The 288,358-nt window shown below is 42.1% G+C and overlaps 6 protein-coding genes, 1 long non-coding RNA gene, 2 other non-coding genes and 2 pseudogenes across 14 annotated transcripts; 7 read left to right on the top strand and 4 right to left on the bottom strand.

Moving 5' to 3' along the window:
* Positions 1-8,114: 8,114 nt before the first annotated feature.
* Positions 8,115-33,498, top strand: Vmn2r116l-ps17 (vomeronasal 2, receptor 116 like, pseudogene 17; annotated as a pseudogene).
* On the bottom strand, positions 51,994-61,359 carry Vom2r-ps12 (vomeronasal 2 receptor, pseudogene 12; annotated as a pseudogene).
* On the top strand, positions 69,083-72,704 carry LOC120098766 (histocompatibility antigen 60b-like). Its single transcript, XM_039098390.2, has 3 exons — positions 69,083-71,311; positions 71,570-71,836; positions 71,980-72,704. Exons 1-3 carry the CDS (start codon positions 71,275-71,277, stop codon positions 72,138-72,140), a joined length of 465 nt encoding a protein of 154 aa, XP_038954318.1. The 5' UTR covers positions 69,083-71,274; the 3' UTR covers positions 72,141-72,704.
* A 23,373-nt stretch (positions 72,705-96,077) lies between these two features.
* LOC108348301 (histocompatibility antigen 60b-like) lies at positions 96,078-107,871 on the top strand. Of its 2 annotated transcripts, XM_039098357.2 has the most exons (6): positions 96,078-96,157; positions 96,529-96,659; positions 100,543-100,773; positions 101,038-101,304; positions 102,443-102,651; positions 104,074-107,871. In XM_039098357.2, the coding sequence occupies exons 2-6, from the start codon at positions 96,569-96,571 to the stop codon at positions 104,146-104,148; spliced, it is 873 nt and encodes a 290-aa protein (XP_038954285.1). In that variant the 5' UTR covers positions 96,078-96,157; positions 96,529-96,568; the 3' UTR covers positions 104,149-107,871. The 2 variants fall into 2 exon arrangements, with proteins under 2 accessions (XP_038954285.1, XP_038954287.1); XM_039098359.2 differs by lacking the exon at positions 100,543-100,773 and having other exon boundaries at positions 104,074-107,870.
* An 18,731-nt stretch (positions 107,872-126,602) lies between these two features.
* LOC120098765 (histocompatibility antigen 60b-like) lies at positions 126,603-148,315 on the bottom strand. 2 transcript variants are annotated; one of them, XM_039098365.2, is made up of 5 exons: positions 147,960-148,315; positions 134,513-134,761; positions 133,809-134,075; positions 132,994-133,176; positions 126,603-131,559 (listed from the first exon to the last, which is right to left on the bottom strand). In XM_039098365.2, the coding sequence occupies exons 1-4, from the start codon at positions 148,051-148,053 to the stop codon at positions 133,022-133,024; spliced, it is 765 nt and encodes a 254-aa protein (XP_038954293.1). In that variant the 5' UTR covers positions 148,054-148,315; the 3' UTR covers positions 126,603-131,559; positions 132,994-133,021. The 2 variants fall into 2 exon arrangements, 1 of the variants encoding a protein (XP_038954293.1); XR_005497164.2 differs by lacking the exon at positions 134,513-134,761 and having other exon boundaries at positions 147,960-148,307.
* Positions 148,316-148,543: 228 nt separating this feature from the next.
* Positions 148,544-191,202, top strand: Raet1ll1 (retinoic acid early transcript 1L like 1). 2 transcript variants are annotated; one of them, XM_039090213.2, is made up of 7 exons: positions 148,544-148,704; positions 151,452-151,571; positions 185,907-186,167; positions 186,430-186,693; positions 187,253-187,405; positions 187,991-188,132; positions 188,784-191,202. In XM_039090213.2, exons 3-7 carry the CDS (start codon positions 185,987-185,989, stop codon positions 188,848-188,850), a joined length of 807 nt encoding a protein of 268 aa, XP_038946141.1. In that variant the 5' UTR covers positions 148,544-148,704; positions 151,452-151,571; positions 185,907-185,986; the 3' UTR covers positions 188,851-191,202.
* Positions 170,128-222,720, bottom strand: LOC134482572 (uncharacterized). 2 transcript variants are annotated; one of them, XR_010058811.1, is made up of 3 exons: positions 219,766-222,720; positions 183,689-184,162; positions 170,128-172,177 (listed from the first exon to the last, which is right to left on the bottom strand). It is a non-coding gene; the product is annotated as an uncharacterized LOC134482572 (long non-coding RNA). The 2 variants fall into 2 exon arrangements; XR_010058812.1 differs by lacking the exon at positions 219,766-222,720 and adding an exon at positions 212,731-219,759.
* LOC120100384 (small nucleolar RNA SNORA32) lies at positions 184,640-184,761 on the bottom strand. Its single transcript, XR_005500147.1, has one exon. It is a non-coding gene; the product is annotated as a small nucleolar RNA SNORA32 (small nucleolar RNA).
* On the top strand, positions 199,503-202,255 carry H60al (histocompatibility 60a like). Of its 2 annotated transcripts, none has more exons than XM_039098381.2 (5): positions 199,503-199,642; positions 199,945-200,075; positions 201,186-201,419; positions 201,685-201,951; positions 202,095-202,255. In XM_039098381.2, the coding sequence occupies exons 2-5, from the start codon at positions 199,985-199,987 to the stop codon at positions 202,253-202,255; spliced, it is 753 nt and encodes a 250-aa protein (XP_038954309.1). In that variant the 5' UTR covers positions 199,503-199,642; positions 199,945-199,984. The 2 variants fall into 2 exon arrangements, with proteins under 2 accessions (XP_038954309.1, XP_038954315.1); XM_039098387.2 differs by having other exon boundaries at positions 199,505-199,642; positions 199,942-200,075.
* Positions 222,721-248,946: 26,226 nt separating the features above from the next.
* LOC120100082 (retinoic acid early-inducible protein 1-gamma-like) lies at positions 248,947-280,783 on the top strand. Its single transcript, XM_039101476.2, has 4 exons — positions 248,947-249,037; positions 250,196-250,456; positions 250,719-250,982; positions 280,632-280,783. The coding sequence occupies exons 1-4, from the start codon at positions 248,947-248,949 to the stop codon at positions 280,781-280,783; spliced, it is 768 nt and encodes a 255-aa protein (XP_038957404.2).
* On the top strand, positions 269,761-269,882 carry LOC120100385 (small nucleolar RNA SNORA32). Its single transcript, XR_005500148.1, has one exon. It is a non-coding gene; the product is annotated as a small nucleolar RNA SNORA32 (small nucleolar RNA).
* Positions 280,784-288,358: the final 7,575 nt, after the last annotated feature.

The raw sequence follows: 288,358 nt of genomic DNA, 5'->3' as shown, positions 1-288,358 counted from the left end.
TCCCCTCCTTGGACACTGACTGAACTCACATGCTGAACACACACACACACACACACACACACACACACACACACACACACACACACACACAGAGAGAGAGAGAGAGAGAGAGAGAGAGAGAGAGAGAGAGAGAGAGAGAGAGAGAGGAGGTAGTGAGAGAGGGGAGGAGAGAGATATGAGATGAGATGATGAGATACATGTGAAACAAAAATGAATGAAAATGATGTTTCATTAACCACCACTGTTATATCAGGGCCCTTGAGAGCAAATTTGTGAATCTGCCCATCTGTGTGTGTGTGTGTGTGTGTGTGTGTGTGTGTGTGTTTGCAGGTGCATTGTATATTTAGAAGGTGCTGGTATGTGCATAGGGGGTTGTCAGTGAGTGAATGTATATACAGGACAGAGATTAAGTTTAGGTGAAGAGTCACTGGTACCTCCAACCTGTGGGTTACTGAGATAAAGAACTTGAGGTGCTCAGTGCTTGTCTGTGTGAGATAAGCCACAGCTAATGACACTCACTGTTGAGTCTGACAGACCCTCTGTGCACTGAGTCTCCCTCACACTGGCTTGGGAGCTTCAGTGGAGGGAACTCAGAACAGCTGTCTCTCCTGGGTGCTGAGGCTGATCTCCCTGGCTGAGGTGTGCAGGTCTCTCCTATGAAACACTCTGATGAATCACAGCCACTCAGCTTCTCTGTCCTTTGAGCTTCTTGCTAGACTGCTCACAGCTGTTTTCTAGTAATTCTTTCTGTGCCATTTGGTTTGTGGGTCCCACTGTCAGCTCACAAACATCCACAACACAGTGGTGAGCAGATTTACATGGGAGCCCAACACTCATACACCTATGCTAGGGTCCAGCCTTGACACAGGATCCGAGTTCTCAACTGGAAGCAGGGATATCTGGAAGGCGCATAATAAATATGCACAGACTACTCTTTGTGTACAAACTGACAGGCAATTTCAAGGCTTAAATTCTCTCTCTCTCTCTCTCTCTCTCTCTCTCTCTCTCTCTCTCTCTCTCCCAGCTTGGTTCTGCACACACTGCATTCTCTTGCACACACTGCTTTTTTTTTATTATGGTTTTCTTTTCTCAATCTCCCTCACTCATGCACACCTCTGTTCACTACCCTTTCACTCTCACACACACTCTTCATACACACCTCACACATATCTCCCACACACCACATGCACTCTCCTTTCACTCTCACACAATCTTCATACACACCTCACACATATCTCACACACAGCACACGCACTCTCCTTTCACGCACACACACACACTCTTCATACACACCTCACACATATCTCACACACACCACATGCACTCTCCTTTCATTCTCACACACACTCTTCATACACACCTCACACATATCTCACACACACCACATGCACTCTCCTTTCACTCACACACACTCTTCATACACAACTCACACATATCTCACACACAGCACACGCACTCTCCTTTCACTCACACACACTCTTCATACACACCTCACATTCCCTCATTCACTCTTCACATTCTCTCTTCACTCACTCTTCACATGCTCTCTCACTCGCTCTCACCCTTGTTCTCAGACTTGCTCTCTCATTCACCCTTCACATTCTCTCTCTCATGCTCTCTTCTTATGCTCTCTCTCATTCACTCTTCACATGTTCTCTCTCATTCACTCCAGTCTTTCTCTTGCCCCAGTCTTTTATTGATAATTCAAAAGCAGGTAGAAAGAAGACATTGTACAATCATTGCCAAACCAAATTCAAAAGAATAGCCAAATGTCACATAGAACTAAGAATTACAATTGTTCCCCAAAGTTTCAAGCTTCCCCTATTCCCAGGCCTGTGGGCAAAATAATAATAATTGCAAACTTATCATTATTTAAACTTTAACTTTTGACTTATTATACTTCAGACCCCAAAGCTCTGAGGTCAGCTACTTGCCTTTTCCTGTGAATCTCTACTGATAAATGACATAGGCAAAGCTGCCAGAAAGAATCAAGTTAACCCTTAACTCAGTGGTTCTGCTAACTTTCTGTTCCTTGCACACAATTACTCTCGTAAGAGTCCCAGTATTTTGACTTACTTTACCAGTATATAATTTTATATATTCTATACTTCTGTATCAAGGAACAACTCTCAAATATTATGTAAACTTATTTCCTAACTTCAATAACTTTTTCCCTTCTTATGGTCCCAATGTTGACTGTGATTCATTTTTCTAATAATTTCTTTAAAGTTTCTTTGCAAGTCAAGCATTAATCTGAAAGTACTATTGTGCAGTTATTCCATTGTTTCCGAGATGAGAACACAGGACATGCACCTGAGCCATTAGGACTGTGCTATACTGTGCCCCTGTGCCTCAATTTCCAATTGTTTAAGAATCATAACATCAAGGAACATCTAGTTTCACAGAATTCACCAGAGCAGAAGGAGAAAGAAGTAGGAAAGTCAGATATAATAGAATAACTATGCACACCAAGGCCAACTGAAAGGCAGTCACACACAAATGAAATCTATACAGCCATGGTCCAGGGCTAAGGATAGGAGAAATGGGAACAGCCAGTTTTTACAAAGAGCTGCTGTGGGCTACTGAGATGTTTCCATCATGGCTACTGCAGGCAGCTTCTTTTTTCAGATGGCGCATCCTCTGGAGGGATCTGTATCCTGCTTCTTAGGGTCCCAGATGCCACCCTACTTTACAAGGAGCTGCTGTGGGCTTCTGAGATGTCTCCATCCCGGCCTACTGCTGGCTGTCCCTGTTATCATTTCTTGTTCCGCTAAATGTAAAAATTAAGAAATATGATGTCTCTTTGGAGATTGTTATATTTCTGTATGAACTTCCTAGTTTTCTCCTATGGAAAGTATTTTTAGGAACTTAATAGCGATTGCATAAAGTCTGTGGGCCACTGTGGTTACCATGAACTTTATGATAATTTTCCTTCTAATCCCTGGACACTGGATGCCTCCCCTTCAACTTCTGTCCTCTGTCCCCAGGTGTTTTACTCATTTCGCTAAGTTGATTTATAAGTATTCAATTCTTCTTACTGTTACTGACCGGGAAGCAGTCCTTTAAATTATGTTTCCCATCATACTTAGTGTATGTACGTACACCAGATTTTTTTGTTTGCTGATTTTTTAAAAATTTTACGCCATTGTACTTGATTACTTCTAAGTTCTTATTTTGTTTGTTTTGTTTTGCATGCTGGGTGCTCAGTACCTGCACAGGCCTACATCAAGCTAAATACTTATGGTTTTAAAGCTGTACCATGATTTGGAATTAACTGAAGGTTCTCTGCACCTTCCTTCTCCGTACTTGAATCCTTCACTTTTATCCCGAGATTGTTCCATCTTCTTTAGTATTTGGACTAATGATGTCTTAAGGTCATGTTCTCCTGAGCCCCTGAGGACGGCTGGGACAGTCAGCATCACGGAAGAGCCTGGGCCTGTGAGATGGAAGGTTTCCTCACAGCTTGATGATGTAGCTTGTGTGAAGCCTTTATACCTCTGCTTTTCGGTCCCACCCTCTGTAAAAATAAGTGTATTCATAAAATCATTGTTTTTGATAGCTGTGTAATATTCCAATGTGTAGATGTACCACATTTTCTATATCTATTCCTCTGTTGAAGGGTATCTGGGTTCTTTCCAGCTTCTGGCTATTATAAATAAGGCTGCTATGAACATAGTGGAGCACGTGTCTCTGTTATTTTTTGGAGCATCTTGTGGGTATATGCCCAAGAGAGGTATAGCTGGGTCCTCAGGTAGTGCAATGTCCAATTTTCTGAAGAACCCTTAGACTGATTTATAGAATGGTTGTACCAGTCTGCAATCCCACCAACAATGGAGGAGTGTTCTTCTTTCTCCACAACCTTGTCAGCATCTGCTGTTGCCGGAGTTTTTGATCTTAGCCATTCTCACTGGTGTGAGGTGGAATCTCAGGGTTGTTTTGATTTGCATTTCCCTTGTTACTAAAGATGTTGAACATTACTTTACGGGATTCTTGATCTAAAACAATGACTTTATGAAATTCATAGGCAAATGGATGGAACTGGAAAATATCATCCTGAATGAGGTAACCCAATCACAGAAAAACACACATGGTATGCACTCATTGATAAGTGGATATTAGCCCAAATGTTCAAATTATCCTAGATGCGTAGAACACATGAAACTCAAGAAGGATGACCAGAATGCAAATGTTTCACCTCTTCTTTAGAAGGGGAACAAGAATACCCTTGGGAGCGAATAGGGAGGCAAAGTTTAGAACAGAGGCAGAAGGAACACCCATTCAGAGCCTGTCCCACATGTGGCCCATACATTTACAGCTACCAAACTAGATAAGATGGATGAAGCAAAGAAGTGCAGGCTGACAGGAACCGGATGTAGATCTCTCCTGAGAGACACAGCCAGAATATGGCAAATACATAGGTGAATTCCAGCAGCAAACCACTGAACTGAGAATGGGACCCCCGTTGAAAGAATCAGAGAAAGGGCTAAAAGAGCTTGAAGGGACTTGATAACCCATAAGAACAACAATGCCAACCAACCAGAGCTTCCAGGGACTAAGCCACTACCCAAAGACTATACAGGGGCTGACTCTGGGCTCCAACTGGATAGGGAGCAATGAATAGCCTAGTAAGGGCACCAGTGGAAGGGGAAGCCCTTGGTCCTGGCAAGACTGAACCCCCAGTGAATGTGAGTGTTGGGGGGAGGGTGGTAATGGAGGAGGATGGGGAGGGGAACACCCATATAGAAAGGGGAGGGAGAGGGGTTAGGGGGATGTTGGCCCGGAAAACGGGAAAGGGAATAATAATTGTAATGTAAATAAGAAATACCCAATTTAATAAAGATGGAGGAAAAAATGATGACTTCTTGAAATTTTTAGGCAAATGAATGGAACTAGAAAATACCATCCTGAGTGAGGGAACCCAGACCCAAAAAGACACACATGGTATGTACTCACCTGAGAAGTGGATATTAGCCCAAAAACTTGGATTACCCAAGTTACAATTCACAAATTCATATGGAGCTAAACAGGAAGGAAGACCAAAATGCAGATGCTTCAATCCTAGTTAGAAGATGGAACAAAATAATCGATTGAGGAGGGAGGAACCTCAGAGAGAGAGAGAGAGGAGGAAAAAAAAAGGTCAAGGAGGATCAGGTATGTGAAGAGATAGGAGAGAAGTTCAGAGGGTCAGAGAAAGGAATAGAAATATGAGGCTGTCTGCGGTGTGGGACAGGCAGAGACCACTAGAAAGTTCCAGACACCAGGGAAGCTAGAGGTTCCTAATGCTAGACCTCCTAATGTGGTTGACATTAGTTGAAATACACAACAGAGAGGAGACAGAACCTGAAGAGATCCCCTGGAGTAGATAGATAAGGTACCAGTTGAGGGATGGGGCCTCCCACCCATCTCAAGATTTTGAACCCAGAATTGTTCCTGCCTAAAGAAAAGGCAGGGACAAAAATGTGGAGCAGAGAGTGAGGGAAAAGCCATCCAGAGACCACCCCACCTTGGGATCCATCCCAAACCCATACATTATTACTGATGCCAAGGAGTGCTTCCTGACAGGGGTGAATTTCAGTAGATAAAAATGAGTCATTTTGCATTCTTCTGCATCCCAAAGACCAATTGATCCACCACCATTTGTTGAAAATGCTTTGTTTTTCCCACTGGATGGTTTTGGCTTCTTCTTCAAAGATCAAGTGACCATAGAAGGGTGAGTTTATTTCAGTGTCTTCAATTCTATTCCATAGATCTACCTGCCTGTCTTTGTACCAATACCATACAGGCTTTATCACTATTGCTCTGAAATATGTTTTGAGGTCAGGGATGGTGATCCCCAAAAAGTTCTGATGTTGTTGAGAATAGTTTTTGATATCCTGGGTTTTTTGTTATCCCATGTTTACTGTCACCGTCCAGGAGATTCTTACCTAGGCCAGAAGATGTCACTCTTCGATTTCACATTCTAGCAGACCCAGGAGATGAATGTAAGCCTCTGAGTGGCCATTCATCTTTGAATTGAACAGTGGTCACATTGCTGATTTGAAAATGACATCACATATTACTGAGTGGTCTGGTTTTTAGGCCATTCCTTGATTCATGAAACAGATAAATGTTTAAAGAGTATTTTTGCCAGGCAGTGGACGGGTCAGGCTTTGCTCCCAGCACTAGAGAAACAGAGGGATGCTAATCTCTGCCTTCAGAGCCACTATTCTGTACATGAGTTTCAGGACAACCAGGGCTACCAAGAGAAAACATGTCTAAAAAATAAAATAAATAAGGAATGTTTACAGTGCATGGGTAAAGGGCACGCCAGAACTGAATGATCTTTCCAGAGAGGGATGTAGATCGCTCCTGAGAGACACAGCCAGAATACAGCAAATACAGAGGCGAATGCCTGCAGCAAACCACTGAACTGAGAATAGGACCCCCGTTGAAGGAATCAGAGAAAGATCTGGAAGAGCTTGAAGGGGCTCGAGACCCCATATGTACAACAATGCCAAGCAACCAGAACTTCCAGGGACTAAGCCACTACCTAAAGACTATACATGGACTGACCCTGGACTCTGACCTCATAGGTAGCAATGAATATCCTAGTAAGAGCACCAGTGGAAGGGGAAACACTGGTTCCTGCTAAGTGAACCCCCAGTGAACTAGACTGTTGGGGGGAGGGAGGCAATGGGGGGAGGGTGGGGAGGTGAACACCCATAAGGGAGGGGAGGGGGGAGGGGGATGTTTGCCCTCCTAATAACAGTTTATATTGCATTCTAGAAAAAGATAACTTATTGCATTTGATCCCATAATATTTCATTGTGTTTTATCCCAAGTACATGCAAATAAATGGTCATAAACTTTGCTGACAGTCCTGTCAGTGTGCTGTTCCAAGATCATATGCTGGTTCCAGTAATATTTCTGGCACACATTGTAATCAAGAACTTATATACACACAAACTTACTCTCTCAAAATCATTACATGCAGTCACTTATTGCCTTCTAAACTTCATCAAGTTTGCAATGAGTAGTTCTTTACACTGAGAAATTCATACTTCCTATGAATGCCTAGATAGATATTTTTGTATGTATATGAGCAAGGAATATTTAGGCCATTATAAAAATAAGCATATTCTAGACAATTTACACCAAAAGTGTCTTTTATAAACATATAATACTGGCACACACAAATACCACTGCAATTTACTTATTTTCCTAGTTCCCAGTAGGATGCTAGTATTATTTTTGTGTGACTGTAAAGGATCAAAGATGTTTCCTAGAACCTAATTTATAATGATGAGAAGTACCGAAAATGAATATACCACATTACTTTGTAAATAGAAAGTAGGTGAATGATATTTTGGTGGTGGGACAAGCCTTTAATCTGTGCACTGAGTATGTAGTACAAGTATATACCTGCTCACTTGAAGCAAGGGTAGTCTACATCAAAGTATCCTATACAACATTTGGATGTATTGCCCTCTTATGACCTAAATGATTCTTGCTCAAATAATGCAAATATACGTGTAGGCATGTATTATTTACCAAAAGAATGTTGGATATTTAAATTTATTTAAAAATAAACCTTTAGATAAAACTTTCCTCCATCAAAACATTGAAAGAAAAAATTTACAATAGAAGAATAGATATGAGGGGAAATATTAAGAATATTGGCCACTAAATATAAGTGATTGTAAGTACAGGAACCAAATGTTGCTTCAGAAAGACGATTATTCACTGATAAATCATATTTACACTTCCTTAACTGATTAAGTTAACTTCCAAAAAAAATATCATGAACTCAATGACTCTCATGGATTTTTATATTGCTCAATAATTTCAAAATGAAGACATGATCAAAATTACTGTTTTGTCAATATATGTAGTTTTCTCTTTACCTTCTGATCAAGTACTCAAAAACAGACATAGAAATGCTCCCTGTGGATGAGATCAATACCCTACCTTATTTATGGGAGACATAGTCATGAACTTTTAAGGTGTTTGGTATTTTCCAGGTTCTCATATCAATCCAATTTCACAAAAAGTCATTTGTTTCCATCAAATGATATAAGAATCAAAACTTTCCAGTATAGAATAGTGCTTCTATTGAGTACTAATGATTATGTAAACATCTGTTCATAATACACACTGTACTCTTTTACAGAAGAACAACTACAAACCACAAATTTGCCTTGGCATTGGCCTTTACAGTGGATGAAATCAATAGGAATCCTGATCTTTTACCAAATATGTCTCTGATTATAAAATACAATTTGGGCCATTGTGATGGAGAAACTGTAACACTTCCACCCGATTGATTTTATCCAAATAATCATCTCCGTCTCCCCAATTATTCCTGTAATGAAGAGATTATTTGTTTGATTCTGCTTGCAGGACCACATTGGAGTGCATCTTTATATCTCTGGATATCTGTGTATGTCTACTTATCTCCATATGTGAGTTATCATAATCCAGAAATTCTTAACCTCATATTTCTGTGGGGGACTTTAATAGATATAAAGAAAGTTAATGAATGAGATTTGACCTATGTTTATGTCAATCTATGTAGTTCCAGGGCACTTACTAATCATAGATATTCTAGGCCTTCTGCTGGGAGCCACCACCAGAAGTTGACAGTTTCTAGAATGGAGAAATAGAGGAGGTTATGAAGAATTGAGTCTGGCATGGTGGTAGAGAAAACCGTGAAGCCTTGATTAACTGAAACTGAGAGTGTTCCTTTATAAAAATCTCAGTAAGCAGAGACTAATTCACGTTGTTTCACATCATAGAAAATATTATTTTGTCCTCAGATATGTTTTATCTTCATCTTCATCATAAATTTAGATCATCATTGCTAAACTATGAAATAAAAGACCTATCATTTGCAATCATGGAGGTGTTTGGTCATCAGTGATGAACTGTGATGGAACAGAATAATATTTTACAAACATCTTTCTCAATGATCCAATTTTAATTATCTGTTGTATTTTTTGCAAAGGTATGTCAGACCATTCTTAGCCTGGCAGCTTGTGATATTTCAGTGGCATTAGACAGCAAGAAAACCTCCAGATTTGGGGATTAAGCTCAGTGGTAGAGCTCATGTCTAGCAAGCACAAGGCCCTGGGTTTGGTCCTCAGCTCCGAAAACAAAACAAAAACCTCCAATCCAGTCTGTGGAGTTAGCCATTTTACTACCAGTGAGTGTATAACCAACCATAAAGGTCAGTGTGCCAATTGCCATTATATCCTGTGGCAAAAATTTTAGCAACATACTGCTATAGTTACTGTAAGTCATTTTCTTTAATAATATAATGGTTATGTCATACTTTTGTGGAACTTATACATATATCTTATCTTGTTTTGCTTTTGATTCTTTGCCTAAAACACAAGAGGGGATCTGCACAAGTGCACTTTTGTAAGAGGGATTACAGGGTTCTGATTACTTGTTCTTTCCTATTTTTCAATGTGATTATTTTTCTATAAGACACTTTGTGTGAAGGACATATTTCCATGCAATGTAACTCTGTTTCTGTACATTTTCTTCACGAGGCACAACTTATGAGTCCTATATGTTTTGCACTATAACTGCCTAGGTATTTAGTATTATGAATTTTTTTAATCTAATCTGGTGCTAAAATTTTTTTCACTGCCAAATCTTGCCTATATTTTTAAATTCACTTTTTCTGATTAACTGTTTCCTGGGGAAGCACAGAGGTATATATTCCCAGAGTATTTTGTAGCCTTGCCCTAAAAAGTTGATCCCTGGAATCTTTATATGAGTCATAACCTCTAGGATACAAGGAATAGCTTCAAGTAATATAAAATGTATATATTTCTGAATGCTAAAGCAGTATCATGTATAGAAATTTCCTGTCAAATCATAGAAGTATTTCTGGATTATGGCATGAATGTCTTTTCTAAAAATAAAATTACTCATATATCTACAAGTTGTACATATATTAAAATCCCTAAAAACATTGAAAACAAAAATATTGAGACTAAAACTGAAAGAAAGAATGGAAGTCATTATAACATGCAAATATATTTTATTACATCTTTGTCAAACAGCTATTCCTGCTGTTCCCACTAGATGTGCATGTACAAGGCTTCCACATTTGCTCATTTGAATCAGAGGTGAGAGGAAAAGTCATAGGTAATCAACTGTTTGCAGGCAAAGTTGATTACAAGTTTTTTTAATGTACTTTTCCTCATGCTCTGTGTGTTGCAGTTCCTTCAGCTTTCCTATGGACCTTTCTACTCCATCTTCAGTGATAATGAACAATAACCATATCTCTATCAGATGGGCCCAAAGGACTCATCACTAGCATTGGCAATGGTCTCCTTCATACTTTCCTTCAAGTAGAACTGGGTTGGACTATTTGTCTCAGATGATGATCTAGGCAATTTCTCTCAGAGTTGAAAAAAGAGAGCCAAACCAAGGAAATTTGCTTTGCCTTTGTGAACATGGTATCAATCAGAGAAATTTCATTCTATCCTACAACTGAAATGTACTACAACAAAATTGTCATGTCATCCACAAAGGTTATTATCATTTATGGAGAAACAAACAGTATTATTGAATTGAGCTTCAGAATGTGGTCATCTTCAGTTAAACAGAGAATATGGGTCACCACAAAACAATTTGATTGCCCTACCAGTAAGAGAGACTTAACTCATGGCACATTCTATGGGACCCTTACATTTCAACACCACTATGGTGAGATTTCTGGCTTTAAAAATTCTGTACAGACATGGTACAATCTCAGAAGCACAGATATATATCTCAGAATACCAGAGTGGAAGTATTTTAACTATGAAGCCTCAGAATCTAACTGTAAAATACTGAGAAATTATTTATCCAATGTCTCACTGGAATAGCTAATGGAACAGAAATGTGACATGTCATTTAGTGATTATAGTCACAACATATACAATGCTGTATATGCTATTTCATATTCACTTCATAAGAAGAATCTGCAAGAAGTTGAAAATCAGGCCATAAACAATGGGAAAGGAGAAAATACTCACTGCTTGAAGGTAGAGTTTCTTCTTTATTTTTATTGGATATTTTACATATTTTCATTTCCCCAAACCTTAAACACCCTTCCCCTGCTTCTATGAGGATGCTCTTATTACCACACACCCACCCTCACATCAACATCCTGGCATTGCCTTACATTGTCTATCTCATTCAGATTTTCTAGTTTTGTTGAGTTTAGGCTTTTGTAGTAGGATCTGATGATTTTTTTTATTTCTTCAGTTTCTGCTATGTCTTTCTTTTCATTTCTGATTTTAATTTGGATACTCCCTCTGTGACCTCTGTCTGGCTAAGGTTTTATCTGTCTTGCTGATTTTCTCAAAGAACAGACTCCTTGTCTTGTTGACTCTTTGTATAGTTCTCCTTGTTTTCAGCCGTGTGTTTGATTATTTCCTGCTATCTTGTCCTCTTGGGTGTTTATGCTCCTTTTTATTCTTTAATGTGTGCTGTCAATCTGCTAGGGTATGCTTTCTTGAGTTTCTTCTTGGAAATATTCAGAGCTATGGGTATTCCTTCTAGTACTGCAGTTATAGTGTCATATAAGTTTGGGTATGTTGTGCTTCATTTTCATTGAATTCTTCAGAATCCTTAATTTCCTTCTTTATTTCTTCTTTGACCAAGTTATTATTGAGTATGGCATTGTACAACTTCCATATTCATGTGATCTTTTTTTCATTGTTGTTGTTATTTTTGAACACCGGCCTTAGCCCATGGTGATCCAAAAAGATGCCTATTATTTCAATCTTCTTGTACCTGTTTTTGACCAATTATATGGTCAATTTTAGAGCAAACCATCTGGTTCTGAGAAGAATGTATATTCTTCTCTTTTAGGATAAAATGTTCTATAGGTATGTGTTAAATCCATTTGATTCATAATTTCTGTTACTTTCATTGTGTCTCTGTTTCCATGATCTTTCCATTGATGAGAGTGGGAAGTTAAAGTCTCCCACTATTATTGTGTGTGGTGCAATGCATGCTTTCAGAATTAGTAAATTTTCTTTAATGAATGTGGGTTCATTTGCATTTAGAGCATAGATGTTCAGAATAGAGAGTTCATCTTGGTAGATTTTTCCTTTGATGAGTATGAAATGTTCCTCATTAGCTTTTCTGATAATTTTTTGCTGGAAAGTCTATTATATTCAATATTAGAATGGTTACTCCAGCTTGTTTCATGAGAACATTTGCTTGAGAAAAAAATTTCCAGCCTAGAATTCTGAGGTAGTGTCTGTCTTTGTCACTGAGGTATGGTTCTGGTATGTATCAAAATGCTGGGTCTTTTTCGTATATTCATTCTCTTAGTCTAGGTCTTTTTACTGGGGAATTAAGTTCAATGATGTTAAGCGATATGAAGGAATATTGGCTGTTGCTTTGTGTTATTTTTGTTGTTTGTGGTGGAACTATGTTTCTGTGGCTGCTATCTTTTTTGGGTTTTTTGAAAAAAGATTACTTTCCAGCTTTTTCTAGTATGGAGTACCCTGTCTTTTACTGGAGTTTTTCATCTATTTTCCTTTGTAGGGCCGGATTTGTAGAAACACATTGAATAAATTTGGTTTTGTCATGGAATATCTTGGTTTCTCCATCTATGTTAATTGAGAGTATTGCTGGATATAGTAACCTGGGCTGGCATTTGTGTTCTCTTAGAGTTTGTATGACAACTGTCCAGGATCTTCTGGCTTCCATAGTCTCTGGTGAGAAGTCTGTTGTAATTCTTATAGTTCTGCCTTTATATGTCAATTGAACTTTTTCCCTTACTGCTTTCAATATTCTTTTTTTGTGCACTTGCTGTTTTAACTATTATGTGATGGGAGGAGTTTCTTTTCTGGTACAATCTATTTGGAGTTCTATAGGCTTCTTGTGTGTTTATTAGCATCTTTTTCTTTTGGTTAGGGAAGTTTTCTTCTATAACTTTGTTGCAGATATTTACTGGCCCTTTAAGTTGGGAATCTTCACTTTCTTCTATACCTATTATCCTTCGGTTTGATCTTCTCATTGTGTCCTGGATGTTCTGTAGGTTTTGGGCTAGTACCTTTTCACGTTTTACATTGTCTTTGACAGTTGTGTTGATGTTTTCTATGGTATCTTCTGCCTCAGAGATTCTCAGAAGTATCTCTTGTATTCTGTTGGTGATGCTTGTATCTACAGGTCCTTGTCTCTTCCTTTGCTTTTCTATATCCATTGTTGTCTCCCTTTGTGATTTCTTTATTGTTTCTATTTCCATTTTCAATTCCTTCACCTGTTTGGTTGTGTTTTCCTGTAATTATTTCAGGCATTTTTGTGTTTCCTCTCTAAGGACTTCTACTTGTTTACTTGTGTTTTCCTGAATTTCTCTAAGGGAGTTTTTTATGTCTTTCTTAAAGTCCCTCATCATTATTAAAAATGTGAATTCAAATCTAAATCTTGCTTTTCAAACACAGTTGTGTTTGGATATCCACTATTTTCTTTGGTGGGAGAACTGGGCTCTTATGATGCCAAGTAGTCTTGGTTTCTGTTGCTTAGGTTCCTGCCTCTAACGATTGGGTTGTCTCTGGTGTTTGCTTGTCTTTCTGTTTCTGGGAGTGACTTGACCCTGCTGTATTCCTCTGTGTCAGCACTCCTGTAGAACTGATTTCATGTTTTGTTTCAGCCTTTCCTGAGAAGAGGTGCTCTGATTTCAGGTGTGTCTGTGCTCCTGGGGGCTCTTCCAGCTGTACAGGCAGGTAGGAATCAGAGGGTCCTGCCCCTGATTGCTCATGTAGGTGCTTACACCATTTGGCCACAGTTGGCACTATGCAATTCTCTCTTGGGTCTGGACTGTGGGCAGAGAAGAATCTCCTCTGACTTTTCAGGAGTATCCACATTTCTCCATGTCCAGCTCTCTCACCCACGGGATTTGGGTGCAGGGAGCAGTTTGGCTAGTTCCGTTTGGGTACCAGTGGCTGTGTGTTCCTATATCCCTGTGTCCAGAGGCACTGTGCAGTTTCCCCTTGGACTAGGGAGGTGGGCTGTGGAGTGAAGACATGGCAGTCTGTCCTCCAGCCCCAGGATGTCTGCACTCCTGGGTGGCCCCCTCTCTTCCCCACAGGATTTAGGATCATCTTTCGTTCATATCATTCTTGGTAAGTCTAGTGTAATTCTGACAGGTCTGCTTTTATACATTATTAGACCATTTTCTTGTATTATGTTGGTGACGCTTTCATCTGTTTCCTGATCTCTTTCCTAGGTTTTCTTTCTCTAGGATTGTCTTTCGTTATGATTTCTTTATTATCTCTATGTCCATTTTTAGATTCTATAAGGTTTTGTTTAATTCCTTCACCTGTTGGATGTGTATTTTCTTTAAGGGATTCTATTTGTTTGCCTGTGTTCTCCTGTATTTCTTTAAGGAAGTTCTTTATGTCTTTCTTAAAGTCCTCTATCATCATCATAAAATATGATTTTAAATAAGAATATTGCTTTTCCCTTATGTTGGGTTATCTGGAACTTGCTCTTGTGGGAGAACTGGGTCCAGATGATGCCAAGTAGCCTTGGTTTCTATTGCTTCATTTGTTGACCTTGCCTCTTACGTTCTAGTAATCTCTGATGTTAGTTGGTCTTGCTGTCTCTGACTGGGGATTGTCCCTCCTGTGGGTCTGTGAGCTTAGGTTCTTAGGAGTGAAAGCACTTCACGGAGACCAGATCTCTCTGGGCAGAATATGGGTTCAGAGGGCAGCGGGACAGCTTTAGCTCTGGGTAAAGATGCAGACCAGGTATGTCCTGTCCCAGATGGCTGGGATGTTCATGTGCCCTGTGTGCTCCTAGTAGGTCCCTCTTTGAACAGTTATTGCAGCAAAAGTGGGGACTCATGTGGGTTTATGGGTAAAAGCACTCCTGGGATACCAGCTTTCTCAGGGCAGGAAGTGTTCTGGAGGCTGTAGAAGAGCCTTAGCTCTGGGTGCAGGGGAGACTGGAAGAATCTGTAGAGTTTCTTCTAATGGACGATGCTTGGTGTCTTCAATTGCCTAGATATTTAGATTCTCTCAGATGCCCACATCTAATGAAATGAGAAATATTGTTCAATATAGATTGGTTTCTGGACCTTTTTTTTCTAAAGAAAATGAAATCTCATGACTATTTAAAATGTGAATGGAAAAAGAAGGCACAGTTCATCAATTGAAATTTTTAGTTTCATACAGAGTACTCGAATTTCCATCAGCATACCCCTTCTAATATTTGGTATAAACAGTTCATCCTCATGAATTTTCTCCATGATGAGAAGATGAGTTTTTATTTATAGTCATCCATTATATGGAAATATTTTTAAGAAATGGTTTTCATTAGGGTCCTCCAGGGATTCTGCTCCAGTGTTGGTTCTTGGTAACTTACTTTGTATTCTGAAAGTAATTTAACAGAAGTGGTAAAATTCAGTTCCAGCTATAAAATTTGTTCAAATGTGTGAGTGCACCTTTGTTACCATGTGTAGTTATATCTTTTATTCTGTGTATCTATGTTTATATTTGTTTTGCTTTGTACATAATGTTTATCTCTCAGTATGACTATGGACATGTGCAACTATTTTTCTATGTATTAGTTCCCTTTTATAAGTGTGTTTTTGTATGTGTGTGTTTCTTTGTGTTTTTTGGCAGAGTATGGGTCTTTGTGAACCATTGAATGTATTTTGCAATTTTTTGCATGAGCTTACACATATTTGTATCTGCTTTACTGTTATGTGTCTGCCCATTTCTTTGTGGTTATCTTGGGCATTGCCTGCCTTTTTGTTATTATGTGTGAGTAAAAAATTCTTTGTGTGCCAATACTATTCTGGGCTGGAACATATATTTGTGCCTCTCCTTGTATGTTGCTCTCAAGCTGTCTGTGTGTGTGTGTGTGTGTGTCACTGTGTGTAGGTATGTGCATGTACATGTGTGTGTGTGTTTGTGTGTGTGTGTGAGTGTTGTATGTGTGTCACTGCATGTATTTTGTGTGATTTCATATCTAGGTTTTTAGTTGAGTGCATATGTATGTCTTTTTTGTGCCTGAATTTTTACATATGTGTGTCTACATATATGTATATTTCTGTGGAAATAAGTTTATGGGTGTATTTTGTGTGGGCTTCAGAAAAGACCTGAGTCTCTGTGTGTGTAAATGTATGTGTGTGTGTGTGTGTGTGTGTGTGTGTGTGTGTTACCTACCTTTTTTTTCTGGATTTTTGTCTGGTAGTCTCATCTGAGAGAACTGAATTTCTTGGAATATTATGATAATTTCAATTATTCCATTGCTTTTATACTGATTTTCCTTTTCATTTTTTAAATGACATTGCCTTTGCTATGAAATTAGAATACGTTTTATGACTTTAAGGAATGGTATATACATTACAATGAAATGCTTGTCTTTTAGATAAACTCATTTCTGAGAAAGACCCACTTCACTAATTCTCTTGGGAACAGAGTAATTATGAAACAGAGAGAAATGGTGCATGAAAACTATGATATTGTTCACATGTGGAATTTCTCACAACACCTTGGAATTAAGGTGAAGATAGGACAATTCAGCCCACATTTTCCACAGGGTCAACAGTTACACTTATATGTAGACATGACTGAGTTGACTACAGGAAGTAGAAAGGTAGATGTGTACTAGTTTATTGATTTATAATACAGAGAAATAAACACTTTCATGTGAATACATCGCAACATATTGAAATGAAATATTTTGTCACATCAGGAACCAATTTCTAGGTTCTTGTATTTTGTTTCTTTTTTTAGTTTTGACATATATTTACTAATATTTTGAAGATTTTCTACAAGCATAAAATATACCTTTTTCATCTCAGAAAAATTTTCTGAAATTTAATGAATATAAAAATTTTTTCACCACAGTTTGATACTCTTTCCTTAAATTTGAATAATATTCTCTTCATACCATTGTTATTATTACACAGTTATCTCATCCATTACATTAAACATCTGGAACACAAGTTGATAGGAGTGAGACTAATATTACAGTAATGAAACCCTAAGATTCATAATTGCCAACACTTGTCATTATATCCAAAAATGTTTTCCCATACCATAGGAAGACATTTACCAAGATCACTAATGAACACAGTTACAGAAATTCTATTCAAAGAAACATCATATTTTACAAAACTTGAAGAACCCCTTCACACTTTTAAGTAAGATGGACAAAATTTCAAAGGAGCATGTAGACAGCATTAGAACAACTGGCAAAGAAATGGCTATTAAACACATCAAATACAGCAATAACAGCAACCAGCCAAATGTGAAAAAAGTTCAGTTATGGTTGAATATTTTTAATACATTTCCTAAATGTAACCAATGACAAGAAGACTTGTTTATTTTTTTAAGACATTTCTTGGTTGCCTGCAGAGGCTGTGGAGACTCATTCACATACAAGTGGAGAACTTTCCTTTCATTTGTAAAAGTAGAGGAAACACATAATGTGTAATAAGGGAAAAAAGAAATTAGAGAGCAAAGCCTTTGATGGATATGTATGGAATAATTGTTGACTAAAACACCTACCAAAAGAACATAACACACAACAGAAAGATCATTGTCTGAGAATAGGGAGAATTTAATCCAGTGATGCATGTATGATTCAACATATGCAGATTATTGAGTGTAATATACAACAAAATATAGAATTATTTACTTTCCGTGAATGTCCAGAAATGGCTGTTAAGCAAGTGCAAAATTTAATCAGAGTTAAATAAACAAACACGTTATAGAACAGAAGGAATACATATTGATATGACAACATTTACTTTCACAAACCTATTGACAGTACTATAATGCATGAAGATAAAAATTAATATCCATGAAAGTCAGAAATAATGACAGGTTTTGTTGGTTCATGTTCTTATCCAAGGACTTTAGAGACAGAGGTATAAGAATCACTGTTTAGGGAAGTCCCACACCCGCGGATCCCGGCCCACAGCAGCTCTCTGCTCCCAGACCCGGTGAGAGAGAGACCCAACCGCCTGGTCAGGTGGGCACTCCTGAGGCTGCAGAGCAGAAGAGACCACCAACTCTGCTCACCCCTGCCCACATCCCTGGCCCAAGAGGAAACTGTATAAGGCCTCTGGGCTCCCGTGGGGGAGGGCCCAGGAGCGGCAGGACCCCTGTCCCTGAGACACCGCCAGAACCTGAAAGAAACAGACCGGATAAACAGTTCTCTGCACCCAAATCCCGTGGGAGGGAGAGCTAAACCTTCAGAGAGGCAGACAAGCCTGGGAAACCAGAAGTGACTGCTCCCTGCACACACATCTCGGACGCCAGAGGAAAAAGCCAAAGACCATCTGGAACCCTGGTGCACTGAAGCTCCCGGAAGGGGCGGCACAGGTCTTCCTGGTTGCTGCCGCTGCAGAGAGCCCGTGGGGAGCACCCCACGAGCGAACCTGAGCTTCGGGACCACATGTAAGACCAAATTTTCAGCTGCAAGAAAGCTGCCTGGTGAGCTTGGGACACAGGAAAGCAGAATTTCTCTAGGACCGGGCACGTTCTGTGTTTACCGGAAGTCCCACACCCGCGGATCCCGGCCCGCAGCAGCTCTCTGCTCCCAGACCCGGTGAGAGAGAGACCCAACCGCCTGGTCAGGTGGGCACTCCTGAGGCTGCAGAGCGGAAGAGACCACCAACTCTGCTCACCCCTGCCCACATCCCTGGCCCAAGAGGAAACTGTATAAGGCCTCTGGGCTCCCGTGGGGAAGGGCCCAGGAGCGGCAGGACCCCTGTGCCTGAGACACCGCCGGAACCTGAAAGAAACAGACCGGATAAACAGTTCTCTGCACCCAAATCCCATGGGAGGGAGAGCTAAACCTTCAGAGAGGCAGACAAGCCTGGGAAACCAGAAGTGACTGCTCCCTGCACACACATCTCGGACGCCAGAGGAAAAAGCCAAAGACCATCTGGAACCCTGGTGCACTGAAGCTCCCAGAAGGGGCGGCACAGGTCTTCCTGGTTGCTGCCGCTGCAGAGAGCCCGTGGGCAGCACCCCACGAGCGAACCTGAGCCTCGGGACCACAGGTAAGACCAAATTTTCTGCTGCAAGAAAGCTGCCTGGTGAACTCAAGACACAGGCCCACAGGAACAGCTGAAGACCTGTAGAGAGGAAAAACTACACGCCAGAAAGCAGAACACTCTGTCCCCATAACTGACTGAAAGAGAGGAAAACAGGTCTACAGCACTCCTGTCACACAGGCTTATAGGACAGTCTAGCCACTGTCAGAAATAGCAGAACAAAGTAACACTAGAGATAATCTGATGGCGAGAGGCAAGCGCAGGAACCCAAGCAACAGAAACCAAGACTACATGCCATCATCGGAGCCCAATTCTCCCACCAAAACAAACATGGAATATCCAAACACACCAGAAAAGCAAGATCTAGTTACAAAATCATATTTGATCATGATGCTGGAGGACTTCAAGAAAGACATGAACACACTTAGGGAAGCATAGGAAAACATTAATAAACAAGTAAAAGCCTACAGAGAGGAATCGCAAAAATCCCTGAAAGAATTCCAGGAAAACACAATCAAACAGTTGAAGGAATTAAAAATGGAAATAGAAGCAATCAAGAAAGAACACATGGAAACAACCCTGGATATAGAAAACCAAAAGAAGAGACAAGGAGCTGTAGATACAAGCCTCACCAACAGAATTCAAGAGATGGAAGAGAGAATCTCAGGAGCAGAAGATTCCATAGAAATCATTGACTCAACTGTCAAAGATAATGTAAAGCGGAAAAAGCTACTGGTCCAAAACATACAGGAAATCCAGGACTCAATGAGAAGATCAAACCTAAGGATAATAGGTATAGAAGAGAGTGAAGACTCCCAGCTCAAAGGACCAGTAAATATCTTCAACAAAATCATAGAAGAAAACTTCCCTAACCTAAAAAAAGAGATACCCATAGACATACAAGAAGCCTACAGAACTCCAAATAGATTGGACCAGAAAAGAAACACCTCCCGTCACATAATTGTCAAAACACCAAACGCACAAAATAAAGAAAGAATATTAAAAGCAGTAAGGGAAAAAGGTCAAGTAACATATAAAGGGAGACCTATCAGAATCACACCAGACTTTTCGCCAGAAACTATGAAGGCCAGAAGATCCTGGACTGATGTCATACAGACCCTAAGAGAACACAAATGCCAGCCCAGGTTACTGTATCCAGCAAAACTCTCAATTAACATTGATGGAGAAACCAAGATATTCCATGACAAAACAAAATTTACACAATATCTTTCTACAAATCCAGCACTACAAAGGATAATAAATGGTAAAGCCCAACATAAGGAGGCAAGCTATACCCTAGAAGAAGCAAGAAACTAATCGTCTTGGCAACAAAACAAAGAGAATGAAAGCACACAAACATAACCTCACATCCAAATATGAATATAAAGGGAAGCAATAATCACTATTCCTTAATATCTCTCAATATCAATGGCCTCAACTCCCCAATAAAAAGACATAGATTAACAAACTGGATACACAGTGAGGACCCTGCATTCTGCTGCCTACAGGAAACACACCTCAGAGACAAAGACAGACACTACCTCAGAGTGAAAGGCTGGAAAACAACTTTCCAAGCAAATGGTCAGAAGACGCAAGCTGGAGTAGCCATTCTAATATCAAATAAAATCAATTTCCAACTAAAAGTCATCAAAAAAGATAAGGAAGGACACTTCATATTCATCAAAGGAAAAATCCACCAAGATGAACTCTCAATCCTAAATATCTATGCCCCAAATACAAGGGCACCTACATACGTAAAAGAAACCTTACTAAAGCTCAAAACACACATTGCACCTCACACAATAATAGTGGGAGATTTCAACACCCCACTCTCACCAATGGACAGATCATGGAAACAGAAATTAAACAGTGATGTTGACAGACTAAGAGAAGTCATGAGCCAAATGGACTTAACGGATATTTATAGAACATTCTATCCTAAATCAAAAGGATATACCTTCTTCTCAGCTCCTCATGGTACTTTCTCCAAAATTGACCATATAATTGGTCAAAAAACGGGCCTCAACAGGTACAGAAAGATAGAGATAATCCCATGCGTGCTATCGGACCACCACGGCCTAAAACTGGTCTTCAATAACAATAAGGGAAGAATGCCCACATATACGTGGAAATTGAACAATGCTCTACTCAATGATAACCTGGTCAAGGAAGAAATAAAGAAAGAAATTAAAAACTTTTTAGAATTTAATGAAAATGAAGATACAACATACCCAAACTTATGGGACACAATGAAAGCTGTGCTAAGAGGAAAACTCATAGCGCTGAGTGCCTGCAGAAAGAAACAGGAAAGAGCATATGTCAGCAGCTTGACAGCACACCTAAAAGCTCTAGAACAAAAAGAAGCAAATACACCCAGGAGGAGTAGAAGGCAGGAAATAATCAAACTCAGAGCTGAAATCAACCAAGTAGAAACAAAAAGGACCATAGAAAGAATCAACAGAACCAAAAGTTGGTTCTTTGAGAAAATCAACAAGATAGATAAACCCTTAGCCAGACTAACGAGAGGACACAGAGAGTGCGTCCAAATTAACAAAATTAGAAATGAAAAGGGAGACATAACTACAGATTCAGAGGAAATTCAAAAAATCATCAGATCTTACTATAAAAACCTATATTCAACAAAATTTGAAAATCTTCAGGAAATGGACAATTTCCTAGACAGATACCAGGTATCGAAGTTAAATCAGGAACAGATAAACCAGTTAAACAACCCCATAACTCCTAAGGAAATAGAAGCAGTCATTAAAGGTCTTCCAACCAAAAAGAGCCCAGGTCCAGACGGGTTTAGTGCAGAATTCTATCAAACCTTCATAGAAGACCTCATACCAATATTATCCAAACTATTCCACAAAATTGAAACAGATGGAGCACTACCGAATTCCTTCTATGAAGCCACAATTACTCTTATACCTAAACCACACAAAGACACAACAAAGAAAGAGAACTTCAGACCTATTTCCCTTATGAATATCGACGCAAAAATACTCAATAAAATTCTGGCAAACCGAATTCAAGAGCACATCAAAACAATCATCCACCATGATCAAGTAGGCTTCATCCCAGGCATGCAGGGATGGTTTAATATACGGAAAACCATCAACGTGATCCATCATATAAACAAACTGAAAGAACAAAACCACATGATCATTTCATTAGATGCTGAGAAAGCATTTGACAAAATTCAACACCCCTTCATGATAAAAGTCTTGGAAAGAATAGGAATTCAAGGCCCATACCTAAACATAGTAAAAGCCATATACAGCAAACCAGTTGCTAACATTAAACTAAATGGAGAGAAACTCGAAGCAATCCCACTAAAATCAGGGACTAGACAAGGCTGCCCACTCTCTCCCTACTTATTCAATATAGTTCTTGAAGTTCTAGCCAGAGCAATCAGACAACAAAAGGAGATCAAGGGGATACAGATCGGAAAAGAAGAAGTCAAAATATCACTATTTGCAGATGACATGATAGTATATTTAAGTGATCCCAAAAGTTCCACCAGAGAACTACTAAAGCTGATAAACAACTTCAGCAAAGTGGCTGGGTATAAAATTAACTCAAATAAATCAGTTGCCTTCCTCTATACAAAAGAGAAACAAGCCGAGAAAGAAATTAGGGAAACGACACCATTCATAATAGACCCAAATAATATAAAGTACCTCGGTGTGACTTTAACCAAGCAAGTAAAAGATCTGTACAATAAGAACTTCAAGACACTGAGGAAAGAAATTGAAGAAGACCTCAGAAGATGGAAAGATCTCCCATGCTCATGGATTGGCAGGATTAATATAGTAAAAATGGCCATTTTACCAAAAGCAATCTACAGATTCAATGCAATCCCCATCAAAATACCAATCCAATTCTTCAAAGAGTTAGACAGAACAATTTGCAAATTCATCTGGAATAACAAAAAACCCAGGATAGCTAAAGCTATCCTCAACAATAAAAGGACTTCAGGGGGAATCACTATCCCTGAACTCAAGCAGTATTACAGAGCAATAGTGATAAAAACTGCATGGTATTGGTACAGAGACAGACAGATAGACCAATGGAATAGAATTGAAGACCCAGAAATGAACCCACACACCTATGGTCACTTGATTTTTGACAAAGGAGCCAAAACCATCCAATGGAAAAAAGATAGCATTTTCAGCAAATGGTGCTGGTTCAACTGGAGGGCAACATGTAGAAGAATGCAGATCGATCCATGCTTATCACCCTGTACAAAGCTTAAGTCCAAGTGGATCAAGGACCTCCACATCAAACCAGACACACTCAAACTAATAGAAGAAAAACTAGGGAAGCATCTGGAACACATGGGCACTGGAAAAAATTTCCTGAACAAAACACCAATGGCTTATGCTCTAAGATCAAGAATCGACAAATGGGATCTCATAAAACTGCAAAGCTTCTGTAAGGCAAAGGACACGGTGGTTAGGACAAAACGGCAACCAACAGATTGGGAAAAGATCTTTACCAATCCTACAACAGATAGAGGCCTTATATCCAAAATATACAAAGAACTCAAGAAGTTAGACCGCAGGGAAACAAATAACCCTATTAAAAAATGGGGTTCAGAGCTAAACAAAAATTCACAGCTGAGGAATGCCGAATGGCTGAGAAACACCTAAAGAAATGTTCAACATCTTTAGTCATAAGGGAAATGCAAATCAAAACAACCCTGAGATTTCACCTCACACCAGTGAGAATGGCTAAGATCAAAAACTCAGGTGACAGCAGATGCTGGCGAGGATGTGGAGAAAGAGGAACACTCCTCCATTGTTGGTGGGATTGCAGACTGGTAAAACCATTCTGGAAATCAGTCTGGAGGTTCCTCAGAAAATTGGACATTGAACTGCCTGAGGATCCAGCTATACCTCTCTTGGGCATATACCCAAAAGATGCCTCAACATATAAAAGAGACACGTGCTCCACTATGTTCATCGCAGCCTTATTTATAATAGCCAGAAAATGGAAAGAACCGAGATGCCCTTCAACAGAGGAATGGATACAGAAAATGTGGTACATCTACACAATGGAATATTACTCAGCTATCAAAAACAACGAGTCTATGAAATTGGTAGGCAAATGGTTGGAACTGGAAAATATCATCCTGAGTGAGCTAACCCAATCACAGAAAGACATACATGGTATGCACTCATTGATAAGTGGCTATTAGCCCAAATGCTTGAATTACCCTAGATCCCTAGAACAAACGAAACTCAAGACGGATGATCAAAATGTGAATGCTTCACTCCTTCTTTAAATGAGGAAAAAGAATACCCTTGGCTGGGAAGGGAGAGGCAAAGATTAAAACAGAGACTGAAGGAACACCCATTCAGAGCCTGCCCCACAGGTGGCCCATACATATACAGCCACCCAATTGGACAAGATGGATGAAGCAAAGAAGTGCAGACCGACAGGAGCCGGATGTAGATCGCTCCTGAGAGACACAGCCAGAATACAGCAAATACAGAGGCGAATGCCAGCAGCAAACCACTGAGCTGAGAATAGGTCCCCCGTTGAAGGAATCAGAGAAAGAACTGGAAGAGCTTGAAGGGGCTCGAGACCCCAAAAGTACAACAATGTCAAGCAACCAGAGCTTCCAGGGACTAAGCCACTACCTAAAGACTATATATGGACTGACCCTGGACTCTGACCCCATAGGTAGCAATGAATATCCTAGTAAGAGCACCAGTGGAAGGGGAAGCCCTGGGTCCTGCTAAGACTGAACCCCCAGTGAATAGACTATGGGGGGAGGGCGGCAATGGGGGGAGGGTTGGGAGGGGAACACCCATAAGGAAGGGGAGGGGGGAGGGGGATTTTGCCCGGAAACCGGGAAAGGGAATAACACTTGAAATGTATATAAGAAATACTCAAGTTAATAAAAAAAACATGACACAAAAAAAAAAAAAGAATCACTGTTTATGGGGTTGGGGATTTAGCTCAGTGGTAGAGCGCTTGCCTAGGAAGCGCAAGGCCCTGGGTTTGGTCCCCAGCTCCGAAAAAAAGAACCAAAAAACAAAAAAAAAAAAAAAGAATCACTGTTTGTTTATGATAGTCTGCCCTATATTGTGAGTGCAAACCTGCCATGTGTGATATGGAAACTCTACACTACTTTAAAGCAAATTAACATGAAGCACAAAAGTATGCCCATTTTCCTTCTCTAACTCTAACTGTAATAGTCATTAAAATATGACAGAGTGTTAACATCAATTTAAAGAAAATGATGGAGAAAATCGGAAAATATGTTCTGATCTTCTTTGTGCATATTAATTCATTGATATTTCATTATAAGAAACTATTTCAAAACTTTCAAAACATAGGAACAATTCTTCAAAATTTCAATTAACTTTAAACAATCTAAGTTTTATCCAGCCTTTTCCAGTATATGCAATCAATGTAGAGCATTTTCACCTCATGAAATATTCCATATTCAAGGTCACTACACATCACGTTATCATTTCCAACCATATTTCACCAATGTCAGCATATTCCACTGTTTTTATATACAGTTTCTCATGCTTTGCTGTGCTATTTTATTTGTGGTGATATTTGTTTCTCTGTGACTTAAGGGTATATTGTACCTGTTTCAAATGTCTTCAAATACTAACTTGCTTCTTGGTTGCATTAATTAAACTTTGACCATAAGGAAAGTGAGGAGGAAGAGATAATTTGACATATAGCTTATAGTCATAGAAAGATAAGTGTGAATATCTAGAGACTGGAACTAAAGAATATATCTTAAAAGAACACTGCTTACTGGCTCTACTGCCCACAGTAAGATGGACACTCCTATATCATTTACCAATTGAAAAGGCTTCAAAGGACAGGCTAGTGTTGGCTCAGAAAATAACCTCATTAAAGTTCCCTCTGTCTGTTCATAGTACTTAGTGCCACATTGAAAATTATTACTTGAAAAACATCAGGTTGTGATCTCTGTAGGTTTTACACACAGGTAACTATCAGCTCCTTTTTTTTTAATTACTAGCCATTCAGAATTTACCCAACATTTCTTCAATGTATTTTCAATATTCATTGCTGGTCATTAAAAAATGGACAGAGTGAAATGGCAATCACTTAATATACATAAAATAAGCTCATTGAAATATTATCGTACTAATACAAAACATAAAAGAAATAGCAAAAACGTTTATCAATATGTGTTTTCTTTTCTCAGATGCCATCCTCATTGTGCACTGCAGATTGTCATCCTGGATTCAGAAGAATCTGGAAGGAGGAAATGGCAGCCTGCTGTTTTGTTTGCAGCCCCTGCCCTGAAAATGAAATTCCTAATGAAACAAGTGAGTGTTTGCTGCTCTGATAATTCCTGAAAATATATATTCCTCTTGCGCCCCACTGGGATTATGATGTCTACGAAAGTCAATTGAAAATACAGAGTTATTACTTTTTAATTTAATAGCTGTAGATATAAGAATAATTAACAAAATCCTGCCACAAACAAACAAACAAACACATATCCCTTATGCCTTGACTCACATATTGACTCATTGCAAATTCGGGGCACATTATATTTTCACAAGCAATTACTTAGGAAATAAAACTGCAATATGAGCGAATTCTACACAAGATTGTTATAATAATTAATCTATTGTAAAACTACCTACATTAGAATTTATTCACAATTTTAAAAGAATTAAATTAGTCATATTTTATCAATATATCTGTCATACGTATGATTATCCAAACCATGTGCATATAGGAGCCCATGAAGAAAACCACATAATATCAAATCTACTTGACTAGGTCATGAGACTGCTATATATAAAATCCATGTTCTGTATAAGATTAATATACAAAACAAAAGTATTTTCAAATTTATGACAAACTGTTAAGTATGTAAAATTCTGAGAGAAATGTTCAAGCACAGATGTTGTGTGAATCCAGGATGTAGTGGGTAAGTGTTAACCTATGATGTAGAATATATGACAGTACTCATATTGAGTATATTTCAAACCAGACCCATTATTAAGATAACTATCTAGGACTGGCAAAATGCAAAAAGTTTATGGTTAGCTTTTCAATTATTATGACTCATTTTATATAATGAATTAAAGTTCTTAAAAGGCATACCATGTCTGTGATTTGGTTCAACAGTTAAATCATTTGTTGCTAAGGATTACAATCTGAGTTTATTTCCATGATGCATATAGAAGAACCAAGCAACCTATTCAGAAGATCTCTTTGAAGTCATGCATTCCAACAATACACTATGCTTGAAAATAATTATCAAAATTACACAGAAATTGTTTCAAATGTAAAAACAAAAAGAATTAATAACTCTATCTATGAATTCCATTACATTAATTGTTTATGTGTGTGGGATGGGTAATACATGTACAGGTACATATAAGAGCAAATAATACCCCTGTAGTTACATTTACGTGAAATTTAAGACATCTGACATGGGTGCTGTGATCTGAACTCATGTTCTCTGGTAGAGCAACATATCTTTATATCTAAATCAATTTCTTAGTCTTTTGGGCAACTTATGAAATAGTAGCTTTCCAAAAAATCATTCTTCTGGATAAGAATACTCTAAACCCAGGAATACATATCAACATTCTTTGAAATGACATAAAAATTAAGTGGAATTAAAATCACAGCTAATATTCTAGAAATGATGGGAATTGCAATTTAGGAATGAGATACCATTGCTTAAGACAAACCATATGGGTAATAACTCTTGCTCAAGATTTTCTCTGTTACAGTGCTTACTCTGTTTTTCATGCTTGAGTATATGCACAGACACTGAGACACATAGGAATGGAGATGAGGCAAGGATGAAAGTGCTCAACATTCCAAAAACAAAAAAGAGCTCACATACACATGGAAGCTGAACAGCTCTCTACTTAATGATAAATTGGTCAAGGAAGAAGTAATGAAATTGAAGACATTTTAGAATTTAATGAAAATGAAAAGAAACCATACCCAAACTTATAGGACACAATGAGAGCAGTGCTAAGAGGAAAACTCATAACTCTTGGCGCCTCTGAAAGGAAACTGGGGAAAGCATACATTATCAGCTTGACAACACACCTAAAAGCTGTAGAACTAAAAGAAGCAAATACATATATAAGGAGTGGATGGTAGGAAATAATCAAACTTCAGGGCTGAAATCAAACAAGTAGAAACAAAAAGCACTATACAAAAAAAATCAACAAAACTTTGAGCTGGTTCTTTAAGAAAATCAAAAAGATAGATAAACCCATTCTAAACAAAGAGAGTATCAAAATTAAGAGCATTAGAAATGAACAGTCAGACATAACAACAGAACCTGAGGAAATTAAAAAATCAACAGTTCCTACTACAAAAGGTTATATCCAGCAAAACTGGAAAAACTGGATGAAACAGACAATTTTCTAGACAGATATCAAGTCTCAAATTTAAATCCGAATCAGAGAACCATCCAAACAGTCCCACAACTCCTAAAGAAATAGAAGCAGTCATTAAAAGACTCCCAACAAAAATATGTACAGGTACAGATGGGTTTAGTGCAGAATTCTATCAGATATTCATAGAAGGCTTAATACCAATACTGTCTAAATTATTCAAAAATGGAAACAGAAAGAACATTATCCAATTCCTTCTATGAAGCTACAATTACACTTATCCCTAAAGCACACAAAGACCCAACAAAGAAAGAGAACTTCAGACCAATTTCCCTTATAAATATCGATGCAAAAATACTCAATAAAATTCTTGCAAACCAAAACCAAGAACCTATCAAAATGATCATGATCAAGTAGGCCTCATCCCAGGGATGCAAGGGTGTTTCAATATATGGAAATCCTCCAATGTAATCCACTGTATAAACAAGCTCAAATAAAATAAAATAAAACAAATGATCATCTCCTTAGATGCCGAGAAAGCATTTGACAAAATTAAATACCTCTTCATCATAAAAGTCTTGGAAAGATAAAGAATTCATGGCTCACACCTAAACATAGTAAAAGCAATATATACCAAACCAGTAACCAACATCAAACTTCATGGAGAGAAATTTGAAGCAATCCCACAAAAATCAGGGACTAGACAAGGATGACCACTCTCTCCTCACCTATTCAATATAGTGCTCAAATCCTAGCCATAGAAATCTGAGAAAAAAAAGAGCTCAAAGGGATACAAATTGGAAAAGAAAAAGTCAAAACATCACTATATGCAGATCATCTGGCAGTATAATTAAGTGACCCCAAAAATTCTACCAGAGAATTGGAAGCCTTATAAACAAGTTCAATAAAGCGGCTGGATATAAAAATAATTCAAACAAATAAGTAGCCTTGTTCTACTCAAAGGATAAACAGGCTGAGATAGAAATTAGGGAAACAACACCCTTCACAATAGTCACAAATATTACAAAATACACATGTGTGATTCTAACCAAGAACTGAAAGATCTATATGACAAGAACATCAAGTCTCTGAAGAATGAAATTGAGGAAGATTTCAGAAAATAGAAAGATCTCCCATTCTCATGGACTGGCAGGATTAATATAGTAAAAATGGCCATTTTGCAAAAATCGATCTACCGATTCAATACGACCCCCATCAAAATTCCAACTCAATTCTTCATAGAGTTAGAAAAAGCAATTTGCAAATTAATTTAGAGTAACAATAAAACCAAGAACTTGAAAACTGCCCTCAACAATAAAACCACTTCTGGAGGCATCACCATCCCTGACCTCAAGCTGTATTACAGAGGAATGGTGATAAAAACTTTATGGTATTGGTAAAGAGACAGGCAGGTAGATCAACGGAATATACTTGAAGACCCAGAAATGGACCTACACAACTATTGTCACTTGATCTTTGACAAAGGTACTAAAACAATCAAGTACAAAATGGACAGCATTTTCAGCAAATGGTTGTAACTGGTGGTCCGCATGTAGAAGAATGGAAATGGATCCACTCCTACTGCCCTGTACAAAGCTCAAGTCCAAGTGGATTTTGGACCTCCACATAAAACCAGATACACTCAAACTAATAGAAGAAAAAGTGGGGAAGAACCTGAAACACATGGGCACAGGGAAAATTTCCTTAACAGAATACCAATGGCTTATGCTCTAAGTTCAAGAATCAGCAAATGGAACTTCATGAAATTGCAAAACTTCTTCCGTAAGGCAAAGGACACTGTCATTAGGACCAAACTGCAATCAACATATTGGGAAAAGATCTTTACCAATCCTAAATTCAATAAAAGGCTAATATCTAAAATATTCTAAGAACTCATGAAGTTAGACTCCATAGAATCATATAACTCTAATGAAAAATGGGGTACAGAGCTAAACAAAGAATTCTCAGCTGAGGAACATTGAATGGTTGAGAAGCACCTAAAGAACTGTTCAAAATACTCAGTTATCAGGGAAATGCAAATCAGAGCAACCCTGAGATTCCACCTCATACCAATCAGAATGGCTAAGAAAAATCTCAGGTGACAGCAGATGCTGGTTAGTATGTGGAAAAAGAGGAAAACTCCTCCAGTGTTTGTAGGATTGCAAACTGGTACCAACACTCTGGAAATCAGTCTGGAGGTTCTTCAGAAAACTGGCCGTAGTACTATCTGAAGACCCAGCTATACCACTCCTTGGCATATACCCAAAAGATGCTCCAAAATTTAACAAAGATACATGCTCTACTATGTTCATAGCAACCTTATTTATAATAGCCAGAAGCTGGAAGGAACGCAAATGTCCTTCAACAGAGGAATTCATACAGAAATGATGGTAATTCTACAAAATGGAGTGCTACTCAGCTATCAAAAATGACTTCATGAAATTCATAGGAAAATGGATGAAAGTAGAAAATATCATCCTGAATGAGGTAACACAATCACGAAATAAGACACAGGGTATTCACTCACTGACAAATGGATATTACCCCAAAAACTCGAATTGTCCAAGATGCAATCCACATATCAAAGGAAGCTCAAGAAGAAGGATGATTAAAGTGCATATTCTTCAGTCCTTCTTCGAAGGGGGATCAAAAATATTCATAGGAGAAAATATGGAGACAAAGTTTGGAGCAGAAAATGAAAAAAAGCCATCCAGAGCTTGCCCCACCTGGTAATTCTAGCCCCTATACATACAGCCCCCAAACACAAACAATATTGCTGATGCCAAGAAGTGCATGTTGACAGGAGTCTGATATAGTTGTCTCCTGAGAGTCTCTGCCACAGCATGACCAATACAGAGGTGGACACTCATAGCCAACCATTGAACTGAGAATTGGCCCTCAATGGAGGAGTTACAGAAAGGATTGAAGGAGTTAAAGGGTTTGAAAACCCATAAGAACAACAATACCAACCAAAAAGAACTCCCAGGAATTAAACCACCATCAAAAGAGTACGCATGGAAAGACCCATGACTCGAGCTGCATATGTATCAGAGGATGGCCTTGCTGGGCACCAGTGGGAGGAGAAGTCCTTGGTCCTGCCAAGGGTCCACCTCCCAACATAGGGAAATATCAGTGATGGTAAGCTGAAAAGGGTGGGTGAATTGGCAAGGGACCAAGCTCATAGAAGTGGGATTTGAATGGGATAGGGGTTTTATGGAAGGGAAATTGAGATGGGATAACATTTGAAATGTAAATTAATTAAACAATATCCAATAAAAATGGGGAAAAGAGAAGCGATCAAGATGAAGTACTTCTTAGTACAAAGTATCTCCACAGTTTTTTCAGTGCTAATATTAGTGCATCCCATGAATAATAATCAGAACTTTCGTTTACTTATTGCCAGATGATGATACATCTCATGGCTTATTTCTTTAACGTTTTCTACTTTTCAAACATTGATGTTATATTACCTCTCCTTCTCCACCTTCTTCTTATTTATGTCTTATAACAGGAATCACTTAAATCCAACAATGCTATTGTTACAAATACACGAATATATACTTATAAATGTGTACACTTACAGACAGCTTACCTGGTCAATTTAGTGTTCTTTCTATGTCAGTGACTTTGAGATAATGAATTCTCGAGTACCTACTATAGGTATTGTCCCAGTAAAGTCAGAATCTCAATGTATTATTGGGAGCAAATCCATAAGAAGAGTCAATGATCTCAGAAAACTATGAGTGTTTGGTTTTGTATTTTAAAAAATATACCCAACAACATTGGGGTTTATAAAGGTATCTTTTATGAATTCAATAAACTACTTGATATTAACATAGAACCAAAAGATGGCTTTTTAAATATTTGCTTTCTGATAACATTAAAAATGAAACAATAACAACATTAAGTAGATAAAGAAATAATTTCATGACTTTATTTTTCATATATCTTTATGGATGTTTAGTATTGAGAGCAATGCTGAGCATCAACTTCCTTCAAATTACATTATCTGCATCAAAGGCAGCCTTACAATGCTTCTTTCAACAGCCTTACTTGAAATAACTTGTCAACAAAATTTCCAAAGTAGCACTAACTAAACTTTTCTTTGGACATCAGATATGGATCAGTGTGTGAACTGTCCAGAATACCAGTATGCCAACATAGAAAAGAACAAATGCATTCAGAAAAGTATCATCATTCTAAGCTATGAAGACCTCTTGGGGATGGCTCTTGCCTTAATAGCATTCTGTTTCTCTGTATTCACAGTGGTGGTATTTTGGGTCTTCACGAAGCACTATGACACTCCTATTGTGAAGGCCAATAACAGAATCCTTAGCTACCTATTAATCGTGTCACTCATGTTGTTTTCTGTGCTCCTATTTCTTCATTGGCTATCCTAACAGATTAACCTGTAGCTTACAGCAAATAACATTTGGAATTGTCTTTACTGTGGCTATTTCCACAGTTCTGGCCAAAACAATCACTGTGGTTCTGGCTTTCAAAATCACAGACCCAGAAAGACGATTAACTTTTGGTATTGGGGACACCCAACTACATTATTCCCATATGTTCCCTATTGCAATGTATTCTGTGTGCAATCTGGCTAGCAGTTTCTCCTCCCTTTGTCGATATTGATGAACACTCTGAGCATGGCCACATCATCATTGTGTGCAACAAGGGCTCTATTATTGCATTCTACTGTGTCCTGGGATATTTGGCCTGCCTGGCCTTTGGAGGCTTCACTATAGCTTTCTTGGCAAAGAACCTGCCTGACACATTCAACGAAGCCAAGTTGTTGACCTTCAGCATGCTAGTGTTCTGCGCTGTCTGTGTCACCTTCCTCCCTGTCTACCATAGCACCAAGGGCAAGGTCATGGTTGCTGTGGAGATCTTCTCCATCTTGGCATCTAGTGCAGGGATGCTGGGATGCATCTTTGCACCTAAAGTCTACATCATTTTAATGAGACCAGACAGAAATTCGATCCACAAAATCAGGAAGAAATCATATCTCTGAAAAGGTATTTCAGGAATTCTTTCAAATGTAAAGTTGATACATACACCCCAAATATTTAGTTACAGAGCATGTATCTAGTTTTAGAGTCACTCTCACTGGTTCCTCTACTTATGTATAGAAGTACCATATCTTCTGATCTTGCATACATTGCCTATAAAATCTTACAATCATTCATTTGCTTAATATCTTCTGAAAAAATTGAAATTTTCAAATAATTAGTACAATTTTATTCATTATTTTGCTTTCATGACGATTTCCCCCTGGTAACTTCAAATAAATTTGATACGTCAGTTGAATCTATAACCTTATAAAGAAAGTGAGTTCTAGGACAGACAGGGATTATACATAGAAACAAACTAACTAAAAACCAACAAAGATGAAATCAGAACACATTTTCTTATTTTTAGTAAGAACACATACTTGACAAAATACTATCTTTTTTTCAGCTGCTCTTTAAGATATTGGCCAATAGTCTAAGCTGAAAATGTTCTCTATCTACTCTCAAATACAAAAATATTATATCCAACAATGGACAGAATCTGGGGACTCCTGTGGTTGAGTTAGGGAATAGGTGGAAGATACTGAGAAGGAGGGTGAGCCATAGGAATGCAAGCAGTCTCAACTAGCCTGGACAACCAAGACACCGAGTCACTAACAAGTCAGCATACTCCAGCTGTTATGAGGCCCCCAACACAAATGCGACATAGGATTGCCTGATCCAGTCTCACCAAGAGAATACACACCTAAACACGGAGAGACTTCCCCCAAGGGATTGGGGAGGTCTGGGGTTGGGAGAGTTGTGGATTGCCCCTTGATGATTGGCAGGAGTTATTGGATGAGAATGAATCAGGGGGAAGACTAGGAAAGGGATAATGATGGAACTGTAAAAAAAATTAAAGAATACAAAACCAAAACAAAACGAAATAAAGTAAGCTTGTAGATATATCAACATGATATTATATTGCAATTATGGAAAGGATTGGTAAAACTCCTGATATTGGTTTGTACCTAATTTTTCTCAGTCTGTTCTTGGTGTGAAGTAATGATTTGGATCCTGGACTCAGAAAATTCTAGAAGGATCAAACGGGGGCCAGATGGTTTCTCTGTGCTGCTTTCTAGAAAATGAATTTTTAAAAGAGAATTGAGTGTTTGCAGTTGCAATAAATCCTTCACATTCATCATTCTCCTGCAACAATGGGAGGCTGAATGGGTGTATAATGCATCAGAATTATCAAAAAATTACTTCCCTGAGTTACTCTTCACAGAAATATGATCATTAGCAATGTCCCTTTAAAGAATACATTCTGCTTTTACAGTGACATTTTACTCATTGAAAATTTATGGAAAGTGGCCTTTTCACAATGAAATTTGATATTTAAACTGTGGATTAATGGAATTCTACACAAATTTATTATAATAACAGATCTCTAAATTTTCTTTTATATTATATTACCATCTTGAATAATATCATATTAACTTATTCTTTTTATATCTATATGTATCCCTATATATTTTCTTTTCACCATGTAAGTTCAGGAGCCAGTAGAGAACAGAAAATGTCAAAAGATCAACTGTACTGTAAATCTTGGATGCTGGTAATCAAGATTTAAGAACCCTGTTAGTTAATGAAGAAAATAAATGAATAATTGAAACATTGAAATAACTGCTAAGGAAGAGACTAGTGACTTTATTCATGAACTAGACACCCCCATTTCAAAAATTCACGTTTTAATACCTACAGTTTTGTAGATAACTTTTGATACACGATATACAGAATATGAGGAATCTTATATTTTATATTTCATAAATACCAAGCTTATTGTGCTGCATTATAATGGGTTAAAATGTTATTGCACAGTTAGCCACAATTATTCAAATTGTTTTGTCAACTGCAGAACGAATACTATTCAAAAATTATTTGTTTAGTGTTGCCTACATAAAAATTGGAGACTGGTATATTTAGCCTGTAGTAATTTAAAAGGAAATCAATATCTTTAAATGACATTTGTGGCCTGAATGATGGCTAAGCAATTAAATCCCTTGACACTAAATATGATAAACTGAGTCTTCCTCAGGACTATTTAATAGCATGAGAATACCTAACCCTAGGAGGTGTCCGAAATACATGAATTCTTAAATAATACATACTCAGAATTATTATACAATGTAATATAAAACTATTTCTAATAAAATAATAACACGATTTAGAGAAATAAGTACAACAAAATTTTAACAAAAATCGTTTTTATTATTTTTCTTATGTGTATGTGTGTGCGATACATTCACAAGTGCAGCTTCAAATGAGAGGCATACAGTGATCCTGGATTTAGACAGAGAGAAAGATGTAAAAACCCTGACATGGAAGGAGGAAGAGAAATCAGATATTCAGCATGGGCAGAACATTCTCTGCACAGATGCTCCAAATGTCCAGACCCATAAAAACATTAACTAATAATTGCTTTCCATAAACGTATTTTATATATAAAAATAATAAATGAAACCCTGGAAGCACATCATCCCTCTCTCCAAATATTCCAACATTCAGTGCAATTGCAATTGTTTCTCTTATTTCCTTTCTTTTTGTAACATTTTTTAGTTTGTTTAATATTTTTTTAAAAATTCCTAATTTTATCCTCCTCTCAGTCTACCCTCTGTTCCACATCTGATACACAATCACCTTTCTCCACTAGGATGTCCCCACCCCACATCCTCACTTCACCAGACTTCTTCACTTCCTGGGGGCTCCAGTCTCTTAAGGGTCAGGTGCATCATTTATGACTGAGTCAGACCCAGCAGTCCTCTGCTGTATATGTGTTGGGGACCTCACATCAGATGGTTATGCTGCACGGTTGGTCGTCCAACATCTGAAAGATCTCGGGGTCCAGGATAATTGAGATCACTGGTTCCCATATCCTGCCTCCTCAGCTTCTTTCAAATTTTCACTAATTCAACCACATGAGTCAGTAGCTTCTATCCATCAGTTGGGTATAAATATCTGAATCTGAATGCTTGTTGTGTCTTTCAGAGGGCAACCATGATAGACCCCTTTTTGTGAAAACATCATAGCCTTTGTAATAGTTTCAGATCTTGGGGTTTCCCCTTGAGCTGGATCCCACTTTGGACCTGTGGCTGGACCATGTTTTCCTCAAGCTCCTCCTCATTTTTTTCACTGCAGTTCTTTCAGTCAGGAAAAATTATGGGTCAATTATTGTCTGTGGAATGGCAACCCCATACCTCATTTGATGCCCTGTCTTTCTGCTTGACCTGGGATCTACAGTTTCCTTCTCCCTGCTGTCAGGCATTTGACCTTAGGTCCCCCCTTTAATTTCCTTTGAGCCTCACCTCCCAGGCCCCTTGGACAATCTGGAGGGTCCCCCAACCTCCTACCGCCCAATGTTGCCTGTTATCATTCTTTCTTCTGCCCCTCAGGGCTTCATTCCTTTTGCCCCACCCATTAGTTTATTGAGTTTCCCCACATTCTCTTTCACACCCAGGTCCTTCCCTTCCTCCTTCCTCCTGTGATACTTTTATTCTTTCTACCAAGTTGGATTGAGGCATCCAACTTTGGACAATCGGTTTGTTAATCTTTTTAAGTTATATGAACTATATCCTGGTTGTTCTGTACTATTTGGTATTTTGGCTAATATACAATTATCAGTAACTACATACTGTGCATGTCCTTTTTGGTCTGAGTTACCTCACTCACGATCATATTTTCACGTTCTATCCAATTGCCTGTTAATAGGTGGGTAGTATTCCATTGTGTAAATGAACCACATTTTCTGAACTCATCATTCTGTTTTAGGACATGTGGGTTGTTTCCACCTTCTATCACAAACAAAGCTACTGTGAACATTGTTGAATAAGTATCCCACCTGTGGGATCTTTCAGTTTTATGCCCAAGAGTCGAATCACTGGATCATCAGGTATTTCTACTTCCAATTTTCTGAGGAATCTCCAGTTTGATTTCTAGTGTGGATGTAGCAGTTTGCAATCCCATCAGGAATGGAGGAGTGTTCCTCTTTCTCCACATCCTTGACACCATTTGGTGCTACCTGAGGTTTTGATCTTAGCTATTTTGATTGGTGTCAGATGGAATCTCAGGGTCATTTGATTTGCATTTCTATGATCACTTAGGACTTTGAACATTTCTTTAAATGGCTCCCAACCATTCTCCATTTCTCTGTTGTGAATTCTCTATTTTGCTGTGTATGAAATTATCCCCAGAGCCAGTGAGCTCAAGGTATTTCCCCCACTTTCTTTTCTATTAGATTCAGTGAATCTGGTTTATATGGAGATCTTTGATCCACGTGGACTAGAGCTTTGTACAAGGTGACAAATATGGATCTACTTTCATTTTGCTACACAGAGACTTCCAGTTGGCCCAGCACTCTTAATTGAAGATGCTTTCTTTTTTCCATTGTATATTTTTTGCTTCTTTGACAAAAATCTATTGTCCCTAAGCATGTGTGTTCATTTTTGGGTCTTCTAATTTTATTCCATTGATCAATGTGTCTCTCTCCAGCAATACTATGAAGGTTGGATAACTATTGCTTTTTAGTATAGATTCAGGTCAGGGGTTGTGATTCCTCCAGCAATTCTTTGATTTCTTTCTTGAGAGACTTGAAGTTATTATCATACAGGTTTTTCACTTGATTGTTTTAAGTGACCCAAGATACTTTTTGTTATTTGTGGCTATATTAAGGGGAGTTGTTTCCCTAATTTCTTTCTCAGCCTATTTTTTGTTGTTGTTGTTTTTATTTTTATTTTTGTAATTAAAAGATCCTGATTTTTATCTTTGTGTTTGTTCATATAGTAAATTATGGTCATTGAATTTGTATATGGAACCAACCTTGCATCACTTAAATGAAGCCTACTTGACCATGGCAAATGATGGTTTTGATTTGCAGGAATGTTACTGAGTATTTTTACATTGATATTCTTAAGCAAAGTTGGTCTGAAGTTCTTTTTCTTTGTTGTGTCCTTGTGTGGTTAGGGAATAGAGTAATTATGACTTCATAGAATGAATTAGGTAGTGTTCCTTCTGTTGGTATTTTATGAATTAATTTGAGGAATATTAATATTAGGTATTCTTTGAAGATCTGGTAGAATTTTGCATTTCAGAATTTTTGTTAACGGCTGAGGAAGACACAGATTTATATGTATGACAGAATACAAGTCATTTTATTGCTCTATCTTTTTTTATGATAGCAGCATTTACTTTTGTAGGTACAGAAACTAATCAATTATTTTTGGTATTCCAAATACTGTCTTGGTGTGCTCAGTCCCATGTAGGGTTTATTCACACAAATCAGACAACTTTGCTTCCCTTCCCTACACAATTTGTGCCACCAATGCCCTAGCTATCCTGTAAGAAAAACATCATTTTTTGTCATAATATTTTCAAGGAGTACAGGAGCTTCCTGTACTAGAGACAGTTGAGTATTGTCAATACTCTGTGATGGCACCAGCTCAAAATCTAATATATGTTGCCCAGTAACATAGTGCAGAGACCACACTGACATCATAACTTCACAGTTCTCAGTAACTTTATTGAGTTCTAGTTTTTAAGCAATTCAACTCATTGTGCATCCATTTTCTTCACTGTAATCCTATGCAATTATTTATGTCTCAGCAGAACAGTAAATAAAGGGATACAAATAATAAATGGAAAATCCAAAATTTCCAATACATATTTCAACTTAAGCTTGCATAATTTAAATAAGCGGTCAGTTTGTGTTTTTTATATTTTTATTAAGTATTTTATCATTTATATTTCAAATTGATCCTCTTTCCCTCCTCTCCCACCCCCCTTCCCCTGCTTCTTTGAAGATGCTCCCATTACCACCCACCCACTAACAACTCAACACACTGGCATTACCCTACACTGGGGAAACGAGTCTTCCCAGAAACAAGGTCTTCTCCTCCTATTGATGCCACGCACTGCCATCCTCTCATACATATGTGGCTGGAGCCATGGATCCCTCCATGCATGCTCTTTGGTTGGTGGTTGAGTCTCAAGGAGATCTCGATGGTCTGGTTGATTGATACTGTTGTTCTTCCTATGGTGTTGCAAACCCCTTCAGCTCCTTCAATCATTTCTCTAACACCTCCGCTGGGGTCCCAGGGCTCAACTGTATGATTAGTTGCAAGCATCCTCCTTTGTGTCAGTAACGCTCTGGCAGAGCCTCTCAGGAGACATTCATATCAGCCTCCTGACAGCAAGTACTTCTTGGTGTCAGCAATAGTGACTGGGTCTGGTGGTAGCATGTGCAAAGAATCATCAGGTGGGGCAGTCTCTGGAGGGCCCTTCCTTCCATTTCTGCTCTAGTCTTTGTTCCTGTTTTTCCTCCCATGATTATTTAATTACCCTTCTAAGAAGGACTGAAGCATCTATATGTTGGTCTTCCTTCTTCTTGAGCTTCATCTGGTCTGTGGATTATATCTTGGGTATTCTGAGCTTATGGGCAAATATTCACTTATCATTGAACACATTCCATGTATATTATTTTGTGACTGGGTTACCTCACTAAGGATGATATTTTTTAGTTCTGTCCATTTGCCTAAGCATTTCACGAAGTCATTGTTTTTAATAGCTGAGTAGTACTCCTTTGTATAAATGTACCACATTTTCTGTATCCATTCCTCTGCTGAAGGACTTCTGGGTTTATTCTAGCTTCTGGCTATTATAAATAATGCTGCTATAAACATAATGGAGCATGTGTCCTTGTTATATGATGTTACACAACAGAGCATGTTTTGGGTATATGCCTAGGAGTGCTATGTCCAATTTTCTGAGGAACAAAGAGACTGATTTCCATAGAGGTTGTAACAGTTTGCAATGCCACCAGCAATGGAGTAGTGTTCCTCATTATCCACATCCTTGTCAACATGTGTTGTCACCTGAGGTTTTGATCTTAGCCAATCTGAGTTGTGGAAGGTAGAATCTCAGGGTCATTTTGATATGCTTTGCTCTGCTCACTAAGGACTTTGAACATTTCTTTAGGTGCTTCTCAACCATTCAAGATCCCTATGTTCTGAATTCTTGGTTTAATTTTAGAACCCCCTTTTTTTATTCAGTTTTTTATTTTTTTGGTTGGTTAGCTTCTTAAGTTCTTCTTATATTTTGGATAGAAGCTCTCTATTGGATGTGGGGTTAGTGAAGATTTTTTTTTCAATCTTCAGCATACTTATTTGTCTTATTGGCTATGTCCTTCGACTTACAGAAGCTTTCCAGTTTCATGAGGTCCCATTTATCAACTCTTGATTGTAAAGAATGAACCATTGGCATTCTGTTTAGGAAATTTCTACCTGTGTCAATGAGTTCAAGGTTCTTTCCCACTTTCTCTTTTATTAGATTCTGTGTATCTGGTTTTTTTTTCCATCTTTATTAACTTGAGTATTTATTATTTACATTTTGATTGTTATTCCCCTTCCCGGTTTCTGGAACAACATCCCCCAACCACCTCCCCTCACCTTCTGTATGGGTGTTCCCCTCCCCATACTCCCCCCAGTACCATCCTCCCCCTAACAATCACGTTCACTGGGGGTTTAGTCTTGGCAGGACCAAGGGCTTCCCCTTCCACTGGTACTCTTGCTAGGCTATTCATTGCTACCAATGAGGTTGGAGCCTAGGGTCAGTCCATGCATATCCTTTCGGTAGTGGCTTAGTCTTGGAAGCTCTGGTTGGTTGACATTGTTGTTCATATGAGGTCTTGAGCCCCTTCAAGCTCTTTCAGTCCTTTCTAAGATTCCTTCAACGGGGGTTCTGTTCTCAGTTCAGTGGTTTGCTGCTGGCAATCGCCTATGTATTTGCTGTATTCTGGCACTGTCTCTCAGGAAAGATCTACATCTGGTTCCTGTTGGCCTGCACTTCTTTGCTTCATCCATCTTATCTAATTGTGTGGCTCTGTATATGTATGGGCCACATGTAGGGCTGGCTATGAATGGGTGTTCCTTCTGCCTCTGTTCTAAACTTTGCCTCCCTATTCCCTCCCAAGGGTATTCTTGTTCCCCTTTTAAAGAAGGAGTGAAGCATTCAGCTGTTCCTATGTGCCTGTGTCCTGAGTCCACCAGGCATGTCGCTTGGAGAAGAAAAGTAAATCTTACCTCTGGTCCCAGGGCTCAAGTTCCTCGTGGGGGGCTTCTTTTGAGCTTTCCATGAAGGCTTCAACCAGGAGGGCCTGTGTCACCTTTTCCCTGAGCCGCAGTGCACTGGGGTCCCAGATGGCATTAGGTGTTTTCTTCTGGAGTCAGAAATGTGGGCAGAATGTAGTCTCTCCTGGCTTCCCAGGCATGTCTGCCTCTCTGAAGGTTTAGTTCTCCCTCCCATGGAATTTGGGTGCAGAGAACTGTTGATCCTGTCCCTTCAGTTCCGGGCGGTGTTTGGAGCACAGGGGACCTACAGCAACAGTGCCACTATCTTCCGGTTCCCAGAGGCCATATACAGTTTCCTCTTGGGCCAGGGATGTGGGCAGGGGTGGGCAGTATAGGTGGTCTCTCCTGCTCTGCAGTCTCAGGAATGCCCACCTGTCTGGGTGGTAAGCTCTCTCTCCCAAGGGGTTTGGGAGCAGGGAGCTGTGGGCCGGGATCAGTGAGGTTCAAGCCCCACCTAAAAACTCGAAGTGTCTGGTCCCAGAGGAATTTTGCCTCTCAGTGTCCTGAGTCCACCAGACAGGTCACTTGGAGCAGAAAAGTTGGTCTTACCTGTGGTCCTGGGGCTCAAGATGCTCTTGGGGGGCTGCTTTTGAGCTCTCCATGAGGGCTGCAACCAGGAGGGCCTGCACCACCTTTTCCCTGAGCCCCAGAGCACCAGGGTCCCAGATGGGGTTAGGTTTTTTCCTCTGGAGTCAGAAATGTGGGCAGAGTGTAATCTCTCCTGGCTTCCCAGTCATGTCTGCCCCTCTGAAGGTTTTGCTCTCCCTCCCACGCGATTTGGGTGCAGAGAACTGTTGACCGGGTACCTATAGGTCCAGGCGGTGTCTGTTCTTTATGTCATTCTTGAAGTCCTCCATCATCATGATCAAATGTGATTTTAAATCTAGATCTTGCTTTTATGGTGTGTTTAGGTAATCACTGTTTGCTTTTGTGGGAGAATTGGGCTCCAATGGTGCCATGTAGTCTTGGTTTCTGTTGCTTGGGTTCCTGCACTTGCCTCTTGCCATAACATTGTCTCTGCTGTTACCTTGTTTTGCTATTTCTGACAGTGGTTAGACCGTTCTATAGGCCTGTGTATCAGGAGTGCTGTACACCTGTTTTCCTGTTCTCTTTTGGCCAGTTATGGGAACAGAGTGTTCTGCTTTCATGTTTATTGTCCTTCCTGTCTACTGGTCCTCAGGTGCTCCTGTGGGCATGTGTCCTGAGTCCACCAGGCAGGTCACTTGGAGCAGAAGAGTTTGTCTTACCTCTAGTCTCAGGCCTGAAGTCGCTCCTCATTGCTGGGTTTCAGCTCTGGCTTCTGTCAGCAACCAGAAGGGCCTGCCCTGCCTTCTTTCAGGACCCTGTTCACAGGGGGGCCACATGGTGCTAGGAGTATCCCTTTAGAGTCAGAAATGTAGGCAAAGTGTAGTCTCTTTGGCTTCCCAGGCGTGTCTGGGCCTCTGGAGGTCTAGCTCTCCCTCCCACCGGATTTGAGTGCAGGGAGTTGTTTGACTGGATCTCTTCAGATCCAGAGGTGTCTGGATCCCAGTGTTGAGTGCCCCTATCTTCCTGTTCCCAGATGTCCTATATAATTTCCTCTTTGGCCATGGATGTGGGGAAGGGTGGGCTGTACTGGACGTCTCTCCTGCCCTGAAGTCTCAGGAGTGCCCACCTGTCTGGGACCTGAGCTCTCTCTCCCACAGGGTTTCGGAGTAGGGAGCTGTGAGCCAGATCAGCAAGGATCGGGACCCCAAGATGTTTAACATTTATCAAGTGCTTGTCAGATAGTCGATATTCCTCAGCTAATATTTCGTTTTTAGCTCTGTACCCCATTTTTAATAGGTTTATTTGACTCTGTGAACTCTACCTTCTTGAGTTCTTTTATGTATTGGATATTAACCCCCTATTGGATATAGGATTGTTAAAGATCTTTCCCCAATCTGTTTGTTGCTCCTTTATCCTAATGACAGTGTCCTTTGCCTTAGAGAAACTTTGTAATTTTTAGAGGTACAATTTGTCTTTTGTTGATTTAGGCATTAGCCATTGGTTTTCTGTTTAGGAAAATTCTTTTTTTGGAATTTTTTATCTATATTTCAAATGTTATCCCCATTCCAGGTTTTTGGTCTTAAACCAATTATTAATTCTCTCCTCCTCTTTCTTCTGTGAGATTGTTGCTCCACCTAACCACCCACTCCTTTCACCTACCCATCTTGACATTACCTTACACTCAGTGGTTCAGCCTCAGCAGGCCAGAGGGCTTTTTTCCCCATGGGTTCCCAAGAATGCCATCCACTGCTACATATGCAGCAGGAGTCAAGGTTTCATGAATTAGAATTTTGATAAGAATTGCATAGAATACGTATTTTGCTTTTGTAAGATGACCATTTTTACTATATTAACCCTGCAATAAACCCACCCCTATGATGACTTGAGTTTTGACAGAAAGCTAAAGCAATCCAGTGATAGAAAGAGTGCATGTTCTAGAAATGGTGCTGGCTTAAGTTGTAGTCAGCATGTAGAAGAACCAAACTTGACCCATTCTTATCTCCTTGTACAAAGCTCAAGTCCAAGTGGATCAAAGACTAACACATAAAACCAGATATACTGAATCTATTAGAAGATGAAATTGGGAAAAAACTTCAAAATCATAAGCACAGCAGAAAATTTCTTGAATAGAACAACAGTGGACCAGGATCAAAGATCAACTATAGATAATGGGAACCTCATAATTGCGTAGTTTCTAGAAGGCAAAGGACACTGTCAATAGGACAAAACAGCAAACAGATCTTTATCAATCCTACATCTCAATACAGGGCTAATGGCTAGTATATAAAGAGAACTCAAGAGGCTTGACTCAAGAGAACCAAATGACCCTATCAAAAATAGGATATAGAGCTAAACAAAGAATTCTCAACTGAGGTATTTTGAATGGCTAAGAACACTTAAAGAAATGTTCAACATGACTAGTCATCAGGGTCATGCAAATCAAAAGGAACATGTGATTCCACCTCATGCAAGTCGGGATTGCTAAGATCAAAAACACATATGATAATAGATACTAGTGAGGATATGGAGAAATAGGAGCACTCCTCCATTGTTGGTTAAATTGCAATTTAGTACAACCACTCTAGAAATCATTGTGATGGTTCCTCAGAAAATTGACATAGTAATACATGAGGACCCAGCTGTAACAATCCTGGGCATACAGCCAAAAGATGCTCCATTATGTTTATAGCAGCCTATTTATAATAGCAGAAGCTGGAAACAACTAAAATGTCCCTAAACAGAGGAAAGGGAACAGAAACTGTGGTACAATTTCACAATGCAGTATTACTTAGCTATTAAATCCAATGACTTCATGAAATTCACATGCAAGTAGATGGAAGTAAAATATATCATCTTGAGTGAAGGAACCCAGTCACAAAAGAACACGCATGGTATGTACTCACTGTTAACTGGATTTTAGGGAAAAAAATGCTTGGAATACCCATAACACAACACAGAGAAAGTATGAAGTTCAAGAAGGAAGACCAATGTGTGAATGTTTCAGACATACTTAGTGGGTTGAACCAAATGCTCGGAAGTTAGAGGGTGGGACATATTAGGAGGAAGAGCAGAGGATAACAGGATACAGCAGGGCAGGATCAGGGGTGGGAAAACAAGAGGGAAAGTTTCAGAAGGTAAGGATTTTGAACAGAGGTGTATAGCAATAGTGAATGGGGAACTGAATGTAGTTACTGGAAAGTCCCAGATGCCAGGAAAACAAAAGGTTTCCAGGATGCAATAAGAACAACATTAGCTGAACTATTCAACAACGGGAGAGAGAACTTGTAAAGACCATTTGGAGAGATAAGGCACTTCCTCCTGTTGAGGAATGGGACCACCCACTCTTCTCAAAAATTTTACCAATATCACTCATGTGTAAAGATATATAGTGACAAAAATGGAGCAGAGATTGGAGCAAAGGACATCCAGAGACTGCTCCACCTTGGGATCCATGTCATTTGCAGCCACCGACCCAGTTTATCTTAGTGAAGTCAAGAAGTGCTTGCTGACAGGGACTGATGTAGCTGTCTTCTGAGGGTCTCTGCCAAAGCCTTATCATTACAGATGGAGATGCTTGTTCCCAAACATCAGATATAGCACAGCAACAGCAATGGAGGTGGTAGGGGAAGGACTGAAGGAACTGAAAGTATTTGCAAGTCCATAAAAAGAACAATATCATGCATCCTGAATACCCAGACTTACCAGGGACTAAAACACCTACCAAGGAATAAACATGGAGGAACCCATGGCTGCAGCTGCATTTGTAGAAGAGGATGCCCTCATCTGGCATCGAGGGAAAAGTAGGCCCTTGGTCCTGTTAAGTCTTGATGTCCTAGCATAGCAAAATTCTAGTGTGGTGTGGCAAGAGTTGGTGGATTGATGAGGGAGCACCTCATAGAAGTAGGTGGAATAAAGGGTTTTTGTAAGGGAGCATTGTTAGATGAATAACAATTGAATTGTAAATAAGTAAAATAACCAATATAAAAATAAAAAACAATATGTGTAAAAAATTAGAATTAGGTATACAAAATATTTTAATGTATGTACACTAACATAGTATTATTCAAAATATTTGTGTTATTTAGCTTTATAGCAATCTTCCAAGGTCCACCAATACTCTAATATGAATTTTAGTATCATGTAGGAGAAACTGTATTTCTAGAGATTGTATAGGGGAAGTGAAAATACTGTGAAAACTGTGTTATGGTCATTCATCTCAGTGCCTCCCAGTGCGGGATGATGTCACAGGTGAGGCAGGCGCAAGAGAGATTGAGGCCTGTCATTGGTTGAGAAGGAAGGAAGGGTGGGAGAAAATTTTGAAGGAAGAGGATGAGACTGTAACAGAAGAGAGTAGGAGACTGAGAGAAGCCACCAAAATAGAACATGAAGGCTGATGTTATGATTCCATGCTGTAACTTTACATGTAGTTATAAATGTGCACAGGGTTTTGAATGTATAGGTGGGCCATTATATCTTATCAATTGGATCAAAGGTTATTGTGTTGTGCATTCTTCATTGACTAGATTTAATTGTATGAAAGTGTGTGGCTGCTAGAGATGCTGGGTCGCCACAGAATTGGAATGTTTGTATCTGACATGGAGATCAGCCTTGGGATCTAGATAGGTAGAGAATTTGCTGCCAAGTTCAGAGAGAGGCCTTTGACAGTGTGATATAGGATGGAGCAAAGCGGATGAGGGGCGTTGCTCACTGAAACTTAAGATATCTAGCAGATATCTTGGGGTAAAACAGTTTCAGACATTGACTGGTTACAAGACAGCATTTTATTTTTTGTTTTTTTCCAACATCCCAAAATCTATGCCCTTTTCCTGAATGCACCTTATTCTTCAGCTGCAGAACCTAGAAGTACTAACCTGAATCTAACCAGGAAGTTTCCATTCCGAGGAAAATAATTCAGCTTAACTGAAGAGGTTATAAATCTTTCCAATAGTGAAATCAAGTCCAGGTCTTACCCAGTTGTAAAACCATACAACCACAAAGCCTAGAAAGAGTACAAATATTCTACTAGAGCTGTGGCAAATATAACTTCTAATATATTCTTAACTTTTGAGGGCTTAGAACCTAAAGGAGAACAAAATAATGCTATTTCTGTAAAGCAGACAAATTTTTAATACCTATCCTTATCCACACATAAGCATAGTATTGTTTACTAAGAATACAAGTTATTTTCAATTGGCTGATTAAAAATTAAACAATTTTTAATTTTCTGCATTGCAGAAAATCTCTACTTGTAAACAGGAAAAGACATCTAATTATGGGGTGTCCAACCCTATGTGATATATGCACAACATGAGCCCTATCCCTGGATTTCACAAGGAATTTCATGTGAAGGGACTGGAAGATGGTGAAATCTAGAACACTAGGGCTCCTGCTGAGAGGAAATGTCTTCTATGTAATAGTGGAGCTGCACCTTGATAACACAATAAGTGAATCACTTAAGGAAGACATACAAAATGACATTACCAGTTGGCAATCCATAGGGAGGGATTCATAGTCACATAACCACACAGCTAAGTGAAAAATGGCATGCATTCCACTGATGCTGAGAGATGGACTTTCAGTCGTCTTCTATGTTATATGACATCCTATGTATCCTTGGCATTAGGAAAACATGTGTTTCACATACATCTTTGAGGCTAACCATTAATATGGATAAGCAATAATCAAGCAAGCAGTAAACAAATCAATCAATTCTAAACAAAATTGCATATACGAAATTGTGAACTGTAAGATTTTATCCACTCTGTTCTCTAGGATAGTCCTGTCAGTATCAACTACATAAGTGACAATCACTTAAAAGATGCATTTAGGAGAAATCTAATTAAATTTTTAACAGGATATTTCATGTATTACATTTCAAATGTTATCTCATTTATCCCTATTATATGCCCCTTCCTCTCCACATTCTTCCATGAAGATTTTCCCATTCCCATGCACACAGTCCCAATTCAATGTCCTGACATTATTCTATATTGGAGAAATGAGCCTTCACAGGACCAAGGGCTTTTCCTCCTATTGATGCTGGACAATGCCACCCTGTGCCACATATTTGGCTGGAGTCATGGGTCCCTCCATGTACTTATTGGTTGGTGGTCCAGTCCCTGGTAACTGTGGATGGAGGTCTAGTTGACTGATATTTCTGTTCTTCCTATGAGGTTGAAAACCCCTTCAGCCCATTCAATCCTTTCTATAAGTCCTGCACTGTCTCAGACTGTGCTCAGTCTGCTGGTTGACTTCAAACCTTATTTCTATTAGTAAGGCTCTGGTAGAATCTCTCAGGAGACATCCAAATCAGGCTCTTGTCAGTAAGCACTTTTTGGCATCAGCAATAGTGACTGGGTTTGGTGGCTGCATATGGGATGGATTTGTAGGTAGTGGAGTCTCTTGATGACTTTTTGTTCAGTCTCGGCTCCACTCTTTGTTCCTGTATATCTTCCTGTGAGTATTTTGATTTCCCTTCAAAGAAAGACTGAAGCATCCACATTTTGATCTTCCTTCATCTTGAAGTTCATATGGTCTGTGAATTGTTCTTGGGTATTCAGAATGTTCGGCAAATATCAACTTATCAGTGAGTGCACAACATGTGTGTTCTTTTGTGAGTGGGTTAGGTAACTCAGGATGATACTTTCTAGTTCTACCCACTTGCTTAAATATTTTTTAGCCATTGTTTTTAATAGCTGAGTAATATTCCATTGTGTAAAGGTGTCACATTTTCTGTATTAAGTTTTCTGTTGAAGGGCATCTTGGTCCTTTGCAGTTTCTGGCTATTGTAAATAAGGCTGGAAGAACACAGAGAATATGTGTCTTTGTTACATGTTGGAGCACCTTTCCAGTATATATTCTGAGTTTTAGTATAGCTGGGTCCTCAGGTACTACTATGCCAAATTTTCTGGGGAACCACCAGAATGATTAACAGAGTGGTTGTAGCAACTTGCAATCCCACCTACACTGGAGGAGTGTTCCTTTATTCCCACATCCTTGTCAACAACTGCAGTTACCTGAGATTTAATCTTAGCCATTCTGTCTGTTGTGATGTGGAATCTCAAGGTTGTTTTATTTTGCATTTCCATATTGACTAAGGATGTTGAGCATTGCCATTCAATATTCCTTTGTTGAAAATTCTTTGTTTGGTTCCATACTCCATTTTTAATAGTGTTATTCAGCTCTCTGGTTGACAATTGGTGTTTTAAAGACTCTTCCCAAAATCTTGAATCCAATTTTACAGTATACAAGAGAATTGATAATTCTGAAATATGATACCAAGAAGAAAGTGAGAAACAAAAATACTAGAAGACGGAATTCATTAGAAAGATGTGTGTTTTTTTTTTCTTATCCCAGTATCCTCGACTGAGAGAATAAGTGATGGTGTTGGTTCCAGAAGATTCTACAATCCACCAAGTTTTCTAGTCAATATTCACCATAAGCAAATTAAACTTTTAAAGCTGGGAGAACCTTTGTTATTAAATGTAAGATGTTCTCTCCTCACTCATGTTCTCATAAGGGCACTGTGTAGAAGAAGATTCCTTTGATTAACTTATAGTCCTCTCATATACCTTCTTCTAAACAAGATTATAGGAATTTGCCTTCAACTCTCCACAGTTTCCCAGAGAACATTTATGTGATTGTGACTGCTGCTGTTTTACTTGTTATGTGGTTTATATGAGGAATTGCTTGTCCACATTAGGAAGCACATCTGTGAAATGTACAGTTGCATGCCATAATACCTTAGTGATGATTGAATTGAAAATTTGAATGTTCAGGACTACTTTGAGTTCTTGAATTTGAGCCTAAAATAGGTTAGGGCCAAATATCTTCAATTTGGAAAAAAATAAATCTGATAAAAATTTCAAAGTATTTTTTTGTCTTTTTATTTGTTTTGTATTCCCATTAATTTTAAATCGTATCTGTGTGATTGGAGAAATTCAAATGTCCATGAGTGCATGAGGACAAAAGAGGATAATGAAAACCAAAAGATGTATTCATAGGTGCTTGTGAGCCTGGGAACAAAATTCCCTTAATTAACAAACTATCTTCACAGTCTCAAAGAGAGAACATTTAATACTTCTATTCAAAGTGAAGGTACAGATGCTTACAAATACCAGATACGATCTATCACCACACAGCCTGATTTTGACTTTGTTTCTCTTAGTCTATTCTTGCTTCATCCTTCGTATTGATAATATTACTATGATGTGCCACCATGCCTGTCATTATGTTTTCATTAAAAAGCAATTACTTAAGAAACACTTCAATCATAGTGTTTTGTGCTTAAAACTCAGTCTTTGATTTATATCAAATTAGGCATCAACTTCCCATTCGATTTCTGTTGCTGTGCTAAAAGACTACTTTGGGAATTTTAGGGTTCATTTGGATTCGTACTTATAGTATTGCATTGGGAAAACTTAAGCATGAACTAAATGACTCCATGGAGGAATAAAAATTACTGACTTGCTAAGTTTGCTTTACAATACTGCACTTGACTGAAAGGCCAAGGATAGCATTGCTCACATTGCATTGTGTCCTGTTACCCTGATCATTAATCAAAGAAGTACCCTAAACTCATGTTCACATTACCTCCTCTCAAGTGATTCTAATTTTATCATGGTGATGAAAATTAACCAGTACAATATTTTGCATATGGTTTATTAAATGAACCTGTGGAGACATATGATGTGAAAGTTAAAAAGAAGAAATGAAAAGGTAAATGTTAAATTAAATTAAATAAAAAAAATTAAACTACCAAGTAACAGTAAAAAATCAAAAACCATTATTTTGAAAAACATGACACTGTTTCACAAACTATTGTTCAGAAATAGTAGTATGATTTTGTATCTGTGTCTTTGTGTATATAATTGAAACAATAATTTTTAGTTATTCCTGTTTTGAGAAATTGCGTGAGATTCTTCATCTAAAGTGTTTTTTATGTCTGCAGACTTCACTGACCAAATATTGAAAAAGTTATTTTGTATTACATTATTTTTCTTACCAGTTTTTCTCACTGAATGGGACACTCTTACATTTTGTAATGATATGGTATGTTTTCATATAAAGATCAAGTACAGCCAAAATCTGAACCCCAAAGTCCTTTTCATATAGTGTACTCTTCTTAGTATCTTATTTGATATTTTGAATATCTTCATAGTATATTATGAAGCTATTCCAATATCTCATACCTCTGTGGTGACCACTGACAATATTAAACTTTCTAACGATGCTCCACCCTCTAATAAGATTCAATCTTGTTTCTCTTTTCAAATCAATGCCTTTCATTGTATGCGTAATATATGCCATTCCAATTCCCACTCAAGGCAAGTTACCAATTAGCTGATGTTTCAGTTTATGTTGCTGTAACAAAACAACATGGTCAAAACATATATGAGAAAAGTGTTATTTCCCTATGTACCTGGGTCACGCTTAATTGAATGAAGCCAAGAAAAGAACATGGATGCAGTGATTCAACGAGTATTCCATTGAGTAATGCTCATCGCTGGTTTCATGTCCATCCTATGACAGTCTTCTTCCTTATAGCTCCCAGAACAACTTGCTTGGAGGTGGCACTGGCTACATGAAGCAGAGTCACCTTACACTAATCCTTAATTAAGAACGTTTCTTAAACACATGTCTACAAATCAAAGCACTTGTAGCCTTTCCTTAACAGATTTCCTGTTCTCAATATGTTTAGGTTTCTGAGAGCTCATTTGCCACCAAAACTTACTAATTTTATTGCTTTAGGCAGTGCTGTCTGATGGTAAAAGTACTTTCGCTAGATATTACTTAATTTTCATTGATGATTTATGAAAACTTTTGTTAAGACAAAGCAAAATAGATATGTTGATCATCACCTAATGTTTTAAAAGTATCAAAAGGTTGCTAAAGCAATTTATGTTTTTATTTCTGAAGAACATTTAAATCTGGGTGAACTAAAAGAACATAACACTTTTGGAAAAATATACACCCTAGCAACCCTGCACTGGAAGCCAAGATGGAGAAAACCTCCACAATAACCATAACCTTCCCCCTGGTGCTGTGGTAGACAGGGAGGAAGGTGATCCAAACACTGTAGAACACCAACATGCTGAATGTTAGGAACTGGCCTCATTAAATCTGTCAGGAAGGTTCCTAGCCAAGAAAGCCACAGTGAAGCTCCCCAGAGCCAAGGAGCCCAAATATCCCAAGACAAAGTGGAAGGCTATGACTGAGCCTTTGTTGCAAGTGATGATTATCTTCTCATGTTCAGATTGTATATCTCTGTCAATAAATGGAGGCGATGTCACCAACCAGATTGCACAGAGAACAAGTTGGATTAGTGTACAAATGGGAATGAGCAGGTTAGTTGCCCCTTTTATGATCATCTTTGTTATCCTTCTCCCTGGAGTAGTGAGCTTGAAAGCTGTGACCACAGTTATTGTTTTGGCCAACACACTAGAAATAGCAACAGTGAAAAATATTGCAAATGTAGTTTGCTGCAGGATGCAGGTGGCCTGGTTGGGATGTCCAATGTAGAGCAATGAGCACAGAAAACAGAAGACTAGAGATATGAGCAGGATGTAGCTGAGAATGCGGTTATTGGCTTTCACAATGGGAGTATCCCTGTACTTACCAAAAGTGACTAGTACTAGAATTGTGATGGCTAAAAAGGACAGGGCCATGCACCCTAGACCCATCCCCAATGAATCTTCATAAGCGAGAAATGTCACAGCTCTTTGGAGGCACTCGGTTTGTTCTAAGTTGGCATACGAATCATCTGGACACTTCACACACTGCTCCATATCTGCTGGCAAAGAACAATAATCCCTTATAAGTTATCATAATCATATAGTTAATAATTGTATATTTGTTTTATTCAGAAGATATATCAATAAATATTTTAGGGTTGAGAAAATATTTTGTTCATTATTGCTCTAGGAACTACTAACTTGAGTTTGCTATCTATTTACCTATGCTTTGTGATAGAACAAATCATCATCATAGAAAATGGAAAAGTTATCGCTTAAACAAAAATAAAATAAAAATATGATTACTAATATGTATAATCTCAGTTTATTTTATTTCTTAAACCATAATTTCACTATTCAGAGACAAGGGAAGTATACTGAGGTATTTATTGATGCCAGTTGATGAAAAACATTATGTATTTTGTTTGCTTTGTGAATTATTCACTTTTTTTGTATCTACACATAGGCTTGTGAGCACACAATTCCTCATTCAAATACTGTATGAGTAAAGGAATATTTTCATTCTTGAGGCCTTATGCCTCATAATCTTATGCATGTCCCTCTTGTTGTGGTACAATTTCCTTTCCCGCAACTACAATTTCCTTGGTTATGAGTATAGAAGGTTATGGCATGAAGATTATCGATATTGACATTCATCCCGCTTTCCTTAGTTAGGCTGTGATTAATGATAAGCACTCTCCTATCTCTTGTTGCATTCTTGAAATCATCACTCTTTTTCTAATTCTTTGATAGGAAATGTCTAATCCTTTATGCCATGTAAGCTCTAAAAATGTGTTTCACTAGAGAACACTTGTTGTTCTGAGCATCTTGTCTTTGTCAGGGACTAAGCCGGATGACAGAAAGATTGTGGACTGTACATGTAGTTAAGATTCTTTGTACAAAGAATCGAAGAAGAATAAACATCTGCTCAGGTTATGCCTAAAATTATTTTTTAAAAAATGTTACACATGTATGTCCCCCTAAACATTTTCTGCATAATATAAAACCATTAACCATTATATTGTGACATACATGAGTTGTTTGTAGAAGATATTGCAGGTAATTTACTGGGTCCAAGAGAAACTGATATTATTTAACTAATTAAATTCTGAAACATGGAGATTTTTGGACTGTAGTTTCCATCTAGGTCATATCATATTTCTAGTTTGTAAAGAGAAGATATTCAAATTCATCATCTTTTCTTCTGCATGCAAGCATGTACCTGTATCATTGGCAATCTCAATTTCTTGGCACTGGACACAATCAAAGCAGCATTTGGCTGTTTGTTTCTGATGAATTTTTCTGAATCCTGCAGTACATGTCACACTACACACTGAGGAGGGAACCTGAGGCAATACACATACAGACACACAGACAGACAAACACACAGACATCCAGACATACACAGACACACACACACACACATACACATATATGTATAAAATATATATACATAAACAATGCACGTTATATTTGATATACAAATATGTATTTAATGTGTATGTGTGTGTAGTTCATGAATACATCATATGTAAAATGATCCACAGATTAATATATGGGATATTACCAGATATATTCCTCTGATAATTTATTATTTTGTATTAACCTGCAATACACTGAATGTCATACAATAATTACTATGTCATGTAATATATATGTAACATTTCTGGTGTCAGAATTTAAATTTTGTCCTTGCTAAACTTGTTAATTCAAATGGAACATTTATGTGGCATCAGTATTTCTCTCAAGATTTTGAAATATAATAATAAGAACACTGAGTTGTAAGGAGAGAGAAGGTAGGATATATCAAGAAAGAATCGTTCATTGAGTAAGAACAAAGAATTTCATATAAGACTCTCATACAATTAATGATATTTGCCTAAGTGTAAAAGACAACCTTTAATCCCCATTCCATCCCTCCCCCTGCTTCTATTAGAGAGCTTCTCCAACAATTTGGCCACCCTGGTCTCACTGATCTAACATTCTCATAATCTGTGGCATGCACGCTCCACATAACCAAGGGCCTTTCTTTACTCTGATGCCAGATAAGGCAATACTCTGCAGAGGAGGGGAAACTGAGAAGGAGGATAATATTAAATGTAAATAAATAAAATTAATAATAAAAATCTATAAATTAGCAAAAGAAAAGTTTGAATCTGGAAAAATACTTCTCTTAATGAATCTATTCTATACTCAATTGGGCTACAACTATGTTCATATAAGCAGATAATTTCATGGTTTATGTGTAGGTACGTATATATGTATATATATACATATATATATACACACATACACACACATATGTGTCTGTGTGTATGTATATTGCTATAAATTTAATAAATATATTTCTGTAGTATGGGGTAAATAGTCACATGGATACAGTTGGACATGGAATTCAGAGTCCTTTGATCCCTATGACCAGATTACATGAATTTCAGTGTTATTAAATTTTGGTGCTTGTAACTGAGAATGGTCATTTATGAGCATATTAATTGGTCTTAACCACATGGATATTATTTGAGTGCTTGCTATTTTAAAATTTAGATATCTTTAAAAAAGTAAAAATTGTAGTATACTTACCAATGTTTCTCCTGTGAATTTCAGTGTTATTAAATTTTGGTGCTTGTAACTGAGAATGGAAATTTATGAGCATATTAATTGGTCTTAACCACATGGATATTATTTGAGTGCTTGCTATTTTAAAATTTAGATATCTTTAAAAAAGTAAAAATTGTAGTATACTTACCAATGTTTCTCCTGTGAATTTCAGTGTTATTAAATTTTGGTGCTTGTAACTGAGAATGGTCATTTATGAGCATATTAATTGGTCTTAACCACATGGATATTATTTGAGTGCTTGCTATTTTAAAATTTAGATATCTTTAAAAAAGTAAAAATTGTAGTATACTTACCAATGTTTCTCCTGTGAATTTCAGTGTTATTAAATTTTGGTGCTTGTAACTGAGAATGGAAATTTATGAGCATATTAATTGGTCTTAACCACATGGATATTATTTGAGTGCTTGCTATTTTAAAATTTAGATATCTTTAAAAAAGTAAAAATTGTAGTATACTTACCAATGTTTCTCCTGTGAATTTCAGTGTTATTAAATTTTGGTGCTTGTAACTGAGAATGGTCATTTATGAGCATATTAATTGGTCTTAACCAAATGGATATTATTTGAGTGCTTGCTATTTTAAAATTTAGATATCTTTAAAAAAGTAAAAATTGTAGTATACTTACCAATGTTTCTCCTGTGACCCACGGCCAGTCTTCAGATATATGAAGTTGTTGACTCTGTGGTAAACAAGGAAAATAGCTTCCTATTTTCACTTTTAATCCAAGGCCTTGTGGAAAATTCCAAATCATGAAAATGTCATACATGGCACACTGATTTTCCTTATGATTCATGTTTACCAGTTCTCCAACAGGGTTAATAAATACCCTAGTTTTTAGCAAAGAAGCCACCGAAATGAGATTAATCATTAGAAGATTACATATGCATATCAATACAGAATATGCCAAATTGAGAATGTCCCATAATCTTTTAATGTCTTTCAGAAAAGACAGGTGTGTTAAATTAATCCCATGTAGTAAAGTATATGATACTGCATTATTACAAGTTATAATCACATGTTATAGTGTATAATTACAAGTTAATATACTTCAAATTAATGTTCGATGGTAAAAAAAAAAGCTAGAATAAATGATTACCACAGAACAAATCACATGGAATGTGTGTGTATGTGTACACATGTTTGTCAATAATAATATTTAAAAGCTGAAGCCACATATGTAAGAAATAAGGGGAAGTTAAAAAGTCTGGAAGTTTTGGAACTAAAGGATGGTAGTGGGTCAATCATGTACATACCGAATACATATATGACATAAACATAACCTTAATAAAATGTGCACTCTTCATCATTTGTTTTTTATAAATAATTATTAATTTAAATGAATAACTATTATCAGAGCACATGTACTTATTTTTGAGAAATTCTTCTTGAGAAAAATATTCCGGTCTAGTCATCACTTAAGAATTTTATGATAAAACTCTTGGCTCCTTTTAAATTTTGAACTCATTTGGTTAAATGTTGAAACACATTGTCACACAATTCACTGATATTTATAAAAATGTATTGTCTCCTATTAAAACTTATCACTGTGCAGGATATATATCCATGTAAAAAATTCATTTTGGAGTTTTGCAGTATAGAAAACTTTACACTGAGAGATAACCTGTAACAAATGTATGTGAACTTCTCAGGGGCCTGAAAGGTCACATTGTTAAATCTAAGCATAATGAAATGTAAGAAATGTTACCTGCTGACAGTCAGTGAATACTCCTTTGGGTTCTGCCATTTTCTGAGACTCTACTTGTTGAAAAATGAGTTCATGGTAGGTGTGGGCCACAGCATACACAGCATTATACAAATTGTAACCTTCTTCACTCAGGACCATGTCAAATGTGTGCTGTGTTAACCATTCCAATGGGTTGCTGAATGTAAAACAATCCATTTTCTTCTTGTTCTTTGAGATTGAACAGTTAAAATGATTCCATTCCAGCATAGACTGCGAAATGTCTACTGGATACATGGATGTGTTTATTGTTTGCATAAAATTCCTAAATACAGCAATGTCATTGTGGTGGTGGGCAAAAGTGACAGTCCCGTGGAAGAAATCAAGGCTGAAATCTTCTTTATGTGTGATGACATCCCATTGTGAGGTTGTGATCCAGATTCTCTGTGCACATAAATATGCCCATCTTCTAAAGCTGAGTTCTAGAGTGGAGTTCACTTCTCCATAAATGATAACAACCTTTGCTGAAGATGTCATAAGTTGTTGGTCATATATCTTAACTCTTGTCTTGTATATCTGCATGGTTTCTGGGATCATATTCACAAAAGCTAAACAGATTGCATGCCTTTGCATTTCTTCTCTCAAGTCTGAAAGAAACTGAATACCTTGGTCATCATCTGAGATGACCAGTCCTATCCAAGTCCATCCAAAATGAAACATCAAGGAGACCATGCCATGGAACAAATATGTGTCCTTGGTTGCTATCTGTTAGGTATAGGGAAACTGGTCATGGTCCCTCAGGTTAGGGTTAAATGATCCAGAGAAAATATGAATAGTATAGAAGAGAGGATGAATCATCCACGTGAGGAATATGATTGTTAGGAGGTTTGGACATAAATACAAGTAAAGTTACTCACCGTTCAGAACTCAGATTGTGGGTAGTAAAATTAAACTATAAATATCATATATTTTTCATATTCTAGAATATTCCTGACAATTCTGAATGTTCTAGAAAACAATTTTTCCTGTTTGCCCAGTAGAATTATACAATCCGATTATTTTAGTGTGTGTGTGTGTGTGTGTGTGTGTGTGTGTGTGTGTGTGTGTTTGTGTGTGGCAGCAGCATACCCACAACTGCACGGTGTCCAAGTTTTCTTGTAGGCCCATATAAATGGAATTTAAAAGTTGGTAATCTGTCCAGTGTCACACATCATTACCTTTGGTGTCTTTGAATGAATTGACATTTTTAAGGAAGTTATCCATGACGGTCCTATAAGGTCTACATCACAACTTTGCTTTCTTTCACAGTTATAATTAATTAGTTTGTAACTGTTGTTTTGATGTGAATATTCTTTATCCAGAACTCCCATTGTATCTTCACACAGAGCAGCAATGATGATAAACATCAATGACATGTTGTGTAAAAGATAAGGATTCTTGTTGATCTCATCGGTAGCAAAAAAACAGTACCAGAAAAAATTCATATTTTCTTGCTGGTATTCTAAAACCAAGCATAATGATGATTAACTGAGATGTTTGAAAAATAAAATTTCAATTGCAGTTAAATTTGTACCACAAGAAATTCTAAATCTCTGTCTAAATGTCATGAAATAAGTCTCATAAATTAGAGATCTTAAGATTTGAATACAATTTAAGAATTCATAGAACTAGGACACTAACATATGATAATTTTTTAATTGTGAAAGTCAATAAGGGGACTATTTTATCTCTGAATACCATCTTCAAACTACATTAGAGCCAAACTGAGTAAGACTGTTATAATATAATCGTGGAGATGTAATTCCACAAATACAAAATAAGAAGCATTACTTAAACTACACTTGAAATACATAACACATTTGCCTTATATTTTTAGTATTTAAATGTACTTTATATTCAAACATGTTAATAATATTTGATATTTTTCAATCATATACTACATCAAAAATTTTGTTCAACTTTTATATTCATATACTGTTACACCCTAAAATATCATTAATGCATATTTAATAATGTCTATTACTCATGATCCTAAACCTAATGTTGCATACTAACTTGTTTCAAAACTCAAAATATCCTTCAAGTATCAAGCAGAGTATCAAAAGAGCATAAAATATTAAAAAGTGAATCATTTATAAATATATTCAAAAGCCCATATATAATTCTACCTAATATAGAGTAAGTGTACGAAAAATGAATTATGTATCTGTGTAAATTATCTAACAATCAGTTTACTTCAAAAAGCAAATCAGTGTTTTTAGAAGAGAATTTATGGTATCAGTAAGAACATTTTTTAAATTTCAAATTAGGAAAAAATTTCAAGTTAAACATTATGAAAATGCTAATTTTATGCATAGTAAGAAGCATTACAAATAATATTTCCTTGTTCTTAGAACATGCTTTTAATAGTTTTATCTGTTAGTATTCATTTAACAATAAATATACAAGGATATATTCAACTTAAATTTATTTATTCATTTCAAGTTCAAAAAATGATGCAATATACTATGTAACCTGAATAATATCTTATAGGTTCCATTACACATCACCTTAAAGTTACCTTTTAGTGTGTTGTTACTATTTTCATTTTATAAAAGTGGTTTGAGATTTCTCTTAACACTTCAGTCTTCTTAATTCTTTAAGTTGTCTGAGCAGTAAGATTTTCTTTCACTTGGAATGTGTACCTCTGCCCAAGCACAGTTGGCAGTTCATATATTCATCTGTTATTATTAGCAATTACCTCTCATCAGAAGTAAAACAACAAACATGCTCTTTTGCTGAAATTAGCACATTTAAATTGACTGTTTGGAGCTAAGTTTTCCTTTCTAAACCGTAAAAGTGTATTGACGTAATTCACATATTTGTAAATTTAAATCTTACTATCGCTTATAGAAGTGTCAGTGAGAATGTTCACTATTTTTTCCAATGAGATCTGGGATGATATAGAATGCATCAGAAATGAAATTTCTACTGACCTCACACAGAATTACAATAATGTGAAGCCACCACTACTATCAAAGTGTACACAGTATACTGTGGCTAACAATTAGAAAATATTTTGTTGAAATCCCAAAGATACAAAAAAAATTAAGAAATGGGATGAGAGTGCAGGATAGAAAAGTGCAGGAAACTTCAGTTTATGAAAAAATGAAGTTCCAAGCACATTGGTTAGCTAAAATTTGAGTGATTTCAGCATCCCTTCTCTCGTGATCTGCAGCCACTAATGATAACATCTCACACTTGGAATCTAAGAAGTATGTAGCCACATTGAGAACTTCTTATCCACAAGAAGTACATTTATTCTCCTAGATCTTCACTAATGTTACACATTTTTAAAAATTAAATAAATATTGACTATCTATATAATGCAGATAATAATTCTAATATGTGCCTGAGTGTTTGCATCACTGGATGAAAAGATATTCTGGTAACAGTATAACAGTTCTGCAGGCTTTTTCCATATTCAGGGACAGCCCCAGAATGACAGGAGGGGCTCATTTAAAGACTATTTTATAATGCAAAGCACATATATGTGCTCATAATATATATGTAATAATATACATGTAATCATATATAGTAGACATCCTTCCACCACTACACCACACATATTTCAATGTATAAGTGTATGTCCAACTTTTAGAGGCCAAAATTATTTAACCATTTTAGTGAGTCCTTTAGATGCATGCTTATACAGGAATGCTTGGCAGAAAGCTGAAGAGAGACAGTGATGCAGTCACTTGCCCAAAGTGAGAATTATGAATTCAAGGTAAAGGTAAAAACATATGATATCAAAAAAGATTCAAGAGATAGAATCCAGTCTCTCTTATTTTCCAGCTTTGTGAACTAGAGCCAATGTAGTAAGGCTAAGGTAAACTGTGACACACTTGAAAATATTAAAATAGTGATTGAAGTTATAATTAATATTCTGTTGTTCCTAAAGTTACAAGGGGATAAACAGGACAGAATCTCACCGGTTGTGTACACAATTGCATATTTCTAATTCATAATATTGAAGCAAGAAATAAATTTAATAACTTACCTAAAATTAATAATGCAATTATAAAAATTTTCAATAGGGCTCTGGAGTGTAAAAAGGCCAAAACCACAGTCATTTCACAAATCTCCATCATTATCTTCACTCTTCCTTATCCTCCAAAAGCAATTGGGTTCAGTCAAGCTGCACAGGATGAGAGAAAACTTCAGGGGAAAAAAGACAATAATGAAAGCACACAGCTTCTTCATGTCTGCTAGGATCTAGGATGGAGCAGTTGTGAAACCTGATTCTTATGTAGGCAAACATAATACACACATTTACACCTATGTGTGTATTTTAAGGCTTCTGCTGTCTGGAGATCCACTTAATTATATTCAACAGTTCCTTTCCGTTCATCCTATGTTCTGCTCCCTGGATACAATGGGAACATTCTGGCCTCAAGCTCTACATCTGAGGCCTGAAAACTTTTTATCAAAACATTTCCAAAAACATGTTTTGAAGATAATGTTCTCCATCCACAGCTGCCATGATTTCATTAACATCCACGCCATAAATATTCCAAAGGGCAATTTTCTCTTGAACGGCCTTCAACAGACCATGTGTCAACAGCAATATATATGAACCCAATAGATTTCCTCAGAATTTTTATATTACATCAAGAGTTGCAAAGGCATAAATGTTCCATATCATTTGGACTTTGAGTTGAATAATGACACATTATATCTTTCATCCCCTGGTGTAGGGAAGGGAAGTTTCACATCCAACATTGAGCCAGGAATTGAGAATGTTTAAAAAATCTCCTCAGATTTCCCTTAATTCTTGTCATCTGGAGAATATGTCATTATGCTAAATCCAAAAATTCCTGGAATCATATAGATTCAACACTCATCCTGTCCAATAGCAGTTCCTATGCAGACATTTTATGAGCTGTAATGCTGTTAACTTGCTTGATAATCATTCCTTGACACTTAGAGACATTTGGTAAATATTTTTTTGTTTGATGTTTGTTCACACCTCATTAAGATGGTTGGGAACAATTTTCTATGTTTTATTTAAAGGAATGAAAGTATATAGCTGTTGTTTATGAGGGAGAATTTTATTGCTAATGTTAGCATATACCATTTATTTTTTATGTCTAGTTGGTATTTGTTTTGAAATGGTATTGTCTTGGTTTACATTGCAACAAGAGAGATGTATATCTGATATGTAGGTTGATGTCTATAGACAACAGAGGGCTGGTACCAGTTAGGTCAATGCCATGATTGTACAGTAAAAAAATGAGGTGGGAGACACTGCCTGGACCTGAAGGGAACAGATCAACAGTTCTCTGCACCCAAATTGCGTGGGAGGGAGAGCTAAACCTTCAGAGGGCAGACAAGCCTGGGAATCCAGAAGAGAATACACTCTGCCCACATTTCTGACTCCAGAGGAAAACACCTAATGCCATCTGGGACCCTGGTACACGGAGGCTCCGGGAAAAGGAAGCACAGGCCCTCCTGGTTGCTGCCCTCACGGAGAGCTCAAAAGAAGGCCCCCACAAGCAACTTGAGCTGCAGGACCACAGGTAAGACCATCTTTTCTGCTCCAAGCAAAATGCCTGGGAGACTCAGGACACAGGCCCACAGGAACAGCTGAAGACCAGTAGACAGGAAAGACTACCCACCCGAAAGCAGAACACTCTGTTCCCATAACTGGCTGAAAGAAAACAGGAAAACAGGTCTACAGCACTCCTGACACACAAGCCTATAGGACGGTCTAGCCACTGTCAGAAATAGCAGAACAAAGTAACACCAGAGACAACCTGATGGCAAGAGGCAAGCACAGGATCCCAAGCAACAGAAACCAAGACTACATGGCATCATGGAAGCTCAATTCTCCCAACAATGCAAACACTGAATATCTGAACACTCCAGAAATGCAAGATCTAGATTTAAAATCATATTTGATCATGATGCTGGAGGACTTCAAGAAAGTTATGAAGAACTAGCTTAGAGAAACGCAGGAAAACATAAATAAACAAGTAGAAGCCTATCGAGAGGAATCACAAAAATCCCTGAAAGAATTCCAGAAAAACACAATCAAACAGTTGAAGGAATTAAAAATGGAAATAGAAGCAATAAAGTAAGAACACAGGGAAACAACCCTGTATATAGAAAACCAAAGGAAGAGACAAGGAGCCGTAGATACAAGAATCGCCAACAGAATACAAGACATAGTACAGAGAATCTCAGGAGCAGAATATTCCACAGAAATCATCGAAACAACTGTAAAAGATAATGTAAAACGGAAAAAGCTACTGGTCCAAAACATACAATAAATCCAAGACAAAATGAGAAGATCAAACCAAAGGATAATAGGTATAGAAGAGAGTGAAGACTCCCAGCTCAAAAGACCAATAAATATCTTCAACAAAATCATAAAAGAAAACTTCTCTAACCTAAAAAAAGAGATGCCTATAAGCATACAAGAACCCTACAAAACTCCAAATACATTGGACCAGAAAAGAAACTCCTCCCGTCACATAATAGAAAAAACACCAAATGCAAAAATAAAGAAGGAATATTAAAGGCAGAAAGGGAAAAAGGTCAAGTAACATATAAAGGCAGACCTATCAGTATCACACTAGACTTTTCCCCAGAGACTATGAAAGCCAGAAGATCCGGGACAGATGTCATACAGACCCTGTATGAACACAAATGCCAGCCCAGGTTACTGTATCCTGCAAAAGTCTCAATTAACATAGATGGAGAAACCAAGATATTCCATGACAAAACCAAATTTACACAATATCTTTCTACAAATTCAGTGCTACAAAGGATATTAAATGTGCTGGGAAGAAAGGCTCGCACTTCCACTGCCTGAAAAAAAATACTCTTAAACATTTATCTGTTTCATGAATCAAGGCTTGGCCTAATAAGCAGATCACTCAGTAATGTGTGGTGTCATTTTCAAATCAACAATGTGTCCACTGTTCAATTCAAAGATGAATGGGCACTCAGAGGCTTGAATTCATCTCCTGGATCTGCTAGAATGTGAAATCAAGAGTGACATCTGCTGTCCCAGGTAGCAGTCTCCTGGATAATGAGCATAAACATGGGATAACAAAAAATTCAGGATATCAAAAAGTATTCTCAACAATATCAGAAATTCTGAGGGGATCACCATCCCTGATCTCAAGCTATACTACGATGCAATAGTGATAAAAACTGTATGGTATTGGTACAGAGAAAGGCAGGTAGATCCATGGAATAGAATTGAAGACACTGAAATATTCCGACGCAAAATCCACAAATCCAGTGCTACAAAGGATAATAAATGGTAAAGCCCAACATAAGGAGGCAAGCTACATCCTAGAAAAAGCAAGAAACTAATCGCCTTGGCAACAAAACAGAGAGAAGAAAAGCACACAAACATAACCTCACATCCAAATATAAATATAACAGGAAGCAACAATCACTATTCCTTAATATCTCTCAACATCAATGGACTCAACTCCCCAATAAAAAGACATAGATTAACAAACTGGATACGCAATGAGGACCCTGCATTCTGCTGCCTACAGGAGACACACCTCAGAGACAAAGACAGACACTACCTCAGAGTAAAAGGCTGGAAAACAAGTTTCCAAGGAAATGGTCTCAAGAAGCAAGCTGGAGTAGCCACTGTATTATCAAATAAAATTGATTTTCAACTAAAAGTCATCAAAAAAGATAAGGAAGGGCACTTCATATTCATCAAAGGAAAAATCCACCAAGATGAACCCTCAATCCTAAATATCTATGCTCCAAATACAAGGGCACCTACATACATAAAAAAACCTGACTACACCTCAAAGCACACATTGCACCTCACACAATAATAGTAGGAGATTTCAACACCCCACTCTCATCAATGGACAGATCATGCAAACAGAAATTAAACAGAGACATAGACAGACTAAGAGAAGTCATGAACCAAATGGACTTAACAGATATTTATAGAACATTGTATCCTAAAACAAAAGGATATACCTTCTTCTCACAACCTCATGGTACTTTCTCCAAAATTGAGCATATAATTGGTCATAAAACAGGCATCAATAGATACAGAAAGAAAGAGAAAATACCATGTGTCCTATCAGACCACCACAGGCAAAAGCTGGTCTTCAACGACAATAAGGGAAAAACACCCACATATACATGGAAGTTGAACAATGATCTACTCAATGATAACCTGGTCAAGGAAGAAAAAAAAAGAAAGAAATTAAAGACTTCTTAGAATTTAATGAAAATGAAGGGACAACATACCCAAACTTATGGGATACAATGAAAGCTGTGCTAGGAGGAACACACATAGCTCTGAGTGCCTGCAGAAAGAAACAGGAGAGAACATATATCAGCAGCTTGACAGCACACCTAAAAGCTCTAGAACAAAAAGAAGCAAATACACCCAGGAGGAGTAGAAGGCAGGAAATAATCAAACTCAGAGCTGAAATCAACCAAGTAGAAACAAAAGGACTATACAAAGAATCAACAGAACCAAAAGTTCGTTCTTTGAGAAAATCAACAAGATAGATAAACCAATAGCCAGACTAAGGAGAGGACCCAGAGAGTGTGTCCAAATTAACAAAATCAGAAATGAAAAGGGAGACATCATTACAGAATGAGGGGAAATACAAAAAATCATCAGATCCTACTACAAAAGCCTATATTCAACAAAACTTCAAAATCTGGAGGAAATGGACAATTCCCTAGACAGATACGAGGTACCGAAGTTAAATCAGAAACAGATAAAACATTTAAACAACCCCATAACTCCTAAAGAAATAGAAGCAGTCATTAAAGGTCTCGCAACTAAAAAGAGGCCAGTTCCAGATGGGTTTAGTGCAGAATTCTATCAGACCTTCATAGAAGATCTCATACCAATACTATCCAAATTGTTCCACAAAATTGAAACAGACTGTATTCACAATACCGAATTCCTTCTATGAAGCCACAATTACTCTTATACTGAAACCACACAAAGACCCAACAAAGAAAGAGAACTTCAGACCAATTTCCCTTATGAATATCAACGAAAAGATGCTCAATAAAATTCTTGCAAGCCAAATCCAAGAGCACATCAAAACAATCATCCATCACGATCAAGTAGGCTTCATCCCAGGCATGCAGGGATGGTTTACTATAGGGAAAACCATCAACGTAATCCACTATATAAACAAACTGAAAGATAAAAAAAACATGATCAGTTCATTAGATGCTGAGAAAGCATTTGACAAAATTCAACACCACTTCATGATAAAAGTCCTGGAAACAATAGGAATTCAAGGACCATACCTAAACAAAGTAAAAGCCACATACAGCAAAACAGTAGCTAACATTAAACTAAATGGAGAAAAACTTGCAGCAATCCCAATAAAATCAGGGACTAGACAAGGCTGCCCACTCTCTCCCTACTTATTCAATATAGTTCTTGAAGTTCTATCCAGAGCAATCAGACAACAAAAGGAGATCAAAGGGATACAAATCGGAAAAGAAGTCAAAATATCACTATTTGCAGACAACATGATCGTATATTTAAGTGATCCCAAAAGTTCGACCAGAGAACTACTAAAGCTGATAAACACCTTCAGCAAAGTGGCTGGGTATAAAATTAACTCAAATAAATCAGTAGCCTTCCTCTACACAGAAGAGAAACAAGCCGAGAATGAAATTATGGAAACAACACCCTTCATAATACTCCTAAATGATGTAAAATACCTCGGTGTGACTCTAAGCAAGCAAGTCAAAGATCTGTATGATAAGAACTTCAAGCCTCTGAAGAAAGAAATTGAAGAAGATCTCAGTAGATGGAAAGATCTCCCATGCTCATGGATTGGCAGGATTAATATAGTAAAAATGGCCACTTTACCAAAAGCGATTTACAGATTCAATGCAATCAATCATCAAAATATCAATCCAATTCTTCAGTTAGAGAGAACAATTTGAAAATTCATCTGGAATAACAAAAAACCCAGGATAGCTAAAAACTATCCTAAACAATAAAAGGACTTCCCGGGGAGTCACTATCCCTGAACTCAAGCAGTATTACAGAGCAGTAGTGATAAAAAGTGTATGGTATTGATACAGAGACAGACAGATAGACCAATGGAATAGAATTGAAGACCCAGAAATGAACCCACACACCTATGGTCACTTGATTTTTGACAAAGGAGCAAAACCATCCAATGGAAAAAGGATAGCATTTTCAGCAAATGGTGCTGGCTCAACTGGAGGTCAAGATGTAGAAGAATGCAGATCGATTCATGCTTATCACCCTGTACAAATCTTAAGTCCAAGTGGATAAAAGACATCCACATCAAAACAGATAAATTCAAACGAATAGAAGCAAAAGTGGGGAAGCATCTTGAACACATGGGCACTGGAAAAAATTTCCTGAAGAAAACACCAATGGCTTACGCTCTAAGATCAAGAATCAACAAATGGGAACTCATAAAACTGCAAAGCTTCTGTAAGGCAAAGGACACTGTGGTTAGGACAAAACGGCAACCAACAGATTGGGAAAAGATCTTTACCAACCCTACAACAGATAGAGGCCTTATATCCATAATATACAAAGAACTCAAGAAGTTAGTCCACAGGGAGACAAATAATCCTATTAAAAAATGGAGTTCAGAGCTAAACAAAGAATTCACAGCTGAGGAATGCTGAATGGCTGAGAAACACATAAAGAAATGTTCAACATCTTTAGTCATAAGGGAAATGCAAATCAAAACAACCCTGAGATTTCACCTCACACCAGTGAGAATGGCTAAGATCAAAAACTCAGGTGACAGCAAATGCTGGCGAGGATGTGGAGAAATAGGAACACTCCTGCATTGTTTGTGGAATTGCAGACTGGTACAACCATTCTGGAAATCAGTTTGGAGGTTCCTCAGAAAATTGGACATTGAACTACCTGCGGACCCAGCTATACCTCTCTTGGGCATATACCCAAATGATGCCCCAACATATAAAATGACACATGCTCCACTATGTTCATAGCAACCTTATTTATAATAGCCAGAAGCTGGAAAGAACCCAGATGCCCTTCAAAAGAGGATTAGATATAGAAAATGTGGTACATCTACACATAGGAATATTTCACAGCTATCAAAAACAATGACTTTATGAGATTCATAGGCAAATGGATGGAAATGGCAAATATCATCCTGAATAAGGTAACCCAATCACAGAAAAATACACATGGTATGTACTCATTTATAAGTGAATAGTAGCCCAAATGCTTGAATTACCCTAGATGCACAGAACACATGAAACTCAAGAAGGATGATGGAAATGCGAATGCTTCACTCCTTCTTTAAAAGGGGAACAAGAATAACCTTGGGAGGGAATAGGGAAGCAAAGTTTACAACAGAGGCAAAAGGAACACCCATTCAGAGCCTGCCCCACATGTGGCCCATACATATACAGCCACCCAATTAGATAAGATGGATGAAGCAAAGAAGTGCAGACTGACAGGAACTGGATGTAGATCTCTCCTGAGAGACACAGCCAGAATACAGCAAATACATAGGACAATGCCAGCAGCAAACCACTGAATTGAGGACGGGACCCCGGTTGAAGCAATCTTAGAAAGGAGTGAAAGAGCTTGAAGGGGCTTGAGACCCCATATGAACAACAATGCCAACCAACCAGAGCTTCCAGGGAGTAAGCCACTCCCCAAAGACTATACATGGACTGACCCTGAGCTCCAACCTCATAGGTAGCAATGAATAGCCTAGTAAGAGCACCAGTGGAAGAGGAAGCCCTTGGTCCTTCCAAGACTGAACCCCCAGTGAACGTGATTGTTGGGGGGAGGGCGGTAATGGGGGGGGAGGATGGAGAGGGGAACACCAATATAGTAGGGGAGGGGAGGGGTTGCGGGGATGTTGGCCTTGAAACCGGGAAAGGGAATAACAATCGAAATGTAAATAAGAAATACCCAAGTTAATAAAGATGGGAAAAAAGGAAACAACTTAAATTTTAGACAAATGATTTTAGTATATAAATTTGATTTTGTGTTTATACAGAATATAAAGATTTCCCTCATTAATCTCTCATGTGAATTGGATTACAGGCCAGAAGGAAGACACATTCTGCGCACAAAATACACCTCGTATGTGTGCAACTGGTGACAAATGGTGTCCTGCTCCTGCATGTACATTAAAGGACTGCCTCCACTGTCTGTGGTTTGGTCACGTGGACCTTAAGGAATTTTCTGGGCAGGTAGGCTTCATTCTGGTTCTGGGACTTGAGCCTCCTTCATCCTCTAAGGATTTCACCCTTTACCTACTTCAGTTGTAGGCTTGGGCTTCTCTTTACCTTTGATACCTTCTCCACCTCAGTTACTGCCCGCTGCTTCAGGCCACCGCTGCGGACCTTCACCTGGGACTGGTTATTTTGTTTCTTTACCCTGGGCCCAAGGAACCCTGAGGGTGCAGCTGCAGGTGAGTGAGATGAAGGGGTGGCCAATGTGAGAGTCCTGGCCCTCGGGGACCTCGGGAATCTCTGCATGTGCGACTGAGGACCAGAGCTACCAGGTCCTGTAGGGATTCCCAGAAACAAGTAGGAAAAGGTGCACTAGGAACCTGCAAGAATGGAGCTCGGAAAGCCCAGAATTCAGAGTCCAGGTGCCTGGAACTTTCTCAGTTCTCTGTGCTGGATCCTGTGCGGGGAGGTACTGAGGATTCCTGATTTTCTCAGCAGCTCTGGTCACACCCTAGGCTGCCTGGGCTCAGAAAGGACCATGGCAAAGAGAGCCACCACCATGTACAAACTTTCTCTCAGTCTGGGCCTTTTGGTGCTGCTGAATTTTCTGAGAACCGCGATGCTAGATAGTGAGCTCCCAGGGTCTACATGGAGGGGGTCTACATGGAGGGGGTTGGGGCCCTGAACAAGGACCTAGCTAAGTCAGGAAGTTCTCTCAGTCCTGAGCTTCCAGGAATCTCCTAGGCTTCTTCTCCACTTCACCACCTTAGCAAATGGAGACCCTGGATATTCCTGCCTCTACTCCCCTCCTCCACGCTGCACATAGAAGTTCTGAAAAAAAAAGTTATGGCAGGAGGGCATAGAGGGGCTACAGGGTTGAAGGTTACAGCTGACAGAAAAGAGTACTTGGTGATGTCCTCAGCACCACTGGGGTCCTTAGGAAGGAAGTCTAAAAACCAGTCTCTGGGACTGGATATGCTGGGCACAGTGCTGAGCCCTCCAAGGGAAAGGCTCAGACAGCTGACCTGGATCTAAGGCAGGCTGTGCTCAGAAGACTGCCTTCCTGAGGATTCCTCACAAGCTCTGGACCATTTCAGAATCTGTTCTTGAGCTTTCCCTCCTACCTTCCCATCCACAGTCTCATGGTACCTCCCAGAAGGGTGGGAAAGAAAGGTTTAAGGAGATACTTTGGGCCTTCAAGCAGGTCACAGACAGACAGAGATCTCTTCGTGAGAATGCATTAGGTGTGTTGATTAAAGTGGGGGAAGCTGAGTTCTGATGGCCAACAGTGCTGTGTGACAGAGCACAGTGGGAGCAGGGATGAGCACTGACCTCACAGCTAGCAGCTGTCCTGTCCAGGACAACTGGGGCATTGCCTCAGGAGCTTCCCTCAACACCAGGATTCATGTTGAATTTCCATGTGTTCTATGTTGCCTCCCTTCCCCCTGAGTGTTCAGATAGATTTTCATCCCCAGGAACATGGATATTATCTGACAGATTTTATACTTCAGCACTTGATATTAGACAATAAAAGTACTTGCAAGACAAATTTCCCGGGTGACATATATGCCTTTGAGGAGTTCTAAGACAGTTAACTATGGCATAGAATTAAGATCCAGAAACTGCTGGAACTCTTGATTAGAGGCTTCTCCTCCTGATCCATCAGAGAGATTGTGAGTGCTAGAAAGCCATGACTCCTTTGGATCCCTGCTCCCACTTTGGACCTCACCTGCCTATTTCTCTCACAGGTACAGACTCTCTAAGTTGTACCTTCACTGTTAAGTACAGATCCTCACCTGGACAGTGCTCAGTGAATGGAAAGCCTCTCCTTCTTTTTAATGATGAAAGACAGAACTCACGGGGTAAACCTGAAAAGAAGGGAAATGCCACTAAGGTGTGTGCTGAATTGAACCAAAGACATTTTTCAGAAGATGATGAACCTGGAGTCATGGCTCTTTGAGTCCAAGGGTAAGTATGAGGCAGAATGCAAAGATAGAGATTATGAATGAGGAAGAGGAAGAACAGAGCATATGCAGGAAGGGGTTGTGGATGTGTCTGCATGTAAGAGCTGAATATTGACCCAACCTTGAGGTACATGGCACCCAATGTGTAAGAAGCAGCACGCCAGGGAGGAAAGAATACAGAGAATGCAGAGAACTAAAGGACCATTGAGGGAGGATGATTGTATAAAGGGTGGAAGACGATGGTGTTTGGTGTCATTTGCAGGTAATCACACCTTGCAGGTCACTGTACAATCTCAATATAATCAAGGAATATTCATGGATGGATGCTGGGCCTTCACGATTGATAGACAGTATCCCTTCTACTTTTATCCAAAAAACCTGACCTGGAGAGAGAGTCATCCTGATGCCAGCAGGACCGTGAGTCAATGGCAGAACAACAGGGAAATAGCCCAGAGTCTCAGGACGTGCTCCATGGGGGATTTCAGCCAGTGCCTCAGGAAATTGTTGACAGACTCCAGAGAAGTGCCAAGTAAGTAGTTATGTAGATGATCACGAGGAAACACCCACAGAGTGGGGAAGGCAAGACTATTCTCCTGAAATGGGTGACGATTTCCCTGTATGGATATCAGCATGAGTGTATGATCAGCCTAAAGCTTTTCTCATTTTTCTCAGGATCAACAATAACGACCTTGGATCCCACCCAGCCTTCATCTGCCACCCAGATTCCACCCACAGTGGACAGTGCCTCATCTGTGTTTACCACCTGCAGTCAAAATATATTTGTATTGATTCCTTGTTTAGCAATATTAATCATCAATGCATTGATCCGTTAGGTGCCTTTGTGGTTGCTACCATGATGAAGAAAAAGGTAAGGAAAGGGCTGGGCTCACTCTTCTTCTTGGTATATTAATCAGGTAAGAACATAGGAAAGGGGTCCCAATGGTCTAACGCAAGCCACTCTCTATCTGTGTACTAGAATGAAGTCTAAGCTTAGTCTTCAACCCCCTCTCCAGAGTAATGTTGGAGATGATGATTGTTGGGCACAGGAGGAAGGCAGAGTCAGCATAACTCTACAGTCAGCAGAGGATGAACCAGGAATGTCCTCGTGAGGGAACAGAGAATCCATAGTCCTAGGATCCAAATAAGATACAAGGAAAACCTAAATGAGGTGTTCACTCATCATAACAACAAAAGTTACCATAAGAATGTGATTAAAGGTCTGGTTTTTTTCTGGCGATGACATGATCCAGTGCAGTAATTCTTATGCCCAGGGCCACGTGTGTACATCAACAGCTCCTGACTTAGGCCAGCCCTTAATACAGAAGGATCAGATTGAGCAGAGTGTTCAAGAAGTCGGCTGACCTGTAATCTGAGCACTCAGGCAGCTCAGTGAGAACGACCACCAAATTCAGGGCCAGCCTGGGCTGCATAGTTGAATCTTGTCCAAAGAATGAAGAAAACTGCAAAGTCCACTCATTTAACTTGGTCCCTCTACCTAGGCACAGTTGCATGCATGTGAAACTGTGACTCCAAGTCTCTGTCCTCTGAAGTTGAAGCCGAGTTTAGTCAGGGAATGTGAGATGAGTGCTCACAACTGACATTCTTGGCTTTTTCCAAATACATAAGAAAGGAAAAATATAATTTGTGTAGAAAATGTCAATGTTCTTAGTATTTTAATGTGTTCTAAAAATGTTTCCATATAATCATAGGTTGGTATTTTAATGTCAAGTGACATTTCAGATATTTAGTCAATATCATTATTTTTAATAACTTATATTGCATAAAAGTTTTAAATCCACTTGTATACATCTGCAGACCTACATTTCCTCTGTGTGGGAAGCTGAGGCAGGAGGATTGCCACAAGATTTCAAGCTTGTTGTCAATTACATTCTAAGCTTGGGTTCGGCTTGAGGGATACAGAGAAGCCTTGACTCCTAAGAATTAAAAAAAAAAAAGAAAAGGTAGAAAGAAGGAAAGAAAAGTAAAAGGCCAGCAAATACAGACAGAGTTATATTTTGCTGGCTTCCTATATTTTCTGATATTTTCATGTTTCCTGATGTTTTTAATATTTCCTTTTTATTCACAATTTTTGGTGTATTCGACTTTCAGCTCCAGAAACATTTTAAGCCCCATCTTACCTGAGCTTGTGGTGGGAAAAAATATCTAGAAAAAAAATAACCGAGAAAAGGATTGGGTAACTGAGTCTGGTCTGTGATGTGGGCAAGTGTCTGGGAGAGGGAAGTAGAGTGGATGCTGAAGCTGATGCCCAGGAACTCACTGTAAGCCTCACCCCTTTTTGTCACAGGTGCTCCCTGCTGTAGTCTGATCTGCAGTCTTCCTCATCAGCTGTGTCTGGTGACACTTGAACATTGCCTGTGGCTTCTTCCTCAAAGTCTCAAACATAAGTATGTCTGACGGCATCTTCGAAATCTGTGCTGTTGACTTTGGACCAAACTGTTGGGAACCCAGCAGACTGATGGCTGTCAGAGCCTCACTCCCCAGGGCATCAGGGTGCCCTAGGCCATCGCTATAAGCACTTTCTCTTGCTCTGTTCCTTCTGCTTTCTTATTCTTGGATGGAGGCGTCATGGAGATCAAGGCAGCTCTAACTCTAAATTATTGATCGCTGTACAAAACAGGGGCTTGCCCTTGTGACTTCATTTTACCTGGAGAAGTTGGTTCCTTTCTGGATGCAAAGCAGATGTTGGGTGACAGGACACCTTCCTGTTAGCACAGACACATGCCAGGCAAATACCACCCACGAGGCAAAGGCTGGTAGTTAATGTAATCCTAAAGGTAAAAGTGCATCACCTCTACTCTTATCTAAGTTGGTTGGAACAAGTTAGCACAAATGAACCTCAAACCATACAAGAAAACCAGGTCTGAAGATTTATCCCACCCTCACCTGGAGCCTTAAAGGGTCACCTAACCCTACAATATTTATGTCACAACAAACTAGCCACCAGGATGTCTATGTGTCAGGGAACCTGCAGGCAGGGAACTCCTGGCCATATTAAGCCCTCAGCTCCATCCACACTGTTAATGTCTCCTCCTTGAATCACTGTCTGACAGCTCATCTGCTGCTCATGCTAATGTGGGTCTGCATCTCACCTGCTGGATCCTCAGTCCTGCACCTCACCTGTGCAGTTCACTCAGTGCTGAGGCCTGGTGCAGCCCTGCAGCTCTCCATGAGCTCCCTTCACAGCTCCTCTAACCACCTGTATTCAGTCTGTCTGTGTGTCTGTTATCCCTCTGTCTCTGCCTCCAGGCTGGTCTCTTTGAATTCCAATGGCAACTCTTTCACTCTTCTGCAGCCAATCTGTGATCTGAGGCCATAAGAAAACTGTGTGATGTTCAATGTGTGATCTGGGAGTTTATCTCATAATTAAGAGTGGAGTAAGAGAGCTAGGGACTGGCCAGTTGCCAGTGGTAATTAGGACTACCTGGCAATCACAGCCAGTGAATTGGATGGAGCTAGAAATTAAGACACATATGTGAGCACCTATTTTTCCTGGCATAGCTCACTCTGGATTTCCTCACAATATTCCTCACACATCCAGTGAATAAACAGACCATTGGCAAAGAAATTGGATACACACAACTTTTGTTCAAAGAAATGCATTGTCTGGTGATAGAAATAAAATTCTTCATCCCTACCAAACCCTGGCCAACAGAGACTAAGCTTGCTCCACTGATCCAATGCCTGCCTCACAGTTCAGTGCACCCTCACACTGTTCAGGGTGACATCTGACCAAGGTGTGCGGATCAGGGGAGCCTTCCATCAGCTTCTCATGATGAACGGGTTAGCAAAAATAAATAAAGAAACAGTAAGAGAAGTGAGCAAACCTCAGATCACACATGTATGACCATTTATATCTAAGGAGGTTATAAAATTATACTATATTATGAATTTATGGTGTGTAAAAGAAAACTAAGTAAATTGGTAGCTAAGGTAAGAAACATGAGTATCAGACTAAGAAAAGATAAATCCTCAAACAGTGTGGCGTCCAGGGCCGCACAGGGCCACAGATGATAATCACAGTCTTAGAGTATATGGCTCTACCATGCCAGGAACTCAGAGGGGCCTGGCACAGGCATCCAGATGTTTCAATCACAGCGGACAAGGATATAAATATTTTAGTGAGGAACAAGGGACAATGAGACAGTTTAGTCGTACAGTGCTTGCCCCTTACAAACACGAGGACCTGAGATTCCTCCTCAGAACCCGAGATTCCTCCTCAGAACCCATGCACTCTGTGATGGCACATGCTTGTAATCCCAGTGTAGGGAACAGAGAGACAAGTGCATCTCTGGGGATTCCTCCTCAGCCAGAATAGTTGAATTGGTGAGTTTCAGTAGAGATGAGCGCAAGACACAGTGTGCATGGCATCCTGGGAACTGACATCCTAAGGTAATGAGTATTCTCTGAAGTATGAGTATATGAACAAGCATAGGCACATGTGTATACACACACACCCAGACACACACACACACACTCACACAGAGAGAGAGAGAGAGAGAGAGAGACAGACAGACAGACAGACACACACACACACACACACACAGAGAGAGAGAGAGAGAGAGAGAGAGAGAGAGAGAGAGAGAGAGAGAGAGATACAGATTCTGAACTCAAACACAGGTAGTCACTTCTACAGAGGCAATATCCTGAGCAGAAAGAAGTGTTTTCATACTAGTTATGAGATGTCACACCTGGGCTTGTCTTCTTGGCCATTTGTATGTTTGTATTTGAATACATAAGAAGGGAATCGGTCTTGTCTTCTTAAATAGCAAGTTTCATAGAACCTTTTTCAACCACTGATCTTTGTTTCCTGGGGTGGGCAGGATTTACCTTTTAATTGTGTAAGGAAACAGGAAGAACTGAATCAGAGTCCAAACATTGGAATGTGGTTATTAAAAGAGAATATTTTGATTTTATTTTTGAGGGAGGGACACTTTGTCTGCATAGCTGCCCTGACAATGGGCAGATCATGACATGAAAATGATGCAGAAGACTTCCTTTTGGAAGGGCTGTATTGCTGAGAACAGTGCATTGAGAGCCCTGTGTGGGGTCGCTGAGCTCTCAAGGGGTCCTAGGACCATAAATCTTAAGAAGGGATTGACCTACGTTTTGCAGAGGGAAAGGTTGGTTGTTGCATGAGGTTGAAGGCCAGACTCTGACATCACTCAGAGATCCAGTGGTCCTTGCTGCTGACAGTAGGTGTTGGCACACACGGTAGTGATGTATGGCACTATCTACATTTTAGTGACTTCTAATCTAGACGACAGACACCATACTGGAGGGTTAAGTGAGACCAGCCAAAGTGAGCACAGAGTCAAAGACACCACAGACATAGACTGTGAGAACGAATAGTGAACTGTCACGGAAAGAATGTGTAAACATGTCCACAACACTCCCAGGAACCTGATTGATTGCAGGTGGGGAGCTCTTCCCTCAGCAGATCCCTCAGGGGCAGGCCTTATCATGACTACAGTTGGAGGGATGAGCAGGACCTGACAGGAGCTGGTTCAGACATCTCCCATGGCCTTGCACCTCATGGGAGAAATTTCAGAGAAATTTAACACACTACTTTAATTTAAACTGGAGAATACTGGGCAAATATGGGGTCAGAGTGTGAACTGCACTTTTCATAGTATTCAGTGTCAGGTGTGGGCATCTGTCCCAAACATTATTGACACTCAAGGGTCTCATCATCTAGGGAGAGGTGGGTGTGGAGGAAATGTATATTGTGCAAATATCAAATGGGTGATAGACTTAGAATTGGGAATAATTTAGGATTGTAGAAGAGGATAAATTAGAAGGGGAGGGAGTTAAGATCTTCAGTTCTCTCAGTTGAACCAGGTCCTGGTGAGAATCCTGGTTGCAGCTGGTACACTTTTAAGTTTATATTATTTGTAGCTGTAGTTTTGGACAAGTTTATGAGACCATGTAGACAGCACCAGCTTCGTTGTGTAGTTCACAGATGTATTTTTATAGTGGTTACTTTCAGGGGTGTAGGAGAGTTTCAAGGAAACTTTGTCCTTATTTCTCATCCACAGATCCTATTCTGGATAATGGTATTTCTCTGTGAAATGACCCTAAAATTGAATGCTGGGATCTCCACATCCTCTCTGTAGTTCTCATATCCTTTTAGAGCTATCCCCCTGTCAGCTATGCTGGGACATAGACAACCTGGTGGGGAAGGTGAAAATCACTGCTGTCAGCCCAGCCCTTGATGCTCATTGCTTTAGGCCTCTAGCTGTGGCCATTGCAAACTCAGAAAGTCAGTTACACGAGACTTGAAGAACAGGTTGTAGTTTTAGTCTGTTGCATAGCTTTTAGGAGTGACCAGCTCACAGCTCAAGACACCTATGAATGTGGCCAAATTAAATGCAGAAACTTCTAAAAGTTATTTAGACGCAGTTTTGCAAATATATTTTGGAAACTGGATTGTATGGTCCTCAAGCCTGAATTAGGACATCACTTTGTGTTACAACATTGAAAGATTAGACCCTTCTGAGGAATAATTATGAACAAAATCAGATTCTAAATCAATGTTGACTATGACAAAATTGTATTGTGAATTTGAATGCCCGATAAACTGAGAAAAAATTACAAGCAATAATTTTGCCACACTATAAATGTAATTAAAGATGTTTTATTTTTTAAATCATACAGTTTGGAATAAACTGCAACAAGCCCACAGACCTACTTTTTTACAGTCCCTTAGAAGGGCTTTATTATGAACTTATCTTCCAAATCTTTCATAGCAATAAGCACATTCTATTCATCAGAAATTTGTACTCTCACTAGGCTTATTTTTTGTGGTAGGTGGGGGTCTGATTCCTTCTTTGTAAGTTGTAATTTAGTCTTCTCTTCCTAGAGATATAAACCCCGAACACAGCAAACCTCCCCATGTTTTGTCTGTTACAAATTGGTCTTAGATGCACAGTGCTACCAAGTATTCCATTGTCATTGGTTAATATGCTTTTTTGCACCAAGGTTCAAAACCTGGTGGCATTGCTTGTGTAATGCTGATGTTTCCTTGTTTCTTCAGAAACTGGAAATAATCTAGTGTGTTAGATTTGTTTGTATCATATGCATTAAAAGAAATTTGAACTAAGCGTGCGTATTCCATTGTTTCCTTGTCAGCCACTTTAAGTTATACGCTTTGAGGGAATTATCATGTAAAGACACCACACATCACCCATCTGTAGGGGGAGAAGAGTTACAACAAATCAGAGACACAGACACACAGCTGGGCCTGGCCTAGAAACAATGGAAAAGCCTTGCATGTGTGGACAGGAGTTCCTGGACAGACATGAACCCACAAAAGCTAACTGAGCAATCCTCAGTGAACTGAGATGCTGAGGGGCCCAGGTCCTGAGACATATTTTCTAGGGCGATCTTCAGTCCCCTGAGGAACCAATTCCTGTCTATGTCCTTTTGTGTCCTAACTTTTTGTGACTCTTAGAAATGTCTTCAAAATATACGAAGAAATGCTCTAACTTCACCAACCCAAAAGGTTAGAATTTTATCAGATGCGATATGGGCACAGAGTTGAGATTCGACAAAATTGATACAACACATCTTCCTGCTGTGTATACCCATTCATTTGAGAGATTATTGATTTATGACTTTCCTTGTCTCTTCACTACAGAAAGTTCATAAACAGAGAAATATGACGTAAAAATATGGGTAACCTAAATCTGTGGTCACTTTGGCAACCGCATGATGGTCATGGTCTTTCATATTTGTCTCCAGACTAAAGTGGCTCTTACCCTTTGAAAGAAGGGTTCTTTTTCTAAGACATGGACGTTATTGGCTATTTTGCCTCTCAAGGGTAGTGGAAATCTTTCCCTGGGTTGGACTCTGTTTGTAAGCTTGGTGTATGTTGTGAACTTTGGACTACTTCATATTCTTTGTAAATCTTTAAGGCCACAAACTGTCCTGGCCCGCTTCTGAGGAGCTCCAGCAGCCTGATCCCTCCCCCCAGACCTCCCTAATTGTTGTAAGGGTGCTCCAGTCTCTATAAGGGTCATAGAGTTTATCTCTAGCCCCTCAGCAGGACAGTGCCCAGGTCAAGCTCACATTAGGTGAAAAGTTTGTACATAGGACAATTCCTGAATAGAAAAACACATGAATCCCTGAACCTCCCACAGAATCACACAAATTCCTGCATAGGAAAACCCATCAATCCCTGAGCTCTCCTAAGATCAGGACTTAAAATCCCACCAATCTTCACCCTGGACACCTCCAATCTAGGAAGCTCTGTCCCCAGAAAACCATATATAAGCCCTTCTCTTGGTCCAACCCGGCTGACCACTCCCTCTCATGAGCAGTGGCAGTCACTCCTGGATTTGTTCCTCAGTGCCCTGGATCTCCCTAATAAATCTCTTTTATGAAATTGGCTGTCTGTGACTCTATTGTCAGAGGATGGCAAGAACCAATGAAGACAAGAAGGGAAGAATTGAGGAGAAGGAGGTGGCTGAGGCTCTGTGTGGAACTTTAATGTTTTCAAACTTTATTTTTAATGCTGGTTCCTAAACGTTTTAATCTCTCTTGCACCTCATGACCTACTAGAGGTGGTGGCAAAGAAATGATGTGGGGGACGTGGGGGGAAGTAGACCTTTGGAGCAACTCTTGTCTGTGTTGTCTGGAAATTATCGGTTCTGTTCACAGGTTAGCAGCAGCAGCCTGATCCACTCGCAAACACTTTACAGATGCACCAGCAGTCTAGTTCCATAGAGCCAGGAGAGCAAACAGGAATTAGCAGCAGTGGCACTACCTAGCAGAGACAACCAGGCCTCAGCCTTGGCTCAATCAGGAGGATGGACCAGGAGGGACGCCAGGAGACGTTTTGGCTGTGACTCTCTTGGGGAATGGAAAATCAGTGAAGGTGTGAGACACAAACATTATATAGCTAGCTGTACCAGCAAGCCAAGGTTTGTCCCCTTCACTCTGTCACATGTCCTGTATGTGTCTTGCTTTAGCACAGCTCTTGTCTTAGTATGTGATCTAATCAGCCCAAGTTGACAGTGGCAACAAATTGGAGCTCAATTATAGATGCTGTAAGGATAACCAATCCATGTGTGTTGTTAGTAAAGACTCTTTTACCATGTGTCCTGTCATGTGTGTGCTATAGCAGAGCATCTACTCTCCTTTGTCTGCCCTAGAGAAATGTTTCTTTATGAGTCTGTCTTGGTCTTTCACCTGAGTTCACTTCGGGACACTCCACTCCTTCATGTGTTTGCCCCAGCAAAACAGCATCTAACACAATTGACTTTCCTTTTTTTTTCTTTTTTTTCTTTTTTTTTTTTTTTTTCGGAGCTGAGGACCGAACCCAGGGCCTTGCGCTTGCTAGGCAAGCACTCTACCACTGAGCTAAATCCCCAACCCCCACAATTGACTTTCCAAAGAAGCATTAAGTTTCCACTTCACCTGAGCTCCTCAGCTATTGGGGATATCCTCCCCTAGGAGCTGCAATGCCTCTGCTGAGGAGGCGTCATCTCAGAGCTGTGTGGTTCCTGAGCTCCAGTGTCTCAGGGTATCCTTCTGTTAGGACACTGTCCCGCCTCAGAGCTATGTGCTGCCTTGGCTCCCCTGTCTCAGGATACCTTAACATTGGGTACCTTCTCCTTTCAGAGCTGTGTGGTTCCTGAGCTCCTGAGTCTGAAGACATCATCCCATCCAAGCAGAAACTCCGACAGAAGCAATGCCCAGCACTGTAATAGCAATCACAAAGAACGTGTGCCAGAATCAGTTTTCATCAAAGTGCATACTTACTAGACACAAAGGTGCCTCAGGTACAGAGCTCATGCAGCACCTGGATAGGTACCCAGAGAAGTCAGGAATGAACAGTAAAGCCTCTTAGGGAGCCTTAGGTTAGAAACAAAAGCTTCTGTAGCTTAAGGAAATGTTTTGAGGGAGAGGGGCAGCTCCCTAATGTTCTGGTTAAATGTTCTGCAGCAAGAGTGAGGGAAAGGCCACACTTAGGTAAAAGAAGTGCATGAGAGAACCCTGCAGGCTGAGACAGGGGAGAAAAACAAAGGGAGGTCAGAGGGTGGGAAAGTGGAAAGCAGTGTCAGGCAGAGGGAGACTGATGGCCAAAGAGCCAGAGTTTGAGCAGGGTTTAGTGAGAGGATTTGCTGGGGTGCACAGGGCAACTCTCTCACACATGAGGATCCTGTCACATAGCCATGAAGGCATAGCTGTAGTGATCACAGAATGCTTGTCTGAATCATCACCAGAGAGGTGATTGAGAATAGAGCTGATATGCCATCAGTAAGGTAGTGCTCTCTGTTAGAGAATGTGTCCTAAGGAACAGTGGTTACAAATGAAATAAGTGTTTTCTTTGGGAAGTACTGAACATCGGATCTAGCCAGGTTTTGAGAATACTTCATAGAGTGAATTGGAAGGCACTATGCCTAAGAGACAGCGTTAGTCCTACCTAACACGACACTGAGTCTGAAAGTGCCCATTAGGTTGTCACACCCAAGCTCTCCACAGTTACTCACAAGCCATGCCTCCTTTCTGGACATCCTAAGAGAAGAACTCTTCTGAAATGTGGGGCTGGAACTTAGCTTCATGGCAGAGAAACTGCACAGATAGTTTTCCTAGATCAACCGCAAAGAGAGAGTCTGAAAACTTGCAACCTGAAACTGACTGCAAGTCAGCTCTGAGAGTGTGCTGGCTATTTACATGTGGGATTCACACAGGATGGAGTTATTATAGTGTAAGGTATCCCCCACGACAGAATTGAAGACCCAGAAATGAACCCACACACCTATGGGCACTTGATTTTTGACAAAGGAGCCAAAACCATCAAATGGAAAAAAGATAGCATTTTCAGCAAATGGTGCTGGTTCAACTGGAGGTCAACATGTAGAAGAATGCAGATCAATCCATGCTTATCACCCTGTACAAAGCTTAAGTCCCAGTGGATCAAGGACCTCCACATCAAACCAGATACACTCAAACCAATAGAAGAAAAAGTGGGGAAGAATCTCGAACACATGGGCACTGGAGAAAATTTCCTTTACAAAACACCAGTGGATTATGCTCTAAGATCAAGAATCGACAAATGGGATCACATAAAACTGCAAAGCTTCTGTAAGGCAAAGGACACTGTGGTTAGGACAAAATGGCAACCAACAGATTGGGAAAAGATCTTTACCAATCCTACAACAGATAGAGGACTTATATCCAAAATATACAAAGAACTCAAGAAGTTAGACTGCAGGGAAACAAATAACCCTATTAAAAAATGGGGTTCAGAGCTAAACAAAGAATTCACAGCTGAGAAATGCCGAATGGCTGAGAAACACCTAAAGAAATGTTCAACATCTTTAGTCATAAGGGAAATGCAAATCAAAACAACCCTGAGATTTCACCTCACACCAGTGAGAATGGCTAAGATAAAAAACTCAGGTGACAGCAGATGCTGGCGAGGATGTGGAGAAAGAGGAACACTCCTCCATTGTTGGTGGGCTTGCAGACTGGTACAACCATTCTGGAAATCAGTCTGGAGGTTCCTCAGAAAATTGGACATTGAACTGCCTGAGGATCCAGCTATACCTCTCTTGGGCATATATCCAAAAGATGCCCCAACATATAAAAAAGACACGTGTTCCACTATGTTCATAGCAGCCTTATTTATAATAGCCAGAAGCTGGAAAGAACCCAGATGCCCTTCAACAGAGGAATGGATATAGAAAATGGATATAGAAAATGTGGATATAGAAAGCTTTGTACAGGGTGATAAGCATGGATTGATCTGCATTCTTCTACATGTTGACCTCCAGTTGAACCAGCACCATTTGCTGAAAATGCTATCTTTTTTCCATTTGATGGTTTTGGCTCCTTTGTCAAAAATCAAGTGCCCATAGGTGTGTGGGTTCATTTCTGGGTCTTCAATTCTGTCGTGGGGGATACCTTACACTATAATAACTCCATCCTGTGTGAATCCCACATGTAAATAGCCAGCACACTCTCAGAGCTGACTTGCAGTCAGTTTCAGGTTGCAAGTTTTCAACCACATCTACACAATGGAATATTACTCAGCTATCAAAAACAATGACTTTATGAAATTCGTAGGCAAATGGTTGGAACTGGAAAATATCATCCTGAGTGAGGTAACCCAATCACAGAAAAACACACATGGTATGCACTCATTGATAAGTGGCTATTAGCCCAAATGCTTGAATTACCCTAGATGCCTAGAACAAATGATACTCAAGACGAATGATCAAAATGTGAATGCTTCACTCCTTCTTTAAAAGGGGAACAAGAATACCCTTGGCAGGGAATAGAGAGGCAAAGATTAAAACAGACACAGAAGGAACACCCATTCGGAGCCTGCCCCACAGGTGGCCCATACATATACAGCCATCCAATTAGACAAGATGGACGAAGCAAAGAAGTGCAGGCCGACAGGAGCCGGATGTAGATCTCTCCTGAGAGACACAGCCAGAATACAGCAAATACAGAGGCGAATGCCAGCAGCAAACCACTGAACTGAGAACAAGACCCCCGTTGAAGGAATCAGAGAAAGAACTGGAAGAGCTTGTAGGGGCTCGAGACCCCTTATGAACAACAATGCCAAGCAACCAGAGCTTCCAGGGACTAAGCCACTACCTAAAGACTATACATGGACTGACCCTGGACTCTGACCTCATAGGTAGCAATGAATATTCTAGTAAGATCACCAGTGGAAGGGGAAGCCCTTGGTCCTGCTAAGACTGAACACCCAGTGAACGTGATTGTTGGGGGGAGGTTGGCAATGGGGGGAGGATGGGGAGGGGAACATCTATAAAGAAGGGGAGGGGGAGGGATTAGGGGGATGTTTGCCTGGAAACCGAGAAAGGGAATAACACTCGAAATGTAAATAAGAAATACTCAAGTCAATAAAAAAAAAAAAGGTATCCCCCACGAGACTGGACTGTAGGCAATTCTCCATGACATTTATTACTTTATTGATTCATAGGGGAGGGCCCTACCCATTGTGGGTGGGGCCACCCTTGGGCTGGTAGTCCTATGTTCAACAAGTAGGCAGACTGAGCAAGCCATAGGGAGCAAGCATTAAGCAGTTCCCTCCACAGTATCTGATTCAGTTCCTGCTAAGGACAGTGTCCTGAGTTCCTTTGGTGACAGACTAAGATGTACAACTCTAAGCCAAATAAATTTTTTCATCACACATAGGATTTGCTCATGGTCACACAGCAGTAGTAACCCTAACTAAGACAGAAATTGGTACAGGATTATAGAGGATTGCTGCCAAGACCTCATGATGCATTGTGGGAAGGACTTGTTATATATATATGATCTAGACATGTCACCGAGTGTAGAGAGCGCAGTGGGCTGCTCTATAATAGGATGGAAGGGAAATTATTAAGAGCAATGCAGACGATGGAGGCCTCACTTGCCAATTTTCAAAGGGAAGCAAATCCCAACCAAGCCATTAGTGCTAAGAGTCTGTGGTGTCTGCTCAGCTATAGCTCAAGAACCTGGATTCTTTTGCAGCGGTCCAGGATTCAATTCATTCCCAGCCCCAGCAGGTGGCTCACAACCACATGTAATGACAGCACAGAGGATCCTCTCTACTTGATGGGCACCTGCCTTTAAGACACAAGCTAATCACCTGGTAACAGTGTTTGTTTGTAAGACTTATATTAGGTCAAGGTTGTATAACATCACATTTATAATGACCAATTTGTGGCATTTGTTAAATGTCTCATGAATTGAAAGCAGAAACAAACTTACATAGTCTCTTGGTTTCATACAATCAACTTAAATGAACTCTCTTTGGGGGACTTTATCATGTAAACATGTATAGCACAATATTGAATGCAAAAGTGGAAGACAAACGTATCAATTCATAGTCAGGGGTCACAGCTGCACCTGAAGACCAAATGGCACACGAGCAATTTCCTGAAAACACTTATGAGAACTCTACTGTGAGACTCACAGGACACAGGGATGGTAGTGTGTAATAGTTGTTTCACTGGAGAAAAAACCTAGATAATATTCAAAGCACACACCAGAACGTGATAGAACATGGGAGGGGAGTCACATTTAGCTTTTTTCTGAGTCCCAGGCAGCAGGTTTCCAAGCCAGTTTTTAATGAGAGTGCCCTGGGGTGACTCAGATGCCACAAACACTAGGTGTGACATTTCACTGCTGCAAACTCTAAGCACCATTTGGCATCAAGCAGTAGGACAGTGGGGAGAGGAAGGATGTGTGAGGGCTCCACACACCCTATATTATCTTTCCTCTATGGAACCTTGTTGCATGGAGCAGGCATCCCCTTACTCTTTGTCTTTTTCTATTTACACTTCTGTCCTCCTTGAGAAGGGACAAATATCTTACAAACTCTACAAGGCCATAGACACCACCACAGAGTACTATACCCACCAAAACTTTCCTTCAGCGCATGTCAAAAATACAAGCTATCCCATGACTAAGTGAACTTTCAAAATAATTGATCCAGAAACCAAAGGTACAATAGATATTACAATTAATCCTCAAACAACATGAGGTTAACTACACCCATGAAAACACATGAAATAAATAATCTCACTACAGGAAATCAAAAGATAGGAAACACACACACACACACTCACACACACACACACACACACACACACACACACACACACACACCCACCCAACAAAATAACAGGAATTAGCAATCATTGGTGTTTACTGTCTCTAAATATCAATGGACTAAACTCCCCAATAAAATGACGCAGGCTAACAGAATGGATGTGAAAACAGTCTTCTGCTGTATACCTCAACATTAAAGAGAGACTTTACCTCAGAGTAAAGTGTTGGAAATAGATATTCTCAGAAAATGGATCTAAGAAGCCAGCTGGTATTAAACAAAATAGACTTTCAACCAAAATGAATCAACAGAGATGAGGAAGGATGCTTCATATTCACCACAGCAAAAATCCACCAAGTTGGCATTTTGATTTTTAACATGGTCCTATGTGAAGAAATGCACATCTGTAAAAGAAACATGACTATACAGCTTAAACCACATAATGAACCTCGCATGTGAATAGTGGGATACTTCAACACTGTAGTCTCACCAATGGACAGTTCTAAACTATAGATAGAAATAATGGAGCTAACAGATGTTATGAAACAACTGGACCTAACAGATACCTACAGAACAGTTCATCCAAACACAAACAAAACACCTTCTTCTCAGCACCTCACAGAACCTTCTGCAAAAGTGTCTACATATTAAGTCAGAAAGCAAGTCTCAACAGATACAAGGAAAATGAAGTAACACCCTCTGTCCTACCAGACCACCACTGATTAAAGCTGGTTTTCAACAACAGAAGGCCTACCAACTCATGAACACTGGCCACCTCTCTGCTGAATGAACATTGGGTCAAGGCAAAAATGAGGAAATTTAAGTTTCTAGAATTCAATATAAATGAACGTGCAACATACCCAGACTTTTGGTAGTCAAAGAAAGTGACGACATCAAAGTTCCACCATTCTTGGCTCTCCTGGAGACAGCCCGACATGAGGGCACAACAATTACAGCACAACTGCTCACTGTCCACGGGACCGAAGAGACGACAGCATACTTTGGTCCTGTGTGGAACAGGTCAGACATCACCAGGATTGGACATGGTACTTGTGGCTGAAACACAAGATAGACCCAGGTCAGTATGGAAACAACAACATCCGTCACAATCTTCCAGCTCCCTCTGGTCCTCCTCCTAGGTGCTTTTCCACCACACCAAGAGACTAAGGTGGGTGTTGAGTTAAGATACACTGCACCCTAGGTCACAGCTGATGTCTGCAGAAGCCAATATATTGATGAAGGTAGGGTCACAGCCCTGTTTACACTAAGAATATTACCAACTAACATCAATGATCTGTGCTCAAGTGTCCTTCATGGGTGTGAACATCCGGAATGCGTGTGAATTGCCAAGGTCCAGTGGTTTCCCACCAGTCCCCTGTTCTGCTGTCCTTGGGTGTAACTCCATCCTGCCAATCAGAAGTACCCTGGACTTCAGGATACAATACATACTCTATAGCCTTGGTGTTGCACGAGCTTTTAAAAATGGATCCATGCCTCTGGTCTCAATTTCTTAGCCAGTGTGGCTATGGTAGCATACTCGTGCATCTGGCATGGTGTCTGGGGGAGAGAGGAGAACAGCAGAGCTAGGCTGCCTAAATCAGAATCAAGGCTTTGCTGGGTGACCCCTCATATGTACCTTAACATCTCTGAGCTCCCTATTTAAGGATAAAATAAATTAGTGTAGGGGACCCTGGGAAATGGGAGCTGTGAGCATGCCTGTCTGCCACTAACTCTTACAGAACCTCCTTCCTGCCCCTCTCTCCAGACTGACACTGACAGGTACTACATGCTGGAAGCCTTTCTTAAGGATGCCAGTAGGCAGGAGCCTGGGAGGAAAGGAGAGCCTGAAGGGGTGGAGCAGGGTTGTGGCTCTCCCAGGGCTAAGAGGAAAAGTCACAGCACTAAGTGCTGTCATGAAGAAACTGGAGAGATCTCCTACTAGTGACTTGACAGCACACCTGAAAGTTCTAGAACATCACCCGTAGCCAGGTAAGACTTCTAATGGAGGTATTGGGAAACCATCCCAGACACAAAGCCTGTGACCTATAATTTGTTTTGTCTATGAGACATGCTGGGAAGAAGATGGAGCAGAAATTGAGGGAGTGGCCAGCCCATGCCTGGACCAGCTTGACATCCATGCCCTGAGAGGGCGTCCACCCCTGAGACTTCTCATGATCGTCGGCTGTACTTGCAGACAAGAGCCTTGCATTATCATCAGTAGAGAGGCCTCAGCCAACAATTGATGGAAAGAGATGCAGAGACTCACAGCCAAATATTAGGCAGGCCTTGGGCGATCCTGTGGAAGAGTGAGGAATGAGTGCATGGTCCAGGGATGTGAAGGACACAAGAAAACCCACAGAATCAACCACTCAGGTCTTGCAGGGGGACATCGAAACAATCACAGAGAATGTGCTCATATGATATAAGGCAACACCAGCTGATTAATACACCCAGTAATCCCAGTGCTTGGTTACAGTGGACATATTCTTAGAATCACAGGTTTGGATTTGCCTTTTCTTTATTGAATGTTTGTACTGTGGAAATAATAGCTGGTGTGGATTAAACCAACTTTCCCTAGTCCATGTGGATCTGTTCCTCAGGAGAAGATGATCTGCCATTGACTGTTATCTCCCACCCAAAGGTTGAATAGAAGCTTATGCATGATTTTAATTCATGTTTTGTGACATTATGTATAAGTACCGCATTTACATCAGTTTCTCCTTATCTCTTCTGCCCATGTACTTCCTTATCCTCCTGCTCTTTCCTCTCAAATCCGAGATTTCCTTTGCTTCACTTTAGTTGGATAATGTATAATGGATATCTACACACGTCATATGTACATTTCTGCTCCCAAGTTTAACCATTTAAGCATGACTGCTTGGACCTAGATAAGCTTTCGGGTGATGACAACCCTAAAAAAACTGATTGGACATTTCTCTGCAACCATTGCTTGCCTGTAACTCCTCATCTAGGGATGGATTCTTCCGAGATTCCTGCTGAGATTTGAATAAGCTTGATGATACTACAACAGTGTAACACTGAGCAGACCTCTCTACAGCATGGCATATCAATATTTTTTCCAGCAACCAATACTTACACTCCAATTCTGAGGATATCTGTGTACCTCACACAGTATGTGGCTGCATTCTTGTGTATTTCCCCCTTTCCATTACTTAGCACGAGTTTCTCACTAAATACCCGGCTTAAAGAATAAGGATACACAATAAGCAATATGTAGTCCTGAAGTTTAATATGGGAGAGTGATTCAGTCACTATTCTGTTAGACGCACCAATATGAAGACCTGAATATTATCCAGAAATCCCACATAACTAATGTCCAGGATGGGGGATTGTACCCGGAATCCTAGTGCTGGTGAGACAGTTGAGTCCCTGGGGTCACTAGGCAGCCAGCCAATCCTGATTAGTAAGCCCCAGAGCAGAAGGCGATTGTCTCAAAAGTAAAATGAGCAGAATATGAGTAACATCATTCCCCTGCCTCAGCCTCTGACATGGCATTGAATGAATGGCCAAAGTAGTTAGGGGTTGTTTTTTTTTTTATTGTTTTTTTTTTTTTTGAGTTTGTCCCTCTGAAATAAACCACCTAGAGGTGTTTCTGCTACATCCCATTCTGCCTGTCCTTACTGAATTGCTTCATGCAGCTGCTGTCCTGTATTTGGATTTCTTAGGTAATGTCTCAGCTCCCTATGGCTTATTTAACAACTGACTAAAAGCAGCCTGGCTTAAAACAGCAGAAATGAATTCTCTCACTGTTCTGGAGGCAGAGACCTGAAATCCAGGAGTCAGCAGGAACATGGATGGTCCTTTAAGGCTTCGGGAAATACTGGCTTGCCTTTGCCTCTTTCCAGGGGTAGCGAGCAATCCTTGGCATGTCTCCATTTATAGCCACCTAACTCACAGCTTTGTTGTTTTAAGATACGTGTGTGCTGTTTTTCTCTCTCTTAAAAGGAAAAGTCTCTCACCCTGGTTTTTGATCACCTCTTCATATATCATAATCATAATTCCAGGACCTGATTTCCATACAAAGAAGCATTCTGATACTCTAGGGAGTACTTCAATGTATTTTTAAGGGTACACAATATGAAAGCAGTCAGAAAATATTATTGAATGTGTGTGTATTAGTAAGGAGAGTATATAATTAGTATTATTTAGTCCTGTATTTGAGAAATGTGCAGAAAAAAGGATAACTTGAAGTTTAACAAAAAGGATCACAACAACAAACTATCAAGTAAAAAAAATTCAGACAGCAAAACTAATCATACCTAAAGTCTACAAACATTCTAATCAAACACTCAAAAGACTTATGACATAAACTTAGTCCTCTACACAGTTAGACTAGCCATCCTGAATAACAATTTCTTAATGTAGTTAACAAATTCTGTTACCAGTTAATTCATTTCACCTGGTAACTTAGGGGCTGGAGAGATGGCTCAGCACTTAAGGGCACTGACTGCTCTTGCAGAGGATCAGGATTCAATGAGTAGCCAGTGCCCACAGGTGGCTCCCAACACCACAGGTGGTAACTGCAGGTGCAGAGGATTGCCTGGACTTGGGGGGCACCTGCATTTAACATGAACTTAAGTCATCCAGGGACAATGTATGTATGAGGTTTGTGTTGGGTAAAGGTTGTATAAGGTCCAATTTATAGTAACAATTTTGTGACATTCGTTAATGTCTTATGAATTGAAAGAAGAACAAAATTCAGGTGGTCTGCTGTTTCATATACTCTATTTAAATTAACCAATTTTGGGAGATTTTATCGTGTGAACATATATTACACAGCACAAAATTGTATCCAAAGGGGGAAGACAAATATCAGAGTTGCAACTAACAGCTGGAGCTGAAGATTGAAGGGCACACAAGCAGTTACTCAAAAACAATCAGGACAACTCTAGCAGCAAACTCAAAGGACACAGGAGATGATTGTGCTTACGTGGTGTTTGGGGACATGACGAAAACAAAGAACCAAAACTTTACTTTCTCTAGGGTTTCATGAAGCTGGAGAAGCAAGGGCACCAGAAAAACTCAGAGCCAACAAGCATTAGGCTATCATTTCACTGCATTCAAGCTGTGTTTCATCTGAAACTGGAAGACCGGATGCAGGGAATGAATCCACACAACCTCCCTTATCTCCTCTCTGCTTGGGCACAGGACTTGTGCAGCAGCCATCCTCTTCTAAGCATTTCAGGATTCTTTATACATTTGTCCTGCTCCAGGCCTGAGCGTGAGTGCAGAGAAATGACCACGGCAGAAAGAAGACCAGGGTCTCACTGAATGGGTACCAGAGACAGGTGGAGAGCAGTGGCCTTGGTTAGAGTTAGAAAGACAAACTGAAACTCCTGATAGGGATGCCAAGGACTTTGTTTGGGGCAGAAGTGGGGAGTGTCAAGGCGGAAGTTGGTGTGTGTGGAGGTGGGGTCTGTTGTGGGACAAGCCAGATACTCTGAATGGGCAGAAAGTTTCTCTTTGAGTCAGAGCTATTTGAGCATTGCTCTCTCTTGGTAGCTCAAGTCAGCTCAGATGTCAGTGCAGGCTGAAGAGAAGAGCCATGGCCTGGGCAGGAGGCCCCAAACTCAGACATTACCTCAGGCTGTGCTACTCCACTCAGTTGTTCTCCTGTTTGGCCTGCGTGGATGTCTGGCAGTGAGCAGAGGTGATCTGACTCTGGGAGCCTGAACACAGGGACCAGAAGGATGAACCTGATTCCTGCTTGGCCATCATGGTCCCAATTAGAGCCCTTTCCCCCCAGGGCAGAGGTCTATGTCTAGAATGCCTCTGGGCAATAGACAATAGCCTGCCATTTCCCCTCCCTGGCCACTCAGAGGTAAACATACAGAATAAAAAAAATCATCCCTGTAGAATATGCAGGATCTAGAGCAAAGTGGGTCATTATGGTAGGCTTGGATCCTAGACTACTGTACAGGTGTCTAACCCTTCCCACCCTGCAGATCCACAACCTCTCCTGCTCTCCCTGATGACTCAGCCCCTAACTTCCCTTTCCATCTTCCAGAGGGTCTACACACACACAGACACACAGACACACAGACACACAGACACACAGACACACAGACACACAGACTCACAGACACACAGACACACAGACACACACAATACATGCTGGCTTTTAAATTCTTTTCAGTTGCTATGACTGAATGACTGACTCAGTGGAAGGATCATATTCTGTAATCCAGGCTGGCTTTAAATCTCACCTGGTGCTTCTTGATAGATTTTTATATTTCAACACTCGGTAAAGGTGCCTAAAAGTCCTTGTATGGTAAATCATCCTGCTAACGCAGGTAGAATCTATGGCATCCTACAAACTTAAGACAGTCAGAGATGACACAGAATTGAGAATGCAGAGCTGGGGGACATCTTGAATAGAGACTTGTCTTCCTGTCCTTTTGCGTGTCAGATAGATACATGGGTGGGGCAGAAACATGGTCTGCTCCCACGCTGGAACCTGCCTGCATGTTTCTCTCACAGATTCACACGCTCTTAGTTACATCTTCATTGTCAGGCTCATAGCACCCCTGGCCATCCTTGGTGTGAAGGACAGTGCTCAGTGCTCAGACGCAATGCCCTTTTAGGTCGATAATGAAAACAAGGCCACACACACCTTTGGGTAACCTGGGAAAGATGGTAAATGCCACTTAAGTGTGCATGTTTAGCCCAATGTTTAGCTGGAGCACTTGTGGCAGGAGTTCAGAAAGAAGCTGGCTAACATCCAACTGGGCATCTTCAAGACCAGTGGGAAGGATGCGATAGATTACAGTAGGAAGAGACAGTTGGCAAGAGAGAGAAAAGGGAGAGCGCATGTAGGCATGCGATGGTGAATGTCTTTGTGTGTAGGAGCTGAGCATTTGTGGTACTGAGCAGACCCAGGGTACACAATGGATAACAACAGCAAGTTGTGTGTCAACAAGACTGACACCCAAGCCTGGAGAGAAAGTCTTGACCTTTGAGGAGGTGACAGATGAATCAGAAGTGAAGGATGACTGAGTTGTATGTGACTTGCAGGTCACTCCACTTTACAGACCGCCATGCTTTCTCAGCACAGCCAAGGACCAATCGTTGGTACCTCCTGGCTATTCCACATCAGGGGAAATTATACTTCATCTTGAACACTATGACTTTGACCCATTCTTCTCTACATTTACGAAGCATCTTTTATTTTTTAAGATTTATTTATTTATTATACAGTACACTGTAGCTGTCTTCAGACACACCAGAAGAGGGCATCAGATCTCATTACAGATGGTTGGGAGCCACCATGTGGTTGCTGGGATTTGAACTCAGGACCTCTGGAAGAGCAGTCAGTGCTCTTAACCACTGAGCCATCTTGCCAGCACAGGAAGCATCTTTTAAAAAGTCAGCATCCACACACCAGATATCAACAGCCATGCAGAAAATGCCTCTCATACACTTCCACTTTCTCTGAGAGAAAAACTAACACACACACACACACACACACACACACACACACACACACACACACACACACCAGAAGTAGAACTTATGACATTCCAAAGTACCAATTACACAAACGTCCAATTTCAAGATCCACTGAGAGTTTTTGGGCTTGCTAATAAGAGTGGGGTGAGGGGTTACTCACAGGAGCTGGGGTGACTTCAAAACAGCTGTGCCACTGCAGAGCCCACCTCAACACGTGACTCCAGAAACAGCACAGCAGCAACCTCAGGGACAGGTTTGGAGTTTTCTCTGTAGCTGGTTTGGCCAGAGTCTCCTCAGCAGCTTGGAGGGTCTCCTTTCTTAGACCCAGGAAGTTTGCTCATTTCCTGCAGGTGAGAACCCTCCCCCATCCTCTCAGAGAGTGCTGCAGTCAGAGTTAAGCAGGTAAAAACATCAAATGACATTTACATGAAGGCAGAGCACTTTGTCTCACAGACAGATCAATGCTTACAGTAAGCCCAAAGGGACAATCTGCAGAGGACCCAGGCTAGCTGATTTCCAGCCCCTTTCTTGTCTGTAATACACTGAGATCCTAGTTCAGTTCTCAAAGAAGCAGCAGGCAAAAGCATTACTAATGCTTTAAGATGTCTTCTCTTTCCTTAGGAGGGTGTTCCTCAGCAAAAACCACATCAGACCTTAACACTTCTGTCTGCAACCAATGAAAAGGGCAGAAAGTAGGGTGGGGCTATGTTTAAAAAGTATCAATTTCAGTCATCTCTGATATCAGTCAGAAGTCACGTGGGGTGTTCCAGAGTAACCTCGGTGCTTCAGACACATGGGAGCTTCATATATTCTAATCTCAGATATAAAATCAAGTTCTGCTTCTTAAGTCTCTGAGGAGTAGTGGTTCTCAACTTGTCTAATTCTGTGACCCTTAAACACAGATCCTCATTGAGGTGAATCACAACTATAAAATTTATTCCACCCAAGTTAAACAATTACTAGAAAACAGCTGTGAGCAGTCTAGCAAGAAGCTCAAAGGACAGAGAAGCTGAGTGGCTGTGATTCATCAGAGTGTTCCACAGGAGAGACCTGCACACCTCAGCCAGGGAGATTAGCCTCAGCACCCAGGAGAGACAGCTGTTCTGAGTTCCCTCCACTGAAGCTCCCAAGCCAGTGTGAGGGAGACTCAGTGCACAGAGGGTCTGTCAGACTCAACAGTGAGTGTCATTAGCTGTGGCTTATCTCACACAGACAAGCACTGAGCATCTCAAGTTCTTTATCTAAGTAACCCACAGGTTGGAGGTACCAGTGAATCTTCACCTAAACTTAATCTCTGTCCTGTATATACATTCACTCACTGACAACCCCCTATGCACATACCAGCACCTTCTAAATATACAATGCATGTGCAAGCACACACACACACACGCACACACACACACACACACACACACACACACACACACACACACACACACACACACGAGGAGATTCACAGATTTGTCCCCAGCTGCGTCATGTAACACTGGTGAAGAAATTCATGGCCCTGATGTGAGACCTGTGGAAAAATGTGTGTGCAAATGACTTCAAAGTCTGCAACGAGGAACTCCTCTGGAAAAAGAAATGGTTCCCTCTTGGGAAATGGTTTCAGAATGAGGTCAAGCACATTTAGGATTCAGAGCCGGGCAGAGCTGGTGGTCTCTGGGAAGACATGTGGAGCCTGTAAATCCACACACAAGGTTAACCTCTGTCCTGTGAACACACACACACACACACACACACACACACACACACACACAAGCCCCTTAACAAACATGTAGTTCACAGCCAAAAGCACACTAAAAAATCGATTCATATGTAGTCTGTCAGGGATTTGGACATTTCTTATGCAGAAGCCTGTTCTACAACAGAAAGAAAAGGGTCAATTCATTTTTGACTCATTTACATGAATGTTTTACCAGTGTGTGACCACATTATGGTTGTGCAGTGACCACAATGAAGAGAAACGTGAATCTAACTCCCTGCAGCCACAGTTATAGAAGGTTTTGATCAACCAGACATTGTGGCATAAGCTTTTAATCCCAGCACTCGAGAGGCACAGGCAGGAAATCTGTGACTTTGAGGCCACCTTGGTCTACAGAGAATGTTCCAGAACAGCCAGGGCTATACAGAGAAACCAAACAAAAGAGAAGAAAACCTGAGGAGGGGAGCTGTTGTGTGAGTGCTGGGAACCCAGTCTGGGTACCTGAAAAGAGCAGCAGGTTCTCTTAATCTCTGGGTATCTGTTCACCCCTCAGAAGATGCTTTAATTAGAAAAAAGTTTTTGATTGCAGAACTTTCTTAAGTTCTAGTGTCACAGAGCTAAGGGGAAATGCTCAACCATCCTTCCCCACACGATAGTAATTGTCTTCAGTACAGAGAAAGTAGAAGGAAGGAAATGAGGCCGTGAAGGGGGGGTATCAGTGGAGTATCAGTGGAGAGACAATAGCAACAAGCAGTGGGACAGGAAAGAGCTTGTACCTGAGCCAGGGGATGATGCTGAAGGGACCTGGAGGGGCAAGAATGAGTCTGAGATGGAGAGGAAAAGAGGAAGTGAGGGAGAGGAGGCCGGAAGCCTGAGGGAGACTGAGGGAAGTTCTCAAGCTAGAGGAGAAGCACAGGAAACCAGTACAGCCAATATTTAGGGCCACCTACTTTGATGATCTCATGTGGACCGCCCAGAGTGACACTGCATGTGTGCATGGGCGTGCCACCTCCCTGGGTAGGGACTGGCCTGGTATAAATTTCTCTGACTCTGGTGGCAGGCTGCATCTGATCAAGGTGAAGGCACCAATTTTATTCTGTTTCTTTACTCTGTTCCCAAGGGACTCTGAGGACCCAGTTACTGCTGAGTGAGATGAAGGGACTGGGAGATGAGTGGGGTGTGGGAGCCCTGAAAAAGTGTCAAGGCCTCCAGGCACCCAGGAGTGATATGGATCTTGGGAGGGATGATCAGAGCCACAGGGCCCTGGAGGGATTTCCTTAGATAAGGACTAGGAACTTGCATGACTGGACCAGGAAAAGTCCTGAATTCACAGCCTGGATTTATTCTGAGCTGTGTCCTCTGTGTGCTGGGCTTTTGGAGGGGTTGAGGGGTGAAGGCAGGGGTGGTGGTTGGGGTAATACAGCAGATTTTCTCATTCTCTCTGCAGCTCCAGTCACACCATAGGCAGCAGGGTCTCAGGAAGGGCCATGGCAAAGGGAGCAACCAGCAAGTGCAATCATTCTCTCACTCTGAGCCTTTTGGTTCTGCTGAACTCTCTGGGCACCATGCAGGTAGATGGTGAGTTCTCAGGGTCTGCATGGAGTGGGGTTGGGTTACAGAATATGGACCTGGTTTAAGTCAGGAAGCTCACAACTGGGTTATGAGGAGGGAAGCTACAGGGCTTCTCTTTCTCTCCTTCAAGGACTAGGGGCCTTGGGCTCTCCCTAGCTCCACTCCACCCAGCCTTCACTGGTTTGAAGAAGTCAGGAAAAAGTTATGGTGTGGAGGGTGTGGGACAAGCTACATGGATGAATAGCACATCAGGCAGAAGGCAAAATCTGGTAATGCCCTCAGCACCATTGGGGTCTGCAGGGAGCCTAAAACCAATCTCCAGGCTGGCTATGCTGGGAACATTTCTGGGTTAAATGTTTTGAGATGTGTGGGTGGCCCCACCCATCAACTGGGGGCCATGCTTCTCTACTGGTGGTGGTCACTACAGGTTGTATCTCCCCTTTGTTGGATATTTCGGCTAAAGTCATGACCATTTGGTCCTGGGAGCCTCTTGCTTCCCTGGAGTCTGGGACTTTCTAGTGGCTACACCTAGTTCCCCATCCTCCACTGCTCCACGTGTCTACTCAATTTCCTGACCCTCTGTACTTCTCTCCTGTCCCTTCCATTGCCTGCTCCTGCTCACCCTTTTCCTTCCCTCTCTGCTCTCTCTCCCAGACCCCTCCCTCCCTCTGCCTCCTGTTATTGTTTTGTTCCCTGTTCTATGTAGGAGAGAAACAATTATACTTTGTCTTCCTACTTCTTAAGCTCTGAGAGTTTTCTTTAAACTAACACTATACACATTCACAGTAGCACCGAGGTATTGTTCCTGAGTGACAGGGCAATAATGAAGCTAGAGAGAAATAATCACTGCACTTCCTGGGGCAATCAGTGGTCTCTACTTGTTGTGACCTGATTGACCCTCCTAGGAAGTCAATCTGGGTCTGTCTTTGAGCTGGCTCACTTTTAAATTGTTTTAGGTATATTTTGATTTTATATGCATAATATCTTAACTTCATTATGCATGTGTACAATGTGTTTGCTTCTTGCCCTTGGAAACTACAACAGGGCATAGGACCCCCAGCCTAAAATAGAGTTACAGGCAGTTGTGAACAACCACGTGGTTTCAGGGAATAAATCTAGATCTTTGTCAAGAGCAACCAGTGCCCCATCCTCTGTGTCATCTATCTAACCTCACTGGTCTGGCTTTACATAGTTGACAGAGGATTTTTGGGGAGGACCCATTCATCTATAATGGATTTTCTTCATTACACTTTCTGGTTCTCCTTTTCTCCTCAAACTATACCTTTTGTATTTTTCCTTTCCCAGCTTTCTACTTTTCATTCCGCATAAGAGTAACTTCTAACAACCACAAGACAGGATGTGTTGAAATATCTTCTGCCAAAGCCATTAATCCTAAACTCTTTAATTTTGCCTTAGGCATATGTTCCTGGGGGTTGTGATAGTGGTGCAGGATGGGAGGGCAGAGCCACAAAGCAAACACATTCTTTGAAACAATATTACAAGGTCATTTTCTAGGACACTTTTCCTCTGAAACCAATACTAGGTTGTTATTATCTACATTTTTCAAGGCATCACTGTTGTCCATGGTTTTGCTCCTATGGCCCATTACACTCCGCTAAAATGATCAACTTCTTTGCTAATTCAAGGTTCAAAATTCCACATTCTGCCCACGAGCAGCTTGGTCAGGCTTCTCACGGCTATACCCCACTCCCTGGTACCTACTTTTATCTTGGTAGTGTGGTGGTTTGAATATGTTTGGCCTAGGAGATGGCACTTTTAGGACTTTGGCATTGTTGCAGCAGGTATGACCTGTTTGGAGGAAGTGTGTCACTGAGGGGGCGGGCTGTGAGACCCTTCTCCTAGCTGCCTTAGGACAGTCTGCTCCTCACTTATTTTGGGTAAAGATGTAAACCTCTCAGGATCTCCTGCACTGTGCCTGACTGGATGCTGCCATACAACTACCTTGATATAATAGACTGAACATCTGAACCTATAAGCCAGCTCCAACTACATGTTGTCCTTTATAAAGTTGCCTTGGTCGTGGTGTCTGTTCACAGCAGTAAAACCTTAACAAAGACAGTCAGTGTCCTGACTAAGGCACAGTGACCATTTTATTGGGGCTTGCATACCATTGGTCAGGACCATTTCTTTTTTCTCAGGTTGGGGAGCATGGCAGCACACAGGAATATATGGTAGCTGAGAGTTCTACATCCTTACCTAAATGCCACAGAAGACAGAGACTCTGGGTTACGAACTGGTTTTTCAAACTTCAGGCTAGCTCCAGTGACCCACTTCCTCTTCTTTGGCTACAACAAAGCCATACTACTGATTTCATTACTCATCTCTCTTGACATGTGCACTTCTTTGAGTCTTATTACACACACTTCAGTACAAGTTTTAGCGGTTCTAGATTCTGTTTTACATGTAGTACGGACTAGCCTCTCAACAGATTCCTGCCAGACATTTCTATGACACCTGGGCATTAGCTCCAGAGAATTCTGGTGGTTTGCTGATGACTAAAAGTCCTGTGTCCAAAGCATGAGGAGAAGGCTGAGTTTAAACTGTGTGCTTCCCAACCATGAGAACCTGAGCTGATCATTGGACCTCCTGTAAAAGGGCTGGGCATGGTGCTGTGTGCTTTCATTGTCAGGACTAGCAAGGCAGAGGCAACTCTCTATAACTTCGTTGCTCTCTGAAGATCTTTGGCTCCTGTAGGCTTTCACAGACACTGCATGCACATGGTACATAGAAACACAGGCAAATATTGATACACATAAAATAAAAATAAGTAAGATCTGAGTCCCTGGCAAGACTTTCAATCTACTTTGTGAATCCCAAGCATGTTAGAGGCCTTGTGTAATCAGCATTACTGTGGTATTTTTGTAAGACATTATCAAAACGTTGTTCTTACTAAAAGTTTGCTGTTAATACCATTCTAAGACAACTTGCTGCCCTCCTGCTCCTCCATACCCTCCTCCTCATCACCTTCATCATCACCATCATCATCATCACCACCATCATCATCATCATCTTTTATTGATGCAAATATTTGAAGGCAGGAATGCTTTCTTTAAGTCACCTTCATTATTCACAGCTCCTCAATTAGCAAAACAGATTCCTTTAATTAAACTTCGAAGTGGATTTTGTTTTTTATTGGATATTTTTATTTAGATTTCTTTTTTATGTTAGATATATTTTTATTGGGTATTTTTAAATTTACATTTCAAATGCTTTCCCATATCCTAGTCCCTAAACCCCCTATTTCATCCCACCTTCCCTTTATTTTATGAGGGTATTCACCCTCCCCAACTTCCCACCCCTTCCTGCCTACCTGCCCTGACATTCCCCTACACTGGAGGGTTCAGATCCCTCCTTGCAAGTGGATTAGGTGTGTGGTTTAATGTGGGAGAAGCTGAGACCTGGTGACCAACAGTGCTGTGTGACAGAGCCCAGTGGGAGCAGGGATGAGCCCTGAGCTCACAGCTGGCAGATCCCCTCTCCAAGATAAACTTGTACATTGCTTCAGGAGCTTCCCTCAACATCAGGCTCCATGTCGAATTTCCATGTGTACTATGATGCTTCCCTTACCCCTGTGTGCTCAGATAGATTTTCATCCCAGGAACATGGATGCTATCTGACATATTTTATTCTTTACTACCTGATAATAGTCACTAAAATTACTTCCAAGACAAATCACCTTGGTGACATAAACACCTTTGAGGAATAATAACAGTTAAATATGGGGTAGAATTAAGATCCAGAAGCTGCTGGACTTCTTGATTAGAGGCTTCTCCTCCTGATCCATCAGAGAGATTCTGAGTGCAAGAAAACTGTGACTTCTATGGACCCTTGCCCCACTTTGGACCTCACCTGCCTGTTTCTCTCACAGGTACAGACTCTCTAAGTTGTAACTTCACTGTCCAGTATAAAGTCTCACTTGGACAATGCTCAGTGAATGGAATGACTGTCCTTTGTTTTGACGATGTAAGGCAGAACTCACCTGTGTGTAAAACTGAAAAGAAGGGAAATGCTACTAAGCTGTGCAATGATTTGAACCAATGCCTGAGTTACAGTTTTTATGAAATGATGAAGCTGGAGTCAGGGCTATTCGAATCCAAGGGTGAGTATGAGACAGAATGCAAAGACAGAGGCTATAAATAAGAAAGAGGAAGAACAGAGCGTATGCAGGAAGGGGTTGCGGATGTTTCTGCATGTAAGAGCTGAATATTGACCCAACCTTGAGATACATGGTACCCAATGTGTGAGAAACAGCAAACCAAGGAGGAAAGTATACAGACCCTAAGCATGCAGAGAGTGACTGGATCACTGAGTGAGGATGATTCTATAAAGGGTGGAAGATGATGGTGTTGGGTGTCATTTGCAGGTAATCACACCTTGCGGGTCACTGTACAATCTCAATATAATCAAGGAGAATTCATGGATGGATGCTGGGCCTTCATGATTGATAGACAGTATCCCTTCTACTTTTATCCAAAAAATATGACCTGGAGAGAAAATCAGCCTAATGCTATCAAGACCATGAGTCAATGGGAGAATAACAGGGAACTATTCCAAAGTCTCAAGTTCCTCTCCACGGGAGATTTCAGTCTGTGCCTCAAGAAATTGTTGACAGACTCCAGAGAATTGACAAGTAAGTAGTTAATTAGATGACAACAAGGAAGCATCCACATGGGGGGGGTATGAAAATTCTAGTGACTTCCATATATACATGTAAGCATGTGTGCACAATGGAAAGTTTGATAGTCTGCCTGAGTCATTTCAGGTGGTCTTCCTCTGTAGGGAGTCAGTGATGGCCACTAGGATTTCTGTTCCCCATCTCACCTCCCTGTAGTAGGAAATTTAAATCCTGGCCTGGGTCTTCTACTCTGACTTAATCATAACATTTTTCAGACAGAGACACACTGAAAGGCTTTATCATTTTAACAACCCTCATGTAGTACAATAGCTGGGCAGCTGCCTACCCTCCAGGCTGTTAGAATCTGCTTCGTATCGATAATCCTGACCTATTGTTTACTATTTACCATGTTCCTTCTGGTCTCCAATTGTGCATGCTCTTTTGACCATTATCCCATGGATGCTTCTCCTTGCTCCCTCCTGCGCTTTCCTCTAGTCCATGGTAGCTTCTTCGTTTTTCGTCCTCCTAGTGATCCTGTCTCTTCTAAGTCCTCAAAACCTCAACCCCATCTATGTCTCTTCTGCCCAGCTATTGGTTGCTGTTATCTTTATTTATAGATCACAATTACCTGGGGGTAGAATGCAATTAATCAGTTTTAGGGGCTCAAATTAGCATAAGAATACAAGCAGCTTCAGGCCCATCCACTACACCTCTCAATGTTTCTCCTTCCCTGTTAAGCAGTGGCCCAGGCTCTAAATGGCCTGCCAGTGAGCCCCAAGTCTGTGTGCATCACTATAAACTTCCAGCCTTTTCTTGCTTCAGTATAGCTGCCTTCCCACCAGTTTTAACATCACTTTTGAAGGTTTCATTATTTTTCTCGGCACAATTAAACACCCCTAATTATGCCATCAACCAAAAAGTTCTAACCACAAGAAAAATGTCACATTGTTTGATGTTTCAGTAGACATTTGCTTTCTTTGATAGAGAAACAAACTCTGTAAGGACACTTTACATACACATTCTACTCATCTTTATATCCAGGGTTTGGGAAAATAGTTACTGCATTTGAAGTCCCTGGGCTGCACAGAGAGAAGTTGCTGATCGAGGTGTGTTTTTAGCTTCATTCGTATATTTTCTGATTTTTCTTTTTTAGGATCGACAATAAAGGCACCAGATACCACCCAACCTACATCTACCACCCAGAGTCCATCTACAGGGAATAGCACCCCAGCCATGTCTTCCAACCAGAGTCCATCTACAGGGAATAGCACCCAACCTACATCTACGACTGATTATCTAATTGTATTTGAGTTTACAGCAATCTTCCTTGCATTGATCGTGGTTTCTATGGAAAAAAAAAAGGTAAGGGAAGGGCTGTGTTCTCACTCTTCTTCTTGGTTTATAAATCAGGTAAGAACTTTGGAGACAGGTCCCAGTGGTTTGTTTAATCCAAGCCACTAGCTATTTCAGTGTCTCTCTGTCTGTTAGAATGAAGTCTCAGCTTAATCTTCAGCCCTCACTCCACGGTAATGTTGGAGATGATGATGGTTGGGTACAGGAGGCAACAGAGTCAGTTTAACTCTGCAGTCAGAGGAGGATGAAACAGTAAAGTCCTGCTGAGGGAACAGGGAATCCATGGATCCAAATAAGATTCAAGGAAAATGGAAATGAGGGGATTTCTCCTCATATCCAAGAAATGGTTCTCTCAAGACTGTGAGTAAAGTCTGTTTGCTTTCTGTGGATGACATGATCCAACATCACACAATAATTCTAATGAGTAGGGCCAAGTCTATACCTTAATAGCTCCTAGCTTAGGCCACCATTTAAGACAGAAGGATCCCAATGAGCAGATCTTTTAAGGAGTTGACATTGTGGGACAGACCTGTAATCCCTGCACTCAGGAGGCCCACGAAGAGGTCACCAAGTTCAAGGCCAACCTGGGCTGCTTGGTTACATCTGTATTAAGAACAAAGAGAACAATAAAACCCATTCATTTATTTAACTTGGCCACTCTACTTAGCCACAGTTCAGTGCACGTGGTACCATGATTCCAATGTCTCTGTCCTCTGAAGTTGAAGTCACCTGTGTTTATGCAGTTAATGTGAACCGAGTGTCCACCACTGTTGTTGTTAGCCTTTGCCACACAGTCTAGAGCTGATGTACAGGATTGTGATGAAGATTCCGATGTTCTAATTATTCGAATATGATCTAAAATATTTTCCCTATAGGCATATGGAGGTAAAAGATTTACATCTAACATCAGGTGACATCCCATATTTAAGTCAATATAATTATTTTTGAATAACATGTTGTCTGAAAATTTTTACCTCAAATGTATATATTTGGTCAGTCTTACAATTCCCATATCTGGAAAGCTGAGACAGGAGGATTGCCACAAGAATCCAGGAATGCAGTAGATTGTGCACTAAGCTGAAGTCCAGCTTGGGGGATAAAGTGAAGCTTTTTCAACATCTAACGTGAAATTAAAAAGACGAGCAAATACAAAATCTCTGCTATATTTTGCAGACCTTTCATATTTGCTGAGTTTTTCATATTTCTTTTTATTTTGTTTTATTTACTATCTTTGTTTCACTACACTTACAACTCCAGAAATATCTGAAGTCTTATCATAGTGGAGCTCACAGTGGCAGAAAGTTCTAGAAGGAAAAGTGAAAGAGAGAAGGATTGGGTAACTGGTTCCGTGGTCTGTGATATCGGGGAGTAGAGTGGGGGCTGCAGCTGATGCCCAGGCTCACACTCTAAGCCACACCCCTTTTGTCCTAGGTGCTTCCTGCTGCTCCCCTTCCTCTTCAGTATGAACTTCAGTCCCCATCACCAGCTGTATTGGAGGAATCTTGAACATATTTCTGTGGCTTCTCCAGCAAAGGAACATATTTCTGATGACATCTCAGAAAACCTTGCTGCTGACTTTGAACCAGACTGGTAGGAACTCAGGAGACTGATCGCTGTCAGAGCCTCACCAACCAGGGCATCAGGGTGCACTAGGCTGTTGCTGTGATGACTTACTCTTGCTCTGATATTCTTCTGTCTGACACTTACCTGATAGCACTGCAGAGCTGAAGCTCGGCATGGCTCTCAATTACTCCTCACTGCGTAAAACAAGGACTTGCCCTGGGTGACTCCATTTTACAAGCTGCAGTTGGCTCCCTCCTGAGTGCAATGCAGACATTGGAGGACATGACACCTCACTTTACACAGAGACACATGCCCACCCATTTCCCTCTCTGGTGCAGAGGCTGATAATTACCTTACTCCACAAAGTAAAAATATGTCGCCTCCACAGCTATCAAAATAGGTGGGAAGCAGTGCACACAAGTGCATCTCAAACCACATCAGAAACTGGCTCTGAGGATTTATCTCACCCTCGCCTGGAGCCCTGAAGAGGCCACCTGATCCTGCAAAAGTTATGTCACCCCAAACTTGTCCCCTGGCTGTTTGTGTCAGGGAACCTGCAGACAGAGAACTCCTGGCCATCTTAAGCCCTCAGCTCCACCCACACTGCTAATGTCTCCTCCTTGAATCACTGTCTCACAGCTCATCTGCTGCTCATGCTAATGTGGGTCTGCATCTCACCTGCTGGATCCTCAGTCCTGCACCTCACCTGTGTAGTTCACTCAGTGTTGAGGCCTGGTGCAGCCCTGCAGCTCTCCATGAGCTCCCTTCACAGCTCCTCTAACCTCCTGCATTGAGTCTGTCTGTGTGTCTGTTATCCCTCTGTCTCTGCCTCCTGTCTGGTCACTTTACACTCTAATGGCTAATTGTTCACTCTTCTGCAGCCATTCTGTGATCTAAGTCCATAAGATAACTGTGTGGTGTTCAATGTGTGATCTGAGAGTTTATATTAGTAATTTTCTCTGTAGTCAAAAAGCCCAGGTTGGCCAGGAGCCATTTGTCAAAGATAATTAGGACGTCTTGGCAATTACAGTCAGCGAATTGGATGGAGCTGGTAAATTAAGACATAGATGCGAGTACCTGTTTTCCTAGCATAACTCACTTATTCCGGATTTCATTCATAATACTTTAACCAATTAATGAGTAAACTGTCCATTGGGAGAGAAATTAGGAATACCCAACATTTTCAAACAAATGAAATGCTCAAAGAAATTCATCATCCCTTTGAAACCCTCGTCAACAGGGACTATGCTTGCTCCCCTGACCCAGTGCCTGCCTCACAGCACTGTGAAACCTCACACTGTGCAGCGTGAGATCTGATCTCTGTTTAAGAACAGAGGTGCATTCCCTCAGCCTCTCAAGAGGGGTGTGTCAGCAAAAATAAAAAACAAAGTGGAAAAGGAAGTAAGCAAACCTCAGATCACACATCAACGATAATTAATGTATATGATGGGCATATCAGTGTACTCTACTTCGAATTTATACTGTGTGAAAGAAAGCAAAGGGAAATGCTGACATCCATAAGGAAGATGAATGACAGACAATGGGATGTTAAATCCTCAAACAGTGACGCCTCTAGGGACACATAGGACCATAGACTGGAGTACGAACACACGACTATAACCGTCCTAGGCTAGAGTGCACTGACATGCCAGGAACTACCAGGGGCCATGGAATAGGCATAACAGTGTCACATTCAGTGACTGAAAATTCTATATACATTTTAGTAAGGAACAAGGGACAAAGAGCGAACTCAGTCATACAGTCCCTGCTCTTTCCATGTATGAGGACCTGACTTTTCTCCTCAGAACCCATGCACACTGTGGTGGCACATGCTTCTAATCACTGTGCAGGGGACAGCAAGAGAGACGTGCATCTCTGGGGCTTCCTCCTCAGCCAGTGTAGTTGAATTGGTGAGTTCCAGTAGGACTGACTCAAAACACAGTACATTGCATCCATGGCATTCTGAGAAGTGACATCCAGAGGTAAAGTGTAGTCTCCGTGAGTATATGACCGAGCATGCCCACATGTGTATATACACATGAGAAAATGATAGACACTGTGGACACAAACACAGCTAGAGACTTCTCCAGAGGCAATTCTCCAGAGAGGGAATGGGTGTTTTATATACTAGTTATGCAACATTACCTGGCCTTTTTATAAGAGGCAAACAGCTGATAATTTCTTTGGTAATAATTTTCATAGACTATCGTTCAACTACTGGCCTTTGGTTCTAGGGTTGGGTAGGATTCACCCTCTCGTTGTGTGAGGTATCATGAGAAACTGAGTCAGAATCTAAGCATTAGACTCTGGTTATTAAAAGAGGATGTTATGATTTTACTTTTGACGGGAGAACTCTTTGCATCTGCATTGCTGTCCTGAAAGCTGGGCAGATCATGTCATCAATGGATGATACAAATGCTTCCTTTTGGAAGGGGCGTATTGCTGAGAATGGTACATTGCGAGCCCGGTCTGGGGTTGTTGAACTCTCCTGGGTTCATACGACCATAAAACTTATGAAGGATAACCCTACATTTAGGAGAGGGGAAGGGTGATTGTTACATGATGTTGACATCACTCAGAGTTCAAGTGGTCCTCGGTGCTTACTGTAGGTGTCGGTGTAGATGGTAGTGATGGCTCATCCTGCCACAGCACTAACTCCATCACAGTGACTTCTAATCTAGACCATAGACATCATACTGGAGGGTTAAGTGAGACCAGACAAAGTCACCAAAGAGTTAAAACCAGAAATAGGCTGTGAGCAGGAATAAATAATTGTAACCCACAGTGATCAAAGGGGCAACTACCTTTTTTTTGGTTTCAAGACAGGCAGGAAGTATGACAATAGAAACTGACAAGCAGCAGAAATCCCAGAAATGGAGAAATAAGGGCTTCATAACCTGATATAAGGGCCTCGGATTAAATCCTGTTGTAATTTTGGCTTCTTCTTTTTCTGGAAGGTTTAAAACTCTGCACACAGAAAACCAGTCCATGCTTTGTGCTTTGCAAAATAGGTTTAGATGCACAACATTATCAAGTCTCACACTGTCGTTGGTTAATGTGCCTTTTCACACCCAGCTTCAATACCCTGGTGACATATATGTGGTGGTTGTATAATGCAATATTTCCTGTTTTCCCCACAAATTTAAATTATGTAATGTGTCAAATTTGCTTGCATTTGATGAATTAAAAAAAGTGAATTAAGTTTGTATATTCTCTAGCTTTTTTATCAGTCAATTTTCATTAAACACTTTGGGGGAAGGACATTATATCATGTAAACATTTCCACATACCATCTATTTGAAGGCAGAAAACAGATACTTCAAATCACATACTCAGGGGTCAACTCTGCCACACCACAAAACAACACACACACACACACGCACACACACACACACACACACACACACACACACACACACACACACTAGATTCCATATGTGAATAGGAGTTCACAGAAAAATGTCGACATACACAAGTTAGTCAACTAAGTCATCCTCAAAGATGTGAAATGCTGGAATGCCACAGGTCCCAAGTTATATTGTCTTCGGCCACCTTTAGTCTGCTTAGGTCCCTTGTGGCTATTAGATACAGCCTTAGAATTTATGAATGACCCTCAAGATTTTACCAATGTAGTAGCTAAGAATTTTATCAGACAGACATGTTATAGTATGACTAGGACTCTGACTGTGGGCCTCAGATATTCCCACCTATGTACTTTAAAGATAATTGATTTGTGACTTCCATGTTTCTTACTATATAAAGTTTATAAAATTGTTGGCAGATAAAATTGAGGGTAACCTAAATCTGTGGTCACCCTGATAGGTTGGCCATGATCTTTTAATTTTGTCTCCAGAAAAAGAGTACCTTTTACCCATTTGAGGGATGGTTTTCCGTTTTTACACATGGAAGCAACTCTCGGCAGTGTAGTAGGAAACATGAAGACCATATAGCATGATTAGATATATTAGAGTGCACCCTGAGTATGGATAAGGTGGAAGATGGGGGACTTGGGCCCATAGGTCATGCAGAACCTTGAAAAGGGGCACAGTGGAGCCAAGGAATGAAGTGAAGCCTCTTAGGGTAACTTGGGTTGGAGACAGAAGCTTCATTTGGCAGGAGTTGTTTGAAGGAGGAAGGACAGTTTCTAACTGTCCCATAAATTCCTGTACAATGTTCTGCAGGGGAATGCCTACATCTAAGCAAGGGAAGGAGTGTATGAGGCGGCCTAGTATTCTGAGGTTGAGAGGGAGGGAAGGGGAGAGAGGAAAAACAAAGGGAGCTCAGAGGGTGGAGACTGGGTTTGTGACAAGCCAGAGTTTGAGCAAGGTTTAGTGGGAGGATCTGCTGGGGTATACACCTGAGCATCCTGTCACACAGTCATGAAGGCTTAGCTATAAGGATTACAGAATGCTGGTCTGAATCATCACCAGATTGCAGATACAGCTGATGTGCCATCAGCAAGCCAGTGCTCTCCGTTTGAGAACGGGTCCTAAAGAAAAACTGTGTTACAAAAGACATACGTGTTTTCTGTAGGATAGTCTCAACTTCAAATCTAGCCAGTTTTTTAGGATAAATCCTGTGCTGAGTTAGAAGGCAGTGTAGCCAACAGACAGAGTTGGTTCAATCCAAGATGCAATACTTAACCTGAAAGTGCCCTCCCAGGAGAAGAACCCTCCTGGACCACAGTGCTGACCCTCAACTTCATTGCAGAGATGAACTGAGCAGATGGAGTGGCAGATTGGCATCAAGCACGTATTCTGGACACTTGCAACTTGAAACTGACAACAAGTCAGCTCTAAGAGTGTAGCGGTGAGTTTAATGTCAATTGCACACAAGATGGACTGATTAGAGCTGAGGGAGTGTCTAGTGAAAAAACTGCTGTTATAATATTGAGTTTTAGCCAATAGTATAGGGCATTTATTAGTTTAATGAGTCTTGTGGAAGGGCCCAGCATATTGTTGGTCAGGCCCGCACTCTTGAATGGTGGTCACGGGTTTTATAAGAAAGCAGTATGCAGGGTTGGGGATTTAGCTCAGCGATAGAGTGCTTGCCTAGCAAGCGCAAGGCTCTGGGTTCAGTCCCCAGCTCCGAATAAAAGGGAAAAAAAAAGAAAGCAGTATGAGTGATCACAGGGCAGCAAGAAATAAACGTCACCCAGACCCTCATCCATGGCCTCTTGTTTCAGTTTCTGCTTGAGGTCCTGTCCTGACTTCCTTCAGTGATAGATGATGATACGGAAATCTAAGTCAAACAAACCTTTCCATCCTAACTTGCATTGGTCACGGTGTTTCATCAGAGCAATAGCAACCCCAACTAGGACAGAAATTGGTTCAGCATTGTTGGGTGTTGCCGCCACAGACATGATGACATATTGTGGGGCAGAATTGTGGAAGAACATTGAAACTTTTAGCCAAAAAGTCCCTGAGTGTTGAGAGCTCAGGGAGCTGCTGTCCTGTAATAGGTTGAGGGAGAAGTCTTTTGGACACAGCTCATATGATGAGATCTGGCTTGTGAAGTTTAAGAGGGAAGCAAAAATTCCTCTACCAAAACATTTGTACAAAAAATCTGTTGTGTCTGGACAGCCGGAGCTGAAGAATGTGCTGCACTTAGTAAGAAATCAGAAGAGTACAGTAATCTTTTGCTTTATTGGGACAATGAGTGCTCTTACCTGAGCCTGAAGCATCAACTCAACAGTGATTAAAAAGAGATCAAGATCATTGAGGGGAATTCCATGAAGGGTTTCCTAAGAGTCAGCACACAGAAGCTTTGCTCCAGACAGGGCCTAGGAGTTACCTTGTGCTGGCAGCAGAATCTGTTACTGTGTAATAGTCTCCCAAGTGATATGGTTTGAGGCATGAAGGGGTCACACGGAGCAGCAGAGGCTCAGCATTGTAAAAACACAGGAGAGGAAACTGGCAAGGGTGAAGCCTCTGGAGCAGTCAAAGCCCCAAGATGAAGGAATAAAGAAGAGAAGCTGAGGCATCGTGAAAGAGCCCTGGAGGGCTGTAGGTGAGAGCGCAGTCCAGTTGCAGCAAGAGACACCAGTGTTTTGAAGATGCCAGTACCATGTGATGAGCAGAAGACCTGCCTCAGCAGGGTAGGGAAGACATCTGGAGCCTAGGAGACCAGCTGTATGCTATGTGGGGCCAGAGCTGGAGAAAAACCCAAGACAATTGGAGGATCTGGAAGACTGTGAGTGGATCCCAGACGTTGAATCCTGAGTTGTTTATCAGTGGAGACGGGTTTTGCTGTGTTTGTATTGCAATAGTGCTCTGGCTCTTTCCTTGTGAAATAAAAAGATACTAACTTAATTTTTTTAATGTAAGGCTGCAGTTAGAGACTTAACTTTTAAGAGATAATTTTCATTTTTAAAAATATTTATTCTTATAGATTGAACTTTTAAAGTATATGAATTGAGAGAGAACATGGGAGTTTTTATGTTATTTGTGTTTTGTTTTGTGGTATTACATGAATGTGCCATGTTTTCGATAAATGAGACAGATTTTGATTAAAATAAATAAAATGAATAAATAAATAAAGTAATAAAAATAAATTATTGTGTTGTTTTTGTACATCAAGGGGATAAGGACTCAGTTGTGCTAATAATTTTAATTGTCACGGTGACAGAAGCTAGAGTTTAATCCTAACACTCTTTGTGGCATGGTGTTTCATGATAACATTAGTAATCCTACCCAGAGGGGACTCACTGTGCAGCAGAGAGCAAAACCCTGATCACCTAGAGTTCCTTGCATCAGGGTGTCTGTTGAGAAATCAACGTGGTGGACACAAATGTCAGTCCAGAGGGAGGATGAGGAGATTCCCACATTGTGTTTCAGGATTCTGGAAATGAATTTTGCTCCCCCTTCACTGCTAGAGTCCATGAGAAATGAAACATTAGCCCATAAGTCTTCCACAGAAGTCTGGCAGTCAGTCTTTGGCTTACATCATGATACATCTCGACCCTTGACAGATTGAGGAGGTTCAAACTCCAACATGGAGGCCACTGGATCTCCCTGAAAAGTCTCCAGACAGAAATCTTTAGATGTCCATGACTGCTCCAACCACCACCACAGGGAACAGAGGAAAAGGAGGAAGTCAGGAAGAGAGTTTTCCAACAAAGTCACCCATGATTTGCCTCATGGGCATGAGTCCAAAGCATGGGCAAAATATTACTTAAATCAAACAGTATATAAACCCACCCAAGAGTCAAGAGTCATGGCATAGGAGTCAGAAGAAAGGATGTGAGAGCAAGATGGGGTGGAATGATGTGAAATGCTGTTCTCCAGCCATGAACTCACCGTCGCACTGCTGGCTGCTCAGCAGAACTGTGTATGGGCTTGGTCCCTGCACAGATACACACACACACACACACACACACATATGAAAGCAGAGGTAGGAGAACCTTAAAGAAAGTCATCTCACCCGCGGATCCCGCCCGCAGCAGCTCTCTGCTCCCAAACACCGTGGGAGAGAGACCTCACCGCCTGGTCAGGTGGGCACTCCTGAGGCTGCAGAGCAGAGGAGACCACCAACACTGCCCACCCCTGCCCACATCCCTGGCCCAAGAGGAAACTGTATAAGGCCTCTGGGTTCCCGTAGGGGAGGGCCCAGGAGCGGCAGGACCCCTGCGCCTGAGACACCGCTGGAACCTGAAGGAAACAGGCCGGATAAACAGTTCTCTGCACCCAAATCCCGTGGGAGGGAGAGCTAAACCTACAGAGAGGCAGACACGCCTGGGAAACCAGAAGAGACTGCACTCTGCACACACATCTCGGACGCCAGAGGAAAACACCAAACGCCATCTGGAACCCTAGTGCACGGAAGCTCCCGGAAAGGGCGGCACATATCTTCCTGGTTGCCGCCGCCGCAGAGAGCTCGTGGGCAGCACCCCATGAGCAAACTTGAGCCTCGGGACCACAGGTAAGACCAACTTTTCTGCTGCAAGTGACCTGCCTGGTTAACTCAAGACACAGGCCCACAGGAACAGCTGAAGACCTGTAGAGAGGAAAAACTACACGCCCGAAAGCAGAACACTCTGTCCCCATAACTGGCTGAAAGAAAACAGGAAAACAGGTCTACAGCACTCCTGACACACAGGCTTATAGGACAGTCTAGTCACTGTCAGAAATAGCAGAACAAAATAACACTAGAGATAATCTGATGGCGAGAGGCAAGCGCAGGAACCCAAGCAACAGAAACCAAGACTACATGGCATCATCGGAGCCCAATTCTCCCACCAAAATAAACATGGAATATCCAAACACACCAGAAAAGCAAGATCTAGTTTCAAAATCATTTTTGATCATGATGCTGGAGGACTTCAAGAAAGACGTGAAGAACTCCCTTAGAGAATGAGTAGAAGCCTACAGAGAGGAATCGCAAAAATGCCTGAAAGAATTCCAGGAAAACATAAATAAACAAGTAGAAACCCATAGAGAGGAGACACAAAAATCCCTGAAAGAATTCCAGGAAAACACAATCAAACAGTTGAAGGAATTAAAAATGGAAATAGAAGCAATCAAGAAAGAACACATGGAAACAACCCTGGATATAGAAAATCAAAAGAAGAGACAAGGAGCTGTAGATACAAGCTTCACCAACAGAATACAAGAGATGGAAGAGAGAATCTCAGGAGCAGAAGATTCCATAGAAATCATTGACTCAACTGTCAAAGATAATGTAAAGCGGAAAAAGCTACTGGTCCAAAACATACAGGAAATCCAGGACTCAATGAGAAGATCAAACCTAAGGATAATAGGTATAGAAGAGAGTGAAGACTCCCAGCTCAAAGGACCAGTAAATATCTTCAACAAAATCATAGAAGAAAACTTCCCTAACCTAAAAAAAGAGATACCCATAGGCATACAAGAAGCCTACAGAACTCCAAATAGATTGGACCAGAAAAGAAACACCTCCCGTCACATAATAGTCAAAACACCAAACGCACAAAATAAAGAAAGAATATTAAAAGCAGTAAGGGAAAAAGGTCAAGTAACATATAAAGGCAGACCTAACAGAATCACACCAGACTTTTCGCCAGAAACTATGAAGGCCAGAAGATCCTGGACTGATGTCATACAGACCCTAAGAGAACACAAATGCCAGCCCAGGTTACTGTATCCTGCAAAACTCTCAATTAACATAGATGGAGAAACCAAGATATTCCATGACAAAACCAAATTTACACAATATCTTTCTACAAATCCAGCACTACAAAGGATAATAAATGGTAAAGCCCAACATAAGGAGGCAAGCTATACCCTAGAAGAAGCAAGAAACTAATCGTCTTGGCAACAAAACAAAGAGAGTGAAAGCACACAAACATAACCTCACATCCAAATATGAATATAACGGGAAGCAATAATCACTATTCCTTAATATCTCTCAACATCAATGGCCTCAACTCCCCAATAAAAAGACATAGATTAACAAACTGGATACGCAACAAGGACCCTGCATTCTGCTGCCTACAGGAAACACACCTCAGAGACAAAGACAGACACTGCCTCAGAATGAAAGGCTGGAAAACAACTTTCCAAGCAAATGGTCAGAAGAAGCAAGCTGGAGTAGCCATTCTAATATCAAATAAAATCAATTTTCAACTAAAAGTCATCAAAAAAGATAAGGAAGGACACTTCATATTCATCAAAGGAAAAATACACCAAGGTGAACTCTCAATCCTAAATATCTATGCCCCAAATAAAAGGGCACCTACATACGTAAAAGAAACCTTAATAAAGCTAAAAACACACATTGCACCTCACACAATAATAGTGGGAGATTTCAACACCCCACTCTCATCAATGGACAGGAGCCGGATGTAGATCGCTCCTGAGAGACACAGCCAGAATACAGCAATACAGAGGCGAATGCTAGCAGCAAACCACTGAACTGAGAATAGGACCCCCATTGAAGGAATCAGAGAAAGAACTGGAAGAGCTTGAAGGGGCTCGAGACCCCATATGTACAACAATGCCAAGCAACCAGAGCTTCCAGGGACTAAGCCAATACCTAAAGACTATACATGGACTGTCCCTGGACTCTGACCTCATAGGTAGCAATGAATATCCTAGTAAGAGCACCAGTGGAAGGGGAAGCCCTGGGTCCTGCTAAGACTGAACCCCCAGTGAACTAGACTGTTGGGGGGAGGGCGGCAATGGGGGGAGGGTTGGCAGGGGAACACCCATAAGGAAGGGGAGGGGGGAGGGGGATGTTTGCCAGGAAACCAAAGAATTATTATTAAGTATTAAATAAATTAAAAAAAGAAAAGAAAAAAAAAGAAAGTCATCTAAGGGGATTGGAAAGGAGAGGTTGATACAAGAGTTGATATGACTGATTTATGTCTCATGTATATATAAAACCAATTGTCTTGGTGACTTTCCCATCAAATAACTGCATGACATATGTCACCTACATATGAGAAGTATGGGCCTGTGTGTGTAAATGTTAATGGTTATCCCTGCCTTTGCTTCAGAATCTTAACGAAGGCAGTTAGTTGAACATATTGCCTAATATGGAATTTCCATAAGAGGCTTGATTCTATGACCTCTGTGAGACTCAGTTTGTGTACCCCAAAGGCCTGTGTCTGACATCATAAAATGACTTTGAGGGTTGAGACTGTTTGTAAAGCATGGATGTAAAGTCTAACAAGGTCTATAGTAATCACTCTAATGTGTAGGTCTACTACTCTCTGATGTTATTACCTGAGACCCAGTGGAAAGTCTTTCACTTGAGAGCTCTAAGGGCCTGGAAGGCTTTGACATTGAGTTTGCTATTTGAGAAACTGACGTTGTCAGGGCTTAAGGAATTATATCACTAGGTTACTGACCCATCAAAGCCTATACAAACCATGGTAAAAGGAAAGTCTCTCTTCATCTGCTTCCTTGTCCACACTTACTAGTATGTCCCTCTATTCACAAACATTGAAATCTACTTCCTTGGAATTCTTGAATAGACTGAGAAATAGCTGAGACATCCAGTCCCATGAACTGGACAATTTCTGGATTCTTGGATGTTCACTACATAGGCATCAAGGTGGGATTATGGCCTGTAAGTCCTTTTTATAAGCCATGTGTGTATATATATATATATATATATATATATATATATATATATATATACATATACATATATATATATGTGTGTGTGTGTCTGTGTGTGTGTGTGTGTCTGTGTGTGTGTGTGTCTGTGTGTGTGTGTCTTTGTGTCTGTGTGTCTGTGTGTTTGTGTGTGTGTGTGGTGGCTATTCATGGCTGTCAACTTGATTACACTTGGAATTCATATCCCAAAATGGAACATCTGAGAGGGATTTTGGATTAATTACAAGTAGAAAAATCTAATTTTAAATAAGTTATTTAATGTTTGAAGACATACCTTTAATCCAAATCTTTTCATCTGGGAAAACCCATGTTTCATATAGGCCACACCATCTTCTAGAACTGCTATAAGCACATGGAAGAAGTATACTTTTTGTATTTTCCTGATTACTCTGGCTTTGTTAGCAAGTCCATTAATTCACTGTCATTTGTGCCTACCACTTCATTATTCTGAAACTGAAGACCACCTGAGACATCGAGCCTTGTGGACTGAGCAACATCTGGATCTGTGGTCTTTCCATTCATAGGATTGAATAGCCATTGTTGGATTAGCTGAACCCCAGCCTGCATGTCTTCCTTGTAAATCACCTTTATAGAGAGAGAGATTCATTCTATATATTGTTAGATTAGAAAACCCCGACTAACACTTCTGTCATGTGTTTAAGACCATGTAGATTTTACAAGAGGTTAATTTTTTTTCATGTGATTAGTAGAGGTTCATTCACAGTTACATTGAGAATTTGGAAATCATTGTTGCTTCCATTAATTTTCTCATTCAGGAATACTCTCTGCTAGAATATATAAGCATATTGCTGTCTGTGTGGTTTCCCTTATAAACAATAAAGACATTTCTTTTCTTATGACTCATCCTGCTTGTTACAGAATGCATGTGGACCATGTCTACCCTCTGTACTCTCTATGATCTCTTTTATCAAGAGGAGAGATGTCATATCAGAACCATGGGTGCTTTTGACTTGTCCTATTGTTCTCTGTTCTATCTGGGACCCAGATGACCTGGGAACAAGAACCAACATCATGACTATTGTCTTAGCCCTCAATCTTCACCCACATCAGCCTCCATAGGTGTGTTGAAGAAACACCACACCAGTCCTTTGAAATCCAGCCAGTGGAGAGCATTGAAACCTTGACCTAAATTGGACTCTGTTAAAATTCCTTTCATTTCCCCAATAACTGAGATGCTAAAAAAATTGGTAAAATGTACAGGCAGTTGTCTTGATCAAGTAAGATATTTATGATTTAACCTCCATGTTCTTGAGACAGAATTTCACATTGTAGCTCTAAGTGTTCTGGAATTCTCTAAGTAGACCAGGCTGGTTTCAAATCCACAAAGATCTTCCTGCCTATGCCACCCAAGTACTGGGATGAAAGGCACAAGTCTCCACACCTGATCCCACACCCTGTTTAAAGTAAAGTTTCACACACTTTTTGTGTGTATGTGTGGAGTATTCACCAAAGAAGACCGCTCAGACATGGGTTTTAAGCACATATAATAATTTATGTTAGTCAGTGATCACAGCGATTGTGTGAGATCCCAGTGCAGCACTGAACCTGCTTCAGGGTGAGCTTTTAAGCACAAACCCTCTATCCTGTGTTGAGGTACTTCAGGTAACAAGAACAGTTAGCTAAACAGTTAGCTGGGCTAGAGAGATGACTCAGTGGTTAAGAGCACTGACTGCACTTCCAGAGAACCCCAGTTCAATTCCCAGCAACAGGGTGGCTCATAAGCACCTGTAATGGGATCCCATGCCCTCTTCTAGTTTGTCTGTAGATAACGACAATATACACACATACAGGAAATACATAAATCTAACCAACAACAACAACCACAACCACAACAACAACAACCCAGTAAGCTAGAAGTAGAACTACAGAAGCCAAAAAGCAAGAGTAGACCAGTTAGATAGTTCCTTAACTATGGCCTTAGATAGACTAGACCTTTCTTTTAGTTTGGGCAGGTGATGCTGCCTAAGTCTTGAGTCCTACAGTTTGAATGGCACTTCCATTAGGTCTGGTGGCCTGCTATCCTCTGGGTCCTATTACAACATCCCTGTGTCTTACTTTAAACTTGTGGTGTTTATCCTGATATCTTTCTCTTGTTTTCAGTAATCCTTACTTTAGGACGAACCTTATTTAAAAACCTTTCTTGTCACAAACATTTTTTTCAATAAAACAAATACCTATTACCTTCTGTGTTTCTCGCTACAGCTATAATTACTTTACGTCATGGTTTCAGTTATAGAATCCTTGACGTGAATTAGTATTTATTCAAAGAGCCACAAATCTTGACAAAGGCCACATCTGATCTTTTTCCTTTAATAATAGGTATGAATTTATTAGTACTTAATTATAAAGAACTTCAGATAGCTGGGCTTGGGGGTGCACACCTCTCATCCCAGCTTCTGGGAGGTATAATCACATGAGTTCTAGGTCAGCGTGGTCTACAGAGCTAAGAGCAGAGCAACTGGGGCTATACAGAGACTGTCTTGGTAAATCAAAATAATGAAAAAGAATAAAGGAATTTGCAAATCTCAGGAAAAAAAATCATACAGTGAAATTAATCAGACTCAAAGTCCACTATCATTATGAAAGGAAACTCAAAAGATAGTTTACATAGTCTTAGTTCACTTCTATGCAGTTAGAATAGCCATTCTTACTAGTAATTCTTGAATTTAGTAAGAGAATGCTGTCAAAGTTCATATTATTATCAGTTAATCCATTTCAACCTGTAACTGAGGCCTGGAGACGTGGGTAGGTATTTATGAGCACCGGCTGCTCTCACAGAATTCCCAGCTTCATTAATTCCCAGCATCCACCTGTGGCTCATCACCACCTACTACCGCAGCTGCAGAGGATGCTCTGGCCTTGGTTGGTCCTTGCATTTAACACACAACAAATCACCCAGTGCCATTGATTGTATGTATGAGATGTGTGATAGGTCTTTGCTATGTAAGGTCAAATTTACAGCACCATTTTGTGATTTAATGAATTGACAGAAGAACAAAGCTCAAATACTCTCTTGTTCATGTAAAATGAATTTAAAGTGACCCTTCTTTGGTGGTCTTTCTTGTATAATCATGTAATATATATAGAAACTTTAATCCTAAAGAAAACAAATATATCAAATTGCAGTCTCAGCTAACAGGTAGAACTAAGAACAAAGGGCATAGGATGTATTTAATTTAAAGTAAAACCTCAAAGGATATCAGAGATGATTAGGGTTAAACTGTGTTTGGCTGTGTTTGACTGAAGGTGAGGGCTTGTGGGGGGGAGCATTCATACCACAAAACAGAACTTAACCCACACAAGCGAGTAGTCAGCATTAACTGTTCTCTCAGTTCCTGGCAGCAAGGATCGAGGCCAGTGCATAAGGAGAAAATACTGGGGTGAATCAGGCAACAATCATTAGGTGTCACTTCACTGCTGCAAACTCTAGTCTGCTTATGTCACAAAGCTAGCAGACACAGGGAGGAGGAGGACTAAGGCAGAGTGCACACACCATGCAATAGTACCTTTCCTTCATGGTGCTACATGGCATTTAGCCTGGGGTCACTTAGGGGGAAACCAGAGGCAGGTGAACTGAAGTGTCCTAGAAGAGATTTTTAAAAAACAGTGTGAACTCAGAATGTGGATGTAGAAACTAGGGGTCACGTGTGGGGAGACAGGGGTCAGGAACTGTCTGAACACACAGCCCAGTTTTCTGTTCCATGGTACTCAGTGCAGTCAGCACTCTGCAAGAGCAACTTGGGCTGTGCTTTCTCTTGGCAGCTGAAGTCATCCCAGGACCCTGCTGTTGTTGTAAAAATGTAAAAATTAAAAAAGTATGGTTGTCTTTTATCCCCCACTAGGTCTGGCACCTCAGTAACCCAAGATATCTGCTGGATATCTTAATTCTCAGTCAGCAAGTGTCTCACCCGCTTTGCTCCATTCTATATCACACTGCCGAAGGCATCTCTCTTAGCCTGACAGCAATCTCTCTACCTATCTAGTTCCTAAGGCAGGTTTCCATGCCAGAAACACACATCCCAACTCCATAGCAGCCCAGAGCAGCTGCCGCACACTTTCTTACACTTAAATCGCTACATGAAAGAACACACAACACAATAACCTTTGACCCAATTGATAAGATAAACACCCACCTAAACATACAAAGGCCAATACACATCCATGCCTTAAAAACACTAATAACAACCTGTAAATACACAGAGCAGAATCTTAATGTCAGCCTCCATTGTTGTCCCTCTGCTTCTCTCCCTGTCCTCCTGTCTCTTCCTCCTCTTCTGTTCTAGTTCCCTCTTCTTCCTTTAAACTTTCCCCCAGCCCATCCTTCCTTCTCGTCCAGTGACAGGCCTCCTTCTATCTTGTACCTGCCTCACCTCTGACATCATCCCACATTTCACCCTTTTTGTCTAGTTAAAAAAAGAAAACATTTCTCTTAAATATGAGAACAACTATTATCATTTTGTAATTAAAAGCATAAAATATATCTAACACCCAGTCCAACACTACATCAGTTAAACAGAACATTTAGTTATCCATTCCAGCTTAGGAAAGGCTTAAAATCTATATTATATATTGCTAGCTTGTATACTATCTGATAACTATCCAATAAAATATGTATTTTCAGAGTTAAACAGCCTGATAGGCTATGAAACTAGAATCAGTCTTCAACCCCATCAGAAGTCTGAGAACGACCAAATATCTATATACATAGGAAGCCTAACATGGCTTCCAGAACTGAGAGGTTGTAGAGACAAATCTCCACTAGCACAGTCGCCTGTTAGCAACATGTGAGTGCAAGTCTTCAGCCTTCTGGCCCAAAATCAACTGACTGACTCTTGAAATGCAGATTTTGAAGGGCTAATCACCCTGTCTTGGCAGAGTTTATCAGGCAACTATTCTGCATAATTTGTCCTTTTCTGGACAGTATTAGTCTGCAGATGAAACAGGCAGTTTTGTCCAGTGGCTGCCCAGCCACAAAGTATTGCCTCACCTGGATGTAGAGATGTTCACAATCTTCATTAAATCTGCCAACAATTAGGAGCAGATATGTCTTCATTAAGTCTGCCAACAGTTAGGAGCAGATATGTCTGAAGAAAAGATAAATAACTTTAAATCTCAAACTTTGTGGATTTCTGACATTTGTGAAAACCATCTATGTATATGAGACAATCTGGACTGTTGTCTTTATATCTTAATATTATCTTGAAAGTACTCTAGCAAAGTCAGAGCCATGAATTTGCTCTTTGACCCTTAACTCACAGGTGTAATCAACTCAGAAATTTATAATGGCATCATTAGAAGGACTGGCTATAAACCTTGCACTTTTAAACTCTTTTAACAAACAAATTGTATACCAAAACAAAGATATGATTTTAGCTTAGTTACCAAATGAGATTATGACTGTACAACTCAATCTAGCTAATTCCTCCCTGTTAAATTACAACTAATTTCAAATTCCTCATAAAAACAACTTTAGAATAACCACTTTCAGTTCCCCAAAAGTCCAGGGAATTGGGGCGACGACTCCTCCATAACTTCTTCAAGCTGATCATGGGCTTTGAGATATCCTTGGGGATAGGGGACAGGAAGAATGAAGCAAATGCTGAAGCCAGATGTGTCCTGACTGGACCCAGATGAACGTCCTTGAGACCAGGAATCCAAGAAGGTGCACACTGCAAAATACAGCTCTCAAGACAAAAGTTTAGAATCGAGATATCTTTTGTTTGTTCAGATTGATGTCTCCTAAATCATTTTTTTCAGGTGGTCTACCTCTATAAATCTGATCAGTATGACTCTGTGAGCTTTCCAGAGCCTAATCACACTTTTTAAAAACACAAAGACAAAATCTTTCTCCCAAAATACTGTGTTTCTTAGTAACCAGAAAAGGTTGTATCTTGCACTCTCTCCCAGAGTAATAATATAACCATAAAACTCAAAGTCACACCCATTATGAAGATTAAACAATAGTTTAAAAAGGAAATAAGCTAAACAATGAGCCTGATAAGCTTTTGTACTCTAGGATATCAGGAAATGAACCCAAAATTCCCGTTGAGCCCACATTAAGAGAATCTGAGCTTCCTCTTGTGGTAAATACCAAAAGTAACCACAAACCCTCAGTAGCTGGCATCAATGAGCCGTATGGCCTTTAGCGGGGTAATTCATAAAACAAACTAAACACCTTCTATCAATTCTATTACCAATAAGCAACGCATCAAACCAGGACTTTAGCCTAAAATATACCCATCTGTTAATCTCTCTTCCTGGAGCCACAGACCTTGGCCCAGGTCTGTGCAGTTCAAATTACTCTCAACAACATAGCCTTCCATATTCCTACTAGGATGGGACATTAAGCCCCATTTAAAGCATTCCAGTTCTTTCAAAATCCAAAGTCCCTGATTCCACATTCTTCTACACAAAATCATTTTCAGGCCAACCAAAGCAATGCCCTAGTTTCTTGTATCAACTTCTGTTTTAGTTAAGGTTCTACTGCTATGAACAGACACCATGACCAAGGCAACTCATATGAGGACAACATTTAATTGGGGCCGGCTTACAGGTTCAGAGGTTAAGTCGATTATCATCAAGGTGGGAGTGTGGCAGCATGCAGGCAGGCATGGAGCAGGCAGAACTGAGTCTACATCTTCATTTGGAGAATGCTAGTAGAATACTGACTTCCAGGCAGCTAGGATGAGTGTCTTAAACCTCACACCCACAGTGTCAACCTATTCCAACAAGGCCATGTCTCCCAATAGTGCCACTCCCTGGGCCAATCATCTACAAACTGTCACACATAGGGTTACTAGTGCCCTGATGAAACAACATGACCAGAAACAACTTTAGGAGGAAAATGTTTAGTTGAGTTAGACTTCCACATCATAATCCATCACTGCAGGAAGTCAGGACAGAAACTCAGATAGGGCAGGAACCTTGTTGTGGTTTGGTCTGTGCTGTGTATACAAAGACTAAATCCTAACTCCAAGATCTGATTGTTCCCTAATTTAAAGTTTTTAGTTAAGTAAAAGTGGCTATATCCAGTTACTGGGGAAAATAGAGGGAGGAGGAGAAGCTTTGGTTACTGGGCTGAGGGGTCACAGGTAGGGACGGTGAGAGGAAGAAGGAGAAAGGAAGGAGGAGGAGAGAAAGAAGATGGAGACAACAGGAAATCTCCATGAGACAAGATGGACCAGGGGCACATGGCCAAGTGAAATGCCCTTGAGGACAGACTGATGGAGCAAAAATTATCCAGACAAGACTCAAACTGTTAGGACTTGGGGAGCTTAGCTGGGAATTAGCCAGTCTAGCATAATAAAAAAATAGATTAGAGTTATTTTGCCCAATAGTTTTGATAAAGCTGATTAAATAAATCTAGTAGGCTTCACTCTCACTCATGAGCTAGCTAGGGATAGAAATGAGTATTTACTTTTTAAAATGTATTAACAGGACTTGGAGCAGGAACTGAAGAAGAGGCCATGGAGGATTGCTGCTTACTGTCTTGACACGGTGGCTTGATTGTTCAACCTAACTGCTTTCTTTCATTCTTTCCTTCTATCTCTGTTTCCTTCCTTCCTTCCTTCCTTCCTTCCTTCTTTCCTTCTTTCCTTCTTTCCTCCCTTCCTTTATTTCTTCTCCTCCTTCTCCTTTCCCTCCTCCTCCTCCTCCTCCTCCTCCTCCTCCTCCTCCTCCTCCTCCTCCTCCTCCTCAGCCTTCTTAAGCCAGAGTTTCTCTGTCTGGTTCTGCCTGTCTTGGAACTCACTCCAAAGACCAGGCTGGCCTCAGACTCCACCTTATTCTGCCACCTAAGTGCTAGGATTAAAGGCATGTTCCACCACAACCCATCTTTAGCCTGCTTTCTGATAGAACCAAGAACTACTTGCCAAATGATTAGCACCACCCATAATGGTCTGAACCCTCCCCCATCAATCACTGATTTAAAAAGCAAACCTCCCCAGAGCTGGGTCTTGTGAAAGCATTTTCTCAATCAAGGTTCCTTCCTTTCAGATGACTCTTAGCTGTGTCAAGTTGACATAAAACCAGTCAGGACACCCACCTTGCCCTTAAGCACATCCTGCCTCTAACCGAGTCTAACCCTAACCCACCTTGTCTCCTGTGCTCTTTGTCCTCCACCCAACATGCGATTCCTGATGAAGTCCTGCTCCTAAGGGTCCATTCTTTCAGTTGTCTGATGATAAACGTGGCTTTCCGTAAAACACATTTTCCCTTTCCAACATGGTTACAATCCTGATGGTCCTGCATCTCACTCTGACAGAGAATACACATCAGGGGCCAATAGGCAGTTGTGGGCCACCCAGCGTGGATGCTGGGAATTGAACTCAGGTCCTCTGTAAAATCAATATTCCCTCAGCTGCTGAGCTATCTCTCCAGCCCCCAGATAGAGAAATTAAAAACACAGAAAAGCATCTCCAATCAGTTGAGCTCCAACAAAGTTGTTCAATGAAAGGAGAACTTCCTCAGCCAACAAGGAGTGCTTAACGTAAACGTGTTATTGCCTGTAAACCACACTTCGGTGACATTGACCTTAAGAAGGGAAAGAAGAGCCCAACACAGAAACACACACACACACACACACACACACACACACACACACACACACACACACACACACAATCAAACCCAATTTTTTACTTAACAGTCATTCACTGTGTGCCTTCAGAAATCACTTTTGGGTCTTACAGAAGCACTGCTAATTCTTTTCCAACACCAGATGGCACCAACAAGCAAGGCTTAGCCCTCCTAAGTTACACTGTGGCTAGCCCTGGGTTTTCATCAGTGACTTGGGGAGACAAGGAGACCAAAACTCACAATTGATGGGGAAGCTGAAGTGAGATCAGCTGGCTGATCTGGTACCCAGAAGCTGCTCAATGAATAGTCTCTCTCCTCAGTGTGATGAAGGGACATGAAAGTGGGGATTTTAAATTCCTCTGAAGAATCTGCTTCGGTGAATATCCAACCTAAGTACAATCCCTTCAAATGTGGACTAGCAGGAGTGTTCAAAAACCATATCCAAGGTTGTCCTCTGGCTTCCACACATATGTACATACACTCATGTACATACACGCACGTACACCTGCACATACATTAGTATAATTTTTTGAGTCCTGTGTTGTGGATTTTAGTTTTTCAAACAGGGTTTCTCTGAGTAGCCCTGGTTGCCCTGGAACTTGCTGTGTAGACCATGCTGACCTTAAACTCACAGAGTTTAAGGCCAGAGTTTCTGCCTCTCAAGTGCTGGGAGTAAAGGCCTGGAACACTCCTGCCTGGCTATATTACTCTCTCTGTCTCTCTGTCTCTGTCTCTGTCTCTGTGTGTGTCTCTCTGTGTCTCTCTGTCTCTGTCTCTGTCTCTCTCTCTCCCCGCCCCCATGTGTGTGTGTGTGTGTGTGTGTGTGTGTGTATGTCTGTGTGTGTGAGATTTAAATTCCCCAACTAGTCGTCTTAAGTATGTGATTAAGGAGTCATTGGGATGTAAGCAGTAAGGTAGTTCCTGTCTCCCCTTCTTCCTCTCTCAATGTCTATTACTGAGTCCTCCACCTGTTCCTCTGACAGCATGTCTCTCCTCTGCTGAACAGCTCCTCTGTTCTGCAGTCTCCTTTCAGGTAGCCCTGGAGCCTACCTGACCCCTCAGCTATTCCTCCCACTCTGACTCAGTTGTGTCTCTCTGTTCCCCATCTTATATCCTAAAAGAAAACTTCTGAGAGGTTCTTCTAGGCCAGATGTTCACAATCGGTCCCAACATGGGTCTGGGGGTAGAGTCACTGAGAGCTAAATCTGTCCCAGCATACAGAGCAGAGTCCATGAAAGGAGTGCAGATGAGGATGGAGGGAGGGGTCTGAGTATACTGACCACTTCATTAGCAGGTTCAGAGGAAAGTTAGGCCCCACCTGGTTGCAGGACATGTAATCTTTCAGCTTTGTGCACCTGTTTCTTATCTGTAAAATCAGGTGAAGGGCAGCGCAGGCAGCACTGTAGTGGTTTGTGATGTTGGACGTTCTGGGGCTGGTTGCTTTGGAGGTGTCTAGAATGGAGATTCTGAAGGAACATCTGGGGCTGGCAAGTTGCTGGAGCATTTTTTAGTTGATTTGAGGCTCATGGTCCTGGCACTTGGGGAAGGGGAGTTCAAAGACCAGGGAAAGGGGGAGAGGATCAGGGAGAGGGGGAGAGATCCCAGGGAAAGGAGGAGAATTCCCACCCATAGGAATGGACAGGTAGGGGAGTTCAGGATGTTGGATAGCAAGGTTTACACAGCAAAAGATAGTGTATGTGAGAATTCTCTCACTGGAAACAACCAGATCTTGCGGTTCAGAATTTAGGATTTGTAAACGCAACACCAGACCAACCCCCAACAAGAGAGTTAATGGTGGAGTGTGGAGGGGTTTGGAACACTGGCCGTGTATTCTGACTGTGGGTGAGGGAAAGGAGTGAGTGGGGGAGAGTGACCGGTGTGTGCTTAGGGTGGTCAGTCAATATCATCAGAGATCTGGGGATGAATTATAGGAGGAGGTGTCATCTAAATGGTCTCTATATCAGTTAAAATAGCATAGACTTTTTCATTACCTAGACAATATCCCTAGGTTCCTGTGGTCTTGACGGCCGGGCAGCAATGGTAAGCCTTCAGCTGTCATCAGGGCAGTGGCCTTGAGCTGTCAGATCCACATCTGAGATGTATTTTTATTACTGAACTTGGGAAATTGACATCAGTTTGACAAGGCAGAGCAATTAACCCAAAAGTGTTTTCAAGTGGAGCAGAGTCCTGGCAGTGTGTGAGGCCTGGGCAATTTCCCCAGTGGTTAGTGTTACCACAGTCCAGGTGGAGTCACTGTCATCATTGTGCTCTGTCTGTCTCCATTAAAGAAAGCAGGGTTTATGCTCATCGTGAATATGTCTGGAAGGACATGTCTAATAGTCACAAGAACGCTAGCTCACATTCTGAGACAGGCAGTAAGTGGATCCTAAGCAAGCTAAACATGGACCAAGACAATATGTCTTAGGACCTGTGGCATTCCAGCATCTCACATCTTGAGGATCTACCCAGTCAGTTACATTTCGTGGGTGAGCATCTTTCTGGGAACTCCTGTTCCCATAAGCAATGCTTCTTGTTTCATTCTGTGGCCTGATCCAGGTGCTGCCTGCATCTTCCATTCAATGTATCTGTTCTACACCTTCAGATATATGCTAAGTGGTTATCTTTACGTGACAGCATCCTTCCCTCAAAGGCTTAACATAAATTGATGGATAAGCAAACAAGAAAATGCAATATGCAAACTTAGTTCAAATTTCCTTTAATTCATGAAATACAAGCAAATCTAACATCCTGAATTATTTTAAATTTGTTAAGCAAAAGGAGATATCAGCATTTAACAAAGAATGTCACATGGTTATTAAAGCCAGATAGTAAAAAGCACATTAACAAGTAACAGTGTAACACTTGATAATAATGTGGATCTAATTCCATTTTGTAAAAGACAAAACATGATGTTTGCTGTTTCATGGTTTTATACCTTCCAGGAAAACAAGACACCTGAAGTACATCTGGATTTAACAAAGGAAGGAAGCAGCCCATAAACAGATGCAAGCAAAGAAATGCATTTCTGATGGCGAGAATAAGCTCATGGGAAGAGGGATTCATACAAAAAGTTCTTTTCACTCTACACGATGGGTAAGAGATGTTGAAAATGCAGACGTTTTTGTATGTCACAAGGCTTAGGACACTCAATGTAAAGTGGTATGGGTTTCTAAAACAGCTTTTTCATTACATGTTTGGTTTACTAAGATAACTGAGTGGGTCACAACTTTAACTTCCTAACAATGGAGTCTTCTCAGAGTTAAGATTGATTTAATATGTGTTTTTACGATATGTATTCATCTGAAGTATCTAACCTTTTGATGTTATGATACAAAGTGATCTTCTAATTCATGCTTGAGGACCACACAATCAAGTTCCTAAAATATATTTGCAAAACTCCCTCCTGATGTTTTAAGGAAATCCCTGAATTTAATTTGGTGATATTCATATGTATCCTTGGCTGTGAACTGGTCACACATGAAGCTATGAAACAGATTAAAACCACTATTTGTTCTGCAAGTCTGGTGTAACTGTCTTTCTGAGATTGCAATGGCTACCACTAGAGGGCTAAAGCAATGAGAATGAAAGGGCTGGGCTGAGGGCAAAGATTTTTCACCTTCACCTCCAGGTTGGCCATGTCCTAGCATCGAGGACAGTGGGGTAGCTCTAAAACAATATGACAGCTTCAGAGAGGATATGGAGACCCCAGAGTCCCAGATTCACTTAGAAATATCCTTGTCCAGAAAATGATGAATATAAGAAACTAAAGAGAAAGGGCCCCTAAATGTCTCCAACACCCCTGAAAATAACCTTCAAAGAGAAACTGCCAGCAACAAAAGAAAGCTGTTGGCATCTACATGGTCTTAAAATCCCAGCAGAGTACAGACAGGAATAATATAAAATTATAAATCTACCAGCTACAACCAGGATTCTCAAGAGTACCTGGTTCAACTGGGAGAACTGAAGTTCCAACTCCCTCACGTTCTAATTAATTCTCATCTATGATCTTGAATTATTCCAAACTCTGTATCAACCCTTTTGCAGCAACTAGTCGTCATTTAATTGTAAATTATTCCCATCTCTATGTCTGTCAACACCCATGATGTCTGTACAGAAGATTTTTCTCCACACTCAGCTCTCCCTAAGGGAAGAGACTCTTGTGTTTTTGTATATGACTGGACAGCTACTCAAGACTGCCACGGAACAATAGGATAAGCACAGCTCAAACTCTGACTCCACGATTTTAGGATAATCTCCAGTCATTAAACCAGTGCATTAAGTTTATCTTAAATTTGTTCCACAGGTCACAAAGGAAGCCATGGGTGATGTCTGAAACAGTCCTAACAGGTCCTGCTCGTCTCTCCAACTGTAGTTGTTACAAGGCCTGTCACTGAGGGTTCATCTGAAGAGTTAATAGGACTCAACCTGCAAAGGCTCAACCAGCTAGTTCCTGGGAGCATCGTGGAGACTCGTGTTCATTATTTCAGTGAAAGTTTGGTACAACATACATAAAACACCCCCTGACTCTATTTTCCAACAATAATCTGAGGTCTTTATGTCAAGTTATGAACCCCTTATTTCTGCATTTCTAGGATTTCTCCTCCTCAGTCACAATGGTCATACCTCCTGCCTATGCTGAAACCACAAAAGGGTAGTTCCCCCTTTAAACACTGTGGGCTACAATTACTTATTCCTGCTCACAGCCTATTTCTGGTTTTAACTCTTTGGTGACTTTGGCTGGTCTCACTGAACCCTCCAGTATGATGTCTATGGTCTAGATTAGAAGTCACTGTGATGGAGTTAGTGCTGTGGCAGGATGAGCCATCACTGCCATCTACACCAACACCTACAGTAAGCACCGAGGACCACTTGAGCTCTGAGTGATGTTACAGTCTGACCTTCAACTCAGGCAACAACAGTCCTTTCCCTCTCCAAATTGTTGGTTGATGTCATAAGTTGTATAGTCTTAGGAGCCGATAAGAGCTCAGCATTCCCACACAGGGCTCTTAATGTCCTATCCTCAGCAATAAAGCCCTTCCAAGAGAAAGTGGTCTGCATCATTTGTCCACAATATAATCTGCTCATCTTTCAGGGCAGCAATGCAGATTCAAAGAGTTCCTCTGTCAAAAATAAAATCAAAATATCCTCTTTTAATAATCAGGGTCTAGTGCTTGGAGTCTAAGTTTCTCATGATACCTCCTATGATTAGAGGGTGAATCCTACCACCTCCGGCACCTTGGGACAGTGGTTGAACAATGGTGTCACGACCCTTGTCATCTAAGAAGACACAAGCAGGGCCCCTTTTATCTATTATAATACAAATATGAAATGGCCCAGAAACCAAGAACAGGTAACATCTCGTGACTAGTTTTAAAAAGCCCCATTCCATCTCCCAAGTAATGCATCTCAGGAAGTCATCAGCTGTGTTTTGGTCCATAGTGTGTATCTTTTCCTGTGTGTATGTTTGTTCATATACTAGTACATGTGGGTACTACACATTACCTTTTGCTGTCACTACTCAGGACGCCATGCCCACGGTGTCTTGAGGCAGTGTGTACTGGAACTCACCAAACTCACCCATTTAACTATTCCTTCTGATGACGAAGCCCCAGAGATGCAATAATCGACCCCCTACCCCCTCTGTCCCACTTTCTCTCTCTCTTTCCCTCTGTCCTCTATGCTGAGATTGCAAGCATGTATCACGACAGTGTTCACGTATTCTGGGGAGGGAACTCAGATTCTCAAAAAGCATGAGCGCTGTATGACTGAGTTGTCTCTTTGTCCCTCATTCCTCACTGAAACGTATGTATAATTTTCAGTTGCTGAATGTAACATATCTATGCCTTTGCTATGGTCCCATATGCTACTGTCAAGATAGTGACAATTGGTCTAGGACTGTTACTGTCACATGTTTATTCGGGCTCTGTAGATCGATGATGCTGCATCAGAGGCAGCACCGTCTGAGGATTTGTCTATTACGTAGTCTGTTACTCATCTTTCTCACCAACACTCATATTTCTCTTAGTTTTCTTTCGAACAGTATGAATTCGTAGTATGGTATACTTCTATATTCGTCGTATACATTAATAATCATAGATGCGTGAGCTGAGGTTTGCTCACTTCTATTTCTGCTTCGTTATTTATTTTGCTAACGCACTCCTCTTGGGAGACAGATGTAAGCCTCTCCCCTTCCTAACAAATATGGTGATTCAGATGTCACACTGAAGAGTGTGAAGTTTCACTGGGCTGTGAGGCAGGCATTGGGTCAATGGAGCAAGTTTAGTCTCTGTTGACCAGGGTTTGGTAGGGAAGCTGAATTTTCTATAATCAGGTACTGCATTCATTTGAAAAACAATGTATTTCTAATTTCTTTGCTAATGGACTATTTACTCACTGGGTTATTTTACTATGAAGTATGAAATCCCAAATCAGTGAGCTATGCCAGGAAAATCTATATGCCTTAACTTACAACCTCCATCCAATTCACAGCCTGTAATTAACAAGTAGTCCTGATTACCTTTGACAACTGGCTCCTGGCCATCCTGGGCTCTCTGTCTCCAGTCGTAATTACTAATACAAACTCTCAGATCACACATTGAACACAACAGAGTTATCTCATGGCCTTAGATCACAGAATGGCTGCAGAAGAGTGAACGAGTTGCCATTGGAGTTTAAAGAGCTCAGACTGGAGCCAGAGACAGAGGGATTACAGACACACAGACAGATTGAATGCAGGAGGTTAGAGGAGCTGCGAAGGAAGCTCATGGAGAGCTGCAGGGCTGCAGGGCTGCACCAAGCCTCAGCACTGAGTGAACTGCACAGGTGAGGTGCAGGACTGAGGATCCAGCAGGTGAGATGCAGACCCACATTAGCATGAGCAGCAGATGAGCTGTCAGACAGTGATTCAAGGAGGAGACATTAGCAGTGTGGACGGAGATGAGGGCTTAAGATGGCCAGGAGTTCTCTGCCTGCAGGTTCCCTGACACACAGACAGCCAGGGGGCAAGTTTGTGGTGACATAACTATTGCGAGTTAGGTGGCTTCTTCTAGGGTCTAGGTGAGGGTGAGATAAATCCTTGAGTTGGTTCTCTGATATAATTTGATATGTACATGTGATTCTCACTGCTTCCAACTCATTTTGATAAGTGTACAGGTGACTTATTCTTACTTTTGAGATTATGGTAATTTCACTCTCTGAGTCATCGATGGCCCTGGGCTGAAATGTGTCTCTGTATAAAGTGAAGTTTCATGCCCTCCATTGTCTGCATGGCACTTAGGAGACAGCCACCTGCAGCTTGTAAAATGGAGTCACTTAGGGCAAGCCCTGTTTTGGAAAGTGATGTGTAATTTAGAGGCAGACCCAGCTTTATCTCCACAATGATAAGGCAAGAGTGAGAAAGGAAAAGGATTAGAGCAAGAGGAAGGCCCCAATGGCAACAGCCTAGTGCACCCTGATGCCCTCATGCATGAGGCTCTGACAGCCATCAGTCTCCTGGGATCCCACCAGTTTGGTCCGAAGTCAACAGGTCAGATTTCAGAGATGCCATCAGAAATATGTTTGCTTCCTTTGCTGAAGAAGTCACTGGCAATGTTCAAGTGTCACCCGACAGCTGGTGATGCAGATCAGACTGCAGAGGAAGAGGAGCAGCAGGGAGCACCTATGACAAAAGCAGGTGTGGATTACAGTGAGCTCCTGGGCATCAGCTGCAGCACCCACTCTCCTTCCTCTCTCAGACACTCGCCCACACCACAGACCAGAGTCAGTGGACCAATCCTTTTCTCTTTCCTCTTTCCTTCTAGACCTTTCTGCCATTCTAACCTCTGATATGCTAAGACCGCAGTTGCTGCTGGAGTTGTAAGTGTACTGAAACAATGATTGTGAATAAAAATATTAAAATAATTTAGTAAACATGAATAAATCAGCCTACATGAAAGGCTAGAAAATTATACCAGTGTTTCTGTCTTTTCTGGGCTTTTAGCTTTCATCTTTTGGGGGTGGGCCAAGGCTTCACTTTATTGCCTAGGCTGGCCTTCAGCTTAGTATATAGTCCACAACAGGCTTGAATTCTTCCAGCAACCCTCCTGCCTCAGCCTTCCAGCTACTGGAATTGTAGGTCGAACCAAATATACAGGTGGATTTAAGTTTTTTGTGGAATAAAAGTTATTCAAAATAATTATATTGGCTGAAGTATCTGAGGGACCTGATATTAGATGTAAATGTTTTACCAGCCTGTGCATATAGTAAACATTTTGAGTTCATATTAAAATAGTTAGACCATTTGCTTTTTCATCACAGGCCTCTATTTTGACTCTAGACAATATTTGGCAAATCTAACAATGACAGCAGTGAGCACTTGGTTCATGTTACCTGCATGGACACAGGTGACTTCAACTTCAGAGGACAGGGACCTTGAAATCTTAATTCCACATGCAAGGAATTGTGGCTCAGTAGAGTGAGCAAGATAAATGAATGGATTTTCTTTTCTTTGTTCTTTTGACAAGGATTGACTATGCAGCCTAGGCTTATCTTGAACTTGGTGATCCTTATACCTTGGCCTCTTGAGTGGTGGAATTACAGGTTGGTCCCCCAATACCAACTCCTTGAATAGTCTGCTCATTCTGATCACTTTGTTATCCCTTAATTAGCTGGGTGCTACTAATGTACAGACTTGGCCCTAGGTATAAGAATTATTGTGTTGGAGCACATCATGCTCAGAAGAAAAACAGACTTTAATCACAGTCTTAGGGGAACCTCTTTTGATTTTGAGGAGGGAACACCTCATTTCAGTTTTTCTTGATCTTATATGGATCTTTGGTTCTCGGGTTCTCTGTCCACTCAGGAGGACTTTCATGTTTCATTCTCTTCTGACTGCAGAGTTATGCTGACCCTGAGAGCCTCCTGTACCCAACAATTTTCATCTCCAACACTACTGTGGAGTAGGGTCTGAAGACTAAGCTGAGATTTCATTCTAGTAGACAGAGATCCACTGTGATGGAGAGTGACATTGACGAAACCACTGGGACACCTTTTCTATGTTGTTACCCGACAAATATGACCAAGAAAAAGAGTGAGGACCTAGTATGTTCCTTACCCGTATTTTTGTACCATCTCTTGGCCAACTAGATGATAAAACGAATTAATATCAATAATAGAAACAGACTCCAGTTTGCCTTTAAATGCTGACTGTCAGGTACAGAAGAGGTACCATTCACTGTAGTTGAAGTGGTGTTGGCAGATGTAAGCTGGGCTATATCCTGGGCTGTTATTGTTGATCCTGTTAAAAGAAATCAGAAAACATATGCATGAAGATTAAAACCACACCTCCATCTGCAACTTCCCTCTCTAGGAGGTCCAAGGAACTCCTGTGCGACAACTATTTTCCATACCCTGGATAGAAAGATGACTAGGACGTGTGTGTAAGAGGTCCTTAGAGTTTGTTTTACTATCAAAGAAAGAGAATGTCTACTGAACCATCAAGCAATGTGACATATTTACTGTGGTTGACACAACTGGTGGTGCTTAATTGTGCCAGACGAAAACAGTGACACCTTCAAACGTGATGCTTGGACTGATGCAAAGGGCAGCTATAACAGACGATGGGAAAAGCCTGAATGTTTAGAGTGATGCATACAGACTGTTGGTCCAGGAGAGTCCATTTAATGTCATGGCATTGGTTAATAGGGAATGAGAAACGGTGAGAAATGAGATGGGAAAGAGGAACCCTTGTGATCACCAGGGATCTCCAGAGAAGGAGACCACCAGAAAAACATTGCCTAAGTCTACCAAATTTTCCCATTATGTACACATACTGGCATCCACACAGAAAGTCATCAGACTTTTCCGCAGAACTCCATGCCTTTCCCACGCTGTGGATATTTCCTCATGATAATCTGCTTAATAACTTACTTGGCACGTCCTTCCAGAGTTTTAAGAACATATTGTGACAGTTATTGAAATCTCCCATGGAGAACATAGAGAGATGGTCTTCAAGATCAATGCTATTCTCAAATTCCCTTATGATACTGTTGGCTTTATGTTGAGGTGGGTCCCATAACTTGTTTGTTGGATAAAAGTGGAAGGAATGTTGTCTATCAATGGTGAAGGTCCAGAAGCTATCACTGAGTCTTCCTTGTTCATATTGGAGTACCAGGGTGCCTTCTAGGATATGATTACCTGAAAATGGCACACAACACCATCATTTCCCAAACGTTACAGAGTCATCACCCTCTGACTTGACAAGTCTTCCCCTACACATTCTTTTCTTTCCTCCATGGGTTGCCATTTCTTACAGCTCAGGAGCCCTGTACTTCCAGGTTCAATCAATATTCAGGTTTTTTTTTATATAAATACATGTATAACCTTCTCTCTGCACCTGCTTGCTTCTCTTGTTTCTTTCTTTTTCTTTTTCTTTTCTTTTCAAGTCATGGTTTCTCAGTGTATCCCCGTCTGTCCTGGAACCTTCTCTGTAGACTAGCCTGACCTGGATTTCAGAGATCTGCCTGGCTCTGCCTCCTGGGTTCTGGGATTAACAGGGCATTCCACCACCACCCAGCATGTTCTTCCTGTTTCTTGTTGATAGCCTCTGTCTTTGCTTCATGTCCTGGTCTTACCCTTGGTCTTGACTGGCCATGATTTCATGTTATGTAGATTTTTATTCAGCTCTTCTAAAAGGCCTTTTATGGTTTCGGTCAAATCTTCCCAAGCTTTGGTGGCATTGACCTCCATTCCCAGATTACCCAAAGGCTTGGCCTTGTTGTCTTTATACTGAAGGAAAGGTTTTCCGTTCACTGAACACTGTCCTTCATAGCAGTGTAAAGAAAGATCCTTGACAGTGAAGTTGAAACGGATATAGCATGTATCTGTGAGAAAAATGTGTAGGTGAGTTACAAACAGGGAAGAGTACATAGGAGTCATGTTCTGTGAACTCAGCACTCTATGGATATACTGGTGGGGACAACTAGATCCTTAGCCTTGGGCTACCTTCACTGCTTTAGTCTGGTAAAACCCTCCTAGGTTACCAGGAGCCCTCAGATGCACACAATGTTACCAGGAGGACCTACCTGGCAAACACTTGAAGTGACTTTTTCTCAAGTGTCTTTTTCTAAGTATGTAGGTAGAAAATACCATCTATGCAACTGGCACTTCTACTCTTGCTGATGAGAGAACACCCTTTATAGAAGGGAAGATATCCCAAGGACGCATGGCAAATTTGCCTTGAGTCCTAAGTGTGCCAGAGAAGTTTTCTGGAGAAAACTGCAATTTGACACATAAGGGAAGCTGCTGGCTATGGTCATATTACCTAGTGCCAATCCTGGTGATCCTAATCTGGGCACTGGATAAATAGGATCCTCTCTAGTTAAATCACAACTTTAAGAGATATGCATTTGGCTATTGAGAGAAAATGTAGTAGAATTGTATATCTTCCACTGTTTACTGGAAGTATGTGATTTGTTTTTCTATTTCTAGTTTACATAGGACTACAGTAAAGAGATTGCATGAATCTCAGAGGAGACTTTTAACTTTTCACTTTTCGATAAGTTTGAGAGTGTTGGAGACTTTGGGGACTGTTAAAGTTGGACTGAATCTATTTCCACATTATGACATGGCTAAAAACACCTTTGAACGCCAGGACATGGAATTTAGTGGTTTAAAAGAAGATGGCCGCCATAGGCTCATAGAGAGCAGCACTATTAGGAGGTGGCCTTGTTGGAGAAAGTGTGTTTCATTCTTTTCGTGCTGCCTGCCAGTCAGGATATAGAAATCTCAGCTACATTTTTAGAACCCTGTCTGCTGTGCATTTCCATGCTTCCAGCCATGATGACATTCACCCAAACCTCTGAACCATTAGCCAGACCAACATGAATGCTTCCCTTTATAAGAGTTGCTGTGGTCATATTATCATATCAATAAAATTCTAAGACAGGCTATAACCTGCACAAGGACATCAGCACACAAGCCAGTTCTCATATCTCAGAACACTTATGGTCTGTGGTCTTTCAGCAGCAAGAGAAGACATACAGTACAATGTGAAGCATTTGTACTAAGCAGAGTGAAGAGTGGCAAGCAGTAGCAAGAGGCATCTGTACACATGTTCCCATGCATGGTTTAACACTGAGCCAAATCTACCACATGAAACTGAGAACCAGTCTACTAAAGGGACTTCTTAAAGGAGCGTTTATCCATAATGCAGTATACTTATTCATCATAAAATATAAAAGGAGGTATCAGAACATACTCTCTCTAAGCCCTGCCTTGCCTGCTGGATATACACAGGCTCAACCACCTTTCACTCTGCTTCTCCCCACTGCTTCCCCTTCTGTGTTTAATTCTCATCTTCACATTTTCTTTCAACTCCTACACCTGAACTTTTGAGTTCATCCCTTTTGATTGCCTGAGGTTCTTTGTCACTTCATTAAAAAGATTGATGGACGTGAAAATGAACCCTCTGCAGCCCCAGAACTCTCACTTTGTTTGTGAACAAAAAGCGAATAAGGCCCCCACATTAAAGTAGATAAGATAAGAAGAAGCACAAGTTTTCTCTAAGAAAGACTGCGTTTAGGAGCTGGGTCCATAGATGGACTGCGTGTGGCTGAAGAAGAGGCAATGGACCATGAAGACGGTCCAACTAAAGCAACACTGGCAGCTTCAGATAACTTCTCCTTGGAGGAAGATGGAAGTCGAGGACAGTGATTGGGGGAAACTCTCTCGAGCCTTGAAAAGGGATTTGTGCTTAAAGATGACACCAGGTTCCACCAAGAAGAGAGAACCCAGTGCTGCAAATGAGGGTGGAGAAGGAAAGAACAGAGATCTGAAGGGCCCAGCCTAACATTTCAACAGCAGTGACTTTCCTAAGAACAGACACTTTACCCTTGGTAACAGACAATCGGCTCCTAAGAGGAAAACCTAGTGTTCTAGAGGTTTTGAAATTGATTACTTAAGTTACTCACAATTGCTCATAGCAAGGTAAAATCATTAATAGCCCATTGGAATGCTCCAAGCTACAATTTTCAAATGGTAACAAATCCCAAAACTGGAAAGCATCTACACTGCTGTAACTGTGATAAAAAGGCAAGGCTTCCCCAGCTTGGGAACTCCCACACCCATGCACTATATTGGAGAGATTGGAGGGTACAAGCTCAAGCTTGAATAAAGACTCTTTGCTTCCGCATGTGAGTTGAATTCATGGTGAACTCTGGTGGTCTATGGGAACCTTGTGTTCTGGGCATAGCATCTGGGGACACGCTTGATACTTCCATGACCCCCTACACAGGGTCTCCGACCTGTAAATCAAAGACTAGTTGGGAACTATTCTCTGGATATTGTTTCTCTGACTATCTGGCTATTTTCTCTCCAGCAAATCTGTAAACAGGTGAGTTAGCACGGCCACAGGGGACTAGAGAATATTGCTTGATACCCCTTTACTGAGATTCAGCAGCACTGAGAGACTTCCTAGACCCATTAGCAAGAAATTGGATCCCCTAATTTCTTTAGATAGACATTTCAGGTTGTACCCACTTCATCATCATCTAACTTTGCTTTTACTATTGTATACTAATTGGCATTCATACCTCTGTGTTCTTTGGCTATTTGCATTGTTTCTGATTTATTTTCTTGTGTTCAAGGTTAGAAGGATGGGACAGACCCAGATGTTCTGCCTCCCTGCAATGTTTTTCCTGGACAGGTTTAAGGACTTTAGAATTAGGGTTAGAAGGTACGATGGACAGACTAAACACTATTTGCAGGTTGGGAATTACCAGCATTCCATGTTGACTGGCCACATGAAGGAACCCAGGACCCCATATGTTAAGAAAGTCAAGGATGTCATCTATAGTTGGACCAGCCACTCAGAACAAGTCCCCTACATCACCACCTGCCAAGAACTCATATACCACCGACCCATGCACCTGACAGAAACACATCCTAGTGCTTAGGAAGAAAAGACAGAAAACTAAACCAACTGTACCACTCTACCTTGTTTTGCAGGATAGTGAGGATGCAGATTTGCTTCTCTCCTCTTCTCCCCTCTACCAGTACTAGTGACTGGACCCACAACCCTACAACCAGTACTGCTGCACACAGGGGCAGGTTGCTATCGAACATGCTAGTCACAAGACACCAGACACCACTGAGACCCTCCCTCCCCCTTAGGGCCACAGGGACCCCACATGATCAGAGTAAACTGATCCTTACAATAAGGCCTTTCTCTACTAGTTATCTGTATATTAGGAAGATCAGCACCTGAAATTTTCAGAGAGGCCAGGGCCCTTACAGAACTGCTGGATATGGTAATCTTTACCCACCAATCTACATGGGATGATTGTCAGCATCTGAGACAGATTCTCTTCACCACAGAAAAGAGGGAAAGAATTACCAGTGAGTCTCAGGAAATAGTTCCAGGTGAAAACTAATCCATTGATAATTGACACATCTTTTCCTTTGGCCAGGCACAACCTGGACTTACTTCACCATTGCTGAAGGTAAGGGAAAACTACAGATCTATCCTCAGACTCCAAGGATGGGGTGTGTCTCCTAGCAGTTGCTGGTCATTCCACTACATTGGCTTGAATAGGTGATGTTAGACAAGAAGATAGGGAGTCCCCTGCAGCCTTCCTAGAGAGAATTATGGCAGCATTCCAGATCTACACATCAGTGAACACAGAGTCAACAGAGAACACATCAGCAGTGATGATGGCTTCCATCAATCAAGTAGCACCAGACATAAATCATAATGTACACAAAGAAGATAGGATGAAGGAAAAGTCTGTACAGGAACTGTTAGCAGTCTTAGAGAAACTGTACAATAACTCAGAGTCTCAAAGACAAACAGGCCTACTCCAATGCCCAACAAACACAGAACACGGCCAAAATCTTGCTGAAAGCCACAGTTGGCACTGAGGAGGAAAAACAACAGCAGTTGCTACACCTAGCAATAAACAATGGTAAGAGATTATCAACAAGGGACAAGCCCCGACTCCAAAGAACCAACATGCCTCGTGTAAGAAGATAGGGCATTGGATCAAGGATTGCCCCAAACAAATCCCCTTCCCCAAAAATGCCAGAAGTGGGTCAAACCAAATTGGTGGAATTAGAAGATTTGAGCAATTAGGAGAGACAGTGCTTGAACCACCTCCCTGAATCTTGAGTAACCATTAAAGTGGAGGGGTAACCCATCAAGTTTCAAGTAGATACAGGAAGCCCACATTCAGTCCCCTCAACGGGTTATGGAAAACCAACAAGCAAAGAGTCATGGATACAGGAGGCCACAGGCATCAAATCAATATACACAGACTATTCAAAGTATAGTAGACCTCGGGATGAGATGGGTATCCCACCTTATCCTAGTCATGCCTGGATTCCCCTACCCCAACTAGGAAGTGACTTGCCATACATTATCCAGGCCCAAATCAAGTTCTACCCAGATTAGGATACCTTCACAGGTCAAGATGGACCACCAATACAGGCCTCACATTATCTTTAGTAGATGACTGTAAACACACAAAACTAAAGCCTACTTGAGAAGGAGTCTCCACATGGCTGTCACAGTTCCCAGTCAGGGACTGGGGAAATGGGACAAGCAGGACACTGAGCCCCTATTAGGATAGAATTTAAACCAGGGTCCACCCCACCTCAGGTTAAACAATATCCAATGCCACAGAAAGCCCAGAAGGATGCTTTCTTCAGTCTACCCCCAGCACCTAAAAGCAAGCTGCTATTTATTTTAAATAGCATGCATGATCTTGATGAAGGATTCAATGGACAACTTTTGTGGACCTGGCTACCCAGTGATTAAGAATTTGCCCACTATCTTCAACAAGGCCCTACATGAGGACTGGGAATGGATACAGGCAAACATTAGTACCTGTAGATACTTTCTCAGAATGGACTGAGGCCTTTCTTCCCACACAAGAAATGGCAAAACAGTGATCAAAATGTATTGGAAGATATCCTTCCTAGGTCTGGTGTGCCTTCAATGTGGAGCTCTGATAATGGCCCTGGCTTCGCCTTTAGTGGCCTGTGTTCTTGGCTAATTATGTTGATCAAACCCTGTTTGCAGTGTCACACATTTAGGCTAAAGGAAGCCTGACATCAGTAGGCTCTCATTGGGAAATAAAGCTGCCATTAGTGAAGGGATCAGCAGGGTAACAGAGGCAGGACTTTTAGGATTTCTCGGCAAGAAATGCAGGAGAGAGAGAAGGGACAAGTCCTCCAGGAGAGGGGTGTAGGATGGACCACACCGTGAAGGTGGAGGAAGATGAGACTGCCGAAATGTTGTTGTCAAGGGAAAAAGGCTCCATGGGAGGGCTGCCCAGATGAAACCAGGACAGGAAAGGTGAAATATAGACTTAGTAAATGCTAATTTAGGAATATCTGAGGGAAGTGTGTTAGCCATGTGGAGGTTTGGGAGTGGCCCTGTCATTTAGCTGGCCAAGACATATTAAAAATAAGTTTGTGTGTGTGTGTATGGGGGGGGGGAGAGACAGAGAGAGAGAGAGAGAGAGAGAGAGAGAGAGAGAGAGAGATTCATTTTTGAATGCAAAACACTTGGGTGGGTGGTGAACAGCAAGCACACATCCATGTCTGCATACATACATCAGTTTTAATATTTACTGCATCATTCATTGCTTAGGTAACACAGGAAGTAGCTTGTACGTTTAGGCCACAAAGTTCAAAACAGTTATAAAGGATGAGTAGAACACTGAAGGACACCCTTTCCAAATTAACAATGGAGACTGGCAGGGACTTGATGGCTCTCCGTCATCCATGATCCATACAGTCAGGAACACACCCTATATCTTGGGACTGACTGCAAGGTATGTATGGGAGAAACCTCCCTGCCCCCCATGATTCCTCAGCTCAAATCAGATGTATTAGCTGAAGTCACTTATATACATATATTTGACTCGCTCAGTGCCCCAGCTTATATCCCGAAGGAAATCTGGCATTAAGTGAGAGCCATCTCTCAGGCTGCTCTTCCACCTACTGCTCATAATGAATTACAGGCAACTGGGTGCTCTTCAATAGACATCAGAACCTGAGTCTTGAACCCTCCCGTAAAGGACCTTACAGATTTGTGCTGATTATACCCACCACACTTAAGGCAGACAGAATTGCCACCTCAATTCTCCACATCCACTATTGCCTCACAAATCTTTCTTCAGACCCAGAGGACATCACAGGCAGATAGCAGGTCTTCAAGCACAAAGACAATCCCTTGAAACCGAACTGCAAATCTTAGAGTTCTAATAGCCTTGCTTTTAACCAATCACTGCTCCTCCTCTTACAACCCTCACCAGCCTTATAACCTGACTTGAATCATCTAAAATGCCACCACGGGAAACATCCTTCAGCAGGTACATAGGGTGGCCCCCAGAGGCACCTGGTATCACTACCCCATCTTTGACCTCCATGACTTTTAGTGGGTACCTGGCCTAGTGCCCACCTAAAGAAACATTAATTTTATGTTTGTCCACGCCATAAAAATGGAATCAAGAATTGGAGACCTCAATGGGGAGGTGCTCCCTATTCCTATTGTGGATCATGGTAGTGCGTGAGTATGGGGGATAGTTGGTGGGCAAATCCAGTCAAGAACAATTTTATTCAGGTAACTAGACAGGACAACCATCCCAAAGTTCACTTATGGATGGATTTGGCCTGGTAAGAAACTTGTTCATCCCACAATATCATAAACAACATAATGTAATCCCATCTTTATAAAATTCACCCAATCAGGAAAGCAGCTATGGCATAGGGACAAGAAAACACCTGGGTGCTAAGGACCCATTTTAACTCACTTTTAGGACCAGGGGACCTATTTTCCATGTGTCTTGTCAGAGAACCATTGTTCCTCCTAGACCATTGGGACCAAAACTAGCATTGTCCCCACACTAAGCCACACCACAAATGTGACCTCACCATCACCATAGGGTCTACCTGAATACCCAACAGGATTGCACACTCTGAGGTCCAGACACAGAACCTTCAGACTAGCAAGGACCTAGTCCCCTTCCCCTATTGGAACTCACATATGAGGTTTGAATGTTAGCCATAATGACCTCACTCGTGATTATTGGCTCTGCCTAATGTTAAACCCTCTTAATATGAAGGCATTTCTCTCAATGCTTCAGTCTCTTAATACACAAAAGCAAGCCACTGCAGATGGCAACAGACACAACCTACCTGGATCAGTTACAGTGCTAGGGCTATGTGTATTCCGAGAAACACCAGGAGAATACTCCCACAACCACTGTAACCGGACTATTCCCTGAGATAAAGTAATGGGTACTTCTTAGTCCTGCCAGATGTCTGGCAGGCCTGCTCTACTGGCCTAACTTCATGCATTCACACAGAAACACAAAAGGCTTCCTCTGAGTTTTGGGTTCTGGTTCAATTGGTGACTTACTATTCAGGAAAAGATGTTCTCACCCACCTCACCCATGACCCTCGAAGAAATTTAACCAAGAACCCATTACCAACATCATTCTGTCTTCCCTCCTGGGCATCAGGAGAGCAGGAGCAATGGAAATAAGCCATATGCTTAGCATTACAAATCAGCCTTACTGCATTACAATTTTCAAAGGTTAACCAATCATGTAACTGCTTAGATGGAAAGCACCCTACTGTAATTATGATAAAAAAAGGCAAGGCTTCAACAACTATGGACCTCAGACACCCATCCACTGCATTAGAGGGGTTGGAAGGTCCGAGCTTCAATTTGAATAAAGATTGTGCTACGTCATGTGAGCTGGATACCTGGTGGACTCTGGTTGTCTGTGGTACCTTGTGATTTTGGCTGTGGTGGTTTTCATATGCTTGGGCCAGCAATTGGCACTATCAGGAGGTGTGGCCTTATTGGAATAGGTGTGTCACTGTGGGTGTGGACTTTAATACCCTAGTCCTCTCTGCTTAGAGGTGAGTCTTCCATTAGCCGCCTTCAGATGAAGATGCAAAATTCCTAGCTCTGCCTGTACTATGACTGGCTAGATGCTGCCATGCTCTCACTTTGGTGATAATGGACTGAATCTCTGAACGTATAAGCCAGCCCCAATTAAATGTTGCCTGCTATAAGACTTGCGATGGTCATGGTGTGTGTACAGAGCAGTAAAACCCTAACTAAGACAGAAGATCACACAGGAAGTGGGGTACTGCTGGGATAGAACTGACCATGCTATTGTTTGGAAGGATGGGTATTTGGGGTCTTAGGATTTGGAAAGCAGTGGAAAGTTTTAAATGGGGCTTAATGGGCCATCCTAGTAGGAATACGGAAGACTTTCTTGCTGAGAGTAATTTGAACTGTGCAGACCTGGCTCAAGTGGTTTCAAAGGAGAAGAATTTCAGTGTGTGGCCCAGAGAATGTGGCTGCCTTTTGCCCTTATCTGAAAAGTGTATGTTAGGCTAAGGAAAGAGATTTATATGATTGCATTGACAAAGGAAGTCTCAGTCCCAGCAAAGAATTTGTTCTCTGGTTTATTCTCATGCATAACATTTTGAACAAGTGTAGCAAGCTCAGAAAAATTATAAAAAATATAAAATATAGGATTAGAGTATTAATGGGGCACCAGGATGTGACATAGAGCCAATCAATTACTGTGTTCTAGGAGATACATTAAGGGAATGAGATTTTGGAGCAAGGTCCTACCCAGCAGTGGTACACCCCTTTATCCCAGGAGACAGGCATGCAGATCTGAGTTCCAGGTCAATGTACAGAGCCAGACCCAGGACAAGGAAGCATAGACAATGAAGAATTTGAAAAAGAGGAAGTTAATGATAATGCAGTAAGAATAAGAGGGCCATGTTTGAGCCTCTGCAAGCAGCATAACTCAGCAACTTTGCCCATGTGGCTCTGACTTTACAGTCAAGAGGAAACAGAGACCACTGGGACAATTGATGCTGATTAGCTGGAGCTAAGAAATTAGTGGTGATTAAGGAGAGACCAGCATCACTGAGTTGAACTCTTGTGGAAAGTGCTTTCTGGGAGTACAAAGAAGCTGTTTCCAGACATAGCCAAGCTTGCACTTCGTGCTGCAGCTGGACTTGGCAATGTGTAAAAGTCATCCAGGTGGTACTGGTTTTGAAAGCATGAAGGGGTCATGCCGAGCATATGAGGTTTGGCCCTGGGAGAGGCCATGGAAGGACACTGGGGAAGGTAGAGCCTCAGCTGCAGTTTATAACACAGGAATAACAGGGTCATGAAAAGTAGTTGAAGCTTCGCACCATAAAGAGAGCCTGTGAGAGGCTATTGGTGAAGCCTACTTGTAGAGGAAGACCACAATGCATTGGTGATGTCAGTACTATAGAACTATCACCAAGAAAAACAGCAGTGGCAGTGAGGGCATCAGCCTGAGCTTAGAGTGCTCTAGAGGGCCTAGCTGGGGAAGTGATGCCAGCCTTTTGGAGGAGCCCAGAGGATCATGTGTGGATCCCAGACATTGAAACAAGAAGCTGTTGAAGTTGCCTTGGAGACCCCGAGGAATTTGAGATGCAGAGCCATGGACTGTCTGCTGGGGGAAGCTGCTAACCAGTAGTGGAACAAACCCAGGAGAAAGAGGATCGTTGCAGTCAAAAAAGGTGAAGAAGGAGTCAGATATCTAAGACTGCTGTGACATCAGACATGGAGATACAGAGTTTGGAATTTGCCCAGCTGGTCTCCTGTCTTGCTTTGGGAATTACAGCTAAGTGATTGGATGAATCTCAGAACAGACTTTTAACTTTGGACTTTTAACATGGTTGAGACCGCTATAGACTATGGGGATGCTGGAAGTTGGACTAAATGTATTTTGCATTATGCCATGTTTAGGTGTGGCTCCCTTAGACTCATATGCTTGAACAAGGCTATGGGGGCCAGGGAGTAGAATGTGATGATGTGTAAATGTTTGGGCACTATAAGGTGTAGTCTGGCTGGAGTAGGTTTGTCACTGTAGGTGTGCGACTTAATACTATATTCCTAGCTGACTGCAATTGAATCATCCACTAGCAGCCTTCAGATGAAGATGTAGAACTCTCTGCCCTGTCTGCATCAAGTTTACCTAGTTGCTGCCAAGTTCCCACCTTGATGATAGTGAACTGGACATCTGAACATGCAAGCCAGCCCCACCTAAATGTTGTCCTTTATGAGACCTGCCATGGTCAGGGTGTCTGTTCACAGCAGTAAAACCTGAAGACATGGACCTATCAAGTCCCAGTCAGTACATCAATAGGAGACATCTATAATGAGAACATTTACAGGAGACATTTACAGTGAGGACATTTACAGCCTGAAAGGCAGAGGTCACTAGCACAGGAAATACTAACAGTTCAACCTCAATTTAAGGTCATCAAAACTGCTCTGAGTGTAGGAAAGCAACCACAACTCACCAAAGGGACCCAAATCTTTAGAGGACATCAATGACAAAATGGAAGCAATAAACAAAAACGGTGCTTGTTTACCCAAAGTGAAGTTCATCAATTTTGAATATTTACAATTTCTTCCTGATGACTAACTAAGATCCTACCTTTGGACAAAGCCTCTTTGTGAAAACAACATTGACAGGCCACACCTGCCAAAAGCGAGGTATGGAACTTACCTGCAGATTTCTCTCCCCTGTGTGTACCCTATGTCCAATACCCTGGTCTCCTCCCTGGCTCTTTCTTTAGAACATCATTGGCAGCTCTCCGTTTCCCAACCACCGGCTCTCATCTCCAGTTGATCCCACCGTTGATCCCGGCTGACTACCTCACCCTATTAGTTGTTTATTTACAACCCCCAGCTCCATCAGTGCCCATGACCCTGCTAACATAAAGATCACTTTTCCTGGGGCAAGAAGTAGGGTGAAGGTGGACCTACCTTTCTCCTTTGCTCCTGACATCCAATCCCACACTCTCATTTCAACCTCTGTGGTTGGACACCAGCTGTGACCTCCCTTTCCTCTCTCACCCTATCCCCAAGGGATCAAAAAAGACATTCTCTTCCAACCCTTTTTTCTTCAGCTCCATCCACTATCCCACCTCCAATACCAGTAATCATCCATTGTGAACACACCAGCTGAGCAGACCAGGGAAACAGACAATACACAAGCATCATACTCTCCAAAAATCCAGAGAGAAAAGAGAAACCTAGGAACAAAACACCCACTGGAAAAAAAAGTCCAGACTTCAGCACCTCCTCCTATAATTAATTATCCCACACCCAGATGCCAGGGCAACAACATGATCACTGAGAGCCAGTGCAATCCGTCGGTCTCCATGAGAGCCCAGCTACTGCACCACACCAGGTGCTGAACATCCCAGCACAGTTCACAGTGAAAGCACAAGACAAAGCCCTGAAAATCAACCCTTTGAGGATGACAGTGGTCCTTAAGGTGGACATAGACAAATTCCTTAAAGAAAATCAAGAAAACACAAATGGTTGGAGGAAACAAATAAAACTGTTCAAGACTCAAACATGGAAATATAACAATACAGAAAACAAAACCTGAAGGAATTCTGTGAGTGAAAAATTTAGGAATGTGAACAGAGGTAGCTTCACCCACAGAATTCAAGCAATGGAAGGGAGATTCTCATGAGGGGCAATACCACAGAAGAGATGGATACATTGGGCGCAGAAAACATTAAATCCAAAAATTGCCAGGCACAGAACATTCATAATTTTTCTCTCCAAAAAAAAAAAAAAAACTGAAGGGAAAAAATGGAGAAGAGCAAGGAAAAGGAGGTCCAGTGACAGGCCCACATTAGGATCCAGCTCAAGGGGAGGCCCCAAGGCCTGACACTATTACTGAGGCTGGAAAAAAAGGCGCCTATCATGACTGCCTGCTGAAACTCCCAACAAGCAGCTGAAAGAGTCAGATGCAGATATTTACACCCATCCAATAGATGGAAGCTGCTGACCCCTTGTGGTCGAACTAGGGAAAAGCTGGAAGAAGCTAAGGAAAAGGGCAACCCTGTAGGAGGACCAGCAGTCTCTATTAACCTGGACCTGCGAGATCTCCCAGATACTGGGCCACCAAACAGGCAGTGTACATAGGGTGACATGAGGCTCACAACACATATACAGCAGAGAACTTCTGGGTCTGGGTTCAGACAAGAGACAAGAGGCCCCAGGAAGTGAGGAGGTATTGTTGGGTGAAGGATGGGAGGTGGGGACCTCTTCCTGGGCTGGGTGCCAAAGACAGGGGAGGATGTGGGACAAAGAACAGTCAGAGGGTGGACCAGGAGCAGGATAAAATCTGGAGTATAAACAAGATTAACTAAAATTTTAAAACTGATAACACTATTTTACATATAATATAAATTAAGTTGCACAAATGGACATGTATTCTTGTCTAATAAGTGTTTGGGAACTGGAGGCCATCATCAGTGTTATGAAAGTAAAACATATGTTAATCTTTAAAAAAAGGAAATAAAATCTGGCCTCCTAGTCATCGACTGAGTATCTGATACAGAGACACATATAATATGCTTGCCAATTTGGAAGTATTCCTGACCTGCCTTTTCCAGAAAAACTGACTTCTGTCTAAACAGACACCATTCTCTTCACCAAGTGGAAGGAGTCTAGACAGGTCCAGGGGCAGGGGCAGAAGCGTCCTTATGCCCCACTAAGCACCATTTAACTGTGCTGTCGCCCAGTGAAGGCAGGGCCTACAGTCCTGTCTGAGTGGGACAGTCGGGTGAGAATATGGGGAGCAGCTGCTGGTTGCCTGTGCTGGGATCTAGCAAACCACACTGAGAAGCTCAAAAGCAAAAGGGCCAGAGAACTCCTGAGGGGAGAGACAGTCTTGGTAGAGAGGGGGAGGGGTGGGGTGAGGACAGGAAGGAACTTGGGTCCTAGATTCTTCTGGAAAGAGGCTCTGGCTAAGGAGGTCCTGTCCTCCCACACTGTGTTGCAGGATTCCCCTCAGGTTCCTGTTCCAGGAAGTCACTCACTGGCTAGCTCAAGACAGAGGCAGCTGTGCTCCCCAACCCCCACTCTAGGCTTTGGAAATTCACAGGGTAGCCTTGAACACTGACAAACTGTGTTCCCCCCTCCTCCCCATCGCTGCAGCCCTCCTATCACCCCTCTCCCTCCAAGGGATCCCCGGAACTCACCTTCTATCCCTGAACACAGACAGACAGACAGCAGGCACTGCAGGGACAAGTAGCAGGAAAGGACTTTGGCAGCAGCAGCAGCAGCCAGCCTCATAGCTCCTCCTCTAGATGCTGGTGGCCCAAGGGAGGGAAAGACTTGATCACTTCCTGCTGATGGCCCGGACCAGAGAAAGTTTTGAAACTTGGCTATGTGTTCAAGACAATTCCTTCTCCTCCCTCCTTCGTCCTTAGTCCTTCAAAACAGGTTTCTTGTTTCCCTCTCTCCAGATCTTTTCACAGCCTAGCTGCAGCCCTGCAGGCTGGTCCCTGTGCCCAGCAGACTGAGATGTGGGCCAGTGCTTATCTCAAGTCTCAGCGCTTTGTAGGGTGGGGTCACGAAGGAGCACAGCTGCGCATGGCTTGTGCGAACTAGCATGTGACCTCCTGAGTCACCAGAAGAAGAAAAGCGCGGGAAGAGAACAGGAAAAGGAAAAGAGCGGGAACTGTCACTAAGTGACAGGAAGCTTTTGGTTGGCTGGCAGGTGGGGCGGGTGAGTGACGTGAGCCAGGGTGGGGTGTAAGGGCAGAGTGAGCAGTAGGTAGGAGGGGTGTGGTGAGCTACAGAGCAGCAGGATCTCTGGGCTTCTGAGTTCATTGTACACAGATTCCTCAGGGAGCAACTCAGCAGCCTTAGTCCTCAGAGAATCTCAGCAATAAACCTGGACAGAAGGCTCAGAAAGTCACCACAGGGAGCTGCACCCAGAGAGTAAGTAACCCTGGCTACAAAATTCATAATTTTGTGGTGCCCCCCTACAGGCACCCCAACACCTCTCATGCCTCCAGCTTCCTGCTGCCTTCTAGGCGTCTTCCAGCACTGATCTGGCTGTAGCTATCCATCTCCCCAAATACTTCCTCTCTCTTCCCATCTGCACCTCTTAAAACTGTCCTAAAACGCCTGAGAAGTTATGCCCCACCTTGGAAATCAGAGTTGTTCTCTGCCCAGCCTGCAAGCTGTGCTTTATTTATTTTTCTGCCTCCCCGAAGCCCTTGCCTTTTGAGGCCAGAGTGTCCAAAGGTATTGGGGTGGCCCGAGTTTTTTGAGGCAGGGTCTGCTCTGAAGTTGGGAGTTCCTGGATTTGGCTAGATTGACCAGCTTTCAAAATCTGTACATTCTTCCTGTGTCTGGGATTATAGCACAGTCTGTTATGTCTAGAGTTCTCTATGGGTTTATGGAGGATGAAATGTAGGTCCTTGTGATAATGAGGTTGGAGTTTCAAAATGAAAGCAACTATTTAGATGATTGTGGTGGCACTTGCCCTCCACCCCAGTTTTTGGGAGGTAGAGGTTGACAGGCAGATCCATGTTGAGTTAAAGGCCAGGCAGAGTTAAATGATGAGATACTGTCTCAAGAACCACACACACACACACACACACACACACACACACACACACACACACACAGAGGCAAACAACAGTTTCAGAGGAAATGTTACCACAGGGAGGCAGTGGTTCTTTGCCTGTGCTGACATAGGTCCTTCTGTGTTCTGTTTTTGTGTATGGTGAAGGGGAGGGGTGACTGCTCATGGGTAGGGGTAGTGCTCATCCACACTGTGCTCAAGTCCCTGAAGGGCTGACAGAGAACTCACAATGCTGTGGTTCCTCAGCAGATGTGGACCTTTTGTTTGAGGCAGAGGGATTCACTGACTTAGGGAGTAGCAAGTCTGCAGACAAGGCTGGCTGAGCAGTGAGCCACAAGAATCCACTCGTCTCCATTTACCTCCGTAGAGCTGAGATTTCCAGCATGCTCTACCACACCTCACTCTAAAACTTGGTCCTAGGGGTCAAACTGGACCTTCATGGAATGTCCAAGGCAAGCTCTTTGTGAGTCAGCTCTCTGTCTCTCTCCTCAGATTTTTTCCCACAAAAACTTTCTTCTTGGCGTGTGTCTCAATTGTAGCATCCATTCACTCACTCATGCAGCAACCCAGCCACTGGCCAGCACCCTTTAGACAGCTTAAGGGAAGGATTGAGACTTCTGTGGAGATGAGCCAGAACGAGCAGTTCAATCTGAGACACTGCCCACCCAGTGCTCTCTCTACTCACACTGTCCTGGGAATCTCCTGCAGGGAGCACAGAGGAGAATTGAAGATGTGTGCACATGCTGTTTGGGTTGAGGTCTACATGACTGAGATTTGAATGTCCACTGTAGAAACAGTCTGTTGAATCATGGTCATCTACATGCTACTGATCCTTTCAGTTTCTATGTAGAGTTTTTGTAGTTGTTCTGAGTAGTGGCTTATGTGCCCTTTGCTATGTGGGTCCTGCTACCCACAGTGCTTGTTCATTGCCTTTGCACACATAGTGACACATGTGTTAATGTTGAGTTCCTCCTCCAGTGGGATTAATATACCCATGCCATATATGTCAATTTAGTCCTAAATTCTTTTATTTCACTGCATGTGAGTTCTTTTGCAGGATCTCAGTAAGCTACAATCTGCGATGTCTGTAAAGCCCTAATGGTGAGTCTTTAGAAGACACACAAGACAGGATTTCAAGCTAGAGAACATCAGCTATGAAAATAAGTCTTCTCACTGAGCCCTGCTACCATTATCATAGTAGTTAATGCAACCAGCCTTTTAAAACCTGCTGGGCTTGCCTGGAAATACATGGCATTGAGATTGACCTGACTGGGGTCACAGATCATGAACAAAGTACAGAAATGTGTTCAGAAAAGCTGGGATCTGGTAGGAGGTGGGCCCTTATGTCTGTGCACCTGCAGCATTCAGTAATCTCAGTGGGTTTTTTTTCTATGCATCAGGATAAGCAGGCATGTTAGCTAATGTTGGTATGGGTCTCTGTAGAGAATTAGATGTCAGTCTGCATTCATCTGGGGGGAGGGGGACACTTTCTTTACACACTGAAAAAATCAATTGCTCAGATCAGGGGGATGGACTTGCCACATCTGAGTCCCACCCAAGGAGGATGAATGCTGTTACTGAATACTAGGGAAAGGGCACCCCAGGTGCAGACCTACCTATCCAGTGTCACCTATATATGCAACCCAAGAAACTGTATCTTCAAATCCACCCACTGGCCAAAACCACACTAAGCCCTGGAGCAGATCCACTAAACCCTGCCTGGTCATGATGCTCTGTCACCAGGGGTCCACCTGTCCAGAGTTAGAGTGTGCCACCACCAAAGCTCTAATGTCCTATCTTCAAACACATCTCCCAATAGGTAGCCATAGTGTGGGGACTTACATTGAGCCATGTCCCCTATGTTTACTTCCTTACTCTAGTGTTGCTGGGACATAGACTCAGGTAAGATTCCCTTCCCTCTTCATAGTTACTATGATCACTCTTCTTGTTACCTTTCTTAAAGTCACTCTGTGGTGGCTTCTAACCACTGTGACTCCTTGTTTTCTTGCTCCCACTCACTGACTCAGTCTTGTTTTCAATCTACTATGTGTTTTTGGCCCAGCCTTAATTAGCTTTCCTTTATGATATCTTGTAGATGCTATTAAGATACAGATAGTATTATGGCAGAGATATCAATACCAACATCTTTACCGACTTCCTACCACCGAGGACATCGCAACCCCGAGTGACACGTCAATCTGGCCTTCAGCTTTCTGTAAGTGTATCCCCACCCTCCTATTCTGTGGTTCAATCTTTACACTGTGGGATCACATGACCCTGTGACAGACGGGCAATGCCAAAGAGCCCAACACTATTTTGAAGCAATGAATTAAGTACAAAGGAAATGGAACTTTGTCAGTTGTTAATAATTGGATTTTGTGGATTTAGTAGGGGGGATGTAAAGAAAAATATGCCAAAAACAAAAATAAGTTCCCCTAATCTAATACACAGACCCGAATATCTTAGAATCAGTTATTTGTGATGACTTGCACAAACAACTAGACGGTGACTCCTAATGAAGCCTGGCACCATATGTTTATGCTCAGGATGAGGGATCAATAATGTTTACAATGTACCACCTACTAAGATGCTCCCCACACCTTGTCCAGGCTAAAACAACTCCTTAAAATGTATCTTAAAATAATGCAAGTTAATTTCTTTAGGTATAAAAGACCCTATTTTAGCCTAAGGGTGCATGTTTGTTCAATAATTCATCTGCTTTAACATTGTCCGCAGAACATATTTTTACAAATATATGTGTGTATGTGTGGCCATGTACATGTGGGATGTGGATGAAAGAGACCTACCTTGGGGATACACTCCTCAGGTGGTCCTCCATCTTGGTTTTTATGTCTATTTCTTAGTCAATCCCTCACTGTCCTGGAAATCACAGATTAGGCCATACTGGCTGGTCAAAAGCTCTAAGGTGCCACCTGAGTGCTCTTTGCTGAAATTTCATGAATGTGCCTCCACCCCATGCCTTGTCTCTTTTCAACATTGGTTGTCAAGATTGAACTCAGATCTCCCTGTTTTTGTATGACAGGTACCTTAATATCTGACCTATTTTTCTCCCCAGGCTTTATTGTTTAATAAAACTAAATTTTTCTTATTATATGTATTGATATATGTATATCTAGCTATATATGTATCTGTTAATGTAGATTCAGATGTAGATGTAGATATATCTGTATCTGTATCTGCATCTGTGTCTATAACTGTATCTATATCTGTATCTGCATCTGTATTCTGTGTCTGTGTCTGTATCTGTATCTGTATCTATATCTGCATCTGCATCTGCATCTGTATCTGTATCTGTATCTGCATCAGTATCTGTAGCTGTATCTGCATCTGTATCTGTGTCTGTGTCTGTATCTGTATCTGCATCTGTATCTGCATCTGTATCTGTATCTGTATCTGCATCTGCATCTGCATCTGTATCTGCATCTGTATTCTGTGTCTGTGTTTGTATCTGTATCTGTGTCTATATCTGTATCTGTATCTGCATCTGCATCAGTATCTGTAGCTGTAGCTGTAGCTGTATCTGCATGTGCATCAGTATCTGTAGCTGTATCTGTATCTGTATCTGTATCTGCATCTGCATCTGCATCAGTATCTGTAGCTGTAGCTGTATCTGTATCTGCATCTGCATCTGTATCTGTATCTGCATCTGTATCTGTATCTATATCTGTATCTGTATCTGTATCTGTGGATGTCGCTGATGCTGTACCTGTAGATCTAGTCACACGGGTGATGCCCTGGTTAGAATTAAGGGTTCTCAACTGCATGGTGTTTAGTGGGAGAACCAGAGATGAGAAATAAAGAGGATAAGAAATAAAGAAGGAAAAAGCAGTCTCTGGGCTCTGGAGGACTTGTGTAAGCTGATGACTTGTGCCAAGCACATTTATGAAGAACTATAGTGCTGGGGGCCAGCCCCGACATTAGTCTTCTTTCTCATGTTGGTTCTTTTTGAGGCATTGGAGGGGGAAGAGGGTCGGCGGAGGGTAAGACTTTGTCTTACAAGATACTTAGGGTTGCTGTATAATAATAAGTTTACTTATCTACGTCTCAGTTACTATGTTGCTGTAGCTGGTTTACTTATCTATGTCTAAGTCACTGTGCTCTGCTACTGTAACTGACCTGCCTTCTGTTCCTCTGAGGCCAGAAACTGCAGTCTTGGGCACTTAGCACCTCATTCTAAAACAGCAGGAGATAAAGTAGAGGATTACTTGCTGGAGCCTTTTCCCTTTTGTTCCTATGCCTCTTGCTTGTCAGGCTAGGGGGAAGTTTGGAGCAATAAATTTCTATTGAACCAAGAGAAGTGAATAGGGCTTGCAGAAGGAAAAGCTTCTACATAGCCAAATATGCATAAACATATATAATTTCACACACGGATTCAAAAAAATGTGCATTTATACATTTCCACTCAAAATCAGTTGGGCCAGCTCACAGGCATTCTCACAGTTGCATTCTTACACATACACATGCATGCATTCTCATCATTACATATTTACACACACATCCATACTTACATATGCATGTGGAGCAAAAGACCAAGCCTCAGTGCAGAAAGAACTCATTCTGGATGAAAGATGAGCTCCAATCTTTATTACATAGAGAAAGAAATCGCTTCTATTCTTTTAATGCTAAGTGAATTAATCCCAAGTTTGTAAGAGAAAAGACTTGTTCCTTCTAATAAGACTAAGCCTGTGTTGCTATTGAGAAATGACCTGTTCTGTCCCATGGTAAAGAGAAACCTGCCTGCTCCTTCTGCTCTCTCCAGCTTCTTTTTTCCTCTACATTCTGCACATTGTTTTCTTATGTTTTCTATAGTCTCTAAGTTATTCCTCTCTGCATTTCTTCTCAGCCCAGCTCTTTTTAGCTCAGTTCTACTTAGCTCTGTTCTCCTTAGCTCAAACCTGACTCTTCAGCTCAGTCCCTCTCCAGCTCAGTCCTTCTGTGTCTGTCCTTCTGTGTGTCTTCTCTTTGTCCTCAGCCCTTAAACATCTTTCAGAATACATGATCACGTGTTACAAAGTTCATCACAAGTTCATACGAAAGATCAAAGCATAAATTGAACTAGAAGTTTACAACCGAGAATGTTTACATGAATATCCATCAGGAGTACTTATCTGGCTAAACATTCATCACCAGTGTCAGCTCTACAGTTTATTGAAGGTCTAAAACCATAGCTGTTAGTGAAGTTTTGTATAGATAAACCCAGTCGATATTTTATCCTTTGTCCTTGCACCTGTAATAAATTGTTTGTTCTCTTTTTATGACCCTTGATAATTGTTTTACAACCTCTTGGAATGTGCTCTGAGTAGGAGAAAATCTGGTTACTATCTAAGAGCAATTAATTGGTGACACCTGGGAGACTGGCAGAGTTCTCACTGCAGTTTTGACTATTAGATAAGTGGCTATTAGCCCAAATGCTTGAATTACCCTAGATGCCTAGAACAAATGAAACTCAAGAAGGATGATCAAAATGTGAATGCTTCACTCCTTCTTTAAAAGGGGAACAAGAATACCCTTGGCAGGGAATAGAGAGGCAAAGATTAAAAGAGACACAGAAGGAACACCCATTCAGAGCCTGCCCCACAGGTGGCCCATACATATACAGCCACCCAATTAGACAAGATGGATGAAGCAAAGAAGTGCAGACCGACAGGAGCGGGATATAGATCGCTCCTGAGAATCACAGCCAGAATACAGCAAATACAGAGGCGAATGCCAGCAGCAAACCACTGAACTGAGAACGGGACCCCCATTGAAGGAATCAGAGAAAGAACTGGAAGAGCTTGAAGGAGCTCGAGACCCCTTATGAACAACAATGCCAAGCAACCAGAGCTTCCAGGGACTAAGCCACTACCTAAAGACTAGACATGGACTGACCCTGGACTCTGACCTCATAGGTAGCAATGAATATTCTAGTAAGATCACCAGTGGAAGGGGAAGCCCTTGGTCCTGCTAAGACTGAACCCCCAGTGAATGTGATTGTTGGGGGGAGGGCGGCAATGGGGGGAGGATGGGGAGGGAAACACCTATAAGGAAGGGGAGGGGGTGGGATTAGGGGGATGTTTGCCCGGAAACCGGGAAAGGGAATAGCACTCAAAATGTAAATAAGAAATACTCAAGTTAATAATAAAAAAAAAAGAGAGAGAGACTTAATAGCAGTCCCACTATAAGAGCTTAATAATCATTGACATAACTTTAGGAATTCTTATAGGATCATCATTAAGACTTAAGGAGTCATCTATTTGTCTGTATAGCATCACTATGAGATAGTACATCTTCGTAGATCTGCAGAGATCTGCTCCAAAGGGATGTGCTATTATTTAATGATTGTTATGTGTTTAGTAATAACAGGAAAAGCCTTTTAATAGCAGGAATCTTTCCTAAAATGAATCCCTTCCAGCTTTGCTTAATAAGGGTGAACCAGTCGCAGATTATATAATATTCCGAGGCTGGCCATCTCAGGAAGATCACCCTCTAGTTATCAGCTTGTCCTGTTATGGCTTCTGACACTATAGCTTTTGATATGATATTTAGAGGGGCAGGGAGGGAAGGGTGAAGGTCAGCAGAGAGCTAAATCAGAAAATGTTGGCAAAGATTACACAGTGTACCTCAGACATGGCTGCCTCAAGATGATAACCAGAGCCAGGGGGGCAGAGGTGTTTCCCCTGAAACCTCAACCATGACTGCTTTGAGGCCCTGGCTCCAACTTCAGACTGGCAATGGAAAGTCTGCTCCTGACATGAGCTCAGAACTAAGGTTCCCCACTTTCTTTCATCAGAGATCTGAGAAAATCTTGGGTCTGCCTGGCTCCCCACAGGGTTTGGGAATGGAAACCACATCAGATTTAGCATCAAGTGGCTCTCCTTGCTGAGTCATTTCACCAGGCATGTTAACACTTTCATATCAGTTCTGTTCTGAGAAATGCGAAACTTTCAGCTCTGGGCTTTGATATCCTTGTATTTCCTATATGAGCTCATCCTCCAGAACTGTTACTGATCTTATGGTATTTTCTTAAATCATCATGTTGTAACTTTTTACTCTATGGGTGCCATGGATCCCAAGAGGTCAGCTCTATTTTAGGACATGTGTCTTCCTCTAGTCTGTCCCTCATTTTCTTTCCTGATCTAATATGTCTACCAAGATTCTTTATTACTTTGTTGCTTATTATTTATATTTGTGTGATGACGTGCATATGGGTGACCATGAATCCCTGAAGAGGGCTTCAGATCACTTGGAGCTGAAGTCCCAGGCACATGTGACTTACCTGATGAAGTGGAAACTTAAGAGTTTTTTTTGGAAGGCTGGAGAGATGGCTCAATGGTTAAGAGCACTGGCTGCTCTTCAGAGGTCCTGAGTTCAAGCCTCCTTATCCACATGGTTGCTCAGATCCATCTATAATGGGATCCGATGCCCTCTTCTGTCATGCAGGTGTACATGCAGATAGAGCACTCATTCATACAATAATTCTTAAGGGAAAAAGAAGATTTCCTTCTAGAGGAAGCCAAGAGCCTTTAAAGCCTTCCTGCTCTTGTTTTATCCTCTCTTCCCTTCTCCTTCTCTCCCCATTTCCTTCCCCCCTCTCTCTACCGGTGCTCATGGCCTCTACTTCTCAGCTCCTGTATTTCTCTACTCCAATCCTTCTCTGCTTCTCTACTTCCGTACTGTCTTTCTCTGCCTTTCTCTGTCTCTGCTGCCCTCACAACTCACCTACCCCTGCCTTGAATAAGCTATATTTTATACTAAAAAAGGTGTTTTTCTTTTTTTGAAAGTCAGTTGGATAGTGCTTTGCTGGGTCAAACACATAGAGGAACATTTTGTTAAGTTGGAGACAGTTGAGAAAGGTAAGGCAGGCTCATGATGGAATGTCTCACTGAAGCAGACACAGGAGAGAGGATGTTCGGCTAAAGCAAGCAAGTGAAAGGAAAGGTGATGAAGGATTCATAGCTAAAGACACGCATGTATTGGCTCCTATACAGTTTGTAGTTGAGCTGCATTTGTCAAGACTCCATAGAAAGAAATGCACTGAAATACTTCTGATATACTGCAGTTTTTTGCTATTGTCATGAATTTTGGTTAATTGGATGCATGGCATATCCTGGGTACTTTATGTCAGTCAGCCAGACTCAGCAGATTCTCTGGCCCAGAACTCTCAAAATGTCTCCACTGAACTCCCTAATTTCCCCAATTCCATCTCATGCTGCCTCTTGCTACTATCTGTCCCTGGCAGTCTCTCCGCCTCCATGGCTAGCCCCACGCAGTGTCTGCCTATCTCTCGGCTTTCTTGTTATGGACTCTGTTCATATTCCCAACAAATCAAAACTCTAGAGGCTTGTAATTTCTCAATCAGATTTATATCAGTAAATTCTCACTCTACAAAATAGCCACTCAATAAACTCAGAGGCAACTGACATTGATATTAACTCCCTACCTAGATGAGACAAACTGTCCTGGAACAATGCATCCCCTATCAGATTTTCATAGCTACCTGTGACTACTTAAAGCCACATGAGCATGGGTCATCCTCCTCTTCTCCTATCTCTCTCACCTATCAAAAACTCTGCCCCCTTTCTTTTTCTTTTTAATATTTTATACTATGTTTAGGTGAAAGTGAAATGGCATAGATAACCAACACCATCAGAAGGTGTGTGTGTGTGTGTGTGTGTGTGTGTGTGTGTGTGTGTGTGTGTGTGTTGCAGAAAAATTTGGGCACTGTCAGACCACAATCCATGAATGAAGCTGTGTGTGGAGAATTCTGAGTCCTTTTGAGCAAACTAAGTAAAGAAGACAACCCTTGTATACTAAGTTCCTCTTCATCCTAGATTTGTTCTTGGAATGAACGTTCATGCCCATCCCATGAGTAAATCGGCATGGATTTGGTTCAGATTACACAAGGTTCCTTATTTGTGTAGCTAAGAAGTGTTTCCAAGCATGGTGTCCTTGTGACTATGTAAAGTCCTGTGAACTTTGCTCATATGACATTGCTTAACCCAATTATCTGATGCTTTGAATAAAGTTGGCTATTGATTGAGACTTCAGTCTGCCTCAGCGTATCCTCTGCTCTCCCTGGTTAAGGCCAACACCTAGAGTAGTAGCAAGTTCCACCTCCATGGGAACCTGATATCCCCTATAAGATAGGAGAGTGAGGCCCGCAGCAGCTCTCTGCTCCCAGACCCGGTGAGAGAGAGACCCAACCGCCTGGTCAGGTGGGCACTCCTGAGGCTGCAGAGCAGAAGAGACCACCAACACTGCTCACCCCTACGCACATCCCTGGCCCAAGAGGAAACTGTATAAGGCCTCTGGGCTCCCGTGGGGGAGGGCCCAGGAGCGGCAGGACCCCTGCCTGAGACACCGCCGGAACCTGATAGAAACAGACCGGATAAACAGTTCTCTGCACCCAAATCCCGTGGGAGGGAGAGCTAAACCTTCAGAGAGGCAGACAAGTCTGGGAAACCAGAAGAGACTGCTCCCTGCACACACATCTCGGACGCCAGAGGAAAAAGCCAAAGACCATCTGGAACCCTGGTGCACTGAAGCTCCCGGAAGGGGCGGCACAGGTCTTCCTGGTTGCTGCCGCTGCAGAGAGCCCCTGGGCAGCACCCCGAGAGCAAACTTGAGCCTCAGGACCACAGGTAAGACCAAATTTTCTGCTGCAAGAAAGCTGCCTGGTGAACTCAAGACACAGGCCCACAGGAACAGCTGAAGACCTGTAGAGAGGAAAAACTACACGCCCGAAAGCAGAACACTCTGTCCCCATAACTGACTGAAAGAGAGGAAAACAGGTCTACAGCACTCCTGACACACAGGCTTATAGGACAGTCTAGCCACTGTCAGAAATAGCAGAACAAAGTAACACTAGAGATAATCTGATGGCGAGAGGCAAGCGCAGGAACCCAAGCAACAGAAACCAAGACTACATGGCACCATCGGAGCCCAATTCTCCCATCAAAACAAACATGGAATATCCAAACACACCAGAAAAGCAAGATCTAGTTCCAAAATCATTTTTAATCATGATGCTGGAGGACTTCAAGAAAGACATGAAGAACTCCCTTAGAGAACAAGTAGAAGCCTACAGAGAGGAATCGCAATAATGCCTGAAAGAATCGCAAAAATCCCTGAAAGAATTCCAGGAAAACATAAATAAACAAGTAGAAGCCCATAGAGAGGAGACACAAAAATCCCTGAAAGAATTCCAGGAAAACACAATCAAACAGTTGAAGGAATTAAAAATGGAAATAGAAGCAATCAAGAAAGAACACATGGAAACAACCCTGGATATAGAAAACCAAAAGCAGAGACAAGGAGCTGTAGATACAAGCTTCACCAACAGAATACAAGAGATGGAAGAGAGAATCTCAGGAGCAGAAGATTCCATAGAAATCATTGACTCAACTGTCAAAGATAATGTAAAGCGGAAAAAGCTACTGGTCCAAAACATACAGGAAATCCAGGACTCAGTGAGAAGATCAAACCTAAGGATAATAGGTATAGAAGAGAGTGAAGACTCCCAGCTCAAAGGACCAGTAAATATCTTCAACAAAATCATAGAAGAAAACTTCCCTAACCTAAAAAAAGAGATACCCATAGACATACAAGAAGCCTACAGAACTCCAAATAGATTGGACCAGAAAAGAAACACCTCCCGTCACATAATTGTCAAAACACCAAACACACAAAATAAAGAAAGAATATTAAAAGCAGTAAGGGAAAAAGGTCAAGTAACATACAAAGGGAGACCTATCAGAATCACACCAGACTTCTCGCCAGAAACTATGAAGGCCAGAAGATCCTGGACTGCTGTCATACAGACCCTAAGAGAACACAAATGCCAGCCCAGGTTACTGTATCCAACAAAACTCTCAATTAACATTGATGGAGAAACCAAGATATTCCATGACAAAACCAAATTTACACAATATCTTTCTACAAATCCAGCACTACAAAGGATAATAAATGGTAAAGCCCAACATAAGGAGGCAAGCTATACCCTAGAAGAAGCAAGAAACTAATCGTCTTGGCAACAAAACAAAGAGAATGAAAGCACACAAACATAACCTCACATCCAAATATGAATATAAAGGGAAACAATAATCACTATTCCTTAATATCTCTCAATATCAATGGCCTCAACTCCCCAATAAAAAGACATAGATTAACAAACTGGATACGCAACGAGGACCCTGCATTCTGCTGCCTACAGGAAACACACCTCAGAGACAAAGACAGACACTACCTCAGAGTGAAAGGCTGGAAAACAACTTTCCAAGCAAATGGTCAGAAGAAGCAAGCTGGAGTAGCCATTCTAATATCAAATAAAATCAATTTCCAACTAAAAGTCATCAAAAAAGATAAGGAAGGACACTTCATATTCATCAAAGGAAAAATCCACCAAGATGAACTCTCAATCCTAAATATCTATGCCCCAAATACAAGGGCACCTACATATGTAAAAGAAACCTTACTAAAGCTCAAAACACACATTGCACCTCACACAATAATAGTGGGAGATTTCAACACCCCACTCTCATCAATGGACAGATCATGGAAACAGAAATTAAACAGTGATGTCGACAGACTAAGAGAAGTCATGAGCCAAATGGACTTAACGGATATTTATAGAACATTCTATCCTAAAGCAAAATGATATACCTTCTTCTCAGCTCCTCATGGTACTTTCTCCAAAATTGACCATATAATTGGTCAAAAAACGGGCCTCAACAGGTACAGAAAGATAGAAATAATCCCATGCGTGCTATCGGACCACCACGGCCTAAAACTGATCTTCAATAACAATCAAGGAAGAATGCCCACATATACGTGGAAATTGAACAATGCTCTACTCAATGATAACCTGGTCAAGGAAGAAATAAAGAAAGAAATTAAAAACTTTTTAGAATTTAATGAAAATGAAGATACAACATACCCAAACTTATGGGACACAATGAAAGCTGTGCTAAGAGGAAAACTCATAGCGCTGAGTGCCTGCAGAAAGAAACAGGAAAGAGCATATGTCAGCAGCTTGACAGCACACCTAAAAGCTCTAGAACAAAAAGAAGCAAATACACCCAGGAGGAGTAGAAGGCAGGAAATAATCAAACTCAGAGCTGAAATCAACCAAGTAGAAACAAAAAGGACCATAGAAAGAATCAACAGAACCAAAAGTTGGTTCTTTGAGAAAATCAACAAGATAGATAAACCCTTAGCCAGACTAACGAGAGGACACAGAGAGTGCGTCCAAATTAACAAAATCAGAAATGAAAAGGGAGACATAACTACAGATTCAGAGGAAATTCAAAAAATCATCAGATCTTACTATAAAATCCTATATTCAACAAAATTTGAAAATCTTCAGGAAATGGACAATTTCCTAGACAGATACCAGGTACCGAAGTTAAATCAGGAACAGATAAACCAGTTAAACAACCCCATAACTCCTAAGGAAATAGAAGCAGTCATTAAAGGTCTCCCAACCAAAAAGAGCCCAGGTCCAGACGGGTTTAGTGCAGAATTCTATCAAACCTTCATAGAAGACCTCATACCAATATTATCCAAACTATTCCACAAAATTGAAACAGATGGAGCCCTACCGAATTCCTTCTACGAAGCCACAATTACTCTTATACCTAAACCACACAAAGACACAACAAAGAAAGAGAACTTCAGACCAATTTCCCTTATGAATATCGACGCAAAAATACTCAATAAAATTCTGGCAAACCGAATTCAAGAGCACATCAAAACAATCATCCTCCATGATCAAGTAGGCTTCATCCCAGGCATGCAGGGATGGTTTAATATACGGAAAACCATCAACGTGATCCATTATATAAACAAACTGGAAGAACAGAACCACATGATCATTTCATTAGATGCTGAGAAAGCATTTGACAAAATTCAACACCCCTTCATGATAAAAGTCCTGGAAAGAATAGGATTTCAAGGCCCATACCTAAACATAGTAAAAGCCACATACAGCAAACCAGTTGCTAACATTAAACTAAATGGAGAGAAACTTGAAGCAATCCCACTAAAATCAGGGACTAGACAAGGCTGCCCACTCTCTCCCTCCTTATTCAATATAGTTCTTGAAGTTCTAGCCAGAGCAATCAGACAACAAAAGGAGATCAAGGGGATACAGATCGGAAAAGAAGAGGTCAAAATATCACTATTTGCAGATGACATGATAGTATATTTAAGTGATCCCAAAAGTTCCACTAGAGAACTACTAAAGCTGATAAACAACTTCAGCAAAGTGGCTGGGTATAAAATTAACTCAAATAAATCAGTTGCCTTCGTCTATACAAAAGAGAAACAAGCCGAGAAAGAAATTAGGGAAACGACACCCTTCATAATAGACCCAAATAATATAAAGTACCTCGGTGTGACTTTAACCAAGCAAGTAAAAGATCTGTACAATAAGAACTTCAAGACACTGAGGAAAGAAATTGAAGAAGACCTCAGAAGATGGAAAGATCTCCCATGCTCATGGATTGGCAGGATTAATATAGTAAAAATGGCCATTTTACCAAAAGCAATCTACAGATTCAATGCAATCCCCATCAAAATACCAATCCAATTCTTCAAAGAGTTAGACAGAACAATTTGCAAATTCATCTGGAATAACAAAAAACCCAGGATAGCTAAAGCTATCCTCAACAATAAAAGGACTTCAGGGGGAATCACTATCCCTGAACTCAAGCAGTATTACAGAGCAATAGTGATAAAAACTGCATGGTATTGGTACAGAGACGGACAGATAGACCAATGGAATAGAATTGAAGACCCAGAAATGAACCCACACACGTATGGTCACTTGATTTTTGACAAAGGAGCCAAAACCATCCAATGGAAAAAAGATAGCATTTTCAGCAAATGGTGCTGGTTCAACTGGAGGGCAACATGTAGAAGAATGCAGATCGATCCATGCTTATCACCCTGTACAAAGCTTAAGTCCAAGTGGATCAAGGACCTCCACATCAAACCAGACACACTCAAACTAATAGAAGAAAAACTAGGGAAGCATCTGGAACACATAGGCACTGGAAAAAATTTCCTGAACAAAACACCAATGGCTTATGCTCTAAGATCAAGAATCGACAAATGGGATCTCATAAAACTGCAAAGCTTCTGTAAGGCAAAGGACACTGTGGTTAGGACAAAACGGCAACCAACAGATTGGGAAAAGATCTTTACCAATCCTACAACAGATAGAGGCCTTATATCCAAAATATACAAAGAACTCAAGAAGTTAGACCGCAGGGAAACAAATAACCCTATTAAAAAATGGGGTTCAGAGCTAAACAAAGAATTCACAGCTGAGGAATGCTGAATGGCTGAGAAACACCTAAAGAAATGTTCAACATCTTTAGTCATAAGGGAAATGCAAATCAAAACAACCCTGAGATTTCACCTCACACCAGTGAGAATGGCTAAGATCAAAAACTCAGGTGACAGCAGATGCTGGCGAGGATGTGGAGAAAGAGGAACACTCTTCCATTGTTGGTGGGATTGCAGACTGCTAAAACCATTCTGGAAATCAGTCTGGAGGTTCCTCAGAAAATTGGACATTGAACTGCCTGAGGATCCAGCTATACCTCTCTTGGGCATATACCCAAAAGATGCCTCAACATATAAAAGAGACACGTGCTCCACTATGTTCATCGCAGCCTTATTTATAATAGCCAGAAAATGGAAAGAACCCAGATGCCCTTCAACAGAGGAATGGATACAGAAAATGTGGTACATCTACACAAGGGAATATTACTCAGCTATCAAAAACAACGAGTTTATGAAATTCGTAGGCAAATGGTTGGAACTGGAAAATATCATCCTGAGTGAGGTAACCCAATCACAGAAAGATACATGGTATGCACTCATTGATAAGTGGCTATTAGCCCAAATGCTTGAATTACCCTAGATCCCTAGAACAAACGAAACTCAAGACGGATGATCAAAATGTGAATGCTTCACTCCTTCTTTAAATGAGGAAAAAGAATACCCTTGGCAGGGAAGGGGGAGGCAAAGATTAAAACAGAGACTGAAGGAACACCCATTCAGAACCTGCCCCACATGTGGCCCATACATATACAGCCACCCAATTAGACAAGATGGATGAAGCAAAGAAGTGCAGACCGACAGGAGCCGGATGTAGATCGCTCCTGAGAGACACAGCCAGAATACAGCAAATACAGAGGCGAATGCCAGCAGCAAACCACTGAACTGAGAATAGGTCTCCTGTTGAAGGAATCAGAGAAAGAACTGGAAGAGCTTGAAGGGGCTCGAGACCCCAAAAGTACAACAATGCCAAGCAACCAGAGCTTCCAGGGACTAAGCCACTACCTAAAGACTATACATGGACTGACCCTGGACTCTGACCCCATATGTAGCAATGAATATCCTAGTAAGAGCACCAGTGGAAGGGGAAGCCCTGGGTCCTGCTAAGACTGAACCCCCAGTGAACTAGTCTATGGGGGGAGGGCAGCAATGGGGGGAGGGTTGGGAGGAGAACATCCATAAGGAAGGGGAGGGGGTAGGGGGATCTTTGCCCGGAAATCGGGAAAGGGAATAATATTCGAAATGTATATAAGAAATACTCAAGTTAATAAAAAAAAAAGATAGGAGAGTGAGGACCCCACAGAAGCATAGAGAGTGGCACTGTTAGGAAGTGTGGCTTTATTGGAGGAGTGGGGCCTTGTTTGGGAAAGTGTGTCACTGTGGAAGTGGTCTTTGGAAGTCGACTAGTATGGTCAGGCTCCACTCAGTGCTTAAGAGACCCTTCTGGCTCGCAGTTCCTTCTCCAGCACCATGTCTGCCTGGAGACTTCCATGATTCCTGCATGATGATGATAAACTGAACCTCTGAAGCTGTAGGTCAGTCCCAGTGAAATGTTTCCCTTTATAAGAGTTGCCCAGGTCATGGTATCTTCTCACAGCAATGGCTATCCTAATATCTACCTTCTGGTTCTTTAGGGCAACAGTAATAGCCTGCCTGGATGTTTTGGAAATCACTTCCTTAGCACTGACCAACAACAGAATACAAGAGATAGAAGAGAGAATGTCAGGGGGAGAAGATACAACAGAAAACACTGTCAGAACAGTCAAAGAAAATGCAAAACACAAAAAATCCTAACCCAAAATGTACATGAAATCCAGGGGAAAAATGAGAACATCTAAGCTAAGGATGGTAGGTATAGAAGAGAGAGAAATTCCCATCATAAAGGACCAGTAAATATCTTCAACAAAATTAGAAAAGAAAACTTCTTTAACCTAAAGAAAGAGATGCCCATAAGCATACAAGAAGCCTACTGAATGCCAAATAGATGGACCAGAAAAGAAATTCCTCCTGTCCCATAATAGTCAATACACCAAATGTACTAAATAAAGAAACAATATTAAAAGCAGTAAGGGATAAATGCCAAGTAACAGACAAAGGCAGACCTATCACAATTACACCAGACTTCTCCACAAAGAATGTGAAACCTAGGAGACCCTGGGCAGATGTCATAGAGACCCTAAGAGAACACAAATGCCAGCCCAGGCTACTATATCCAGCAAAACTCTCAATTACCATAGATGGATAAAGCGAGATATTCTATGACAAAACCAAATTTTCACAATATCTTTCCACAATTCCAACCCTAGAAAGGATAATAGATGGAAAACTCCAACACAAGGAGGGGAGCTACATCCTAGAAAAAGCAAGAAAGTAATCTTTCAACTGACCCCCCCCATAAAGATAGTCATACAAACATAATTCCACCTCTAAAAACAAATATAATAGGAAGTAACAATCATTGGTCTCTAATTAATCTTTCAACACTGGTGGACTCAATTCCCCAATAAAAGACAGAGACTAACAGACTGAATATATAAACAGGACCCAGCATTTTGCTGCATACAGGAAATGCACCTCACTGACAAAGACAAACACTTCCTCATAATAAAAGGCTGGGGAAAAATTTTCCAAGCATATAGACACAAGCTGGAGTAGCCTTCTAATATAAAGTAAAATTAGCACACAGGTTCTCATGTGTAATTCTCTACAGCATGCTGATAGTTAACTACTTTTGAGAAAATACCTCTATAAGATCATATTCTGAGCTGTGGACAAGCCTGGATGGTACTCACTCTCTAATGGAAATCTGTCAATAAACTAGACAGTGTGGCCAATCAGGACTCAGGCCCCTCAATGGTGGTCCTTGTGTCCAGGCTTCCCGAGTCAGATCATCTGAACTGACCTCCAGGACTCCACACAGGCAGAGCAGGAGAACAACTCAGTGGAGCAGCAGTGCCTGGGTGTAATGACAGAGCTTGGGGCCTCCTGCCCAGGTCTTGGCTCTTTTCTTCAGAATCTGCAGGAATCTGGGGTGACTTGAGCTGCCAAGAGAAAACACAGCCCAAGGTGCTCTTGCAGGGTGCTGACTGCTAACTACCATGGAACAGAAACCTGGGCTGTGTGTTCAGAGCCATCCTGAGCCCTGTCTACCCACATGTGACCCCCAGTTTCTACATACACATTTTAAGTTCACACTGTCTTTCTAAATCTGTCCTAGGACACTTCAGTTCACCTGCCTTTGGTTTCCACTTTGAGAGACCGCAGTATAAATGCCATGTAGCATCACGAAGGAAAGGTATTGGAAAGTGTGTGCAGTCTGCCTTAGTCCTTCCCCTCCTTGTGACTGACAGCTGTTTTGCATAAACAGCCTAGACTTGCAGCAGTGAAGTGACACACCTAATGTTTGTTGCCTGAGTCACCACAGTGCCTTCCCCTCAGGCACTGGCTTGGAACCTTGCTGCAAGGAACTCAGAGAACAGTTAAGGCTGATAACTCAGCCTTGTGTGGGTTAAGTTCTGTTTCATGGTGTCAATGCCCCCTCCACCCACCCCCTCATCCACGGTGAACCACAGTCATACACAATCATCTCTGATGTCCTTGGAGTGTTTTCAAGTGTCTTGCTTTCAGGTAATACTTTTCAGGTGCCCTTTGGTCTTCAGGTCTACCTGTTAGCTGAGACTGTGATTTGATATCCTTGTCATCTTTACAATAGGAGTTTGTATATTTAATCTATGATTATACAAGAAAGATCCCCAAAGCAGTTTAATTTAAATTGATTTTATGTGAACAAGAATGTATGTGATTTCTGTTCATAGATTCACAAAATTGTTATTATAAATTTGAATTTTGGATAGCCTTGACCTAACACATCTCATACATACAAACAATGTCACCAATGATTTAAGTTGTGTGTTAAATTCAAGGCCTAGCAACAGCAGAGAGTCCTCTGCAACTTCAGTTGTAGGTAGTGGTGAGCCACAGGTGGGCGCTGGGTATGAATGAATCTGGGAGTTCTGTATGAGCAGTCAGTGCTCTTAAAACAATGAGTCAACTCTCCAGGCCTGTTACAGGTTGAAATGAATTAAGTGACAATAATATGAACTTCAACAGCATTCTTTTACTAAATTCAAGTGTGACTACTCAGAATACCTATTCTAACTGCAAGAAGTGTACTAAAACTATGTAATATATATTTGAATTATGTGTTATAATGATGTTGGGCTTTGGATCTGAATAATTCTATTATTTGGTTTTTATGAAATCTGCAAATTCTTTTAAAATTTTTTATTAACATTATTTAACAAGACAGTCTCTCTGTGTAGCCCTGGCGTCTCTGAACTTAGCTCTGTAGACCATGCTAGTATAGAATTTGCCTGCCTCTACCTCCCAGGAGCTGGGATTAAAGATGTGCATGACCAAGCCCAGCACTATGAAAGTTCTTTAAAATTAATTGTTAATAAATTTACATCTATTTTTAAAGGACAAAAAGAGATCAGATATGTCCTGTGTCAAGACCTTCTGACTGTGAGCAAATCCTAACTCGTGTCAAGGATTCTATACCTGAAAGTGAGACAGATAGTAACTGTAGAAAGAAACACAGAAGGTCATAGGTGTGCGTGTAAATCAGTTCATTGACAGAAAGACAAGGCTTTGTGATAAGAAAGGTTTTTGAATAATGTGTGTCCTAATGTAAAGGTACTGAAAACATGAGAAAGAGATCAGGAATAACCCACAACTTTAAAATAGGGCACAGGAATGTTGTAACAGGACCCAGACCTTAGCAGACCCCCAGAGCTTAGCACAACTGACTCCATGATGCAATTGTCTTTCAGGCTATAGAACTCAAGACTTAGACAGCATCACCTGTTCAACCTAAAACCAAGGTCTCATCCACCCAAGGCCATAGTCAAGGGAAAGTCTCTAAATGGACTAACCTTGCTTTTTGGCTTCTGTAGTTCTGCTTCTGAATAAATGTTCTTCTTAGCAGAAGAATATCAAGAAAGAAAAGGTGTTTTTAAGGTATTTTTAGGAGCTCAACCTGGAGCAGGGTCAGGACTATTGCAAACACCCATAGAGACTGCCTGGCTAATATAAAAACTTCCTATTGGCTTGAACTATTCTCTAGTGAATAGCTCACAAAAAATGTCTGTGAAAGTTTACTTTAAAAAGGGTGTTGGATCAGGCATGGACCTTTATTCCCAGTACTTGGAAGGCAAAGGCATGCAGATCTATGTAAGTTTGAAACCAGCGTGGACTACTTAGAGAATTCCAGACCACTTCTAGCTACAAAACTAAAGGCTCTCTCAAAAACAAAAAATAAAACAATAACAAAAACAAACAAGAACCAAAGGAATAGAAGTTAAACAACAATGTCTTACTGGATTCAGGTCACTGCATGTAGATTTCACCATTTTTTAAGCAGCTAAGTGGAGGAAAAAAAAAGGGTGTCATAGCAAAGCCCCATGGAGGAGTTAGAGAAAGGACTGAAGTTGCTGAAGGGGTTTTCAACCCCATAGGAAGAACAATATCAACCAACCAGAAGCCCCGGAGCTCCTGAGTAGTAAACCACCAACCAAAGAGTACACATGGAGGAACCATGGGTCCAGCTGCATTTGTATCACATCATGGCCTTTGTGTGAAGGCCCAATGTCACAGCGTAGGGAAAAGCCTGGGCAGTGAGGTGGGAGTGTGTGATGAGTGGGTGGTGAGTGGGAGAGCATCCTCATAGAAGAGGGCAGAGGGAAGGAATAGGGGGGGTTGGAGGAGAATCTGGGAAGGGAATAGCATTTGGAATGTAAAGAAATAAAATGGCCAATAAAAGAATAAAGAAAACAAAGTCCATTTTGGGTCAAGGTATCAATATTCTCCAGTGACTGGATTTCAAAGAACCATCTGTTCCTCAAGACTGGCGTGCTGTCTCTTCAACAGTCCACACGTGGAGGCTGATGTAGGTGAGGATTGTAGGACTAAGACAACAGTCATGATTTTGGCCCTTGTTTCCAGGTAATCTAGGACCCAGATAAAATCGGAAATAATTAGACAAGTCAAAAGCACCCATGGTTCTGATATGACATCTCTCCTCTTGATAAAACAGATCATGCAGACTACAGAGGTTGGGCATGGTTCACATGCATTCTGTAACATGCAAGATGAGTCATAACGAAGGGAATGTCTTTAGTGTTCATGAGGGAAACCACACAGAGAGCAATATGCTTGCACATTCCAGCAGAGTACTCTCTGCTGAAATGTACTCCCTGAATGAGAAAATCAATGGAGACCACAGTGGTTTCCAAATCCTCTAAAATAACTGCCAACGAGCCTCAGCTGATCACAGGAAGAAGAGACTAACTTGTGAGACCTACATGGTCTATGACAGGTGTATTGGTCAGGGTGCTCTAGATTAACAACACAGAATGAATCTCTATATACAAAGGTGATTTATTACAATGACATGCACGCTGGAGGCCATATAATCCAGCCATGACTGCCTAGGAATGGAAAGACCAAGAATCCAGAATTTACTCAGTACCAAAGATGGATGACTCAGGTGGTCTCCAGTATACGCTCAAATCCTGAAGTGATAGGCTCTAATGACAGGGAAGAGATTGACGTGCTAGCAAAGCCGGAGCAGTAAGGGGAATAGCAAATATGTACTCCTCCATCTGCTTATATGAACATCAAGCAGAAGTCTGGCCTATATTAAAGGTAGGTTTTTCCCAGGTCAGTAGATCGAGATTAACTGTGTGTTTTCCAACATTCAATAACATGTTTAGAATTAGAATTTTTCCACTTTGTATTAATCCAAAATCACTATTATGTGTGGCCCATTTTTCTATCTTAGTTAATTCCAAGTGTAGTCAAGTTGACAACCAAGAATAGCTAGCACATACATACAACACACACATGTATATATACATATACACATATACACTGCACATATATACATGAATATACACTGTATATAGGGATCTACATACACACATATATGCATATATTCATATATGCATATCTATCTATCTATCTATCTATCTATCTATCTATCTATCTATCTATCTATTATTGGAATGGCTTCCATGCCATCATCTAGCAAATCCAACCTTAGGCCTAAGTACTGAAAGTCCAGGGATCCAGAAACGGTCCAGTTTATGAAACTGGATGTCTAAGCTGGTTTTCAGTCTTTGTGAGTATTCCAAGGATGTAGATTCCAGTGCCAGTGAGTCATTCTAGCAAAGGGGGACAGAAGCAGGCAAAGAGAGACCTTTCTTCTTCCATGTTGTGTATAGGTTTCCATGTTTAACGTAGGTGACAATTCTCTGCAGACACAATGCTTTCAACCCTGACCAAGTCAGCTATTCACATAGCAGGATTAGTCACTGCCCTCCAGATCATGAGGCTCCCAAGTGAAGAGCCTGCCTTCCATTCGGTCTCAGAAAATCCAACCAGCAAGTACCTGAGCTTGTCCTACACGCTATGGAGATTGCTATAGATCCTGTCAGACTTTACAGCAGGTGCATTACCGCCAGTCTCAACCCTGGAAGTCATTTTATAGTGTGAGGACACAGGCCTTTGTGGTACTTGACCTGAGTCTCCCAGAGGTTGTAGAATTAGGTCCATTCTAGGTAGTTCCGTATTAGACAATATGCTCAACTAACTGCCTTCACCAAGATTCTACAGCAAGGGCAAGGACAACCATTATTGTTTATACAGACTGGGTCATGCTTTCCATATGTAGGTGACCTGTGTCGTGCATGTGTTTTACTGAAAGGCAACAAAACAATTGGTTTTATTATGACATTTCCACATATGTATAAAATGTAAATCAGCTACATCAACCCTGTATCAGCCTCTCCTTTCCATTCCTTCTAGATGACTTTCTTTAAGGTCCTCCTGCCTCTGCTTTCATGTGTGTGTGTGTGTGTGTGTGTGTGTGTGTGTGTGTGTGTGTGTGTGCACTCCTGATGAGGTATCAAGCAAGTTCTCAGAGCTGCTGCTCGTTTAGTAGTTCGATGGTGAGCTCATGGATGGAGAACAGCCTTTCACCACATTCCACCCGATCTTGCTCTCGAACCATTTCTTGCCCCTCCTATCTGGTGATTCTTGACTCTTGGATGGGGGAAATACATGTTTGATGTGGGAGATGTGTTTGCCCACGCGTCCAGTTCATCCCTGTGAAGCAAATCTATGGTCGTTTGTCTGGAAACTCCCTTCCTGTCTTCCTCTTTTCCTCTTTTGCTTGAGGTGGTTGTTGGATCTGTCCATGCACAGCTGAAGACTTCTGTCTCAGGGGACTTTGTAGGGAGATTCAACGTCTCTAGGTTCAAATCTTCGCCACTGTATTTGTCAGCTTATATCAGGGTATAAGCCCATTGTCTCAAAGTTCTTCAACAATCCTGTCCACAGCACATCATCAGGTCAGTGGTAGCAATATCCTACATTCTTGTACCGATTTCTGTCCTAGTTGGAGTTGCTATTCTGTGATGAAAGAGCAAAGGTAGTTGTGGATGAAAAGTTATGTTTGGCTTACACTTCCACATCAGTGTATTACTGAAGGAAGTCAGGACAAGACCTCAAGCAGAAACTGAAAAAGAGGTCATGGGATCTGGGGGAACTGCTTACTCCCTTGGTCCCCATTGCTAACTCAGTCTGCTTTCATACAGAGTCCAGGATTACCCTTTCAGAGGGTGCGATATGATGACATTTCCACACCAATCACTAAGTTAGGATATGCTCTGTAGGATTGCCTCCAACTCAGTATTATAAAGGAATTTCCTCAGCTGAAGCTCTATGCAGCCTGATAGGACCATACTGTGTGAGGTGGATAAAAAAATGAGTCAGCACACACTCAGAGCTGACTTATACCTAGTCTCAGAAGTGTCCAGAGTACCTCATTGTTATCAATCTACTCATTTGACTTCTGGAGTGAAAATTGGTTTCAGTCCTATTGTCCAGGAAGCTACATCCTTTGGATGCTCACAAAGAAGACATGTTGTGTGAGCAACAGTGGAGACCCTAGGTCTGATGGGCTAATGGGCACTTTCAGACTCAGTGTTGTATCTTGGATAGGAGCAACTCTGACCCTTGGCTAATGTGCCTTCTTACTTTCCTGGAATGTATTCTCAAATACTGCCTATATTTGATGTTCAGACTATTCTGCACAAAACACATTTCCTTTGTAATATCAGTGGTTAACTGATGGCATATCAGCTGTATCCTGTAAGTTATACCTCTAAGGTCACAAGTCAGACAAGGATTCTCTGATGTTGACAGATGGCCCTCATGGCTTGTGACAGCATCCTCAGATATGAGAGGGCTGCCCCGTGAACCTCAGCAGATCCTCTTCTTTCCAATCTCCCACCCGCTGACCTCCCTTTGTTTCTGCCCTGTCCTTTCTCTGCCTCACCTTACAGGTCCCTCTCAGATCATCCTTCCTCTGCCTGCATGTGGGCTTTCCCTCACCCTTGCTGCAGAACATTTTACAGAAACTTAGGGAACAATTATAAGCTGTCTTCTCTCCATCAAACATTTCCTGCCAATACTAGAGAAGCTTTCTTCTCCAACCCAAGTCTTCCCAAGTGACTTTACTTTTCATTCCTTGAATTCACTGTGCCCCTTTCAAGGTTCTGCATGAACTGTGTGCCTGAGGCCCCATCTCCCACTTTGTCCCTACATAGGGTCCAGTCTGACGAAAACTATCCATGGTATATGATCTTCCCATTTCTGATAACAGCTCTGAGAGTTGCTTCACTGTGGAAACAGGGGAAACCTTCACTCAAACGTTTAAGAACCTTTTATTCTGGAGGTAAATATTAAAGACCTTGGCTACAAGAATGAGCCCAAATTTGGATAACCTACAATTGTATATGATAGCAATTTTATGAACTTTTTATACTAAAGACACAATAAAAGTCATAATTTTCAAATATATTTGGTGCATAAGCCAGATGACTGATACCATGTCTTAGAAATCTTGAGTCTGATCCTCAGATGCTATTTGTTCAAATTTTGGCTTGCAGGTTGGGGGAATCCAGAGGGACTGTCACATACTTGGGACATAGGAAATAGTCACAATAAAGTGAGAACACTAACTAGGGTAGGCAACAAATGGGTGCTGAGTGGGCTACAGATGACCCAAGGCAATATATCTTGGGACCTCTGTTGTTCCAGCATCTTACATCCCTGAGATCTCCTCAGTCAATTAGCTTTTGTGAGTCCAGACCTTTCTGTGAACTCCGTTCACAGATGCAATGTTTTTGTCATTTTGTGGCCTTGCTCAGCTCTAGTCTGTATGTTTGATTTGATTTATTTGTTCACTACCTTCAGATAGATGCTGTGCACTAATGTTTGCCTAAGTCAAAGGGTTTAACTAAAATAGACTGATAAATAAGAGAGCACACAAGGTCGTGGGAATGTGTTTTAATTCATGAGATAAAACCAAATATAACACGGTATATAGTTTTAAATTTGTGAAGAAAAAAGGAAATATCAGAATTATACCATGTCAGCAGGTTATTGAACTTAGCTTTTGACAATAACAATGTTGATAATATTGTACATCTAAACCCATTTTATAACTCACATATATGATGAAGTTTGCTGTGTTCAGAGCTTTAAACCTTCCAGAAAAAAAGCCCGAATTACTTCAAGAATCTGACAAAGGAAGGAAGCACGAAAAAATCATGCCAAGGGGTAAATGTAGGCAAAGCAATGATTTCTGATAAAGAGAATAAACTTCTTGGCAAGAAGGATTTCAATCATGAATTAATTTCAGCCTGAATGATTGCTAAAAGACAGTGAAAAGCAAAAGGTTCTGTATGTCACAGGTTTTACCACTTCCTTAAAATGGTATAGGTTAAAATATATAACTATTTAATTACACGTATGATTTGTCATTCCTTCTGAGTTTGTAAAAACTTTAACTTTTTAACAATGTAGTCTTATCTTAGTCAAGATTGATTTGAAATCTTTTATTATTATTACTTTCTCACCATTTCTTCATCAGCAGCATCTAATGATTTGGTCTTGAGACACAAAGTAATCTCCGAAGTCATACAACCACACAGCACACTTACCTAAAAATATTTGCAAAACTGTATATAATATTTATCAAACTCCCTGACTTTCAGTTGGCCACATACATTTGTATCTAGGGCTGTGAACTGGTCATTGATGAATGCTATGATACAGATTAAAACCACTATTTGTTCTTCAAGTCTGATATAACTGACTTTCTGGTTCTCCACAGCCACCACTAGAGGACACAGTGTGGAACAAGGGTGGGGCTGAAATTAAAGATTCTTACCTTCCCCTCCAGGTTAAACATGTCCCATGAAGAGGACAGTGGGATAGCCAAAGTGATATGGCAGCTTCAGAGAGGTTATGGAGAATCCAGAGTTCCAGCTTTAGTATTTCACAGGGAAATACCCTTGTCCAGAAGATGACAAGTGGAGGAAAATCATAGACAAGGGGTCCCTAAATCTCTCCAACACCCCTGAAAACGACTGCTAGCAAGATACAAGTGCCAACAAGACAAGGACGTTATTAGCCATCTACATGGTCTTAAAGACGAGCCCAAAGATACAGATTCAAATCATATGAAATTAAAAATCTATTAGTTGCAACCAGGATTCCAGGATTCTCATCAGGACCCAGTTCAACTTGAGAACTCAAGGTGTTAAAGCCTCTACATCCTAATAAAGTCACTTTATGTTCCCGAATTATGTCTTACTCTGTGTCATCAGCCCGTGAAGCAATCACTCCTCATTTATGATCCTATAATTCCTAACTCTACGTCTATCAACCTGTGTGAAGCCTGTACAGTGGTCTTCTCCTCCACACCGACCTCTTATGGGATGCAGAGTCTTGGGTCTCCCTATATGATTGGAAGAGATGCTCAAGGTTGTCACTGAATACCACCATAAATACAGACCAAACTCTGACTCTACCTTTTCAGGATAATCCCCAGTTATTAAAACAACACATTTAGTTTATCTTAAATTTCTTCATCAGGATGCAAGACCATGGGAGATGTCAGGATCAGCTCCTGTGAGGACCTGCTCATCCCTCAACTGTAGTCATTGCAAGGCCTGTCACTGGGATCATCTGAGCAAAGTTAGAGCACTCAACCTATAAAGGCTCAGAGCCACTTCCTGGGAGCCTTGGAGAACTTTTGTTCATTCTTTGAATAAAAGTTTGGTGCAACATACACCAAACACACCTTGACTCTAGAGGGAAACCACAATCAGAGGTTCTTACATCATGTTATGACCCCCTTACTTTTACATTTCTGTCATTTCATCTTGTCCTCAGTCACTATTGTCATACTTCCTGCCTGTCCTCAAACATCCTAATTGTGGTTTCCCCTTTTAACCCTTGGGGCTTTAAATTCTTTATTCCTGCTCACAACCTATTTCTGCTTTTTAACCTGTGGTGACTTTGGCTGGTCTCACTTAACCCTCCAGTGTGATGTCTACCGTCTAGATTAGAAGTCACTGAGATGGAGGTAGTGCTGTGGCAGGGCTGTCCATCACCGCCATCTACACCAACACTACTGTCAGAACCGAGGACCACTGGATCTCTGAGTGACCTCAGAGTCTGGACTTCAACCTCATGCAACAACCAACCTTCCCTTCTGCAAAATGTAGGTCAATCCCTTCTTAGGTTTGAGATCTTGTGACCCTTTGACAGCTAAGTAACCCCAGAGTGGACTCTCAATGTCCTATTCCCAGGACTAAAATCCTTCCAGTAGAAAGTGGTCTGCATCATTTATCCACAACATGATCTGCTCATCTTTCAGGATGGCAATGAAAAATCATATTCTCCCTCCTGGAAAATAAAATCAAAATATGTAGTACATTGAATTTAAGTGCATCCCTGACAAGCCGATAAGTGAGACTCAGACTAAGGTTATTTTATTTGGCTTTGACAATTACGGGAGGTTTATCCCTAGTCTACTCTTCTACCTGCTGACTTGGCTACATTTCCAGTGATGTACCCCAGACACTTGCTCTTTCTCCTGAGCATAGACTGTTGTCTGTCTTCCCTCATGGCAGCTTCCTCTCTCTCTTCCTTTTTCTTCTTCCTTCTTTCCCTCCCATGTCACTCCAAACCCACCTATCTCTAATCCCTCCAGTAATTGGCCGTAGCCCATTTTATTTAACCAATAGTTTTAAATCAAGGTACAAAGTTTGCACAACAAAAGAGTATAAATCTGAGAAGTCAGTCATAGGCTCAGACATTCTAGTACAGAATTAATATTACACTACAACAGCAACATACTAAACCTCAACGAAAATACTGTCTTATAACCACCAAATTCGAATACTTAGAGTCTGTCTTAGTTCCCCATGATATCTCCTAAAATTAGAATGCGGCTCTACTCAGTGTTAGCACCCCAGGTCAGTGGTTGAACAATGGTTCTATGATAGTTATTATCTAAGAAGACACGAGGTGTCTCTCTTATTTAAATACAAACATAAAAATGGCCAGAGAGAAGGCTAGGTAATATCTCGTATGTAGTACTGAAAGTTCCCATATGCCCCTCAGAAATATTGTCTTTTGCAAATTCACTAGCTATGTCTGAGAGAACAGTGTCTATTTGTTTCACGTGTGTATATACATATGTGTGTGTGTGTTCGTTCATATATATATGCAGACTACATATTTCCTTTGGACGTCTCTCTTCAGGATACTATGTGGGGTGTGTTTTTGGTCAATGTGTACTAGAACTCACCACTTCAACTATGAGGGCAGAGGAAGAAGCTCCAGAGCGCTCTCTCTCTCTCTCTCTCTCTCTCTCTCTCTCTCTCTCTATCTCTCTCTCTCTCTCTCTCCTCTCTCATCTTGGTATTCCAAGCATGTGCCACAGCAGTGTACATGAGTTTTAGGGAGGGAAGTCAGGTCCTCATGCTTGTGACAGGAAAACACTATATGACTGAGCGTTTATATTATTATGGGTCACTCAATGTGACATTTCTATGCTTATGCCATGCCCACTGGTAGTTCCTGACATGGCACTGACCACTAGTTGAGGACTGTTACTATCCTCTGTTTCTAAATGGATTCTGTGGTTTGAGATGCACATGTGTTCATGACTTCAAACCTATTTTCATAAATGTGTAGGAGGAATATTTTTGCTTTGGGATTAAGTTAATTATCAATATCTGCATCATGGATGGTACTTGGCTGACATGTGTCTGCGTTTAAAGTGAGGTGTCATGTCCTTCAGTGTCTGCATTGCACTCAGAAGGGAACCAAGTGCTGTTGGTAAAATGGAGTCACCCAGGGCAAGACATTGTTATTACATAGTGAGGAGTAATTTTAGGGCCATGCCCACTTTGATCTCCACAGCGCTATCTGGTAAGAATGAGAAAGGAAAGGAACAGAGCAAGAGGAAGCCCCTGATAGTAACAACCTAGTGCACTCTGATGCCCTGGTGTGGGAGGCTCTGTCGGCCATCATTCTGGGTTCCCAGCAGTCTGGTCCGAAGTCAACAGCACAGAATTCTGAGATGCTGTCAGCCATTCATTTGCTTCCTTTGCTGAACTCGTCTCAAGCAATGTCAAAGAGTCACCCAACAGAGATGGTGATGAGGACTGCAGGTCAATTTGGAGAGCAAGAGGACAAAAGGGGTGTGGATTACAGTGTGTTCCTGGGTTACAACTCCACTACCCACTCTCCTTCATTCCTCAGACAAGCGCACGCATCACAGATCACAGAGCTCAGTTCACAATCCTTTTCTCTGTCATTCTTTATTGTAGATCCTTTGGCCACAGGAAACTCTAGTATAATAAGATGTCAGATGTTTCTTGAGTTGTAAGTACAACACAATATTGTGAATGAAAAACATTTTAAAAAATCAGGAAAACGAAAAACATCAGGAAATATGAAAGGCTAGAAAAATACTGTGTGTTTCTTGGCTGGCCTTTTACCTTTCACTTTTAGGTTTTTGGTAAAGGATTCTCCTTAGCTCCCAAGCTGGACTTGAGCTTAGTATATTAACCACAACAGGCTTGAACTGTTATGGCAATCCTCCTGCCTCAGCTTCTCACATACTGGTATTGTAGGTCTGACCAAACATCCAGGTAGATTTAAAAGATTTTAAGCAATAAATGTTATTCCAAAATAATTATATTGACGTAAAAATATATGTCCCACAATGCCAACCAACCAGAGCTTCCAGAGACTAAACCACTACCCAAAGACTATACATGGACTGACCCAGTGCTCCAACTGCACATGTAGCAGAGAATAGACTTGTTGGGGCACCAGTGGAAGGGGAAGCCCTTGGTCCTGCCAAGGTTAGACCCCCATTGTAGGGGACTGTTGTAGGGGGGTGATAAGGGGGGTGGATGGGGAGGGAACACCCATAGAGAAGGGGGGTGGGAGGGGCTATGGTGCTGAGCGTCAGGAAACCGGAAAAGGCAATAACATTTAAAATGTAAATAAGAAATACCCAATTTAAAAAAATGGGATAAATAAAGAAATAAATAACTAGAAAAAGATATATATTTCCTAATATTTGGTACAAACCTTTTATCAGCCTATGCTTATAGGGAAATTTTAGATCAATTTAAAATAGAACAACTCTGTGTTTTGAATCCACCCTGTGTTTGGCATAACCTGACAATGATGCAGTGGGTACTCACCCCCTTTACCTGCATAAACCCAGGTGACTTCAAGATTAGAGGACAAACATTTGAATCATGCTTTCCATAGGCACTAAAGTATAGCAAAGTACAGTAACCAAGTGAAAAGAATGGATTTTATTTTGTATCCTTTGTTTGTTCTTTTGAGACAATGTGACTATGAAGCCAGGCTGACTCTGAATTTAGTTATCCCTCTGCCTCAGGCTCCTGAGGACTGGGATTACAGGTTGGTCCCACAAGGCCAACCCCTTGAATGCTCTGATCATTCTGATCATTCTGTCCTAAGGGCTGTCCTAAGCCAGGAGCCACAGATATCCAGACTTAGCCCTGGTATGAGAGTCACTGTAGGGTTCGGTTTAGGGTTAGGATTAGGTTAGGGTTAGGGCTAGGGTCTGGGTTCCATTTCGGGTTAGGACTAGGTTACAGTTAGGGTTCGGGTAAGGATTAGGGTTAGGGTTCGGGTTAAAGGTTGTGGGTTAGGGTTAGGGTTAGGGTTAGGGTTAGGGTTAGGGGGGTTGAGGGAGAGACTCTTTCAGTCTGCATAGCTGCCCTGACAATGGGCAGATCATGACATGAAAATGAGGCAGAAGGCTTCCTTTTGGAAGGGCTGTATTGCTGAGAACAGTGCATTGAGAGCCCTGTGTGGGGTTGCTGAGCTCTCATAGGGTCATAAGGTCATAAAACTTAAGAAGGGATTGACCTACATTTTGCAGAAGGGAAGGTTGGTTGTTGCATGAGGTTGAAGTCCAGACTCTGAGGTCACTCAGAGATCCAGTGGTCCTCGGGGCTGACAGTAGTGTTGGTGTAGATGGCGGTGATGGACAGCCCTGCCACAGCACTCATTCCACCTCAGTGACTTCTAATCTAGACGACACACATCAGACTGGAGGGTTAAGTGAGACCAGCCAAAGTCACCACAGAGTTAAAGACACCACAGACATAGACTGTGAGAACGAGTAGTGAACTGTCACGGAAAGAATGTGTAACTGTCTCCACAACACTCCCAGGAACCTGATTGATTGCAGGTGGAGAGCTCTTCCCTCAGTGGATCCCTCAGGGGCAGGCCTTATCATGACTACAGTTGGAGGGATGAGCAGGACCTGACAGGAGCTGGTCCAGACATCTCCCATGGCCTTGCCTCTTATGGGAGAAATGTAAGAGAAATTGAACACCCTGCTTTAATAACTGGAGAATGTCCTGCCAATGTGGAGCCAGGATGTGAGCTATGCTTTTCCTTGTTTCAGTGAGAGCCATGGGCATCTGTCCCAATCATTATTGACATTCAAGGGTCTCTTCATCTAAGGAGAGGTGGGTGTGGAGGAAAGGTATAGTGTCCAAACATCCTAGGGGTGATAGACCTAGAATCAGGAATAATAAAGATCACAGATAAGGATTAATTAGAGTGTGGAGGGAGTCAGGATCTTCAGTTCTCCCAGTTGAACCAGGTCCTGGTGAGAATCCTGGTTGGAGCTGGTAGACTTTTAAGTGTATATTATCTGTAGCTATTGTCTTGGACAGGTCTGTAAGACCGTGTAAATAGCACAGGTTCCTTGTGTGGTTGACAGATGTATCTTTACAGTGGTTACTTTCAGGGGTGTAGGAGAGTTTCAGTGAACCATTGTCTTTATGTTTCATCCAGAAATCCTGTTCTGGAAGGGTACTTCTCTGTGAAATGACCCAAAACTTGAATCTGGGATCCCACATCCTCTCTGAGGCTGTCATGTTCTTTTAGAGCTATGCCCCTGTCCTCTATGCCGGGACACGGCCAACCTGGAGGTGAAGGTTAAAATCCTTGCTGTCAGCCCAGCCCTTGATCCTCATTGCTTTAGGCCTCTACTGGTGGCCATTGCAAACTCAGAAAGTCAGTTACAGCAGACATGAAGAACAGAGAGTGGTTTAGTCTGTTACATAGCTTCATGAGTGAGCAGCTCTCAGTCCAAGACTCCTATCAATGTGGCCAAATCTAATACAGAAACTTATACAAAATACTTTAAGGCAGTTTGCAAATATAGTTTGGGAAGTGAACTGTACAGTCCTCAGGCCTGAATTAGGAGATCACTTTGTGTCACAACATCGAAATATTAGACCCTTCTGATGAATAAATACGGACAAAAACAGATTCTCAATGTTGACTGTGACAAGACTCTATTGTTGTGAAGTTGAATGCGTGACAAACTCACAAGAAATCAAGGTATAATCTTGCCAAACTAAATTCAATTAAACAAGTTTCTTTTTGTGGTTTTTCCAATATACAGTTTTAAATTTACCTCCACAAGCCTATAGAATCTTCTGTGTTTCCTTGTTTTGTTTTGTTCTGTTTTAACAGTCCTTTAGCAATCTGTTAGGGTGAAATTACTTTATCCTACAAATCTTTCTTACCGGTAAACACAGTCTATTGTGAAATTCATAGTCATTTGGATGTTTTTGGGTGGTGGCTGCTTCCTTCTTTTGTTAAGTTGTAATTTAGTCTTCTTCTTTCCTAGAGATATAAAACCCTGGACACAGCAAACGTCCCCATGCTTTGTCTTTAACAAATTGGGCGTAATTGCTTAATATTATCAAGTGTTGTATTGTCACTCATTAATGTGTTATTTCACACCTAGCTTCAATATCATTGTGGCATTGTTTGATTAATATTGATATTTACTTTTCTCTTCACGAATTTAACATATCCAATGTGTTAGATTTTCTTGCATATCATGAATTAAAAGAAATTTGAACTAAGCTTGCATATTCCATTGCTTCCTTATCAGCCACATTAAGTTATAGCCTTTGAGGGACATTATCATGTAAAGACACCACACATCACCCATCTGTAGGGGGAGAAGAGCTATAACAAATCAGACACACAGACACATAGCTGGGCCTGGCCTAGAAACGATAGAAAAGCCTTGCATGTGTGAACAGGAGTTCCTAGACAGACATGAACCCACGAAAGCTAACTGAGCAATCCTCAGTGATGTGAGATGCTGAGGGGCCCAGGTCCTGAGACATATTTTCTAGGGCCATCTTCAGTCCCCTTAAGAACCAATTACTGTCTATGTCCTTTTGTGACCTAACTTTCTTGCGACTTTTAGATATGTCCTTAAAATACATGAAGAGACCCTCTAGTTCCACCAACCCAAAAGCTACGAATTTTGTCAGACACGATCTGGGCCAGTTGTGTTTCTATACAATTGCTGTAAGATCCCTTCCTCATGTCTCTACTGATTCATTTGAGAGATTTTTGATTTATGACTTCCGTGTCTCTTCATAACAGAAAGTTCATAAACAGAGAAATATCACATAAAAATATGGGTAACCTAAATCTGTGGTCACTCTGGTGGTCTGGTCTTTCATATTTGTCTCCAGAATAAAGAGTCTTTTACCCTTTGAAGGAAGGGTTCTTTCTTTAAGACATGGAAGTTGTTGACTATTTTGCCACTCAGGTGTAGAGAAATCTTTCCCTGGGGGGGACTTCCTTTTGTAGGCTCTGTGTATGTTGGAAACTTTGTAATACTTCGTATTGTTTGTCAACCTTTAAGTCAGGAGAGTGCTCAGGCCCCTTTCGAAGGAGCTCCAGTAGACAGATCCCCCCCCCAGACTTCCCTCATTGTCATAAGGGCACTCCACCCTCTATAAGGTCATAGAAGTTCTCTCTCGCCCCTCAACAGGACAGTACCCAGGTTAGGCTCACTTTAGGTGAAAAGTCTACATAAAGGCAGACATTTAATTGGGGCTGGCTTACAGTCTCAGAGGTTCAGTGCATTATCATCATGGCAGTAAGCCTGGCAGCATGCAGGCAGATGTGGTGCTAGAGAGTTAGAAGTTCTACAGTGTGATCAAGAGGCAGCTAGGAGAAAACTCCTTTCTGCAGGGAGCTAGGAGGGTCTCATTCCACACTGGATGGAGCCTGGACAGAGGAGGAGACCTCCAAAGGCCACCCCCACAGGACAAACTTTCTCCAACATGGCCACACCTTCTCCCATAAGGCCAGAATTCCTAATAGTATCACTTCCTTTGGACCAAGCATATTGAAAGCAGCATAGAGGGGAACACTTGTGGGGTAGGCCTTTGAGAGGGAGACTAAGGGTGTGGCTGATTAACTCAGGACAGAAGCTCTTTAGGATAAAGGGACCCAATTGCCCTGGGCCTGAGCACTGCCTGAGCCTGGGACATTTAATTGGTTGCACAAGTGTCATTCCATCTGCGACCTTTAGCGCCACCTACTGGTTGTGTTCCTGTGCACGTGCAACTGCCCAGGAATGCTAAACAGTGGGAGGGGAATGATCCACCAACAGGGGCTGGTTGGTTGATTGGTTTAGAAGTGGGCGGGACAATGAAATCAGCGCATCCTTACTCATATGGAGGGTGGAGTTCAGGCTCCCAGTTTGGCCGGACGGCCTTCCCGCGTGGCTGTGATCCTCACGGAGGGACAAGCAAGCTACAAAGTTCCTGACAATTGCTGGAGTTACAGCGTTGGTGACCGGCATTTTCGTGAATCTCTGAGCGGGATCCTCTGCGGGGCGGCACAGAATCCTCACGGCTTCTCACAGCTCAGGTCACACCTGTTGCTCATGGCGGGTATGGCAGAGAATACAGCCGCTGAGCATCCTCTATTCACAGGAGCTTCATGCGTTTTGGTTTTTCTGAGCTGTCTGGGGTCTACGCTGTGCGCTGGTGAGTTGCAATGTCCTGACTGAAGTGGCTGTCGTGGGGGGCGGGGAGGTTGTCGGGATGGCGGGAGGGAAGCAAGTTTGTTGAAAAACAGGGTAGGGGACGCCCTTGTCCGCTCTCTCAAAGGCTCCTCCTGTACATGGTTCCTCCTTCCTGCCTGAAAGATGAGCATCAACAGTTACTCTAAGGCCCTGGCACAGTTTGTAGAACAACCACCCCAGGTCTGTAGAACAAATAAGGAAGGAAGGGAAGATCCCTGTCAATCTGTGGTGAGGCTCACAGTTTTCAGCCACCTGGCTGATTGTATGGGCAAAGTGCCAGACCCTGCAGGCAGGATGTCTCAGACAGTTCCCATGGACTTTGCTCTGAAGACTGCCTTCCCCTGGTATTCTTAGCATGCCCAGAGCCATTCTGTGAAGTCTTGTCCTCTAACTTTCTTTCCTTCATTTCATGGTATTTTTCCATCAGATCGGAATAGGAACTTCCAGGGACAAGGCAGTCACAACCACTCATGTTGTGACCTGTTTTACCCCTTTGTTCTTGTTTTTTTTTTTTTTTAATTTAATTTAAATATTTTTATTTTTTTAATTTTAATTTTATTTTTATTATATTTATTTTTTTATTTTATTTTTAAAAATGTTCCCAACAGGCTAACTGCTAGACAAGTAGCATGTGGAAAACCTAATGGGAATTTTTCTTTATGGTCATGTCCACAGCAAATGAGAAACTGGATTCTAAAAGCCTTGGTAATGACCATTTGTTCTTGTTTTCTTTTAAGGCAGGATTTCACACCATTTCCTAAACTATAGAATTTGCAACAATCCCTTCTCCCCGGGTCAACCTGCTGGCAGAGAGAAAATCGGTTTTCTTCAGGGAATGACACTAGAAAGATCAAGCCATCCTGGGAAGAATTTGTTCAGGAGTAGTTGACCAACAAATAAGTCATGAAATAGCCTCTCTCTGTGTGTGTGTTTGTGTGTTTGTGTGTTTGTGTGTGTGTGTGTGTGTGTGTGTGTGTGTGTTGGGGTGTATGTAGTGTTCTTTTGGGCCGATGTTGTATTTTATTTTGCATTTTCTAGTGTAAATATATTACAAACTTGTTAAAGGTTTCTACAATGAAATATTATTGAATTTTACATTCTAGTGCTCCCACAAGCATGTGACAGCAAACTTGCCCAGGCTTCTCTGTCTTGCTTGCTTCCTTTTGTAGTCTCCTTCACAGAATAGCTGTAAGGCATTGTGTCTCTTTAGCTGTTAGTGAAAGTCTGGGACATCAGGGGCCATAAGCATGCTGGGAAACAAAGACTTAAGGAGAGAGATTGGGGCTTCAAGCAATCACAGACAGAGAGAGATCTCTCCTTGTGAATGGAATAGGTGTGTGGTTTAATGTGGGGGAAGCTGAGCTCTGAAGGCCAACAGTGCTGTGTGACAGAGCCCAGTGGGAGCAGGGATGAGCACTGAGCTCACAGCTGGCAGTTGCCCTCTCCAGGACAACTGGGGCATTGCCTCAGGAGCTTCCCTCAACACCAGGTTCAATGTTGAATTTCCATGTGTTCTATGTTGCCTCCCTACCCGTGAGTGTTCAGATAGATTTTCATGCCCAGGAATATGGATGTTATTTGACATACTTTATATTCAGTACATGATAGTAGACAATAAGTGTACTTTTGAGATAATCCTGCTGATAACATGGTATGCATTGGGGTGAGAGGAGGGGTCCGACCAATGTGACCCAGCGACTGTTCTCACAGAACAGAAGATGCAGAGATCGTGGGCCTCTTGAATAGAGTCACCTCCTCCTGACCTTTGCCCTTCAGAAGAATGCTTGGGGTCACAGGAACATGTGTCCTATGGCTTTTTGTGCTCCCAATTTGGAACTCACCTTCATGTTTCTCTCACAGATGTACACTCTCTTAGTTGCAACTTGATCATCAGGTCTCCTACCAAAGCAGAACCTCTCTGGTATGAAGGACAGTGTTCAATGGATGGAAATGTTTTCCTTTCTTCTAATAACGTGAACAAGACCATGCCTTTGGGTAACCAGGAGAAGATGGCAAATGCCACCGAAGTGTGGACATGTTTGACCCAGTGGATAGACCGATGTAAACAGGACTTAAGGGACAAGGTGTCTGAAATCAAAGGGGACACTACCAAGACCAGTGGTAAGTGTGGGACTGAGCACAGAGGCAGAGATAGTTGGCAAGAGAAGAGGGGCAGAGCACATGCAGGAGTGGGATGTGAGTGTCTTTGTGTGAAGGAGCTGAGCGCTTGTGGTATTGTGCAGGCCCAGGGTACACAGTGGATAAAAAGAGAAAGTCGTGTGGAAAAGATACTGACACCTAAGCTTGTAGAGAAAGACTTGATCTTGAGGAGGTGACGAATGGATCAGAAGGGAAGAATGACGGTGTTGTATGTGACTTGCAGGTCACCCCACTTTACGGGTCACCATGCTTTCTAACCACAGCCATGAACAAATCATTGGTGCTTCCTGTGTATTCAACATCAGTGAGAATTATTCCTTCATCTTGGACCTAAAGACTATGAAGTGGAAACTGATTAATCCTGTACCAGAGGACATCATGAAAGAATGGAAAGATGATAAGACATTAATGAAACATCTGAATTTGTTCATAGTAGAATGCAGTCCGAAATTCAATGAATTCTTAAATCAGCACGAGGAAAGAACAAGTAGGTATTACCTGGATTGTCAGAAGGCTCTTCTTCTCATTTCATAGACTGAGTGAGTGAGTTCTGGGTAGTGTTCCTGAGACAGTGATGACCACAGGGATTCCTCAGTTCATCTCACACCCCAGTGTTCCTCACTCCCTGTTAACCAGTGGTCCAGGCTCTGCATGGCCTGCTAATGAGCCCTAAGTCTGTGTGCATCACTGTACACTTCCCGTCCTCTCATCCTCAGGTAGCTGCCCTTCCACCAGCTCCACCACCACCTTTTAAAGGATTTACCATCTTACTCTGGCACAGTTATACACCAGCAATTTCCTCAACATCCAGTGATATCCACAGTTCATTTGTCAAATTTTGGGATGGTTTGATAGATATTAACTTTCCTTTGTAATGAAATAAACTCTGCTGAGACATCATTTATACAACTCCCACTCCTCTGTCTACTCAGGACTTTGTAAATAGGTCTGGCATGGGAGTCCCTCTGACTGCCTTGGGAGAGAAGGTGCTAATGGAGGGGTGTATTTAACTTTATGGAGAACTTTCCTATGTTTTTTTTTTTAAGGATCAACAACAAGGGCCCCAGATATCACCCAGCCTCCACCTACCAGCCAGGTTCCTTATAAGGAAGTATTGATCCCTGTAGGACTCATCATTTCCATCATCTTTATTATTTTCCTTTGCATATGTGTGAAGAGGATGTGTTGTCCCCACGGAGGTGAGGAGCAGGCTGGGGTCTCATCCTGTCCTTGGTAGTGTTGTTTGTCAGGGGACTTTCAATAGTTGTCTCAGTGGGTATTAGGGATGGGAATGCTGGTCCTCATACTTGCATAGCAAGTGCCTTTACCCACTGAGCCATCTTACCAGCAACCAACATTGACCTTTTGGGAAACTGATTTCCAGTTCAATAAGTTTCCTTCTGCTCAGACCATGAGAATGGAATGAAACAAGCTTGTGAGCGCCTCACTTGCAGGCACTCATATCATGACCCATGCAGGGACACTGACTCTACATTCATTCCCAGAACAATTGGAAAGCTGTTTCCACACAGCCAGTTAGGACTGCCCATGAACTCTCTCTGTCTTACTTCCCTTTATGCTACATGCAGTAATGGCTGTTGACCCCAGAAATGGGTCTGTCTGAGAAGAGGATTGGTGACCTGGATCTCTAAACCATCTTTGTTAGTCAGGGGTCATGACATATCAGGGTACAAGCTAAGAAGTGACTTCCAGACTTCTGTGCTGGGATCAAGGATGTATTACTTTCACAATCAAAGTGTGTCTCTCACTTCAAACCTCCCTAGGTAGAGAACTTCAGCTGCTCAAGGACTACTGCATCAACTGGCACAAGCCACAGAGGAATGAGGGGCTAGAGGAGACAAAAGGAGAGGTTCCCAACCAGAGAACCAAAATGTTGTCCCAGGAGGAAGATCCCAAGACATTGGGGTAAAAGCATTTACTCAACCAAACATCCAAATTATCCCATCCAAGATTCAGGGAATACCTTATAACATAGGGAAGAATAGGTGCAGGAGAACACAGTTCCCAGGCATGACCTCACTGCTGTGTCTTTGAGCTCAGGAATTCTGAGAAATTGCATGATCCCTGCACAAGAGCAGGCCTGTCAACCATCCCTTCATGGAGCCACAGGGCCTCATAAGCTTCCTCACTCACTGAGAATTTTTCTGCATTTAATGATGCCAGAGCTTATTGTGTTTATTGGTGTGGTCACTACTAAGGAGCCCGTATTCCTGCAAATAACTCCTTGCCCACACTCCTATTAGTAAGTTCAAATTAAGTCTTTTTATCAATTATTATTACTTTTTAATTTAAAGAAACTTCCCTTGAAAGTAGAGGGGGCATTTGGAAGAGGAAACCTATGCAGGAACTGGGTAAGGGACATGAGAGGTGATTAAAGGGTTGTCGTCACCAGATTATCTTACACACATATATGAACACATCATAGTTAATCCAACTGTGATGCATTACTTATGTGAAATACATTGTTAGATGTTTGTGTATGTTTTACTCTTACTGTGTATCAGTGTTTTGCCTGTCTGTCTGTCTGTCTGTAACATGTGTACCTGGTACTTGCAGAGGCCCAAGGAGGGCATCAGAATCTGTGGAACTGGAGTTACAGATGTTTTCAAGTACTGGGAGCTGAACCGAGGACATCTCCAAGAACAGCAAGGGATCTTAACTACTGAGCCTTCACGCCAAACGATAAATGAATTTTTCCTTTAAAAATGATTTTTATTTTGTTTATGTATATGAGTACACTGTCTCTGTCTTCACACACACCAGAAGAGGGCATCAGATCCCATCACAGATCGCTCTGAACCACTATGTGTTGCTGAGAGTTGAACTCAGGACCTCTGGAGAGTGAGCAGTTCTCTTAACTGCCCAGCCATCTCTTCAGATTAATAAATTTCTTAAAAAGAAAATATGGCCTTAATATTATTCAATACAGGGGAAGGCCTTAACCAAACTTCACGATAAAGTTGAATGTTTCAGATTCACTCACAGTAAAATGACCATGGAGTGAAATGGCCAGTTATGACGTCATTTGTAGCATTGGAGCTAAAGGTTTGGTCAGAGGGGCTCACAGTTGCTCTAAGAGAAATGCCAAGTAATACCGCCATATCTAATGAAACCTGTAAATATAAGGTATGTGCTTCACAGTTTTATGTGAGTTTGACATATTATAAAGCGGTATGAGAGGAGAGAAACTCGGTTTTAAAATGCTTCCTTCAGATTAGGCTGGAGGGAACCCTGTAGGGCATTTTCTTCACAGTAATCACATGCAGCTCACAGCCCATTTCGGTGATCCTTTCCTATAAGGCTGATGGCTTGTGTATGAGACTGTATGGCTGAGCAAGCCATGAGGAGAAATCTAGTAAACAGCACCCATGCATGGCCTCTGCATCAGCTCCTGCCTCCAAGTCCCTGCCCTTTTCGAATCCTGTCCTGACTTCTTTCAAAGGACAAACAGTGATTTGGAAGTGTAAGCCACATAAACTCTTTCCTTCTCAAGTCCCTTTGGTCATGATGTTTCACCACAGCAAAAGTAAACATCATTAAGACAAATTGGTACCAAGATAGTGTGTGGTTTTGTTGTAGCAGACCTGGCATGTGTTTTGGGGAGGTTTCTAGAAAGCCGTTGGACCTCTTGGCTAGAAAAGCCATTGAGTGATAAGAGGTACCTGGTCCATTCTTTAGGACCTTAGATGACAGGCATGTTGAAAGCAGTGCAGACAACGGAGGCCTGACTTGTGATGTTCAGGGAAGCAAATGCTACCAAGTCATTTGCATTAAGAACGGATGGCTCTATGTTGCTGGGGCTGAAGAATTGGCTGTGATTAACAAGAGTCCAGAACTACTTTAGTGGAACCTTTGTTTTGTTGGGATACTCAATGCTCTTCAGCTGGAGCTGAGAACTTAACAGTCATCAGGAGAGAGCAGCACCACTGAAGTGAGATCATCTGGAAAGGGATTCCTGAGAGTCAGTACACAAGCTGTGTTCAAGACCCAGCCAGATTGGAGCTTGTGAGGTACCTGAACAAGTCAGTGTAAGAGCTAGCCTGGTGTTCCTGGTTTTGTAGATGTGAAAGGGTCATGGAGAAGAGCTGAGGCTTGGCACTGTGCGACAGAATTGGAGTCCATGAATAAAGCCCTTCACAGGACACTACTAAAAGTGTGGCTAGAGCAGAAGACTCTAGCTCTTTGGAAATGCCAGTGCCAAGAAGTGACCACCGAGGAAAGCATCAGTGGTAGTGGAGTGGAGCAAGCCAGAACCTAGAAGACAAACTGTCTATACTCTAGTGGGTGAGCTGGTGATGTAACTCACATGGTGATGGGGAGCCGGGTCTAGGCCAACCTTGGACCCTGCATCCAATTTTCTACTTATGGCTTTCATTGGAGACTCCATAACTGGTCCTGTTGTCAATCATGGCTTTCTGGCTAAGCCATGACTCCTCAAGACCTGATTAAGACCTTAGTTTAAGGAAAGGGAAAAATTAGGAAAGTCCCCTGAGACACAAACGGGGTAAGTTATCCTCCAAGAACAACATATTTGAACACACACACACACACACACACACACACACACAAACACACACCAGAAATAGAACTTAATGACAGATCAAAGTACAAATTGTGCAGACATTTTGAAGCTCCACTGAGTTTTCTTTGGGGTTGCTAACAGGAGTCTAGTGAGAGGTTAATTATAGGATCTGGGGTGACTTCTCCAAAGCTGTTTCATTGCAGAGCTCACCTCAACACAGGTAGTGACTCCTGATGAGAAAATTAGAACAGATTTTAATATGTGCAAAATGACCAGCCAGTTTTAAAACCACAGGGAAAAACGTAGTCCTATCTCAACTGGGTAGAACAACTGAGGAGCTGTCTTGCACAGCTTCTGCTAAGCCAGGCCTTTAGCAAATACACAAGAATGAAGTGACTGCAACAGTGGAAGTCATTACCTTGAAAATCTTTGCAACCTGATATTACAGCTAGAACCCACCTATATGTTCTGACGACTCCCCCTTCAGTGGATGTCAACAAGCAGGAGGGCACAGAGCCAGGAGCCTTCTAATTCAGGGTGACAACTCTGTAGCCACAGAGACATTTTTGGAAGCTCACGGAGCACTTTCTATATCTGATAATTGTGTTTCTGCAGGAAGTGGCACTAATGTGGAAAGGTAAAGTTAAGGAAATCACAGAGACCAGAGCCCACAATTAGTCTCAATGAGTATCTGAAGCTCATGATTGGAGTCTGGGAGACTCAGAGGAAGTGTGCACTAAGTTGTAGGGAGAGACCACACCCAACTGAGATGCCTGATAGAGAAACAACTGTAAAATATTATAGCAGCAGGTGAAGGTACCATGGAAAAAGACTCCATGCACATACACTGAAAGACAGTGAGTCAAGCAGAGGCTCCAGTGGTAGACAGACACATGGTCCCCTTGAAGAAACTGAGTACTAACTTCTGGGAGTCTGAGTCATGTCTGGAGGGAGTTCACTGAAATATGGACCTTCTGAGGGGATGAGGCCAATTCTCTTCCCATGTTATTCCTTGGTACCAAGTGAATATCTCCAACAGGGGCCCAGGAGGATTGCTAGACAGCACAAGCCACAGAAACATGTGAGGCATTCTGAAAGTTCACGTGTCAGTGTCTGGGAGGGATCAGGTCACATACAGTGATGACAGGCTTCCTTCTAAAGATTCAACAGGGGAAAGGTGAAGTTGTCTGTTCAGATTCTGTGTACTTCTGTCTGTATGTCAGAGTGAATTGATAGATTGTTTGTTTGTTTGACATGGAGCTGACAAGCACACAGTCCTGATGATGAGTCACCCTCTCTGGAAAGATCATTCAGTTCTGGCGTGCCCTTTACCCATGCACTGTAAACATTCCTTATTTATTTTATTTTTTAGACATGTTTTCTCTTGGTAGCCCTGGTTGTCCTGGAACTCATGTACAGAATAGTGGCTGTGAAGGCAGAGATTAGCATCCCTCTGCTTCTCTAGTGCTGGGAGCAAAGCCTGACCCGTCCACTGCCTGGCAAAAATACTCTTTAAACATTTATCTGTTTCATGAATCAAGGAATGGCCTAAAAACCAGACCACTCAGTAATATGTGATGTCATTTTCAAATCAGCAATGTGACCACTGTTCAATTCAAAGATGAATGGCCACTCAGAGGCTTGCATTCATCTCCTGGGTCTGCTAGAATGTGAAATCGAAGAGTGACATCTGCTGGCCTAGGTAAGAATCTCCTGGACGGTGACAGTAAACATGGGATAACAAAAAACCCAGGATATCAAAAACTATTCTCAACAACATCAGAACTTTTGGGGGATCACCATCCCTGACCTCAAAACATATTTCAGAGCAATAGTGATAAAGCCTGTATGGTATTGGTACAAAGACAGGCAGGTAGATCTATGGAATAGAATTGAAGACACTGAAATAAACTCACCCTTCTATGGTCACTTGATTTTGAAGAAGAAGCCAAAACCATCCAGTGGGAAAAACAAAGCATTTTCAACAAATGGTGGTGGATCAATTGGTCTTTGGGATGCAGAAGAATGCAAAATGACTCATTTTTATCTACTGAAATTCACCCCTGTCAGGAAGCACTCCTTGGCATCAGTAATAATGTATGGGTTTGGGATGGATCCCAAGGTGGGGTGGTCTCTGGATGGCTTTTCCCTCACTCTCTGCTCCACATTTTTGTCCCTGCATTTTCTTTAGGCAGGAACAATTCTGGGTTCAAAATCTTGAGATGGGTGGGAGGCCCCATCCCTCAACTGGGACCTTATCTATCTACTCCAGGGGTCTCTTCAGGTTCTGTCTCCTCTCTGTTGTGTATGTCAACTAATGTCAACCACATTAGGAGGTCTAGCATTAGGAACCTCTAGCTTCCCTGGTGTCTGGAACTTTCTAGTGGTCTCTGCCTGTCCCACACCGCAGACAGCCTCATATTTCTATTCCTTTCTCTGACCCTCTGAACTTCTCTCCTATCTCTTCACATACCTAATCCTCCTTGACCTTTTTTTTTTCCTCCTCTCTCTCTGAGGTTCCTCCCTCCTCAATCGATTATTTTGTTCCATTTTCTAACTAGGATTGAAGCATCTGCATTTTGGTCTTGCTTCCTGTTTAGCTCCATATGAATTTGTGAATTGTAACTTGGGTATTCCAAGTTTTTGGGCTAATATCCACTTCTCAGGTGAGTACATACCATGTGTGTCTTTTTGGGTCTGGGTTCCCTCACTCAGGATGGTATTTTCTAGTTCCATTCATTTGTCTAAAAATTTCAAGAAGTCATCATTTTTTCCTCCATCTTTATTAAATTGGGTATTTCTTATTTACATTACAATTATTATTCCCTTTCCCGTTTTCCCGGCCAACATCCCCCTAACCCCTCTCCCTCCCCTTCTATATGGGTGTTCCCCTCCCCATCCTCCTCCCATTACCGCCTTCCCCCTAACAATCACATTCACTGGGGGTTCAGTCTTGGCAGGAACAAGGGCTTCCCCTTCCATTGGTGCCCTTACTAGGCTATTCATTGCTCCATATGCAGTTGGAGCCCAGAGTCAGCCCCTGTATAGTCTTTGGGTAGTGGCTTAGTCCCTGGAGGCCCTGGTTGGTTGGCATTGTTGTTCATATGGGGTATCAAGTCCCTTCAAGCTCTTTCAGCCCTTTCTCTGATTCTTTCAGCGGGGGTCCCGTTCTCAGTTCAGTGGTTTGCTGCTGGAATTCACCTATGTATTTGCCATATTCTGGCTGTGTCTCTCAGGAGAGATCTACATCCGGCTCCTGACGGCCTGCACTTCTTTGCTTCATCCATCTTATCTAGTTTGGTGGCTGTATATGTATGGGCCACATGTGGGGCAGGCTCTGAATGGGCGTTCCTTCTGCCTCTGTTCTAAACTTTGCCTCCCTATTCGCTCCAAAGGGTATTCTTGTTCCCCTTCTAAAGAAGAAGTGAAACATTTGCATTTTGGTCATCCTTCTTGAGTTTCATGTGTTCTACGCATCTAGGATAATTTGAACATTTGGGCTAATATCCACTTATCAATGAGTGCATACCATGTGTGTTTTTCTGTGATTGGGTTACCTCATTCAGGATGATATTTTCCAGTTCCATCCATTTGCCTATGAATTTCATAAAGTCATTGTTTTAGATCGAGAATCCTGTAAAGTAATGTTCAACATCTTTAGTCATAAGGGAAATGCAAATCAAAACAACCCTGAGATTTCACCTCACACCAGTGAGAATGGCTAAGATCAAAAACTCCGGCAACAGCAGATGCTGACAAGGTTGTGGAGAAAGAAGAACACTCCTCCATTGTTGGTAGGATTGCAGACTGGTACAACCATTCTAGAAATCAGTCTAGGGGTTCTTCAGAAAATTGGACATTGAACTACCTGAGGACCCAGCTATACCTCTCTTGGGCATATACCCAAAAGATGCCCCAACATATAACAAAGACACATGCTCCACTATGTTCATAGCAGCCTTATTTATAATAGCCAGAAGCTGGAAAGAACCCAGATGCCCTTCAACAGAGGAATGGATACACAAAAAGTGATACATCTACACAATGGAATAGTACTCAGCTATCAAAAACAATGACTTTATGAATACACTTATTTTTACAGAGGGTAGGACCAAAGAGCAGAGGTCTAAATGCTTCACACAAGCTACATCATCAAGCTGTGAGGAAACCTTCCATCTCACAGGCCCAGGCTCTTCCGTAATGCTGATTGTCCCAGCCGTCCTCAGGGGCTCAGGAGAACATGACCTTAAGACATCGTTAGTCCAAACTATTAAAGAACATGGAACAATCTCGGGATAAAAGTGAAGGATTCAAGTATGGAGAAGGAAGGCGCAGGGAACCTTCAGTTAATTCCAAATCAATGATGTGGCTTTAAAACCATAAGTATGTAGCATGATGTAGGCCTGTGCAGGTACTGAGCACCCAGCGTGCAAAACAAAACAAACAAAATAAGAACTTAGGAGTAATCAAGTACAACAGTGTAAAATTTTTAAAAAATCAGCAAACAAAAAATCCGGTGTACGTACATACATTAAGTATGATGGGAAACATAATTTAAAGGACTGCTTCCCGGTCAGTAACAGTAAGAAGAATTGAATACTTAGAAATCAACTTAGCGAAATGAGTAAAACACCTGGGGACAGAGGACAGAAGTTGAAGGGGAGGCATCCAGTGTCCAGGGATTAGAAGGAAAATTATCATAAAGTTCATGGTAACCACAGTGGCCCAGAGACTGTATGCAATAGCTATTAAGTTCCTAAAAATACTTTCCATAGGAGAAAACTAGGAAGTTCATACAGAAATATAACAATCTCCAAAGAGACATCATATTTCTTAATTTTTACATTTAGGGGAAGAAGAAATGATAACAGGGACAGCCAGCAGTAGGCCGGGATGGAGACATCTCAGAAGCCCACAGCAGCTCCTTGTAAAGTAGGGTGGCATCTGGGACCCTAAGAAGCAGGATACAGATCCCTCCAGAGGACGCGCCATCTGAAAAAAGAAGCTGCCTGCAGTAGCAGGGATGGAAACATCTCAGTAGCCCACAGCAGCTCTTTGTAAAAACTGGTTGTTCCCATTTCTCCTATCCTTAGTCCTGGACAACGGCTGTATAGATTTCATTTGTGGCTGACTGCCTTTCAGTTGGCCTTGGTATGCATAATTATTCTATTATATCTGACTTTCCTACTTCTTTCTCCTTCTGCTCTGGTGAATTCTGTGAAACTAGATGTTCCTTGATGTTATGATTCTTAAACAATTGGAAATTGAGGCATAGGGGCATAGCACAGCACAGTCCTAATGGCCCAGGTGGATGCCCTGTGTTCTCATCTCGGAAACAACGTAATAACTGCACAATAGTACTTTCAGATTAATACTTGACTTGCAAAGAAACTTTAAAGAAATTATTAGAAAAATGAATCACAGTCAACATTGGGACCGTAAGAAGGGAAAAAGTTATTGAAGTTAGGAAATAAGTTTACATAACATTTGAGAGTTGTTCCTTGATACAGAAGTATAGAATATATAAAATTATATACTAGTAAAGTAAGTCAAAATACTGGGACTCTTACGAGAGTAATTGTGTGCAAGGAACAGAAAGTTAGCAGAACCACTGAGTTAAGGGTTAACTTGATTCTTTCTGGCAGCTTTGCCTATGTCATTTATCAGTAGAAATTCACAGGAAAAGGCAAGTAGCTGACCTCAGAGCTTTGGGGTCTGAAGTATAATAAGTCAAAAGTTAAAGTTTAAATAATGATAAGTTTGCAATTATTATTATTTTGCCCACAGGCCTGGGAATAGGGGAAGCTTGAAACTTTGGGGAACATTTGTAATTCTTAGTTCTATGTGACATTTGGCTATTCTTTTGAATTTGATTTGGCAATGATTGTACAATGTCTTTTTTCTACCTGCTTTTGAATTATCAATAAAAGACTGGGGCAAGAGAAAGACTGGAGTGAATGAGAGAGAACATGTGAAGAGAGCATGAGAGAGAGCATGAGGGAGTGAATGAGAGAGCAAGTCTGAGAACAAGGGTGAGAGCGAGTGAGAGAGCATGAGAAGAGCATGTGAAGAGTGACTGAAGAGAGAATTGAAGAGTGAATGAGGGAATGTGAGGTGTGTATGAAGATTGTGTGTATGAGTGAAAGGAGAGTGCGTGTGGTGTGTGTGAGATATGTGTGAGGTGTGTATGAAGAGTGTGAGAGTGAAAGGAGAGTGCATGTGGTGTGTGTGAGATATGTGTGAGGTGTGTATGAAGATTGTGTGTGAGAGTGAAAGGGTAATGAACAGAGGTGTGCATGAGTGTGGGAGTTTGAGAAAAGAAAACCGTAATAAAAAAAAAGCAGAGTGTGCAAGAGAATGCAGTGTGTGCAGAACCGAGCTATGAGAGAGGGAGGGAGGGAGAGAGAGAGAGAGTGAGAGAGAGAGAGAGAGAGAGAGAGAGAGAGAGAAACTTTAAGCCTTGAAATTGCCTGTCAGTTTGTACACAAAGAGTAGTCTGTGTATATTTATTATGCGCCTTCCAGATATCCCTGCTTCCAGTTGAGAACTTGTATCCTGTGTCAAGGCTGGATCCCAGCACAGGTGTATGAGTGTTGTGCTCCTATGTAAATCTGTTCACCACTGTGTTGTGGATGTTTGTGAGCCGACAGCTGGACCCACAAACCAAATGGCACATAAACAATTACTAGAAAACAGTTGTGAGCAGTCTAGCAAGAAGCTCAAAGGACAGAGAAGCTGAGTGGCTGTGATTCATCAGAGTGTTTCATAGGAGAGACCTGCACATCTCAGCCAGGGAGATCAGCCTCAGCACCCAGGAGAGACAGCTGTTCTGAGTTCCCTCCACTGAAGCTCCCAAGCCAGTGTGAGGGAGACTCAGTGCATAGAGGGTCTGTCAGACTCAACAGTGAGTGTCATCAGCTGTGGCTTATCTCACACAGACGAGCACTGAGCATCTCAAGTTCTTTATCTAAGTAACCCACAGGTTGGAAGTACCAGTGACTCTTCACCTAAACTTAATCTCTGTCCTATATATACATTCACTCACTGACAACCCCCTATGCACATACCAGCAACTTCCAAATATACAATGCATGTGCAAACACACACACGAACACACACACACACACAGATGGGCAGATTCACAAATTTGCTCTCAAGGGCCCTGATATAACAGTGGTGGTTAATGAAACATTTTCATTCATTTTTGTTTCACGTGTATCTCATCATCTCATCTCATATCTCTCTCCTCCCCTCTCTCACTACCTCCTCTCTCTCTCTCTCTCTCTCTCTCTCTCTCTCTCTCTCTCTCTCTCTCTGTGTATGTGTGTGTGTATGTGTGTGTGTGTGCGTGTGTGTGCGTGTGTGTGCGTGTGTGTGTGTGTGTGTTCAGCATGTGAGTTCAGTCAGTGTCCAAGGAGGGGAGAGCCTGCATCTAATTCCCTGACAACATTTAAAGGTTTTCAATACCAGGCATGGGACACATGGTTTTAATCCCAGCACTCTATAGACAGATGCAGGCTGTTCACTGAGGCCAGCCTGGTCTACAGAATGAGTTCCAGGACAGCCAGGGCTACAAATAGAAACACTGTCTCTAAGTCTCACAGAGCTAAGTGGAAAAGGAAAAGCATAGTCTCTCCTCAACACAAGATAGAAATTGTCAGGCTGGAGAGATGGTTGAGTGGTTAAGAGCATGGACTACTCTTCCTGAGGTCCTGAGTTCCAATCCCAGCAACCACATGGTGGCTCCCAACCATCTGTAATGAGATCTGATGCCCTCTTCTGTTGTGTCTGAAAACAGCTCTTGTGTTCTTTGTTTATATATAATAAACACATGATTTTTATTTTATTTTTTAAACAAAGGTGGTAATAGTCTTCACTGGGGAGAGTAGAAGGAAGGAAACAGGGGAGAGGAGGAAAGGAGGTGACTGGGAAGCACTGGTGGAGAGGGGACAGTGGCTAACAGCAGGGCAGCAAAGAAGCAGAGCCTTCACCAGGGGATGATGGAGCTGGAAAGACAAGAGTGTGATGTGGAGAAAAGATGGAGGAAGTGAGAAGAGCAGACTGAGTCTGAGGGAGCCTGAGGCTGTGTCTCCAGGAGAAGAAGCAGCAGTGGAAACTGCTAGAACAATCACTGGGGCCCCTACTGGGTGAGAACAAACCAGTGACTCTGTGAGTGCTGCATGCATGGGAGTGGGCAGAAACTGGAGCTCTGGTTGTAAATTTCCTTGATTCTGACTGCACTTTTTGCAGAGGATGTGTTGACCACATCGATCTTTTTCTTTTTCCTTTCTTTTTCTATTTCTTTTCTTTCTTTCTTTCTTTCTTTCTTTTTCTTTTTTTTTTGCATTTCGACTTTTATTTGAAAACAACTTAAATTTTAGACAAAATTTTTTAGTATATAAATTTGATTTTTTTTATACAGAATATAAAGATCTCCCTTGTTAATGTTTCATGTGAAGAGGATTAGACACACGAAGGAAGACACATTCTGCACACAAAGTACACCTCCTATGTGTGGCACTGGTGACAAATGGTGTCCTGCTCCTGCACATACATTAGGACCAAGTGGCAACATCACACATCAAAGGGCTGCCCCCACTGCCTGTGGTTTGCTCACTTTGACTTTAAGGAATTTGCTGGGCGGGTACCCTTCACTCTGGTTCTGGAGCTTGGATGTGAGCCTCCTGCTGTCCGCTAAGGACTCCGCCCTTTCACTCTCTCAGTTGAAGCGCGGGCTTCTCTCTACATTCAAAGCCGCCGCCACCACCTCCGCCCCGGCCTCAGGAAGCAGGTTTTGCCCGCCACCTCCTGCAGCCGCGGCGGACCGCCTCGGGGGACTGGTTATTTTGTTTCTTTACCCTGTTCCCAAGGAACCCTGAGGGCGCAACTGCAGGTGAGTGAGATGAAGGGGCGGCCAATGTGAGAGTCCTGGAAAAGTAGGCTTAGTATTCAGGTCACAGTAGCAAACTCCACGGGCCCTCGGGGACCTCGGGAACCTCTGCTTGTGGGACTGAGGACCAGAGCCACCAGGTCCTGTAGGGATTCCCAGAAACAAGTAGGAAAAGGGGCACTAGGAACCTGCAAGGCTGGAGCGCGGAAAGCCCAGAATTCACAGTCCAGGTGCCTGAACTTTCTCAGTTCTCTGCACTGGGTCCTGTGCGGGGCGGTACTGAGGATTCCTGATTTTCTCAGCAGCTCTGGGCGCACCTTAAGCAGCCTGGACTCAAAAAGGACCATGGCAATGAGAGCCACCACCAAGTGCAATCTTTCTCTGAATCTGGGCCTTTTCTTGCTGCTGAATTTTCTGGGGACCGCGATGCTAGAAGGTGAGTTCCCAGGGTCTACATGGAGGGGTCTACGTGGAGGGGGTTGGGGCACTGAGCAAGGACCTGGCTAAGTCAGGAAGTTCCCTCAGTCCTGAGCTACCAGGAAGCTCCCAGGCTTCCTCTCTACTTCACCACCCCAGCAACTGGGGACCCTGCCTCTTCCTGCCTGTATTCCCCTCCCCCACGCTGCGCATAGTAGTTCTGAAAAAAAAGTTATGGCAGGAGGACATAGAGGGGCTACAGGGTTGAAGGTAACAGAGGACAAAAAAGAGTACCTGTTATGTCCTCAGCACCATTGGGGAAGGAAGTCTAAAAACCGGTCTCTGGGACTGGATAGGCTGGGCACAGTGCTTACCCCTACTGGAGAAAGACTCAGTCAGCTGACCTGGATCTAAGGCAGGCTGGGCTCTGAAGACTGCCTCCCTGGGGATTCCTCACAAGCTCTGCACCATTTCAACATCTTTTTATTCTTGAGCTTTCTTTCCTACCTTCCCATCCACTGTCTTATGGTACCTCCCAGACTGGTGGAAAAGAAAGGTTTAAGGAGATACTTTGGGGCTTCAAGCAGGTCACAGACAGACAGAGATCTCTTCATGAGAATGGATTAGGTGTGTGGTTTAATGTGGGGGAAGCTGAGCTCTGATGGCCAACAGTGCTGTGTGACAGACCCCAGTGGGAGCAAGGATCAGCACTTACCTCACAGCTAGCAGCTCCCCTCTCCAGGACAACTGGGGCATTGCCTCAGGAGCTTCCCTCAACACCAGGATCCATGTTGAATTTCCATGTGTTCTATGATGCCTCCCTTCCCCCTGAGTGTTCAGATAGATTTTCATCCCCAGGAACATGGATGTTGTCTCACAGATTTTATACTTCAATATTGATGTAGACAATAAATGTACTTGCAAGACAAATATCCTGGGTGACATGTATGCCTTTGAGGAGTTCTAAGACAGTTAACTAGGGCATAGAATTAATATCCAGAAGCTGCTGAAACTCTTGATTAGAGGCTTCTCCTCCTGATCCATCAGAGAGATTCTGAGTGCTAGAAAGCCATGACTCCTATGGATCCCTGCTCCCACTTTGGACCTCACCTGCCTATTTCTCTCACAGGTACAGACTCTCTAAGTTGTACCTTCACTGTTAAGTACAGATCCTCACCTGGACAGTGCTCAGTGAATGGAAAGCCTCTCCTTCGTTTTGATGACGTAAGGCAGAACTCACCTGTGGGTAAACCTGAAAAGAAGGGAAATGCCACTAAGGTGTGTGCTGATTTGAACCAAAGCCTGAAAGACATTTTTCAGAAGATGATGAACCTGGAGTCAGGGCTATTTGATCTGTCCAAGGGTAAGTATGAGGTAGAATGCAAAGATAGAGATTATGAATAAGGAAGAGGAAGAACAGAGCATATGCAGGAAGGGGCTGTGGATGTGTCTGCATGTAAGAGCTGAATATTGACCCAACCTTGAGGTACATGGCACCCAATGTGTAAGAAACAGCAAGTCAGTGAGGAAAGAATACAGACCCCTAAGCATGAAGAGAGCGAATGGACCACTGAGGGAGGATGATTGTATAAAGGGTGGAAGATGATGGTGTTTGGTGTCATTTGCAGGTAATCACACCTTGCAGGTCACTGTACAATCTCAATATAATCAAGGAATATTCATGGATGGATGCTGGGTCTTCACGATTGATAGACAGTATCCCTTCTACTTTTATCCAAAAATCATGACCTGGAGAGAGAGTCATCCTGATGCCAGCAGGACCGTGAGTCAATGGCAGAACAACAGGGAAATAGCCCAGAGTCTCAGGACGTGCTCCATGGGGGATTTCAGCCAGTGCCTCAGGAAATTGTTGACAGACTCCAGAGAAGTGCCAAGTAAGTAGTTATGTAGATGATCACGAGGAAACACCCACAGAGTGGGGAAGGCAAGACTATTCTCCTGAAATGGGTGACGATTTCCCTGTATGGATATCAGCATGAGTGTATGATCAGCCTAAAGCTTTTCTCATTTTTCTCAGGATCAACAATAACGACCTTGGATACCACCAAGCCTTCCTCTGCCACCCAGATTCTACCCACAGTGGACAGTGCCTCATCTGTGTTTACCACCTGGAGTCAATATATATTTGTATTGATTCTGTGTTTAGCAATATTAATCATCAATGCATTGATCCGTTAGGTGCCTTTGTGGTTGCTACGATGGTAAAGAAAAAAGTAAGGAAGGGGCTGGGCTCACTCTTCTTCTTGGTATATTAATCAGGTAAGGACACAGGAGAGGGGTCCCAATGGTCTAATGCAAGCCACTCTCTATCTGAGTACTAGAATGAAGTCTCAGTTTAGTCTTCAACCTCCTCTCCAGAGTAATGTTGGAGATGATGATTGTTGGGCACAGGAGGAAGGCAGAGTCAGCATAACTCTACAGTCAGCAGAGGATGAACCAGGAATGTCCTCGTGAGGGAACAGAGAATCCATAGTCCAAGGTTCCAAATGAGATACAAGGAAACCCTAAATGAGGTGCTCCCTCCTCATAACAAACAAAAGTTACCATTAGACTGTGATTAAAATTCTATTTTTTTTCTGGGGACGACATGATCCAGTGCAGTAATTCTTATGCCCAGGGCCATGTGTGTACATCAATAGCTCCTGACTTAGGCCAGCCCTTAAGACAGAAGGATCAGAATGAGTAGAGCATTCAAGAAGTCGGCTGACCTGTAATCTGAGCATTCAGGTGGCTCAGTGAGAACGACCACCAAATTCAGGGCCAGCCTGGGCTGCATAATTGAATCTTCTCCAAAGAATGAAGAAAACTGCAAAGTCCACTCATTTAACTTGGTCCCTCTACCTAGGCACAGTTCCATGCATGTGAAACTATGACTCCAATGTGTCTGTCCTCTGAGGTTGAAGCCGAGTTTAGTCAGGGAATGTGGGCTGAGTGCTCACCACTGACATTCTTGGCTTTTTCCAAATACATAAGAAAGTAAACATAAAATTTGTGTAGAAAATGTCAATGTTCTTAGCATTTTAATGTGTTCTAAAAAATTTTTTCCATATAATCATAGGTTGGTATTTTAATGTCAGGTGACATTTCACATATTTAAATCAACATAATTATTTTTAATGACTTATATTGCATAAAAAGTTTGAAATCTATCTGCAGACCTACATTTCCTCTGTGTGGGAAGCTGAGGCAGGAGGATTGTCACAAGTATTCAAACTTGTTGTCAATTACATTCTAAGCTTGGGGCCCACCGGAGTGATAAAAAGAAGCCTTGACTCCTAAGAATTAGAAAGAAAGGAAGAAAGAAAGAAAGGAAGGAAGGAAGGAAGGAAGGAAGGAAGAAAGAAAGAAAGAAAGAAAGAAAGAAAGAAAGAAAGAAGGAAGGAAAGAAAAGTAAAAGGCCAGCAAATAAAGAAAGAGTTATATTTTGCTGGCCTTTTATATATTCTGATATTTTCATGTTTCCTGATTTTTTTTATATTTCCTGTCTATTCACAATTTTTTACTGTATTCAACTTCCAGCTACAGAAACATCCCATCTTACCTGAGCTTGTGGTGGGAAAAAATATCTAGAAAAAAACCGAGAAAAGGATTGGGTAACTGAGTCTGTGGTCTGTGATGTGGGCGAGTGTCTGGGACAGGGAATTAGAGTGGGTGCTGCAGCTGATGCCCAGGAACTCACTGTAAGCCTCACCCCTTTTTGTCACAGATGCTCCCTGCTGTAGTCTGATCCGCAGTCTTCATCATCAGCTGTGTCAGGTGACACTTGAACATTGTCTGTGGCTTTTTCCTCAAAGTCCCAAACATACGTAAGTCTGTTGGCCTCTCTGAAATCTGTGCTGTTGACTTCAGACCAAACTGTTGGAAACCCAGGACACTGATGGCTGTCAGAGCCTCACCCCGCAGGGCATCAGGGTGCCCTAGGCCATTGCTTTAAGCACTTTCTCTTGCTCTGTTCCTTTTGCTTTCTTATTCTTGGATGGTGGTGTCATGGAGGTCACGGCAGCTCTAACTCTAAATTATTGATCGCTGTACAAAACAGGGGCTTGCCTTGGGTGATTTCATTTTACCAGGAGAAGTTGGCTCCCTTCTGAGTGCAGAGCAGATGTTGGGTGACACGACACCTTCCTGTTAGCACAGACACATGGCAGGCAAATACCACCCACGAGGCAAAGGCTGGTAGTTAATGTAATCCTAAAGGTAAAAGTGTGTCACCTCTACTCTTATCAAAATTGGTTGGAAGCAGTGAGCACAAGTGCATCTCAAACCACATCAGAGAACCAGGTCTGAGAATTTATATTATTTGTAGCTATAGTTTTGGTCAAGTCTTTAAAACCATGTAGATAGCACCAGCTTCGTTGTACAGTTCACAGATGTATTTTTATAGTGGTTACTTTCAGGGATACAGGAGAGTTTCAGGGAAACTTTGTCCTTATTTCTCATCCACAGATCCTATTCTGGACAATGGTATTATTCTGTGAAATGACCCCAAAATTGAACTCTGGGATCTCCACATCCTCTCTGTAGCTCTCATATCCTTTTAGAGCTATTCCCCCCTGTCCTCTATGCTGGGCCATAGACAACCTGGTGGTGAAGGTGAAAATCACTGCTGTCCACCCAGCCCTTGATCCTCATTGCTTTAGGCCTCTAGCTGTGGCCATTGCAAACTCAGAAAGTCAGTTACACCAGACTTGAAGAACAGGTAGTGGTTTTACTCTGTTTCATAGCTTTCAGGAGCAACCAGCTCACAGCTCAAGACACCTATGAATGGGGCATAATTAAATACAGAAACCTCTAAACGTTATTTTGAGGCAGTTTTGCAAATATATTTTGGAACCTGGATTGTATGCTCTTCAGGCCTGAATTGGGACATCACTTTGTGTCACAACTTTGAAAGATGGCTCTGAAGAATAATTAGGGACAAAATCAGATTCTAAATCAGTGTTGACTGTGACAAGATTCTATTGTGAATTTGAATGCCTGAGAAACTGAGAAAAAATTACAAGCAATAATTTTGCACACTATAAATGTAATTAAAGATTTTTTTAATCATACAGTTTTGAATAAACTGCAGCAAACCCCAGACCTGCTTTTTTACAGTCCTTTAGAAACCCTTTATTATGAACTTATCTTCCAAATCTTTCATAACAATAAGCATATTCTAATCATCAGAAATTTGTACTCTCACTAGGATTGCTCTTTTTGGGGCATGGGGATCTGCTTCCTTTCTTTGTTAAGTTGTAATTTAGTCTTCTCTTCCTAGAGATATAAACCCTGAACACAGCAAACCTCCCCATGTTTTGTCTTTTTCAACCTGGTCTTAAATGCACAGTACTATCAAGTATTCCATTGTTATTGGTTAATATGCACCATGGTTCAGAATCTGAAGGTGTTGCTTGTGTAATGCTGATGTTTCCTTGTTTCTTCAGAAACTGAAAATAATCTAGTGTGTTAAATTTGTTTGTATCATATGCATTAAAAGAAATTAGAACTAAGCGTGTGTATTCCATTGCTTCCTTATCAGCCACTTTAAGTTATACCCTTTGAGGGACATTATCATGTAAAGACACCACACATCACCTACCTGTAGGGGTAGAAGAGCCATAAAAAAATCAGAGACACAGACACACAGCTGGGCCTGGCCAAGAAGTGATGGAAAAGCCTTGCATGTGTGAACAGGAGTTCCTAGACAGACATGAACCCACAAAAGCTAAGTGAGCAGTGATGTGAGACACTGAGGTGCCAGGTCCTGAGACATATTTTCTTGGGCCATCTTCAGTCCCCTTACGAACCAATTACTGTCTATGTCCTTTGGTGACCTAACTTTTTTGTGACTCTTAGATATGTCCTTAAAATACATGAAGAGACCCTCTAATTCCAACAACCCAAAAGCTAAGAATTTTATCAGACATGATCTGGGCCAGAATCGAGATTCGGCAAAATTGATATCACAGGACTTCCTGATATCTATACAGATTCATTTGAGAGATTGTTGATTTAAGACTTTCCTTGTCTCTTCACTACAGAAAGTTCATAAACAGAGAAATATCACATAAAAATATAGGTAAACAGGGTTTGTGGATTTAGCTCAGTGGTACAGCGCTTGCCTAGCAAGCACATGGCCCTGGGTTCAGTCCCCAGCTCCGAAAAAAAAAGAAAAAAGAAAAAAAAAAAGAAAATATGGGTAACCTAAATCTGTGGTCACTTTGGGAACCACATGATGGTCATGGTCTTTCATATTTGTCTCCAGAATAAAGTGTCTCTTACCCTTTGAAAGAAGGCTTCTTTATTTAAGACATGGAAGTTGTTGGCTATTTTGCCTCTCGAATGGGTTGGACTGTGTTTGTAAGCTTAATGTATGTTGTAAACTTTGTAATACTTCAATTCTTTGGAAACATGTAAGGCCAGAAACTGCCCAGACCCGCTTCTGAGGAGCTCCAGCAGCCAGAGCCCTCTGCCCAGACCTCCCTAATTGTCATAAGGGTGCTCCAGCCTTTATAAGGGTCACAGAATTTATCTCTAGTCCCTCAACAGGACAGTACCCAGGTTAAGCTCACTTTAGGTGAAAAATTTGAACAAAGGACAATTCCTGAATAGAAAAACACACAAATCCCTGAACCTCCCACAGAATCACACAAATTCCTGCATAATCCCTGAACTCTCCCAAGATCAGGACTTGAAATCCCTCCAATCTTCACCCTGCACACCTCCAACCTAGAAAGCTCAGTCCTATTGAACTACCTGAGGACCCAGCTATACCACTCTTGGGCATATACCCAAAAGATGCCCCAACATATAAAGAAGACACTTGCTCCACTATGTTCAAAGCAGCCTTATTTATAATAGCCAGAAGCTGGAAAGAACCCAGATTCCCTTCAACAGAGGAATGGATACAGAAAATGTGGTACATCTGCACAATGGAGTATTACTGAGCTTTCAAAAACAATGACTTTACGAAATTCATAGGCAAATACATGGAACTGGAAAATATCATCCTAAGCGAGGTAACCCAATCACAGAAAGCACACATGGTATGTACTCATTGATAAGTGTATATTAGCCCAAATGCTCAAATTTCCCTAGATGCACAGAACACATGAAACTCAAGAAGGGTGACCAAAATGTGAATGCTTCACTCCTTCTTTAAAAGGGGAACAAGAATACCCTTGGCAGGGAATAGGGAGGCAAAGTTTAGAACAGAGGTAGAAGGAACACCCATTCACAGCCTACCTCACATGTGGCCCATACATATACAGCCACTCAATTAGACAAGATGGATGAAGCAAAGAAGTGCAGACCGACAGGAGCCGGATGTAGATCTCTCCTGAGAGACACAGCCAGTCTACAGCAAATACATAGGCCAATGCCACAGAACTTAGGATGGGACCCACGTTAAAGGAATCTTAGAAAGGACTGGAAGAGCTTGAAGGGGCTGGAGACCCCATATGAACAACAATGCCAACCAACCACAGCTTCCAGGGACTAAGCCACTACCCAAAGACTATACATGGACTGACCCTGAACTCTGACCTCATAGGTAGCATTGAATAGCCTAGTAAGAGCACCAGTGGAAGGGGAAGCCCTTTGTCCTGCCAAGACTGAACCCTCAGTGAATGTGATTGTTGTGGGGAGGATGGGGAGGGGAACACCTATATAGAAGTGGAGGGGGAGGGGTTAGGGGGATGTTGGCCTGGAAACTGGGAAGGGAGATAACAATCGAAATGTAAATAAGAAATACTCAAGTTAATAAAGATGGGGCAAAAAATGAAAAAAAAAAAGAAGAAGAAGATGAAGAAAGCTCAGTCCTCAGGCAACTATATATAAGCCCTTCCCTTGGTCCAACCAGGGGGCCCACTCGCTCCTAGGAGAAGTGGCAGCCACTCCTGAATTTGTTCCTCAGTGCCCTGGATCTTCCTAATAAATCTCTTTTATGAAATTTGCTGCCTGTGACTCTATTGTCAGAGGATGGCAAGAACCAATGAAGACAAGAAGGGAAGAATTGAGGAGAAGGAGCAGGCTGAGGCTTTGTGTGGAACTTTAATGTTTCCAACCTTTATTTTTAATGCTGGTTCCTAAACGTTTTAACCTCTCTTCCACCCCATGACCTACTGGAGGTAGTGGGAAAGAAATGATATGGGGGACATGGGGGGAAGTTGACCTGTTTAAAAGGTTCTTTGGAGCAACTCCTGTCTGTGCTGCCTGGAAATCATCAGTTCTGTTCACAGGTTAGCAGCAGCAGCCTGATGCACTCGCAAACACTTTAAAGATGCACCAGCAGTCTAGTTCTATAGAGCCAGGAGAGCAAACAGGAATTAGCAGCAGTGGCACTACTTAGCAGAGACAGCCAGGCCTCAGCCTTCGCTCAATCAGGAGGAGGCACCCGGAGGGACGCCAGGAGATGTTTTTGGCTGTAACTCTGTTGGGGAATGGAAGATCAGTGAAGATTCGAGACACAAACATTGTACAGCTAGGTGTACCAGCAAGCCAAGGTTTGTCCCTTTGCTCTGTCACATGTCCTGTATGTGTCGTGCTTTAGCACAGGTCTTGTCTCAGTATGTGATCTAATCAGCCCGAGTCGACAGAGTGACAACAAATGGAGCTCAACTATGGATGTTGTAAGGATGACTAATACATGTGTGTTGTTAGTAAAGACTCTTTTACCATGTGTCCTGTCATGTGTTTGCTATAGCAGACCATCTACTCTCCTTTGTCTGCCCTAGAGAAATGTTTCTTTATGAGTCTGTCTTGATGTTTCCCCTGAGTTCTCTTCAGGACACTCCACTCCTTCAAGTGTTTGCCCCAGCAAAACAGCATCTAACACAATTGACTTTCCATAGAACCGTTAAGTTTCCACTTCATGTGCGCTCCGCAGCTATTGGGGGATATCCTCCCCTGGGAGCTGCAGTGCCTCAGCTGAGGAGGATTCATCTTGCAGCTCTGTGGTTCCTGAACTCCAGTGTCTCAGGATGTCCTTCTGTTAGGACACTGTCCCACCTCAGAGCTGTGTGATCCCTTGGCTCCCCTGTCTCAGGATACCTTTCCATTGGGTACCTTCTCCTCTCAGAGCTGTGTAGTTCATGAGCTCCTGAGTCTAAAGACACCATCCCATCCAAGCAGAAATTCCAACAGAAGCAATGCCCAGCACTGTAATAGGAGTCGCAAAGAACATGTACCAGAATCAGTTTTCATCAAAGTGCACACTTACTAGACACAAAGGTGCCTCAGATACAGAGCTCATGCAGCACCTGGATAGGTACCCAGAGAAGACAGGAATGAACAGTAAAGCCTCTTAGGGAGCCTTAGGTTAGAAACAAAAGCTTCTGTAGCTTAAGGAAATGTTTTGAGGGAGAGGGGACAGCTTCTGGTTTCTCCCTAATGTACTGGTTGAATGTTCTGCAGCAAGGTTCACACCTAGTTAAATGAAGTGCATGAGAGAACCCTGCAGGCTGAGACAGTGGAGAAAAACAAAGGGAGGTCAGAGGGTGGGAAAGTGGAAAGCAGTGTCAAGGAGAGGGAGACTGATGGCGAAAGAGCCAGAGTTTGAGAAGGGTTTAGTGAGAGGATCTGCTGAAGTTCACAGGGAAGCTCTCTCACACATGAGCATCCTGTCACATAGCCATGAAGGCTTAGCTATAGTGATCACAGAATGCTTGTCTGAATCATCACAGAGAGGTGTGATTGAGAATAGAGCTGATATGCCATCACTAAGGTAGTGCTCTCCATTTGAGAATGGGTCCTAAGGAAAAATAGTTACAAATGAAATAAGTATTTTCTTTTGGAAGTACTGAACAGCCAGTTTTTGAGAATACTTCATAGAGTGCATTGGAAGGTACTGTGGCTAAGGGACAGAGTTAGTCCTACCTAAGAAAACACTGAGTCTGAATGTGCCCATTAGGTTGTCAGACCCAGGATCTCCACAGTTACTCACAAGCCATGCCTCCTTTCTGGACTTCCTAAGAGAAGAACTCTTCTGAACCATGGGGCTGGAACTTAGCTTCATGGCAGAGAAACTGCACAGATAGTTTTCCTAGATCAACATCAAAGACATAGTCTGAACTCTTGCAACCTGAAACTGACTGCAAGTGAGTGTATGCTGGCTATTTATACGTAAACTTCACACATCATGGAGTTATCATAGTATAAGGGGCCCCCCATGAGACTGGACTGTAGGCAATTCTACATGACATTTATTACTTTAATGATTCATATGGAAGGGCCCATTGTGAGTGTGGGGCAACCCTTGGGCTGGTAATCCTATGTTGGACAAGTAGGCAGACTGAGCAAGCCATAGGGAGCAAGCATTAAGCAGTTCCCTCCACAGCTTCTGATTCAGTTTCTGCTAAGGACGGTGTCCTGAGCTCCTTCACTGATAGACTAAGATGTACAACTCTAAGCCAAATAAATATTTTCATCACAAATAGGATTTCCTCATGGTCACACAGCAGTAGTAACTCTAGCTAGGACAGAAATTGGTACAGGATTATCGAGTATTTCTGCCAACACTTCATGATGTATTGTGGGAAGGACTTGTTATATATATAATATGGTCTAGACATGTCACCGAGTGTAGACTGCTCTATAATAGGATGGAAGGGAAAAATATTGAGAGCAATGCAGACGATCGATGCTTCACTTGCCAATTTTCAAAGGGAAACAAAGACCCAACCAAGCCATTAGTGCTAAGAGTCTGCGGTGTCTGCTCATCTATAGCTCAAGAACCTGGATTCTCTTGCTGAGGTCCAGGATTCAATTCATTCCCAGCCCCAGCAGGTGGCTCACAACCACATGTAATGACAGCACAGAGGATTCGCTCTACTTGATGGGCACCTGCCTTTAAGACACAAGTTAATCACCTGGTAACACTGTTTGTTTGTAAGACTTGTATTAGGTCAAGGTTGCATAACATCACATTTATAATGACCAATTTGTGGCATTTGTTAAATGTCTCATGAATTGAAAGCAGAAACAAACTTACATAGTCTCTTGTTTTCATACAATCAACTTAAATGAACTCTCTTTGGGGGACTTTATCATGTAAACATGTATAGCACAATATTGAAGGCAAAAGAGGAAGACAAACGTATCAATTCATAATCAGGGGTCACAGCTGCACCTGAAGACCAAATGGCACACGAGCAATTTCCTGAAAACACTTATGAGAACTCTACTGTGAGACTCACAGGACACAGGGATGGTAGTGTGTAATAGTTGTTTCACTGGAGAGAAAACAAACAGATAATATTCAAAGCACACACCAGAACTTGATATAACATGGGAGGGGTTCACAATTAGCTTTTTTCTGAGTTCCAGGCAGAAAGTTTCCAAGCCAGTTTTTAATGAGAGTGCCCTGGGGTGACTCAAATGCCACAAACACTAGGTATGACATTTCACTGCTGCAAACTCTAAGCAACATGTGGCATTATGCAGTAGGACAGTGGGTAGAGGAAGGATGTGTGAGGGCTCCATGCACCTTGTATTACCATTACTCTATGGAACATTGTGGCATTGAGCAGGCATCCCCTTACTCTTTGTCTTTTTCTATTTACACTTCTGTCCTGTTTTAGAAGGGACAGATATCTTACAAATTCTACAAGGCCATAGATACCATCACAGAGTACTACACCCACCAAAACTTTCCTTCACCACATATCGAAAATACAAGCTATCCCATGACTAAGTGAACTTTCAAAGTATTGATCCAGAAACCAAAGTTATGAGATATTACAAAAAATCCTCCAACAACATGAGGTAAACTACACCCATGAAAATGCATGAAATAAATAATCTCACTACAGGAAATCAAAAGATAGGAGAAACACACACACTCACATACACACTCACACACTCACACCCAACAAAATAACAGGAATTAGCAATCATTGGTGTTTACTGTCTCTAAATATCAGTGGACTAAACTTCCCAATAAAATGACGCAGGCTAACAGAATTGATGTGAAAATAGTCTTCTGCTGTATACCTCAACATTAAAGAGAGACTTTACCTCAGAGTAAAGTGTTGGAAATAGATATTCTCAGAAAATGGATCTAAGAAGCCAGCTGGTATTAAACAAAATAGACTTTCCACCAAAATGAATCAACAGAGATGAGGAAGGACACTTCATATTCACCACAGCAAAAATCCACCAAGTTGGCATTTTGATTTTTAACATGGTCCTATGTGAAGAAATGCACATCTGTAAAAGAAACATGACTATACAGCTTAAACCACATAATGAACCTCGCATGTGAATAGTGGGAGACTTCAACACTCCATTCTCACCAATGGACAGTTCTAAAGTATAGAGAGAAATAATGGAGCTAACAGATGTTATGAAACAACTGGACCTAACAGATATCTACAGAACAGTTCATCCAAACCCAAACAAAAACACCTTCTTCTCACCACCTCACAGAACCTTCTGCAAAAGTCTACATATTAAGTCAGAAAGCAAGTCTCAACAGATACAAGGAAAATGAAGTAACGCCCTCTGTCCTATCAGACCACCACTGATTAAAGCTGGTTTTCAACAACAGTAACAACAGAAGGCCTACCAACTCATGAACACTGACCAACTCTCTGCTGAATGAACATTGGGTCAAGGCAAAAATGAGGAAATTTAAGTTTCTAGAATTCAATATAAATGAACGTGCAACATACCCAGACTTTTGGGAGTCAAAGAAAGTGACGACATCAAAGTTCCACCATTCTTGGCTCTCCTGGAGACAGCCCGAATGAGGGCACAACAATTACAGCACAACTGCTCACTGTCCACGGGACCGAAGAGACGAGAGCATACTTTGGTCCTGTGTGGAACAGGTCAGACTTCACCAGGATTGGACATGGTACTTGTGGCTGAAACACAAGATAGACCCAGGACAGTATGGAAACGACAACATCCGTCACAATCTTCCAGCTCCCTCTGGTCCTCCTCCTAGGTGCTTTTCCACCACACCAAGAGACTAAGGTGGGTGTTGAGTTCAGATACACTGCACCCTAGGTCACAGCTGATGTCTGCAGAAGCCAATATATTGATGAAGGTAGGGTCACAGCCCTGTTTACACTAAGAATATTACCAACTAACATCAATGATCTGTGCTAAAGTGTCCTTCATGGGTGTGAACATCCGGAATGCTTGTGAATTGCCAAGGTCCAGTGGTTTCCCACCAGTCCCCTATTCTTCTGTCCTTGGGTGTAACTCCATCCTGCCAATCAGAAGTACCCTGGACTTCAGGATACGACACATACTCTATAGCCTTGGTGTTGCACGAGTTTTTAAAAATGGATCCATGCCTCTGGTCTCAATTTCCTAGCCAGTGTGGCTATGGTAGCATACTTGGGCAGCTGGCATGGTGTCTGGGAGAGAGAGGAGAACAGCAGAGCCAGGCTGCCTAGATCAGAATCAAGGCTTTGCTGGGTGACCCCTCATATGTACCTTAACATCTCTGAGCTCCCTATTTAAGGATAAAATAAATTAGTGTAGGGGACCCTGGGAAATGGGAGCTGTAGGCATGCCTGTCTGCCACCAATTCTGACAGAGCCTCCTTCCCCCCATCCCCTGCAAGACTCCCACTGACAGGTACTACAGGCTATAGGCCTTTATTAAGGATGCCAGTAGGCAGTAACCTGGGAGGAAAGGAGAGCCTGAAGGGGTGGATCAGGGTTGTGGCTCTCCCAAGGCTAAGAGGAAAAGTCACAGCACTAAGTGCTGTCATGAAGAAACTGGAGAGATCTCCTACAAGTGACTTGACAGCACAACTGAAAGTTCTAGAACATCTCCTGTAGCCAGGCAAGACTTCTAATGGAGGTATTGGGACACCATCCCAGACACAAAGCCTTTGACCTATAATTTATTTTTCCTTCGAGATAGGCTGGGGAGAAAATGGAGCAGAAATTGAGGGAGTGGCCAGCCCATGCCTGGACCAGCTTGAGACCCATACCCTGATAGGGCATCCACCCCTGAGACTTCTGATGATAATCTGCTGTACTTGCAGACAAGAGCCTTGCATTACCATCAGCAGAGAGGCCTCAGCCAACAATTGATGGCAAGAGATGCAGAGACTCACAGCCAAATATTAGGCAGGCCTTGGGGGATCCTGTGGAAGAGAGTGAGGAATGAGTGCATGGTCCAGGGATGTGAAGGACACAAGAAAACCCACAGAATCAACTACTCAGGTCTTACAGGGGGACATCGAAACAATCACGGAGCATGTGCTCATATGACATAAGGCAACACCAGCTGATTAATATACACCCAGTAATCCCAGTGCTTGGTTACAGTGGACATATTCTTAGAATCACAGATTTGGATTTGCCTTTTCTTTATTGAATGTTTGTACTATGGAAATAATAGCTGGTGTGGATTAAACCAACTTTCCCTAGTCCATGTGAATCTCTTCCTCAGGAGAAGATGATCTGCCATTGGCATTATCTCCCACCCAAAGGTTGAATAGAAGCTTATGCATGATTTTAACTCATGTTTTGTGACATTATGTATAAGTACCGCATTTACATCAGTTTCTCCTTATCTCTTCTGCCCATGTACTTCCTTATCCTCCTGCTCTTTCCTCTCAAATCCAAGATTTCCTTTGCTTCACTTTAGTTGGATAATGCATAATGGATATCTACACACGTCATATGTACATTTCTGCTCCCAAGTTTAACCATTTAAGCATGACTGCTTGGACCTAGATAATCTTTCGGGTGATGACACCCCTGAAAAGACTGATTGGACATTTCTCTGCAACCATTGCTTGCCTGTAACTGCTCATCTAGGAATGGATTCTTCTGAGATTCCTGCTGAGATTTGAATAAGCTTGATGATACTACAAAAATGTAATCCTGAGCAGACCTCTCTACAGCATGGCATATCAATATTTTTTCCAGCAACCAATACTTACACTCCAATTCTGAGGATATCTGTGTACCTCACACTATATGTAGCTGCGTTCTTGTATATTTCCCCCTTTCCATTACTTAGCACGAGTTTCTCACTAAATACCCTGGCTTAAAGAATAAGGATACACAATAAGCAATATGTAGTCCTGAAGTTTAATATGGGAGAGTGATTCAGTCACTATTCTGTTAGACGCACCAATATGAAGACCTGAATATTATGCAGAAATCCCACATAACTAATGTCCACGATGGGGGATTGTACCTGGAATCCTAGTGCTGGTGAGACAGTCGAGTCCCTGGGGTCACTAGGCAGCCAGCCAACCCTGATTAGTAAGCCCCAGAGCAGAAGGAGATTGTCTCAAAAATAAAATGAGCAGAATATGAGTAACATCATTCCCCTGCCTCAGCCTCTGACTTGGCATTGAATGAATGGCCAAAGTAGTTGGGGGTTGTTTTTTTATTGTTGTTGTTTTTTTTTTTTTTTTTGAGTTTGTCCCTCTGGAATAAACCACTTAGAGGTGTTTCTGCTACATCCCATTCTGCCTGTCCTTACTGAATTTCTTCATGCAGCTGCTGTCCTGTATTTGGATTTCTTAGGTAATGTCTCAGCTCCCTGTGCCTTATTTAACAACTGACTAAAAGCAGCCTTAAAACAGCAGAAATGAATTCTCTCACTGTTCTGGAGGCAGGGACCTGAAATCCAGGAGTCAGCAGGAACATGGTCCTTTAAGGCTTCGGGAAATACTGGCTTGCCTTTGCCTCTCTCCTGGGGTAGCGAACAATCCTTGGCATGTCTCCGTTTATAGCAGCCTAACTCACAGCTTTGTTGTTTTAAGATACGTGTGTGCTGTTTTTCTCTCTCTTAAAAGGAAAAGTCTCTCACCCTGGTTTTTGATCACCTCTTCAAATATCATAATCATAATTCCAGAGCCTGATTTCCATACAAAGAAACATTCTGATACTCTAGGGAGTACTTCAATGTATTTTCAAGGGTACACAACTATGAAAGTAGCCAGAAAGTATTATCAAATGTGTGTATGTGTGTATTAGTAAGGAGAGTATATAGTTAGTACTATGTAGTACTATGTAGTACTATGTAGTCCTGTATTTGAGAAATGTGCAGAAAAAATGAAAACTTGAAGTTTAACAAAAAGGATCACAACAACAAGTCAAGTGAAACGAAAAATCAGACAGCAAAATTAATCACACCCAAAGTCTACAAACATTCTAATCAAACACCCAAAAGACGTATGACATAAACTTAGTCCTCTACACAGTTAGAAGAGCCATCCTGATTAATAATTTCTTAATGTAGTTAACAAATGCTGTTACCAGTTAATTCATTTCACCTGGTAACTTAGGGGCTGGAGAGATGGCTCAGCACTTAAGGGCACTGACTGCTCTTGCAGAGGACCAGGATTCAATGAGTTGCCAGTGCCCACAGGTGGCTCCCAACACCACAGGGGGTAACTGCAGGTGCAGAGGATTGCCTGGCCTTGGGGGGCACCTGCATTTAACATGAACTTAAGTCATCCAGGGACAATGTATGTATGAGGTTTCTGTTGGGTGAAGGTTGTATAAGGTCCAATTTATAGTAACAATTTTGTGACATTCGTTAATGTATTATGAATTGAAAGCAGAACAAAATTCAGGTGGTCTGCTGTTTTCATATACTCTGTTTAAATTAACCCCTTTGGGAAATTTTATCATGTGAACATATATTACACAGCACAAAATTGTATCCAAAGAGGGAAGACCAATCTCTCATATCAGAGTTGCAACTAACAGCTGGACCTGAAGACTGAAGGGCACACAAGCAATTACTCAAAAACAATCAGGACAACTCTAGCAGCAAACTCAAAGGACACAGGAGACTACTGTGCTTACGTGGTGTTTGGGGACATGCCCAAAACAAAGAACCAAAACTTTACTTTCTCTAGGGTTTAATGAAGCTGGAGAAGCAAGGGCACCAGAAAAACTCAGAGGCAACAAACATTAGGTTATCATTTCACTGCATTCAAGCTGTGTTTCATCTGAAACTGGAAGACCGGATGCAGGGAATGAATTCACACAACCTCCCTTATCTCCTCTCTGCATGGGCACAGGACTTGTGCAGCAGCCATCCTCTTCTAAGCATTTCAGGTGTCTTTATACATTTGTCCTGCTCCAGGCCTGAGTGTGAGTGCAGAGAAATGACCACGGCAGAAAGAAGACCAGGGTCTCACTGAATGGGTACCAGAGACAGGTGGAGAGCAGTGGCCTTGGTTAGAGTTAGAAAGACAAACTGAAACTCCTGATAGGGATGCCAAGGACTTTGTTTGGGGCAGAAGTGGGGAGTGTCAAGGCGGAAGTTGGTGTGTGTGGAGGTGGGGTCTGTTGTGGGACAAGCCATACTCTGAACGGGCAGAAAGTTTCTCTTTGAGTCAGAGCTATTTGAGTCTTGCTTTCTCTTGGTAGCTCAAGTCAGCTCAGATGTCAGTGCAGGCTGAAGAAATGACCTATGGACTGGGCAGGAGGCCCCAAACTCAGACATTACCTCAGGCTGTGCTACTCCACTCAGTTGTTCTCCTGTTTGTCCTGCGTGAATGCCTGGCAGTGAGCAGAGGTGATCTGACTCTGGGAGCCTGAACACAGGGACCAGAAGGATGAACCTGATTCCTGCTTGGTCATAATGGTCCCAATTAGAGCCCTTTCCCCCCAGGGCAGAGGTCTATGTCTAGAATGCCTCTGGGCAATAGACAATAGCCTGCCATTTCCCCTCCCTGGCCACTCAGAGGTAAACATACAGAATAAAAAAATCATCCCTGTAGAATATGCAGGATCTAGGGCAAAGTGGGTCATTATGGTAGGTTTGGATCCTAGACTACTGTACAGGTGTCTAACCCTTCCCACCCTGCAGATCCACAACCTCTCCTGCTCTCCCTGATGACTCAGCCCCTAACTTCCCTTTCCATCTTCCAGAGGGTCTACACACACACATTCACACACACACACACACACACACACACACACACACACACACAAGCACACTCACAAACTCACACACACACAAACACTCACAAACTCACACACACACAAACACACTCACAAACTCACACAGACACACAAACACACTCACAAACTCACACACACACACAAACACACTCACAAACACACACACAAACACACACAAACACTCACAAACTCACACACACACACAAACACACACACAAACTCACACACACAAACACACTCACAAACTCACATACACACACACACACACACACATACACACACACACACACCCCACACACACTACTATAAATGCTGCCTTTAAATTCTTTTCAGTTGCTATGACTGAATGACTGACTCAGTGGAAGGATCACATTCTGTAATCCAGGCTGGCTTTAAATCTCACCTGGTGCTTCTTGATAGATTTTTATATTTCAACACTTGGTAAAGGTGCCTAAACGTCCTTGTATGGTACATCATCCTGCTAATGCGGGTAGAATCTATGGCATCCTACAAACTTAAGACAGTCAGAGATGACACAGAATTGAGGATGCAGAGCTGGCGGACATCTTGAATAGAGACTTGTCTTCCTGTCCTTTTGCATGTCAGATAGATTCTTGGGTGGCAGAAACATGGTCTGCTCCCACATTGGAACTTGCCCGCATGTTTCTCTCACAGATGCACATGCTCTTAGTTACATTGTCATTGTCAGGCTCATAGCACCCCTGGCCATCCTTGGTGTGAAGGACAGTGCTCAGTGCTCAGTGCTCAGACGCAATGCCCTTATAGGTTGATAATGAACATAAGGCCACACGCACCTTTGGGTAAACTCGGAAAGATGGTAAATGCCACTTAAGTGTGCACATTTGACCCAATGGCTGGAACACTTGTGGTAAGAGTTCAGAAAGAAGCTGGCTAACATCCAACTGGGCATCTTCAAGACCAGTGGGAAGTATGCGATAGATTACAGTAGGAAGAGACAGTTGGCAAGAGAGAGAAATGGGAGAGCACATGTAGGCATGCGATGGTGAATGTCTTTGTGTGAAGGAGCTGAACATTTGTGGTACTGAGCAGACCCAGGATACACAATGGATAACAACAGCAAGTTGTGTGTCAACAAGACTGACACCCAAGCCTGGAGAGAAAGTCTTGACCTTTGAGGAGGTGACTGATGGATCAGAAGTGAAGGATGACTGAGTTGTATGTGACTTGCAGGTCACTCCACTTTACAGACCGCCATGCTTTCTCAGCACAGCCAACGACCAATTGTTGGTACCTCCTGGCTATTCCACATCAGGGGAAATTATACTTCATCTTGAACACTATGACTTTGACCTATTCTTCTCTACATTTATGAAGCATCTTTTATTTTTTAAGATTTATTTATTTATTATACATTACATTGTAGCTGTCTTCAGACACACCAGAAGAGGGCATCAGAACTCATTACAGATGGTTGGGAGCCACCATGTGGTTGCTGGGATTTGAACTCAGGACTTCTGGAAGAGCAGTGAGTGCTCTTAACCACTAAGCCATCTCGCCAGCACACGAAGCATCTTTTAAAAAGCCAGCATCCACACACCAGATATCAACAGCCATGCAGACAACGCCTCTCATACACTTCTACTTTCTCTGAGAGAAAAACTAACACACACACACACACACACACACACACACACACACACACACACACCCCAGAAGTAGAACTTATGACATTCCAAAGTAACGATTACACAAATGTCCAATTTCAAGATCCACTTAGAGTTTTTGGGCTTGCTAATAAGAGTGGGGTGAGGGGTTACTTACAGGAGCTGGGGTGACTTCAAAACAGCTGTGCCACTGCAGAGCCCACCTCAACACATGACTCTAGAAACAGCACAGCAGAAACCTCAGGGACAGGTTTGGAGTTTTCTCTGTAGCTGGTTTGGCCAGAGTCTCCTCAGCAGCTTGGAGGGTCTCCTTTCTTAGACCCAGGAAGTTTGCTCATTTCCTGAGGGCGAGAACCCTCCCCACCCTCTGAAGAGAGTGCTGCAGTCAGAGTTAAGCAGGTAAAAACATCAAATGACATTTACATGAAGGCAGAGCACTTTGTCTCACAGACAGATCAATGCTTACAGCAAGCCCAAAGGGACAATCTGCAGAGGACCCAGGCTAGCTGATTTCCAGCCCCTTTCTTGTCTGTAATACACTGAGATCCTAGTTCAGGTCTCAAAGAAGCAGCAGGTAAAAGCTTTACTAATGCTTTAAGATGTCTTCTCTTTCCTAGGAGGGTGTTCCTCAGCAAAAACCACATGAGAACTTAACACTAACATTACTGTCTGCAACCAATGAAAAGGGCAGAAAGTAAGGTGGGGCTATGTTTAGAAAGTATCAATTTCAGTCATCTCTGATATCAGTCAGAAGTCACGTAGGGTGTTCCAGAGTAACCTCGGTGCTTCAGACACATGGGAGCTTCATACATTCAAATCTCAGAACTAAAATCAAGTTCTGCTTCTTAAGGCTCTGAGGAGTAGTGGTTCTCAACTTGTCTAATTCTGTGACCCTTAAACACAGATCCTCATTGAGGTGAATCACAACTATAAAATTTATTCCACCCAACTTAAACAATTACTAGAAAACAGCTGTGAGCAGTCTAGCAAGCTCAAAGGACAGAGAAGCTGAGTGGCTGTGATTCATCAGAGTATTTCATAGGAGAGACCTGCACACCTCAGCCAGGGAGATCAGCCTCAGCACCCAGGAGAGACAGCTGTTCTGAGTTCCCTCCACTGAAGCTCCTAAGCCAGTGTGTGGGAGACTCAGTGCACAGAGGGTCTGTCAGACTCAACAGTGAGTGTCATTAGCTGTGGCTTATCTCACACAGACAAGCACTGAGCATCTCAAGTTCTTTATCTCAGTAACCCACAGGTTGGAGGTACCAGTGACTCTTCACCTAAACTTAATCTCTTTCCTGTATATACATTCACTCACTGACAACCCCCTATACACATACCAGCACCTTCCCAGATATACAATATACCTGAAAACACACACACACACACACACACACACACACACACACACAAGGAGATTCACAGATTTGTCCCCAGCTGCCTCATGTAACACTGGTAAAGAAATGCATGGGCCTGATGTGAGACCTGTGGAAAAATGTCTGTGCAAATGGTTTCAAAGTCTGCAACGAGGAACTCCTCTGGAAAAAGAAACCTCTTGGGAAATGGTTTCAGAATGAGGTCAAGCACATTTAGGATTCAGAGCCGGGCAGAGCTGGTGGTCTCTGGGAAGACATGTGGAGCCTGTAAATCCACACACAAGGTTAATCTCTGTCCTGTGAACACACACACACACACACACACACACACACACACACACACACACACAAAAGCCCCTTAAGGAACATGTAGTTCATCCAAAAGCACACTAAAAAATAGATTCATATGTACTCTGTCAGGGATTTGGACATTTCTTATGCAGAAGGCTGTTCTACAACAGAAAGAAAAGGGTTAATTCATTTTTGACTCATTTACATGAGTGTTTTACCAGTGTGTGACCACATTATGGTTGTGCAGTAACCATGATGAAGAGAAACGTGAATCTAATTCCCTGCAGCCACAGTTATAGAAGGTTTTGATCAGCCAGGCATTGTGGCACAAGCTTTTAATCCCAGCACTCGAGAGGCACAGGCAGGAAATCTGTGATTTTGAGGCAACCTTGATCTACAGAGAATGTTCCAGAACAGTCAGGTCTATACAGAGAAACCAAACAAAAGAGAAGAAAACCTGAGGAGGGGAGCTGTTGTGTGAGTGCTGGGAACCCAGTCTGGGTACCCGAAAAGAGCAGCAGGTTCTCTTAACCTCTGGGTATCTGTTCACCCCCCAGAAGATGCTTTTAATTAGAAAACAGTTTTTGATTGCAGAACTTCCCAGAAGCCCTTAAGTTCTAGTGTCACAGAGAGGGGAAAGCTCACCATCTTTCCCCACACGATAGTAATTGTCTTCAGTACAGAGAAAGTAGAAGGAAGGAAATGAGGCTGTGAAGGGGGGCGATAACCATGGAGCATCAGTGGAGGGGCGACAGTGACAAGCAGTGGGACAGGAAAGAGCTTGTACCTGAGCCAGGGGATGATGCTAAAGGGACCTGGAGGGGCAAAGAAGGAGTCTGAGATGGAGAGGAAAAGAGGAAGTGAGGGAGAGGAGACCGGAAGCCTGAGGGAGACTGAGGGAAGGTCTCAAGCTAGAGGAGAAGCACAGGAAACCAGTACAGCCAATATTTAGGGCCACCTACTTTGATGATCTCATGTTGACCGCCCAGAGTGACACTGCATGTGTGCATGGGCGTGCCACCTCACTGGGTAGGGACTGGCCTGGTATAAATGTCTCTGACTCTGGTGGCAGGCTGCATCAGATCAAGGTGAAGGCACCAACTTCATTCTCTGTTTCCTTACTCTTTTCCCAAGAGACTCTGAGGGTATAGATGCTGGTGAGTGAGATGAATGGATTGGGAGATGAGGGGGGTGTGGGAGCCCTAAAAAAGTGTCAAGGCCTCCAGGCACCCAGGAGAGATGATCAGAGCCAAAAGGCCCTGGAGGAATTTCCTTAGATAAGGACTAGGAACTTGCATGACTGGACCAGGAAAAGTCCTGAATTCACAGCCTGGATTTATTCTGAGCCGTGTCCTCTGTGTGCTGGGGTTGTAGAGGGGTTGGGGGGTGAAGGCAGGGGTGTTGGGGTAATACAGCAGATTTTCTCATTCTCTCTGCAGCTCCTGTCACACCATAGGCAGCAGAGTCTCAGGAAGTCCATGGCAAAGGGAGCAACCAGCAAGTGCAATCATTCTCTCACTCTGAGCCTTTTGGTTCTGCTGAGCTCTCTTGGCACCATGCAGGTAGACGGTGAGTTCTCGGGGTCTGCATGGAGTGGGGTTGGGTTACAGAATATGGACGTGGTTTAAGTCAGGAAGCTCGCAACTGGGTTATGGGGAGGGAAGCTACAGGGCTTCTCTTTCTCTCCTTCAAGGACTAGGGGCCTTGGGCTCTCCCTGGCTCCACTCCACCCAGCCTTCACTGGATTGAAGAAGTCAGGAAAAAGTTATGGTGTGGAGGGTGTGGGATAAGCTACATGGATAAATAGCACATCAGACAGAAGGCAACATCTGGTAATGCCCTCAGCACCATTGGGGTCTGCAGGGAGCCTAAAACCAATCACCAGGCTGGCTATGCTGGGAACATTTCTTGGTTAAACATTTTAAGATGTGTGGGTGGCACCGCCCATCAACTGGGGGCCATGCTTCTCTACTGGTGGTGGTCACTACAGGTTGTATCTCCCCTCTGTTGGATATTTCGGCTAAAGTCATCACCATTTGGTCCTGGGGCCTCTTGCTTCCCTGGAGTCTGGAACTTTCTAGTGGCTTCCCCCAGTTCAGAATCCTCCACTGCTCCGTGTGCCTACTCAATTTCCTGACCCTCTGTACTTCTCTCCTGTCCCTTCCATTGCCTGCTCCTGTTCCCCCTTTTCCCTCCCTCTCTGCTCTCTCTCCCAGACCCCTCCCTCCCTCTGCCTCCTGTTATTGTTTTGTTCCCTGTTCTATGTAGGATTGAAACAATTATACTTTGGTCTTCCTACTTCTTAAGCTCTGGGAGTTTTCTTTAAACTACCACTGTACACATTCACAGTAGCACTGAGGCATTGTTCCTGAGTGACGGGGCAATAATGAAGCCAGAGAGAAATAATCACTGCACTTCCTGGGGCGATGAGAGGTCTCTACTTGTTGTGACCTGATTGACCCTCCTAGGAAGTCAATCTGGGTCTTTCTTTGAGGTGGCTCACTTTTAAATTCTTTTAGGTATATTTTGATTTTATGTGCATAATATCTTAACTTCATTATGCATGTGTACCATGCGTTTGCTTCTTGCCCTTGGAAACTACAACAGGGCACAGGACCCCCCCCCCCTTAAAATAGAGTTACAGGCAGTTGTGAACAACCACTTGGTTTCAGGGAATAAATCTAGATCTTTGTCAAGAGCAACCAGTGCCCCATCCTCTGTGCCATCTCTTTAGCCTCACTGGTCTGGCTTTACATAGTTGACAGAGGAGTCTTGGGAAGGCAGCTTTTAGATACCTGTTCATCTATAATGGATTTTCTTCATTACACTTTCTGGTGCTCCTTTTCTCCTCAAACTATACCTTTCATATTTTTCCTTTCCCAGCTTTCTACTTTTCATTCCGCATAAGAGTAACCTCTAACAACCACAAGACAGGATGTGTTGAAATATCTTCTGCCAAAGCCATTAATCCTAAACTCTTTCATTTTGCCTTAGGCAATTGTTCCAGGGGGTTGTGATGGTGGTGCAGGATTGGAGGGCAGAGCCGCAAAGCAAACACATTCTTCAAAACAATATTACAAGGTCATTTTCTAGGACACTTTTCCTCTGAAACCAATACTAGGTTGTTAATATCTACATTTCTCAAGGCATTACAGTTGTCCATGGTCTTGCTCCTATGGCCCATTACACTCTGCTAAAATGATCAACTTCTTTGCTAATTCAAGGTTCAAAATTCCACATTCTGCCCACGAGCGGCTTGGTCAGGCTTGTCACAGCATTACCCCACTCCCAGGTCCCAACTTTTTTTTTTAATCTATTATTCTTTTTTTTTCTTTTTTATTAACTTGAGTATTTCTTATATACATTTCGAGTGTTATTCCCTTTCCCAGTTTCCATGCAAACATCCCCCTAATCCCTCCCCCTCCCCTTCTTTATGGATGTTCCCCTCCCCATCCTCCCCCCATTGCTGCCCTCCCCCCAACAGTCTAGTTCACTGGGGGTTCAGTCTTGGAAGGACCAAGGGCTTCCCCTTCCACTGGTGCTCTTACTAGTATATTCATTGCTACCTATGAGGTCAGAGCCCAGGGTCAGTCCATGTATAGTCTTTAGGTAGTGGCTTAGTCCCTGGAAGCTCTGGTTGCTTGGCATTGTTGTACATATGGGGTCTCGAGCCCCTTCAAGCTCTTCCAGTTCTTTCTCTGATTCCTTCAACGGGGGTCCCGTTCTCAGTTCAGTGGTTTGCTGCTGGCATTCGCCTCTGTATTTGCTGTATTCAGGCTGTGTCTCTCAGGAAGGATCTACATCCGGCTCCTATCGGCCTGCATTTCTTTGCTTCATCCATCTTGTCTAATTGGATGGCTGTATATGTATGGGCCACATGTGGGGCAGGCTCTGAATGGGTGTTCCTTCTGTGTCTGTTTTAATCTTTGCCTCTCTATTCCCTGCCAAGGGTATTCTTGTTCCCCTTTTAAAGAAGGAGTGAAGCATTCACATTTTGATCTTCTGTCTTGAGTTTCATGTGTTCTAGGCATCTAGGGTAATTCAAGCATTGGGGCTAATAGCCACTTATCAATGAGTGCATACCATGTGTGTTTTTCTGTGATTGGGTTACCTCACTCAGGATGATATTTTCCAGTTCCAACCATTTGCCTACGAATTTCATAAAGTCATTGTTTTTGATAGCTGAGTAATATTCCATTGTGTAGATGTACCAGATTTTCTGTATCCATTCCTCTGTTGAAGGGCATCTGGGTTCTTTCCAGCTTCTGGCTATTATAAATAAGGCTGCTATGAACATAGTGGAGCATGTGTCTTTTTTATATGTTGGGACATCTTTTGCGTACATGCCCAAGAGAGGTATTGCTGGATCCTCAGGCAGTTCAATGTCCAATTTTCTGAGGAACTTCCAGACTGATTTCCAGAATGGTTGTACCAGTCTGCAATCCCACCAACAATGGAGGAGTGTTCCTCTTTCTCTGCATCCTCGCCATTTGCTGTCACCTGACTTTTTGATCTTAGCCATTCTCACTGGTGTGAGGTGAAATCTCAGGGTTGTTTTGATTTGCATTTCCCTTATGACTAAAGATGTTGAACATTTCTTTAGGTGTTTCTCAGCCATTCGGCATTCCTCAGCTGTGAATTGTTTGTTTAGCTCTGAACCCCATTTTTGAATAGGGTTATTTGTCTCCCTGCGGTCTAACTTCTTGAGTTCTTTGTATATTTTGGATATAAGGCCTCTATCTGTTGTAGGACTGGTAAAGATCTTTTCCCAATCTGTTGGTTGCTGTTTTGTCCTAACCACAGTGTCCTTTGCCTTACAGAAGCTTTGCAGTTTTATGAGATCCCATTTGTCGATTCTTGATCTTAGAGCATAAGCCATTGGTGTTTTGTTCAGGAAATTTTTTCCAGTGCCCATGTGTTCCAGATGCTTCCCTAGTTTTTCTTCTATTAGTTTGAGTGTATCTGGTTTGATGTGGAGGTCCTTGATCCACTTGGACTTAAGCTTTGTACAGGGTGATAAGAATGGATCGATCTGCATTCTTCTACATGTTGACCTCCAGTTGAACCAGCACCATTTGCTGAAAATGCTATCTTTTTTCCATTGGATGGTTTTGGCTCCTTTGTCAAAAATCAAGTGCCCATAGGTGTGTGGGTTCATTTCTGGGTCTTCAATTCTGTTCCATTGGTCTATCTGTCTGTCTCTGTACCAATACCATGCAGTTTTTATCACTATTGCTCTGTAATACTGCTTGAGTTCAGGGATAGTGATTCCCCCTAAAGTCCTTTCATTGTTGAGTATAGTTTTAGCTATCCTGGGTTTTTTGTTATTCCAGATGAATTTGCAAATTGTTCTGTCTAACTCTTTGAAGAATTGGATTGGTATTTTGATGGGGATTGCATTGAATCTGTAGATCGCTTTTGGTAAAATGGCCATTTTTACTATATTAATCCTGCCAATCCATGAGCATGGGAGATCTTTCCATCTTCTGAGGTCTTCTTCAATTTCTTTCTTCAGTGTCTTGAAGTTCTTATTGTACAGATCTTTTACTTGCTTGGTTAAAGTCACACCGAGGTACTTTATATTATTTGGGTCTATTATGAAGGGTGTCGTTTCCCTAATTTCTTTCTCGGCTTGTTTCTCTTTTGTGTAGAGGAAGGCTACTGATTTATTTGAGTTAATTTTATACCCAGCCACTTTGCTGAAGTTGTTTATCAGCTTTAGTAGTTCTCTGGTGGAACTTTTGGGATCACTTAAATATACTATCATATCATCTGCAAATAGTGATATTTTGACTTCTTCTTTTCCGATCTGTATCCCCTTGACCTCCTTTTGTTGTCTGATTGCTCTGGCTAGAACTTCAAGAACTATATTGAATAAGTAGGGAGAGAGTGGGCAGCCTTGTCTAGTCCCTGATTTTAGTGGGATTGCTTCAAGTTTCTCTCCATTTAGTTTAATGTTAGCAACTGGTTTGCTGTATATGGCTTTTAGTATGTTTAGGTATGGGCCTTGAATTCCTATTCTTTCCAGGACTTTTATCATGAAGGGGTGTTGAATTTTGTCAAATGCTTTCTCAGCATCTAATGAAATGATCATGTGGTTTTGTTCTTTCAGTTTGTTTATATAATGGATCACGTTGATGGTTTTCTGTATATTAAACCATCCCTGCATGCCTGGGATGAAGCCTACTTGATCATGGTGGATGATTGTTTTGATGTGCTCTTGGATTCGGTTAGCCAGAATTTTATTGATTATTTTTGCGTCGATATTCATAAGGGAAATTGGTCTGAAGTTCTCTTTCTTTGTTGGGTCTTTGTGTGGTTTAGGTATAAGAGTAATTGTGGCTTCATAGAAGGAATTCGGTAGTGCTCCATCTGTTTCAGTTTTGTGGAATAGTTTGGATAATATTGGTATGTGGTCTTCTATGAAGGTCTGATAGAATTCTGCACTAAACCCGCCTGGACCTGGGCTCTTTTTGGTTGGGAGACCTTTAATGACTGCTTCTATTTCCTTAGGAGTTATGGGGTTGTTTAACTGGTTTATCTGTTCCTGATTTAACTTCGGTACCTGGTATCTGTCTAGGAAATTGTCCATTTCCTGCAGATTTTCAAGTTTTGTTGAATATAGGCTTTTATTGTAAGATCTGATGATTTTTTGAATTTCCTCTGAATCTGTAGTTATGTCTCCCTTTTCATTTCTGATTTTGTTAATTTGGACATACTCTCTGTGTCCTCTCGTTAGTCTGTCTAAGGGTTTATCTATCTTGTTGATTTTCTCAAACAACCAACTTTTGGTTCTGTTGATTCTTTCTATGGTCCTTTTTGTTTCTACTTGGTTGATTTCAGCTCTGAGTTTGATTATTTCCTGCCTTCTACTCCTCCTGGGTGTATTTGCTTCTTTTTGTTCTAGAGCTTTTAGGTGTGCTGTCAAGCTGCTGACATATGCTATTTCCTGTTTCTTTCTGCAGGCACTCAGCGCTATGACTTTTCCTCTTAGCACAGCTTTCATTGTGTCCCATAAGTTTGGGTATGTTGTACCTTCATTTTCATTAAATTCTAAAAAGTTTTTAATTTCTTTCTTTATTTCTTCCTTGACCAGGTTATCATTGAGTAGAGCATTGTTCAATTTCCACGTAAATGTGGGCATTCTTCCCTTATTGTTATTGAAGACCAGTTTTAGGCCGTGGTGGTCCGATAGCACGCATGGGATTATTTCTATCTTTTTATACCTGTTGAGGCCCGTTATTTGACCAATTATATGCTCAATTTTGGAGAAAGTACCATGAGGAGCTGAGAAGAAGGTATATCCGTTTGCTTTAGGATAGAATGTTCTATAAATATCCGTTAAGTCCATTTGGCTCATGACTTCTTTAGTCTGTCTATGTCTCTGTTTAATTTCTGTTTCCATGATCTGTCCATTGATGAGAGTGGGGTGTTGAAATCTCCTACTATCATTGTGAGGTGCAATGTGTGTTTTGAACTTTAGTAAGGTTTCTTTTACGTATGTAGGTGCCCTTGTATTTGGGGCATAGATATTTAGGATTGAGAGTTCATCTTGGTGGATTTTTCCTTTGATGAATATGAAGTGTCCTTCCTTACCTTTTTTGATGACTTTTAGTTGAAAATTGATTTTATTTGATATTAGAATGGCTACTCCAGCTTGCTTCTTCCGACCATTTGCTTGGAAAGTTGTTTTCCAGCCTTTAACTCTGAGGTAGTGTCTGTCTTTGTCTCTGAGGTATGTTTCCTGTAGGGAGCAGAATGCAGGGTCCTCGTTGTGTATCCAGTTTGTTAATCTATGTCTTTTTATTGGAGAGTTGAGGCCATTGATGTTGAGAGATATTAAGGAATAGGATTATTATTATTATTATTAAGGATTATTGCTTCCTGTTATATTCATATTTGGATATGATGTTATGTTTTTGTGCTTTCCTTCTCTTTGTTTTGTTGCCAAGACGATTAGTTTCTTGCTTCTTCTAGGGCATAGCTTGCCTCCTTATGTTGGGCTTTACCTTTTTATTATCCTTTGTAGTGCTGGATTTGCAGAAAGATATTGTGTAAATTTCGTTTTGTCATGGAATATCTTGGTTTCTCCATCTATGTTAATTGAGAGTTTTGCAGGATACAGCAACCTGGGCTGGCATTTGTGTTCTCTTAGGGTCTGTATGACATCTGTCCAGGATCTTCTGGCTTTCATAGTTTCTGGCGAAAAGTCTGGTGTGATTCTGATAGGTCTGCCTTTATATGTTACTTGACCTTTTTCCCTAACTACTTTTAATATTCTTTCTTTATTTTGTGCGTTTGGTGTTTTGACTATTATGTGATGGGAGGTGTTTCTTTTCTGGTCCAATCTATTTGGAGTTCTGTAGGCTTCTTGTATGCCTACGGGTATCTCTTTTTTTAGGTTAGGGAAGTTTTCTTCTATGATTTTGTTGAAGATATTTACTGGTCCTTTGAGCTGGGAGTCTTCACTCTCTTCTATACCTATTATCCTTAGGTTTGATCTTCTCATTGAGTCCTGGATTTCCTGTATGTTTTGGACCAGTAGCTTTTTCCGCTTTACATTATCTTTGACAGTTGAGTCAATGATTTCTATGGAATCTTCTGCTCCTGAGATTCTCTCTTCCATCTCTTGTATTCTGTTGGTGAAGCTTGTATCTACAGCTCCTTGTCTCTTCTTTTGGTTTTCTATATCCAGGGTTGTTTCCATGTGTTCTTTCTTGATTGCTTCTATTTCCATTTTTAATTCCTTCAACTGTTTTATTGTGTTTTCCTGGAATTCTTTCAGGGATTTTTGTGATTCCTCTCTGTAGGCTTCTACTTGTTCTCTAAGGGATTTCTTCACGTCTTTCTTGAAGTCCTCCAGCATCATGGTCAAATATGATTTTGAAACTAGATCTTGCTTTTCTGGTGTGTTTGGATATTCCATGTTTGTTTTGGTGGGAGAATTGGGCTCCGATGATGCCATGTAGTCTTGGTTTCTGTTGCTTGGGTTCCTGTGCTTGCCTCTCGCCATCAGATTATCTCTAGTGTTACTTTGTTCTGTTATTTCTGACAGTGGCTAGACTGTCCTATAAGCCTGTGTGTCAGGAGTGCTGTAGACCTGTTTTCCTGTTTTCTTTCAGCCAGTTAAGGGGACAGATTGTTCTGCTTTCGGGCGTGTAGTTTTTCCTCTCTACAGGTCGTCAGCTGTTCCTGTGGGCCTGTGTCTTGAGTTCACCAGGCAGGTCACTTGCAGCAGAAAAGTTGGTCTTACCTGTCGTCCCGAGGCTCAAGTTTGCTCTCGGGGTGCTGCCCACGGGCTTTCTGCGGCGCCAGCAACCAGGAAGATCTGCGCCGCCCTTTCCAGGAGCTTCAGTGCACCAGGGTTCCAGATGGCATTTGGTGTTTTCCTCTGGCATCCAAGATGTGTGTGCCGATTCTGTCCTGAGGTATTTGAGACCTTCCTAAGTGAGTGAGGTACGTGGTCCCAAACGTTGGGCTAGTTTCATAGAGATAACCCGTGTCCTAGGTCTCTCTGGACCCCGAGAAACTCCTCAGTCTTAGTTTCCTGTCTGTAGCCCTGAGAGAGACAGTAGTCAGCTGCACAGCGGCGGTAACCGCAGCACGGAGACTCTGGAACCTCCCAGGTCAGAGGAGCTGTGGGCTGGAAAATGTGGCATTTTGATTTTTACCATCTAATGCTTCTATGCGAAGGAATGCACATTTGTAAAAGAAACATGACTATAAAGCTTAAACCACACAATGAACCTCACATGTTAATAATGGGAGACTTCAACACTCCAGTGTCAGAAATGGACAGTTCTAAACTATACAGAGAAATAACGGAGCTAACAGATGTTATGAAACAAATGGACCTAAGAGATAACTACAGAACAGTTCATCTAAACACAAACAGTACCTCACAGAATCTTCTGCAAAAGTGTCTACATATTGAAAGAATAAAGATTTTAAACTATTCCCCACTGACCCTGCTGTGAGGACAAGTGCACCTCACAGCAAAGAATAACATAACATGTTTTGGGGATGCAGCCTGGCTATAGTCACCACAAACCATCTGGCCTCGATAAGGCCTGACTCAACAGTCCCGAGAAAAACGAGAATTAGGGTCAGCTTGCCCCAGAAAGAGGGTGGCCTAGAGTTGAACTGAGCCCAAGCTACAAACCAATGAAATTGCTTTGTGTGACTGTTGCCAACTACCTATGTAATTTTCCCTATAAATCCCTTCCCCTAATTGCGCTTGGGTTCAACTACTCTGTCTTCTGTGTGAGATACATGTCGTCCCCAGTGCTCTGGTTCCTCAAATACACCTCTTGTTTATTACATCAAGACTGGTTTCTCGTGAGTTCTTGGGGGGTTGCATCGTCTCGAGACCTGAGTGGGGGTTTTCCCCACCCCGATGGTCTTTCAATATTAAGTCACAAAGCAATTCCCAACAGATACAAGAAAAATGAAGTAACACCCTCTATCCTATCAGACCACCACTGATTAAAGCTGGTTTTTAACAACAGTAGCAAGGGAAGACCTACCAACTCATGAACACTGACCAACTCTCTGCTGAATGAACACTGGGTCAAGGCAAAATAAGGAAATTAAAGTTTCTAGAACTCAATGAAAATGAACACACTACATACCCAGACTTCTGGGAGTCAAAGAAAGTGACAAAGTCAAAGTTCTACCATTCTCGGGGCTCCTGGAGACAGCCAGCCATGAGGGCACCACAACACAGCACAACTGCTCACTGTCCATGGGACTGAAGAGATGACAGCATACTTTGCTCCTGTATGGAACAGGTCAGACATCACCAGGATCGGACATGGTGCCCATGACAGATACACATGAATCCATGGTCAGTATGGAAACGACAAAATCTGTCACAATCTTCAGCTCCCTCTGGTCCTCCACCTAGGTGCTTTTCCATCACCACAAGAGACTAAGGTAAATCTTGAATTCAGATGCCCTGTACCAAAGGTCACAGCTGATGTCTGCACAAGCCAATATATTGCCGAAGGTAGGGTCATGGCCCTGTTTACACCAAAACATTATCAGCTAGCATTAATGATTTGTGCTAAAGTGTCCTTCATGGGTGTGAACATCCGGAATGCGTGTGAATTGCCAAGATCAGTGGTTTCCCATCAGTCCCCTTTTCTGCTGTCCTTGGGTGTAACTCCATCCTGCCAATCAGAAGTGCCCTGGACTTCAGGATAAGACACATAATCTATACGCTTGGTGTTGCACGAGCTTATAAAAATGGCTCCATGCCTCTGGACTAAATTTCTTAGAGAATATGGCTAAAATAGCATACTTAGGCAGCTGTCATGGTGTCTGGGAGAGACATGAGATCACCAGAGCCAGGCTACCTAGATCAGAATCAAGGCTTTGCAAGGTGACCCCTCATATGTACCTTAACATCTCTGAGCTCCCTACTTGAGGATGACCTAAATTAGTGCAGGGGATCCTGGGAAATAGGAGCTGTAAGCATGCCTCTCTGCTGCCGGTTGTGACAGAGCCTCCTTCCCCCCGCCCCCCCGCAAAACTGCCACTGACAGGTATTACATGCTGGAGGCCTTTCTTAAGGATGCCAGTAGGCAGGAGCCTGGGAGGAAAGGAGAGCCTGAAGGGGTGGAGCAGGGTTGTGGCTCTCCCAGGGCTAAGAGGAAAAGTCACAACACTAAGTGCTGTCATGAAGAAACTGGAGAGATCTCCTACTAGTGACTTGACAGCACACCTGAAAGTTTTAGAACATCTACTGTAGCCAGGAAGACTTCTAATGAAGGTATTGGGAAACCATCCCAGCCAAAATGCATTTGACCTATAATTTGTTTTGTCTACGAGATAGGCTGGGAAGAAGATGGAACAGAAATTGAGGGAGTGGCCAGCCCATGCCTGGACCAGCTTGACATCCATGCCCTGAGAGGGAGTCCACTCCTGAGACTTCTCATGATCGTCGGCTGTACTTGCAGACAAGAGCCTTGCATTATCAGCAGAGAGGCCTCAGCCAACAATTGATGGAAAGAGATGCAGAGACTCACAGCCAAATATTAGGCAGGCCTTGGGCGATCCTGTGGAAGAGTGAAGAATGAGTGCATGGTCCAGGGATGTGAAGGACACAAGAAAACCCACAGAATCAACTACTCAGGTCTTACAGGGGGACATCGAAACAATCACGGAGCATGTGCTCATATGACATAAGGCAACACCAGCTGATTAATATACACCCAGTAATCCCAGTGCTTGGTTACAGTTGACATATTCTTAGAATCACAGGTTTGGATTTGCCTTTTCTTTTTTTTGTTTTTTTGTTTGTTTTTGTTTTGTTTTTTGTTTTTTGTTTTTTTTTTCCCGGAGCTGGGGACCAAACCCAGGGCCTTGTGCTTGCTACGCAAGTGCTCTACCACTGAGCTAAATCCCCAACCCCGGATTTGCCTTTTCTTAAATGAATGTTTGTACTGTGGAAATAATAGCTGGTGTGTATTAAACCAAGGAGATTGTCTCAAAAACAAAATGAGCAGGATATGAGTAACATCATGCCCCTGCCTCAGCCTCTGACATGGCATTGAATGAATGGCCAAGGTAGTTGGGGTTGTTGTTTTTATTGTTGTTGTTGTTGGGTTTTTGTTTTTTTTTTTTAATTTGTCCCTCTGGAATAAACCACCTAGAGGTGTTTCTGTTACATCCCATTCTGCTTGTCCTTATTGAATTGCTTCATACAGCTGCTGTCCTGTATTTGGATTTCTTAGGTAATGTCTCAGCTTCCTATGGCTTATTTAACAACTGACTAAAAGCAGCCTGGCTTAAAACAGCAGAAATGAATTATCTCACTGTTCTGGAGGCAGGGACCTGAAATCCAGGAGTCATCAGGAACATGGTCCTTTAAGGCTTCGGGAAATACTGGCTTGCCTTTGCCTCTTTCCAGTGGTAGCGAGCAATCCTTGGCATGTCTCCGTTTATAGCCACCTAACTCACAGCTTTGTTGTTTTAAGATACATGTGTGCTGTTTTTCTCTCTCTTCAAAGGACATGTCTCTCACCCTGGTTTTTTATCACTTCTTCATAGATCATAATCATAATACCAGAGCCTGATTTCCATACAAAGAAACATTCTGATACTCTAGGGAGTACTTCAATGTATTTTTAAAGGTACACGACTATGAAAGTAGCCAGAAAGTATTATCAAATGTGTGTGTGTGTGTGTGTGTGTGTGTATTAGTAAGGAGAGTATATAATTAGTATTATGTAGTCCTGTATTTGAGAAATGTGCAGAAAAAATAACTTTAACTAACTTTTAATAAGTTTAACCAGAAGGATCACAACAACAGCAAAATTAATCACACTCAAAGTCTCCAAACATTCTAATAGAAAGCTCAAAAGACTAATGACATAAACTAAGTCCTCTACACAGTTAGACTAGCTACCCTGATTAATAATTTCTTAACTTAGTTAACAAATGCTGTTACCAGTTAATTCATTTCACCTGGTAACTTAGGGGCTGGAGAGATGGCTCAGCACTTAAGGGCACTGACTGCTCTTGCAGAGGACCAGGATTCAATGAGTTGCCAGTGCCCACAGGTGGCTCCCAACACCACAGGTGGGAACTGCAGGTACAGAGGATTGCCTGGCCTTGGGGGGCACCTGCATTTAACATGAACTTAAGTCATCCAGGGACAATGTATGTATGAGATTTGTGTTAGGTCAAGGTAGTATAAGGTCCAATTTATAGTAACAGTTTTGTGACAACTGTTATTGTCTTATGAATTGAAAGCAGAACAAAATTCAGGTTGTCTGCTGTTTTCATATAATATATTTAAATTAACCCCTTTCGGGAGATTGTATTTTATGAACATGTCCTTTTGCAGGCCAGAAAGACTCTTGGGGTGGCAGAAGCATCGTCTGCTCCCACTTTGGAATTTACCTGAATGTTTCTCTCACAGATGCATATGCTCTTAGTTGCATCTTTATTGTCACCCTCATACCACCCCTGGACATTCCTGGTGTGAAGGACAGTGCTCAGTGCTCAGATGCAATACACTTCATTAGGTTTGATAATGAACACAAGGCCACACACACCTTTGAGTAACCTGGGAAAGATGGGAAATGCCTCTTAAGTGTGCATGTTTGACCCAATGGCTGGAACACTTGTGGCAGGAGTTCAAGAAGACGCTGGTTAACATCAAAGTGGGCATCTTCAAGACCAGTGTGAAGTATGTGATAGAGTACGGAAGGAAGAGGCAGTTGGCAATAGAGAGAAAAGTTAGAGCACATGTAGTCATGCGATGGTGAATGTCTTTGTGTGAAGTACCTGAGCACTTTTGGTACGGTGTACGTCCAGGGTACACAATGGATAACAAGAGCAAGCCGTGTGGAAATGACACTGACACCTACGCCTGTAGAGAAAGACTTGACCTTTGAGGAAGTGATGGATGGATCAGAAGGGGAGAATGATGTTGTTTTATGTGACTTGTAGGTCTCCCCACTTTACAGGCCACCATGCTTTCTCAGCACAGTCAAGGACAAATCATTGGTACCTCCTGGCTATTCCACATCAGTGGAAATTACTTCTTTATCTTGAACACAATGTCTATGACCTGGACACTGATTAATCCTGTACCAGGTGGTAGCATGAAGGAATGGAGGTAAGATGATGAACCAATGGAGATCTGAAGATCTCCATAGAAGAATTCAGTCACTGATTTCTTCAGGTAACACAAGGAAAGGCATATTAGGTATAACCTAGATTATCAGAAGGCACTTCATCTAATTCGATAGACTGAGTGAATGATTTCTGGGTAGTGCTCCTGGCTGGGGAGACAGTGATGACCACGAGGATTCCTCATTCTATGTCACAATCCATTGTTTCCCACTTCCTGTTAACCAGTGATCCAGTCTCTGCATGGCCTGCTAATGAGCCCCAGGTATGTGTGCATCACTGTACACTTCCAGGCCTCTCATCCTCAGGTATAGCTGTCCTTCCACCAGCTCCATTATCACATTGAAGGTCTTTATTATCTTTCTCTAGCACAATTAAACACCACCAATTTTCTATCCACAGAACAGAAATCAAAATATTTAGTAAGCTTTTCTTTGTAATGAAATAAACTCTGCAAAGACATCACATACACAACTGACAATCCTCTCTCTGCTCAAGATTTTGTAACACATTTATTATGTATGAGATTCTCTGGCTGCCTGGGCAGAGAAGGTGTGGTGGAGAAGTGTTTAACTTTATCCAGAGATTGTGATGTTTTTTTTAAAAAGGGTCAACATCAAGGGCCCCAGATATCACCCAACTTACACCCAGCTTCCACCTCCCAACCACTTTCATTATGAGGAAATATTTATCTGTGTGGTATTCATCTCCATCTTCATACTCTTTATTACTTTTGTTTGCATATGTGTGAAGAGGAAGTGTTGTACCCAAGGAGGTAAGGAGCAGGCTGAGGTCTCATTCTGTCATTTTTAGGGTTGTTCTGCAGGGGACTTGCAATAGGTGTATCATTGGGTACTGAGGATGGAATTTCTGGTTTTATTTTAAAATAAATAACAAGTGCCTTTACACACTGAACCATCTTACCAGCATCCAAAACTGACCTGTTGAGGGTGTGACTTCCAGTTCAATAAACTATCTTCTGTTCAGATCATGAGAACCAACTGAAACAAGATTGTGAGCACCTCACTTGCACGCACTCCTATCATGACCCATGCAGGGACACTGACTCTACATTCATTCCCAGAACAATTACAAAGGTGTTTCACACAGCCGGTTAGGACTGCCAATGAACTCTCTCTGTCTTACTACTATCTATGATATATGCAATAACAGCTGTTGACCCCAGAAATGGGTCTGTCTGAGAAGAGGTTTTGAGGCCTGGAGCTCTAAATCACCTTCGTTAGTCAGGTTCATGATATGTCAGTGTACAAGCTGAGCAATGACTTTGAGATTTTCTGCTGGAGTTATGAGTTAAATACTTTCAGAGTGGAAGTCTGGAGGCCTTGGGATGTCACCCCAAGAATCTTAAGCTACCCATGGAATATTCCATCTAATCCCACAAGCCGCAGAGGAGAGGCCAAAGTAGACACAGGAGAGTTCCCCACCAAAGGCACAAAAATGTTGTCTGAGGAGAATGAGCCCAAGACATGGGGATAAAAGCACATATCAAATGTATTTATCACTCCATGCAAGAGTCAGGAAACAGTTCACAAGATGGGGAAGAAAGGAAGAGTGGAATGATAGGAAATGCAGTTCTCCATCCATAACCTCCCTGTTGCTCTGTTGAACTCTCAGGACTCTGAGATCTCTCATGATCCCTGCAAGAGGGCAAGGCTGTCGATAATCTCTTCATGAACCCAGAAGGCGTTATGAGGCTCTTCAGTCCCTGGGAATCTACCTGCATTAGTTAATTAATTAATTAATTAATTAATTAATTAATAGTCCAGTACCTGAGGAGACATTGTGCTCACTGATGCTGTCACTAGTAAGGAGTCCATGTTTCTGTAAATAACTCTTCACTCATGCTTCTATTAATAACTCCAAATGAAGCCAATGGTTCTCAGAAAATCATCCATGAAACTACTAGGCAGAGTTCGGGAAGAGGAAAGAGGTGGATAGAATGGGCCTACAGCATGAGAAGGGGTTGAAGGGTTATGTGTCCAAATGCACACGTATATGAAAACATCACAATGAAACCAATTATGATGCATAATCGCCTTGCCAATGCACTCTTAAAAGATGGACTAATTTTTACTTCCAATGTGTATGAGTGTTGTGATTATGGTCATGTGTCTATATAGAACCATGGCAAAATTATAAAGGAAGGCATTTAATAGGGTCTAGCTTGCAATTCGAGAGCTTTAGTTTATTGTGAATTTTGCAGGGAATATATGGCCGCATTCAGCAGACATGGTGCTAGAGAAGTTGCTGAGAGTTCTATATCAGAATCCACAGGCACAGAAAGGGAAGTTTGAAGTTTCACATCCCACACTCAGTGATACACTTCCTCAACTAGGCCGCACCTCTTCCAACAAGAACACACCTCCTCATCTTCTAAGTGGCACTACTTCCTGATGGTTTGGTGTTCAAACATATGAGCCTCTGAGTGCCATTCTTCAAAGCAGGACATGTGATCACCATTTCTGATTCCCTCCTGTGTTCTACACCTCCTTGCCAGACAGACTGCTGGCCAGATCAAGAGTTGTTTTTTTAGTAACCATTCTTCTCTACATTTAGGGAGCATCTTTTAAAAAGCCAGCATCCACACACCAGATGTCAACAACTCTCATACACTTTAACTATTTCTGAGAGCACAGAAATATGTGATCACACAAACCAATTGTGTCTTATGAAAAATGGGCTTGTATCAGAGTTTTTACCGTGGGATATGCACACACACACACACACACACACACACACACACACACACACACACACCCCAGAAGTAGAACTTATGACATTCCAAAGTACCAATTACACAAATGTCCAATTTCAGGATCCACTGAGATTTTTTTGAGCTTGCTAATAAGAGTGAGGTGAGGGGTTACTTACAGGAGCTGGGGTGACTTCAAAACAGCTGTGCCACTGCAGAGCCCACCTCAACACATGACTCCAGAAACAGCACAGCAGAAACCTCAGGGACAGATTTGGAATTTTCTCTGAAGCTGGTTTGGCCAGAGTCTCCTCAGTAGCTTGGAGGGTCAACTGAAACTACTAAGTTCTTTTTTCTTATACCCAGGAAGTTTGCATGTTTCCTGAGGGTTGAGAACCCTCCCCCATCCTCTGAAGAGAGTCAGAGTTAAGCAGGTAAAAACAGCAAATGACATTTACATGAAGGCAAAGCACTTTGTCTCACAGACAAATCAATGCTTAAAGCAAGCCCAAAGAGACAATCTACAGAGAACCCAGGCTAGCTGATTTCCAGCCCCATTCTTGTCTCTAATACACTGAGATCCTAGGTCATGTCTCAAAAAAGTAGCAGGCAAAAGTTTTGCTAATGCTTTAAGATGTCTTCTCTTTCCTAGGAGGGTGTTCCTCAGCAAAAAACTTCAGACCTTAACACTGCTGTCTGCAACCAATAAAAAGGGCAGAAAGTAGTGTGGGGCTGTGTTTATACAGTATCAATTTCAATCTTCTCTGATATCAGTCAGAAATCACGTGGGATGTTCCAGAGTAACCTGGGTGCTTCAGACACATGGGTACTTCATACATTCAAATCTGAGAACTGAAATCAAGTCCTGCTTCTTAAGGCTCTGAAGAGTAGTGATTCTCAACTGCCCTAATGCTGTGACCCTTAAACACAGATCCTCAGTGTCATGAACCCCAACTGAAAAATGTATTCCATTGCTACTCTAATTTTTCATACTTCTAATTTTCTACTGTTAGAAAATAGAATTTTATATCTGATAGGCAAACCACCCAAAGGGGTCACAACTTACAGGTTGAGAACCCCTGCTCTAGACTGCAGAAGGTTAATGTCTGACTACAAGATGAGGTGTATTGCACAGAAAACTAGTTTTTGAGGCAGACAGCCTCCTCTTCAAGTCTTCATTCAGAAGACACTTTCTTGTGATTCCTTTGTAAACAAGTTGCCTTGCTTTAGTTTCCAAATATGGAGCCATTGCTATTAAGAGGCCTAACAAAAGAAAAGGGTTTTTAAACAATGTAGTGAAAGACAGTTCTGAAAAGCAAATACTACTGGATCTGGAGCATGCTTAATCCTACCCTTAAGCAGCGGCGTGCCTTCCTATAAGAGGTTAAGGCTAGCCTGGTCCACTCCCTGCTACCAGCCAGGGAGATACAACTTCCAGGAGGCGTTCTGCTAAGCATATAAATTCCTAATAGTATTCTCAATAGGGGGGGTAAACTCAAGTTCATACTGAAATATGACAATCTTCAAAGACTAAACATAGTTATTAAATTTTAGATTTATGTATTTTACTGTATGCTTATGACTGTTTTGTTCATATGCAGATCTAACTGCTCAACAATGTGTTGTGGATGTTTGTGAGCTGACAGCTGGACCCACAAACCAAATAGCACAGAAACAATTACTAGAAAACAGTTGTGAGCAGTCTAGCAAGAAACTCAAAGGACAGAGAAGCTGAGTGGCTATGATTCATCAGAGTGTCTCATAGGAGAGAAATGCACACCTCAGCCAGGGAGATCAGCCTCAGCACCCAGGAGAGACAGCTGCTCTGAGTTCCCTCCACTGAAGCTCCCAAGGCAGTGTGAGGGAGACTCAGTGCACAGAGGGTCTGTCAGACTCAACAGTGAGTGTCATTAGCTGTGGCTACTCCCACACAGACAAACACTGAGCATCTCAAGTTCTTCACCTGGAATAATCAGAAGTTATATGGCACCAGTGAATCTTCACCCAAGGTTAATCTCTGTCTTGTATATTGACTCATCCAAAACTCCCCTGCCACACTCACACACAGGCACACACACCAGGAGATTCACAGATTTGTTCCCAACTGCCTCATGTGACACTGGTGAATAAATGCAAGGGCCTGATGTGACAGCTGGGGACAAATGTGTGTGCAAATGATTTCACAAGTCAGCAGAGAGGAACTCCTCAGGGGAAAGAAACCTCTTGGGAAACGGCTCCAGGATGAGGTTAAGGACATTTGGATTCAGAGTTGGGCAGAGCTGGGATCTCTGGGCAAACATGATCACCAAGGCAGACTTCTGGGGCTAGTGAAACACTGTGTCCTAAAGCAGGGTCCATGGAACCTGTGGATCCACACACAATGTTAATCTCTGTCCTGTACACACACACACACACACACACACACACACACACACACACACACACGCCCCTTTAAAAATATAGTTCACAGCCAAAAGCATGTTAAAAAAGTGATTCATATGTAATCTGTCAGGGATTTGGACATTTCTTATGTAGAAGCCTGTTCTACAACAGAAAGAAAAGTGTTCATTCAATTTTGACTCATGTACATGAGTGTTTTACCAGTGTGTGACCACATTATGGTTGTGCAATGACCATGATGAAGAGAAACGTGAATCTAATTCCCTGCAGCCACCATTATAGAACGTTTTGATCAGCCAGGCATTGTGGCACAAGCTTTTAATCCCAGCACTTAAGAGGGACAGGCAGGAAATCTCTGATTTTGAGGCCACCTTGATCTACAGAGAATGTTCCAGAACAGCTAGGGCTACACAAAAAAAAAAAAACAGGCAAAAAAATAAAAAACCTGAGGAGGGGAGCTCTTGTGTGAGTGCTGGGAACCCAGTCTGGGTACCCGAAAAGAGCAGCAGGTTCTCTTAACCTCTGGGTATCTGTTAAGGCCCCAGAAGATGCTTTTAATTAGAAAAAAGTTTTTGATTGCAGAACTTCCCAGAAGCTCTTAAGTTCTAGTGTCACAGAGCTAAGGGGAAAGCTCAACCATCCTTCCCCACACGATAGTAATTGTCTTCAGTACAGAGAAAGTAGAAGGAAAGAAACAAGGCTGTGATGGGGTCGATGACCATGGAGCATCAGTGGACCAGGGGCGACAGTGACAAGCAGTGGGACAGGAAAGAGCTTGTACCTGTGCCAGGGGATGATGCTGAAGGGACCTGGAAAGGCAAAGAATGAGTCTGAGATGGAGAGGAAAAGAGGAAGTGAGGGAGAGGAGGCTGGAGGCCTGAGGGAGACTGCGGGAAGTTCTCAAGCTAGAGGAGAAGCACAGGAAACCAGTACAGCCAATATTTAGGGCCACCTACTTTGATGATCTCATGTTGACCGCCCAGAGTGACACTGCATGTGTGCATGGGCGTGCCACCTCACTGGGTAGGGACTGGCCTGGTATAAATGTCTCTGACTCTGGTGGCAGGCTGCATCAGATCAAGGTGAAGGCACCAACTTCATTCTCTGTTTCCTTACTCTTTTCCCAAGAGACTCTGAGGGTATAGATGCTGGTGAGTGAGATGAATGAACTGGGAGATGAGGGGGGTATGGGAGCCCTGAAAAAGTGTCAAGGCCTCCAGGCACCTTGGAGTGACATGCACCTTGTTCCTTGGGAGGGATGATCAGAGCCACAGGCCCTGGAAGGATTACCTGAGACAAGGACAAGGAACCTGCATGACTCTAGCTTGAAAAGTCCTGAATTCACAGCCTGGATTTTTTTTTTTGTGCTGTGTCCTCTGTGTGCTGGGGTTGGAGTTAAGAGTGGAGGTGATATGGTAGATTTCAACATTGTCTCTGCAGCTCCAATCACACCATGGCAGGATCATGGCAAAAGGAGCAACCGGCAAGTGAAATCATTCGCTGACTCTGAGCCCTTTGGTTCTGCTGAGCTATCTGGGGACCATGCTGCTAGACACTGAGATCTCAGGGTCTACATGGAGGGAGGTTTCGTTACAGAACATGGACCTGGTTTAAGTGAGGAAGCTCATGCCTGGGTTATGGGGAGGGAAGCTGCTGGGCTTCTCTTTCCCTCCTTCAAGGACTAGGGGCCTTGGCTCTGCCTGGCTCCACTCCACCAAGCCTTCAGTTGGTTTTGGAAGTCAGGAAAAAGTTAGGGTTGGGGTGTGTAAGATGAGCTACATGGATGAATAGAACTGCAGTCAAAAGGGAGCATCTGCTGATGCCCTCAGCACCACTGGGGTCTGCAGGGAGCCTAAAACCAATCACCAGGCTGGCTATGCTGGGAACATTTCTGGGTTAAAAGTTTTGAGATGTCTGGCTGGCCCCACCCATCAAGTGGAGGCCATGATTCTCTACTGGTGGTGGTCACTACAGGTTATATCTCCTTTTTGTTGGGTATTTCGGCTAAAGTTATCACCATTGATTCCAGGGAGCCTCTTGCTTCCCTGGAGTCTGGGACTTTCTAGTGGTTACCCCCATCTCCCCATCCTCCACTGCTCCGTGTGTCTACTCAATTTCCTGACCTTCTGTACTTCTCTCCTGTCCCTTCCATTGCCTCTGTTCTATCTCCCAGACATCTCCCTCTGTCTACCTCCTGTGATTGTTTTGTTCCCCATTCTATGTAGGATTGAAGCAACTACACTTTGGCCTTTCTTATTTTTAAGCTCTGAGAGTTTCCTTTAAACTTCCACTCTACACATTCACAGTAGCACCGAGGCATTGTTCCTGAGTGACAGGGCAATAATTAAGCTAGAGAGAAATAATCACTGCCCTTGCTGTGGAGATGAGTGGTCTCTACTTGTTGTGACCTGATTGACCCTACTAGGAAGTCCATCTGGGTCTGTCTTTGAGCTGGCTCACTTTTAAATTGTTTTAGGTATATTTTGATTTTATGTGCATAATATCTTACCTTCATTATGCATGTGTACCATGTCATGTGTTTGCTTGTTGCTCTTGGAAACTACAGTAGGGCATAGGATCCCTCCTGAAATGGAGTTCTATGCAGTTGTGAACAACCACGTGGCTTCTGGGAATAAATCTACATCTTTTGCAACAACAACCAGTGCCCTTAATCTCTGTGCCATCTCTCTATCCTCAGTGGTCTGGTTGACACAGTTGACAGAGGAGCCTTGGGAAGGCAGATTTTAGATACCTTTTCATGTGTAATGAATTTTCTTCATTATGCTTCCTGGTGCTCCTTTTCTTCTCAAACTATACCTTTTGTACTTTTCCTTACCCAGCTTTCTACTTTTCATTCTGCATAAGAGTAACCTCTAACAACCACAAGACGTATTCAATACCAAGATGTCTTGAAATATCTTCTGCCAAAGCCATTAATCCTAAACTCTTCAATTTTGTTTAGACAGTTTTTTCATCGGGTGGAGGGAAGGAGGGCAGAGCACAAAGTAAACACATTCTTCAAAACAATATTACAAAGTCATTTTCTAGGACACTTCTCCTCTGAAACCAATTATATCAAGCTGTCCTGATCCATATTTCTCAAGGCATCACTGTTGTCCATGGACTTGCTCCTATGGCCCAACACGCCCTCCAAAAAATGATCAACTTCTTTGCTAATTCAAGGTTCAAAAGTCCACATTCTGCCCATGAACAGCTTGGTCAGGCTTGTGACAGCATTACCCCACTCCTAGGGACCAAATTTTATCTTGGTTAGTGTGTTAGTTTGAATATACTTGGCCTAGGGAGTGGCACTGTTAGGAGGTATGGCCTTTTTGCAGCAGGTATGACCTGGTTGAAGGAAGTATGTCACTGTGATGGTGGGCTTTAAGACCCTTCTCCTAGCTGCCTTAGGAAAGTCTGTTCCTGGCTTGTTTTGGGTAAAGACATAGATCTCTCAGCACCTCCTGCACCACGCCTGCCTGGACACTGTCATACACGACCTTCATGATAATGGACTGAACGTCTAAACTTATAAGCCAGCTCCAATTAAATGTTGTCCTTTATCAAGGTGCGTTGATCATGGTGTCTGTTCACAGAAGTCAAACCCTAACAAAGAAAGTCAGTGTCCTGACTAAGGCACAGTGACCATTTTATTGGGGCTTGTTTACCATTGGACAGGTTCAGTTCTTTTTTCTCAGGTTGGGGAGCATGGCAGCACACAGGAATATATGGTAGCTGAGAGTTCTACATCCCTACCTAAAGGCCACAGAAGACAGAGACTCTGGGTTATAAACTGGTGTTTCAAACTTCAGGCTAGCTCCAGTGACCCACTTCCTCTTCTTTGGCTACAACAAAGCCATACTACTGATTTCATTACTCATCTCTCTTGACATGTGTACTTCTTTGCGTCTTTTTACACACACTTCAGTACAAGTTTTAGAGGTTCTAGATTCTGTTTTACATGTAGTACGGACTAGCCTCTGACCAGATTCCTGCCAGACATTTCTATGACACATGGGCATTAGCTCCAGAGAATTCTGGTGGTTTGCTGATGACTAAAAGTCCTGTATCCAAAGAATGAGGAGAAGCCTGAGTTTAAACTGCGTGTTTCCCAGCCATGAGAACCTGAGCTAATTGTTGGACCTCCTGTAAAAGGGCTGGACATGGTGCTGGGTGCTTTCCTTGTCAGGACTAGCAAGGCAGAGGCAAATATCTATAACTTCATTGCTCTCTGAAGCTCTTTGGACTCTGTAGGCCTTCACAGACACTGCATTGCACATGGTACACAGAACCACAGGCAAATATTGATATATATATATATTAAAAATAAGTAAGATCTGAGTCCCTGGCGAGACTTTCAAGTCTACTTTGTGAATCCCAAGCCTGTTAGAGACCTTGTCTAATCAGAATTACTATGACATTTTTGTAAGACATTATTAAAATATTTTTCTTACTAGAAGTTTACAATTACTAAAAGTAATAGCATTCTAAGACAATTTGCTGCCACCTTCTTCCTCCTCTGCCCCCTCTTCCTCCTCCTCCTCCTCACCACCACCACCATCGTCGTCGTCGTCGTCGTTGTCATCATCATCATCATCATCATCATCATCATCATCCTTTATTGATGCAAATAAAAGGAAAGGGCTGTGTTCTCACTCTTCTTCTTGGTTTATAAATCAGGTAAGAACTTTGGAGACAGGTCCCAGTGGTTTGTTTAATCCAAGCCACTAGCTATTACAGTGTCTCTCTGTCTATTAGATTGAAGTCTCAGCTTAGTCTTCAGCCCCCACTCCACGGTAATTTTGGAGATGATGATGGTTGGGTACAGGAGGCACCAGAGTCAGTTTAACTCTGCAGTCAGAGGAGGATAAAACAGTAAAGTCCTGCTGATGGGACAGAGAACCCAAGGATCCAAAGAAGATACCAGGAAAATGGAAATGAGAGGATTTCTTCTCATATCGAACAAAAGGTTCTCCCAGGACTGTGATTAAAGTCTGCATGCTCTCTGTGGATGACATGATCCAACACCACACAATAATTCTAACAACTCGGGCCAAGTCTGTACATTAATAGCTCCTATCTTAGGCCAACCCGTAAGACCCAGAAGGATCAGAATGAGCAGACCTTTTAGAGTTGAAAATGGGGTACAGAGCTAAATGATGAATTCTCAAATGAGGAATATCAAATGTCTGAGAAGTACCTAAAGAAATGTCCAACATCCTTAGTTGTCAGGGAAAGCAAATTAAAACATCCCTGATATTCCTCCTCAAACCTGTCAGAATGGCTAAGATCAAAAACTCAGGAAACAGGAGATGCTGACGAGGATTTGAAGAAAAAGGAACGTTCCTTTTGCTGGTGGTATTGCAAGCTGGCAAAAACACTCTGGAAGTCAATCTGGTGTTTCCTGAGGAAATTGGAGATAGTTTTACCTGAAGACCCAGCTATACCACTACTGGGCATATACCCCAAAAGAGATTCCTACATATATAAAATGTAGATGTTTCAATCCTCCTTAGAAGACAGAACAAAATAATCAATGGAAGAGAGAGGAGAGATAGGAGGAGAAGGTGGGAAAAAAAGGTTGAGAAGGATCAGGTATGGGAAGAGACAGAAGAGAAGTTCAGAGCAACAGGGAAAGAAATAGAAATATGAGGCTGTCTGGGGTGTGGAATGGGCAGAGACCACTAGAAAGTCCCAGGTACCAGGGAAGCTAGAGGTTCCCAGGATGCAGTGTGGATGACATTAGTTGAAATACCCAACAGAGAGGAGACAGAACCTGAAGAGACTCCCTGGATTAGACAGACATGGTCCCAGTTGAGGGACGGGGCCTCCCACCCACACACACAGACAGACAGATGAGCAGATTCACAAATTTGCTCCCAAGGGCCCTGATATAACAGTGGTGGTTAATGAAAATTTTTCATTCATTTTTGTTTCACATGTATCTCATCATCTCATCTCTCTCTCTCTCTCTCTCTCTCTCTCTCTCTCTCTCTCTCTCTCTCTCTCTCTCGTCTCTCTCTCTCTGTCCCCCACTCTCTCTGTGTGCCTGTGTGTGTGTGTGTGTGTGTGTGTGTGTGTGTGTGTGTGTGTGCAGCATATGAATGCGGTCAGTGTCCAAGGAGGGTAGAGCCTGCATCTAATTCCCTGACAACATTTACAGGTTTTCAATACCAGGCATGGTGACACATGGCTTTAATCCCAGCACTCTATAGACAGATGCAGGCTGTTCACTGAGGCCAGCCTGGTCTACAGAGTGAGTTCCAGGACAGCCAGGGCTACAAATAGAAACACTGTCTCTAAGTGTCACAGAGCTAAGTGGAAAAGGAAAGCATAGTCTCTCTTCAACGCAAGATAGAAATTGTCAGGCTGGAGAGATGGTTGACTGGTTAAGAGCATCGACTACTCTTCCTGAGGTCCTGAGTTCCTGAGTTCCAATCCCAGCAACCACATGGTGGCTCACAACCATCTGTAATGAGATCTGATGCCCTCTTCTGGTGTGTCTGAAGACAGCTCCTGTGTTCTTTGTTTATATATAATAAACACATGATTTTATTTTTTTTTAAACAAAGGTGGTAATTGTCTTCACTGGGGAGATTAGAAGGAAGGAAACGGGGGAGGGGTGGAAAGGAGGTCACTGGGAAGCACTAGTGGACGGGGGAGAGTGGCTAACAGCAGGGCAGCAAAGAAGCAGAGCCTTCACCAGGGGATGATGGGGTAGGGAGCTGGAAAGACAGAGTGTGGTGTGGAGAGAAGATGGAGGAAGTGAGAAGAGCAGACTGAGTCTGAGGGAGCCTGAGGCTGTGTCTCCAGGAGAAGAAGCAGCAGTGGAAACTGCTAGAACAATCATTGGGGCCCCTACTGGGTGAGAACAAACCAGTGACTCTGTGAGTGCTGCATGCATGGGAGTGGGCAGAAACTGGAGCTCTGGTTGTAAATTTCCTTGATTTTGACTGCACTTTTTGCAGAGGATGTGCTGACCACGCCAATCTTTTTCTTTTTCCTTTCTTTTCTCTTCTTTGTTTCTTTCTTTTCTTTCTTTCTTTTTTTTTTGCATTTCAACTTTTACTTGAAAACAACTTAAATTTTAGACAAATGATTTTAGTATATAAATTTGATTTTTTTATACAGAATATAAAGATTTCCCTCATTAATCTCTCATGTGAAGGGTATTACAGGCCCGAAGAAAGACACATTCTGCACACAAAATACACCTAGTTTGTGTGGCACTGGTGACAAATGGTGTCCTGCTCCTGCACATACATTAGGACCAAGTGGTGACTTTACACATCAAAGGGCTGCCATCACTGTCTGTGGTTTGTTCATGTTGACCTTGAGGAATTTGCTGGGCTGGTAGGCTTCCTTCTGGTTCTGGGGCTTGGCTTTGAGCCTCCTGGTGTCTGCTAAGGACTCCGCCCCTTTCACTCTCCCACTTGTAGGCAGAGCAGGCTTCTCTCTACTTTCCACAGGGGCGACTGGCTGCATCACACATCTACTGCGGACTGCCACTGGAGACTTGGTTATTTTGTTTCTTTACCCTGATTCCAAGGAACCCTGAGGGCCCAACTGAAGGTGAGTGAGATGAAGGGGTGGCCAATGAGAGAGTCCTGAAAAAGTAGGCTCAGTATTCAGGTCACAGTAGCAAACTCCACGGGCCCTCCGGGACCTCAGGGACCTCTGCATGTGGGACTGAGGACCAGAGCCACCAGGTCCCGTAGGGATTCCCAGAAACAAGTAGGAAAAGGGATACTAGGAACCTGCAAGGCTGGAGCGCGAAAACCCCAGAATTCAAAGTCCAGGTGCCTGGGACTTTCTCAGTTCTCTGCACTGGGTCCTGTGTGGAGCGGTACTGAGGATTCCTGATTTTCTCAGCAGCTCTGGTCGCACCCTAGGCTGCCTGGGCTCAGAAAGGACCATGGCAAAGAGAGCCACCACCAAGTGCAATCTTTCTCTGAATCTGGGCCTTTTGGTGCTGCTGAATTTTCTGGGGACCGCGATGCTAGAAGGTGAGTTCCCAGGGTCTACATGGAGGGGTCTACACGGAGGGGTCTACATGGAGGTGGTTAGGGCACTGAGCAAGGAATTGGCTAAGTCAGGAAGTTCTCTCAGTCCTGAGCTCCCAGGAAGCTCCAAGTCTTCCTCTCTACTTCACCACCTCAGCAACTGGGGACCCTGCCTCTGCCTGCCTCTACTCTCCTCCCCCACGCTGCACATAGAAGTTCTGAAAAAAAAAAGTTATGGCAGGACAGCATAGAGGGGATACAGGGTTGAAGGTTACAGCAGACAGAAAAGAATACCTGGTGATGTCCTCAGCACCAGTGGGGTCCTTAGGAAGGAAGTCTAAAAACCAGTCTCTGGGACTGGATATGCTGGGCACAGTGCTGACCCCTACTGGAGAAAGACTCAGACAGCTGACCTGAACCTAAGGCAGGCTGTGCTCTGAAGACTGCCTTCCTGGGGATTCCTCACAAGCTCTGCACCACTTTAGAATCTGTTTGTTCTTGAGCTTTCCTTCCTACCTTCCCATCCACTGTCTCATGGTACCTCCAGACTGGTGGGAAAGAAAGGTTTAAGGAGAGAGATTGGGCCTTCAAGCACGTCACAGACAGACAGAGATCTTTTCCTGAGAATGGATTAGGTGTGTGGTTTAATGTGGGAGAAGCTGAGCTCTGATGGCCAAGAGAGCTGTGTGACAGAGCCCAGTGGGAGCAGGGATGAGCACTGAGCTCACAGCTGGCAGCTTCCCTCTCCAGGACAACTGGGGCATTGCCTCAGGAGCTTCCCTCAACACCAGGTTCAATGTTGAATTTCCATGTGTTCTATGTTGCCTCCCTACCCGTGAGTGCTCAGATAGATTTTCATCCCCAGGAACATGGATGTTATCTGACATACTTTATACTTCAATCCTTGATAGTAGACAATAAGTGTACTTTTGAGATAATCCTGCTGATAACATGGTATGCATTGGGGTGAGAGGAGGGGTCCAACCAATGTGACCCAGCCACTGTTCTCACAGAACAGAAGATGCAGAGATGGTGGGCCTCTTGAATAGAGTCACCTCCTCCTGACCTTTGCCCTTCAGAAGAATGCTTGGGGTCACAGGAACATGTGTCCTATGGCTTTGTGCTCCCAATTTGGAACTCACCTTCATGTTTCTCTCACAGATGTACACTCTCTTAGTTGCAACTTGATCATCAGGTCTCCTACCAAAGCAGAACCTCTCTGGTATGAAGGACAGTGTTCAATGGATGGAATTGATTTCCTTTCTTCTAATAACGTGAACAAGACCATGCCTTTGGGTAACCAAGAGAAAATGGCAAATGCCACCGAAGTGTGGACATGTTTGACCCAGTGGATAGACCGATGGAAACAGGAGTTAAGGGACAAAGTGTCTGAAATCAAAGTGCACACTACCAAGACCAGTGGTAAGTTTGGGACTGAGCACAGAGGCAGAGATGGTTGGCAAGAGAAGAGGGGCAGAGCACATGCAGGAATGGGATGTGAGTGTCTTTGGGTGAAGGAGCTGAGCACTTGTGGTACTGTGCAGGCCCAGGGTACACAGTGGATAAAAAGAGAAAGTCGTGTGGAAAAGATACTGACACCTAAGCTTGTAGAGAAAGACTTGACCTTGAGGAGGTGACGAATGGATCAGAATGGAAGAATGGCGGTGTTGTATGTGACTTGCAGGTCACCCCACTTTACGGGTCACCATGCTTTCTAAGCACAGCCATGAACAAATCATTGGTGCTTCCTGGGAATTCAACACCAGTGAAAATTATTCCTTCATCTTGGACCTAAAGACTATGAAGTGGAAACTGATCAATCCTGTACCAGGCGACATCATGAAAGAATGGAAAGATGATGAGACATTAATGAAACATCTGAATTTGTCCATAGCAGAATGCAGTAAAAAATTCAATGAATTCTTAAATCAGCACGAGGAAAGAACAAGTAGGTATTACCTGGATTGTCAGAAGGAACTTCTTCTCATTTCATAAACTGAGTGAGTGATTTCTGGGTAGTGTTCCTGGCTGAGGAGACAGTGATGACCACAGGGATTCCTCAGTCCATCTCACACCCCAGCGTTCCTCACTCCCTGTTAACCAGTGGTCCAGGCTCTGCATGGCCTGCTGATGAGCCCTAACTCTGTGTGCATCACTGTACACTTCCCGCCCTCTCATCCTCAGGTAGCGGCCTTCCACCAGCTCCACCATCACTTTTTAAAGGATTTACCATCTGACTCTGGCACAGTTATACACCAGCAATTTCCCCAACATCCAGTGATATCCACAGTTCATTTATCAACTTTTGGGATGGTTTGATAGACATTAACTTTCCTTTGTAATGAAATAAACTCTGCTGAGACATCATTTATACAACTCCCACTCCTCTGTCTACTCAGGACTTTGTAAATAGGTCTGGCATGGGAGTCCCTCTGGCTGCCTTGGGAGAGAAGGTGCTAATGGAGGTGTGTATTTCACTTTATGGAGAACTTTCCTATGTTTTTACAGATCAACAAGGGCCCCAGATATCACCCAGCCTCCACCTACCAGCCAGGTTCCTTATAAGGAAGTATTGATCCCTGTGGGACTCATCATCTCCATCATCTTTATTATTTTCATTTGCATATGTGTGAAGAGGATGTGTTGTACCCAAGGAGGTGAGGAGCAGCGTGGGGTCTCATCCTGTCCTTGGTAGTTTTGTTTGTCAGGGGACTTGCAATAGGTGTCTCACTGAGTTACAGATGGTTTCGAGTACTGGGAGCTGAACGCAGAACCTCTCCAAGAACAGCAAGGGAACTTCTGAGCCTTCTCTCAAACCCTCGAATTTTTTTTTCTTAAAAAAGATTTTTATTTTATTTATGTATGTGAGTACAGTGTCGCTGTCTTCACAGGCACCAGAAGAGGGCATCAGATCCCTTTAAAGATCACTCTGAGCCACCATGTGGTTGCTGGGAGTTAATTTAGGACCTCTGGAAGAGTGAGCAGTACTCTTAAATTTTTTTTGAAGTTGGATTTGCTGGGGTTTTTTTATTATTGGTTGTTTTATTTAATTACATGTCAAATGTTACCTACTTTCCCTGGCTCCCCTTCTGCAACCTCCCTATCTTATCCACCCTCCACCCTGCTCCTATGAGGGTGCTCCTCCACCCACCCACCCACCCACTCACACCCACCTCAACTCTGAAGCATCCCCCTGTGCTGGGGCATCAGGCCTGCACAGGACCAAGGGTCTCCTGATCCCATTGATGCCAGATATGCAGTCCTCTGCTACATATGTAGCTGGAGTCATGGACCCATTCATGTGCACTTTCTGGATAATGGTTGAGTCCCTGGGAGCTCTGCGTGTCCAGTGAGTTGATACTGTTATTCTTCCTATGGACAGCTCCTTCAGTCCTTTCCCAGGCTCTTCCATTGGAGTCCCTCTCCTCAGACTGATGGTTGGCTGTATCTGTTTCTGTATTAGTCAGGTGCTGGCAGAGCCTCTCAGAGGACAGATATACTAGGCTCCTGTCAGGAAGCTCTTCTTGGTATCAGTAATAATGTATGGGTTTGGGATGGATCCCAAGGTGGGGCAGACTCTGGATGGCCTTTCCCTCACTCTCTGCTCCAGGTTTTGTCCCTGCATTTTCTTTAGGCAGGAACAATTCTGGGTTGAAAACCTTGAGATGGGTGGGAGGCCCTGTCCCTCAACTGGCACCATGTCTACCTAATCCACGGGGTCTCTTCAGGTTCTGTCTCCTCTCTGTTGGGTATTTCTACTAATGTCATCCACACTGGGTCCTGGGAACCTCTAGCTTCCCTGGTGTCTGGGACTTTCTAGTGGTCCCCTCTTGTTCTATACCCCACGCAGCTACACATTTCTATTCCTTTCCCTGTCGCTCTGAACTTCTCTCCTGTCTCTTCATGTACCTGCTCCGTCTTGAACGTCTTCCCTCCTCTCTCTGTCAGGAGGTTAATCCTCCTCAACTGACCATTTTGTTCCCTCTTCCACGTAGGACTGAAGCATCTACAGTCTGGTCTTCCTTCTTGTTTAGCTCCATATGAGTTTGTGAATTGTAACTTGGGTATTCCAAGTTTTTGGGCTAATGTCCACTTACCGGTGGGTTCATAGCATGTGTGTTTTTAGGGTCTGGGTTCCCTCACTCAGGATGATATTTCCTAGTTCCATCCATTTCCCTAATTGTTTCATGAAGTTATCATTTTTAATAGCTGCGTAGTACTCCCTTCTGTAAATGTATCACACTTTCTGTATCCCTTCTTTCATCATGGGGCAGCTGGATTGATCCCACCTTCTGGTTACTATAAATAAGGATGCTATGAACAGATGTCTTCATTTGACCCGTCCAGCAGGTCCAGTTATTCAGGGTCCCGAAGAGGCTTTCTACCTGTAGGCCAAATGGGGGTGAAGAGAAGAAGGAGACCAAGCAAAAGTTCTGTTGTCAAGGTCTCGTTTATTGGGGTGAACATTACAGCTTTAAAGGCTTTCAGGTAGGGGGAGTGTCCTTTGTGAAACACAAAGGATGGAGGGAGAAGGGCATTCCAGAAGCGATAGCAGAAGGTGAAGAGGTCATGCGATGGAGACGCTGGAGACGTCTGGTGTTTGCTCAGACTGAAACATCCTGTGAAAGTTATCTTTCTGTGCCGTAAATTCATGGGAGAGGCTTTTGTCCAATACTCTCAAGACTTATGGCAGTCATTTCAAGGTTGAACATCTGTGGCCATGCAGCCAAGAGTCATGTAGACACTTTGAGCCACAAATCAGCCAGGCCCCAATCCAATACGGCTCCCTACATTTATTATATGCAGGAACATTTTTTGGGGTATATGCACAGTAGTGGTATAGCTGGGTCCTCAGGTAAAACTATTTCCAGTTTTCTGAGGAAACACCAGATTGACTTCCAGAGTGTTTCTACCAGCTTGCAATCCCACCAGCAATGGAGGAATGTTCTTTTTCTTCACATCTTACCCACCATCTTCTGTTGCCTGAATTTTTGATCTTAAGCCATATTGACAGGTTTGAGGGGGAGGCTTGGGGATGTTTTGATTTACTTTCCCTGACAACTAAGGATGTTGGACATTTCTTTAGGTGCTTCTCAGACATTCGATATTCCTCATTTGAGAATTCATCAATTACCTCTGTACCCCAGTTTTAGCAGGGTTATTTGGTTCTCTGGTGTCTAACTTTTTGAGTTCTTTGTATATTTAGGATATTAGCCCTCTATCTGATTTCATGTTGCTAAAGACCATTCCCCAATCTGTAGATTGACATTTTTGTCCTACTTACAGTATACTTTGCTTTAAAGAAGCTTTCATTTTCAAGAGGTCCCATTTGCCCATTGCTGATCTTGGAGCCTGAGCCATTGATATTCTGTTCAGGAAATTTCCCCTGTGCCAATGTGTTCAAGGCTCCTTCCCACTTACTGTTCTATTACATTCGGTGTATCTGGTTTTATGTGGAGATCATTGATCCACTTGGACTGGAGTCTAAATAGATATAAATGAATCACTCGCATTTTCTGCATCCCAAACACCAATTGATCCACCACCATTTGTTGAAAATGCTTTGCTTTGCCCACTGGATCGTTTTGGCTTCTTCTTCAAAGATCAGTGACCGTAGAAGGGTGAGTTTATTTCAGTGTCTTCAATTCTATTCCATGGATCTACCTGCCTGTCTCTGTACCAATACCATACAGATTTTATCACTATTGCTCTGTAATACACCTTAAGATCAGGGATGGTGATCCCCCCAGAATTTCTGATATTATTGGGAATAGTTTTTGTGATCCTGGGTTTTTTGTTATCCCATGTTTACTGTCATCATCCAGGAGATTCTTAGCTTGGCCAGCAGATGTCATTCTTTGATTTCACATTCTAGCCGACCCAGGAGATGAATGAAAGCCTCTGAGTGCCCATTCATGTTTGAAATTAACAATGGACACATTGCTGATTTGAAAATGACATCACACATTGCTGAGTGGTCTGGTTTTCATGCCTTGATTCATGAAACAGATAAATTTTTAAAGAGTATGTTTGCCAGGTAGTGGATGTGCCAGCCTTTGCTCCCAGCACTAGAGAAGCAGAGGGATGCTAATCTTGGCCTTCACGGTCACTATTCTGTACATGAGTTCCAGGACAAGCAGGGCTACCAAGAGAAAACATGTCTAAAAAATAAAATAAAGAAGGAATGTTTTCCGTGCACAGGTAAAGGGCACTCCAGAGTTTAATGCTGTTTCCAGAGAGGACAACTCACCATGAGGACTGTGTGCTTGTCAGCTCTGTGTCTAACAAACAAAGAAACAATCAATTCAGTCTGACATACAGACAGAAGTACACAGAAACTGAAAATATGACTTCACCTTTCCCCTGTTGAATCATTAGAAGGAACTCTGTCATCTCTGTATCTGACCTGATCCCTCCCAGACACTGACACGTGAACTTTCAGAATGCCTCACATGTTTCTGTGACTTGTGCTGTCTAGCAATCGTCCTGGGCCCCTGTTGGAGATATTCACTTGGTACCAAGGAGGAACATGGGAAGAGAATTGGCCTCATCCCCTCAGAAGGTCCATATTTCAGTGAACTCCCTCCAGACATGACTCAGACTCCCAGAAGTTAGTACTCAGTTTCTTCAAGGGGACCATATGTCTGTTTACTACTGGGGCCTCTGCTTGACTCACTGTCTTTCAGTGTATGTGCATGGAGTCTTTTTCCATGGTACCTTCACCTGGTGCTATAATATTTTACAGTTGTTTCTCTATCAGGCATCTCAGTTGGGTGTGGTCTTTCCCTACAACTTAGTGCACACTTCTTCTGACTCTCCCACACTCCAATCATGAGCTTCAGATACTCATTGACACTAACTGTGGGCTCTGGTCTCTATGATTTCCTTAACTTAACCTTTCCACATTAGTGCCACTTCCTGCAGAAACACAATTATCAGATGTAGAAAGTGCTCCCTGAGCTTCCTAAAATGTCTCTGTGGCTGCAGAGGTGTCACCCTGAAGTAGAAGGCTCCTGGCTCTGTGCCCTCCTGCTTGTTGACATCCACTGAAGGGGGAGTCGTCAGAACATATAGGTGGGTTCTAGCTGTAATATCAGGTTGCAAAGAATTTTCAGGTAACGACTTCCACTATTGCAGTCACTTCATTCTTGTGTATTTACTAAAGGTCTGGCTTAGCAGAAGCTGTGCAAGACAGCTCCTCAGTTGTTCTACCCAATTGAGATAGGACTAAGTGTTTCACTGTGGTTTTAAAACTGGCTGGTCATTGTGCACATTAAAATCTGTTCTAATTTTCTCATCAGGAGTCACTTCCTGTGTTGAGGTGAGCTCTGCAATGAAACAGCTTTGGAGAAGTCACCCCAGATCCTATAATTAACCTCTCACTAGACTCCTGTTAGCAATCCCAAAGAAAACTCAGTGGAGCTTCAAAATGTCTGCACAATTTGTACTTTGATCTGTCATTAAGTTCTATTTCTGGTGTGTGTTGTGTGTGTGTGTGTGTTCAAATATGTTGTTCTTGGAGGATAACTTCCCCCGTTTGTGTCTCAGGGGACTTTCCTAATTTTTCCCTTTCCTTAAACTTAGGTCTTAATCAGGTCTTGAGGAGTCATGGCTTAGCCAGAAAGCCATGATTGACAACAGGACCAGTTATGGAGTCTCCAATGAAAGCCATAAGTAGAAAATTGGATGAAGGGTCCAAGGTTGGCCTAGACCCGGCTCCCCATCACCATGTGAGTTACATCACCAGCTCACCCACTAGAGTATAGACAGTTTGTCTTCTAGGTTCTGGCTTGCTCCACTCCACTACCACTGATGCTTTCCTCGGTGGTCACTTCTTGGCACTGGCATTTCCAAAGAGCTAGAGTCTTCTGCTCTAGCCACACTTTTAGTAGTGTCCTGTGAAGGGCTTTATTCATGGACTCCAATTCTGTCGCACAGTGCCAAGCCTCAGCTCTTCTCCATGACCCTTTCACATCTACAAAACCAGGAACACCAGGCTAGCTCTTACACTGACTTGTTCAGGTACCTCACAAGGTCCAATCTGGCCGGGTCTTGAACACAGCTTGTGTACTGACTCTCAGGAATCCCTTTCCAGATGATCTCACTTCAGTGGTGCTGCTCTCTCCTGATGACTGTTAAGTTCTCAGCTCCAGCTGAAGAGCATTGAGTATCCCAACAAAGCAAAGGTTCAACTAAAGTAGTTCTGGACTCTTGTTTAATCACAGCCAATTCTTCAGCCCCAGCAACATAGAGCCATCCGTTCTTAATGCAAATGACTTGGTAGCATTTGCTTCCCTGAACATCACAAAGTCAGGCCTCCATTGTCTGCACTGCTTTCAACATGCCTGTCATCTAAGGTCCTGAAGAATGGACCAGGTACCTCTTATCACTCAATGGCTTTTCTAGCCAAGAGGTCCAACGGCTTTCTAGAAACCTCCCCAAAACATATGCCAGGTCTACTACAACAAAACCACACACTATCTTGGTACCAATTTGTCTTAATGATGTTTACTTTTGCTGTGGTGAAACATCATGACCAAAGGGACTTGTGAAGGAAAGAGTTTATGTGGCTTACACTTCTAAATCACTGTTTGTCCTTTGAAAGAAGTCAGGTCAGGATTCAAAGAGGGCAGGGACTTGGAGGCAGGAGCTGATGCAGAGGCCATGCAGGGGTGCTGTTTACTAGATTTCTCCTCATGGCTTGCTCAGCCATATAGTCTTATACAAAAGTCATCAGCCTCATAGAAAAGGACCACCGAAATGGGCTGTGAGCTGCATGTGATTACTGTGAAGAAAATGCCCTACAGGGTACCCTCCAGCCTAATCTGAAGGAAGCATTTTATAACCGAGTTTCTTTCCTCCCTTACTGCTCCATAATTTGTCAACCTCACATAAAACTCTGAAGCACATACCTTATATTTACCAGTTTCATTAGATATGGCGGTATTACTTGGCATTTCTCTTAGAGCAACTGTGAGCCCCTCTGACCAAATCTTTATGCTCCAATGCTACAAATGACGTCATAACTGGCCATTACACTCCATGGTCACTTTACAGTGAATGAATCTGAAACATTCAACTTTTATTCTGAAGTTTGGTTAAGGCCTTCCCCTGTATTTAATAATATTTAGGCCATATTTTCTTTTTAAGAAATTTATTAATCTGAAGAGACGGCTGGGCAGTTAAGAGAACTGCTCACTCTCCAGAGGTCCTGAGTTCAACTCTCAGCAACACATACTGGCTCAGAGCGATCTGTGATGGGATCTGATGCCCACCTCTGGTGTGTGTGAAGACAGAGACAGTGTACTCACATACATAAATAAAATAAAAATCTTTTTTAAAGGAAAAATTCATTCATTGTTTGGCGTGAAGGCTCAGTAGTTAAGATCCCTTGCTGTTCTTGGAGATGTCCTCGGTTCAGCTCCCAGTACTTGAAAACATCTGTAACTCCAGTTCCACAGATTCTGATGCCCTCCTTGGGCCTCTGCAAGTACCAGGTACACATGTTACAGACAGACAGACAGACAGGCAAAACACTGATACACAGTAAGAGTAAAACATACACAAACATCTAACAATGTATTTCACATAAATTATGCATCTCAATTGGATTCACTATGATGTGTTCATATATGTGTGTAAGATAATTTGGTGACAACAACCCTTTAATCACTTCTCATGCCCCTTACCCAGTTCCTGCACAGGTTTCCTCTTCCAAATGCCGCCTCTACTTTCAAGGAAAGTTTCTTTAAATTAAAAAGTAATAATAATTGATCAAATGACTTAATTTGGACTCATTTATAGGAGTGTGGGAAAGGAGTTATTTGCAGGAATACAGGCTCCTTAGTAGTGACCACACCAATAAATACAATCAGCTCTGACAGCATTAAATGCAGAAAAATTCTCAGTGAGTGAGGAAGCTTATGAGGCCCTGTGGCTCCATAAAGGGATGATTGTCAGGTCTGCTCTTGTGCAGGCATCATACAATTTCTCAGAAATATTCAGTTCAAAGACATAGCAGTGAGGTCATGCCTGGGAACTGTGTTCTCCTGCACCCATTCTTCCCTACGTTGTATGGTGTTTCCTGAATCTTGGATGGGGTAATATGGATGGTGGAATAAATGCTTTTACCCCAATGTCTTGGGATCTTCCTCCTGGGACAACATTTTGGTGCTCTGGTTGGGAACCTCTCCTCTTGTCTCCTCTAGCCCCTCATTCCTCTGTGGCTTGTGGCAGTTGATGCAGTAGTCCTTGAGCAGCTGAAGTTCTCTACCTTGGGAGGTCTGAAGTGAGAGACACACTTCGATTGTTGAAGTAATTCATCCTCGATACCAGCACAGAAGTCTGGAAGTCACTTCTTAGCTTGTACCCTGATATGTCATGAATCCTGACTAACAAAGATGGTTTAGAGCTCCAGGTCACCAAACCTCTTCTCAGACAGACCCATTTCTGGGGTCAACAGCCATTACTGCATGTAGCATGTAGGGGGGAAAGACAGAGAGAGTTCATGGGCAGTCCTAACTGGCTGTGTAGAAACAGCTTTCCAAATGTTCTTGGAATGAATGTAGAGTCAGTGTCCCTGCATGGGTCATGATAGGAGTGCCTGCAAGTGAGGTGCTCACAAGCTGGTTTCATTCCATTTTCATGATCTGAGCAGAAGGAAATTTATTGAACTGGAAATGAGTTTCTCAAAAGGTCAATGTTGGTTGCTGGTAAGATGGCTCAGTGAGTAAAGGCACTTGCTATGCAAGTATGAGGACCAGAATTCCCACCCCTAATAACCAGTGCGATACCTATTGCAAGTCCCTTGACAAACAACACTACCAAGGACAGGATGAGACCCCAGCCTGCTCCTCACCTCCTTGGGTACAACACATCCTCTTTACACATATGCAAATGAAAATAATAAAGATGATGGAGATGATGAGTCCCACAGAGATCAATACTTCCTTATAAGGAACCTGGCTGGTAGGTCGAGGCTGGGTGATATCTGCGGCCATTGTTGTTGATCCTTAAAAAAGCATAGGAAAGTTCTCCATAAAGTTAAATACACACCTCCATTAGCACCTTTTGTCCCAAGGCAGTCAGAGGGACTCCCATGCCAGACCGATTTACAAAGTCCTGAGTAGACAGAGGAGTGGGAGTTGTATAAATGATGTCTCAGCAGAGTTTATTTCATTACAAAGGATTGTTAATGTCTATCAAACCATCCCAAAAGTTGATAAATGAACTGTGGATATCACTGGATGTTGGGGAAATTGCTGGTGTATAACTGTGCCAGAGTCAGATGGTAAATCCTTTAAAAAGTGATGGAGGAGCTGGTGGAAGGGCAGCTATGCTTGAGGATGAGAGGGCTGGAAGTGTACAGTGATGCACACAGAGTTGGGGCTCATCAGCAGGCCATGCAGAGCCTGGAGCACTGGTTAACAGGCAGTGAGGAACACTGGGATGTGTGATGGACTGAGGAATCCCTATGGTCATCACTGTCTCCCCAGCCAGGACCACTACCCAGAAATCACTCACTCAGTCTATGAAATGAGAAGAAGTTCCTTCTGACAATCTAGGCAATACTTACTTGTTCTTTCCTCGTGCTGATTTAAGAATTCATTGAATTTTTTTTTATTTTTTTCTTCATTAACTTGAGTATTTCTTATTTACATTTCGATTGATATTCCCTTTCCCGGTTTCCAGGCCAACATCCCCCTAATCCCTCCCCCTCCCTTTCTTTATGGGTGTTCCTCTCCCGATCCTCCACCTGTTACCGCCCTCCCCCCAACAATCACATTCACTGGGGGTTCAGTCTTGGCAGGACCAAGGGCTCCCCCTTCCACTGGTGCTCTTACTAGGCTATTCATTGCTACCTATGAGGTTGGAGCCCAGGGTCAGTCCATGTATAGTCTTTGGGTAGTGGCTTAGTCCCTGGAAGCTCTGGTTGCTTGGCATTGTTGTTCATATGGGGTCTCGAGTCCCTTCAAGCTCTTCCAGTCCTTTCTCTGATTCCTTCAACTGGGGTCCCATTCTCAGTTCAGTGGTTTGCTGCAGCCATTCGACTCTGTATTTGCTGTATTCTGGCTGTGTCTCTCAGGAGCGGTCTACATCCGGCTCCTGTTGGCCTGCACTTTTTGCTTCATCCATCTTGTCTAATAGGGTGGCTGTATATGTATGGGCCACATGTGGGGCAGGCTCTGAATGGGTGTTCCTTCTGCCTCTGTTTTAATCTTTGCTTCCCTATTCCCTGCCAAGGCTATTCTTGTTTCCCTTTTAAAGAAGGAGTGAAGCCTTCGCATTTTGATCATCTGTCTTGAGTATCATGTGTTCTGTGCATCTAGGGTAATTCAAGCATTTGGGTAATAGCCACTTATCAATGAGTTCATAACATCTGTGTTTTTCTGTGATTGGGTTACCTCACTCAGGATGATATTTTCCAGTTCCCTGGATTTGCCTATGAATTTCATAAAGGCATTGTTTTTGATAGCTGAGTAATATTCCACTTTGTAGATGTACCACATTTTCTGTATCCATTCCTCTGTTGAAGGGCATCTGGGTTCTTTCCAGCTTCTGGCTATTATAAATAAGGCTGCTATGAACATAGTGGAGCACGTGTCTTTTTTATATGTTGGGGCATCTTTTGGGTATATGCCCAAGAGAGGTATAGATGGATCCTCAGGTAATTCAATGTCCAATTTTCTGAGGAACTTCCAGATTGATTTCCAGAATGGTTTTACCATTCTGCAATCCCACCAACAATGGAGGAATGTTCCTCTTTCTCCACATCCTCGCCAGCATTTGTTGTCACCTGAGTTTTTGATCTTAGCCATTCTCACTGGTGTGAGGTGAAATCTCAGGGTTGTTTTGATTTGCATTTCCCTTATGACTAAAGATGTTGAACATTTCTTTAGGTGTTTCTCAGCCATTCGGCATTCCTCAGCTGTGAATTCTTTGTTTAGCTCTGAACCCCATTTTTTTAACCTACAAAGCATTTTTAATACTTGGTATATTGTGCTTAACTCATTCTCATTTATATGTGCATAAAATGTTCTGTGTGAATTCAAACAGAACACCTAGTCTAACACATTGAAATCACTACACTGAGCTACAACTGTATAGAAGGCTTGGTGATATTTTCTTTTTTTTTCTTTTTTCTTTTTTTTTTTTATTAACTTGAGTATTTCTTATATACATTTCGAGTGTTATTCCCTTTCCCGGTTTCCGGGCAAACATCCCCCTCCCCCCTCCCCTCCCTTATGGGTGTTCCCCTCCCCACCCTCCCCCCATTGCCTCCCTCCCCCCAACAGTCTAGTTCACTGGGGGTTCACTTAGCAGGACCCAGTGTTTCCCCTTCCACTGGTGCTCTTACTAGGATATTCATTGCTACCTATGAGGTCAGAGTCCAGGGTCAGTCCATGTATAGTCTTTAGGTAGTGGCTTAGTCCCTGGAAGCTCTGGTTGCTTGGCATTGTTGTACATATGGGGTCTCGAGCCCCTTCAAGCTCTTTCAGATCTTTCTCTGATTCCTTCAACGGGGGTCCTATTCTCAGTTCAGTGGTTTGCTGCAGGCATTCGCCTCTGTATTTGCTGTATTCTGGCTGTGTCTCTCAGGAGCGATCTACATCCGGCTCCTGTCAGTCTGCACTTCTTTGCTTCATCCATCTTGTCTAATTCTGAACCCCATTTTTTAATAGGGTTATTTGTCTCCCTGCGGTCTAACTTCTTGAGTTCTTTGTATATTTTGGATATAAGCCCTCTATCTGTTGTAGGATTGGTAAAGATCTTTTCCCAATCTGTTGGTTGCCGTTTTGTCCTAACCACAATGTCCACAGAACATTGCAGTTGTGGTTAGTTTCCTAACCACAGAAGCTTTGCAGTTTTATGAGATCCCATTTGTTGATTCTTGATATTAGAGCATAAGCCATTGGTGTTTTATTCAGCAAATTTTTTCCACTGCCCATGTGTTCGAGATGCTGCCCTAGTTTTTCTTCTATTAGTTTGAGTGTGTCTGGTTTGATGTGGAGGTCCTTGATCCACTTGGACTTAAGCTTTGTACAGGGTGATAAGCATGGATCGATCTGCATTCTTCTACATGTTGACCTCCAGTTGAACCAGCACCATTTGCTGAGAATGCTATCATTTGTCCATTGGATGGTTTTGGCTCCTTTGTCAAAAATCAAGTGCCCATATGTGTGTGGGTTAATTTCTGGGTCTTCAATTCTATTCCATTGGTGTATCTGTCTGTCTCTGTACCAATACCATGCAGTTTTTATCACTATTGCTCTGTAATACTGCTTGAGTTCAGGGATAGTGATTCCCCCTGAAGTCCTTTTAATGTTGAGGATAGTTTTAGCTATCCTTGGTTTTTTGTTAACCAGATGAATTTGCAAATTGTTCTCTTTGAAGAACTGGATTCATATTTTGATGGGGATTGTATTGAATCTGTAGATTGCTTTTGGTAAAATGGCAATTTTTACTATATTAATCCTGCCAATCCATGAGCATGGGAGATCTTTCCATCTTCTGAGGTCTTCTTCAATTTCTTTCCTCAGTGGCTTGAAGTTCTTATTGTACAGATCTTTTACTTGCTTGGTTAAAGTCACACCGAGGTACTTTATATTATTTGGGTCTATTATGAAGGGTGTCGTTTCCCTAATTTCTTTCTCGGCTTGTTTCTCTTTTGTATAGAGGAAGGCTACTGATTTATTTGAGTTAATTTTATGCCCAGCCACTTTGCTGAAGTTGTTTATCAGCTTTAGTAGTTCTCTGGTGGAATGTTGGGATCACTTAAATATACTATCATGTCATCTGCAAATAGTGATATTTTGACCTCTTCTTTTCCGATCTGTATCCCTTTGATCTCCTTTTGTTGTCTGATTGCTCTGGCTAGAACTTCAAGAACTATATTGAATAAGTAGGGAGACAGTGGGCAGCCTTGTCTAGTCCCTGATTTTAGTGGGATTGCTGCAAGTTTCTCTCCATTTAGTTTAATTTAGCAACTGGTTTGCTGTATATGGCTTTTACTATGTTTAGGTATGGGCCTTGAATTCCTACTCTTTCCAGGACTTTTATAATGAAGGGGAGTTGAATTATGTCAAATGCTTTCTCGGCATCTAATGAAATGATCATGTGGTTTTGTTCTTTCAGTTTGTTTATATAATGGATCACGTTGATGGTTTTCCGTATATTAAACCATCCCTGCATGCCTGGGATGAAGCCTACTTGATCATGGTGGATGATTGTTTTGATGTGCTCTTGGATTCAGTTTGCCAGAATTTTATTGAGGATGTTTGTGTCGATATTCATAAGGGAAATTGGTCTGAAGTTCTCTTTCTTTGTTGGGTCTTTGTGTGGTTTAGGTATAAGAGTAATTGTGGCTTCTTGGAAGGAATTCGGTAGTGCTCCATCTGTTTCAATTTTGTGGAATAGTTTGGATAATATTGGTATGAGGTCTTCTATGAAGGTCTGATAGAATTCTGCACTAAACCCGTCTGGAACTGGCCTCTTTTTGGTTGGGAGACCTTTAATGACTGCTTCTATTTCCTTAGGAGTTATGGGGTTGTTTAAATGGTTTATCTGTTTCTGATTTAACTTCGGTACCTGGTATCTGTCTAGGAAATTGTCCATTTCCTGCAGATTTTCAAGTTTTTTTGAATATAGGCTTTTGTAGTAGGATCCAATGATTTTTTTAATTTCCTCTGATTCTGTAGTTATATCTCCCTTTTCATTTCTGATTTTGTTAATTTGGACATAGAGAGTGACACACTTTCGTTAGTCTGGCTAAGGGTTTATCTATCATGCTGATTTTCTCAAAGAACCAACTTTTGGTTCTGTTGATTCTTTCTATGGTCCTTTTTGTTTCTACTTGGCTGATTTCAGCTCTGAGTTTGATTATTTCCTGCTTTCTACTCATCCTGGGTGTATTTGCTTCTTTTTGTTCTAGAGGTTTTAGATGTGCTGTCAAGCTGGTGACATATGCTCTCTCCTGTTTCTTTCTGCAGGCACTCAGAGCTATGAGATTTCCTCTTAGCACAGCTTTCATTGTGTCCCATAAGTTTGGGTATGTTGTACCTTCATTTTCATTAAATTCTAAGAAGTCTTTAATTTCTTTCTTTATTTCTTCCTTGACCAGGTTATCGTTGAGTAGAGCATTGTTCAACTTCCATGAATATGTGGGCGTTCTTCCCTTATTGTTATTGAAGCCCAATTTTAGCCCATGGTGGTCTGATAGGACACATGGGATTATTTATATCTTTCTGTATCTATTGAGGCCTGTTTTTTGACCAAATATATGATCAATTTTGGAGAAAGTACCATGAGGTGCTGAGAAGGATGTATATCCTTTTGCTTTTGGATAGAATGTTATGTAAATATCTGTTAAGTCCATTTGGTTCATGACTTCTCTTAGTCTGTCTATGTCTCTGTTTAATTTCTGTTTCCATGACCTATCCATTGATGAGAGTGGGGTGTTGAAATCTCCTACTATTATTGTGTGAGATGCAATGTGTGCTTTGAGCTTTAGTAAGGTTTCTTTTATGTATGTAGGTGCCCTTGTATTTTGAGCATAGCTATTTAGTAATGAGAGTTCATCTTGGTGGATTTTTCCTTTGATGAATATGAAGTGTCCTTCCTTATATTTTTTGATGAGTTTTAGTTGAAAATTGATTTTATTTGATATTAGAATGGCTCCTCCAACTTGCTTCTTCTGACCATTTGCTTGGAAAGTTGTTTTCCAGCCTTTTACTCTGAGGTAGTGTCTGTCTTTGTCTCTGAGGTGTGTTTCCTGTAGGCAGCAGAATGCAGGGTCCTCATTGCGTATCCAGTTTGTTAATCTATGTCTTTTTATTGGGGAGTTGAGACCATTGATGTTGAGAGATATTAAGGAACAGTGATTATTGCTTCATGTTATATTCTGATTTGGATGTGAGGTTATGTTTGTGTGCTTTTCTTCTCTTTGTTTTGTTGCCAAGACGATTAGTTTCTTGCTTTTTCTAGGGTGTAGTTTGCCTCCTTATGTTGGGCTTTACCATTTATTATCCTTTGTAGCGCTGGATTTGTAGAAAGATATTGTGTAAATTTGGTTTTGTCATGGAATATCTTGGTTTCTCCATCTATGTCAATTGAGCATTTTTAGGATACAGTAACCTGGGCTGGCATTTGTGTTCTCTTCGGGTCTGTATTACATCTGTCCAGGATCTTCTGGCTTTCACAGTCTCTGGCGGTGAGAAGTCTGGTGTGATTCTGATAGGTCTGCCTTAATATGTTACTTGACCTATTTCCCTTACTGCCTTTAATATTCTTTCTTTATGTTGTGCATTTGTTGTTTTGACTATTATGTGATGGGAGGAGTTTCATTTCTGGTCCAATGTATTTGGAGTTTTGTAGGCTTCTTGTATGCTTATGGGCATCTCTTTATGTTAGGGAAGTTTTCTCCTATGATTTTGTTGAAGATATTTACTGGTCCTTTGAGCTGGGAGTCTTCACTCTCTTCTCTACCTATTATCCTTAGGTTTGCTTCTCATTGAGTCCTGGATTTACTGTATGTTTTGGTCCCGTAGCTTTTTCTGTTTTACATTATCTTTGACAGTTGTGACAATGATTTCTATGGAATCTTCTGCTCCTGAGATTCTCTCTTCTATCTCTTGCATTCTGTTGGTGATGCTTGTATCTACGGCTCCTTGTCTCTTCCTTTAGTTTTCGATATCCAGGTTTGTTTACCTGTGTTCTTTCTTCATTGCATCTATTTCCATTTTTATTTCCTTCAACTGTTTGATTGTGTTTTCCTGGAATTCTTTCAGGATTTTTGTGATTCCTTTCTATAGGCTTCTACTTGTTCATTTATGTTTTCCTGCGTTTCTCTAAGGGAGTTCTTCATTTCTTTCTTGAAGTCCTCCAGCATCATGATCAAATATGATTTTAAATCTAGATCTTGCTTTTCTGGTGTGTTTTGATATTCAGTGTTTGCTTTGATGTGAGAATTGGGCTCCGATAATGCCATGTAATCTTGGTTTCTGTTGCCTGGGTTCCTGCGCTTGTCTCTCACCATCAGATTATCTCTGGTGTTACCTTGTTCTGCTATTTCTGACAGTGGCTAGACTGTCCTATAGGCCTGTGTGCCAGGAGTGCTATAGACCTGTTTTTCTGTTTCTTTCAGCCAGTTATGGGAACAGAGTGTTCCGCTTTCAGGTGTGCAATTTTTCCTGTCTACAGGTCTTCAGCTGTTCCTGTGAGCCTTTGTCCTGAGTTCACCAGGCAGGTCACTTGGAGCAGAAAAGTTGGTCTTACCTGTGGTCCCGAGGCTCAAGTTTGCTTGTGGGGTGTTGCTTATGAGCTCTTTGCGAGGGCAGCTTCCAGGAGGATTGTGCTGCCTTTTCCGGGAGCCACGGTGCACCAGGGTCCAGGATGGCGTTTGGTGTTTTCCTCTGGAGTCTGAAATGTTGGCAGAATGTAGTCTCTTCTGGCTTCCCATGCGTGTCTCCCTCTCTGAAGGTTTAGCTCTCCCTCCCAGGGGATTTGGGTGCAGAGAACTGTTGATCCAGTCCCTTCAGGTTCTGGTGGTGTCTGGGGCACAGGGGACCTGCAGCTCCAGTGCCCCTATCTTCTGGTTCCCAGAGGCCGTATACAGTTTCCTCTTGGGCCAGTGATGTGGGCAGGTGTGGGCAGTATTGGTGGTCTCTTCCACTCTGCAGTCTCAGGAGTGCCCACCTGTCTGGGCGGTGAGCTCTCTCTCGAATTCATTGAATTTCTGACTGCATTGTACTATGGACAAATTCAGATGTTTCATTAATGTCTCATCATCTTTCCATTCTTTCATGATGTCCTCTGGTACAGGATTAATCAGTTTCCACTTCATAGTATTTAGGTCCAAGATGAAGGAATAATTCTCCCTGATGCTTCATACCCAGGAAGCACTAATGATTTGTCCATGGCTGAGCTTAGAATGCATGGTGACCCATAAAGTACAGTGAACTGCAAGTCCCATACAACACCATCATTCTTCCCTTCTGATCCATTCGTTACCTCCTCGAGGTCAAGTCTTTCTCTACAAGCTTAGGTGTCAGTATCTTTGCCACACGATTTTCTCTTTTTATCCACTGTGTACCCTGGGCCTGCACAGTACCACAAGCGCTCAGCTCCTTCACACAAAGACACTCACATCCCATTCCTCCATGGGCTCTGCCCCTCCTCTCTTGCCAACCATCTCTGCCTCTGCAGTCAGTCCCACACTTACCACTGGACTTGGTAGTGTGCACTATGATTTCAGACACCTTGTCCCTTAAGTCCTGGCCCAATAGGTCTATCCACTGGGTCACTTCAGTGGCATTTGCCATCTTCTCCTGGTTACCCAAAGGCATGGTCTTGTTTACGTAATTAAAAGAAAGGAAAACAGTTCCATCCATTGAACACTGTTATTTCATACCAGAGAGGTTCTGCTTTGGTAGGAGACTTGATGATCAAGTTGCAAGTAAGAGAGTGTACATCTGTGAGAGAAACATGAAGGTGAGTTCCAAAGTGGGAGCACAAAGCCATAGGACACATGTTCCTGTGACCCCAAGCATTCTTCTGAAGGGCAAAGGTAAGAAAGTGGTGACTCTATTCAAGAGGCCCACCATCTCTGCATCTTCTGTTCTTTGAGAACAGTCGTTGGGTCACATTGGTTGGACCCCTCCCCTCACCCCAATGCATACCATGTTACCTGCAGGACTTATCTCAAAAGTACACTTATTGTCTACTATCAAGGACTGAAGTATAAAGTATGTCAGATAACATCCATATTCCTGGGCATGAAAATCTATCTGAACACTCACGGGGAAGGGAGGCATCATTGAACCCTTGGAAATTCAACATGGATCCCGCTGTTGAGGGAAGCTCCTGAGGCAATGCCCCAGTTGTCCTGGAGAGGGAAGCTGCCAGCTGTGAGCTCAGTGCTCATCCCTGCTCCCACTGGGCTCTGTCACACAGCTCTGTTGGCCATCAGAGCTCAGCTTCCCCCACATTAAACCATACACCGAATCCATTCTCAGGAAGAGATCTCTATCTGTGACCTGTTTGAAGCCTCAATCTGTCTCCTTAAGTCTTTGTTTGCCAGCATGCTTATGGCCCCTGGTGTCTCAGACTTTCACTAGCAGGTAAAGAGACACAATGCCCTATAGCTATTCTGTGAAGGAGACTGCAAAAGTAAGCAGGTAAGACAGAGAAGCCTGGGCAAGTTTGCTGTGACATGATTGTGGGAGCACTACAATTTAAAATTAAATAGTATTTTACTATAGAAACTTTTAACAAGTTTGCAATATATTTACATTAAAAAATGCAAAATAATATACAATATCGCCCAAAAGTACACACACACACACACACACACACACATACCCCAACACACACACACACACACCCCACACACATACATACACACACACACACACACACACACACACACACACACACAAACACACAGAGGCTATTTCATGACTTATTTGTTGGTCAACTACTCCTGAACAAGATCTTCCCAGGATGGCTTGATAGTCCCAGTGACATTCCCGGAAGAAAACCAATTTTCTCTCTCCCAGCAGGTTGACCCAGGGGGAGAAGGGAATGTTGCAAATTCTATAGTTTAGGAAATGGTGTGAAATCCTGCCTTAAAAGAAAACAAGAAGCAGTTGGGGATTTAGCTCAGTGGTAGAGGGCTTGCTCAAGGCCCTGGGTTAGGTCCCCAGCTCCGGGGGAAAAAAAAAAAAAGAAAACAAGAACAAATGCTTTTAGAGTGCAGTTTCTCATTTGCTGTGGACATGACCATAAAGAAAAATTCCCATTAGGTTTTCCATATGCTCCTTGTCTAGCAGTTAACCTGTTGGGAACATTTTTAAAAATAAAAGAAAAAATAAATAAAATAAAAATAAAATAAAATAAAATTAAATTAAAAAAAAAAACAAGAACAAATGGGTAAAACATGAGTGGTTGTGAATGCCTTGTCCCGGGAAGTTCCTATTGTGATGTGATGGAAAAATACCATGAAATGAAGGAAAGAAATTTCGAGGACAAGGCTTCACAGAATGGCTCAGGGTGTGCAAAGAATACCAGGGGAAGGCAGACTTCAGAGCAAAGTCCATGGGAACTGTCTGAGACATCCTGCCTGCAGGGTCTGGCACTTTGCCCATACAATCAGCGCGGGTGGCTGAAAACTGTGAGCCTCACCACAGATTGACAGGGATCTTCTCTTCCTTCCTTATTTGTTCTACAGACCTGGGGTGGTTGTTCTACAGACCGGGCCAGGGCCTTAGAGTAACTGTTGATGCTCATCTTTTGGGCAGGAAGGAGGAACCATGTACAGGAGGAGCCCTTGAGAGAGCGGACAGGGGAGTCCACAACCCTGTTTTTCAACAAACTTGCTTCCCTCCCGCCACCCCGACAACCTCCCCGCCCCCCACGACAGCCACTTCAGTCAGGACATTGCAACTCACCAGCGCACAGCGTAGACCCCAGACAGCTCAGAAAAACCAACAATCATGAAGCTCCTGTGAAAAGATGGTGCTTGGCGGCTGTATTCTCTGCCATACCCGACATGAGCAACAGGTGTGACCGGAGCTGTGAGAAGTGGTGAGGATTCTGTGCAGCCCCGCATAGGATCCCGCTCAGAGATTCACGAAAATGCCGGTCACCAACGCTGTAACTCCAGCAATTGTCAGGAACTTCATAGCTTGCTTGTCCCTCTTTGAGGAAATCAGCCAAGCTAGAATGCCATCCGGCCAAACTGGGAGCCTGAACTCCATCCTCCATCTGACTAAGGATTCGCTGATTTCATTGTCCCGCCCACTCCAAGGCTTCTAAACCAATCAACCAAAAAGCCCCTCTCCGGTGTTCTCCTCCCACTGTTTAGCATCCCTGGGCAGCTGCTTGTGCACACAGACACAACCTGCTGGCCTCCAGTAGGTGGCGCTGCAGGTCGCAGATACAGTGATACTTGTACAACAAAAGATCACTCCCAGGCCCAGGCAGTGCTCAGGCCCAGGGCAATTGGGACACTCCTAAAGAGTTTCTGTCCTGAGTTCATCAGCCACACCCCCAATCTCCCTCTCAATGGCCTATGCCTCAAGTGTTCCCCTCTATGCTGCTTTCAATATGCTTGGTCCAAGGGAAATGATAATATTAGGAACTCTGGCCTTAAGGGAGAAGGTGTGGCCTTGTTGGAGAAAATTTGTCCTGTTAGGGTGGGCTTTGGAGGTCTCCTCCTCTGTCCAGGCTCCATCCATCCAGTGTGGAATGAGACCCTCCTAGCTGCCTGCAGAAAGGAGTTTTCTCCTGGCTGCCTTTTGATCACACTGTAGAACTTCTAACTCTCCAGCACATCTGCCTGCATGCTGCCAGGCTTCCTGCCATGATGATAAAGCACTGAACCTCTGAGACTGTAAGCCAACCCCAATTAAATGTCTGCCTCTATGTAGAATTTTCACCTAAAGTGAGCCTAACCTGGGTACTGTCCTGTTGAGGGGCGAGAGATAACTTCTATGACCCTTATAGAGGCTGGAGCGCCCTTATGACAATGAGGGAAGTCTGGGGGGGGGGATCTGGCTACTGGAGCTCCTCAGAAAGGGGCCTGAGCACTCTCCTGACTTAAAGGTTGACAAACAATACGAAGTATTATGAAGTTTCCAACATACACAGAGCCTACAAAAGGAGTCCCCCCCACGGAAAGATTTCTCTACACCTGAGTGGCAAAATAGCCAACAACTTCCATGTCTTAAAGAAAGAACCCTTCCTTCAAAGGGTAAGAGACACTTTATTCTGGAGACAAATATGAAAGACCAGACCACCAGAGTGACCACAGATTTAGGTTACCCATATTTTTATGTGATATTTCTGTTTATGGACTTTCTGTAGTGAAGAGACAAGGAAAGTCATAAATGAAAAATCTCTCAAATGAATCAGTAGAGACATGAGAAAGGGATCTTACATCAATTACGTGGAAACACAACTCTGGCCCAGATCCTGTCTGATAAAATTCTTAGCTTTTGTGTCGGTGGAATTAGAAGGTCTCTTCATCTATTTTAAGGACATATCTAAGAGTCACAAAAAAGTTAGGTCACAAAAGGACATAGACAGTAATTGGTGCCTAAGGGGACTGAAGATGGCCCAAGAAAATATGTCTCAGGACCTGGGCACCTCAGCACCTCACATCACTGAGGATTGCTCAGCTAGCTTTTGTTGGTTCATGTCTGTCTAGGAGCTCCTGTTCACACATGCAAGGCTTTTCCATCATTTCTAGGCCAGGCCCAGCTGTGTGTCTGTGTCTCTGATTTGTTGTAAATCTTCTCCCCCTACAGATAGATCATGTGTGGGGTCTTTACATGATAATGTTCCTCAAAGGCTATAACTTAAAGTGGCTGATAAGGAAGCAAAAGAATATGCAAGCTTCGTTCAAAATTCTTTTAATTCATGATATGCAAGAAAATCTAACACATTGGATATTTTTAATTGGTGAAGAAAAAAGAAAAATATCAATACTAATCAAACAATGCCACAATGATATTGAAGCTAGGTGTGAAATAGCACATTAGTGAGTGACAATGCAACACTTGATAGTATTGTGCAATTATGACCAATTTGTTAAAGACAAAACCTGGAGTGGTTTGCTGTGTTCAGGGTTTCATATCTCTAGGAAAGAAGAAGACTAAATTACAACTTAACAAAAGAAGGAAGCAGCCATCCCCCCAAAACATCCAAATGACAATATGAATTTCACAATAGATTTTGCTTACTGGTAAGAAAGATTTGTAGGATAAAGTAATTTCACCCTAACAGATTGCTAAAGGACTTTTAAAACAGAACAAAGCAAAACAAGGAAACACAGAAGACTCTATAGGCTTCTGGAGGTTAATTTAAATCCGTATATTTAAAAAAACTTGTTTAATTGAATTTATAGTTTGGCAAGATTATTGCTTAATTTCTTGTGAGTTTATCAGGCAGTCAATTTCACAACAATAGAGTCTTGTCAGAGTCAACATTGAGAATCTGTTTTTGTCCGTATTTATTCATCAGAAGGGTCTAATATTTCAATGTTGTGACACAAAGTGATCTCCTAATTCAGGCCTGAGGACTGTACAGTTCACTTCCCAAACTATATTTGCAAAACTGCCTTAAAGTATTTTGTGTTAGTTTCTGTATTTGATTTGGCCACATTGATAGGCTTCTTGGACTATGAGCTGCTCACTCATGAAGCTATGTAACAGACTAAACCACTCTCTGTTCTTCAAGTCTGGTGTAACTGACTTTCTGAGTTTGCAATGGCCACCACTAGAGGCCTAAAGCAATGAGGATCAAGGGCTGGGCTGACAGCAAGGATTTTAACCTTCACCTCCAGGTTGGCCGTGTCCCAGCATAGAGGACAGGGGCATAGCTCTAAAAGAACATGACAGCCTCAGAAAGGATGTGGGATCCCAGATTCAAGTTTTGGGTCTTTTCACAGAGAAGTGCCCTTCCAGAACAGGATTTCTGGATGAAAACTGAAGACAATGATTCACTGAAACTCTCCTACACCCCTGAAAGTAACCACTGTAAAGATACATCTGTCAACCACACAAGGAACCTGTGCTATTTACATGGTCTTACAGACCTGTCCAAGACAATAGCTACCAATAATATACACTGAAAAGTCTACCAGCTGCAACCAGGATTCTCACCAGGACCCGGTTCAACTTGGAGAACTGAAGATCCTGACTCCATCCATATTCTAATTAATCGTTATCTGCGATGCTGAATTATTCCCGATTCTAGGTCTATCACCCCTAGGATGTTTGGACACTATACCTTTCCTCCACACCCACCTCTCCTTAGATGAAGAGACCCTTGAGTGTCAGTAATGATTGGGACAGATGCCCATGGCTCTCACTGAAACAAGGAAAAGCACAGCCCACGTCCTGGTTCCACACTGGCAGGACATTCTCCAGTTATTAAAGCCGGTGTTCAATTTCTCTTACATTTCTCCCATGAGGTGCAAGGCCCTGGGAGATGTCTGAACCAGCTCCTGTCAGGTCCTGCTCATCCCTCCAACTGTAGCCATGATAAGGCCTGCCCCTGAGGGATCCGTGAGGGAAGAGCTCCCCACCTGCAATCAATCAGGTTCCTGGGAGTGTTGTGGAGACGTTTATTCATTCTTTCCGTGACAGCTCATTATTCCTTCTCACAGTCTATGTCTGTGGTATCTTTAACTCTGTGGTGACTTTGGCTGGTCTCACTTAACCCTCCAGTATGGTGTCTGTCGTCTAGATTAGAAGTCACTGAGGTGAAGTTAGTACTGTGGCAGGGCTGTCCATCACCGCCATCTACACCAACACTACTGTCAGCCCCGAGGACCACTGGATCTCTGAGTGAACTCAGAGTCCGGACTTCAACCTCATGCAACAACCAATCTTCCCTTCTGCAAAATGTAGGTCAATCCCTTCTTAAGTTTTATGGCCTTATGACCCCTTGAGAGCTCAGCAACCCCAGAGGCGGACCTCAATGCACTGTTCTAAGAAATACGGCCCTTCCAAAAGGAAGTCTTCTGCCTCATTTTCATGTCATGATCTGCCCATTGTCAGGGCAGCTATGCAGACCGAAAGAGTCTCTCCCTAAAAAATAAAATCAAAATATTCTCTTTTAATAACCACAGTCTAATGCTTAGAATCTGACTCAGTTCCTCCTGATACCTCACACAATTAAAAGGTGAATCCTGCCCACCCCAGGAAACAAAGATCAGTGGTTAAAAAAGGTTAAATGAAACGTGCTATTTAAGAAGACATGACCTATTCCCTTCTTATGTATTCAAATACAAACATACAAATGGCCAAGAAGACAAGACCAGGTGATATCTCATAGCTAGTATGAAAACACTTCTTTCTGCTCAGGAATATTGCCTCTGTAGAAGTGACTACCTGTATTTTGGTTCAGAATCTCTCTCTCTCTCTCTCTCTCTCTCTCTCTCTCTCTTTCTCTCTCTCTCTCTCTCTCCCTCTCTCTCTCTCTCTGTGTGTGTGTGTCTTGGTGTGTGTGTATACACATGTGCTTATGCTTGTTCATATACTCATACTTCAGAGAATACTCATTACCTTAGGATGTCAGTTCCCAGGATGCGATGCACACTGTGTCTTGGGCTAGTCTCTACTGAAACTCACCAATTCAACTACTCTGGCTGAGGAGGTGCACTTGTCTCTCTCTGTACCCTACACTGGAATTACAAGCATGTGCCATCACAGACTGCATGGGTTCTGAGGAGGAATCTCAGGTCCTCATGTTTGTGAGGGGCAAGCACTGTACGACTAAGCTGTCTCATTGTCCCTTGTTCCTCACTAAAATGTTTATATTCTTGTCTGCTGTGATTGAAACATTTGGATGCCTGTGCCAGGCCCCTCTGAGTTCCTGGCATGGTAGAGCCATATAATCTAAGACTGTGACTGTCATCTGTGGCACTTTGCAGCCCTGGACGCAACACTGCTTGGGGATTTATCTTCCTTTACTCTGATACTCATGTTTCTTACCCTAGCTACCAATTTTCTTTAGTTTTCTTTTATACACCATAAATTCATGGTATCGTAAAATTTTATGGCCACCTTAGAGACTAATAGTCATAGATGTGTGATCTGAGTTTTGCTAAATTCTCTTACTGTTTATTTATTTATTTTTGCTCACCTGTTCATCCTGAGAAGCTGATGGAAGGCTCCCCTGATCCGCACACCTTGGTCAGATCTCACCCTGAACAGTGTGAGGTTGCACTGAGCTGTGAGGCAGGCATTGGATCAGTGGAGCAAGCTTAGTCTCTGTTGGCCAGGGTTTGGTAGGGATGCTGAATTTTATTTCTATCACCAGACAATGCATTTCTTTGAACAAAAGTTGTGTGTTTCCAATTTCTTTGCCAATGGTCTGTTTATTCACTGGATGGTCATAACCCTTTAGGGTTCCAGGTGAAGGTTGGAAAAAATCTTCAGACCTGGTTCTCTGATGTGGTTTGAGGTCCACTTGTGCTAACTGGTTCCAACCAATTATTATAAGAGAAGAGGTGACACACTTTTACCTTTAGGATTACATTAACTACCAGCCTTTGCCTCGTGGGTGGTATTTGCCTGCCATGTGTCTGTGCTAACAGTGAGGTGTCCTGTCACCCAACATCTGCTCTGCACTCAGAAGGGAGCCAACTTCTCCTGGTAAAATGAAGTCACCAGGGCAAGCCCCTGTTTTGTACAGTGATCAATAATTTAGAGTTAGAGCTGCCCTGACCTCCATGACACCACCATCCAAGAATAAGAAAGCAGAAGGAACAGAGCAAGAGAAAGTGCTTAAAGCAATGGTGTAGGGCACCCTGATGCCCTGGGGAGTGAGGCTCTGACAGCCATCAATCTCCTGGGTTCCCAACAGTTTGGTCCAAAGTCAACAGCACAGATTTCAGAGATGCCATCAGACATACATATGTGTGTGACTTTGAGGAAGAAGCCACAGGCAATGTTCAAGTGTCACCTGACACAACTGATGATGAAGACTGCAGATCAGACTACAGCAAGGGAGCACCTGTGACAAAAAGGGGTGAGGCTTACAGTGAGTTCCTGGGCATCAGCTGCAGCACCCACTCTACTTCCCTGTCCCAGACACTCGCCCACATCACAGACCACAGACTCAGTTCCCCAATCCTTTTCTCCGTTATTTTTTTCTAGGTATTTTTTCCCACCACAAGCTCAGGCAAGATGGGGCTTAAAATGTTTCTGGAGCTGAAAGTTGAATACACCAGAAATTGTGAATGAAAAGGAAATATTAAAAAAATCAGGAAACATGAAAATATCAGAAAATATAGGAAGCCAGCAAAATATAACTCTGTCTGTATTTGCTGGCCTTTTACTTCACTTTTCTTCTTTCTATCTTTTCTTTTTCTTTTTAATTCTTAGGAGTCAAGGCTTATTTTTATCACTCCGGCTGGCCCCAAGCTTAGAGTATAATTGACACTTGTGACAATCCTCCAGCCTCAGCTTCCCACACAGAGGAAATGTAGGTCTGCAGATGTATACAAGTGGATTTAAATTTTTTATGCAATATAAGATATTAAAAATAATTATATTGACTTAAATATGTGAAATGTCACCTGACATTAAATCATCAACCTATGATTATATGGAAAAATTTTTAGAACACATTAAAATACTAAGAACATTTCATTTTCTACACAAATTATATGTTTACTTTCTTTTGTATTTGGAAAAAGCCAAGAATGTCAGTGGTGAGCACTCGGCTCACATTCCCTGACTAAACTCGGCTTCAACTTCAGAGGACAGAGACGTTGGAGTCATAGTTTCAAATTCATGCAATTGTGCCTAGGTAGAGGGACCAAGTTAAATGAGTGGACTTTGTAGTTTTCTTCATTCTTTAGACAAGATTCAACTATGCCGCCCAGGCTGGCCCTGAATTTGGTGGTCGTTCTCACTGAGCCGCCTGAGTGCTCAGATTACAGGTCAGCCGACTTCTTGAATACTCTGCTCAATCTGATCCTTCTGTCTTAAGGGCTGGCCTAAGTCAGGAGCTATTGCTCTAGACACGTGTCCATGGTTATAAGAATTACTGCACTGGATCATGTCTACCCCAGGAAAAAAAAAACCAGACTTTTAGTCACAGTCTTATGGTAACTATTGTTTGTTATGAGGAGGGAGCACCTCATTTAGGGTTTCCTTGTATATTATTTGGATCCTTGGACTATGGATTCTCTGTCCCCTCAGGAGGACATTCCTGGTTCTTCCTCCTCTGACTGTAGAGTTATGCTGACTCTGCCTTCCTCCTAGGACCAACAATCATGATGGCCAACATTACTCTGGAGAGGGGGTTGAAGACTAAGCTGAGAGTTCATTCAAGTGCTCAGAGAGCCATTGTGATAGAGAGTGGCTTGTGTTAGACCATTGGGACCCCTCTCCTGTGTCCTTACCTGATTAATATACCAAGAAGAAGAGTGAGCCCAGCCGCTCCCTTACCTTTTTTCTTCACCATCGTAGCAACCACAAAGGAGCCTAAGGTATCAATGCATTGATGATTAATATTGCTAAACATAGAATCAATACAAATATATATTGACTCCAGGTGGTAAACACAGATGAGGCACTGTCCACTGTGGGTGGAATCTGGATGGCAGATGAAGGCTGGGTGGGATCCAAGGTCGTTATTGTTGATCCTGAGAAAAATGAGAAAAGCTTTGAGGCTCATGATACACATATTCTGATATCCATACAGGGAAATCGTCACCCATTTCAGGAGAATAGTCTTGCCTTCCCCACTCTGTGGGTGTTTCCTCGTGATCATCTACATAACTACTTACTTGGCACTTCTCTGGAGTCTGTCAACAATTTCCTGAGGCACTGGCTGAAATCCCCCATGGAGCACGTCCTGAGACTCTGGGCTACTTGCCTGTTGTTCTGCCATTGACTCACGGTCCTGCTGGCATCAGGATGACTCTCTCTCCAGGTCATGATTTTTGGATAAAAGTAGAAGGGATACTGTCTATCAATCGTGAAGACCCAGCATCCATCCATGAATATTCCTTGATTATATTGAGATTGTACAGTGACCTGCAAGGTGTGATTACCTGCAAATGACACCAAACACCATCATCTTCCACCCTTTATACAATCATCCTCCCTCAGTGGTCCATTCGCTCTCTTCATGCTTAGGGGTCTGTATTCTTTCCTCCCTGGCGTGCTGCTTCTTACACATTGGGTGCCATGTACCTCAAGGTTGGGTCAATATTCAGCTCTTACATGCAGACACATCCACAACCCCTTCCTGCATATGCTCTGTTCTTCCTCTTCCTTATTTATAATCTCTATCTTTGCATTCTGCCTCATACTTACCCTTGGACTCAAAGAGCCATGACTCCAGGTTCATCATCTTCTGAAAAATGTCTTTCAGGCTTTGGTTCAATTCAGCACACACCTTAGTGGCATTTCCCTTCTTTTCAGGTTTACCCACAGGTGAGTTCTGTCTTTCATCATTAAAAAGAAGGAGAGGCTTTCCATTCACTGAGCACTGTCCAGGTGAGGATCTGTACTTAACAGTGAAGGTACAACTTAGAGAGTCTGTACCTGTGAGAGAAATAGGCAGGTGAGGTCCAAAGTGGGAGCAGGGATCCAAAGGAGTCATGGCTTTCTAGCACTCAGAATCTCTCTGATGGATCAGGAGGAGAAGCCTCTAATCAAGAGTTCCAGCAGTTTCTGGATCTTAATTCTATGCCATAGTTAACTGTCTTAGAACTCCTCAAAGGCATATATGTCACCCGGGAAATTTGTCTTGCAAGTACTTTTATTGTCTAATATCAAGTGCTGAAGTATAAAATCTGTCAGATATCATCCATGTTCCTGGGGATGAAAATCTATCTGAACACACAGGGGGAAGGGAGGCAACATAGAACACATGGAAATTCAACATGGAGCCTGGTGTTGAGGGAAGCTCCTGAGGCAATGCCCCAGTTGTCCTGGACAGGGCAGCTGCTAGCTGTGAGGTCAGTGCTCATCCCTGCTCCCACTGTGCTCTGTCACACAGCACTGTTGGCCATCAGAACTCAGCTTCCCCCACTTTAATCAACACACCTAATGCATTCTCACGAAGAGATCTCTGTCTGTCTGTGACCTGCTTGAAGGCCCAAAGTATCTCCTTAAACCTTTCTTTCCCACCCTTCTGGGAGGTACCATGAGACAGTGGATGGGAAGGTAGGAAGGAAAGCTCAAGAACAGATTCTGAAATGGTCCAGAGCTTGTGAGGAATCCCCAGGGAGGCAGTCTTCAGAGCACAGCCTGCCTTAGATCCAGGTCAGCTGTCTGAGCCTTTCCCTTGGAGGGCTCAGCACTGTGCCCAGCATATCCAGTCCCAGAGACTGGTTTTTAGACTTCCTTCCTAAGGACCCCAGTGGTGCTGAGGACATCACCAAGTACTCTTTTCTCTCAGCTATAACCTTCAACCCTGTAGCCCCTCTATGCCCTCCTGCCATAACTTTTTTTTTTCAGAACTTCTATGTGCAGCGTGGAGGAGGGGAGTAGAGGCAGGAATATCCAGGGTCTCCAGTTGCTGAGTTGATGAAGTGGAGAAAAAGCCTAGGAGATTCCTGGAAGCTCAGGACTGAGAGAACTTCCTGACTTAGCCAGGTCCTTGTTCAGTGCCCCAACCCCCTCCATGTAGACCCCTCCGTGTAGACCCCTCCATGTAGACCCTGGGAGCTCACTATCTAGCATCGCGGTCCTCAGAAAATTCAGCAGCACCAAAAGGCCCAGACTGAGAGAAAGATTGCACTTGGTGGTGGCTCTCGTTGCCATGGTCCTTTCTGAGCCCAGGCGGCCTAGGGTGTGACCAGAGCTGCTGAGAAAATCAGGAATCCTCAGTACCTCCCCGCACAGGATCCAGTGCACAGAACTGAGAAAGTTCCAGGCACCTGGACTCTGAATTCTGGGCTTTCCGAGCTCCATTCTTGCAGGTTCCTAGTGCACCTTTTCCTACTTGTTTCTGGGAATCCCTACAGGACCTGGTAGCTCTGGTCCTCAGTCGCACATGCAGAGATTCCCGAGGTCCCCGAGGGCCAGGACTCTCACATTGGCCACCCCTTCATCTCACTCACCTGCAGCTGCACCCTCAGGGTTCCTTGGGCACAGGGTAAAGAAACAAAATAACCAGTCCCAGGTGAAGGTCCGCAGCGGTGGCCTGAAGCAGCGGGCAGTACCTGAGGTGGAGAAGGTATCAAAGGTAAAGAGAAGCCCACGCCTACAACTGAAGTAGGTAAAGGGTGAAATCCTTAGAGGATGAAGGAGGCTCAAGTCCCAGAACCAGAATGAAGCCTACCTGCCCAGCAAATTCCTTAAGGTCCACGTGACCAAACCACAGACAGTGGAGGCAGTCCTTTAATGTACATGCAGGAGCAGGACACCATTTGTCACCAGTTGCACACATACGAGGTGTATTTTGTGCGCAGAATGTGTCTTCCTTCTGGCCTGTAATCCAATTCACATGAGAGATTAATGAGGGAAATCTTTATATTCTGTATAAACACAAAATCAAATTTATATACTAAAATCATTTGTCTAAAATTTAAGTTGTTTCCTTTTTTCCCATCTTTATTAACTTGGGTATTTCTTATTTACATTTCGATTGTTATTCCCTTTCCCGGTTTCAAGGCCAACATCCCCGTAACCCCTCCCCTCCCCTTCTATATTGGTGTTCCCCTCTCCATCCTCCCCCCCATTACCGACCTCCCCCCAACAATCACGTTCACTGGGGGTTCAGTCTTGGAAGGACCAAGGGCTTCCTCTTCCACTGGTGCTCTTACTAGGCTATTCATTGCTACCTATGAGGTTGGAGCTCAGGGTCAGTCCATGTATAGTCTTTGGGGAGTGGCTTACTCCCTGGAAGCTCTGGTTGGTTGGCACTGTTGTTCATATGGGGTCTCAAGCCCCTTCAAGCTCTTTCACTCCTTTCTAAGATTGCTTCAACCGGGGTCCCGTCCTCAATTCAGTGGTTTGCTGCTGGCATTGTCCTATGTATTTGCTGTATTCTGGCTGTGTCTCTCAGGAGAGATCTACATCCAGTTCCTGTCAGTCTGCACTTCTTTGCTTCATCCATCTTATCTAATTGGGTGGCTGTATATGTATGGGCCACATGTGGGGCAGGCTCTGAATGGGTGTTCCTTTTGCCTCTGTTGTAAACTTTGCTTCCCTATTCCCTCCCAAGATTATTCTTGTTCCCCTTTTAAAGAAGGAGTGAAGCATTCGCATTTCCATCATCCTTCTTGAGTTTCATGTGTTCTGTGCATCTAGGGTAATTCAAGCATTTGGGCTACTATTCACTTATCAATGAGTGCATACCATGTGTATTTTTCTGTGATTGGGTTACCTCATTCAGGATGATATTTGCCATTTCCATCCATTTGCCTATGAATCTCATAAAGTCATTGTTTTTGATAGCTGTGAAATATTCCTATGTGTAGATGTACCACATTTTCTATATCTAATCCTCTTTTGAAGGGCATCTGGGTTCTTTCCAGCTTCTGGCTATTATAAATAAGGTTGCTATGAACATAGTGGAGCATGTGTCATTTTATATGTTGGGGCATCATTTGGGTATATGCCCAAGAGAGGTATAGCTGGGTCCACAGGTAGTTCAATGTCCAATTTTCTGAGGAACCTCCAAACTGATTTCCAGAATGGTTGTACCAGTCTGCAATTCCACCAACAATGGAGGAGTGTTCCTATTTCTCCACATCCTCGCCAGCATTTGCTGTCACCTGAGTTTTTGATCTTAGCCATTCTCACTGGTGTGAGGTGAAATCTCAGGGTTGTTTTGATTTGCATTTCCCTTATGACTAAAGGTGTTGAACATTTCTTTAGGTGTTTCTCAGCCATTCAGCATTCCTCAGCTGTGAATTCTTTGTTTAGCTCTGAACTCCATTTTTTAATAGGATTATTTGTCTCCCTGTGGACTAACTTCTTGAGTTCTTTGTATATTTTGGATATAAGGCCTCTATCTGTTGTAGGATTGGTAAAGATCTTTTCCCAATCTGTTGGTTGCCGTTTTGTCCTAACCACAGTGTCCTTTGCCTTACAGAAGCTTTGTAGTTTTATGAGATCCCATTTGTCGATTCTTGATCTTAGAGCATAAGCCATTGGTGTTTTGTTCAGGAAATTTTTTCCAGTGCCCATGTGTTCAAGATGCTTCCCCACTTTTTCTTCTATTCGTTTGAATTTATCTGTTTTGATGTGGATGTCTTTTATCCACTTGGACTTAAGATTTGTACAGGGTGATAAGCATGAATCGATCTGCATTCTTCTACATCTTGACCTCCAGTTGAGCCAGCACCATTTGCTGAAAATGCTATCCTTTTTCCATTGGATGGTTTTGCTCCTTTGTCAAAAATCAAGTGACCATAGGTGTGTGGGTTCATTTCTGGGTCTTCAATTCTATTCCATTGGTCTATCTGTCTGTCTCTGTATCAATACCATACACTTTTTATCACTACTGCTCTGTAATACTGCTTGAGTTCAGGGATAGTGACTCCCCGGGAAGTCCTTTTATTGTTTAGGATAGTTTTTAGCTATCCTGGGTTTTTTGTTATTCCAGATGAATTTTCAAATTGTTCTCTCTAACTGAAGAATTGGATTGATATTTTGATGGTTGATTGCATTGAATCTGTAAATCGCTTTTGGTAAAGTGGCCATTTTTACTATATTAATCCTGCCAATCCATGAGCATGGGAGATCTTTCCATCTACTGAGATCTTCTTCAATTTCTTTCTTCAGAGGCTTGAAGTTCTTATCATACAGATCTTTCACTTGCTTGCTTAGAGTCACACCGAGGTATTTTACATCATTTAGGAGTATTATGAAGGGTTTTGTTTCCATAATTTCATTCTCGGCTTGTTTCTCTTCTGTGTAGAGGAAGGCTACTGATTTATTTGAGTTAATTTTATACCCAGCCACTTTGCTGAAGGTGTTTATCAGCTTTAGTAGTTCTCTGGTCGAACTTTTGGGATCACTTAAATATACGATCATGTTGTCTGCAAATAGTGATATTTTGACTTCTTTTCCGATTTGTATCCCTTTGATCTCCTTTTGTTGTCTGATTGCTCTGAATAGAACTTCAAGAACTATATTGAATAAGTAGGGAGAGAGTGGGCAGCCTTGTCTAGTCCCTGCTTTTATTGGGATTGCTGCAAGTTTTTCTCCATTTAGTTTAATGTTAGCTACTGTTTTGCTGTATGTGGCTTTTACTTTGTTTAGGTATGGTCCTTGAATTCCTATTGTTTCCAGGACTTTTATCATGAAGTGGTGTTGAATTTTGTCAAATGCTTTCTCAGCATCTAATGAACTGATCATGTTTTTTTTTTATCTTTCAGTTTGTTTATATAGTGGATTACGTTGATGGTTTTCCCTATAATAAACCATCCCTGCATGCCTGGGATGAAGCCTACTTGATCGTGATGGATGATTGTTTTGATGTGCTCTTGGATTTGGCTTGCAAGAATTTTATTGAGCATCTTTTCGTTGATATTCATAAGGGAAATTGGTCTGAAGTTCTCTTTCTTTGTTGGGTCTTTGTGTGGTTTCAGTATAAGAGTAATTGTGGCTTCATAGAAGGAATTCGGTATTTTGAATACAGTCTGTTTCAATTTTGTGGAATAATTTGGATAGTATTGGTATGAGATCTTCTATGAAGGTCTGATAGAATTCTGCACTAAACCCATCTGGAACTGGCCTCTTTTTAGTTGCGAGACCTTTAATGACTGCTTCTATTTCTTTAGGAGTTATGGGGTTGTTTAAATGTTTCATCTGTTTCTGATTTAACTTCGGTACCTCCTATCTGTCTAGGGAATTGTTCATTTCCTCCAGATTTTGAAGTTTTGTTGAATATAGGCTTTTGTAGTAGGATCTGATGATTTTTTTGTATTTCCCCTCATTCTGTAATGATGTCTCCCTTTTCATTTCTGATTTTGTTAATTTGGACACACTCTCTGGGTCCTCTCCTTAGTCTGGCTATTGGTTTATCTATCTTGTTGATTTTCTCAAAGAACGAACTTTTGGTTCTGTTGATTCTTTGTATATTCCTTTTGTTTCTACTTGGTTGATTTCAGCTCTGAGTTTGATTATTTCCTGCCTTCTACTCCTCCTGGGTGTATTTGCTTCTTTTTGTTCTAGAGCTTTTAGGTGTGCTGTCAAGCTGCTGATATATGCTCTCTCCTGTTTCTTTCTGCAGGCACTCAGAGCTATGTGTGTTCCTCCTAGCACAGCCTTCATTGTATCCCATAAGTTTGGGTATGTTGTCCCTTCATTTTCATTAAATTCTAAGAAGTCTTTAATTTCTTTCTTTTTTTTCTTCCTTGACCAGGTTATCATTGATTAGATCATTGTTCAACTTCCATGTATATGTGGGTGTTTTTCCCTTATTGTCGTTGAAGACCAGCTTTTGCCTGTGGTGGTCTGATAGGACACATGGTATTTTCTCTTTCTTTCTGTATCTATTGATGCCTGTTTTATGACCAATTATATGCTCAATTTTGGAGAAAGTACCATGAGGTTGTGAGAAGAAGGTATATCCTTTTGTTTTAGGATACAATGTTCTATAAATATCTGTTAAGTCCATTTGGCTCATGACTTCTCTTAGTCTGTCTATGTCTCTGTTTAATTTCTGTTTGCATGATCTGTCCATTGATGAGAGTGGGGTGTTGAAATCTCCTACTATTATTGTGTGAGGTGCAATGTGTGCTTTGAGGTGTAGTCAGGTTTCTTTTATGTATGTAGGTGCCCTTGTATTTGGAGCATAGATATTTAGGATTGAGGGTTCATCTTGGTGGATTTTTCCTTTGATGAATATGAAGTGTCCTTCCTTATCTTTTTTGATGACTTTTAGTTGAAAATCAATTTTATTTGATAATACAGTGGCTACTCCAGCTTGCTTCTTGAGACCATTTCCTTGGAAACTTGTTTTCCAGCCTTTTACTCTGAGGTAGTGTCTGTCTTTGTCTCTGAGGTGTGTTTCCTGTAGGCAGCAGAATGCAGGGTCCTCATTGCGTATCCAGTTTGTTAATCTATGTCTTTTTATTGGGGAGTTGAGTCCATTGATGTTGAGAGATATTAAGGAATAGTGATTGTTGCTTCCTGTTATATTTATATTTGGATGTGAGGTTATGTTTGTGTGCTTTTCTTCTCTCTGTTTTGTTGCCAAGGCGATTAGTTTCTTGCTTTTTCTAGGATGTAGCTTGCCTCCTTATGTTGGGCTTTACCATTTATTATCCTTTGTAGCACTGGATTTGTGGATTTTGCGTCGGTATATTTCAGTGTCTTCAATTCTATTCCATGGATCTACCTGCCTTTCTCTGTACCAATACCTTACAGTTTTTATCACTATTGCATCGTAGTATAGCTTGAGATCAGGGATGGTGATTCCCTCAGAATTTCTGATATTGTTGAGAATACTTTTTGATATCCTGAATTTTTTGTTATCCCATGTTTATGCTCATTATCCAGGAGACTGCTACCTGGGACAGCAGATGTCACTCTTGATTTCACATTCTAGCAGATCCAGGAGATGAATTCAAGCCTCTGAGTGCCCATTCATCTTTGAATTGAACAGTGGACACATTGTTGATTTGAAAATGACACCACTCATTACTGAGTGATCTGCTTATTAGGCCAAGCCTTGATTCATGAAACAGATAAATGTTTAAGAGTATTTTTTTTCAGGCAGTGGAAGTGCGAGCCTTTCTTCCCAGCACATTTAATATCCTTTGTAGCACTGAATTTGTAGAAAGATGTTGTGTAAATTTGGTTTTGTCATGGAATATCTTGGTTTCTCCATCTATGTTAATTGAGATTTTGCAGGATACAGTAACCTGGGCTGGCATTTGTGTTCATACAGGGTCTGTATGACATCTGTCCCGGATCTTCTGGCTTTCATAGTCTCTGGGGAAAAGTCTAGTGTGATCCTGATAGGTCTGCCTTTATATGTTACTTGACCTTTTTCCCTTACTGCCTTTAATATTCTTTCTTTATTTTTGCATTTGGTGTTTTGTCTATTATGTGACGGGAGGAGTTTCTTTTCTGGTCCAATGTATTTGGAGTTCTGTAGGGTTCTTGTATGCTTATAGGCATCTCTTTCTTTAGGTTAGAGAAGTTTTCTTTTATGATTTTGTTGAAGATATTTATTGGTCTTTTGAGCTGGGAGTCTTCACTCTCTTCTATAACTATTATCCTTTGGTTTGATCTTCTCATTTTGTCTTGGATTTATTGTATGTTTTGGACCAGTAGCTTTTTCCGTTTTACATTATCTTTTACAGTTGTTTCGATGATTTCTGTGGAATATTCTGCTCCTGAGATTCTCTGTACTATGTCTTGTATTCTGTTAGTGATTCTTGTATCTACGGCTCCTTGTCTCTTCCTTTGGTTTTCTATATACAGGGTTGTTTCCCTGTGTTCTTACTTTATTGCTTCTATTTCCATTTTTAATTCCTTCAACTGTTTGATTGTGTTTTTCTGGAATTCTTTCAGGGATTTTTGTGATTCCTCTCGATAGGCTTCTACTTGTTTATTTATGTTTTCCTGCGTTTCTCTAAGCTAGTTCTTCATAACTTTCTTGAAGTCCTCCAGCATCATGATCAAATATGATTTTAAATCTAGATCTTGCATTTCTGGAGTGTTCAGATATTCAGTGTTTGCATTGTTGGGAGAATTGAGCTTCCATGATGCCATGTAGTCTTGGTTTCTGTTGCTTGGGATCCTGTGCTTGCCTCTTGCCATCAGGTTGTCTCTGGTGTTACTTTGTTCTGCTATTTCTGACAGTGGCTAGACCGTCCTATAGGCTTGTGTGTCAGGAGTGCTGTAGACCTGTTTTCCTGTTTTCTTTCAGCCAGTTATGGGAACAGAGTGTTCTGCTTTCGGGTGGGTAGTCTTTCCTGTCTACTGGTCTTCAGCTGTTCCTGTGGGCCTGTGTCCTGAGTCTCCCAGGCATTTTGCTTGGAGCAGAAAAGATGGTCTTACCTGTGGTCCTGCAGCTCAAGTTGCTTGTGGGGGCCTTCTTTTGAGCTCTCCGTGAGGGCAGCAACCAGGAGGGCCTGTGCTTCCTTTTCCCGGAGCCTCCGTGTACCAGGGTCCCAGATGGCATTAGGTGTTTTCCTCTGGAGTCAGAAATGTGGGCAGAGTGTATTCTCTTCTGGATTCCCAGGCTTGTCTGCCCTCTGAAGGTTTAGCTCTCCCTCTCACGCAATTTGGGTGCAGAGAACTGTTGATCTGTTCCCTTCAGGTCCAGGCAGTGTCTCCCACCTCATTTTTTTACTGTACAATCATGGCATTGACCTAACTGGTACCAGCCCTCTGCTGTCTATAGACATCAACCTACATATCAGATATACATCTCTCTTGTTGCAATGTAAACCAAGACAATACCATTTCAAAACAAATACCAACTAGACATAAAAAATAAATGGTATATGCTAACATTAGCAATAAAATTCTCCCTCATAAACAACAGCTATATACTTTCATTCCTTTAAATAAAACATAGAAAATTGTTCCCAACCATCTTAATGAGGTGTGAACAAACATCAAACAAAAAAATATTTACCAAATGTCTATAAGTGTCAAGGAATGATTATCAGGCAAGTTAACAGCATTACAGCTCATAAAATGTCTTCATAGGAACTGCTATTGGACAGGATGAGTGTTGAATCTATATGATTCCAGGAATTTTTGGATTTAGCATAATGACATATTCTCCAAATGACAAGAATTAAGGGAAATCTGAGGAGATTTTTTAAACATTCTCAATTCCTGGCTCAATGTTGGATGTGAAACTTCCCTTCCCTACACC

Source organism: Rattus norvegicus, chromosome 1 (assembly GCF_036323735.1).
Source record: "Rattus norvegicus strain BN/NHsdMcwi chromosome 1, GRCr8, whole genome shotgun sequence".
NCBI lineage: Eukaryota > Metazoa > Chordata > Mammalia > Rodentia > Muridae > Rattus > Rattus norvegicus.
Note: the sequence above shows the minus strand (reverse complement) of the source record. Positions and strands in the feature narration are given on the sequence as shown.

Bases quoted from the DNA above. Each gene is read 5' to 3' on its own strand.
- LOC120100082 (XM_039101476.2), top strand. From the start codon at position 248,947: ATGGCAAAGAGAGCCACCACCAAGTGCAATCTTTCTCTGAATCTGGGC. The intron at 249,038-250,195 runs GTGAGTTCCCAG...TTTCTCTCACAG, and splicing joins GGGGACCGCGATGCTAGAAG to ATGTACACTCTCTTAGTTGC. The intron at 250,457-250,718 runs GTAAGTTTGGGA...TGTGACTTGCAG, and splicing joins GCACACTACCAAGACCAGTG to GTCACCCCACTTTACGGGTC.
- Raet1ll1 (XM_039090213.2), top strand. From the start codon at position 185,987: ATGGATGGAAATGTTTTCCTTTCTTCTAATAACGTGAACAAGACCATG. The intron at 186,694-187,252 runs GTAGGTATTACC...TTTTTTTTTAAG, and splicing joins TCAGCACGAGGAAAGAACAA to GATCAACAACAAGGGCCCCA. The intron at 188,133-188,783 runs GTAAAAGCATTT...TGGTACTTGCAG, and splicing joins GAAGATCCCAAGACATTGGG to AGGCCCAAGGAGGGCATCAG.
- LOC108348301 (XM_039098357.2), top strand. From the start codon at position 96,569: ATGGCAAAGGGAGCAACCAGCAAGTGCAATCATTCTCTCACTCTGAGC. The intron at 96,660-100,542 runs GTGAGTTCTCAG...TTTCTCTCACAG, and splicing joins GGGCACCATGCAGGTAGATG to GTACAGACTCTCTAAGTTGT. The intron at 100,774-101,037 runs GTGAGTATGAGA...TGTCATTTGCAG, and splicing joins AGGGCTATTCGAATCCAAGG to GTAATCACACCTTGCGGGTC.
- H60al (XM_039098381.2), top strand. From the start codon at position 199,985: ATGGCAATGAGAGCCACCACCAAGTGCAATCTTTCTCTGAATCTGGGC. The intron at 200,076-201,185 runs GTGAGTTCCCAG...TTTCTCTCACAG, and splicing joins GGGGACCGCGATGCTAGAAG to GTACAGACTCTCTAAGTTGT. The intron at 201,420-201,684 runs GTAAGTATGAGG...TGTCATTTGCAG, and splicing joins GCTATTTGATCTGTCCAAGG to GTAATCACACCTTGCAGGTC.
- LOC120098766 (XM_039098390.2), top strand. From the start codon at position 71,275: ATGATGAACCTGGAGTCATGGCTCTTTGAGTCCAAGG. The intron at 71,312-71,569 runs GTAAGTATGAGG...TGTCATTTGCAG, and splicing joins ATGGCTCTTTGAGTCCAAGG to GTAATCACACCTTGCAGGTC. The intron at 71,837-71,979 runs GTAAGTAGTTAT...CATTTTTCTCAG, and splicing joins AGACTCCAGAGAAGTGCCAA to GATCAACAATAACGACCTTG.
- LOC120098765 (XM_039098365.2), bottom strand. From the start codon at position 148,053: ATGAGGCTGGCTGCTGCTGCTGCTGCCAAAGTCCTTTCCTGCTACTTG. The intron at 134,762-147,959 runs GTGAGTTCCGGG...TTTTTCTCACAG, and splicing joins TCTGTGTTCAGGGATAGAAG to ATACATGCTATATCCGTTTC. The intron at 134,076-134,512 runs GTAAGACCAGGA...TGCCATTTTCAG, and splicing joins ATGGCCAGTCAAGACCAAGG to GTAATCATATCCTAGAAGGC.